The sequence below is a fragment of the Sporothrix schenckii genome (assembly GCF_000961545.1).
Source record: "Sporothrix schenckii 1099-18 chromosome Unknown Cont44, whole genome shotgun sequence".
Classification (NCBI taxonomy): Eukaryota; Fungi; Ascomycota; class Sordariomycetes; order Ophiostomatales; family Ophiostomataceae; genus Sporothrix; species Sporothrix schenckii.
Window position 1 is genome coordinate 1237442 of NW_015971145.1, and position 231001 is coordinate 1468442.

General features: G+C 53.7%; 63 protein-coding genes across 63 annotated transcripts; 35 read left to right on the plus strand and 28 right to left on the minus strand.

Annotated features, from left to right (window-relative positions):
• Window positions 1–526: 526 nt before the first annotated feature.
• On the plus strand, window positions 527–2218 carry SPSK_09010 (uncharacterized protein; the record flags this gene model as incomplete). Its single annotated transcript, XM_016735591.1, has 1 exon — window positions 527–2218. The coding sequence occupies one exon, from the start codon at window positions 527–529 to the stop codon at window positions 2216–2218; it is 1692 nt and encodes a 563-aa protein (XP_016587135.1).
• Window positions 2219–6649: 4431 nt separating this feature from the next.
• Window positions 6650–8154, plus strand: SPSK_09154 (uncharacterized protein; the record flags this gene model as incomplete). The annotated part of the gene is made up of 2 exons (XM_016735733.1): window positions 6650–6946; window positions 7009–8154. 2 exons carry the CDS (start codon window positions 6650–6652, stop codon window positions 8152–8154), a joined length of 1443 nt encoding a protein of 480 aa, XP_016587136.1.
• Window positions 8155–8888: 734 nt separating this feature from the next.
• Window positions 8889–10099, plus strand: SPSK_09394 (uncharacterized protein; the record flags this gene model as incomplete). The annotated part of the gene is made up of 2 exons (XM_016735967.1): window positions 8889–9409; window positions 9466–10099. 2 exons carry the CDS (start codon window positions 8889–8891, stop codon window positions 10097–10099), a joined length of 1155 nt encoding a protein of 384 aa, XP_016587137.1.
• Window positions 10100–10128: 29 nt separating this feature from the next.
• SPSK_09563 (uncharacterized protein) lies at window positions 10129–11121 on the plus strand (the record flags this gene model as incomplete). The annotated part of the gene is made up of 1 exon (XM_016736135.1): window positions 10129–11121. One exon carries the CDS (start codon window positions 10129–10131, stop codon window positions 11119–11121), a length of 993 nt encoding a protein of 330 aa, XP_016587138.1.
• Window positions 11122–11294: 173 nt separating this feature from the next.
• On the minus strand, window positions 11295–12824 carry SPSK_09135 (uncharacterized protein; the record flags this gene model as incomplete). Its single annotated transcript, XM_016735714.1, has 1 exon — window positions 11295–12824. One exon carries the CDS (start codon window positions 12822–12824, stop codon window positions 11295–11297), a length of 1530 nt encoding a protein of 509 aa, XP_016587139.1.
• Window positions 12825–13398: 574 nt separating this feature from the next.
• Window positions 13399–15303, minus strand: SPSK_08855 (arylsulfatase; the record flags this gene model as incomplete). The annotated part of the gene is made up of 1 exon (XM_016735441.1): window positions 13399–15303. One exon carries the CDS (start codon window positions 15301–15303, stop codon window positions 13399–13401), a length of 1905 nt encoding a protein of 634 aa, XP_016587140.1.
• A 1730-nt stretch (window positions 15304–17033) lies between these two features.
• SPSK_08650 (efflux pump antibiotic resistance protein) lies at window positions 17034–19368 on the plus strand (the record flags this gene model as incomplete). The annotated part of the gene is made up of 6 exons (XM_016735241.1): window positions 17034–17581; window positions 17742–17839; window positions 17934–18054; window positions 18136–18789; window positions 18861–19189; window positions 19247–19368. 6 exons carry the CDS (start codon window positions 17034–17036, stop codon window positions 19366–19368), a joined length of 1872 nt encoding a protein of 623 aa, XP_016587141.1.
• A 223-nt stretch (window positions 19369–19591) lies between these two features.
• SPSK_09384 (uncharacterized protein) lies at window positions 19592–20809 on the minus strand (the record flags this gene model as incomplete). The annotated part of the gene is made up of 3 exons (XM_016735957.1): window positions 19592–20006; window positions 20084–20266; window positions 20328–20809. 3 exons carry the CDS (start codon window positions 20807–20809, stop codon window positions 19592–19594), a joined length of 1080 nt encoding a protein of 359 aa, XP_016587142.1.
• Window positions 20810–22006: 1197 nt separating this feature from the next.
• On the plus strand, window positions 22007–23040 carry SPSK_09531 (uncharacterized protein; the record flags this gene model as incomplete). Its single annotated transcript, XM_016736103.1, has 2 exons — window positions 22007–22667; window positions 22730–23040. 2 exons carry the CDS (start codon window positions 22007–22009, stop codon window positions 23038–23040), a joined length of 972 nt encoding a protein of 323 aa, XP_016587143.1.
• Window positions 23041–25107: 2067 nt separating this feature from the next.
• On the plus strand, window positions 25108–26318 carry SPSK_09395 (uncharacterized protein; the record flags this gene model as incomplete). Its single annotated transcript, XM_016735968.1, has 2 exons — window positions 25108–25466; window positions 25559–26318. 2 exons carry the CDS (start codon window positions 25108–25110, stop codon window positions 26316–26318), a joined length of 1119 nt encoding a protein of 372 aa, XP_016587144.1.
• A 333-nt stretch (window positions 26319–26651) lies between these two features.
• SPSK_09366 (uncharacterized protein) lies at window positions 26652–27881 on the minus strand (the record flags this gene model as incomplete). Its single annotated transcript, XM_016735939.1, has 1 exon — window positions 26652–27881. One exon carries the CDS (start codon window positions 27879–27881, stop codon window positions 26652–26654), a length of 1230 nt encoding a protein of 409 aa, XP_016587145.1.
• Window positions 27882–29287: 1406 nt separating this feature from the next.
• On the plus strand, window positions 29288–29881 carry SPSK_09870 (uncharacterized protein; the record flags this gene model as incomplete). The annotated part of the gene is made up of 1 exon (XM_016736438.1): window positions 29288–29881. One exon carries the CDS (start codon window positions 29288–29290, stop codon window positions 29879–29881), a length of 594 nt encoding a protein of 197 aa, XP_016587146.1.
• Window positions 29882–37235: 7354 nt separating this feature from the next.
• Window positions 37236–39035, plus strand: SPSK_08932 (ammonium transporter MEP1; the record flags this gene model as incomplete). Its single annotated transcript, XM_016735517.1, has 3 exons — window positions 37236–37305; window positions 37379–38302; window positions 38365–39035. The coding sequence occupies 3 exons, from the start codon at window positions 37236–37238 to the stop codon at window positions 39033–39035; spliced, it is 1665 nt and encodes a 554-aa protein (XP_016587147.1).
• Window positions 39036–41189: 2154 nt separating this feature from the next.
• On the minus strand, window positions 41190–43526 carry SPSK_08648 (uncharacterized protein; the record flags this gene model as incomplete). The annotated part of the gene is made up of 1 exon (XM_016735239.1): window positions 41190–43526. One exon carries the CDS (start codon window positions 43524–43526, stop codon window positions 41190–41192), a length of 2337 nt encoding a protein of 778 aa, XP_016587148.1.
• Window positions 43527–44254: 728 nt separating this feature from the next.
• SPSK_10156 (uncharacterized protein) lies at window positions 44255–44521 on the minus strand (the record flags this gene model as incomplete). Its single annotated transcript, XM_016736707.1, has 2 exons — window positions 44255–44383; window positions 44435–44521. The coding sequence occupies 2 exons, from the start codon at window positions 44519–44521 to the stop codon at window positions 44255–44257; spliced, it is 216 nt and encodes a 71-aa protein (XP_016587149.1).
• Window positions 44522–55588: 11067 nt separating this feature from the next.
• SPSK_08533 (uncharacterized protein) lies at window positions 55589–58275 on the plus strand (the record flags this gene model as incomplete). Its single annotated transcript, XM_016735126.1, has 6 exons — window positions 55589–55814; window positions 55893–56803; window positions 56871–57749; window positions 57829–57871; window positions 57938–58093; window positions 58169–58275. 6 exons carry the CDS (start codon window positions 55589–55591, stop codon window positions 58273–58275), a joined length of 2322 nt encoding a protein of 773 aa, XP_016587150.1.
• Window positions 58276–65571: 7296 nt separating this feature from the next.
• On the plus strand, window positions 65572–67052 carry SPSK_09171 (uncharacterized protein; the record flags this gene model as incomplete). The annotated part of the gene is made up of 5 exons (XM_016735749.1): window positions 65572–65815; window positions 65898–66128; window positions 66185–66252; window positions 66340–66509; window positions 66626–67052. The coding sequence occupies 5 exons, from the start codon at window positions 65572–65574 to the stop codon at window positions 67050–67052; spliced, it is 1140 nt and encodes a 379-aa protein (XP_016587151.1).
• Window positions 67053–72006: 4954 nt separating this feature from the next.
• Window positions 72007–72330, minus strand: SPSK_10092 (uncharacterized protein; the record flags this gene model as incomplete). Its single annotated transcript, XM_016736648.1, has 1 exon — window positions 72007–72330. One exon carries the CDS (start codon window positions 72328–72330, stop codon window positions 72007–72009), a length of 324 nt encoding a protein of 107 aa, XP_016587152.1.
• An 11790-nt stretch (window positions 72331–84120) lies between these two features.
• Window positions 84121–86279, plus strand: SPSK_08725 (uncharacterized protein; the record flags this gene model as incomplete). Its single annotated transcript, XM_016735313.1, has 3 exons — window positions 84121–84175; window positions 84253–85262; window positions 85347–86279. The coding sequence occupies 3 exons, from the start codon at window positions 84121–84123 to the stop codon at window positions 86277–86279; spliced, it is 1998 nt and encodes a 665-aa protein (XP_016587153.1).
• A 2377-nt stretch (window positions 86280–88656) lies between these two features.
• SPSK_09312 (endoglucanase) lies at window positions 88657–89943 on the plus strand (the record flags this gene model as incomplete). Its single annotated transcript, XM_016735887.1, has 1 exon — window positions 88657–89943. The coding sequence occupies one exon, from the start codon at window positions 88657–88659 to the stop codon at window positions 89941–89943; it is 1287 nt and encodes a 428-aa protein (XP_016587154.1).
• A 1748-nt stretch (window positions 89944–91691) lies between these two features.
• On the plus strand, window positions 91692–94800 carry SPSK_08439 (uncharacterized protein; the record flags this gene model as incomplete). Its single annotated transcript, XM_016735036.1, has 4 exons — window positions 91692–91976; window positions 92041–92565; window positions 92664–93418; window positions 93474–94800. The coding sequence occupies 4 exons, from the start codon at window positions 91692–91694 to the stop codon at window positions 94798–94800; spliced, it is 2892 nt and encodes a 963-aa protein (XP_016587155.1).
• A 423-nt stretch (window positions 94801–95223) lies between these two features.
• SPSK_08754 (uncharacterized protein) lies at window positions 95224–97317 on the minus strand (the record flags this gene model as incomplete). Its single annotated transcript, XM_016735342.1, has 1 exon — window positions 95224–97317. The coding sequence occupies one exon, from the start codon at window positions 97315–97317 to the stop codon at window positions 95224–95226; it is 2094 nt and encodes a 697-aa protein (XP_016587156.1).
• Window positions 97318–97774: 457 nt separating this feature from the next.
• SPSK_10017 (uncharacterized protein) lies at window positions 97775–98173 on the plus strand (the record flags this gene model as incomplete). Its single annotated transcript, XM_016736580.1, has 1 exon — window positions 97775–98173. One exon carries the CDS (start codon window positions 97775–97777, stop codon window positions 98171–98173), a length of 399 nt encoding a protein of 132 aa, XP_016587157.1.
• A 2355-nt stretch (window positions 98174–100528) lies between these two features.
• SPSK_08683 (cell division cycle 14) lies at window positions 100529–102776 on the minus strand (the record flags this gene model as incomplete). Its single annotated transcript, XM_016735272.1, has 3 exons — window positions 100529–102231; window positions 102324–102638; window positions 102722–102776. The coding sequence occupies 3 exons, from the start codon at window positions 102774–102776 to the stop codon at window positions 100529–100531; spliced, it is 2073 nt and encodes a 690-aa protein (XP_016587158.1).
• A 1099-nt stretch (window positions 102777–103875) lies between these two features.
• Window positions 103876–104274, plus strand: SPSK_10018 (uncharacterized protein; the record flags this gene model as incomplete). The annotated part of the gene is made up of 2 exons (XM_016736581.1): window positions 103876–103907; window positions 103977–104274. The coding sequence occupies 2 exons, from the start codon at window positions 103876–103878 to the stop codon at window positions 104272–104274; spliced, it is 330 nt and encodes a 109-aa protein (XP_016587159.1).
• A 1068-nt stretch (window positions 104275–105342) lies between these two features.
• Window positions 105343–108048, minus strand: SPSK_08525 (solute carrier family 26 (sodium-independent sulfate anion transporter), member 11; the record flags this gene model as incomplete). The annotated part of the gene is made up of 3 exons (XM_016735118.1): window positions 105343–107436; window positions 107536–107681; window positions 107769–108048. 3 exons carry the CDS (start codon window positions 108046–108048, stop codon window positions 105343–105345), a joined length of 2520 nt encoding a protein of 839 aa, XP_016587160.1.
• A 6604-nt stretch (window positions 108049–114652) lies between these two features.
• Window positions 114653–115195, minus strand: SPSK_09902 (translation initiation factor 1; the record flags this gene model as incomplete). The annotated part of the gene is made up of 2 exons (XM_016736469.1): window positions 114653–114903; window positions 115048–115195. 2 exons carry the CDS (start codon window positions 115193–115195, stop codon window positions 114653–114655), a joined length of 399 nt encoding a protein of 132 aa, XP_016587161.1.
• A 1443-nt stretch (window positions 115196–116638) lies between these two features.
• SPSK_08981 (cell cycle arrest protein BUB2) lies at window positions 116639–118358 on the plus strand (the record flags this gene model as incomplete). Its single annotated transcript, XM_016735563.1, has 3 exons — window positions 116639–117247; window positions 117311–118179; window positions 118235–118358. 3 exons carry the CDS (start codon window positions 116639–116641, stop codon window positions 118356–118358), a joined length of 1602 nt encoding a protein of 533 aa, XP_016587162.1.
• A 1972-nt stretch (window positions 118359–120330) lies between these two features.
• On the plus strand, window positions 120331–120990 carry SPSK_09827 (uncharacterized protein; the record flags this gene model as incomplete). Its single annotated transcript, XM_016736396.1, has 3 exons — window positions 120331–120558; window positions 120624–120698; window positions 120766–120990. The coding sequence occupies 3 exons, from the start codon at window positions 120331–120333 to the stop codon at window positions 120988–120990; spliced, it is 528 nt and encodes a 175-aa protein (XP_016587163.1).
• Window positions 120991–121603: 613 nt separating this feature from the next.
• On the minus strand, window positions 121604–123148 carry SPSK_09123 (uncharacterized protein; the record flags this gene model as incomplete). The annotated part of the gene is made up of 1 exon (XM_016735702.1): window positions 121604–123148. The coding sequence occupies one exon, from the start codon at window positions 123146–123148 to the stop codon at window positions 121604–121606; it is 1545 nt and encodes a 514-aa protein (XP_016587164.1).
• Window positions 123149–124160: 1012 nt separating this feature from the next.
• SPSK_09737 (THO complex subunit 5) lies at window positions 124161–124943 on the plus strand (the record flags this gene model as incomplete). Its single annotated transcript, XM_016736307.1, has 3 exons — window positions 124161–124522; window positions 124593–124836; window positions 124902–124943. The coding sequence occupies 3 exons, from the start codon at window positions 124161–124163 to the stop codon at window positions 124941–124943; spliced, it is 648 nt and encodes a 215-aa protein (XP_016587165.1).
• Window positions 124944–133847: 8904 nt separating this feature from the next.
• On the plus strand, window positions 133848–135962 carry SPSK_08741 (uncharacterized protein; the record flags this gene model as incomplete). The annotated part of the gene is made up of 3 exons (XM_016735329.1): window positions 133848–134411; window positions 134495–134720; window positions 134800–135962. The coding sequence occupies 3 exons, from the start codon at window positions 133848–133850 to the stop codon at window positions 135960–135962; spliced, it is 1953 nt and encodes a 650-aa protein (XP_016587166.1).
• A 1472-nt stretch (window positions 135963–137434) lies between these two features.
• SPSK_09003 (FK506-binding protein nuclear protein) lies at window positions 137435–139132 on the plus strand (the record flags this gene model as incomplete). Its single annotated transcript, XM_016735584.1, has 2 exons — window positions 137435–137515; window positions 137678–139132. 2 exons carry the CDS (start codon window positions 137435–137437, stop codon window positions 139130–139132), a joined length of 1536 nt encoding a protein of 511 aa, XP_016587167.1.
• A 1014-nt stretch (window positions 139133–140146) lies between these two features.
• On the plus strand, window positions 140147–141986 carry SPSK_08900 (uncharacterized protein; the record flags this gene model as incomplete). Its single annotated transcript, XM_016735486.1, has 2 exons — window positions 140147–141345; window positions 141398–141986. 2 exons carry the CDS (start codon window positions 140147–140149, stop codon window positions 141984–141986), a joined length of 1788 nt encoding a protein of 595 aa, XP_016587168.1.
• A 1226-nt stretch (window positions 141987–143212) lies between these two features.
• SPSK_09094 (inositol phosphosphingolipid phospholipase) lies at window positions 143213–144796 on the minus strand (the record flags this gene model as incomplete). Its single annotated transcript, XM_016735673.1, has 1 exon — window positions 143213–144796. One exon carries the CDS (start codon window positions 144794–144796, stop codon window positions 143213–143215), a length of 1584 nt encoding a protein of 527 aa, XP_016587169.1.
• Window positions 144797–145963: 1167 nt separating this feature from the next.
• On the plus strand, window positions 145964–148429 carry SPSK_08609 (ATP-dependent RNA helicase DHR2; the record flags this gene model as incomplete). Its single annotated transcript, XM_016735201.1, has 1 exon — window positions 145964–148429. The coding sequence occupies one exon, from the start codon at window positions 145964–145966 to the stop codon at window positions 148427–148429; it is 2466 nt and encodes an 821-aa protein (XP_016587170.1).
• A 165-nt stretch (window positions 148430–148594) lies between these two features.
• On the minus strand, window positions 148595–149166 carry SPSK_09885 (acetate non-utilizing protein 9; the record flags this gene model as incomplete). The annotated part of the gene is made up of 2 exons (XM_016736452.1): window positions 148595–148864; window positions 148948–149166. 2 exons carry the CDS (start codon window positions 149164–149166, stop codon window positions 148595–148597), a joined length of 489 nt encoding a protein of 162 aa, XP_016587171.1.
• A 678-nt stretch (window positions 149167–149844) lies between these two features.
• Window positions 149845–152127, minus strand: SPSK_08668 (protein MPE1; the record flags this gene model as incomplete). Its single annotated transcript, XM_016735259.1, has 3 exons — window positions 149845–151528; window positions 151610–151895; window positions 151956–152127. 3 exons carry the CDS (start codon window positions 152125–152127, stop codon window positions 149845–149847), a joined length of 2142 nt encoding a protein of 713 aa, XP_016587172.1.
• Window positions 152128–154399: 2272 nt separating this feature from the next.
• SPSK_09707 (MSF1 domain protein) lies at window positions 154400–155218 on the plus strand (the record flags this gene model as incomplete). The annotated part of the gene is made up of 1 exon (XM_016736278.1): window positions 154400–155218. The coding sequence occupies one exon, from the start codon at window positions 154400–154402 to the stop codon at window positions 155216–155218; it is 819 nt and encodes a 272-aa protein (XP_016587173.1).
• A 772-nt stretch (window positions 155219–155990) lies between these two features.
• SPSK_08740 (carboxypeptidase D) lies at window positions 155991–158109 on the minus strand (the record flags this gene model as incomplete). Its single annotated transcript, XM_016735328.1, has 5 exons — window positions 155991–156718; window positions 156783–157207; window positions 157261–157535; window positions 157618–157793; window positions 157884–158109. The coding sequence occupies 5 exons, from the start codon at window positions 158107–158109 to the stop codon at window positions 155991–155993; spliced, it is 1830 nt and encodes a 609-aa protein (XP_016587174.1).
• Window positions 158110–160440: 2331 nt separating this feature from the next.
• On the minus strand, window positions 160441–161828 carry SPSK_09237 (peptide chain release factor 1; the record flags this gene model as incomplete). The annotated part of the gene is made up of 2 exons (XM_016735813.1): window positions 160441–161657; window positions 161735–161828. 2 exons carry the CDS (start codon window positions 161826–161828, stop codon window positions 160441–160443), a joined length of 1311 nt encoding a protein of 436 aa, XP_016587175.1.
• A 928-nt stretch (window positions 161829–162756) lies between these two features.
• On the plus strand, window positions 162757–164577 carry SPSK_08914 (gamma-glutamyltranspeptidase; the record flags this gene model as incomplete). Its single annotated transcript, XM_016735500.1, has 1 exon — window positions 162757–164577. One exon carries the CDS (start codon window positions 162757–162759, stop codon window positions 164575–164577), a length of 1821 nt encoding a protein of 606 aa, XP_016587176.1.
• Window positions 164578–164778: 201 nt separating this feature from the next.
• Window positions 164779–165421, minus strand: SPSK_09840 (monothiol glutaredoxin; the record flags this gene model as incomplete). The annotated part of the gene is made up of 2 exons (XM_016736408.1): window positions 164779–165336; window positions 165398–165421. 2 exons carry the CDS (start codon window positions 165419–165421, stop codon window positions 164779–164781), a joined length of 582 nt encoding a protein of 193 aa, XP_016587177.1.
• Window positions 165422–165869: 448 nt separating this feature from the next.
• SPSK_08258 (uncharacterized protein) lies at window positions 165870–174092 on the minus strand (the record flags this gene model as incomplete). Its single annotated transcript, XM_016734863.1, has 3 exons — window positions 165870–166427; window positions 166499–173859; window positions 173954–174092. 3 exons carry the CDS (start codon window positions 174090–174092, stop codon window positions 165870–165872), a joined length of 8058 nt encoding a protein of 2685 aa, XP_016587178.1.
• Window positions 174093–174941: 849 nt separating this feature from the next.
• On the plus strand, window positions 174942–179697 carry SPSK_08299 (ATP dependent RNA helicase; the record flags this gene model as incomplete). The annotated part of the gene is made up of 3 exons (XM_016734903.1): window positions 174942–175704; window positions 175776–179341; window positions 179404–179697. The coding sequence occupies 3 exons, from the start codon at window positions 174942–174944 to the stop codon at window positions 179695–179697; spliced, it is 4623 nt and encodes a 1540-aa protein (XP_016587179.1).
• Window positions 179698–180981: 1284 nt separating this feature from the next.
• Window positions 180982–181790, plus strand: SPSK_09715 (endoglucanase II; the record flags this gene model as incomplete). Its single annotated transcript, XM_016736286.1, has 2 exons — window positions 180982–181047; window positions 181110–181790. 2 exons carry the CDS (start codon window positions 180982–180984, stop codon window positions 181788–181790), a joined length of 747 nt encoding a protein of 248 aa, XP_016587180.1.
• Window positions 181791–184588: 2798 nt separating this feature from the next.
• SPSK_10137 (uncharacterized protein) lies at window positions 184589–184870 on the minus strand (the record flags this gene model as incomplete). Its single annotated transcript, XM_016736691.1, has 1 exon — window positions 184589–184870. The coding sequence occupies one exon, from the start codon at window positions 184868–184870 to the stop codon at window positions 184589–184591; it is 282 nt and encodes a 93-aa protein (XP_016587181.1).
• Window positions 184871–186071: 1201 nt separating this feature from the next.
• On the minus strand, window positions 186072–186823 carry SPSK_09756 (uncharacterized protein; the record flags this gene model as incomplete). Its single annotated transcript, XM_016736326.1, has 2 exons — window positions 186072–186399; window positions 186678–186823. 2 exons carry the CDS (start codon window positions 186821–186823, stop codon window positions 186072–186074), a joined length of 474 nt encoding a protein of 157 aa, XP_016587182.1.
• A 499-nt stretch (window positions 186824–187322) lies between these two features.
• SPSK_09373 (dCMP deaminase) lies at window positions 187323–188547 on the minus strand (the record flags this gene model as incomplete). The annotated part of the gene is made up of 3 exons (XM_016735946.1): window positions 187323–187367; window positions 187454–188468; window positions 188495–188547. The coding sequence occupies 3 exons, from the start codon at window positions 188545–188547 to the stop codon at window positions 187323–187325; spliced, it is 1113 nt and encodes a 370-aa protein (XP_016587183.1).
• A 1297-nt stretch (window positions 188548–189844) lies between these two features.
• Window positions 189845–190129, plus strand: SPSK_10129 (uncharacterized protein; the record flags this gene model as incomplete). Its single annotated transcript, XM_016736683.1, has 1 exon — window positions 189845–190129. The coding sequence occupies one exon, from the start codon at window positions 189845–189847 to the stop codon at window positions 190127–190129; it is 285 nt and encodes a 94-aa protein (XP_016587184.1).
• A 13-nt stretch (window positions 190130–190142) lies between these two features.
• SPSK_08747 (uncharacterized protein) lies at window positions 190143–192246 on the plus strand (the record flags this gene model as incomplete). Its single annotated transcript, XM_016735335.1, has 3 exons — window positions 190143–190238; window positions 190302–191699; window positions 191767–192246. The coding sequence occupies 3 exons, from the start codon at window positions 190143–190145 to the stop codon at window positions 192244–192246; spliced, it is 1974 nt and encodes a 657-aa protein (XP_016587185.1).
• A 984-nt stretch (window positions 192247–193230) lies between these two features.
• On the plus strand, window positions 193231–195514 carry SPSK_08667 (uncharacterized protein; the record flags this gene model as incomplete). Its single annotated transcript, XM_016735258.1, has 4 exons — window positions 193231–193681; window positions 193760–193859; window positions 193932–193944; window positions 194006–195514. The coding sequence occupies 4 exons, from the start codon at window positions 193231–193233 to the stop codon at window positions 195512–195514; spliced, it is 2073 nt and encodes a 690-aa protein (XP_016587186.1).
• A 2286-nt stretch (window positions 195515–197800) lies between these two features.
• SPSK_09650 (uncharacterized protein) lies at window positions 197801–198710 on the plus strand (the record flags this gene model as incomplete). The annotated part of the gene is made up of 3 exons (XM_016736222.1): window positions 197801–197910; window positions 197983–198563; window positions 198646–198710. 3 exons carry the CDS (start codon window positions 197801–197803, stop codon window positions 198708–198710), a joined length of 756 nt encoding a protein of 251 aa, XP_016587187.1.
• Window positions 198711–199431: 721 nt separating this feature from the next.
• SPSK_09529 (succinate dehydrogenase (ubiquinone) iron-sulfur subunit) lies at window positions 199432–200466 on the minus strand (the record flags this gene model as incomplete). The annotated part of the gene is made up of 3 exons (XM_016736101.1): window positions 199432–199752; window positions 199824–199972; window positions 200052–200466. The coding sequence occupies 3 exons, from the start codon at window positions 200464–200466 to the stop codon at window positions 199432–199434; spliced, it is 885 nt and encodes a 294-aa protein (XP_016587188.1).
• A 1495-nt stretch (window positions 200467–201961) lies between these two features.
• Window positions 201962–203191, plus strand: SPSK_09367 (5-azacytidine resistance protein azr1; the record flags this gene model as incomplete). The annotated part of the gene is made up of 1 exon (XM_016735940.1): window positions 201962–203191. The coding sequence occupies one exon, from the start codon at window positions 201962–201964 to the stop codon at window positions 203189–203191; it is 1230 nt and encodes a 409-aa protein (XP_016587189.1).
• A 1448-nt stretch (window positions 203192–204639) lies between these two features.
• SPSK_09721 (uncharacterized protein) lies at window positions 204640–205440 on the minus strand (the record flags this gene model as incomplete). The annotated part of the gene is made up of 3 exons (XM_016736292.1): window positions 204640–204770; window positions 204848–205174; window positions 205245–205440. 3 exons carry the CDS (start codon window positions 205438–205440, stop codon window positions 204640–204642), a joined length of 654 nt encoding a protein of 217 aa, XP_016587190.1.
• Window positions 205441–210952: 5512 nt separating this feature from the next.
• SPSK_09111 (nucleolar protein 12) lies at window positions 210953–212522 on the minus strand (the record flags this gene model as incomplete). The annotated part of the gene is made up of 3 exons (XM_016735690.1): window positions 210953–211618; window positions 211699–212374; window positions 212425–212522. The coding sequence occupies 3 exons, from the start codon at window positions 212520–212522 to the stop codon at window positions 210953–210955; spliced, it is 1440 nt and encodes a 479-aa protein (XP_016587191.1).
• Window positions 212523–214743: 2221 nt separating this feature from the next.
• On the plus strand, window positions 214744–216808 carry SPSK_08767 (dimethylaniline monooxygenase; the record flags this gene model as incomplete). Its single annotated transcript, XM_016735355.1, has 4 exons — window positions 214744–215291; window positions 215343–215724; window positions 215784–216186; window positions 216264–216808. 4 exons carry the CDS (start codon window positions 214744–214746, stop codon window positions 216806–216808), a joined length of 1878 nt encoding a protein of 625 aa, XP_016587192.1.
• Window positions 216809–217728: 920 nt separating this feature from the next.
• Window positions 217729–220130, plus strand: SPSK_08627 (uncharacterized protein; the record flags this gene model as incomplete). Its single annotated transcript, XM_016735218.1, has 2 exons — window positions 217729–217767; window positions 217851–220130. 2 exons carry the CDS (start codon window positions 217729–217731, stop codon window positions 220128–220130), a joined length of 2319 nt encoding a protein of 772 aa, XP_016587193.1.
• A 2439-nt stretch (window positions 220131–222569) lies between these two features.
• SPSK_09282 (uncharacterized protein) lies at window positions 222570–223907 on the plus strand (the record flags this gene model as incomplete). The annotated part of the gene is made up of 1 exon (XM_016735858.1): window positions 222570–223907. One exon carries the CDS (start codon window positions 222570–222572, stop codon window positions 223905–223907), a length of 1338 nt encoding a protein of 445 aa, XP_016587194.1.
• Window positions 223908–224319: 412 nt separating this feature from the next.
• SPSK_09070 (myo-inositol-1-phosphate synthase) lies at window positions 224320–225939 on the minus strand (the record flags this gene model as incomplete). The annotated part of the gene is made up of 1 exon (XM_016735650.1): window positions 224320–225939. One exon carries the CDS (start codon window positions 225937–225939, stop codon window positions 224320–224322), a length of 1620 nt encoding a protein of 539 aa, XP_016587195.1.
• Window positions 225940–227016: 1077 nt separating this feature from the next.
• Window positions 227017–227318, minus strand: SPSK_10113 (uncharacterized protein; the record flags this gene model as incomplete). The annotated part of the gene is made up of 2 exons (XM_016736669.1): window positions 227017–227209; window positions 227242–227318. 2 exons carry the CDS (start codon window positions 227316–227318, stop codon window positions 227017–227019), a joined length of 270 nt encoding a protein of 89 aa, XP_016587196.1.
• Window positions 227319–228337: 1019 nt separating this feature from the next.
• Window positions 228338–228592, minus strand: SPSK_10169 (uncharacterized protein; the record flags this gene model as incomplete). Its single annotated transcript, XM_016736719.1, has 1 exon — window positions 228338–228592. One exon carries the CDS (start codon window positions 228590–228592, stop codon window positions 228338–228340), a length of 255 nt encoding a protein of 84 aa, XP_016587197.1.
• Between the last annotated feature and the right edge of the window lie 2409 nt (window positions 228593–231001).

The window sequence follows — 231001 nt, forward strand, 5'->3', positions numbered from 1 at the left end:
GGCGAAATCTCATTTTGGGCTCCTTCACTTTTTTTTCCCATCTCAATATTTACCACGAACATACTGTTTCCGGAGCCTCAAAAATTCTGCTTTTCTTTGTCGCATTGTCTCACCTGTTCGACGTTTTCTTTTGGCGCTTAGACCCCTCCCCAACACTTTAGCTGAGTGATCACCACCCGTCCATTTGCTCGCGCTTTGGCCGCTTTGGGCGTGTGCGCGTCGCGACAATTCGAGCACACAACCCAAAAGGGACCAAAAAGGGACTACATCCCTAACTCTGGTTGCCTTTTCGTGCTCCAGATACTCTCTTCACGCATCTCAATCGAAACGTCCAGGTACGTGTTTGATTTTTATTTTACCGCCCATGTCGCGTGACCGGTGGTGCAGCGCAATGCCGTTTGCATTTTCCCTTGTTGAATTTCCTTTTCTGGTCCATGGCTAACAAATCCCTGCCACCGCTCTCACAGCCTCGAGACGATTCTGTACACTCGTCTTCTTTCCAGCGTCGTTCTAAGTATCTGTGACCATGCTGGACAGTCCCGTCGAGGTGGGCGCTGAAGCGGCCTTCGTCCCGCTGGCGTCGACACCTCCTTCCCAGCCCGATATGCAGCCTACGCCAAAATGGCGACGCCGCCAACGTCGTAATGTCCCGACATGCCCAGACCCGGGCTCGCTCTACGACATCCTACGCGAGAATTGCGGGACGTCGCTCTTCGTCCTCCCGATCCTCTGGACCGACCATCACCCGCGTTTGCTTCGCGCCGAGTTTATGGCAGAAGAGCCCACCCTCACGCCGACTCCGTCGTCGACTATGAGCGACCTCCCTGACTCACCGGCCAGCGGCAGTAGCAGCCAGCGTCAGCGCCCGTCTGAGATCGCCGAGGCTCTCAGCTACGACCTTACTTCGCTGCTGTCCCCCGAGGACACGCGGCCCTTCAGCAAGTCTCGCGCGATTAAGAGCGTGCTATCTACGCTGTTCCAGTCCGCCTTCTCCCGCCCCAACAGTGGGGCTGAGCTCGACATGCACTTTGGCGACCGCATGTTCCGCAGCGCCGTGCGCGTCCCGGTGCTGTGGAAGAGCGCCGACGCCGCCGACTCGTCCTTTGACTCTGCCGTCACGCGGCCGGTCTCTTCGTTTGGCCATGCACCCAATGGCGCACGCGAGTCAAATGACTTTAGCTGCATCGCAAGTACACAGAGCAGCCAGGGGGCCTCCCAAGGTCCCATCGTCGCTTATGTTAATCGGACACACTTGTCCATGATCCGCCGGAACCTGTTCCGCATTGTGGACGGCCCCGAAGACGGCGATCGCGCCAACATGCCCGTTACACGGCTGCAGGCGCTGCGGTCAAAGCAGCTGGTGCCGAGCGAGCCCGACCGGGACGCCTACCTCTTGGGCGTCTTCCTTGCCATGGCACAGGCGCACTTTTATGAACCCTCACCGTCCCGCATGGCGTCTCAGATGTTCTCGTGGAACGCCAAGAATCGCGCCGATCGTATCTCCAGGCCCAGCGAGTTTCACGACGTCAAGCTGCGCATCATCACGCATGACGACGAGACCAGCGACTTTATGGTGTACACCACCGTTGTGACGGCCGCATTCCTCAGACGGTTTGCCGAGCCAAAGAAGGCCCACCCTAACACGGAGGAGCAGGCCGGCATGCACATTGAATACACCCGGGTCCCCGTGTGGCCGATTCTCGGCCTGCGGGAGCGACTCGGTAAGGCTCTTGGCCGTGACCTGGTTGGTGACGTGCAACAGACCATGGACCTGTTTAGCCACGATGAGGCCGACGTGGAGGATGCCAAGGACGGCGATACCAACGGGCATACCGACACGAATGGCCATGCCACTGCCAATGGCAATGGCGATGCCGATACCACCACCGAAGCTGACAAAGCGACTGCACGGTACAAGGAAGCCCAGGCCGTGGCCGAACAGCAGCAAAAGCAGGAGAAATTGGGCAGCTTGAAGCGGAAGCGGACGGCAGATAAGGTCTCTCTGACGGACATGCTGACAGCCTCGCTCGACGACAATGGCAACCATGCTGCCAATGGAAGCGATGACGTCAACATCCACAACGGCAGCGGTGCCATTGTTGCTCCCTCCCCAGCAGCCGCAGCAGCCGTGGCCATCACGTCACCGACGCTGTCTCCGCGCGCAAAGCGGCGGCAGACACGGCGCTCGCTGTCGTCTTCGTCACTTGCCGTCTTTTGATCGGCCACCAGCAACCAGCAACATGGATTACGCATTGAGACTCTCAGTCTCTTTTCACGATAGGCGTTGCGGACCTTTTTTTTCGATGTTTTTTCAACAAACGATTCCCCCCTTTTCTTTTTTCACTCTTTCTGTTCACACCCGGCGTTTTCGAGAAACAGGCGGCTATTGTTTTGGGTGTCAGGGACACAAAAGAGATACTACATACATTCACACAGGAGGGCTCAAACACGGCATGGATCATCAGGGATGGCAAACGGAAGGGTATGTTGGTTTTCATCTTTGCAGTGGGACTATTTTTGTCCTTTTCTCTCTTTTACTAGCATCGCCAGAGGACACGCGAGAAACCCCCTGGACGACATGACCGCATGAGCCAGACGGACGGGTTCGGATTTGGTTTTGCTCAAAGTTTTGTCGTTTTCTTCTCCTTCTTTTCACTCGCTGCCTTCATTACCCCCTTAGTTTTTGACTGATACTTTACGCAATATTACAACGGACAAAGTGGACACTATGGTGTTACTGAGCCGTTTTCTTTGAGAACACGTTCTCCATGCAACCAGTGATATCATGGACCAAGGTTTGATACAACGACATCATTGTGCCCTTTCTCTCAGGGACAACAATGTAAATATTCATCACAAGGCTGGAACCGACAATCGGAGCCAGGCTCCGAGCCGATACTATCATCGTACCAAGTAGCAATTCATAGGCACTGCTCCGTCTCCTGAGCTGCCTACCGAGGCCGTGGAAGGGGACGCAAGCTTCATGCTCGAATCTAGTAGTTGAGGTGCATGGCTGGAACTGTGTCGAAATCCAAACCCTTCGAGGTGGCAAGGTGGTCAATTATTCCATGTCCAAGTAAACTCACGAGCTTTTGTTCATCTTTGTGTCTCAACAAGTGCCCCCGCTCAGGAGACACACAAACATGTCCAAGCTTGTTGCCGTTTAGTTTGCATATATATATATATATATAGATACATATATATATGCATGCAAAACTCCGCAATAAGGCCTCTTTCATGTTTTGTTAGTCTTGGACAACATAATCTTCAGCTGGAACAGTTCGTGTGAAGAAGACTATAATTGTTTAGCAGAGCTTCATCGGCATTGGAAAAGCAACAAGGAAAGAAGTCGGAGCTATCAAGATCAAAACTTACGTCGTAGATTTATCTCAACCGCCGCTTGGTACAGGTCTTACTTCTTGACCTTCCTGGTTAACACGGAAGGTACAAATAAAACGCCCGATCGGGTGGCGTCATCACTCACCTTAATTTAAGTAAGCGTGTTTCCATGTGCTTAAAATTACGCTGCACCAGAGCCTTCAGCAACACTCGAGTGTGGTGATTCGGTTGCCACAGGTTCTGCATATTTAGAGTTTCTCTCTGAACGGTGCCAAAAACGACAGCCGTTTCCTGTGTTTTGAGCTTGTTGTGACAGCGCATCGGGCAAAGGACCCTGTCACGAAGGATTTATGGCGTGTGTTTGTTACAGGGGTGCGCGGTTCGTCAATAGCCGCAAACGCGCTGATGCCTTTCTTTCTCGAAGTAGACTGAGGCGTGAGCATAGACACGCGACAGACGAAACGACAAAGTATCGAGCGAAACAAAAGAAAAGAAAAGGTCTTGGAAGTCAAATTTGTCTTTCTCTGTTACTTTCTATCTTGCCATCGTTCCAACGACGGCTACGTTTAAAATCGGAAAGTTGTTCAAGAAGCTCAGTAGAAGTTAAAAACAGAAACCCGCCAATGCAGCTGATAGGACCAATACGAAAAGTCTTGGGGCAGTGTTTTCGAAGGGGAAGCTGATCCTTTCGAGCATTGAGAAGAGATTGAGAAGAGATTGAGAAGAGAGAGACAAGGGGAGGGGACGGCAACGGTACGAAATACGACTAATTATTACGAAAAGGAGATGGTGAGGCTGAAAACAGGAAACTGCAGCGTTGGATTGGTAGAATACAGAAGGAGCTCCAGTTTGAAAGGCACGCGCAAGGGAAAGAACGGTGGTGTGGACAAAGACAATGAGCGTGAGAGCTAAAACGTGAAGTCAAAAGAAACAACAAAAAAATACTAGCTCGAAATAAAAAGCCTTGCCAAGCCTACCGGGAGGCCCACCCCGTTTACTTAATGAGTGAAAGCGCACTTGGCAGGACCCGCTTGACAGGCATCAAAGGGTCCACCTGCTGACCTTTGACTGGCGCGAGAGAGGAATTGGCTATTGGAAGCTAGCACACTGGCGCATCTAGTGGCCACAGGGGAAATCACAAGGGGGCGAGGTACACAAAAGAGGGCAAGCACGAACGACATTCATTTCCCGTTTTCTTCAAACTTTAGTGCAAGAGCATGGCACAGTCAGCGCCGTTCAGGCCGATAGAGGAAAGAATCACCTTGTCTTTGAGAAAGTGCGAGTGTGAAAAATGCAAGTACTAGCAAGGAACCGTGGTGCTGGGGAAAGAGGAACTGGGTAAGGGGTGCGATGCAGATTGTCAACAATGAGAAGTTGCAACCCGCGAGCTCCTGCCCATCCTACAGCAGACGAGGAAAGACAACGGGTAGCCTTGGAACCAAAACTGTGGGCCAAATAGGAAAGCTGCGCGAAACAAACTTTGCCCTTCGTACTTCGTTTGGGGTTCAAAATCAACCAACAAAGACATTTTAGTGTCTTACGATGTCTGCAAAACGGCTACGACGTACTTCGTACGCGCCCAGCCGAAAGGGATCCCGCATGCCAGTCGACCATGCCAACCACACATAACGCACGTTTTCTGCCATTCCTCGCGCGAGGTGAATCTGCCTCTTGGACAGAAAACAATGCAATGAAGGCAGCCTCAAGGTAACGGGTATGACGACGTTACAGCCTCTCCAGTGCTCTCCTTTGGGTTTTGCATGCCAAACTAATGCATGTCTTGAATAGTTTCCTAGCCGGACGGAGGCTCACGGAAGCCCTGTTGTTTCGATGTGTTCTGACTTTCTTCCAGGATCGACTACACTTCTCCACCAGGTGCTTACTCTCTCTGCACTGCTGGACCAGAAGCTGTGCCTTGTTCGCTGATGCACACTGCCTCCGGATCCCTACATATCTCAAGTTGACCGAGACAGTTGAGCCGTCAAGACAAGCGCCAACGTCGCCACAAACTAGTGCCTGCCTTATGGTGAAGTCGTTGGTCGGACTGGACTTCAAAGTTAGATCAAACAAGGTGCGGCAGGCTCTTGTATCTTCCGAGTACTAGCGGCCTGGAGGCAAAGACGAAAAGACGACAAAACAAAACAAAGTCACAAGAGGTAGGGCGAGATGCCAAAAAAGAAGAAGAAAAAAAAACGAAAGAAAGAAACAAAGACAGGCATCTGTACAAAATGATTACTATTGAAGGGTCTTCTGGGTCTTCTAGAGGCACTTCCTTGATGCTCACCCTCACCCTGGAAGGGCACAGGGCGTGTGCCATTCTTTCCGACCGGTCCTACGGCGCCATTCGCGGCAGGCTGATTTCCCACAGTATCTCTCCGTTTCTTGGCTCCATCGTCGTACGGCAGGCTTCTCATGGTCCTTGAGACCCCAGATCCCCAAGCAAGGATTACGGAGTACTGCAGCTCAGCTCGGCCAGCGGCCCAGCCCATTGGCTCATTCAGTGCGGTTCGCCCAAAGGGACCCCACCCTATATTCTGCGAAGGGACACTACCGAGGCGGACGAGGAGATGCTCATCAAAACAAGTCACAGTCCGTCGAAACGGTGACTAAAAAGGAGGAATCTCGCTACAAAGCGATTCTGGATCTCAAAAGTCAGTAACCTACGGTCCAGATTCTTCACCATGGCCTGTTCGAAGAAGTAGAAAGAGGGAAAAGGATTGGGAAAGAAAAGAGGCTGAAAAAGAGATCAAGAGGAACCCACACCAGATACCACGGAAGCTAAATGTTGCAGTCTGCTTTTGAGGCTTGGCTGGGCCCCCTCGTCTTAACTGGCCGTATCATTGCCCCGGTTTTGAGGCTGCACAATGACTGAAGACCCAGAAACCGTGGACGGTGACCCTCGGTCGCGCGTTGGAGCTGTGGTCTGGTACACACTAACCTGGGGCTGCGCTGCGAGCTACATGGACGGGCAGACTTCAAATCAAACCAAATCTCCTTTTTGTCTCCGACGACCCTGTCGACCTGGCAGTCTCTTTCTTTCCTTCATTTAGGTCGTAGATTTCTTCTTGGCCTGTGTCTCTCTTCCCTTTTGCATCACGAGTTGTCGTCTCTCGTTGTGTTGCTTTCTTGTCAAGTACCGTCGTTTGTTTTCTTCGAGCCAGTGGTTGACTTTCTTTTACGTTTCCCTCGCCCTTCACTCACCTTTTTTCTTTGTCTTTGCTCTTTTCCCCTTCCTTTCCTCTCCCTCTCACTCTATAAACCCCGACGAAACGAGCCTCAGCGTCACGTCAGCTTGTGTTCTTCACCAACCATGGTTTCGGCACTCCTCTCTGCCGCCGTTCTATTCGGCGTGGCGGTCGAGGCCATCCAGTTCAAGGCCGCCCCTGCCACATTCCTGCCAGACATCCCCGGCGATGCCATGTCCCCTAAGCCGACGTCGCCGCCCGAGCTGCGCCGCAACAACCTGTTCCGTCGCGCGTCCTCCGAGACAACGGTCTACTACGCCCCCGACAACACCTGTGGTTTCCTCTCCGGCAAGAAAGGTAATGTGCAACACCTACTCCGCATGCAACCTGTCACCTGCACGACTCAGTTCGGGTCCTTTCACGTACATGATGCTAACTGCCTTGGCCAGATGATGCCTACACTTGTAACGACGTGAGTGCCCAGTGTGCTATCATCACACTCAGCAAGAGCGGTTATATTGGCTGCTGTGACGATGGCGATTGCGGCGGTTTCCACCTGGGCTGTGTCGACAGCTCCGCGTTTTTCTCCTCGAGTGCCTGCGGCTCCAGCTGCCAGTCCGACACCTTCACACTCAAGTGTACCAGCTCCGATGCGCCGTTTTGTAACTCGGTCAGCATCAACGGCGGCGCCTCGCTCAAGGTCTACGGCTACTTCTGTAACGACGCGGCCGTCTCCACCATGCAGCCCATTCTCACTACTTTCGCGGGCGAGACCGACGGCCGCTCGTTCTCTGCTTCGCTGCTTGGTGCTAGCACCACCCTCGACAGCACAGGCGACACGGAGACGTTTGGCGCCCACCCCACCAGCAGCAGCAAGTCCTCCAACTCGGCTGCCCACCCAACAACCAGCGGCGGCTCTAACGGCGGCTCCTCGTCGCCGTCGCCCAGTCCCGCACCTAAGAAGAGCACCAACACCGGTGCCATTGCTGGTGGTGTTGTCGGTGGCGTTGCCGGTCTGGCCTTGATCGCGGCGGCTATCTTCTTCGTCCTCCGCTCCCAGCGCAAGAACAACGGCTTGCAGAATGGCCCCGCCGGTCCTGGTGCCGCCGCCGCGGGTGCTCCTGCCCCTGGTGTTGGTCCCGATGGTGCTCCTCTGGCGGGCGCTGCCGTCGCCGGCTCGCCTGGTATGTCTCAGGTCAACACACCGCCGCCTAACCAGTACTATGCCGCCGACCCAACCAAGGGCGCCGAGTACGCCTACGCCGGCCAAGGCAGCCCGCAACCGGGCCAGCCTCCCTACTTCCAGGGCCAGGGCCAGCCGTTCGTGCCACAGCAGCCATACTACGCTGCCGCTGTTGCGCCCTCTCCCGACCGGACCGACTCGACCTCCCCCCTGGCTGTTGGCTCCTCTGTGCAGGACTACCGCATGAGCAGCGTCAGCGCTGCCGGCAGCAGTCCATACACGGGCGCCATCAGCCCACAGACTACGGGCAACACGGCCGTTGGTGGCCTCGCTCCCGGTGGCCAAGCGCAGGTGCCGGCGACGATCCACGAGGCCGGCGGCAATGCTGTCGGTGGTGCGCAAGAACTTAACGCCAACCACCACGGCGAGATGCACGAGCTTGCATAGCCGTCGTAGATTGTGGGCTGTATGCGTGGACAACGGTCGAAAACGTCAAAAGAGGCGAGAAGCAGTGTCGGACAATAAATCACGAAAACAATAACAAAAAGGAGCCCGACGGCTGTGGGAGTAGCGTCTGTTTTGTTTATACACTGTGCGATTTATTGCATTTTTATACCTCGGGGAACTGTTTCTTTTATTTTCAACGATTTCATCAACGCCACTTTCATTTACCAGTTTTTTTTTTCCCTTCCTTTTTTCGTCTTTTTGGGTACATCAGTTAAACCTTACTTCTTATTATATAATGTTCCAGTTCTTCTTGCCTCTTACACACAAGCCGACCTTGGGTTCCGATCTTTGCTCCATGTTTGTTGGTTATGTATTTTTGATTTGATTGTTTCTTTCCATTTATCCTTGACTTTCGCCATGCAAAGTACACTATGCAATTTGGACATATTGCTTGCTGCACCAGCGGCGGCAGAGTTAAGCGTGCAAATGGACGATTTATTTAACCGCGAAGCAGATGTTGGTGCTCCTCTCTCCTCAATTCTTCTGTTCTCTTTCTTTCGCTTGCCCACTGTTGGCCATATGCCGGATATTCTGCGTCTACGATGAAAAATGATGACGAAAAAGGGGGGGAGTATTTGAGCCTGCTCGTCGACTGTATCCTCGTGAGGCATTGATGATTCTTACAGCAACGTTTCTGCAATACTGTCTCGCGCAACGCCGCTGAATTCGACACGATGCAGATCCTATCAGCCACATCTGTCGCTCTATGTTCCGTCTTGTTGTCTACATTAGCAGACGCAGCGGCAACACGAATGCGACCTCGTCACGACCTCGTTCGCCACGAGTGGCATGAGCCTCGGCACATCCAAGGATGGAAGCGCCGCAATCGCCTGGCCGTCGCCTCGACGGATCATCTCCTGCCCATGCGCATCGGCTTCGTACAGGCCGACGCCGCCGTCCAGAACGCACACAGCATGCTCATGGACCGCGCCGATCCGGCCTCGCCCCTCTACGGCCAGCACCTGACGGCGACCGCTGTGGCGGACCTGTTTGCCCCCGCCGACGAGGCCGTCGAAGCTGTCAAGAGATGGGTGGTGGAGTCGGGCGGAGTCGCTGCCGACCGCGTGTCTCTGTCCGCCAACCGGCAGTGGCTGCAGTTTGACGCGCACGTCGACGAGGCCGAGCTGCTGCTGCAGGCCAAGTTTTACAGCTACGAGCACATACAAAGTGGTGTCAACGTGACGGCATGTCCAGAGTAGGTCAATTCACTTGTCTCGTTGGAACAAGGAGTCCCCTTTTGCTGATCAACAGATATCATGTCCCGGCGGCGCTGCAGCAGCACATTGACTACATCACGCCCGGCACCAAACTGGCGTCGTACGGATTCAGCGACGGCGTCAAGGCCCTGGGTCTGCGTCGGCGAGAGAATGATACAGACGGAGCCCGGCTGCAGCGCAGGACCGAGCAGGCGGCAGCCACGGCAGCCACGAAAGCAACGACAGCGGGAGCGCCTTGGGTCACAGGCGGCTGTGACGAGTTTGCCACGTTTGAGTGCATCCGAGCGCAGTACGGCCTTCCGGTGCCCTCTTCGTTGTCGAAGGTGACGCCTGTGTCGGGCAACCAGCTCGGCATTTTTGAGACAGCCGGCCAGCACTACTCGCAAGACGACTTGGATATTTTCTTCTCGTACACGGCGCCCGAGATTCCCGACGGCACGAAGCCCGAACTGCGGGCCATTGATGGCGCGACAGGGCCGGCCGCGACGCAGGACACGGCCGGTGCCGAGGCGAACATGGACTTTGAGGTGGCCATGCCACTGGTGTGGCCGCAAAAGACGGTGCTCTTCCAGGTGGACGACGAATACTACGAGAATGCCATGACCAGCGGCTCGGGCAAGGTGACGGGCATATTCAACAGTGAGTTCGAAGCCCCTCGTCTGTTCTAGTTTTGTTCTAGCAGTGGTGTCATGCTGATATGGCCATGCATTCACGGCCGGTCACAGCCTTCTTTGATGCCATTGATGGCAGTTACTGCACACTCAATGCATATGGCCAGACAGGCAACTGCCAGGATGCGGCCTGCATCGACCCGGTCTACCCGAATCCCAACGGTGGCGGCCAATCCTACCAGGGCCAGCTCATGTGCGGCACGTTCAAGCCCACCAATGTGATTAGCATCTCGTACGAAAACGCCGAGAACAGCCTGCCAGCCAACTACCTGCGACGGCAGTGCCTCGAGCTGATGAAGCTGGGCCTGCAGGGCGTCACGGTGGTCGTGGCGGCGGGCGACAACGGCGTGGGCGGCCATGCGGCCAACGGCGGCGACGCGCACAAGGGCTGCCTGGGCTCCCAGCACGACATATTCGCGCCGGTCTCGCTGGCCAGCTGCCCGTATGCACTGTCTGTGGGCGCGACCAAGCTGCAGGCCGCCGCCGCCGCGTCGAAAGGCACCTTTGTCGAGGTTGGGCCGACGGACTTTTACACGGGCGGCGGGTTCTCCAACATCTACCCAACGCCGGACTGGCAGCAGTCGGCCGTGGCGACGTACCTGGGCCGGGCCAAGCTGGACTTTGGCGGCTACAGCGGCGACACCGTCCAGGAGAACAGCGGCACCAACTTCAACAAGAGCGGGCGGGCGTACCCGGACGTGTCGGCCCTGGGCAGCAACTTTTACATGGTCTACCGGGGCGGCCTGGCCAAGGGGGGCGGCACGTCGGTGGCGGCGCCGGTCTGGGCGGCGGTGCTGACGCAGGTCAACGAGGCGCGGCTGCGGGCCAACAAGACGGCCGTGGGCCACGTGCAGCCGGTGCTGTACAAGCACCCGGAGGTGTTTACGGACGTTGTGGAGGGCAGCAACCCGGGCTGCGGTACAACCGGGTTTGTCGCGACAGCCGGCTGGGACCCTGTCTCCGGTCTGGGGACGCCCATCTTCCCCAAGCTACGAGACCTGTTTTTGAGTCTTGCATGATGCAAGATGACTCTCGGAGTGGAAGCAACAGCAAGGCATTCACTTTCTTTTCTTTCTTTTATTTTCTTTTTTCTTTCTTCCAAGGATATCAGAGTTTTCTATGGCAACCCGAAAAATCCTCCTGCTGTCGCGCCATTTTCCGAATACAATTTTTGTGCTCCCTGTCCCCCCTACTACTTGCAGTTTCCCGTGACGCTGGGCACGGCATTGGGCCCTTTGCCGACCGGCACCAAGTCCGGCTCGCTGCCACAGCTGGCGCCCTGGGCGAGTGAGACTTCTTGGTTGTCCCAGTCGAAGACGGCGTAGGCGGCCTTGAAGAACTCGACGCCGAGGATCGGGAAGATGTCGCCGTCGTCGTCCGCGGGGCCGCCGGAGCTGAGGCCAAAGAAGCACATGCTCGTGTCGTTGGTGATGAGGTTGCGCTCCGGGTGGATGAGCACCGAGTAGGGCACGTCGATGGTCACCGGTGCGGCCGGGGTGGAGGAGTTGGTGACGTTGGCGGCGGCGGACTTGTTGGCGCTGGCCACTGGCGCAAAGGTAAACGACAACGATCCCGGCAGGTCGGCCATCTTGCAGTCGACGTCTGGGAAGCCTTCGAAGCGCAGCGGATTGCGCGTCAGGTTGGCGTCGAGCATGATGGCGTCGTAGGCGGAGCGCGGCACGTAGATGCCCGTCGTGCCGCTGTCAACCATGTACGAGGCATGGCCCGACGGTATGACGGTCGTGGTGGTGGTGGTTGTCGTCGCTGTCGTCGTGCGCTGTGCAGCCGGCGTGGTCCACTTGGCCGTCGCGTTGCGTCCACCCGGCTTGTTGTGCCGCACCTCCGTGACGGCCAGCCAGTACCGCCACCCGTCGACGCTGTCGTCCCGCGGCAGGATGGGCGTGCGGCCCAGGGGGCCCCGGAACTGGTTGCGGTCGACGCCGCCAAACACCAAGTGCCCGACGTGCTGCGCGACGGCCACGAGCCCGCGCCCAAAGGCCAGGCTGAAGACGCGCGACGCAATCACGCCCTGCTGCGCCAGCGTCGCCACGACGCTCAAGTTGCTGACGGCCGAGTTGAAGCCCGCGGACGCGTCGGGCGCCAGCGCCAGGATGCCCGTGGTCAGGCCGACCGTCTCGTTGGCGACGCCAAAGGGCTGCCGGACGTGCGTCGCATTGCCCCAGGTAAAGACGTCCGCGTAGCCCTCGAGCGCGGCGCCCATGCTCACGTCGCCGTAGTAGACAATCTGGTCGAGGTCGTGCACGGCGGTCGGCGGCGGGCTCGACAGAGACAGGTTGTAGGCCGGCAGGGCGCTGCACTCGGCCTCGCGGACGGCGCGCGCGCAGTCCGGATTGACCCACGTGACCCAGCCGCCGGTGTCGACGAGCAGAGAGACGGGCTGGGGCGGCGTGCCGATGGCCAGGTCGGCCAGGTAGTACTCGTTGCGGTCGATGAGGGCCTGGCGCGGCGGCGCGGGCGCGGCCTCGTGCTTCTGTGCAGCCTTTTCCGCCGCCGTCCAAGGCTGGGCCATCATGGCCGCACGGCGAGCGCCAACGACGGCGTCGGGTCGAGGGCCGACGACCCTGCGGAGGGGCATGCTGACGACCCCATTGGGCGTAGATGATGACGACGATGGCGATGACGATGGCGACGATGCAGGGACAGCCGTCGCCAAGGGCAGTGCCAGCAGAAGAGAGGCAAGCAACTGTACCAAGGGTGCCATATTTGTCGATGAAGTGAAGAAGTGGACGTAGAAAATAAAATAAACAAAAAAAGAAGACCAAACGATGTCTGTTTTGCTTTCATCCATCGTGACCACATCACAAAAGCACATTGACGTCCTTTTATTAAAGCAGAGAGGGGACTTGGCCGCTCTACTCTCACCTACACGTGCGCCCAATTAGCCGTCTCCTCTTTCCATCGTCTTCAACCTTTGCCCAGCACCTTGGCCAGCAGTACGGGGCTTTCTGGCTATTCTGTTTGGCAAGCTACGACGTGTCTTTGACAATAAGCAGTCTGTAGTTGAATTCTTTTGTACAGGTTAAACGTAAAAACATGTGGGCAGCAAGGGTGGACCGAGATCTAGGCCCTTTGCATCGCTTCAACGTCTCCGGCTCTTTTCTTCCTGTCCGCAATGTTTCTTTCTCCCTATTTTCTTCTTTCATTTCCCCTGCCGTCCGCCAAGCACGGCAGTCAAGGTGCAACGGTAATTTGCCCACCTCTGGAGAGGGAGGGGGGACTGTTCCATTCTCCCGACCGAGCTGCAGCTGCACCTACACCTACACCTACACCTACACCTACACCCACTCGTGCCACTTGGCGCCGTGGCGGTAGGCGATGCCGTCCGTCTCAAACTGCGGGCCCTCGGCATCGACAAAGTAGCCGGCCTCGCAGCGCGCGTACGACACGCGCTTCTGCTCGACTTCGTAAAAGGCGTCAAACTCGGGCGCCAGCGCCTCGCGCAGGTTGCGCACGTCGCCGTCCGGGTGCAGCTCGGCCCAGGGGCGCACGCAGGCGCGGCCCTTGCACGACTTGAGCACAAGCAGAAGGCTGTCGAGGCGGGCGACGACCTTGGCGAGGGGCACGTCGAGCAGGTGCGTGGGCGGCGCGTGGCCGCCGCTGTGGCCGCCGCTGTGGCCGAGCAGGTTGTGCAGCTGGTAGGGGTCGGTGTCGAGGTTGTAGAGCTCGTGCTCGTTGGAGCAGTAGACGGAGTAATACAAGTTGTAGGCGCGGCCGATGATGCGCACGGCCTTGTAGGTGTTGTTGGTGACGATGCGCGACCCGCCGTTGAAGCCATAGTCGCCCTCGGCCGCGGCGAACCCCCAGAACTCGACCGTCACGTGCTCGTGGCGGCCCGCGCCGTTGTCGACGGCGGCCACATCGAGCTCGTGCGCCGTCAGCGGGATGGGCTCGCCGTCAAAGTCGACGCGCGCGGGCGCGCGGGCCAGCTTGAGCAGCGTCGGCGCCAGGTCGACGTGTGTGGTCACGGCCTGCGACACGCGGCCGCCGGGGATGCCGGGCCCGCGCACAATCAGCGGGATGTTGATGTCCTCCTCGAAGCCGCACTCCTTGCCGGGCTGCAGCCGGTGCTGGCCAATGTGGAAGCCGTTGTCCGTGGTGTAGAACACGTACGTGTTGTCGGCCAGGCCCAGGCGGTCGAGGCGCGCAAACACGCCGTCCACGAGCTCGTCGACCGACTGCAGCGCGCGCAGGCGCTGCCGGTAGAAGTGGTCGTTGGCGTCGACGTTTTCCTGCGTCTGGCGGTCCAGGCGGCTCACCCAGCTGACGCCCGAAGGCGCCTCGGGGTTGAAGTGCGGCGTGCGCGGCACCGTGAGGTCCGCAAACAGGTGCTCGTGGCGCTTGGCCGACACGGGCGCCGAAAACTTGGCGTCGAGGATGTCGTCAATGTCGCCCAGGGCCGTGCCAATCTCGACGTTGCTGTGCGGCGCCACCGGCGCGATGCCTAGGAAGAACGGCGTGCCGTCCGCCTTGCGGTGCGCCGCGGCGGCCTCGAGGAAGCCGTAGGCCTTCTCGGCCAGCACGTCGACGGTGTACTGCCCCTCGTAGCTGCGCGGCGGCTCGTCGTTGCGCTGGTAGCTGGCGTTGAGGTACTGGTAGGTGAAGGGGTCGAGCAAAAAGTCGTTCTGCGTCCAGCCGTTGGCCTTGGGCGAGTTGTAGTTCTCGACGGTGTGCGCGTTGAACAGCTTGCCCGTGTAGTACGTGTCGTAGCCGGCGGCCTGCAGCCACACGGGCAGGTAGTTGTCGTTGAGGCCCTGGCTCAGGAACTTGGGGTAGCCGCCGTGCGGCGGGCTGACGTCCGTGACGTTGGTGTTGTGGGCCTGCTTGCCCGTCCAGAGCGACACGCGCGAGGGGCAGCACACGGCCGTCGTGCAGAAGTGGCGCCGGAAGGTCGTGCCCTGGTCGCGCAGGTGCTTCTTGACGTACGGGAGATAGTCGAGCGAGTTCATGTGCAGGTCCTGGTCGTCGGTGATGATGAACACAAAGTTGGGCCGCGTGCCGCTACCGTGCTTGTGGTGGTGCTCGGCCACCTCCTCGAGCAGGTCCGGGCCCAGGCGGCCGAGCCGGGCCTGGCTATGCGCGGCGTCGTCCTGAATGAGGCGGCCAGCACGGCCATCCCCAGCAGCGCCCGCGGCCGCCACCGATGTGGCCGCAGCCAGGAAGGCAGCGAGCGTGAGCTGCATGATGGAGTGTGGGTGAAGCGGCAAGGCTTGATGGTCAATGCAGAGGTAGCTTGTGAATGACCAAAATCAACAAAAGAGACAAGACAAGAAGCATAAAGAAAAGAACGAGATACAAAAGACGAGACAAAATAAATACAAAAAAGTGCGGCCTCGCAACTGGTGCGTTCCAGCGTCTTATACCGGCCTCCACAGTCGAGACACTGCCGTCATCGTAGCTGGCCGGCCTGCTGTCGTAACTCAATGGCAGCTTCGACCGCAGCACTGTGAATCGAAGCGCGGGCCAAGCCAAACCTCTGTCGTCTTGGAGCTTGTCCGGACCCTGCCAGTCTGCGGTGACTTTCAAAGCCCGGTCGCCGACATGCTATAGTTTTGGTTTTTGGTCATGTCAACGCGTCTCATCGCTGTCGCTGGTCATGGCCCTACATGACATATGCCACACCTCCACCGACGCTCTGCCATGCGTGCAGAGAATGGTAACGAGCGCTGGGTGTCCCGATGGCGTGCTGCGATCCGTCCATCACGGAAGCTTCACTAATGTGCGGCCAGCGGCGACCCACAGTTGAGTGGGGGCAGCCGCCCGGTGTTAGTCGTGTTCGTTCTCCAACTAAAGAGCAAGACGAGCGCCAGCCCGCTAAAAAGCTCTTTATTTGCAGCCCTGGTATTTGGGGTCAATGTCGCCATTCTGTGGGTTGTGAACGTTTTCGTCTTGTGCTGTGGAACCAACAATGCTGTTTGGCAAGCTGCTGTGTATAGCGTCCGTCGTACGTCGTACTGCGTCGAAGAAAAAGCCAAAAATTCCCATGAGAAATGTTAGGAAAGACGACGAACAAGAGAGGTTCGGCTTGACTTGAAAGGGAAGACGCCGCCCATCAAAAGAAACGAGCAATTCCAGGGACTTACATGGCTCGCCGGCAGCTTGGTCCCATCCGCCAGCTTCATGTCTCACCGTCATTGATCAACAACGACTCGGCATGAGATCGCTACAGTTTTCTTCTTCCGTGTATTTTTGCTCCCGGTTGTGTCGGCAGGTCCGCGTTGGTTGCCGTCTACGCTGCTGTGTTATTCCCGCTCGCTCTCGCGCCTTGTATGGCTTCGTAGTTTCATATCATCGGTCATGTCATGTTAGTCGAACTCCACTCGCCCGCTAAGCGCATGCGGCCGCGACCTGCAGCTTCATTGTTCCTGGAACATGGTGTGCTTGTGCGATTGTGTGCTCGCGTAAGAGTGCATCCTGGGTGTTGACTCGTACGAGGGGCGGGCGGGATGGATTCTCTCCCATTCTTCTCGCCTTGCCCTTCATTTGGGGCGCCTCCTATGGTCGATGTTCGATCATCACCAAAGCCTTTTTATTGCCGTTGTCGGAACTTTGATAAGCGCAGTCTCCGACGTTCCCATTCCGCCCAATCCCTGCTCGGTTCATTTTTCGTCGCACTGCGTTAACTGTTGGCATTTGTTTCTTGGATTTGCTTCTTGGTTCGGATTCGCTCTGTTCCCATATCTCGAACCCTCCGTCTTTATCTCGTGTTTGCTATATCTTTCTTCTGTTCGTCAGTTTCTGTTGTGGCTCTGTTGCAACTCGGCTCACCTTTACGTACCTGTTTCGACCGTGTTCATTCACCCCTTTGTCCATCATCCTTATACAGGCGTTGTTAGTAAACACCAACGAAAGACGGTATCGCTTGTTTTGAACCACACATTTGGCGACAACCATAGCAGCACTGCAACACACCATGCCGCGGCCCATCCAGACAGGGCTGGTCGAGCCCGATGAGCGGTCGCCGCTTCTCAATTTTCCACAGCTCGCCAGTTCATCCTTCGTCGCCAAAAAGGGTGGCGCCGTCGTGCGCGTCGTCGAGTCCGGCAGCGGCGGCGAGAGCGATGAGGGCCACAGTCCTACCCACGCCGGCAGCTACCGCGCGCCCAGCTTCACCGAGTCCGTGTCGACCGACTCGTCTCTGCTGCGGGACATTGAGGCCGAGGCCTCGTCCGTCCAGAACACGGGCCCGCCCAAAGGCGCCGCGTCCAACGCGGCCACAATTCTGCGCGTCGTGCTTGTCCTCATGATCGGCGTCGTCGTGTCCAACGCCGACGGCTCGCTGATGCTGGCCACGCACCCCGTCATTGCCTCCGAGTTCAACGACCTCGAGAGCTCCAGTTGGCTGTTTGGCGGATTTATCCTGGCATCGGCCGCGACACAGACCATGTACGGCAAGCTGAGCGACATTTATGGCCGCAAGAACCTGATTTTGGCCTCGTATATCATCTTCGGCCTTGGCTGGTAAGCGAAAGCAGCCCCTCTTCTGGATCAAAATGTCCATTGCTGTGAACATAGACAGAAGGCTAATGTGGTCGAATAGTGGCTTGGTGTAAGTTTTGGCCCGGAAAGAGTCGGGCTCGTGTATGATTTCGACCCGACGTGTCTCTAACTCTACAACCAGTGGCATCGGCCAGTCCATGTTCCAGGTCATCCTGGGCCGTGTCATCTCGGGTATCGGCGGTGCCGGCATGACGGCTCTCGTTTCTATTTTGATTTCTGGTACGTATTAGCGAAGAAGAAATAAAACGAAGCGTTCTCCCCTCTTCCCCTCCCATGATTCTCTCGGCCGTGTCAATAACTAACATGCAAACAGACCTTCTTCCCATCCGTGAAGTTGCCACTTGGAGAGCATACATCAACGTCGCTGCGACGACCGGCCGCAGTCTGGGTGGCCCCGTCGGTGGCTGGCTCGCGGATGTCATCGGCTGGAGATGGTGAGCTGAGCTTCTGTACTTTTTGGTGTCCTCGCCATCGTCGCATCGTGTGCAACCGTACTTACCTTTGTCTTTTTCCAGGTCCTTTATTGGCCAGGTTCCGTTCATGCTGGTCGCCACCGTCCTCTGCCAAATCTACCTGCCGTCAAACTCCCGCAACTTGAAGGGCGGCAAGCACGTCGCCACCGACAACAGTGTCTCCAACCGGGACAGGCTCAAGCGTGTCGACTTCTTGGGCTCCCTGCTGCTGGCCCTCACGCTTCTGGCCTTCCTCTTGCCCATGGAGATTGGCGGCTCCAAGGTCGCCTGGACCTCGCCCATCGTCCCCTCGCTGTTCGCCGCGTCCGTCGTCCTCTTCGTCCTCTTCATCCGCACCGAACAGCGCGCCGTCGACCCCGTTGTCCCGCTCGGCATCTTCCACATCCGCGACGCCAACCTGTCCATCTTCATCCAGATGGCCCAGCTCTCGGCCCAGCTCGGCCTCATGTTCACCGTGCCGCTGTACTTTAAGGCGTCGGCGCAAGTGTCCAACACCGAGGCCGGTGCCCATCTGTTCCCGGCCGTGGCCGGTAACGCCATTGGAGGCATCGTCTCGGGCCTGTATATCAAGAAGACCGGCCGGTATCGCAACATGATTCGGCTGGCGGCCCTGTCGGCCAGCCTGTCGTATACATCACTGCTGTTCCGCTGGAATGGTCACACAAACTGGCTCGAGTCGCTGTACATCATTCCAAGGTACGTTCGACCGGACGACAGAGTTGATTTTATTGTTCCAGGCAAGCAATAACAAACTGACACATCTGCAGCGGTTTTGGTGCTGGCATTGTCCAGAGCGCCGTCTTCATCTCCCTCCAGGCCGTCGTCGAGCCGGGCCACATGGCACCGGCCATTTCGATATTGTACCTGTCAAGCACCTGCGCCATGATCCTCGGCCTTGCATGTGCCAGCAGCATCATGGGTGTCACCCTGAAGCCGGCGCTGTCGAGAAAGCTCCTCGAGCTGAACCTGGATCCCGCGGTGCGGGAAGAGATCTACAAGAGCTCCATTTCGAACATCGAGTACATTGCAACTCTGACCGGCGCAGTGAAGGGGGCCGTCATTGACGCGTACGTCGATAGTCTGTGGTGGAGTCACAGTACGTGTTCCTCGAACAATTTTGTTCCAAACTTAAGCCAGACAATAAACTAACCAGCACCACCAGTTGTCTCCCTTGCTTTCTCGTCGCTTGCCTTCATTGCCTCGCTTGTCCTTGGCGAGAAGCCGCTGAAGAAGGAATCGGCTCCTGTGCAGTTACCAGACGAGGACGCAGCATAAGACGGTCGAGGCGTTGTACGCGTCTGAAAATAGACATTCTTCGAGTTTCCTTTGTCCAAAAGTGCACAGCGGTCCATATTAAAGACTGAAACAAGATACCAAAATAAAACGGAGAAAACAGAAAGCAGTATCAAAATGAAACCAATGACCAAACAATGACATCTCTCTATCTTTTGCCCTCACGCACGTAGCCACCGGGAACAACAAAGCAATCTCTGGATGTTTAGTTCCATGCCTTGAGAACCGTGTCGTGCTCGTCAATGCCAGTAAATTTGACACTGTCCCGCCACAGGGCGCCCGTTTTGGCCGGATCACGGGCCTCGGCGCCCTGCAGAATCGGTGCATTGCCGTTGAAGTACAGGCCCTTGGGGTGTTCGCTCATCGGAGGCGGGGACGACTCAAGGGCAGCCCGCAAGACATCCCGCGCAGACTTGGATACAGGGCGCATCACCGAGTTCGACTCTACCATGGACCAGGCGTAACCCAATGGGATCGTGATAAATTTGGCAGCGAGCGGCTTGGCGAACCAAAAGTTGCTACGACGGAGGAGATTCGTGGGTATCGCACCTGGGTCGACACCAAGTATGGACAGGTTGGACAGGGCCGGGTCCTTGTCGAATCGTTCCTGCATTTCACGACTGCGTTCTGTCAGTGTCTCTTTTTCTCATTTGTTACCAGGGTATCTGTGGCTGTCGTACTTGAGCATGTCACGTACATCATCATCACCTCGCACAATTTGGCGGCACCGTAGCGCCGTACACCAGCATCGCCAGTTGGGTCGCCGTCGGGCGGACTGAAAGTGCCATACGCAAGCGACTTTGTGTCCGTGAACAATGTCTTCCACTTTTCGTCGGAATAGAAGGTCTGGCCGCCGAACTCATTGTTTTTGTCGGCAGTACTAAAATGCAGCCAAGCCAGTCAGCAAGTCAGTACATGGAACCATAGCAGGACAAAGATACCAGGCGTAGAGTACGTCATACTCGTGAGACCAGCTGCCCACGACGACGACGCGGCCGTTCTCCTTGTCCATACTGCCGAGAAGCAGCACGGTCAACAGCCAGTGTGACAGATAGTTGGCTTGGAACGTAGTGTCATAGCCGTCCTCTGTGAACGTCTGGGTGGACTGCTCCTGGAAGCCCGCGTTCCAGATCAGCGCGCGGATGGGAGGCAGTTTGCCAGTGGCCACACGCATCTTGATGTCGTTGGCCACGTCGCGCACCGACTGCAGCCGGTCAAGGTCGAGAGCCAGGACGTCATGCTTGTGCACCTTGGGCGACTTGGCGAGCACAGACTTGAGGTTCGAGGCACCGTCGACGTTGCGTACAGTATAGAGGCCGTGATACTTGGCGGCGTTGGCGGTGTTGCTGACGATCGTAGCAACGATCTTGGCACCCAGGGTCCCATTGGTCCCCGTAACGAGAATCGAGCCTTCGGCAGTCATTGTGGAGAGGAAGCTGTCGTTACAGACCGAGATATCGAAAGACGACTGTCCAGAGGACGGTACGATTTGATTGTTGTTGGTGCGTCCTCTCTTTTATATCAGGAGAAAACCAGAGAGATAGCAATGATTGGGTCATGAGACGTTTCCCTTTGTTCTATGTCAACTTATAGGTGGTGTGATATTTAGGTGTTGTTGGCTCTTTCTGCCATTGACAACCACCGCTGACTGTCCTTTGCTATCACAGTTAATTGCGTCGTACTTGTGCTGGCGTCAGCGTCGAATTCACAATAGGAAAGTGCGATGAAACCTCACTTCGATTTGTCCGGCAATTGGGAAAGGGCCGCCGTGCACTCATTCAAGTGTTGTTGACGATCGGAGCCGGTGCAACGACGGGCCTTTTAGGTACGTTTTGTGTCCGATTGCCGATTGCGCTTTCCCATTGTATGAGGGCCTGGCGTGACAAATTGAAAGTTACGGCGCCGTACGAATTACTATTGTCATTAGCTCCCAACTAGCCTCCACGTGATAGAACGTGAATAGTGGGGAATGTTATCGCGGCAGTTTGCAGTGAGGCTGCTTGTCGCAGAACATTGATTCGCGGTCATATATGACTGCGCGTGTGAGCGCGAGGTATGTTCGTGATGGAAGCCGATGTTGGCAATAGCACCTGGTCGGACCTTCCTCATCACGGTGACACTGTTTTGTTTGCTAAAAAGGCTGGTTTGGCCCAATAAGCCAGGTGCTCTTCGGCAATTGCAGACCGGTAGGAGCAGGAGTACTTGCTTGTTCGAGTTGCAGCCCTTCGTGGGCGTTCTTGTGTAAGCTGCGCGAGTTGCTCTTTCCCGATTTGGCCTCCTCAGTTGGGGCTACACAGCGTACTAGAACAGTGACAGTTGGACCGTTGTGGCAACCGCGATGTCTTGGACAAGAGCGCGAGCAGCCTGTCTCGACCGCTCCTTCCTTACCTGTCAGTCCACGTCATCATGGGATACGAAGGCCTCATCGTGTGACGCGTGCCAGCCAAAATGAGTGTGTTGTGATGTCACGCAAAAGAGCTACCTGTTTGCGCGCCTTGACATCGACATACATATACCACGTTGTCGTTACTGTCGGCAGGAAACAAGCTTTACAAACCCGGCTCGTGCCTGGCATCCTTTGCAATTCTCGCGACAACGACCCTACACAAGTACCTTTACGATGTCTCTCTCGACGTTTCTACGAGCAGCTCCTCTCGGGCTCCTAACATTGTCAGCGTCTTTTGTCGGCTGGGCGCACGCGCAATCTGCGGTCGCGGGCGATCTGACGCTAGCCGCGCCGTATGGCATCCCTCCGGGCCTCTTCAACACCTCCATTATGCGCGCGGTTCGCCAGTCGGCCGTGTGGGTGCCCGGATACAACCTGTCGGCACCCGAGGGCTTTGGCCCGAGTGGTAACGGATCGGCCGTGGATGGCTGGCAGCTGGGCGTGGCTGTCGCGGACAATGTGCCTCTGAGAGACGCCGAAGATCCGGACGTCGACAGAGCACAGGTGATCGACGCGACGACGCTGTGGCTTCAGGCGCCAGGCGGTGTCGAGTACCTCAACGCGACGGCTTGGAAACTGTGCGCCACGGTCTTCCCGTACGTCAATATGTCTGCCGTCGTCGAGGGTGGCGACGGAGACGGCCAGAACAACGGGAATTGCGGCGCTTGGTTGACGGACGAATGTGCCGCGGCAGTGAACGAGGCCGCATTGGTGCACGGCATGAACGTGGCGGGCGACTGCTTCAACATGACCATTCCCGAGCGTTGTGCACCGTACTTTATGCGCAACGGTGGCAATATGGAACCGTCGTCGGTGAGCAGTGTTTCATTCGAACGTCGGCCATCGAGAGCGCTTTGCCTCGACTCGCAAACTCCTACTAACCAAATCGTGTCGCAGTCCTCGACGAAAAGACCCTGGCCGATGGCCGATTCTACGCCTGGGGTAGCCCGCCGACGTCGACTGGCGACACGGACGCGTTGGAATCGGCTCTGGGCCACGTCTGGCCTGTGCTCCTGACGTGGATCCAATTCTCACCTGGCGGTGGCGTTTTCTCAGCCAACACGCACGTTTCTTGCCTGGCAGCATCCTCCAACGGAACAGGCACTGCAAAAGAGCGAGGTACGATAGCATCAGCCAGTCGCCCTGGTATTTTCTTAAACTGGGTCCTGGTGGCACTCATCTCTGTCGCGCTTAGCTTGCTGATATGACTGGAGAGAGCCAGAGCGAGCGGCGGCTGCGAGACGAGCCGGACGAGGCTACTAGACACAAAGTAGCAAAAGGAAGCGAGCCATGACGCACAACGCTCGACTTCTGAGGAGACGAGAAAGACGGAGGAACAAAGGAAGAGACGCAAGGTCGAAATTGGAAGGAGAAGAAGGAGAAGGAGAAGAAAGGGTGTGGCCAGAATTGGGAGTTTTGAGAATGGCGGACCTGGGCCATTGGACACCGAGCGCTCTTTTCGACCTCCCAAGGATCAACTTGCAGGACCCGATCGGGCCAGACCATACCTGCGGCCAGACGTGCCTGGAGTGTTGGTTCGATGTGGCGATATGACGCACAAGCGAACCGCTTGCTCGGTGACAGGGACGGATTTTGGAAGGGGCCCAGAAGAGATGACAGACGGCAGGCGATAGACGACGGACGACAGGCGCGGCGCTACGTCGTCCTTTTCAGAAAACTGCCGCTCATAAGGTCAGCCGAAGCGGTTTGCCGCCGGAGAGCAAGACGACTCCTGACGTGGCAGGCCGCAGCCCAGGCTAGCCGGGAACAACAATTCAAATAATCCGGTCCCAAGCATGTGGTCTGTTCAGTTTGTGACCATAGGCGCACCCATGTTACTCGGCTATCGTCAAAGGAGGCTTATTTTCTTCTTTCATTAATGTTCAGGAGCATGCACCGACAATTGGCGGCAGGCAGCGGATACACGATGCAGATTAGTATGGATCCACAAGGCCGCCAGGATGGACCGATGCCCCATCTTATTGGCCCAGGGCACTTTAGCACAAGCCTCCTCGGCGGCTAAAGAAGACGCTTGTAACGGTTAGTCCCTTTGCAAACCGTGCACTAAGCCTCAAGGATGTTGGGATGTCAACAAAAGCTCACAAGAGATTGACAGCAGCGATTCATAAAGAAAACCACCCCTGCGCCTCCTTTTCCCAAGGGCTCCAGCGGCACACAGCCCCAGCTTCAACCAAAATTAGGAGTGTCCAGTCGTTCAAACCGGGGAAAAGGAAAGCTTTCAAAACCCCGTACTGAGCAGCAGCACAATGGCTAGCCTATTTCAGCTCAATTGCTGACCAACTGTATGTTGTATTTTCGAGAGTTCTGATGGCAATTTTTCCACTAGCATTTTCATCTCCTAATGGTGCACTGCGTGTGGCTCTTGCGTGTGTTTCGGCGTCGTTCTGCATCGCATCCTGTTTTTTCAAATTGTGGTTGCATTTGGTCTCCCGAGGGGAAGAAAGGGGCCAAGCTCCAGCAGGGCCGAGACCAATCATCTACGACTCTGTTGTACGCCACATCGGCAACAGTGCCACACCATGGCGACGCGATAGACGTGGTCTGTGGGTTGAAGGATTTCGAGGGTTACAAACACGAGACATGGGAGTCTCCGCGGACTGCGGAGTGCGACGTCCTCCGGTGGAAAGAAGTTCTTTGTTACCAAGCCCGCCTGTGCAAGCCCTTGCAAAAGAGTTTAAGCTGGTCATTCTGCTCTACCTTTCCTTTCCTCGTGGTCTCAGTGTTGTGCTTGTTGTGCTTGTTTTTTGGTTTCTGGTTTTTGGTTTTCTTGTTTCTCCTTTTTTATTTTCTTTTTCTCCGCATTGTTCCCGATTTTACAAGTACCCTCTGCAAAGTACGGAGTGTCGCACCACTGGTCGTTCTGTGGTGAGAAGTCCTTCGTACTCCTCGTGTCTGACCTTTTGTTCCGTGCCTCTTCTCTCCCTCCCGTCATCACTTCTCCTTTTCTGTTCCATTTTCTCTCTCCTCTTCATTAATACCCCGGGCCATATTTCGAGTCGACGCGTGGCATTGTGTTCTATTCTCTATCGACAATACAAGTCGTTTCGTTTTGCTGATCACTTCTTTGTCGACGTTTGTCGATTTTTTATTTGCCTCTCTGTGGAATTCTCGCCGTCTTCCATCGCTCCACCGAAGTCTCCCAAGGGTCCTGAGTCCTTCCAACGGGTTGTCACCTACAATCCCGTCTCGTCCATCATCTCGCCTCGCTTTCGACCGCCTCCGCCGACACGAAAACAAGCTGATCGTCTCTCGCGATGGCGACGGCACGAACGAACCTCGGTCCTCTGACCACGCCGTTTACCTACCCAGCCAGCTGCACAAACAACGTCATCCAGTGCTCGTACTGCCTCGTCGCCTGGCAGGCGCAAACATGCAGCAACAACCCCAATAATGCCGCCGGCGTCCAGGACAATGCAAACTGCTGGCCACCACGAACAAAAGCCGACACCATCACCACCGAGGCTGCCCTCTTGGGCTGGGGCATCTACTCCCCGGGCCTGAGCTGCCCCGTTGGCTACAACACGGCGTGCTCGGCCACGGGCACGACGATTGGCGGCTTCCAGTTTCAATTCCCCGTCTCGGCCGGCGAGACGGGTATTGGCTGTTGTCCTCCGTACGTAATCTCCCTTGCTCTTCCTCGTTTTGTGGCCAGCTGTCTCTCTCACCGTCTCCGACTACGACAAATAGCTAACACACGCTTTGCAGAGACTACGCTTGTAGCTACGGCGGCAACGGAGCTGCCCAGACCTGCTACAGCATCGCGACAACCGGCTCCTTTCCGGCTGTGCAATGCTCTGGCGGCTCCAGCATTGCATTGAGCTACTACACGTTGGGCAACGTCGCCACAGTGACCACGACACAAGTCAGCACCGTGTCCAGCTCCGGCTCTGCCAATGTGCCTGCCAGCACCGTGACCGCGACGGAGGTGGACCTCTTCAACTTCAACACCGTTACGCTGTACGCGCCCATGTTCCAGCTCGTCCACAAGGCCAGCGATCTGCCCAGCTCCAGCTCCAGCTCCAAGGGCACCTCGTCCCCGACCAACACCGCCGACAGCACCGGCTCGTCGGGCGCATCCAGCGCATCAGACAAGTCAAGCGCCAAGAGCTCCAATGGTCTGTCGTCTGGTGCGATCGCCGGTATTGCCGTTGGCGCCTCCGTGGTCGGCCTGGCGTTGCTGGGCGCGTTCATCTTCCTGCTCATGAAGCAGCGGAAGCAGAAGGCAGCCGTTGCGCAGTACGCACCGCCGCCCAACGTGTCTGGGAACACGGGCATGGCGCCAGGCATGGCGCCAGGCATGGCGCCAGGCATGGTGCCAGGCATGTCGCCGGGTATGTCGCCAGGCCCTATGCACGAAGGTTCGTACTATGCCTCGTCCACGCCGCTATCGATGAAGAGCGGGGTGATGCACCCGTCGCCGGTGTACGAGGTGCAAGGTGAGTATCCACGGCAGGAGCTGCCATGATGAACGAGTGCCGTTGGTGGGCGAGGACTCGGATGACCTACCGCACTGATTGCCCAATATCGGCTTTTCTTGATTTCTGTTCATTGATATGCACTTAGCTACAGCGTTCTTTCTTTTCTTTTTTTTTTTTTGGTTTTTTTGTTTCTGCGCTGGACATCTTTTCTATTACTTTCGGATCGCCCTGGTGTTATTGGCTCCAGGGAATTATTTTCGTCTTCTACGAGACGGTGTAGTGGTAGTTGCATTTGCCTTTAATTTAAATACCAAACCGAAATGCCACTTCTATATACATAAAAAAACCGTCAAGTTTATGCAATGACTAGTATGCAACGACTATTGCGCCAGGGTTGTATTCTCCGCAAAGACGGCCTTGAGCCTCTCACAACAATCCAGGTACAGCTCCTCGGACCCCTCTGCCGGCGTCAGGGGATTCGGGCTCTTGTCCCAGCCGTGCGGCACGGCTGGAATCATCTTGTAGTACACGTCCTTGCCGATCGGCTCGCGGCCGAGGCGCCTGGCCAGATGCTCGCCTTCGCGGAGGAGCATGTCCCACTCGCACGTGTAGAACAGGATGCAGGGCGGCAGGTCGCGCGCCAGGCGCTCGTCGGACGCTTGGGACGGCGAGAGGTGCGGGTCCGAGAGGTCGAGGTCTGGTGGGTAGAGGTAGGATGCGTCAAAGAGGTCCGTCAGATTCGACGGCAGCGCCTGGTCCGGCCGCGTGCAGGTGGCACGACGCTCGGCGCGGCTCAGCTTGTAGTCGACCGCCGGATACCACGTGGCCGTTGCCACGACATTGTGCGCCGGCAGCGGGGAGGAGGATGCTGCGTCGGCCACCTCCTCTTTGTACGCACCCAGGCGGAGCAGCGACGTCAAGCAAAGGTTGCCCCCGGCCGAGAAGCCCGACGTGGCCAGCCGCTCTGGGTCGATTCGCAGGGACGCCGCGTTCCGGATCAGGTACAACAACGCGTCCGCCCCATCCTCCACCGCCGTGGGGAACGCGTGCTCAGGCGCCAGGCGGTACTCTACCGACACGAAGATGGCACCGGCGGTCTGCATCACGTGGCGCGCAAAACGCGCGTCGTCGGTTCCGGCGCCCAGCACGAATCCGCCGCCGTGGAAGTTGACAACGGTCGGAAAAGGCCCTGCGCTCTGGCCATTTTCTGCACGTTGACCGTATGCTTTTGGGGTGTAAAATTGCAGAGTGAACGTGCCGCCTTTGTGCTGCTTGGACAGCGTCGACGTGACGGTCCGCGTGAAGTTGGGTGAAGGCGGCCGGGGGGGTGCCATACAGTGCAATGCCATGCCAACATACTGTAGCGAACGCCACCATATGGCCGACATGCGCAGCGAAAAGCGCGAGGGCGACGACGGCGGCGAGGTCGTCGTCTTGTCGGTCGCCTTGTCCTGAAGCGAGCTCTTGGCCGCTTGAGCCTCCGCCTCCGGGCCCGGATTGTCCCTTGAGTCGGCGGGTCCCATGGCAGGCCCTTCCACGTTCGTTTGTGTCGGCGCGTTCTTAGCAACAGGATGCCCCTCGCTCCCCTGCTTGTTCTTTCCCTTTGCCATGCTTCGTAATAGTTGCTGCGTCGTGCGATGCAACTCAGCCGGAACTAGGACGCAATCAAACTTATGTCCCTTCACGTCTTCGCATCTTTACTCGTGGTGTGGACGGTGGGTTGCCAAGCACTAGCCCTGGTTAGCGCCTGTCCTTAAGGATGCTTTACGTTGGTTGGCCCGGAACCTAATGGCTCCTCTGGACCGCTCTCTTCTTTTGAAGCAACTCGATGTCAGCGAGTCGTGGGCTATGAAATTTTTCACGTTACCTTACATTCGAGATGCGTCAACACCGTCACGGTTGCTACAATGCAGACCGAAGCTGTAATAGCAATGACGAGACACGTGTCAACGAGACAGACATGCTCTCATTGTACTTGCTAAATAGTACAGAAATATGTCAATTGTTTATCATTTTTTTGACCGGAAAAAATCAATATAAAATGGTTCTAAAATCGGAACCAAAGATGCCACAGGCAACAACACAGAGAAATAATCGTTGCCAACCTCCCCCGTCGGTAACGAGCCTCGTTGGTTCACTTGTTTGCTCGTTTGTTTGCTCATTTGTTTGCTCATATATTGTTCGTTTGGTGACTGATTAGCTTTGTGGGTCCTTTTTACGTGTAAGTGACTAGGGTCTTGGCACTGAAGCAGGTGTCGGATGTTCTTCCCGTGATCTTTGACCTTCTCAACAATTTACCTTCGTTGCACTTCCCTCTATTTGATTTCCTTTTGCGACGTATTTCGTACTCTCCCTCCATTTGTCGACATAAATTAATTACCAGACAAGACTTGCGTGGCTGTCCGGTTGTTGTTTCTGTCCTCCGCCTCCTGCCGCCTTCAGGTTTGCAGTAACGGTGCTGGTGGAACCTGTTTTTCGGCCAGAATTGGCCACCGGTGAGAACCACGACGTCACAGCCGTGCAGCGATCGGCGCTCTGAATGTGTGTGACAAACAAGAAAATCTCCACAAACGAAGATTCTGTTAGACAACATAATTGGGCTAGCCAGACACAAATCAAGGTTCTGCACAGCATGGTCGCTGCAGGGTAGAGCCTCGTAAGGTTGAGTATTGCTCGCATTCTGATGTCTTCTTGGCGATAGTGTTTTGGTCACAAGGGACGCATCCGAGAAGGCTTTGCAAATCGGAGGCGTCGGAGACGTGTCCGAGGTGTCCTAAACAGTTTCTAACTCGCTGTGAGGCTGTCTGGCTGCCAACCTGCCGAACTTTGGGAAGTGCTCGCCACCGACTTGAGCAAGAAGGCGGGATAAGAACCCTTAAACTCCCTCCTCCCCTTCCGACTCTATAAAATGAGCCGCGCGGTGGAAACCTAGAAAGAAGAACTGCATCTTACAAATTTCAAGAACAGAATACACTGAAAAGCGACCAAGCTGCATAAACCGTCATCCACCGAAAACATGTCACACTACTCTGCAGAGCGCCGTGGCCGCTTTGCACGTCGCTACGATGATCGTAATGACGATCGTTACGGCGGCCGCTGTGATGACCGTTATGATTACCATTATGACGACCGTTATGACGACCGTTATGACGACCGCTACCACCACGGCTACAACGCCTACGACTACGGCGGCGACTACGGCCACGGCCGTCGCGACTCCACTGCCGTTGATCGCCGTCGCTCCCAGCCGGTACGGCGGAGCAAGAGCTCCCATCGCTCCCATCGCTCATTTTCCGCTTCATCCCCCTCCTCTTCCTCCTCCTCCTCCTCCCGCCGTAGCCCTTCCGTCGGCCGCGAACTCAAACATGTCGTCACATCCGCCCTCACCGCCGGCGCCGTCGAGGCCTTCCGGCTGCGCAACACACCGGGCAAGTGGGCCTCGGGGGCCAAGGGCGGCCGCGTGGCCACGGCAGCCATTGGTGCGGCTGTTGCTGACACTGCCGTCGAGAGTAACAACCACAGCGGCAAGCATGGGCGGCGGCATGTGGTAGAGGCGGCGATGGCCGGTCTGTTGACGGACCGGCTCGTGAATGGGAAGCGGAGGAAGTGAGAAATGGAACGTGCTAGATGGCCGTTGTAAGGTTGTCAATAACCGTTAGCAATGCAGGCGACACGACGATAGGTTGTCGTGGGATGGAATCGGGGAAAGTTGTATGATATGAGTTTGCAGAGGAGCTTCGCCTCGGCCGTTGGCTACTATGATGACGACACTGCGTTTCTTTTTTATCGGGCTATTTCCCCCTTCTTCATTTCTTTCTCTATTGTTCTTTCTTTGTATATTTTTTTCTGTACTTAAAACCAACCTGTGTCATGAACTTATTTGTCTCGTTTATTGCTTACACAACGGCCAACAGCCATTCAGCTGATGGCTTCATCTCGTTTTGATTTATTTTAGCAATATTTCTTGTCGATTTCCATATTACTTACACTTCTATGATCGAATGAGATCATTCCGTGAGTCTAAGAGATAAGGCACTGGTAGAAGACACACCGCCGGCGCTTGACACGTCGTGACGGCTCTGTGTTGATGATCTGAAAAAAAATCAAAATCGTATTCCACTTAAATTCTCGCCTCACCCCTTAAAAGGCGGGTCGAAGTCTCAACGATGATAGCACCATTCTGATTACAATTTGACGCGGAGTTGGCGACGAAAATGTTTATTCCCAATAAGATAGCCCAAGGACGGCAGCGATCAGCATCAACCTCATTCAAAACACGGACGCTCCGGTGACCCGTCATGTCTTTCCGTAACCCTTTTTAAATATCTTGGCAAACCCATCCCTGCGAGGGCAGATGGATACAATAGATAAGACACGATGGTATTCAGGGATCGCATGAAAGTGGTGAAGATTTTTTGGAGAAAAAAAAAAGCAAAAACAATGAGACTCCTGTCGGTACAAGGTCACACTATCATGGATGTTCCACCATAGGCAGCAGTTCGAGTATCTCATGTCCACTGTGGAACGGACTTGACGAAAAGAAGGCCTAGTATATCAAAAAATAAAAGAAAAGAATCCCACAAGAGAGGGAAGGCCACTGTGTGATCGTTGCAAAAGTGGCCTACTTTCCTTGTGGCATGTAGTCAGGGGAGACCATCCAGGGCCTTACAAAGCTGTAAAGATAAATAGTCAAAACTGAAAGTGTACGCACGAGTTTCTCGTAAGATGACTGTTGTGACAGTGCTCCTGTATGTCGTGGAATCGAAATAGAGTGCTCAGTTAGGAACACCGGAAGTTCGGTTCACACAGATTCTTGATCGCGCCTTTTCCTTCCTTCACATCGTCCACAGAAACCCGTCGGGGTTACATTTTGATATTTTTGACCATGATTCGACGTCCTTCGTCTCCTATAAGATAGATGAACGGACTCCCACAGCATGACTCGGTAGAGCTTAACGCTCCAGCGCTCTCACAGTTGAGATAATATATTCCTGTTAGTCATTCGTCCGGCCATGCTTTGTGAGACGAGGCAATACTGTATTCTATTCACCTATATTGAGTCGGTATTCACACAGTCTTCACAGGAAACGCCGTTCCTTTGCCTCTGGACGTGGGAAGTTTCCTTGACTGTTCTTTAGCTGTGGCACGTTCTGAAGGAATCTGTTTCCAGATCGGACTATTTGGCTCCCGAGTGCTAAGTGGATAACGCCATTGCAAAGGTAAAATGAACACACGACGGAACTGAGGATAAATCTAAGTTCATAAAAATATGCCTTGAAATATCACCCGAGCACTTCACTCGTTGTTCTGATGCCAACAAAATCAAAGACATCAAGACGGAGACTCGCTTGTTTGTAGAAATCATACCCTATTTTAGAGATGCCTTTGTGCAATATTTCTTTTTTTCGTTATGGCATGTCCCCTCTTCTTCATGAAAATCGTGGAGACTCGTGCACAGGAAATAGTATAAAAAGAATAAGAAGAGAGACAGGGAGAAAACAAAAAGAAGAAGAGAAAGGCATTCTTACACAAGAGCCGCCACGGGGAACGGCACGTGACCCCACTTATTTCTATTAGTAGTGCAGTGCACTGCACGTCCTTTGCCTCGTTTAGTGAATTGAATCGTATCGAAAGAGGATCGCCAGATTGCACACTATCCCAAAGAAATAATGCGGTAACAGAAGATGGGAGAAGGCTGCTAATTCAACTTGAAAAAGAAATTCGAAGGAACAAAATTGAACGAAGAGCTCCAGTTGTTCCATCGCTGCAAGATGAGTCGAGGGCCTGAACGAGGACCCTGCATTTTGTCGGAATTATTTTCGTCTTCCTACTTTCTTTTATTTCTAATTTTAATTTAAATTTTTTGTCGCTCCGTGATCTCTTCTATTCGTCACCTTAATCCTGTGACAGTTCCATGTTGCTTCTTTCCTCGGTCAAAATGGACTCTTCCTTGAAATTTGCTACAGCGCAAATGTAAACTAAGACACTTTGCCCGGAGGTGCCCCTAAATCAACTACTGCCGAGATGGGATCGGTTGTAGGAATTATTAGGCGGCGACCCGGGAGCGAGAGGGCGCACAGAGACGAATGAGACGCTGCAGCTTTGACATCCACAGTGAAATCCACAAACTGAAATGTGTAAAGAGAGGGAAGCCAGAGGCCGTCGGGTGGTCGCCATTGGAGATGACAGGGCAGGCGGTAGAGGAAATGCGGTGACGTCTTTACCCTATCCCCTCTGTCATGACCCTGGGGGGATTGTTCCGGTACTTTTCGTGTCCCTCGGGTCTCGTAATCCAGAGGCGGCCAAGGCTGTGCTGGGAGCGAATTTTAATGGTGCCCATCAATCCCGTCAAACCGGGGGGCAACTGATAAGAGTATTCTGTATTGCGAATTGCCAACAGTAAAAGACAGGACACAGACCAGACGACAAAGCTACCAAGAAAAAACGGGCCTGAGAGATGTGCAATGACAATGTGTAAAGCAGCCTTACCATTGGCGCGATAAAGACCAGAGTCGCGACCAGATCTGTAGGTGGGCATTGGTTGGTTGATCTATCTAAGGGGGGTGTCGTTAGTGGGTTGAGAGACGTGAGAGGGAAGGCCAGGCTGGAACTAACGCGGACGCATCGAAGCTTGTTTTAGAAAAAAGAACGTGAAAGAGAAATCCCAAAGCAGACAAGGCCCAGAAGGCAAGGAGCCAGAGAGGGACAAGGTCTTCGAGGCTGGCGCTGGGCAGGTGCGAAAGGCTCTCAGCACAGTGGACGACCCTCTAAAGAGTGGGATTTCATTGGCCAATGGCTCTTCGTATCCAGGTCCCTGGCTCCCTCTTGTCTTTCCCCTAAAGGCTGGGCATTTTGGCGGTGGACAGTAAGAAATGGACAGTGATGGGCCCTGGGCTCGTTTTATCGCGTGGCCAGGACTGGTTGTGAGGCAGGTGCGTTGCTAACGGTTTGCTGCTGCTGTACATAACCATTAAGTAACAGAATCCCTAATTAGGCTTGGGGCCCTCGATGTCGGGTCCCACCTGGCCCGCTTTGACAGGGCAATTGGCGAGGCAGGCACGCTTTCAAGTGTTTGCACACGAAGAGCCCCAGAAAAAAGACGGGACAAGACCGCACCACGGCACTGGGCGACGAAACTGACGAAAAGGCACGCGAGGAAAGGAACCGCCGAAAGGCAATGACACGAAAGAAGAACAAACAGACAAGGCAAGAGCACAGGCGACATCGTGCAGGGGGAAGGGGAAAGTGGAGAGTTGGAGCCTACAAACAGTCACGTGCAATCTCCACACAATCACAAGCAATGGACATGGGATAACAAAAGAGGAAAGAAAGATGAGAGGATCTGTATCAAGAAGAGACGCACATACAGAAGTATTGCGCATCAATAATGGAAGCTGTGCGTGCGGTTTAGGTATTGCCCAGTATATTTGTTGTCAGACGAATTTTGTACAAGCTTTCTCTTAGCCGTACTCTCTTTACTGTGCAGCTTTGAAGGAAAAAAGGTCTTTTACTGGCACAAATGAGTTCCCTACCCGCTCTTTCCGCAATCGGCCGCCTGTGAGGTCTTTTCCCTGTTACTGAACATAAACGACATAGCCTTCCCAGTGACCTAACTGGCTCGCAAGACTGAGAAGGCAAGGGGGAGTCGCTAGGCACGATCGAACACCTGGGGCGTGGATGTGTGTATCGGAGTTGGCAAATGCTCTTGTGCTTCGCTTGTGGATTTATTACTCGGTAAATTTACAGAGTATGTGTGAGTTACGTCGTATTCTCTGTTCTTTTCAAAGTTTGTTGCATCCAGTACAACACAACAAAATAAAGACCGGCTTTTCAAACGGAGCACAGGGCGCGGAGAAAGCGGAGAAAGCTCAGGTATTGCATTGGAGCATGCCATACAGATTTTTTCACCTCAAGGGATGGCAGGCTTACAAGATGCAAGAACAATCATGTGTGCCACCCTTGACATGAGGAGACAGGTCATGCCTCACGCCAAAAACCTCAATATTTGACCCCGAATGTCAAAAAGAGGAGAATCATAGGGCTGGATGGGGCAGATGAGTCGACGAGGAGACGAGGGTAAAACTTTGGAGAATCACACTGCGGCATTTCCACGCCAATCCGTCATATCCACCGCACCAATATCGTTCTGTTGTAAGTAATGCTCACAGGTTTACTCCGAAAGTCGCCGGCCTGCCTCTTGTCGATCCTGGCATCCTGGGTAGGAAAGAGTTTGGTTGTCGCGTGGGGAAAAGGTTAAAAACACCATACGACTAAACGACAGCATGAAGAGTTACGAGCGGGCCTGACAAAAGCATCGCAAACAACGCTTCTGATTCGTACAAAACGAAGAGCATATACGGAGTTTTTGATATGGTCACTTGATGGGCACATGGAAACCACAAATTAGAATGTCTCCCGCTGCCGAACCGGGACCTGGAGAATTTGCTAGCCAAAGAAAGATGGGGGTGCCGAACAACAACACATCTGATGTGGAAAGCCATGCTGCAAACGACATGCATCCCGCATCTAAGAGATATGTAGGGGGTGCACAGGAATGGGGACAGGGCGACTGTCCAGGTCCCATCGCCATCCCGTCCTTGCAGATGGCCGTGGGTTGTAGGTTTGTGCCTCGCTGATTGTTCGCGCCAGTGGACGTTCACAATTGGCAATTGCTAATTGTCAACTGTCGAGATGTCCGATGTAAGCGGCTTCTCACGAAGAAAGCTTCTCACGTCGTTTCGTTTCAAGTTGACGCTCGTTGTGTTGAAATAACATTGTTACTTCTCGTTATTTATGCTATTTTCCTTACTCTTTTCTTGTTCGCCCTTAACCTTTTTTTGGCCGGTTTCCAGAGACAGGGATAATAGACTCTTTTCATCATTAAATTCGTAAGTATCAGAGAAAGGGCGTGGCAATAAAATTTATAGTGGAAACTAGGGGCGTGGATACAAAGATGTATCAGCAGAGGATGAAAGGAGAGTCGACGGAAGAAAACGAGCAGAGAAAAAAGATGACTCTGACGTGCACCTTTCAGGTCGTACCAGCTTGCGACGAGCATTGCACTGTCAAAATCACGTAGAAAACAAAGTCGCGTTCAAATGTGTATTATGGGAAGAGATGGACACATTTCAAGGTGGAGGCCGCATTCGGACGTGTTCTGCTTGTCACTACGTTTTTTCCGAATACGGCTTCATCCGTTTCGTACCTGCCCTCGCATCCCGATAGAAACCAAAAGACATGCCCTCGACTTCGTCGCAGCCGAGCTACGGAGCAGGCGCGGACAGTAGCTCTTTCTTTTCTTTTGGTCTGGCCTGTCGCGCCTTCCTCCCCGTCTTCTGTTCCACATTGCTGCCGTGACCTAGACACACCCCCTTCCTTGTATGCGTGTGTCCTGTCCAGCCGTCTGGCTTGCGTGATATACGGGTGGCTTGGGTCTTGTATGCACTCCCTCCCACGCTGCGCTTCTATTTCTCATATGATGCTCACATTTGAATTTCACATATCATGGCGTCGCATGGCCCACCCTTGTTTTCATACGTGCACTCGTAGTTTCATAGCAGGACATGTAAAAGGATCAGCTTAGAACTAAGAGGGAAAGAGCACGCCTCCATGTCACTTGTCCACTGTGCACAAAACCCGTCTTTTAGAGAAGGAGCGCCGGTCGTTGCGTACTCAGTAGGCTTGTTTGGGCGCGCTCGTGATTTCCACGCTAGGCCTTGCCGTCGGAGTGGAACGGGGGGCGAAAAGTCTTTCGCTTTGCTGCACTTTATCTCTCTTTTGAAAGTCTCTTTTATGCTGCCAGCTCCATATAAGGCACAGCCGAGCGAGGTAGGAGTAAGACCGGTACGGTTTATTGTATGGCATTTACGCGGCCGACAAAAGTACTTCTTTCATGCGTTTCTTTTTCGTGCCTCTGTCATTAGTTTAAACAACCACTGGATTTCGATTTTACCTTTTCGTTTTCAGACCCATTCCTGCCTCTGACGGCAAACAATTACACACACTATTTCGGGTTCGTCCTCAGATAGCCCCCGGACAGTCCACAGCCTGTCCTTCGTTGAATCCCTTCCCTTGTTCCCTCTTCGGGCGCACCGCGCTCCTTACGCCTACAAAACTCGTGTGGAGAATTCCGTAGGTTGTCGCAAGATGTCTGTCACCCACGCGCCTTCCCGTTGTCGGTCGCTTCGCTCTTGCTCTTTTTGTTTCCTAGTATTTTCTCAGCCGTTTTGGAGGAAAGAGCAATTCCGTAGTGTGCAAGGTTCAATTCCCCCCCCTTCCTCCCACCCCGGTCCAGGACTGGCAAGATCCAAGCTTGTGGCCGGTGGCTATTTGCTATTTTGTTTTCTAAGAAACATGTGTAATACGTCCTTCACCCCCCCCCTTCGTTCCTTCTCTTCCCTAGTCGCGCCTTCCCTCTTATCACCCATAGTCTTTGGCTGGCTTCCTTTCTAGAGACAATCCTCGAATGGGTCCAGCCCCATTCTGTATTGTTTCCCATATTTCGTACTTTGTACATATAGATGCTGTGTTCCGGAACCTTTTCTTGTTCTTTGTTTTTTGTTCTCCAGACTTCTCTTCTCGACCTCCACCTCCATCTCTATTCCCTCAACTTCTGATCTCCGCGTCTTCATCCGCCTGCTCGCGTCCATTTCATCTTTTGCATTCCTTACGACGTGCACACACTTCGACAACCTACGCTCCTTTCTCGTTTTTTTCCCCTTCTCGTCTCATTCTTCACTACTCGCCCAGTCATCATCGCCATCTAGACTGGTTCTTTCTTGTATCTCGACCGTTAATAGTTCCGCCAACCATAAACTGTCGTACCAACCAGCAGTGACGATTGTTACACACAGGCAACCAAAAAGGGCGTTTTTACGCCTCTTTTGCCCTCACATACGATACTCAACCGACACCAGAACCGCAGCCTCTCACACTCTCATCCTCCCCTACAAACCTCATCCACCATGTCATATTCCTGGACCGGCGCGCCGGCCGTCTTCAATGGCACAGATTCTGGCACCGGCGGTGATTCCGGTATGTGTAAACCGTCTGCATCGGGTGACGATAGCATTTTCTCTTGTCCTCGAGGTAACTAACAGCCTCAAAGTCAGCGAAAACCTCAACCAATGGTATCAATCTGGTGACCAGGCATTCATCATCGTCGCCTCTTGCATGGTCCTCATCATGGTACCCGGTATCGCCTTCCTCTACTCCGGCCTCGCAAGACGAAAGTCGGCTCTCTCACTGATCTGGGTCTGTATGATGTCGTTTAGTGTGATCGTCTTCCAGTGGTACTTCTGGGGCTATTCGCTCGCCTTCAGCAGTACAGCAACCAACGGTTTCATCGGCGACTTGCACCATTTCGGTCTTCTCAACACCCTCGCTGTCCCCTCGCCCGGCTCGCCTCTCATCCCCGAGCTGCTGTACTCCTTCTATCAGATGCAGTTTTGTGCAGTCACTGCGGCCCTCGTCGTTGGCGCCACGGCCGAGCGCGGCCGTGTCATCCCCGCCATGGTGTTCACGTTCTTCTGGGCCACCATCGTCTACTGCCCCATCGCCTGCTGGGTCTGGAATGTCAACGGCTGGGCTTTCAAGTATGGCGTCCTCGACTATGCTGGCGGCGGCCCCGTCGAGATCTGCTCTGGTGTGTCCGCTCTAGCCTATTCGTGGGTGCTCGGCCGCCGCAACGAGAAGATGATGCTCAACTTCCGCCCGCACAACATTTCTCTGATCACGCTCGGCACCATCCTGCTCTGGTTCGGCTGGCTGGGTTTCAACGGCGGCTCTGCCTTTGGCGCTAACCTGCGTGCCACCATGGCCTGTTGGAACTCGTGCCTCACGGCCATGTTTGCAGCCATGACCTGGTGTCTGCTTGATTTCCGCCTGGCCCGTAAATGGTCGCTGGTCGGCTGGTGTTCCGGCACCATTTCGGGCCTCGTTTCCGCCACGCCTGCCTCGGGTTTCATCACGCCCTGGGCCAGCATCATCCTGGGTATTGTCACGGGCATCGCTTGTAACTTTGCCACCAAGGGTATGTTCATATACATATTGCCTTTCCAATCTTTCATGACACTTTCCTCTAACACCCAACAGTGAAGTTTGTTCTCCGTATCGATGATTCCCTCGATGTGTTCGCGGAGCACGCTGTCGGCGGCATGGTCGGCCTTACGTTCAACGCGTTCTTCGCTGCCGACTACATCATCGGCCTCGATGGTGTCAACAACGGTGTGACCGGCGGCTTCATTAACCACAACTGGCGCCAGCTCTACGTCCAGATCGCCTATATCCTCGCTGCCACCTTGTACGCTTTCACCGTATCCGCCCTGCTCGCCAAGGCGATCGACCTCGTGCCTGGCTTGCACCTGCGCGCCAGCGAAGAGGCCGAGCTGCTCGGTATGGACGACGACCAGCACGGCGAGTTTGCGTACGACTACGTCGAAGTCCGTCGCGACTACCTTGCTTGGACCCCCGCTGAGAAGGATCCCAAGGAGGACGGCATCCGCATCATCCCGCAGCACGGCATCGAGGGCCATCAGATGCTCATGAACGGCACCCGCCCGCCATCGTTGGCTGGTGCCTCGACTGCCGATCAGGAGGAGCGTAACTACCTCAACAGCCAGAGCAGCAACGGCAAGGAGAAGAGCCTTAGCGGCAGCAACAGCCAAGGCATCCATCAACATCTGCATGCCATCGCCGACCAAGAGGATGCTGTGCAGTCCGAGAAGGTGGTTCTACCATCCTCGCCACCCGCGCCGACGCAGTAGATTGTCTTGCCTTCTTATTTTCCTATCTCACATTTTTCTATCAGTTCCACATCTGCCTTCTCTCTTATTCGCCACCCATCCTCATTTGGATTTCAGGTTAAATCCAATATGAACAGGATGGTACGGTTCCATCTTCAGATAAAAGTCGGTCCTGTCTATTGTCTATTTTGTTGCATACTGCAGCGTTTCTTCTTGTCTTGTCTTAGCAACCATCGCGCAGCCTTATCGTCTTTTTTTCATTGTCTTTTCTATCTTAAATCTTTATGGGGAACACATGTGCTTTTGGGACCTACGATTTTTTTTTTTGGATGGCATTTTGTCGAATGGTCAAATACCCACTCGCTAGCATATATACTTGGATTTTCCTTTCGTCCTTCAGAAAATACATTTCTTTACTAAGATGCCGCCTCGGATCGTCTTCTCCCTAGCACCTTATTATCTCTATCCGTATCTAGTTTCTCAGAGTCATAGCCAAGCCTGCTGCGTCAATCTTGACACCACCCCATTATCACGGGCCTTTCGGGACCGTTCTGCACATAACTTACGCAGACATATCATTTCCGTTCGAGCAACACCTCTGTCCCTGCCTACTCAGGATGGTCACAAGACTGTCCACTGTGCAGGTAGGAAGTTCTCATGACAGTGTGGACCACGGAGCCTGGCCATCAATCTGACGCAGCTCATCTAGTGCCGTCTTAGCCGTCCGTGACTGATGCGCTGTGTTTGATTCTTGTTGTGGTCCAGGTCCGCCCTCACGACCATCAGCCTTAGCAGCGCCACGGACAATCGAAAATACCACTGCAAAATGAGAAAGAAACGCTCCATTGCAGCACGCAGCATGCAGCATACAACAGGGCCACACAATGTGATACGACAGTGGCAATCACCAACGTATATACGAGATGCAACGCCCAAATCGTCCACTGATGCCAGCTCCTGTTACAATTTGTCCAGTCAACAAACACGCAAACACTTGCCTTATCTCGACAAATCAGAGGGCCCGAGCTTTACTTTCAGAATAGCTCCGAATTGGATACAACGTTCGGCCCGGTTCCCAAGCGCAGTTTTCTGATCAGTTCACCCACTACTGAAAGTCGTAGCCTCTTGTCTATGCATTTTACGCTACAGAGTGCCGAGTACGACATAGAGGGCATGGACATGTTGTCTCCTTTCGAATTTTGGCTTAGGCTACCTGCAGGAGGAACTGACAGCAAGGGCGGCATCTTATCTCTGCAGCAAATTGCTAGGATGCGGGCGGCCCACGTCGGGGCACCGGGCGAGCCAGTCGCTGGGCGCTCTCCCGGGTCCCACGGCCCACGGCCCACCGACCTTTCCCTTCTAGGCACTTGCAGGCCATCCAGCCTTATCTCTTCCTCTCAACAACACCTCATCCAAGGACGACTCGTAAAGATACGGACAATCAGCACTTTCACCCCTTCCTTTTTCTCTCTCTCCTCGATCGAATACTCCGTACTCCGCGTTTGCAGTCATTGATAGCTCCATCGTCCCCAGTCATCGTCTTGCGATCTCGCTCTAGGGTCCTTTCCATGCACACGCCCCCTCCTTTTCAAAGGTCCTTTGCGCCATTTCTGTTTTTTGTTCTTCTTTTTTTCCTTTCCCCATGGTTCCTTTAAACTAGCCTCCAGTTTTGCTTTCTCGGCTCCGCCGTGTATTTTCACAGTTCACTTCTGAAGTGTGAGGGGATCCTGCTGCCCTTACCACATCGACCACGTCGACCCCTGTCTTTTCTTTCATCTCGCCTACTCCGGTACTTATGTGACAGCCTTGTCTCCCGGGTCGGATGATCTACCCGCTTTTTTTTCTTTTTCACGATCCTGTGAGCCGTCTGAGTTTTCACGCTGGGAAAAGTAAAACGAAATGCAAACAACCTCCGATGTTCGCTCTTCAATATGAGGTCACATGCTTCATGACTTGACATTCTCCGGCCATATATCCGGCATGGTACCTTCAAAGTTTGAATATCATGTGCTCCGTAGAGGTTACAAATTTTTACACGGCCAACCATATTCCTATCATGGTCACATTCTTGTTAGTTTTCATCGACATCGTATCTAATGATCATCTCAGGCTAACGGTCCGTTGGCCTCTTCTTCTGCCAGGCGATCATAAATCATTTAGCACATTCACAGTCGTTTAGAGGCCATCCATCTCCCTCTGCAGCTTCTGCAGCCACTGCAGGACCTGCCGAAGGGTGGGCCGGCCATGAGCCGACTTTTCGACGGTTGATCCGTCTATGTTTCGCTCAGCATGTTCGTCCTCGCCGATGACATGCGCTCTGATGGTGTCGTCGTCGTCGTCGTCCTTGTTACCATCTTCCTTCACACCGGCAAGTCTTGCATTCCGTTCCTTGACCCACTCGTCGCCCTCGGCCAGCTTGATTCGCCAATAGTCACGCGCCTTCGACTTGAGGCCGTCGCCGACGAGCTCATAGGATGGCTCACCATTGCTTTCGGTGGCGGCGGTTGTTCCGCGAGTACGTTTTAAGTAAATCTTGCTATTCTGGCGCATAAATTTGCTCTGTTCCTTGGCACCAACGTCACCAAAGCACTTGAGGATCATCGACTTGACATCCGGCGGCGTTAACCGGAATGCTGGGAACTCGAGCTCCGGCTCCCGTGGGTACGACATCCACACGGCGCCACGGTGGGGCGCGCTCATGCCTTCAAAGATGCACCACAGCAGGCGGCCGAGCATGTAGACCATGGAGGCTTCTTGCTCAGACTTGGTCAGGCAGTTGTAGACTACGTTGTAACCATATTCTGGATTGCTGTATCTGGTGTCCTGCCCGAGGCGGATCAGCGGATGCCGGCCGATTTTGCTGAGCGGTGGTGGATGGACAGATGTCTTCCAACGCCCGGCCGCGTCCACGGCCTTCGCCGCCGCGGCCGCTTCGTAGCAGGAAATCAGCCTCTGCTGAAACTGGAAGCTAACCTCCTCTGGGATGCCGTAGACAGTATCGTCGTCGTTGTCAAAGGCGATTACTCGTATACTCTCAATGTAATCAACCTCGGGCGCCGAGAAGCTGCACCACACGCCGCGCTGTTCAAAGTCAACGAGGCCGGCGTTACCGGCGGGTGCTTGGGCCGTGAGGACGACATTATCAAGGCGCAGATCCGGGTAGTAGAAGCCGTGGCCCTGGTACCAGACGTGGCACATGGCCTCGGTAATCTGGCAGGCCCAGCGCAGTTGGTCGGCGTAGGTGAGCTGGCCGTGGATGCGCAGTAGAGGCAGGGCGTCGCGCAGCGAGCCAGCTTCGTAGTAGGGCATGGTGAAGCCAATAACGCCCAATTTTTTGCCAAAGAGGCATTCTTTGGAGATGACGTGCAGCGGGCGCGTGAGGACACCGTCGTGCGGCGGAATGTCCCTGAGCAGCGCACGCAGCTCCTGGTACAGGTATTTGACACCACTGGTGAGCGACTTGAGAATGACGAGCTCGGGCTCGAAAGACCTACCCTCGACCACACCTTCAAACGCGTCCTTGTCCCGGCTGGCTCGCTTGGCGTTGATGATCTTGTTGCCCTTCCTGCCCTTGCCGTGGTGCTTGTTTTTGCCCCCTCGCGTGACACGATCGCATTCGCCCTCGTCCTCGTCTGTGTTCTCCAACGCTACAGGCCAGGAGCAGACCTCGACGAGGCTGATGCTGTCGTGCATCTGACGCACCAGGCGCACATTGAGGATACTGATCTCCGGTGGCAGTGGCCGTTTTGTCTCTTTCTTAATTTCGGTCTCGGTCTCCCACGACTCCTCCTTGTCCTTGTTCTTTCCAGTACCAACGGCACCAGCACCATCGTCGCCGCCATCTGACAAGCCCCACATGTCTTTGAGCGCCCTGTAGGACATCAGGTCGCCTTCTAGGGCGTAGTTGAGCGACACGTTGACGCGGACCTTGTGGATGTGGCAGCACAGGTTCTCGATGAGAATCATTGAACCAAAGGGCCCGTTCTTGTACAGACTCTCCACCGTCTCGGGCTGCAGGGCGCCCTTTGGATGTACTGTGTGCCACTGAAGAATGCGCAAGATGTACCGGGCGATGCCGAGGCGGCGCACACGAGGCGCGTCCTTTGTGTGGTAGGACGGGCTCATGTCCAGCAGCTCGCGCAGCAGGGGCGGGTAAGCCGTCTGCTCCTTAATAAAAACATCGAGGTGCATGGGCGGCGGTCCGCCGGACTCGAGGAAGAGCGGGTAGGCGTAGAACTGCGTACCAAAACCGGCGCTGCCGTCGATGCGCCACAGGGGCCTGGCGAGCGGCGCTAGGCTGTCGATGCGGTTCCGGGGGTTGAGCTGTGAATAGCGCCAGTCGGCGGCGTCTATAACGAGCTCGTTGGCGTCTTCCTCGCCAGATGAGGGTGTTTCGTAGCCCTGGCCATAGTCGCCAAAGTGACTGCTGAGGTCGCTGTCGCTGGCAGTCTCTTCGCAGAAGGCGGCCGTCGCATGGACGACATCATGGATGGCACCGAAACTGAATTCCATGTTGGGTCAGGAAACAATAGCGCCTCGTGCAGCGCCTCTGAGGCCGATGCTTGGCCAAGAGAGATACCTTGGTGTTCTCCGGTGTTGGGTGCTTCGAGATTTCCATCAGTTTCAAGAATCGATCCAAATGCGCTTGACAGACGCCGTGGAAGGAGCGCTGTGGATACTGCGATGACCACCGTCAGCTGGCAGCCTGCCCTTCTACCTGCGCTTGTGACTCCTTCCCTCCTCGACGGCCCTGCCTGGCCAAGAGTGAAGGCAGAGTGGACTAGGCTCACCTGGAAAGAGCACTGGGGAAGTCGGAACTCAAATTCACCTTCGCAGCTTCCGTTGTGATTTCCCTCTGGGATTCGCTAACTGTTGCTCAATCTCGTTCAAGTGGGCCCATTGTTTCCCGGGACAGAGGGAAAGAGGACAAAGAACAGCCGAAGGAAGGAACAACCAGTGTGCGTTTCGGTCAATAGATACGAGCAAACGAGTTGTGTGCGGTTTCGCGATTGCCGCCGAAACAGGAAAGAGCGGGCACAAGACCGGGAGTCGGAAGGAAGGCAAAAGTCAGGGGCTGCCCGGATCGCATTTCATCTCTGACAACGGTAGTAAAGCCCACCGAACAAAAGGACGCCAATGTCGTCATCACATTGGGACCACCGCATCCGAGTCTTCGGTTGTTCGTGATTGTATGTTGCCTTGTTTTATGTCCGCAGCAGCTGGCCGGAGGGTGGCTCTTTTTACGGGCCACTGCCGACATCTGATTGGTCGACGACGATCGTGAGATCCTCCTCACTTTTTCCACGTACGCTTCCCGTCTCCGGCTTTATTCTTCCATCTGGGAAAACATCACGGCGGCCGGCAGCAAGCTACACCAAGCGGCTACCAATTGAAAAGTCGAAGAATAACTGGAAAAGTACCGTGCCGCAACTAGGATTGGGGGCACCGCTCTGGCTGGCGTCGGGATAACGTTTCGAGACGAGCTCCAGCAACACGTCACGGGACATCATTTTCTCCCCACGGCCTTGAGCAGACAATAAAAGTCTATATTGTTTTTCTGCACATGGAAGGCAGGTGGAATTTCCGTGTAACCATATTTTGGGACGATATGAAGCGTTCTGGTCCGAATGGGTCACAGCAGGACGTGTGGCCTGGACATCCGCACAGCTAACCGAGGTCTCATCACATGTGACAAGATACACCGAGTGTTTTCACGGAAGCTCGATGTTGACGTTGAATCGCCAGACACTGCCTTGACTCGGACGTATCTAACGACTGGGGGTACAATTTAATGAGGCGAGAAAACAAACTGAGATATGCAGAAATAGATAGGAATGCGGAACAGCAGACGTGTATATAAGTATGGCAGTGCATTGTTTCACGTTGACGCTTATTTAGGGATGTGGCAGGTCCGTCATGCCGGCATCGATGAAGAAGATAACGGGGTAGACAAGGCGAATGAATGGACAGAATACGAGGGCGGGTGAGAGCGGAAGGGTGGAGGCGCAACACTGCAAAGGGAGCAAGGATGCCAAAGAAGCAAAACAGGAAGCAAAAGCAAACACAAGAGAGAAAGAAACCTTTCCCTTTTGTACTTGGTACTTGTCAATTGACAACCACGCCGAGTGACACTAAAAAACGGGTCGGTGGACCATACGGGCTGCATCCTGGCCGCAGCCCTCCCATTTCGTCATCGTCCATTGCCGGCCCCGTCCTCGCTCCGTGTCTCGGCACATGCTATCGCTGGGTTTTGGATTTTCGGTGCCGAGAAACGAAGAGGCGTAGTGACAGTACGAGCATTACATATGCATCGCACACCAACACCGATGCAGGCATATGCAAATTGGCACAGCGGTATGGAGGTGATGCATACGGTGGGGGAGGAGCAGTGGGAACACGACATGGGGGGGGGGGCTTGCTGTTTTGTTTATCCAATATCCAGCACCCAAATATGCCCGGCATCGTTTGACGTCGGCTGCAATAAAGCAGAAACGGCCACCGGTATGCACGCCCATCCATGACAATGTGCAATTTGCTGCAGTGAGATGCACTGCTGCAAGTCATGGAGGAGAAATACACGTATTGTGAGCACGGAATCAAACACAGAAACAAAGAAAAGGGGGGAACCAAAAAGAATGCAAACGGAGACGCAAGAGACAAAACTGCACTTTGACGACCCGTAGTAGTGACCTCGCATCGTGAAAGATACTGTCATGGGCCCGTTCCTTCCAGGAACAGGAACGCCACTTTTTTCTTTCGAACCCTGGAATACAAGCAACTCGCCGCCCCCATAACAATAACAAGGGCCGTCCTCACGCCACTTGACCGGTGAGACTTGATGCTGGAAATTAGACAACGAGCAGCCACGAATCGTCAATGTTGATGGAATAAACATACACATCTGCAGGGGACGGCTGAGAGGGGAGCGAGACCGGCCATTCTTCCATGTCGAGAAGACAATGAGCCCTCAATCACGTCCAATACGTCGACGCGCATGCACTGTGCAGTGTCCATTGCTCCATTCTTTGAACACTCGCTGTCTTGTTCGTCGGCCTCCGGGCATATTCTGTAGATGCTGCCAACGGCAGGTAATCATTCAGGACCAGGAGCCGGTCAGCCTGGCTGAACGGGCCTGGTGGGAGACGTGGTGTCTGCTGTTTCGAGAGGAGCATGCACGAAGAACAAAATGTTCAGCTTGCGTGCCGCACGCATCATGTAACTGTGCCCTGTTTGTACAAAGTCAGAATATGCGTCGTGAAAATTGTGCATAGTGAGCGTAGATGCAGAGGGGGAGCCAACTTAGCTGTGAGGTCGGTCCAGACTCACCTTTGGTCTTTATCATTAGCTTGGAGCTTTCTCTCTTTTTCTTTCTTTTTTCTCTCCTATTTACTTCCCAGTCCACTCTCTTTCTCGGTACATGGATCCTATTAGGTGTGTGTGTATGGGTATATATGTGTGTGTGCCCGTTTCGTTCATCTTGACTGTCCTATTTTCAATTCCTTGACCGGTCGGATGCACGTTTTGTCGTCCCCGGACAGGAGGGTAGGGTTTTGGGAAGCCCAAGGGTGCAAAAGCGTAATGGTGGCCACCCTCCTTTTTGTGTCGTTTGGCTTCTTTTCCTTACATTCGGATCCTCCCCTTACCAACTCAGACCTACTTTCAATTAAAGAAATGGAATGGGAAGCCTTGGGAGCCAAACGAACAGAGGGACAGGGGAATAATTCACCAAAGGTTGCGGCCCAGGACAACGAGGTGTTGTCGTACAACAGAACGGCCCACACGACGAGCAAACACAACAAAAACGTCGGGCTTTCATCATTTTACAGTTTCTATGTTCTCCTCTTTGACTCTCACTCCCCGATTTTTATTATTTCTGACATGTGGCGACGCGTGGTGGGAGAGAAGACGGTTGCGGAGCCGGCCGAAATGCAAGTCATTGTAGATGTGATTGTCACACAATGCTTGGAAAAAGAAATCTTGTGGGAAGTTGGACGAGGGACGCAATATCGTCAAAACTGTGTGGGAGACAGGGAGAGAGAAAAGAGAAAAGAGCCCAACAAAATACAATCAAATCAAATATTAAGAGTATTAATACTAGGAGCAGCATCCATGGATCATTGCATCTGCAATATGCAGAAATCCACTGCACATGTGAGAGACCTCACCGAGTTGCTTGGCCCCCTCCCCCCCTTTCCCCTTTGCTTAGTACGAGATGCATTGTTATAATATTTCAAGTCAGGTCCTCCCACAAAGTTTTGTTCTTTTAACAACACTTTGGGGAAATAAATCCCCAATCTGTGCCAAAATAGGAAAGTAAAGAAACATACACTGCATGAACATCAATAAATCGGGGAAAATATATAAATCAACCAAAATCGCAAAAAGGAGAGCCCTCCTTTTTCTTTACATAAACTGTTGCAATATAAAACCTATGACATGGGGATAAGAGCCTCATACGTGTCGTAGTCAAACATGCCTTGAAACTCGTTAATGAAAGCAAAATCGCACGGATCATTGAAAATGGAAGATACTGTGAGCAACATATTCGAAAACCCAGAGAAAACAATATTTGGAGTTGTTAAGATTGAATTCGTATTAGCAATACGAGTTTGCAACCTTTGATGCTGGGTTTGGTTTTGTTATGACCCTGCCTTATTGTCAACCTCGCGTGGAAATAAAAAACAACGCAAAGTCAACCTGGCGTAAAACCAGAGACCCCCTCTCCTTGGGCAAAAGTCCGAGATCGTTGCTGAGGACGAAAGTTGACAAATGGGGGGTAATTACATAGTTGTTAAGAAAGTCTACGGAGCGGTTGACAGTCACATTGCATTCAGCCTCACCAAGCAGCGAAGGGGTTGTTCCTGGGACTCCTAACGCTTACCGACGTGGGCGGTCTCTACGACGTTCCTTTTAGGCCTTTATTTCGCACTCTGTATTCCATTTGTCCAGAAACTGGAAATGTCCTCCAAAAAAATGGACGACAGGACCAGACTGATTCATCCCATTGCAACTTTCCAAGCGCAATACATCAAGATTTTTGGGTTTTGGTAGATCCCTCTGCATCTCATATTACTTGCTGTGCCGATGACAGGGCCCGAGGTGGAGGTAGAAACGGTCAGGCCCCACAGTATCCAGCCAAATGATCATGACGGGCAGTGTGAGAGGTGTTTTGGTCCGTGGGTAAGCCGGACAAGTGTTTGGCCATCCTAGGCGCAGCACAGATACTCTCCTCCGCGTGGAAATGCGTCAGGTGGCACTGAGGGGTGGACGAGGACGAGTTCGGAGGGACAGCACAACCCCGGTTGTTCATTTTTCTCGTCGTGTATGGATTTGTCTCCCTCCTATTGTCCACTCTGCTGTTTCTCACACTGCTTTGGCGCCAGGAACAGGAGAAAACAAAGTCGGAGTGCCTTAGCTGCATTATCGCGGTGAGGAGTCGTACTACTCCATCGGGTGGTTTAAGCGTAGGCATAGGAGTCGAGAGGGGCCCAAAAACGGCATTGGATTGTGAATGGTGTGTTTTTATGCATATCCAGTGGTCTGATGAATGCCCGGGTAGTCGTGTGTGCTGCACATGTGTCTGACATACGTTGCGTATGCAGTGTAATTCATGAACCAGAAAATCAAACAACCGGGAAGACTGATCACTTAGGTACCAACAAAGGCTTGAGCCTGCTGGCACACAACTCGAAGCTGTTGCTGGTGCGTGCGAGTGAGCCGGATAACTTATGTTCTGGACCCAATATGTATCGTGTGGGGAGAGAAATGGGATGCTGTATGATGATGTGGGCAAAGGCGAGATGAAGAGGAGCTTGGTGGCCGCTTTCGATAACGGCCTTGTCATTGATGTTTACCTTACCTTTACTCAGCCTCCCACCACATATCGACTTTGGTTCCTTTCTTCTGTGTCTGGATGTGCTCGTGAGAGCCTTGATCTTGGCATTTTCGCTAACGAGCCGCAGGGTTGGCCCCATGCTCGAATACTGCTTGCATTAACTTACCGGTTTGTTTTGATCAAATATGAGCACGCCTCGTCCCGTTGGCCATCTTCGTAATGAGGGGCCGAGGACAGCTAAGACTTCATTTAGTGAAGGCTGATCTCGCGATCGGCCAAATTGGTCATATTTGTGCTTTCTTTTGTCATTCTTATCTTGCCGATCTTTTGTCGATTTTATCCGTGGCCTGAGAAGCCCACGTGCTAGGCTTTTGTCGATGGAGAATGTCACATTGGCCACTCATTCGATATTCGCCATCCGTTGCATGAATGGTCTCCACCGCTTTTGTGGTGAAAGCTTTGCATGCGAGCGCTTCAGTTCGCCATCAAAGTCTCACCAGTTAATCCGACCGTGACAAGGTACTTCTTGGTTCCCGCTATCTTGCTGGGAAATGCACCGTAGTCTTGCCGGCTTAAGCCTTCAGACCCTGGACCGGTCTTTAGCTAACCCGTCGAGAGTCCCTTGATGTACTCCCGACACACGTGTCCGGGCCAGAAAAAGTAGGACTTGAGGGTCGGCCGCATTTGTGCCGTGCTCCTGCCCCTTGATGTTGATATTTGCTGGGATATCGCTTCTTGGGGCGAGACCATAGTGCCGGATTTAGCTAACAGGTGCGGCCAGAAATGCTTACGAGGTACCAGAGGGCTCCTCCAGTGGCTCGTGTTTGTGCAGTGCGTTGTGATCACCGACTCTCTTCTCTTCTCCGCACCCCGAGATCAAGAGGTAGACCTATTCGTATTGTACAGGAGAGCCAATCGTACGATGCTTGGCGTTCAGAGTAATTTCTCACTGCAACTCGAATTTTGCTCACCTGCCAATGTAGGCCCTCAAAAGAGACCTGGTCACGCAACGTGAACCTTGGTTCGTGTTTGAATTGGTGTCCGAGCGCAAAGGATGTCTGGTGAAGCAATGTACATTTGTTGCATTTGGTCGCCCATAGCAAAGCAGATGTTGATCACCCACAACGGTCGCATTAGGCCGATTTTGGTTAGAGACACGGGACAACAAAGATCAAAAGGTCTCCAAAGGATCACTAGGCCGGCGAAGATCCTTGTAAATTGGGCCAAGCCTGTCAAACCAAGTCAAGGCGTCCAGAATGTTGGCGGTCCCTTCTGATGGTTCTGGGTTAATTCAAAGCAAACCTGCTCTTGCGACGCGCTGTACGTCGAGGTAGGAGGTAGAGTTAAAAGCTAAAGAGACGACTAATGTAAACGCCGCAGTCGGTACCTGACTTTGACAGTTGGGTCGAAGCCAATCACAATATCGAAGACATGTCGAATTGCTGAGCAGAGTCTTGCTAGCCTGCCTGCTTCTACCCCTGGGTTCTGGGCTGGACGGCCCGATGTGGGAGTGCGTATTGTCTCGTACGGTGTGGCGGGTTGAGCTGGAAAGTGTGTCCAAGTGTTGTGGGACAAAAAGAATCCAAATCATTACGCGTGGGGTGTTTGTGCTTTGATGTCCGCCTCCCCTGGCTGTCCCCACCACCCTTGCGGAGAGGATGGCGCTTTGATCGCTTTTGCTTTTTTTGACAGACTCCAAACGACTCAGGCAGGGAGACGCGGGCACACCACAATAGGTATGTGGCGAGCATTCGCGAAAGATGAGCAATGCATCGACGCCAGATGGAAGCTTTTTCGAAGCAAATGGCGCGGTCGGCACCTCGCCCTTGGAACCGAGCCCGCCCTTCCTATCATCACCAATCCATTTCTGTCTTCATCTCTTTAGGCAACTCGTTTGTCGGACCGCCGCATTTTTGGTTTCTGTGACCATCTCTTTTGGGCCCTTCCTGCTAACAAACCCGGGTTCCCTCGTGGAGTGCTCCACCCTTTAATCCCATTTCGTGCATCTCTCCGTTCCTATGTAGTCTGGTCTTCTCTGTATTGTCCACACGGAGATATCTCCACATTCCGCGCGGGATGGAAAAGAGGCGAGACCACTTCCAAATGGATCCCTCGCGACGCAGTGTTGGCTGCTTCGTTTTGCACATGGGCGTCGAGGTCGATCCGCACACCATCCTTTCGCAGCAGTCATTTCCTCCTTGGTATACACGATTCACATCATGGGTGGCCCTTTTCAGTTGCCAAGAAGTGCCGATGCAAGGCCCAGTTCGCAATATTGGACACGCAAGCTTTTTTTGGTTTGCCGAACTGGTGTCCTCACGCAAGCCCATTGACTTGACGACCGAGTTCCTGGTTTGTCCCAGCCGAACCCTGTCACAGCGCTGGGGCTGGTCGGCGGGTTTGTCGAGTGCCGTGGGAAGATCAGGACTTTCGAGGTTGATGCACAACATTTCTCATCGAGGCCGTCGCGAATACTGGAAAATATGTCCGACATTTTGCTCGCACGAACACAGGCACGAGCACAGCTCCTGTCTCAGTCCGGCGTGCGTGGTGTTAGCTAAAACCAATGAGCCTGTCCTAGCAGCCGTTAGCTAGTACATGGAACATCAACTAGCAACGAAACGAACGGGCTGTCTGGACTAGTGTCACATCGAGTACGGGGTAGTTTGTTGCTAGTGTGTGCCACGGAAACTTTGCCGAATTCCATGCAGCTTCTTTTTGATTCTCGTTTTGTGCCAGCTCGAAATGAGAAGTCTTTTGGCCGGGAACATCTGCAGTTTGTATTGCTCGCGATCTCTTGCAGGAGATATGGAAGCGGGAGAGGCCTGACTCTAGTTTGCCGGACCGCCGAATATACTCCGCTCGCTTCTTGGTGTGGGTAATATCTTGTCGGACACAAAGGTGGCAAGCGAGGACAAGGCCAAGCAACCGAGGGACCTCCGTTTCCTGCGGTCGGCACAGCCAGTTTGACCTGCCCTCGTCTTGTTAGCCTGCCATCTGTTGTCGTTCCTAACCAAGAACAAAAACCCGAGAACTGACAGCTCGTGGTCGCTTTGCTTGCACTTCCTACTCTGTCTCGTCTGTGTTCCCTGGTTTCCGACATCTGCAGTGCGTGCAACCTTGGCATTGGTCCTCCACTTCCCGGTCGATGCTGTTGTCCTTGATTGAGTCTTAGTTTTGGCGTGCTCCTTGTCCTCCCTTTCATGTGCCTCACCGCTGTGCTTCGTCGGCTCCCCTCGTCTCGGCTCCTCCCCATTCCCAGAGTCCCCTGCTCCGGTAGTGACATAATGCCCTTGTAAGATACAACATAAGATACGGAGTACTTCGTACTTACTGTTATTGCCTGGATAGAAGGGATTGTTCGACAGTCCCTATTTGCTCCTATTGGCGGCTCTACTGAGCATGCGCAATTTGTGGTGCATACAGCCCGCCCGTTGTTCTTCGCGACTTGGTACCCTATCGCGCGCTATCGCCAATTGGGCACATGGCGGGAAGCCCTGCGTTGCTTCGTGCCATTCTGCAACGCAGCTAACTTGTGTTTTCTGTTGATGCAAAGCCTGAGTTGTGTCAGGAGGAGTTTATCTGGCGCAACTGTTTCTTTGCTTGGCGTGTCGATGTCTTGCCGGACGCACCGCCAGTCGATGCATGTGCGGAAAACGTGACAGACGGCAGACTTGTCGCTGGTTGTTCTTCTCTTCTCTTTGCTTGTTGTGCGGTGAGCGCAGGGTTGCAGTCGTGCGCGATTGAACGAATCTTGCTTCTAGCCCTGACAGTCTGGGCTTCTCGACCTCTCTTGCCGGTTCTATCCCCCCCCCCCCCCCCTTATCGAGCAATCTTGCGAGTCGCAGTTTCCTATTTGCGCGGTCGTCATGGTAGTGTCTGTTCGCACTTTCTGTGGCCTTCTTGTCGACTCATTTTCATTCCTACAATTGCCCCTCGTTCCTTCCCTTCTCCGCTGATGTATTTCGCACTCGTGAACTCTTGGATGTTTTCTCTTCTCGCCAGTGCCTTCCCCTTCCATTTTCTTCTGTTTCAATTTTCGCCAATCTTTTCGCACTCGTCCCACCTGATCGAATAATCATACACCCCCTTCCCCCCGTCGCTCCTTCTTGCCCTGCCTCTTCGTACATTTGCTCCTGCATCCCCCATCTTAATAGTCACCATTGCGCCTTCCCTCAGCGAGCGGCCTTTCTCTCCTCCACCCCCGCCCGAACCGGTGAGCTTTGTTGACGGCAAAAGAGGGACCACAGCCACATCCAACGCGACGGATATCCTCGCACTCACTCTCTCACCTCCCCTTTTGTACCTACACGATCTTCGCCGTCTGCACTTTTCTTCACCGAGATCTGTACGCCGTGCAGCTATTGTTCGCATTCATTCTGCTCGCCTTGTTGCCGCTGCCGCTGCCACTCCTCCTACACCCCCGTCCACTGCTCCCGCACACCCCTTTTTTGCTGGGACTCTCTCATCGGTCAGAAGCAAAGAACATCCATCAACCTCTTGTCGCCGGACCGCTCAGCAAGCAGCCTCGATGATGTTTTGTCGTTTACTTTGGTCGCTTGATGTCGCACTCTGATTGCCGCTTTTCGCCTTTCGATCCCAGCTGCTCAACAAAATATACGCAGCGGTCCGCCTCTGGACCCGCCAGCGTGTATCGTCGACAGCGCAGTGCCTTCGCCGCTGCTCTTCGACCTCCGCCGATGACTGGGTGTCTCGCGACGAATTGTTGCGCGCATCTCGTGACCAGTACAGCGACGCGCCTACCGGTCTGGCCGTGCAGTCAAGGTCTCTCTCACCGGGAGCTGTGCAGTGGGTCGTGAAGCACAACGACGTTGCGTCGTGGAAGCAAGCCGGCCAACGACCCTGCTGCCGCTCCTTACCTTCCTTACTCGCGACTTCGGCGACTCGAGGCCGGAACGAATAACGCTCATTCAACAACCACAGAGATCTTGGCGCCAGAGACGCCATCCATCGCCTTGGAAGGCATTGATACCGCCTCATTTACGTTCAAGCGGCTGTAACAGACGTACGAATCTACTCGAGATAACGTATCGACTGGGTTCAACTTTTCTCATATTCAAGGCCGCATTGTGCCAATTATATTTTCCTTTTTTTCCCGGCCTCCCGGCCGCAGTCTCTGCACCAGGTTTCTTGACCGTCGTCCAAATTCCCCCAGTGACCCAGGCTCTAGTCCCCGGGACCTCAGACTTGTGGGATTGCCACCCTCTCCTGCCTCAGAACAAGCCCCCTTTTGATACTGCATACAGATTCCACCCATCCATTGTCCCCCACTTACTCCCCCATTTGACTTACACACACCTCTTCCTTCTCTGCACTCATCCAAGGGGCTGTCCTCATTTCCAGCAACGTCAAGTTGAGCATTCCGACCGGGGCGGAACGTGAGACGGCTCGAGCTCCAGTCTGCCCACGACAAGGGTATCACGAGGCCCAAAGTCGACGTTGCAGCCACGGCGGACAGGTCTGAGTTGATCACTTTGCGCCTTTGCTTTCTTTGTTTCTGTCCTCTTGTTTTCTTGACTTTGTCTCCCTCTTAGTTCATCTCACCTCTGTTTTGCAACATCTTCATTTGTCCCTTGTATTTCAACGTCTCTATCAATATTCCGTTCTCGTCGGCTTACAACCCTCCTCCCTTCCGTTACCATCTCCCCGTCGGTCTTGATGACCGTTGGGTCCAGCCTGAAGAACTCCGGGTCGGGTTTGCCAAAACCGCTCTGGTTTCCAGCTTATTCTCCACGTCATTGCGTTCATTGATACCCCCTCCCCTTGTATTGCCGTCCTGCTGTGCTACACGCCAGGCAACACTGGTTGTGCATTCTCCTACACCCTTTTATGTGCTCTCTGCCTCGTCTTGGCTCTTTTTATTTTCTCTGCTTCTCGTTGAGGTTGAACGTCTCAGCTCTCGTGCTGAGGTTCTCCACCGCTTGTCATTCCACGAAGTATATCAATCGACACCTAATTCCTGCACACCCTTCCGGAGTCCAATGCCACTATGGTAAGTGAATGATACTCACATTCTTTCTGCATCTGTCTCCTGTTCAAGTCCTTTATAAATACACCTCCCTAGAAGATATAAGTCATCACTGTTCCCATCACACTGGCACTCGACCGATCTTGCCTTTAGGACATCCTCATCAAAGCTCAACAACACCATATTCAGGTGTATCCTCTCATTCCCAACCTACTACGCACATCCTCCCAATATATTATACCTCCTTCGCCCCCTCCACTTCCAAACATATTTTGCATACTACCCACCCATCTTTCTCTAAGCACACACCGTCCTTTCATTTGCTCTTCCTTTCTGCAACCTTCACTCCATATACTTCCACTGCCCTCTCCTCAAGCTCACAGATCGATCGCAACGAAAGACAGTCATTATTGACAATCACAGGACGGCATATCGACCCTCAAGAGGCGACGGCCTCACTCTTTTAGCGACGATTCTTACAGCTCTCTAAGCCACTCGGAACTTACATATCCTGCGTCAGTCACACTGTTGACGGAACAACAACGGCTCATCATCAACCAGGCGGCCTCTATTATTGGGGTCCCACCGCAAGAGCTGCTATGCTTTAGCCCTATACAGTACAACTCATACATCCTCGAACGGGCAGGGCGCATTCTTGGCACATCCCCTCAAACACTAATAGAGACCACCTACACTTCACGATCTCATCAGAAACGGGCACGCCACAGCGCTGACATATCTTTTCTAAATATGTCTCCCAAATACCGATTTTCTCATCCTGGCCGTGGCCTGGAGAAAGCTCCTCTTTCTCAGAACCTGATAGCCCAGGGACAGGCTGAGTCAGAACGGCGGCCATTCTTTTCTCTCCCCTTAACAGATGGCGGTTCCTTTCTTGGATCAACTGCATCCGGCGTCGCAGATTGCCTAGTTAGTCTCTCGTCGTGCCAGCCATCAACAAGTCCGGAAACTCCTCTAGGTGCGTTTTTCAGTTTTCCATCATTGCAGCACTTGCTATCATTATATGCGTGCGTGTCTTTCTAAAGTAATTGCCTAGAATACGACGCGGTTATGACCACGGTCTCCGCTACACCATCAGTCCTCCCTGAATCCAGACAATACGTTGAGAACGGATCGTATGCAGGAGTCAGTAGGGCAACCGACCTGGGCCAAGCCAACTTGGCTTTCAACGATGGATTCCCTTCACAGCCTGCAAATTGGCTGTCGGACGACAACACGCAATCGTCACAATTCATGCAAAGCTACCCGGCCATGCAGCCAACACTCACGACCTCAGCAGGTCCTGTGGAAGACCCGCGGCTTGCGAAGACACAGCCAAATACTCATTTTGAGACCATGTATTACCCGAACGAACAAATACCGCCAAATAGCTATTCAAAACCGGAAGCCAGTGACGTGGCTCAATTGAGTTCCATCCCGCCGACTACACTCTCTGTTTCAATGGCCCCAGCTCCAGCGCCTCAGATTCAAAACTTTCTTGGGGAAGTGCCTGCTGGCAATCGTTTCTCTCCGAGACCACTCACAGTCACAGCGGAGACACAGTATACGATGCCATCGCCTATTTTGATACCTGCAGCAGTACCGTTTGATGTGTCCAACATCGCTCCTGCACAACAAGCACCTCTGGCAGTACCCCTGCCTTCGACCTCGACAACAATTGGTATGCCGCAATCAGTTGCAGTGGTGCCATATCCGAATAATGCGGCTCCGCACTACACAGCTCCCATGCTGAATACTGTCATTAAGCACCACAGTCACCGCCGTGACAGCAGCCATGTTGCAACGACACCCTGTGTGACTGAATCTACCTTTGATATGCCGATCCAACGACATCCAAGACCACCAGCTGCTAGACGTGGGCCATTCAAGGACCAGACTGAGCGCCAGAAAACTGCACAGACGAGGAAGGATGGCTGTTGCATAAGGTGCCGTATGCAGCGTATTAGGGTAAGTATTAGCCTTTTTTAATTTTTGTTTTCCCCATTAGAGTTTGCAAACTAACAATATCGTGAAGTGCAATGCTGAAGAGGGCAATCCAAAGGGAGTGTGTCTTGGCTGTAAGAACTCACTGGGCCGTACGTGGCGGTTGCCTTGTCTACGATTGAAGGTCACTGATGTGATCCTTTCCAAAACGACACAGGTAAAAGGCCACGAGTGGACACTTCGCTGGAAAGAGAATACGGTTCTTGATGATGTTGGTCACTGGGCCTCGTCCGAGGTGAGGATTCTTCGCATCTCAGAAGGCTACACGAATGAGTTTGTCGAACTTCGGGTTCGCAAATTTGTTCCGCAAGACGGCGACAGTCTCGAGCGTTCCTGGGTGACACCCAAAGGGGAGACGCGGTCGGTACAGATTCCACCATATGCTGTCATCGAACCCGAGGCTATTGCACCGCAGTACAGCGCCTACATCAAGAGAGGTTTGGTTGCATGTTGCAGCAAAGTCCTAGCGGACCATAAGGACTCGGTGCTTTGGCCGACCTACTGGATCGCGGTTAAGCTGACTCACGCAAAGAATCACTTGTCGGAAGACGAGAACAAGCTTCTCGCCAAGACGCTGGAGTTGTGGATGACAGTGCGCTTAACAACACGTTCCTTCGAGATTGTCGGCGAAGAAACTCTTGGTATGCCAATGAACATACTCGACGAGACGAGTCCGTCTCATGGAAAGATCCCGATTCCGCCCGTCATGGGAGCGCAGCTCGACTCCGTTCTTATCCACGAAATTCAAAACAGCTTGAGACACGACGTCCTCGGTGCTCTTCAAGATATGTTCCACAACAACAAGATCAATACTTGGTTTACAACATACCTGGTTACATTCATGCTGTTGCACAACGCTTCCCTTGTTATTAAGCACGATGCGAGCTATGCGAGGAAGCACGGGCTGAAGGTTTGTTCCCACCACGCAACTGATAGGAGCAGACAAGGGTCATAGTACAGGGAACTAATTACGGACCGAATCGAAACAGAGGCGCTTCGCACGCGAGGACAAGGTTAAGCAGTACTACACGGGTAAGGTCTATCGGCATCACCATCTCAATTAATTTCCCCATAACGAACGAGAACTAATCGATATAGGAGCCATCACGCTTCTTGCATACTTCCACTATTGCAACAAAGGTGCCTTTCCGTTCACCGAGACTGCTCGTGAACAAGACATACGCAACCTTGCCAACCTCGACCAAAGTGCCATGGGGATAGTACGGCATACCCGGATGTATGCCATCGATCAGAGTAGGTCATATTACTAATCTATGTTGCAACTTCATCACGGTACTTCCTGAGAAGCAATGCTAACACATATGACAGAAGCGAAGTGGCAGGCGGTCCTGGATACAAACGACTACGAAAACGAATTCTACTTTATCAGCCAACTCTACGAAGTCAACTGGCAGCCCAGGACAATGGTCATCTAGGGAGGGAAACGGCCGGGCCCGAAAACACGCTGAGCCCGCTTTTCCCACTTACTACACTTCGTTCGGTTCTCGTTGTCTTTCTCGGGGAATTCGTCAGCATCTTATCCCCTCTTCCCCACCAAATGACGAGGCACGCTCCATGCGAGGAAAGAAGAGTCACAGGTTCAAATGAGACTATCTAGCTCGTTGTAACAGACTGATACAACACATGCATGCATTCTTCCAGAAAGAGATGTATGGCGCATGCCCTGAGTGCAACGTCTATTTTGCCTCTCTCCCTACGGGCGTATTACAACATACAATGTTAAAGGTCAGGGCTGGCAGCAGGAGGGGCTAGTATCACTGCGTGGAGGAAGCCAGGCCAGGTGCCTAACAGCCAAATAACATTGCTGCCCTATGGGAAAGATTATTCAGGGAGTCTCTATTGTGTGGATCCTACTGAAGAGGGCCAGGCCACGTCAAACCGGCTCCGCGGGCTAGCAGCGTTACACTGACAAGTGGAACAAAGGACAGGCCCTTCAGGTCTCTCTGTAGCAAGCAAGTTGCTCTGCTCACTTGGCAACATGCACCTTACTGGTTGCAGCATGTTGAAGGGAAGACGATGAACATCTTCTTGTACGTATATCGAATTCGTTGATTTACACAAGTCCGGCTCCTTGAAGAAGAGACCTGGTGTATCCCCGTTTCTCTTCTCGCGTTGCCTCGTCACGCCCCCCCACAAGTGTATATTTTCAGATTCTTACTACAGCTCAGTTCGAGATTAATGACATTGTGGTGGACTACCATTAGTTTAGGGACCCGGGAGTTCATGAAATGAGTTAATGTTTACGAATACGAGACTGGAAAGCCCATATGTGTGCAATACAGCTTCGCAGTTTATTAAGTCGTACAACGTATGGGAGCAAGCTACGTCGACGATCACCATATTGACGCCTATTGTACGTCGCATGCACGAGGACACTGATATTGATGTCAGATATTTATGATTCTTGTCCAAGTCCTTGTCAATAATCAGAACGATGATTCAGACTAGGTCGTTCGTGGACAGTCTCCGGCGAGGGTGCATCTGTAGCATGGCGGTATAACCCCAAGGCATCGAATGTAAGATACGTCGCATTATCGCTGTTATTGAAAACACCGTTTGACCAGGGGTTTGTGACAAGGGTGTCGTTGTGTTTACCGAGTACGACGTACAGGAGGAAATATGGATGTACACAAATATTGCCTGCTACTGATGATAACCCAAGCTGTGTACAGATATGGAGTACGCGTACATCCCGAAAAGGGCGTCTTACGTTCGGCGCAAAAACAAGACCAGTGCTTCGCTTTGAGAACAAATAGCCAAGATACAAAACTGAGTATGGAGTAAGTGCACATTGCAAGGTACTTAAATACTTCGCCCCAGACCGTTGTACTTGCAGATGGGATGCCAGGCGTTTGAGTGGTGTGACACACACGGCATGCGACACGGCGGCTCTGTACACCGCGTTACAATTTCCTTTATGAGACTTCATGGACACTGTCGGTATGCTCAAAGGGACACGCTCACCGACATGGCCGCTCTTGGGCCCCCCCCCCCCCAAACTCAGCTGTCGCAGCGTGGGATAGCGCCGTCCCAGAGTCAAGGACATTGTTTGTGTGTGTTCCTTTTCGCAACCCTTGTTCATTCGCTCCTTCCTCTATTTTTCGCACACCGTTCTTTCTTTTCATGGAATCCTATTGTGCAAGCCTCTCGTCGTCGGCTCTTTCCAGACCTTGAATTAGGAACTTAAGTCCACATTCCCTGACTGTCCCTTCCACAGGTACATCGCTCCTTCTTTTCTTTTACCTTTGATTTCCTGCAATTGCTCTGTCCAAAACGAAACGCTCCAGGCAACATAGGAAACATGCGTAAGGAGTATTCCTTACCAGGTGTTACTACAATGCGGACTTTGTGTGGAGTCTCGCTGATTCCCATTTTAGAACGCGGAGTTTATTTGCAAGGAAAGAAGGTGCGACCCGCCTTTATGTCAGTCCTTGCAACACCACACCACCACTACCTCCCACCTCCCGTTCAGTGATTTTTGTTTCTCGGAACTCCAAAGTCCAGACAATAACATTCTGGTCGCACATCGATCATCGGCACGTTCGACTTGTCGTCTCTTTTTACATCATTCATTTCTTGTTGTCATGTTTCCACCTGAAATGTCCCCCGAGTCGCCCCTCACGCCCCATCCCTTTTTCGACATCGGCCGTCTCTCAGCACGGCCACTCCCACGCTTCGGTTTCGCTAGCCATGCCTTGCTTAACCTATTCAGGCTGGTCGACAAGCTTGTCAGCTAGGCTTTAGCCTGGCACGCGAGTTTTCTCGGTACGAAGCAGACACTAAGCCCACGCCAGCCACCGCTCCCTGTACATGGTCTCACACTCACATGGCCAGGCCGACGAGACAGAACAAGGAATGTCAGGGTACTTACGAGGTACGGCGAATAAGACGTCGTCCACGGTCATGGGCTTTCGCCTGCATATGCACGTACGATATGCACGCTGCTCAAAGAGAACACTCACCTCCACGGCGCGGCGCTGTGGATAGAAAACTGTTCACGCAGCAACACACACGACAATGCTCAATCCTCCGAAAACAATGCGAGGGCCTGGAAAAGAAAAAGTGGGGGAGACCTGCCCTGTCGATGCATGCATGAGCAGCACCAAACGCCCAGGATCGCTCAATTGTTTACGTTTTTCTTCCGCTGGAGAGTCACCCTTGTGTCTTGTTTGCTTCGTCACATCGGGCACGACAAGAGCTAGACAACCTGTGCCTAAAGAAAGAAAAGATTGTCGGCGCTGGTCGGCAATGGGGAAATATTCTGCCAGCCGTCGAGTACGTCGTACATCGTACGTCGTACTCTTGCTCCATACCAAAGGCGGGCATGCATGTGAGCTGCCCCCCCCCCTCCCCCCGCCCGCTCGGGGTCAACTTGCGCTTCAGCCCCGGCCAAATCCTCGTGGCGCACACAAGGTGGCTGCAAAGGTCGGATCCATCGCTGTGGGCTCTGTTCTCGACACACATGAAACAAAGACAAAGTCAGGACGATATACGACGTATTTGGAGTCGAACAATGTCTGGTGCTTGGGCTCTTGGCCACAGAATGGTCTGGCCCGGGATAGATGTTGGTCAAACCTGTACTCCACTACCGGCTTGCTCCGCGCCAATTCCCCTCACCCATCTCGAACCCCCTGTTCATCATCACCCGGCAATCCATCAGCTTTCTTTTAGACTTCATTGTACGCGACGCAAATCATCTCCATGCTGGCATGCCCAAGAAAGCCAAACCTGAGGTGGCACGGACGTGATGCGGCTCGGTCCACTACCATTTTTTGTGGGTGAGAGCAGGAGAGGAGGTGCTTGGCATTCGGAAAGAAAAACAACACGAGAGGGGAAACAAGAGAGGGGAAGACGATGCGCCGGCACTATTTCAGGTCCCGGGCTAACAATGCTTGAAAAGGACAGGACGACAGGACGACAGGACGAGATGTCGCCGTCTCAAGTGGCGCCTCGACGAGCCCGCTCTTCGGGTCGAGCAAGCCCTTGTTACCCGCGGTACTCGTCTCGTGCCCTTGGCATCGCTCTACGCTTCCAAAATGTCAAAGGATCCCAAGTGCGTTACACGGCTGGACAGGTCTTGCCCGCCGTTTCTAAGATTTGCTATTATTTCTTTTTTATATGCCCAAGCTTTCTTTTCTCACTGTCCCAGTCTTTGCACCTTGCCCTTTGACTTTGAATTTGAACTCTTATCCCCAACTGTTTTTCAGCTGCACATCTTTTTCCTCTTATAATTTTCTTTTCTTCTGCTCCAGACCTCAGCCTCCACTCAGCACAGAGCATGTTGCCTATTGTTTCTGGCGCGACCCTGCTTGACCATCCTTTTGTCGTACACCATCCTTGTCTATACCTGCCATGCCGCCAAGACGTCTTCCGGCACCATCTCCGTTTACTTGAGGTCCAGGTGTGAATTTCCTGACACATGGAGATTCCCCCCCCCCGCCTCTTTTCTAAACTATTAGTCCTCGAATGATACCCTCTTCCCTCAAAGCGGACTCGCCAAACTCCTATTGTCAGACAGGTTAGCATCCTGTCTGGGACTAGCTCGTCTGAACAAATATCACCACCAGTGAACATCACCAACCGTGTCTTTTTGACCAGAATATTAAGTATTGGGGCATTCCTGGTCTTGTTTTATTTTCAGCGGTTAATTTTCTATTCTGCAAAATCGGGCCTGCTTCTTCTTTTCTCATCTCCAGGTTTCGTCAGAGACAATGCAGAGTATCCAAGAACACTGCATGCAAGCAGAACCGACAGCTTCCACTACCTTCGGGAGAGAGATCGGTCATATTTGACAATCTTTCTGTCCCGTGTTTCCCCCTTTTTGGTACCACTTCCCACAAAGTCTTTCCGTTTTCCGCCCCGACGCGATAGGAGCGTCAGCGGCACCAAACACGGCACCAAGAACAAAGACGACGTCTCTTGCAGATATACACAAAGCGAAGCACAGCTCGCTTACCACACAACTCCAAACGTACATGCAGGGTGCTCAGCACAAAAGCGGGAAGTCTATATACTTCCACTCTACGGCGCCTCACCAACGCACAACAACGGCCTCTTGTGCCTGTGGTGACTGCAGTGCGTCAAGTTCCTGCAGCGCCTTGCAGCTTCTGCAGCCAAAACTCAATTTCCCTTCCCGTGTTTGACCGTCTGTCACTCTCTTACATTCGTTTTGTCCTTTTCAACTGCCCACTTCGCCCTTCCCCTCCACCGCGGATTTGCAGCTGCACACCCGCTCACCGATTACCCTCACTTGCTTGTGTTGTGGCGCCTACACGGTGAAGAAAAACGGCTACCGTCCAAAGACTGGCAAACAGCTGGGTGGCGTACCATGGTGACAGACGCTTTATTTTTATCTTTATTATTTTGTTGCCCATGCAGCCGCCACCGAAAGCTCCGCCTTCTTGTTTCCTACCCTGCACCATATGTCAATCAACACGTCCGTGTCCCAACACATAGAGCTGCAGTCTATCGCACAGACAAAGACGGATGACACCGAGCCTTCGTTTCCATCCTTTTCTTTCCTTTTCGTCCCCACCCTACGACTCTTTTCCTATAATTTTACCGGGCTCTTAGGTGCAGCCATCTGCTGCTATCCGATCCTACTCCTCCTTGTTCCTGCTATTTGCCACTCTTCATCACGATTCTGTTTTTTCTTCCTACGAAAAGTTGTTTAATGGTTGCGGGTCAGCAAGCCTATTGTTTTGAACAAGCGATATTTCGTTGCATCAAAGGTACACATTGTACATCATCGCGCAGCATCAACGTTCTTTGTCAAAGCCCAGCAACAAAGGAAGTGGCCTTTGTTGGAAGCCCGGTGATTTCCTTCGTCTTTACAACAACAAAAAACGGGTAATCATATCTCCTATCGGCATCGGCGGCCCCAGTCTTCGACATTGATCAAGCTCCTGTTTCAGGCCACCGTCCATTGCGTGCCCCAAAGGCCGTCGTCTTGGAGGCCCTTCCCATCTAGCGCAGAAACGCTGGCTATTGCCGCCAAGCCTCCCCTCGAGTTCTCATCTGCTGTGACAGCACTCGCCGCACCATTTCGACCCAGCTCTACTCGGACTCGCGGTTACACAAAGAAAAGAAAAACGAAGCGGAGAAGCAAAGGCTCGTCCGCTCTGACCGTGTTCAGCCACGACAGCACGCACTCGACCATCACGCTCCCGGTCACAGCACCAAGTTCCACAGACGAAGAAGCATGTCTGTTCTTGCCTGCACCTCCTTACAGACACCTCGTTCCGTGCACGAGTTCCAACACTATCAAGTCCACACCCACCCACACCCACGTATCGGTGCCCTTCACATCCGTTGTCTCTCGGCGAGCCACTAGCCGACTTTTTCGTTCCCAAAAATACGCTTCCAGGCACACGTACATATTCGCCCCACGGCCGTCTTATTGAGTGGCCTACAACTCTCTCGGGCAGGTCTCACGCCCTCAGAACTGCCTTCTCCAACGTAAGGCGTACGGCCGACGGCGTCCTACTGACGTCTCCCTTGTGCACACCAGTGCAGGAGTGTAATTTTGAAGCGCTCGTACCGGTACTTGACTGCAATTTCGTCTACTTGTACTTGCCATAGATGCATATTTTGTGTACACACAAACCGTAACGTGCGCGTGTGCTTGACAAATATGTACATATGCCGGTACTGATTCGTATGTATCTTTCTTTTCTTTTATAACACCTTGCTTCCATTGATGTCGCTTGTTTCGTCCGTTTGACTCTCATTTCTTTTATCTTCGTTTTTTATTCTTTTTTTTTATTCCCCTTTTTCTCATTTTCTTTTCTCCTTTCTCACTTGCTTCATTGCTGTCTTCTGCTGTCTCACATTTACACTGTCGCTGCTACCCGCCAGAAATGCAGTGTTTTATCCATTTGTTGTCCCGACTGCTGTGTCTCGTTTACACAACGCCCATCACTCATTCATCATCCGATCCGTACTTTGATTGTGGTGGTACCATTTTCAATCCTTGCGTTTTATGTGTTGGTTGCTCTTTCCCGGCGCCGTTCCCACCACTTTGGCGGCAAAGGAAAATTGTGTGGTTTGTATTTTGATATTTTGTCGCTTGCTCCTTCCCTGCTATCCGCGACTGCCTCTGTTACACGAGCTGCCTTCAAAATAGGGGGTGACGAGCGTTGGGAAACAGGGCAGGAGTGATAAATGGCAAGAATAAGGCACAAAACAATCGAGGAAAGATCCTCAGCTCGAAGGGAAAGAGCGAGAGAATTCAAAAGGAGTATATGAGGCCCGTTTCTCCCTTTTCTCCGATTTGTTTTCTTTTTCTCCCTCAGTTTTTTGTCAAAGTACAAACGATCAACTTGTCTTGCTTCCATTCACGCTCGCACCCCCTTCTCTTCATGATCCGTATTCACTTTGTCTCGAACCATACAGTCACATCCTCCAAGCGATCCCACCTCACGCCTTCTTCTGCACGTAAAACTTCCTTCTAATTCTCTTCTGGTCTTTCCTGCTTCCCACACACCAGCAAGTTATCCGTCGATACCAAGATAGCTTATCGTTGCCGTCTTTTGTACCTACTTTGTTTTTTTATGTCTTTCAAACCAACAAGTCGTCTTTTATTCAGTCCAGTTCGTCTCTCGAATCTCTTTTTTTTCCCCTAAATCCCACGGACTCTTCCTTTGTTCTTATCTGTGGCCACTTGGTATCCTAACCATACCCCGTCGACAGACTCGCATCCACACGCTACCATGTCTGCGCTGAGCACCGGTCCTGTCGTTGGAGCCACACATGTACTTGCCGTGCCTAATCTTGCGGGAGCTAGCCCTGCCACCCGGAAGACCGACAGCCCCTCTATGCCCAAAGGCTTCCCTGCGAAGCTCGATACCAAACTTGCCTGGGTCGGCAGCGATTTCAAGGTCCCGGAGACCTACATCTACCAGCTCAGCAAGGACGATCTGGCTGAGATATGCCAGGCCATCTCCTACTTTAAAGGTAAATCTTCAACTCATTCATACCCAGTCATTCGAAAGCGCTCTGCTGTATGATGCATCGCCTAACCCTTACTACGATATAGATCTCGGACTTGACGGCGAGAATGTTTCTCGCAACACTTTCCCGCTTCCTCAGCTGGGTGCCAAGCTGGACGAACTCAGCTTGGAGGTGTACGAAGGCCGCGGCTTCTGTCTTGTCCGTGGTGTCAACCCGGCCGACTTTTCGGTCGAGGATTTGACGCTTACCTACCTCGGTGTTCAATCCTACATCGCCGATCAGCGTGCCCATCAGGACAACAGAGGCAACATGTTAGGTAAGTATCTCTCTTCTCATGCACCAGTTCTTCTGCCCCTTGACTAACACCGTCAGTCCACATCATTGCGGACAAGTCATCGAAGACGAGCACGGAACACCATCGACATTCCAACAAGTCAATTGTAAGTATCTTGGCAAATCGTGGGCGTGCGAGAACACACTGATCATCTGTAAGTCAATGTGTTAACCTGTGATTTATTCTCCCATAGACCTTCCATACAGAAGAGACCGGCGACGTTGTTAGCTGGTTGACACGCAACACAGCCTCATCTGGCGGACGCTGTATCATTTCGTCGGCGCATACAGTCTACAATGCCCTCGCTGCTGGGCGTCCTGATTTGCTTCGCCTTCTCGCACGGGCCGACTGGCCTTTCGTATTGTGAGCACACCCCCTCCTTCTATATTATTCTTTTTCCCCTGTTATATATTCCCGTTTCTTTGCCTTTGGCGACTAACACATACATGCTGTGTTCTCAGCCCCCATTTCCAATGCAGGCCCATTATTTTCAAACAAGGCCCAAGGGTCATTATGAATTTCGGGCGGACGCCACTGCTTGGAAACAGCATCCATCCCCGCCCGTCACGCTTCCCAAGTGTCACGGCTCGGCAAATCGAGGCCCTTGAAGCTATTGAAGCCATCGCAAAGGCTGCTCAGCTGGAGATCCGCACCCAACCTGGTGACATGCACTTCGTCAACAACCTTGCAGTCTTGCACCGCCGCGAAAGCTTTACGAATGGAGCTGGGGTACTGGAGAAGCGACATCTCGTCCGCATGCGCCTCCGCAGCTCAAAGCATGGCTGGGCGCTCCCCACGGAGCTTCAGAGTGAATGGGATGCTAGCTTTGACGAGGACCATCCGCGGGTCTGGCACATTGAGCCAATGCCGGAGTCGTTCTTCCCGCTGCGCAAGTACCCCAACTAATTTTTCTCGTGTCACAATGAATAAAGGGCTACCAAAACGGGGCAAGCCAGTGGTCAGCTGATGGCCACACATGAACATGCTTACACGGGAGGACAACGAAACAAAAGGAGTGACCGCAATGACGAGGCCGTAAAATTTGATCCTGGCGGGTGTAATGACTATTCCTACCAAAAACTGACGAGATGGCGACATTGCCACACAGTATAGTACTCTTGCGCAGCATGATGCAGTCCCGACTGCGAATTTGCTTGAAATCACCTTTAATAAACACTATAAGAACATTATCCTTTTACTCTGATTCTATTTGCGCCTGTTCGTGTTCTTCTGAGTCTAGACTGTGCTTCGATTTGCAAGCTACTGGGATCGAAAAAAAGCGTAATAAAATGCTGCATTGTGCTTTGCTACTCGAGACTGGAGCTGGCAGCAGTTGATTGGACGGCACAAGTGGCATCGACAACCCGGCTTGGTCACATCCGTGGCGCTGGGCCGGCACACGGCGTCTGTTCCCCATTTGCGGAGGGGCATGTCCATTGTGGGCTTGGAGGATTGTGGCGGTATCGATGTTGCACCAGGACTTTGTGCGTTGTTCTCCTCTTGGCAGGCGAGGACGAAACAGAGGTATCAACATCACGGCCATTCATGGCACGTCTTACAGCACAACACTTAAACACTTATTTCAGTCAGCGAAAATAATTGGTTTACAAATATCTGTGACTGCTTCTTTTTTTTTTTTGTCTTCCTCCGTTTTTTTCGGAAATAAAAAATACGTACAAATGCTTTTTTGAATAAAAAGCCACGAAATACAACTGTACAACATACGTTTTTCTCTGTTTAAAAATGCAGTGCACGGACCGCTTCCCCGATGATTTGATGATGTGATTCAGTGCTACAAACCGTGCACATGCATGCATTGCACATCTTTTGCCTCTTACACTCGACTGTGTTCCTTTGGCAGAAACTCTCTCCATTTCCTTTCCTCATCTCTATCCCCATTGCCTCTGTATCCCCCACTCCTTGTATTCTAGACTGCCGGCATCGTCACAATGCCATTGTATGCAAACGAACGAGCCTACACCGCTACTCATGACGAGAGATAGAGAGCGAATCCGATGCGCAGAGCCGTAAGCGGCCCAATAGAACAGCGAAATACGGCGCCTGCTTCTTGGGAGTTGACAAAAGCACCGGGCAGCAACAACCCTGGAAACTCGGTGGCTTGCTAGAAATGCCATCCACCGACTCCTCGTTGGTCTCCTGTCTTCACGAACCTACTTTCCGCGACTGCTCAAAGCTGCTCGGGCACTGTCGGCAAGGTCCGTGGTTGGTTGGATGCACCGTGTCTCCTGCACTTCGTGCCCTCCTTGTTTGTCGACTCCCTGCCTCTGCATTGCATGGCTGCATGCATATGCATTTGCATTTGCATTATTTGTTTTCGTATGCCCGCATGCGAAAACATTCCTTGAGTCTCCTCTTCGCGGCGTTGTTATCGTTCCTTTCTCGTCACGTTCTCGTTTCGTATCTCGCTTGTCTTTCTCGTCACGCATGCGTTACCACTCTCGCCACCGGCATTCTCCTCTTTTACATGCTGGCTTTTCTTGGTAGTTCTGTCCTACCTCATCGTCTCGCCCGTTTCATGCTTGTTTCGCAGGATATACCTTGTATCGCAGAAGGAAAACAGAAGGTGGACTTTGCGGCAACGCAAATATAAACGACGGGCAATAATTTTTCATGATCCGGAAGTGAAAAGATACACAAATACAAGGGGACGGAAGAAGCAAGGAAAGACGAGCTCGATTTAGAAGAACGGGGTATATTGCGTGGGCCACACGAGACCCGGATTTTGAGACGATTCACTTGAGCGCTCAGAATTCCAATATCAACAAGCAGAACTGGTTCACAGGCTCGTGTAGATGTCCACGGTTTCTATATCTGCCGGGCCAGCGGCGTAAGCGACCGCGTGCCTCCCCGAGGTGTGGCGGGCTGCTACCGTGTTTCTGGCACTCGGCGCCCTCCTTGGACAACAGCCACCGATCGCTGTTCATTGCGTTGTTTTCCAACCGGCAGAGACTGCAACCGGAAGAACGACGACGGCATACCAAGGAGGCGACAGGACGTGCCTTCGAGCGGTGGTCGCCGCATCATCCCCCGCGGCGGAATCTTCATGTTCCTTTCCTCATGGGTTCAATCATTTATCGAGCAGCTGCTGACCACGCACTCAGACACAGTTGCCAGGCACTGGTATGATATAATACCGATGCCGACTTCCTCCTCCGTGGCAGTTCCCACGCGACTGTGGCCGACCACCAACAACATAAGGCGTCCGAGCCCGTCCCATGAATAGACAACTCGGGCCGTCCATAATGTTCCTCATGTGGACTTGGACGAAGTCTCGAGGCGCGCTTGCGATGGCAGCTCATTCCTTGTTCGTCTCGTCCGCTTGGACGGCCAGAGCAGCTTGCCAGCCCAACTCGAGTACATCGGTCGTCCCTTTTGCCAGACGACTGATGGGACCAAGAATGACGGCAACGAGACAGTACGATAGCCGTGATCTTGGGACAGTAGCATTTGCCAGGCACTGCTAAGTGCAATGTTGACTGGCTACCACCACTTGGCAACTGCCTTCTTTGCCAGTGTGGCCATGCCGCTCCTACCTTCACGGCTGCCTTTGTTTTCGATCGAACGATGTCTTTATCGCTGCCGAAACCGGTGGTCACCATTTGGCAATCGTTGTCTCCGTCTTCTGTCGTTCGTTCCTCCCTTCTTGTCTTGCCAGATTATCGATCGTACGATGCTCTGGTCGTTCCTTCCTCTGCAAACCCAACGGCCACCAAATGGCAGCAACAGCACCAAGACCCGACCACAGAAGGTAGGTGCGTCGTCTCCCTGTCTATCTCCCGCCTACAACCGTCCCCTACACCTGCTGGAGAAATATTCGCCAGCCGCTGTTCCTCTTGTCTTGTTCAGGGAACCGAAGGTCGGGCTCCACTCGATGCGCAGGGGCAAAGAGAAGCGGCGAACAGAAAGTGGACAGCAACGGAGTATGTAATACTGTGTAAAGAAGGCTGGCTGACAAGAAAGGCAAAGAGGCAGGAAAGAACTTTGTGGGCCAAGTTACTGTGTAGGGAAGCTACGACGTACGATGTAATAAAAACACGCTACGGAGTCTGTCGTTCAACGTCAAGAACCGAGAGCGGGGCCTGATGTCGATCTTCAAGGGGAAAGAGCCTCTCTGCCTGCTTTCCCCCTTTTCGGGACATTGCACATCACTTTCCCGTTTCCCTCCTCGCCTCTCTTGCTTCTTGCGGACGTTCTCCATGTCGCATGGCGTTGGCGCGGCGTGGCATTGCAGATACTCCCTGCTCCCCTTTTCTCTTTTGCCGTTGGCACTATCTGACTATATGGGCCTCTTTTTCGTCTTCTCACGGCCTTCTCTTTTCCTTCCCAGCCTCCGACCTCCCCTGATGCCTGTCTAGCTTTTTTAGCATGCATTTTGGAATCAATGTCGTCGCCCGCTGTCAATCAAACTGGGAATTGCGACGTGCGACAGAATGCGACAGTACGACGTGCTACTACGGACAAGATAGTTCGATGTATTCCACTTGCCGGCCGCAAGTTGCGGAGTATTTCACGGCAGACAGGTCCGCCAGTCTCTTTCGACATGTTGTCTTGTCGTCCCCCTGCCCAGGAAGCCCACCGTGCCTGCGTCAATTTCTACAAAACGGCGCGCCGTCTCCCCTCTCCCGCTCTTCACCGGGTTAGCCTTCGGCCGGCCCCCTAAATTGGGCCCGGCAGAACGTGTCTTTCCATGGAAACAATGACGGAAGAAACAAAAATACAAGCAAGGTCTCTCGACATGACGTGAAGGGACTCGGGCCAACCAACTGAGAATCTCAGCCAGATGGGCGGACGAGATGACACTGCTAAAGACAATTGTCGCAATGGGGCTCGCGAAAAAAAAAGCCTGTCTTGTCAAGCCTGCCTTCTGGCAATCACTCCCTCTTCTCGAGGGACTTTCCACATGTCAAAAACCAAGTGAACATTTGAGGCCGCGCATCACAATCCGCTTCCCCAGACGGAGGCGGTTGTCCCGTATGTCCTTTCGCCGCACTTTGTCACTGCGCTCCTATCCGTATTGGGCATTTTATGATGCCGGATTCGACGCTTTTCTCAAAGAGGGAAGCACGAGACTGTTCGCAGAAAAGCGGCTGCTGGATTTAACATGTGCCCTGAAGGTCCCCAGCGCCGTTTGCCATGAAAGCAAGGCCGCACGAGAGCCGGTGGTGGTAGTGTATGCAGTACAAATATGTTGTGCTTCCTGCTAGTGCAGGCGGAACGCTGGAGTGCAGGTGTCCGTTGATGGTTGATATGGGGTAAGGCAGTGGAAAAGGACGAAGGAAAGAAAAACAAGGGACACATGGCACAAACAGAAAAGAAGACAGAGTCAGACATGTGCAATCATGTGGACGTGTTTTTCTTCTTTTGTTCTGACCACAGAAGGGACTCAATCACAAAAATGCTCGGGTCTTGGATGCCGTTTATGCCAAGGCCACGATGCACGAGAATGTCACCGTTTTGTTGGCGCCTGGCTTGCACAAGGCATTTATTTTGTATGAACCTGTCCCCGGATTTACTTGTTCCTGTTTACGGAAGACAGACGATCGTCGTTTCGCTACGGAGACTCTTTTTGTCAGTGACAACAGATGGAGGAACCCCCGGAGTGCCCAGACGATCCAGAGGACCCAGAGGCCATTCTCGCCCTGGGTCCATGCTAAGGAGACACCAAGGAAAGAAGGCAGAAAACTGGATTAGCGAGATGATTCTGTGGGGATGTTGAGAGCGAAGAGCGATTGAAAGAGGAGATATTTGGGGCCGAAGAGACAAGCTACAAGTCGGCAATTCAATTCGCTGAATTCGTATAGAGGGTCATCAGTCAGTCAGTGAAAGTCTCGAGTGAGGTTCATGTTGAGTTTTTCCACACTCGTTGGTGACTGTCCTCGCCCGTCGCAAGGCCCCTATTCAGTATCCAGACATATTGTGCGCCGCGATGGATGCCGATCGTCACGGCTGGCGAGATATGCTTGAACTCCAAAATTTGTGCTAGGTCTATTCTTTGGACGCTGGCCGTTGGACGATGGACATTGACGTCGGATGCTGGACTCCGACTGGCGTCGGGTTTTGTCGACTTTGAACCGAAGTAAAGTTTGATAGCGGCACGACACGCAATGGCTGCCTCGTGGTAGCATTGGTCGTCCCGCTGTTCGGTTGCGAGGTATTGATACATCTTAACGGGACTACTATTGGTAGTAGAGTCGGGTGCACACGATACATCGTCTCGATTTCTTCTGCCACGCCGACACGTCGTACCGGGACGACGGGAGCATTTCTGCGTACCTATATGCACGAACGTGGCTGGGAAAGGTCCTTTGCCCAGGCTTTCATGCTGTTTGCTGCCGCGCCGCCAAGTTTGATCGACAGCGAACACCACGCACAGCAGCGGTGTGGTCTCCGGCGCGTTTCTCGGAGTCTTCCTGCCTTCCCATTGTCGTTTCGGTCTTTTTCTAGCTATTTTTTCTCTTTCCCACTTATGCCTTTGCTCTCCCGAATAATCGGTACCGAGTGAAATCCGCATTGGGTCGACATGATTTGTCTCCTTTTGATTCTCCTTTGTATCACCTTTACTGACTGACGACGTACTCTTGTGCTCCGCACGTATCCAATAAGATACGAATGTGTAGGGCAAACCCGGAAACACGCGATCCTGACACACGTTTGAAGCGAGCGACGGCGAAACAAAGAGACGCCGGCCGTTTCGTCCGACTATTCCACAAACCTGGGAACAGGTATGATACGTGCATCTCGTATGGCGATGCAATATCGTCGAAACTCGATGCCAGGAAGTCTGGTTTCGAGAAACATTGGCTTTTTCATACTCGATGTGTTTTGTGTAGATGGGTACAGTTGTACTTCCACCCACTTTGTGTGCGGCGGATGCTGCATATTGATAGCACACCGGACCAATGGTTATCGTACACTGTCGTACGCCTCCCTCTTTCTTGAACCTATTCCGTGCATCCCCGCTGCAGAAGCGTGGCACAGTCGACCGGGGACACGCCGAAGGCTCCAGTGGTGTGCATGGAATACAATGCCCGTTGAATGTACGATACACGATTTTTGATGCACGATGTGCGACATATGGTGCGGAGGTGGTAACCTCTGTGAAGCACGCGTGATGTGCACTATCTCGTCTGGCAAGATCTTGGACATCGTGGGTCCGCGAGGACAGTTGACAGCGAACAGGGCAATCAATAGTACGAACTATAAACTGCGAGATAACCTCCAGCTTGTCCATGGATTGTTTTGATGACGCAAGCAGCACGACACTGCGATATTGCATAAGATTGTCATTTCAAAGACATACAGAGAAGATCATGTCTTTCGTGTTGCGGTCCTGTTTGTGACGAGACAAGAAACCCAGCCCAGAAGGCACCGACCCGATACGCTACGACACTTACTTTGCGAGTAGATGACTCCCCCACCGCTCCATGTCCTGGACACGCCAGCCATCGGCCTCTATTGCGAGCGCACCACTGCTATGTTGTCAAGGTATCGCTTGCGGGTGAGATGGGGATCTCTCGCTGCACTTGCCGTATCAGGGGCCATTGGCATTACATGGTACCAAAGCCCAGCCCGCCAGCCCGCCAACCCGCGCCCCGCCGATGTTGCCTTCGCACCCCCTGCTCCCTGTTGCGTTTCCCGTTTTGCCCCTGCCTCTAGTACTCGACGGTCCGATTCCTCATATTCTAGGGTGGTTCGGGGGTGTCTTTCAAGGGGAGGGAGGGTAATTCCCCGGTCGCATGCAACTCCCAAAAACAAAAAAGGCTACGAGGAGAGGCTCCATCCTATTAGCGGTGGCGTAGGATGGTGTAGCATAGCTTGATTTGGGGAGACCACAGGGTCTGGACGGCGCTGATGGACAGTGAGCAGCAATCTTGAAGGCATAAATGGTAAATGGGACACCTTTTTAGAGTGCACACCATGGACTCGTTCCCACTGATAATTTATTCTTGCAGTCTGGAGGAAACAGACTGACAGAGTCTTGGAAGCAGGGGAGGCCAAGCGGAGCCAGGGTTTCTCCCAGCCGAGAGACTTTTTGCATACTGGGCCCGCTGGGGTTCACTTTATGGTTCGGAGATGGAAGCTCAACAGCGTTAGCTTGCTCTGCAAGACAATGGAGCCCTACGACATGCCCCCTGTAGATTTTGGAGTCTTGGAGTGTTGGGAATCTTGTCCCCTGTCTTGCAATCTTTTGCGATCTTGCGTTCTTGCATTGTCTTGGCCTTGTCATTTCGCCCGCTTCCCTGTCACGGTTCCGCTGTGGACTGGAGGCTGGACAGGAGATTTGTCCTCATTCTGAACAATCTGTGTACTCTGTATCGGCCAGAGCGAGACCGTCTTGGCAAGCCCAAAAATGGCAATGGGGGTTCATCCATTGTGCGCATGGCAGTGACAGGGTTTGTCCCCTCTCTCGGAAGAAATCGAGGACAGTTTGCAAAGCGACCGATACGACCGATGCAAGCTTCCAGCCTCATGTCGTCGTGTCCAGCCCCCATTGCAAATCTGGTTCTTTGCTCTTTGGCCCATCTTGGGTTCAACGCAACCTGTTCGGTTGGCCCTGCTGCGCACGTCTTCTGTTTGTCTCTTTTTCAAGCGCATTTCTGCAAGTGGCCGGTTTCGTCGTCGTTTTTGTACATCCTTTGTTTGCCTTTGTTCTTTTTAAACGTTGGCGCCCCGGATGAGTGATTCGCGGTGTTGGTCTGCTGCTACCGTTTTCGTTTTTTTTGTCGTCTTTTCGTCGTCTTTGTCCCGTTTTGTCCTCCAGCATCTATGTGCGTTTCAAAACATCTTGTGCACGGAGGGAGGCTCCAAAACCCCGGACACTCTCGAGGTTGTTTGTGGGAAGTATCATAGTTTCCGCAGTCTACAAGAATCCCTTCCCTTTGGATTTTCGATTCGTTGCTTTCCTGGTCGAACCCACGTTTTCTCATGACCGCCGAGCAAAACTCATTGTTAGCGAGGATTGGCAAAGAGGGTCGTGTTGTCGAAATAAGGAAAGCCCGCTGTTCACCGACAAACCTCGTGACAAGTGATTGCTCGTTTTGACACTGTCATCGAGAAAACGTGGAAAACGGTCCTTGCCCATGTTCGGCCAAGTTCATCGAGCGGGCCGGAGTCTGAAACACGCTATCAACGCACACTATGAATAAAATAGTAAAATACGTTGAGAGCGCCGTCATATTAGTGGGACCTGTGGGCTCACGCTGGTCTTTCTTTTTCTGCCTGGGCCTCTCGTTCTTGCCTGTCTCGCCTGTCTTCCCCGGCCAAACGTGGGACTTGCCTTTTGGGGTGTTATCTTTCTGACGGCCTTCCTGAAACTTCTGTGGCGCTCGCCATATCCTGTCCTCGCAATCGCACCTTCCTCACAGCCGTTCTGCACCGGTCGAGAGCATTTAGTGAACCATTTGGTGCGTTTCGATTAGTGTATCGCCCTATCTATTGTTTCACACTGCTGTTTCTGCTTCTCATGTTTGCTGCCCTCTTTTCCTGGTGTTTTCTTGCCATAAAGGGACATAATTATCTTTAGATTTCTTTCACGATACCGTTCAATTTCTCTGCGCGCACAGAGCCTGCCAATCGTCCGTGCCCTTTTTTGGGCAGATTGCAGATTGCAGATTGCAGAGTTTTTTCTGTATGATTTCAATTACCAATTCTCCGCGGAAGCGTAACCGGCCCAAAACCAGGGACACAGAGGTTGAGAGGCAAATAAACAATGTACACCGTCGTAGCGAGAGGCAAAAACGACGGCAGAGTGCAACGTCGATGAGAACCAGAAAGGAAACAGAGGCAGAGGGGTGGGGAGGAAGTATGGTGGTCATGACGATCGTTCCAGCACTGCCCAAACTGTCAGTGCGGCAATAAAATCCCTGTCTCAAGTGGTTTGGATGCTGGACGTGTCCTGGCCGGCTGGCATGTCACCCTTTTCTCTTTTTCTTTGTGAACGTTGTTTCGTAGACGGAGTAGTTGCTGGCGTATTCCGTACTGTATCCTACATACAGAAGTAGATGCAACTTACTTCCCGGGAAAAAGGGCGCGGCCCCTGAAAATAGATTGAAAATAACGAACAAAAAGAGCCTCGCGCCACCACCACAATATCGTGACAACTATAACGTATGTCGTAGACAGAACATTCGCCAAGGGCCCCGCCTGTCGACGCCTTCCATTAGTCTTTCTAGAACGGCCGCTTGCGTCGAGCCAAATCGCAAGCGAAATGAACAGCTGCACTATTGCTGGGCACGAGCAATGGAGAGATTGAGAGCAACTGCAGCTCCAATCTCCCATTTCCAACTGCCGCCCGCGTGGGCAGTCGATGCCATTTGTCCAGTGCCGGTGGTACCTTGTCAAGTAATACGAAGTACGGACTATGTTGTTTTGGCGAGGTCAACGTGGCTGTTGCATCGCTGCCATTCCCTCTGCCTGTTGCCCTCTTGCCTCCTTGACAGTGCATTGCCGATCACCATTGGTCCTTTGATCCTTTTCACCGCGGTTCCTTCATCTCGTTGTCTGCCGTCTGTTGCGTCTGCTTGCCGTCCGCTTCCATATCTTGGGCAGGAGTGGATGGGGGGCCCAGCAAGGTGAAACCAGCCCGTATTTGGTTGACGTCGTCGTCACAACGTGAAATGCTACTCATGTACGAGATATGTCGTACTAGACTCGGAGTATGAAATGCCTCACAACCTGACGTTGCATTGCTACCGAACAAATTGCGAACGTCCGTTTTTTTGTTGCCCTGGAACTAGACGTCGCCAGCATTTTGTAATTGACACCAAATTGACACGATTCGGGAAATGATTTCACTTTTGTTTGGGCAAGAACAATCTATGGGAATATGTCGTTCAGCCAGGTTGCCAAGTCATCTTTTCTCCCATGTCGCACTCGATCACCGGGCGATGCATGTCAGCCTGCGTAAAGCGATGTCTCCCCGCCCCCTTCTTTGTATATTCCGCGGAAGAGGCCGCCTCTCTTGCTGTGTTCGTCTCTTATCGCTCATCCCTGGCCTGCACTCTGCTGATGAAGCATTCGGAGGTTGGCTGACTGATAACTGGTCGCCGTCAATCTCCATAAAACCAGTGAGCAAATGCGGAGCGCCGCAACAAGATGTTGCGTGCACAAAACCAACCAAGACAGCGGTAAGAAACAGCAAAAACTCAGTATACGGGACACGCAAGAATCAAACGCCCTCGACACCGTACCTTGCGCTAAATTCTTACAGGTACACACCATCCGGCATCATTGGGAACAGGGGGTCAGCACGAAGAGGACACGAGCGGTCGAGTCGGGGTCCATTGCAGTGCTCTTGGACAGCGGCTGTGACCAGCCAATAATACGCTAGAATTGGTTCTCACCCACGCGCCGTTCATCAATAAAACGAAGACATCGCAGATTCTGTCGTATTAGGAGCCGTGACCATCAAGTCTTTTGGTTTCTTCTTTCCTTTTTTCTTTATCCCATCAGCCTCCCGTCATATCTTCACCAGACGATACCCTGGTAACGTCATCTCAGTGGCTGGCATGCGAGGGTGCTGCCGCCCTCCTTGTAACGGCTCGTCGTCCACAGCCCCGTCCACCCCCCGACGCCCAGGGAAGCGGCAGTCACGTTGTTGAATCAGGGGTCCGAAGAGCCAAAAGAGAACCCAATGGAAAATAGGCCTGGACGCCAGTGCTTTCCATCAGTCCATTGCACAGCAGAACGCAGGAAACGCAGCAAGCCCCTTTCTCTCCAGGGGGTGTTCGTAAGAGCCATTGTTAACAAAAAGTGTTTGCGTCACACTGTATCAGCTAATTTAAAAGGTAAGCCGCCAACTTGTACTTCGTACCATCGTTGGAGAAAGACGACGTTGCCAAGAAGGACCCAGGCCACTGCCATGAACCGGCAACCAGGGGTCAACCTTGTATGAAATAGAGCGACGCAGGACGCGAGGGGATGTTCAACCACGAGGGGGGAAATAGAAGAAAAAGGGACAAAGCGCGGTTCGTTTTTTGTCAACGGTCGTCAACGTTTGCCAGGGCGAGGGGTGCTGGCAATAATACACCGGGGCTGTCTATATGTACGACGTATCGCAAGATCGTCAGCCACTTGTATGCGATATCGAGCCAGGAGTACTCGTTCACTAGGTGCGTATCTTGTGGCATAGGATGTATATTCCGTGGGCGCGAATCGGCGCGCTTTTTTATCTCCCTATTACGTCTTGGGCTCCTCTTCACCGTTGCTCATTCACCATCAATCTTATTGCCCGTGCTTTTGCAGGGCAACGACCATTCTGCGAGCCTGGACTTCGGGAACTGTGGTGCAACACTATGCAGCCCTTTCACTCTGTCGCCATTTGTGGATACCCAAGGCTTGATGGTACAAAAGTACAGGTGGCATGCGGTTTTTATCCTGCATGAACGAAGAACTCCTACATTTTGAAGACCAGAAGTGAAAGATGTGAACTGATGAACAGGCAATGTATCGTCCAGGCTTGTCATATTGTTCTTCCCCAGTGTACAACATACACACCCCTTTAGCGATCAGTCTTAATTCTGGGGAAGACAAAACGATGGCAATCATGTTTAAAACACACACACACACACACCCACGCACACACACTTTCCTAGGAGAGATAAAAAACCAAGGACTTTGGCTTAGCCGCAGGAGCTGAATCTCAAAACCAAATTAATGAATCCAGCTTTCGTTGACAAGAGTATGAAAAGTCTGGGAAAAAGAGGAGACCTTGATGCGGAGAAGAGAGGACTCCAGCGAAATGAACTGTCACAAGCAAAACGTGGTGTAAACAGAGCAAAAGAATTGCCGACAAAGGTCAAAAAAGAGACTGGCGGCAGCGACCGAGACCGTAGGTTCGGGACAGATGGCTCGCAAGTTGCGGAGTACGTTTTATTGGAAAAGCACATGCAAGACTCCGTGAACCGACGACTCAAAATCAACATGTCAACCCCCCGCTCCTTGTCCAAAATCCCAACACTTTGGGCCCACGCCTTTGAAAGAAATCATGGGGAAGTGACGAAAAGAGGGTCATCCCGTTGCCGCCGTCTAGTTTTCGCCTTTGACCTTTGTTTGCATTGCATGGCAGGTGAAAGGCGGGGAAGAAGACAGTGTCGACGACAATGGCGAGTTCTAGTTTTGGAATGGTTATTTTCGAGACGAACCTCGGTCTCAGTAGGATGTACTCCATAGGCTCTTTTGACGGTCACAACGATTTCCGACTCTTTGATTTTGTGGTTGTCTTCGTCATGCTTGTGTAGTCAGCGATGCACACCAACTCGGAGGATTCTCGAGAAAAGGGGCACGGCCACAGGCACAGGTGCACGAGCATGAGTGAGCACGGACGTACGGAGCAATACGTATGTGCATTAACATATATGTAGTAAATCGCACATTGCATATTTTTGCGTGTGTGTGTGGTGGGTGGGTGGTGTGTCGCCTCCATCTGTCGTTTTGCTCGCACATTTTGTGTTAGAGAACTGGAAACATTTCGCAAGAGACACAAACAGACGACCCAGACGACAACCCCCATAAGTGTGAGGTCCGGGTAGGTGGACGGGAGGTGGACAATGCGCTGTAAACTGCCGGGTCGATCCCGCGTATTTGATGTGCCAATGAATGTCTCTCATATTTGAGTTTTTGCTCGCTCTTGTCTCTCCTCACCCTTTCGTTGTCTCTGTCTCAGCTAGCAACGTCCACATTCTGCCTGTCAATTGCCCGTTCTGGCTCTCCTTGTTTTCTCGTTTATCGACCATCGTTTATGGCGCATCGGATCGTGTCTCAGGGATCTTCTCCAGATTTTTGAGAGTGGCTTTTTTATGTTCGTATGTCAATTTTGTGTGCCGCCTCTTGCCGGAATGTTTGAGAATAAAAAGCAACTTAGTGTACTGAAATCCAAAGACTGGCCATTGGGACCGCTGGAACTACGGCGCAGGTGAGACAAGGTGGCAAGGAGACACTTGGTGCCACTTGCCGTGGCTGGGCCAATCCAGGGAGGGCTGGTATGACAGAGGAGAACGGTGAGGTTGCGAGCCTGAAAGTACACTCTCTTGGGAGGATCATAGCAAACGTTTAGGTGGACTTGGGTGATGTTCAGGGAGACGCAAAGAGGTCTCAGGAGACTTGAACTCTCGAGGCTGATCCAGGGAGACTAAGACCTTGACAACTTTATCATCGACCTTGTTTTGTGTGAGGCACCACAGAACGGCAGTGGTCTGTAGTGGACGGCAGCGGACGGGAAGGTCTTGGGGCAAGGCGACACAGAGTCCCAAAAAAGATGGGACAGGGATGACGCCCGTTCGAGTCTTCAAACTTCACCGGCACATCGTTTTTGATGTCTCCCCAGCGGTTGCCCCCTTGCGCCAGAACAGCGCCAGAGCAGCAAACTGTGCGCCAGAACGGGTAAAAACTTGCGCCAGAGAGCCCCGCCAACTGTCAAGAGACCCAGAAGTCTAACTCGCGACGGCGGCATTTGACAAACTCGCGACTACGACTGTGTCTCCGTCTGGATGTCGATCTCTGGGTCCCCAACCCAAGGGTTTCTGTAAACACAAACCGGGCCAATGTGTCCGTCCTTGTAATACAACGTTCCGAGTCTCGTTCTCAACGGCCGTTCTTCTGTTGTTGTCGTTGTCGGCTTTCTGCTCTGTCTCGTTAAAGTTACTAGGGACAGAAAACCAACCCGTCTCATGTGATGGTATTGTGCTCGATGCCTGTATCACAAGCAAATATGATAATGGCTCACCTGTCCTTTATTTGGCCCGGCTCGACGCCAACTTGATATCCGACGTAAAAGTCGAAAAACGCACCAATCGCGTACCATGACTATCGACAAAAGCGGTAAGGAACAGACATTCAAAATCGACGGGGCGATGGATGGAAAGGGCGGGTCCACAGACAGAATGACAAGAAAGTAACTGGTCGAAAGAGTTCCTGTGTGTCGAAAAGGGGTCTTGAAGCTGGAAGCTTGGAATCGACCAATGCCCCCAACCCCCCGTCTTTTGTTGTGTTACCATCTCTCTTGCACTTGCTCTTCGTATCTTTCGTGATGCCTTTCTCTGCGGCTCTTGCCATTTTGTCTGGCTCTCGGTATTTTGTCCCCTGTGGGTCGACCCACTTCCCACATCCAAACAGAGAAGGAGGCCCTGGCCCACACCCACCTCGCACGTGCACCCATGCTTCTTCGATCTTTCTCTGTTCCTTCTGCATTTTCTTCTCTTCCTCCCGCATCGCGCTGCATCGTTGCCTTGCCCTTCCTTCTGCGCCGCCACCCAATCTACTTCGTAACTGGCTGAGGCCCTAAAATCGGTATCCTGGCCGCGGCGAGGCTTACAGTTCTGCTGCCCCAATCAACGTGTTGAGTAACCTTCAACACGCTGTTCTCAGTAGGGGACGGCAGGCATTATAGGCTTGTCAAGCAAGAAGCAAGGAAGAATCCTGGCCCCCAATTCGATAAAATTCTTCCTTTCTTTGTGAGTGTGGGAGTTCTGGGCTGTTGAGCTGAGCAGCGTACCATCGTAAACTGGCAGGAGCGATATTTTGCCACCTGCCTCCTGCCTTCCTGCCTTTCGCTGTTTGCATCTGCTAGTTGCCTCTTTTCCAATTGTACTACTTACTCCCAGGCTCGCGGTCGCCTGCTCAGCTACCCCTTTTCGACTTTTTTTTTCTCCCACGGCGACTATTCTCTCATAAAGTGTCGCCTCCAAACTCTGTCACCAGGCTCAGATGCAGCCACTCACAGGTATGATCGGCATCCCCAGCACGATTCTCTTATTTGCGAGCATTCCTATGCGCGTATTCGACCTATGAACTTTTCCAGCCGCTGTGCTGTTTGTCAACACTTCAAGGGACAGCAAAAGTGGCGGGATCCCTTTCTCCTCTCCCCATCGCCTGGCTGGCTGCGGTGACAAGACGCAGCGTTAGGGACCAGGGATAATAAACTAACACCTGCTCCGGTGCTAAGCGATAGAGCACTAACAACAAGTTTACGGAGACCATTCGCGCCAACAAGACCAGATAGCCTCTTCTTTTCGCCATTTTAGAACGACAGGGGAAAAAGAAACCAAAAAGGGCAGTTGCCGCAAATGGTCGCCGTTGCGATTCGTCCAAACCCCTATCCCTAATGGACCAGGTTCCCACAACAAGTCTTGGTTGCTGTTCTCTTTGAATGTCGTCTCTCTCGCTGCGAAGAGGCAAGACCTGTCACTTTCTCGTTTTTTGTCGAGTCTACAGTACTCCGCAACTACCTGGTCCTTGTTTCAATACCAGCTATGGGGTACCTGAGCGTACGACATAGGTATATCGTGGTTATATGGTTTTACGAAGGACATATCGCGGCTGGGACTTTCAGAGATGTCGGTGTGGGCCTTTTGTAACTTCTCATCGTTGGCCATGTCGGCTCCGGAGCTATCTTTGTGTCTTCGACTGAGTACTTCTTGCGGGCGAGAGGCAAGGGAGTACCAAAGCACACGACACAAAATACAAAACACAGCCCAATGCCGTGCACTGGTGCCGGATTCGAGCTCACAAGGTCGCAAGCCCTTTGTCCCTTGGAAAGACGAGCCCATCCGTGTTGGTGGCCCTTCTTTGGCAAACACTCTCACACTCTCGACCACAGGGATATGCTGTCAACAAAGTATCTTACGATTCTTGCTGGGGGTGAAGGTATGGATCACTGCCGTCAGGACCAAAAGCAGCAAAAGTGAGGGAGGCGACACGACTGGGAAAAGTGATGGGCACTGAAGCTAGAGAACCCACACAGAGTGTGATCTGGGACGGGGCAAGTGAACCGACAGGGGTCAAAAGAAGACCCAGAAAGAGGGGAGGGGGGGTGAGAAGAAAGGATGAGGCGATCACTTATTTTCACTTTTTTCTTTTATTCGTTTTTATTTTTTTGGTGCTTCATCCTGGCAAGGAGTGTCCCCATTTAATACACAGGGCCTTTTCCATACAGAGACACTTTCCCATTGTTCCCCATTCGGTGCCTTCCATCCCCCTTCTCTTCCATGCACACACCTATCACACCCTATCCTACCCCAGTCCCTTTTCTCGTTCGCGAAGCATACAAATGATTCTGGTCCGCCACCACCACCTCCGCTTGGACTCCCGTTTTTATTCCTTTCCTTTTTTTCCTTCTTCGGTTTTTATTTTGGTTTATCATTCAAAAATTAAAAGACGTGTATCTTGACGCGCCTGGTTCTTTTTTTCTTTCTTGTTGTTATCTTTATTCCATCTTAATACTTTTCTTTTTGTCTACGACTATTCTTTCACGAGATTGCGCTGCACGACCTTAGCATTTCCTCTTTCGGCGTAAACGACAACCTTTCCAGCGTCTGAAGCAACGGGTAAACAAAAAACTGCAACCGACCAGCTACCACCACCTCCATCACATATCAGAACACAATGGCAAGGACGGCTTAACCGCAAACGAAATCGACGACTACCCGCCATTTCCTAGACGAAAATCAACTCGGACGACCTCGTGTAACGCTTTTTTTCCCTGGCCGCCACACCGTTCTTTTTTGGTCCCTCTCAGCATCCGAATTACAGCTTCGAGCAACAGTCAGTTGCGGACGCAAGCTTTTCCCATCGTATCACCGTGTACACCGTCTCGCCAATCCCTCTTTTACTGACGGGCTGCCACGTTAATTTCTGTTCGTCTTTTTCTCTCTCTGACGACATTTTCTCATATTTCCTTGGACGGACAACGCCGGTCAGCAAGAGGACAAGAATAATCCTTCGGAGGGAGCCTACACCCACGGAAAAAAATTACGACACTACTTGAGGTCGTGTCATACAAAGTCGCTCTTTTGCTGTCTCTTGGACCTGGGCAGCCTTAGGGATTCGTGCGACAAACTGGTGATATCCTCTTGAGACGTGATTAAAGGGAAGGCCTGCAACTCCCAGCCTCTTCTCGTCCCGGCGCAAACACCGAAACAATACACTTTCACCATCACCGCAAGGCCAATTGCCCACCATGTCTTGCATCGCGCCTTTTTTGCCGGCGCAGAACTATAACGACTCCACAGGATGTAAGTATGGGGTGGGGAGCATAGATGGTTCGAAGACTGGTATCGACTGAAGATCGAAAGACTAACGCCAACTCCAGTCATCGATGGCCGGCTATGTTCGAACCTGACCGGCACCACATGCTGTCTGCCGTGTCCGCTCACGGACTGGGTTTACCCAGACAGCTTCGTCACTCTCGGCATCGCCGCTGACTGGATCGCCGTCGTCAGTACTATCTGCTGCGTCGCTCTGCTATTGTCGTGGGCCCTTTTGCCCGTCGACAAGACGCACCGACACTATCTCAGTATCTGCTTGACCTTCAGCGTCGCCCTTCTCAGTCTCGGCTTCGTCGTCCCGCTCGCCGCCCACCCGCAACAATGCGCCGATGCCATAACTCCAAACGGTATGCACTCCAGCAGCGTCTGCGGCGCGTCTGGTGCGCTCCTTATTCTCGGCGGCTGGGCAGCCATTATGTGGATTTTCTTGCGCTCGCTGTCCCTGCACCTGCAGATCTGCTGGCAAGTTGTAGTCGGCCGTAGCTTCATGTGGGTGTCGCATGTCACCGGCTGGGGCATCCCCGTCCTCGGTACCACCCTGGCCCTCGTCTTCAGTGGCGTGTCCTTCCGCTTCGGTACTACCTGCCACATCAACCACGAGAACTCTTTGGCGGATTTGTGGATTCCGTTGCTCGTCTTTGCCGGCTTGTCCATTGTTGTGCAGCTGGTCACATTTGGCTACTGCATCAAGGTCTATCTGGCCTCGCTTAGCGACAACGCCGCATCGACCGAGAACTCGGGCCTGCCTTCGTACAGCAACAGCATCCGTACCATGACGCCCCGACAGGCCTACCGCCGTGTTCGCCGTGTCATCCAGCTCCAGTGGCGCGGTATAGCCATCGTGCTCATTATCGTCGTCGACGTCATCTTCTTCAGCGTTGTTTTTGTGTTCCAGGACAACACCGTGGCCGCCATCAGTGCCGACCCAGCAAAGGCTACTACGTGGCTGATTTGCCTCGCCACACACGAGGGCGACAAGAACAAGTGTCTCGACGACGCTGCCGCCTTTACCGTCAACGAAGCTACCGTCGGTGCCGTTCTCGTCCTACTTGCAGTGAGTCTTGGCCTCATGAATTATCAGACAGACACGGTTTATGTTTTAAAATGAGTAAATAAAATAGCCTACTAACAATCCTAGATGAACGGCATCTGGCTCGTGTTCCTTCTCGGCCGCCTCTCCATGGCCCACGGCTGGGTGGACCTGCTCACCCCCGCGTCGCGGCGCAACGCCAAGCGCGAGTTCGTTTCCGCCGATGCACGGCTCGACGACCTCAAAAAAGATACACGTTCGTACGAGATGCTCTCACGAGATGCCTCATCCTCAGCGGTGGAGGCGGGCGGCGGCGGCCATGGTGGTATGGATGCCGCCATGGCCATGTCTGCCAGCAACAAGGACAACGACATAGTAACCAGCTTTTCCTCACCAACAGGCCTCGCGTCACGATCAGCCATGTCCCCATCGATGGCGGGCAGCCGGGGCCCCGGGGCTGGTCACTCGTCGATGTCCCCCGGGTCGACTCATGAGTCGTCGCGCATCGCGTCGCCGCCGCCGGCTCTCATGGACTTGAACGCAGCAGCGGGTCTCGGCCTGAGCAACGGCGCCAGCAACAACCGCGGTAGCAACGGCGGCGACACCATCGGCATGGGCTACAACGGTAGCATCAACCAGCATGGCCGCTACGGCAGCCACAGCAGCTACGCAACCGCCACAGGAGCTGGCGGTGCCGCGAACGGCACACCCAGTGGGCGCCGCACGCCTGATTACTTCGGCCAGACTGCGCGCTACAACGCGCCCGCGCGTTCCTTCTCCAATCCGCGTCCACCCACCGCCAACTCCATAAACGGACCCAGTGGGCCAGGCTCCTTTGGCAGCCCAGCAACTAGCACCCGGACGTGGGACGCCAGCCAGACATATGCGCGGGCAACGTCACCACCGACGTCCCCGCTGGCAGCTGGCGGCCGCTCGGAACCGATCCGGAGCCACAGTCGCTTTAGCAGCCGCGGTGAGAGCCGGGGTGGCAACGACTTCGATACGGAGAACCGTCACCCGCTGGGCATGAACCGGATATGAGCAGCAAACGCTACTTCAAGCTCCTGTCTCAGAAGTTTAACATCGGCTACCACGTGCACTTCCGTTTCCACTATTGGTCTGGCACTCTGTAAAAGCCCCATTACTTCGACTGCCACGTCCCGTTACGTCGCCAGAGAACAAGGCCGATGTACGAACATATTTCGGAAGTGCGACTGTTTGGGACCGCATCATTCCTTTTATACCTGACTGTCATGTCACTCTCATCTTGACTTAAGGCCGCCATCATGCATTGGCAAGCCGTCACACAACCAGCACACGATGCATCATTGGAGTGAATGATTACAGGAAAGGGACTCGCCCTAACCCGTGATAAACAAGCAAATTATCTATTGCATTATCTACCTTTGTTTCATATGTTGTTATTTCTCTTTACTCATACCCCATTCTATTTTCTTACCTCTTTTTTGTGCTTTCAGCGAACTACTTTTCTTGTTTATGTTACCATCTTTTCCAAGTTTTTCGCCGTCCTTGGGACGTGTGTTGTACTTTGTCTCTATACTCTTGTATATATGGGAAACAAAAAGGACTTTTCTTGGAAAAGAGAGTTGTTGGGCCTAGGTGTAAAGGCGAGGAATATTTCTTCGGCCAGGCCATGCACAACACCAGCGACGCGACTATGCGAATATATTTCGGGGCGTCCTGTTTTCTTTAAAACTTTATTGGGTTCACGAGGGAAGGACATAATGGGATGGAGACGACGGAACGGAAGATAAACGGACTAGAGTCTTATGTAATAGAAACCATGGTCCTCTCTTCCTTCATATATATATACACACATATATTCACACATAAAAAGCTGTAAAAGCGAAATATCAGTCAAACACGATTAAACTTAGGTTCCCAGCCAGCAACAGTTGATTCGCTGGTGCAGATGGTCAGCAACACGGCATTTGGTCGCGTGCTACTCTCTCCACAACTTTGGGAGCGATGGTTTGACATAAAATGCGGGCGCCCTGGGACGGTACTTTGTGTAGTGGGTAATACTACGCAAAAGCCGTGAGGCCTAGGAGCCACATGCACCGCGAGAGCCTTCGGGTGTCGCGGGGTAGTCAGATTCGGACCAGTAATACTGGGTTTTCCTTGTCTGCCTGGGAAAGGAATTGTCCTTGTGAATGGTCGCATTTTTACCTGGTCTGAACAGACGCATCCCATTGAGGTCTTTCAATTCGCACATAGTATATACAAAGGCATAAAATATGGTGGACGGTGACAATCATGGCTAGATCCCAGTTCGTGACGGCTCTATTGGTCTGACAGGAAATGTTGTTCGGTCGCATTCTACGTCTTAAGAGAGGCTGTAGTGACTACAACATATAGGCGAGCGTTTAAAAGGGCAAGGCGGACATATTCTTGTGTAGAAACGGGCATAAAATGAACACAATAAATGGAAATGAAAATGGAAACGAAAATGGAAACGAAAAGGAAAGGAATAAGTGACAACATGGAGACACCAGTAGATGGCACAGCGCGGGATGTAGATCTACTACAGCCAGGGCAGGCCATGTGAAGGACCATAGGCTGGGAAGTCTCGCCCACGCAAGCGCCCACGCAAGCCGCCTCGAAACACGAGCAGCCACAGAGGCCACGGGTTGGTCCAGATCTACGAGGCGCAAAAGCACACGAAGAAAATCGCAAGCAAATTGACTGCAAACGTCAAAAGGCACAAAGGAGATCCGCAAGTCGCAGAGGGCAAAGGCAAGTCGACCCGTCAATTTGATCCGGCGGCGCATTCGGGTGCGGCAAGTGAGAATGCGAAAAGAAAGAAAAGAGCGTAGAAAAGCCTAGAACAGGCCAAAATCTTAGGCGCCACTGCGGTCAGATTTGGAGCTCCGACGCTTCCGCTCGCTGCAGCGATCACGTATCCCGACCAGGCCGAAACACCGCCTCGACGGCTCTTACACATGCGCACCCGCCCATTTTTGACCGCGATGTCTCTCCTCTGAAATTCTGAGACTGTTTTTCATCCACCTCGCACTTGTTTCATTCCACATTCCATTACTCAGTGGTCTAACTTACGACTTACCATGGCGTAGCGGAGCTGGCTGTGAAATAGAACACGTATTGAAACCTCGAAACGTCGAAACGTGGAACGCCCAAACGTCGCAAAAGTCAAAAGATCGAAACGCAATAACCTCGTCGTCGCGATCATCTCCAACCTCGCTTTCTGCCTCTCCCTCGTCGTCTCGTGTGTCACCTCGGTTTTTGCATCGACTGGTCTATACCGAACGACCTGTTCGCACCTTCCCCATCAGTCCAATTGCGCCAGCCTCGCCTGGAGCCTCGCCGCCGACTCAATCTCATCTTATTCACCCCCCACTTCATTTTGTAGACCCTCCACCTTCACATACCGCCCGCCATGTTGGTAAGGCTCCAGTCCAACACTGCCCGCATGTTCCTCATCCTGGCCATCCTTCTCGCCGGAGGCTTCCTCCACTATTTGTGGAAGAACGAGGCCGCTCTCTCCGCGGCCTGGATTCCTGATGCCGGCGCCCGCCTGTTCGCCCAGCGGCCCCTCGGCTCCCCTCACTCCGAATCCTACATCAACCACTACAAGCTGCCATTGCGCACCCGCGGCCGCAACATTGTCGATGCCGCCGGCCGCCGTTTCAAGCTGGCCTCCGTCAATTGGTACGGCGCCAGTGACGAGCATTACATCCCGGGTGGGCTGGACGTGCAGCACCGCGACACCATTGCCAAGACGATCCGGTCGCTCGGGTTCAACTCGGTGCGCCTGCCGTACGCCGACGAGGTAGTGATGCGCAATCACGAGATCCAGGTGCCGCCGCACCTGGTCGCCGCCAACCCAGATCTCGTGGGCCGACCGCCGCTGGACGTCTTTGAAGCCGTCGTGACCGCCTTGACCGACGCCGGGATTGCCGTCATTGTCAACAACCACATTACGAGCGCCACCTGGTGCTGCGGCGCCGACCCGTGCGACGCTGGCTGGGCCAACGACCACCTGCCGGCCGCGCTGTGCCGCGTGCGCCAGACCGAGAACGACTGGATCGCGCACTGGGAGACCCTGATGACGCGTTTTGTTGACAACCCCCATGTCGTGGGCGTCGACCTGCGCAACGAGGTCCGCGGCCTCTGGGGCACCATGAGCTGGGACCGCTGGGCCACGGCCGCCGAGCGCTGCGGCAACCGTTTGCTGCGGCTCAACCCGGACTGGCTCGTGGTCGTCGGCGGCACCGAGTCTGGCAACGACCTGTCGGGCGTCGCCCGTCGCCCTGTGCGGCTCGACCTGGACCACCGCGTCGTCTATTCCGCCCACGTCTACTCCTGGTCCGGCTGGGGCAGCCGTGCCGGCCGCTACGCCCAGCGCGGGTACGCCTCCTTTGTCGCGTCCATGCGCCGCAACTGGGCCTACCTGGTCGAGGGCAACCTCGATCCCGTCTGGGTCGGCGAGTTTGGCGCGCCCCATGAGCCGTCCGTCGGCGACGCCAACTACTGGCAGAACCTGCTGCGCTTCCTCAAGTCCGTCGATGCTGACTTTGGGTACTGGGCCATCAACCCGCGCAAGCCCGCCGCCAATGCCTCGGAGACGTACAGCTTGGTCGAAGACGACTGGCTCACCCCGGTGCTCGACTACCGCATGCGTGACATGGCCGAGCTGATGCAGCTGCAGACGGACGAGCTATAGGAGAGAGGGGGAAGGAGGTCGGACTGTTTTGGAGCCGTTTTGGATTGCTTTCGAAATTGTCTGTTTCGACGGGCGTCCTTTTCTTGTTTAAGTTTATCTTTTGGGTGTGCCATCTCCTTCCATGATACCAGGCACGGATCGCTAGTCATTTTTTTCATCTTTGCATTTTTTTTTTAGATTTATGTTACAATCTACCTTCGATTTACGTCATGCTCATATGCAAAACCAACTCCATTCCCCGACTTCTGCCGATGCCAGGTGTCTGCTTTCGCAGCCGCTTTCCGGCTCGAAGGCCTGGCAAGGCCGTAATTACCGCCCAAAGTATGGCTGAAAGACAAAATTGACTGGCTGGCCACCCGTCTAGTCAATGCAGGAAGGCACGTCCCGTGTCTACAGCGCATTGGTTCAGTAGAGGCGCGGGTGGCTAAACCAGCGCAAAGACAACAAAACAGTGAGAGTGCTAGGCAGGAGCACATAGCGGCGCCTGCGCTTTGCATGTGGGGGCTTAGAAGGGAAGGAGGGCGCATGCCGCCAGCATCTCGTCCCAAAGACAAAATGATACATTGTGCTGCATCAATTTTTGTAAGAATAGGCCGTCACACTAGGTCGTCACAACGGCTCTGGCCGCCTGCGGTGCTTATGACGAGCGTCTTACATTGTCACTTCTCATATTGCCCGACAACCCACTGGGCGTCAATTCAGGGCAAGCGCTGCACGCCGTAATTATTATGTAGGGATCTAGGACCGGAGCGCCAAAAGTACTCTGTATTCTCCACAATATCGGCCTGTCGCTCCTTCCTCGCTGAGTCAAACGTTGCAGAGGCTGTATCTGACTTGTCGCCTACCAAACAGGCCGAGTCAAACGGCAGGAACAATCGCATTCACCACCCCGTTCTTTCCTTCGCAGACAATGGCCAGGATATAATTACGTCGTACATATTTTGCCCGTGATTCGCTCTCGCCAACTTTTCTGTCCTCTTTTCTTTTCTCAACTTGCACAAGCCAACATGCCACTCGCAGCCTTGTGTACACATGTCGCCACCAACAGATAGGTAGCCAACCCTAGCTCTACCTTTATCATTCACTGTCGCCAATCCAGTTACGCCCCCGCGTTCTCCCGATTCGTCGCATCTGTCCTCCAACATCTACATCGAAACAACAACCTCGCCCTTTTTTTATTATCTCTTTCTTTCACGACTCCCTCACTACGTGCGCACGCAGCTTGCTATATTATCCATCCGGTTATGGGGTAAGGAGAACGAACGGACAGCAGCCACCTACAGCAGACACGACTGACTGGGTATATATGGGCCACTTGCTCCACAGCGAACAGAATCCCCTTGCTTTGATTCCGGCGGCCCAATCTAGTCATCCGGTCCGGTCCTCGCGCACGCCACTGAATCCACAAAATACTGGTGACTGTATCGATTTGCGCCCAGTCGCCTTCTCATGCGCAAGCACTCTCCCAATGCTCGACCTCTCTTGCCAACCTCGATGAGCATCCCAACAAACCCCTCTCTGCCACTGCTACCACCTCAGATGCACCAACATCGATAACCCGACCTCCTGTTTGTCGTTGTTCCCTGATCGGCTCGCTCGCACAAACAACCGTTTCCCGATTGCCCGATCCCGGGCTCTCTTATAAAGCAGCCCATTCCACCCACCCCACGATCGTCTCACCTCACACCTATCTCTTACTGCGAGCTACCAACTCTCGAGAGGGTGCGCGAGACGCCCTGGCCCTCTAAATGGCCGACCATCCGCCAGCTCTGCTTCCACTCGACAACAGTCCCCCACCGTTTCAGTTGGTCGTCTCCCCGGCGGATCTTGCTGCCGATATCGCCGTCCCCGGAGATCCTGTGGACGACCCGCCAAGCACCACAAATACGTCCAACAGCTTGACGTCCACACCTCCCACCGCCCCGTATGTCCTAGCCTTACAACCATGGAACTATCGGACCCGGTACTCTACCCAGGATGTGCGCAGCGTCTGGGTGAAGCCAGTGACAGGCTACCAGAGCATCGAGAGACGAGTGTGTACTTCCAGCCTCCACTCTCCAACCATGCGTCAAATCTCAGGCTAACATATGTGTGAAGTTTGGTCCCAAGGCACGAAAACGGATATATGCACGTTTGCATGGCCAAATTGCCGACGACGACGAAGCTACTAATTTCCAAGACCAATTGTATGACAGCGATGGCGACGGCCAGTACAGCACGGAGCATAATGGGAACAACAACAGCAGCGAGAACCCCAACGGGGGAGCCATTAGCACAGGCTACGATAGCGACGGTGAAACCCCTGGCCATCACACCAACGCCAACAGCAACGAAACTCTGGACGCAGAGGACGCAGAGGACACCGAAAGTCTACATATACACGACCCCGACACGGAGGACGATACGCCGTCTGAAGAGGGTCTTCCACCCACCGGCGACGCGGAAGCTTTGGAGAATGCTTTCACCTCTCTGAATGGCGGCCCTCTCAATGCGGCCGGCGAACCAGGACCACCAGTCCCTCCAGTACAACCCAGCATACCGAGTGCTCAGCCACGCTTCCCACCCGCTCCGAATGTTTCTCGCGCACGCATGAATCTAACGGCCCTATCGCAGCGGTACAATGTGAGCTAACCGCGAGCCAACTAAGGTGGCAGGCGTCAGCCTGGCCGTGGCAAGCTTTCCTTACATGCTAACGTCCTGCTTTTTTCTTTTTTTTCTAGCTCTACTTTGCCGTATACCAGGCCGAGATCCACATCTTTCGACCGCAGCCAGCTCCGGAGATCCTGCATGGTCCTCTGCTTGTTCTGAAGCCTCCGCCAACGGCAGCGGGTCGCCAACTGGGTGGGCACATGAGCCACGACTTCCCTCACCAGGCGAACCAAATCAAGATTGGCGATTTCGGTGGTATGGAGATTGTCGTGCTTGCGTACGACGATGGCGATGTCGTCGCATACTACACGCATCACATTGTGGCCTATGTCGAAAATATCCCAAAACGTCGACACCGGGGTCCGCAGCGTGCCAGGAGGCTACCAAAGCCGTTCTTCCGCGAGACCGTCGGAGCCACCGCCTGGGGCCTGGCCATTCACTCGCAGTCTCGCCTGATTGCCGTGAGCTCCAACCTGAGGGAGGTCAATGTGTTCGCGTTTGCCATCCAGCCTCCAAGGGCGGACGATCCTTTGCAGCACAAAACCCAGCCCCTCGTGGTGCCCAGTGATGACCTCTCGCCAACCACGTACGCGGGGGCCAGCGCACTGGAGCTCGAGTCCATGCTTCGCCAGCGCGACCGGTATTGGCGCATTTTGCTCCCCATTGGGACATCGGGCCATAATATTCCAAGTATTGATTTCATCAGCGACCCTGCTGGCATCGCTGAAAAGGTCGCCGCAGTGGATATCCTTGGCAGCATTTTCATCATGGACATCTGGAAAGTCGGTAGCCGGCCACTCAAGATTGGCTCGCCCTACAGGTCTGGGTAAGTGTTTCTTCTGTCGATCCGTGTCTCTTCTTATCGCCACACTTGCTTCTAGTTACAACACGCAATTACTGACAGGCGATGGCATCAACAGCATGAACATTGGATGGGGTGTCATGGTCATTCCCATGAACATGTTTCTTCCCACGAACAGAATGCCTGCGCCGTCAGACCGACGTGTGCTGAATCGATGCCTCTTCCCCAACATTGACGGCACCTTTTACTTCTCGTACCTGAACGATCCTGCCCGGAAGAAGCCGAAATACACGCCGACTGCCATTGATACGTCCGAGCTCGATACGGAATCCGATAGCGATAAAAGCATGAGAGACGATGTCGATGATACGCAAATGTACGGGAGCGGCTACGAAACCGAAGATTCCAGCGACGACGATGACGAAGAACACGGACGCGACCGTGAGAACCGTGAGCAGGACGGCGACGGTGGCATGGACTACAGCGAGGAAGACAGATACAGCGACGATTCTCATGTGGAAGACTCAACACCCTACACTCATGGGCGAACTGAAAGCACCGGTAGCAACCCGTTTGTCTTTGATCCCGCCACGATGTCAAGACACTGGGATGTTTTGTTGAAACGCAACCACTGGCCGGTCGTACCCAATATGCTGGATTTGAAGAAGGACGCCAGATCGCCTTTCCGTCTCGGCATGATTATATGCCCGAGCATTGGCGTGACTTGGAGTAGCAATAACCTGCAGTCCCTCATCGGCACACTCAAGAACGCGCGTTGGCGCTTGGCCCACACGCTTGAAGAGAACCTCCATGAGTTCCAGGTGCCTCAATCCAAAGAGGTCACGGACATGGCGCGGCGGTTCTTTCTCATCCGGACATACTCACAGACCGTCGAGCTGCTCCGGACCGACCGCACGGAGACGCCCTTTTACATACAAAATGTCATGAAACCGCCATCACGACTACCATTTATCCTGTGGGACATGGCACACGACTTTTTCCGCTGCAGCCTACTGCACTGCATCCCCGAGATCAATCTGGTACTGGTAGGCAACATGTTTGGTCGCGTGGTGCTCATCCGCCCGCTGAAAAACCAGCAGGCAGGTTCGCCATCGGCCCATATCAACGCGCCGGACTACGCCTTCCGAGTCGAATGGACGCTGCCGCTGGCCCGCGACGAACAACAAAAACTACGTCCGCCGTGCTGTCTGCTCGGCATGGCTGTATCTGCTGTCCCTGAGCCTGGCTCTGGTCGATTCGGCGTCACAAACACGCGCACACCAGACCGGACACAACGGTCAAGGCGCTGGCGGCTCATCCTGCACTACATGGACCACTCCATCTTCCAATACTACATTGAGGAGACCAAGCCGGGTGTCAAAAAGCTGAAAGTGCGTCCTTACTAACCCACGGCTGATGCAAAGAGGACAAACTATCGATCTATTTTTTTATTGTTCATGTTTTATTTCGTTTTCATTATTATTTTACCCCTGCTCTTTAATTCGTCTAGATGAAACATTTGCACAACCGGCGTTTACAGAGTTTTTGTTTAGGGGGGGTAGGGGGCTGTTTTTGTTTTGTTATTTGAGCTGCTTTTGCGTTTTGCGTATCGATACCTTGGGTCATCAAAATTGGGAGCATTACAGGCGGCGAAACAAATTTGGCTACTAGTATTTCTATTGCTATTTTTTCTGTTTAGGGACAATGTATTTCAAATCGGCAAAATCGTCTCCGTGTCGTCCACCGGTATACTATCCTCGACCAAGAGACAGGATACACGGCCAACTGGAGATCTAGCAAGATCTTGCGGAACCGATACCAACAAGGCCTCATCGCATCCTCTTTGGCCGGCGCTCCGTGGGCGTGTTCGTATTGGAGCCATGCCGCTTGTACCCGGCCATTGACAGCGGCGGGACTAGCGACGGCGCCTCCGACGCCTCCTCCTTCTCTGCCGCCGCGTTCATCATAGCCAAAATCTCGTCTAGCCTGCGCATGTACGGCTCCCGATAGCCGTTGACCTGGATGCGGCGTCGGATGCGCTTGAGCTGGCTGAGCAGGTGCGTCTGGTCGTGCAAAGGTGCTAAGACGTCCAGCAGGAAGAATTTTAAGCCCTTTTCGTCTGACGGTGACGCCGATGATGATGACAACGAAACAGAACCGTCCGAGTTCCCGACCAGCCGCTGGTACAGGTTACGGTCGTCCTGGGTGGCACCTACGTGGGCGTCGCGGTTGTGGAAGAAGACGAGGGCGTAGAGGATCCAGACGAGGGCACGCCCGGCACTGCGGCGGGCCCAAGGTTCGGGAGGGCGTGGCAGCTGGCGCTGCAGAAGGAGGTGGATTTGGTGGACGGCGTGCTCGACGTGCTGGGCGGCCCAGGCAACTGTGACGCTGCCGCTGCCTTTGTCACTGAAGGAAGGCGGGTGAGGTGGTGCTGGCGCTGATGCAGACGTTGCGTCGGTGACCGTGATGATGGGTGTGGCAGCTGGTGCTGCGGTCCGCCTCGTCCGCGGGTCCGGTGGTGGCATCAGCAGTCGAGACTGCTGTCGCTGTTGGTGCTGTGTCGATAAACGAACTTCGAGCAAGGCCTCAAGAACGGCCTCAACGCGCTGCTGGATCTTGCGGAACGGGTCGCGTGCCTTGTCGCTGGGCGCGAGAAGCTTGAGAAACATGGCAAAGAACTCGTCGTTGGAAACAAGAAGGCGCAAGACAGTCCGCTGCAAATCGCCCCGCTCAACAAGATCACGAACGACCCGCGCCTGCTCGTCTTTTGCTCCTCGATGGCGCTGCTGCCGCCTTTGTGATTCGTTTTGGCGCTGAATCCCTCCACCGCCTTCACGTTCGCCTGCATGGTCACTGCTACGCGGGCCCTTTTCGATGCTGCCCGCCTTGGCAGCCCCCTTTCCCTTGTCCTTTCCGGGTGGACCCTCCTCGTTGTCCTCCATACGATCGTCGTCGTTGTCGTCGTCGTCGTCGCTCGAGCCTCCGTCTTGCTCCTCGTCGTTGTCCTCTCGTCTCTCGGTACCCCACAGCAGACTCTCGAGCTCCGGCTGGCTCTGGTCAAAGATCTCGGGAGCATATGTATCCACACTCTCGTCGTCCTGTACACCGTCCAGTCCGGCCAATATCTCGCGCGCCTCCCGCACACGGTGCCGATTCAGACGCCCCATCGACCCTGTCACTGGCGGTCGGCCCGCACCACAGTGCAGCGTGTTGGCGAGAATGTCAATGTGGAAGCCCGCAATCTTGGCATACGCATCCTGTCCACCGGCACCCATCGCGTGCGGGAACGCGGTGGCGCCGTCCAGCACGAGCGGCTCGTCCGGGTGGTGGTCGTGCAGCGTCTGCTTGGCAATCTGGTCCATGAGCCACACGAGGTGGCGGCAGGGCGTGCTCGCGGTGCCTGTGCAGTTGCAGCTGGGGCGAGGAATGCGGCTGGTCGGTGAGCCGATGCGGATGGTGCGGGGCACGACCTCCTGGAGCTGGAAGGCATATACGTCTGGGTCGTTGCTGATGCCGCACCACTCAATGACCATGGGCGGTGTTTCTTCGGGTGCCGGGGCGCGAAACAGCTCGCGGACGAGCTCTTGGGTCTCGTCGTCGAGGCTGTCGATATTGTAGGAGAGGTCCGTCAATGGCGACCGGACAGGGCCATCGTCTTCTTCGTCTTCCTCGTCTTCGTCATCATCATCTTCTTCATCATCGACGTCGTCAACGTCGTCAACGTCGTCATCGTCGTCATCGTCGTCACTTTCACTATCATTCTCTCTACTTTCGCTGTCGAGTCGACCTTGTCCCTTTTCTTCGTCGGAGCGATGTCGAGAGTGCTCACGCGACGTGGATGGTGCGTCCCCCATGGGGCCCCCAGGTGTGCTTCCGGAAGCACTGCCTTCACCATGTCCGTGTGATCGAGTAACGGGAGTCATGCTGGGTCTACTCAGCGACAGTTTGCTGAATTTGCTAGTGGGAGGATGCATTGGGGTTCGGAGTGTGAGATGAAGTGAAGTAGGCACGAAGCCTCCCAAATACCGTTGATGGTCTTGGTCCGGTGACTATATGGTCGATACAAAAAGGACAATATATGCCTTTTATTTTGTTTTACCCCCTTTTGCTGTTTTTTGTCTTTCAGCCTCACCGATCGGCATCATTGACACATCTTAATGTCAAGGCGACCACACACGCCTGGACATGCACTCTTTATAAGCCCTCCATGCAAGCCTCTCATCTCCACATGAACATTGCCCTCTGTCAAATGAGCTTTTCCTGCCTCATCCAACGGGCTTGGCCGTGAGGAAGGCAGCTAGCTAGCTTGACGTTTTTAATTCGTCGTTGTCATAGTTATCATAATGCAACAGGACAGTACTTACCACTTGTGGCCCCAGGATGTTGTTGATGGGAGTGGACGAAAGGAAGGACTGTGGGTCAACATGGATTCAGGTCGAGGAGGTGCCGTGGGAGGGACCCGAGAAAGCGGCCACATCCTCTTCCTTCTGGAGGGTGTGTGTGTGTGGAGGGAAAGAGAGAGAGAGAGGAGAGAGCATTGCTCCGGGGGTGTCATACTGCACACCCCTCTGCTACCCAAATGTGCACGTTGACAAAGAGATGGGGGCAGCCCCCAAATGGCCAATCCCGATCAAAAACAGCCGCAAAACTAACCATGTAAAGGGGGTGTGGTCTAATCTTTACACCGCTACCCGATACGGCGCGTCTGCATACGAGAAGATGGAGAGGGAACGCAAGGCGGCTATGAACATGGGAAGGGGCCAACAGGACGAGAGCTAAAAGGGCGCAACGACGCAAGTGTGCATTCAACTGTCGTATGTCTTTTTGCATCGACCTGAGATGTACAGAGTACAACGTATCTGCTTGAGTCGTTTGCGTCCGGGGTCATCAGTGTGTTCCTTACGACGTACAATTCCTTGTACTTTTGTCTCGGTGTCCGGAAATACTCATTCATGTCTGCAGAGTGGTCCTCTGCAAACGATGATGACGATGCCGAGAAGGGCGTTGACCGACGGAATCCTTTGGAATGCAAAATGGCGTCTGGCATATGCTCTAGTAGGCGCAGATGCCACAGCTGTCCATCTCTGAGAATCTACAGAGTGCCTTGGAGGATGGACAATGAGGTGGTGGCCGCCCAAGAAGGGGACCAGAACAGCCACAAGCGAGAGGCGCGGTCGAGCTGCCAGTGCCGGTCGCATCGAGAGGCCGGAATGTGTGAGAGCAGTGAGGAAGAGAGTGGGGACCAAAGAAGAAAAGAAAAAGGACGACAATGCGGTGTTGGTCTGCCAGTTCCTCCGTCTTTCACGATGTGGTCGTGTGGTTGCGATGGGGTGGATAGTTTGGATGGTTTTGGATGGGTGTGGGTTAGAGTTGAGGTCGGCGGCTAACAGACGTCATGGGTGCTGCCCTTCATTGGTCAATGGCTGCCATTGGCCCGTTGTTTTGTTGCGGGAAGGAGTGGGGTCAACAAAGGCAAGGAGCGGTGCAGTATTACGACTTTACGAACGAATCCGCAAAATGCGCCTTCCGCTAGCAGTTCCTCCTTGGTCGTATCACATCTATTTCTCCGTGCTGGTCATCCCTGGACAGTAAACATGCAACCCGAGTATGAATTAACAATTGTCATAACACCTTTCGACAGCCGGGTTTGGTCGGTCGTGCCTCCCTTCCTCTCTCTCAGCCTGCTCTCTTTCTCCCTCGGGAACGCTTAAGCAGCGCCCGTCCAATGACGATCCTACGCCCACCTCCATCCCGCCGTCTATTGCGGCGGTTCGTCTCTGCGACCCGTTTTGGCGACCAAGCTTGGCTACCAGCAAACTTGTGACATTCTGCTGCGCTTCCTTACGCCTACGGTGTCCACCACGTCTCCGAGGAATCTGCCCATGAATCCACGTTATCTTTTGCTCGGCTAACTCGCTGTTGGGTACGAACTAACTTCCTGGGGCAAAGCATGCCGCAATACGCCGCACGCATACCCATTGTCCATTATCCGCGATCTTTTGGCGCCAGGCTCGGCATGATGGATTGCCCGGTGGGACAGGACCGCCAAGGGACACAAAAGAGTCGACGTAGTGAGTTGGCGTCCGGTTGCATCCGCAATCGGAAACGGATTTATCCTCGTCTCTCGTTCCTGGTTTTCCACAGGACGGACATGTCAAGTGATGAGCGTCCGACGAGGCCCAAGAAGAAGAGGCCATTTCGGGGTGCAGAGCAGAGTCGGACAGCGAGGCAGACAAAAGGCTGGTCGTCCATGTGGGCCGCTTTACGTGCTATTCTCCTTTACCCCTATCTCACACCGAACCACAATACGCCAACGACATATATATCCAATAGACAAAGTGCCTTGTTCAGTAGTTCGCTATGCTTCTTCTAGAATGCGACTGTGGCCACCACAACGGGCCGCTGTAAAACAAAGCCCGATGGATCAAGGGGTGAGCAGGAGGTGTCAGCGGTGCTGGCAAGGAGGGTTTTCAATCGAATAAAATATGAATTTGAACAAGAGGAAAACAATACTCCAACGAGACATAAAAGCACAGAAGAAAAAGAGGCCGGCTGCAGAAATACAAACGAAGCAAAATAAAAATACCCACAAAAATAATATGAGCCGCATATCGCCCGTGTTCTTCATGCTCATCCCCTTGCGCCCAACCTCTTCCATCTTTACTTTCTTTCCCCCGCCTCCCTAGTCTCTACTGCGGCCGATCTGCTTGATATCGACTCGTAGTATAATGCATGGCAAATGGATGCAAAACTCGTTTCCTATGTAGTCCTCCTTTACCCTCACATCGGCCAAATACCCAGCCATGGGCGGCAGGCAGTAATGGCCAGCTCGAACACCGATGCTTTGCGGAAGATGGTGAAGTCCAGCGGTGATACAAACGATGCAGACCAGAGAACCAATGGCAAAATCACAACAACGACACACCTTGACGCCAAAGCGCAACCAACCAGGCCAAAAGAAAGAGCCGAACAAAAACAAGACAGTAGAAAAAGAATAGGAAAAGATTGTCATAACTCGTCAATCAGATTGGGATGGGCGCCGTATCCAGAGCGGTCACCGCTTTTTTTCCGTGTATGTATGCAAGGGTCGGTTCGGTGTATATGCGTATTAGTCGTTTTGTTCGTTGCGTTCAATTACTGAACACTTGAAATCTTCCGTGCGGCCGAGGCCATGGCTGTTGCTGTCGCGGCATTTCCACCGCTAGCGACGCGGCTGCTAGTCTTACGAATGCCAGTCGGCTGAGCGCCAGGCATCCGCTTTGTGCTGGCATGGCTTCCGCTGCGGTCCGAGCTACGGACCTTGGCCAGGACGCCCGATGCGGAGGTCGAGCGATGCTCGCGGCCCTGGACTTCCTGAATGGACTTGACGCGGCTGATTGATGAGCCAATGTTCTCTGCGTCAAAGGACGCGTCGTTCTCGTGGATCGCAGTGGTTGTCGTCGTCGTCATGGTCGTAGACGTCGCAGTGACAGTGTTTCGACTGCTATAGCTCGTAGACCGTGACTTCGCGTGGCGACTGGCGTCGGGGGAAGACGACGCAGTAGCGTTCGCCTTGCGGTGCATGCGCATGCGCAGGTGGATCTCTTCCTCCGAGTCGGTGCCCCGGCTGCCCCGGCTGGACTGATCGTCTCCACCGTTCTCCTGCAGGATGGCAAACAGCTCAGCCTCGTCGCCCAGTGTGACAGCAGCGGCATCCTCTTCTTCAACGGTGCCGGTTGACGTGCTATAGCTGCCCGTCTTGCTGCGCGAGTACGGGTGGTGACGGTCGGCACGAGCGCTCTTGCGCGGCTGGCCAGGGGTTGGTGCCGGCAGGTAGTCCTCCTGCGCGACATTGTTGCGCTCCTGGTCCATCTCGCTGAGAGGTGTCCGGCCCGAGGCCGACCGGTTCGGGGGTGTGGACGTCGACTGGGAGCGGCCGAGTGTGGCTTTCTGCATGGCGCGAATGGGCGTACTAGGCAAATTGTTGGGGTTGGCCGAGGCAGCGGCCTGTGCCGCAGCAAATTCGCGGCGTAGTCTGCGCTCCAGGCGCTCTTCCACCCACCACTCACGGAACGCACCCTGGTTCAGGTGCAGCCAGTGCTGCTGAGGGCCGACGACCATGCCGGGCCGCATGAAGCGCATAAAAGAAATAATCTCGTTGGCTGTAAAGCCGTAGCGGTAGATCAGGTAAGCGCCAATGAGGCAGCCTGTCCGGCCAAGGCCAGCTTTGCAGTGCACGGCAATGTTCTTCTTGCGGACTGTGATCATCTCGTGCGCGAGGCGAATGAACTTGCGCACCGTCGACATAGGTGGGCACGTGCCGTCGTCGAAGATCATATCGAGGTGCTGAATTCCGAGAGCCTCAAAGTACGAGGGCGAGTAAAGCTGCGAGTTGAGGCGAACGACAAGGCCAATGTTGCGCTCGGAGAAGTGGCGCAGCACATTTTTGAACGGCTGTGGCAGTGTCGGGTGGGAGTCCACGGCGTCCAGTGTCCGTGGCAAGGAGGCATACAACTCCGAGTCCTCCGTAATACGGGCCACGGGGGTGTGCTGGGGAGAAGCAAAGGCCAGGAAGTGGGGAGTGACCCAGTTGAAATCGCCATGTTCGACACGCTCAAATTGCTCGTATTCGGCCAGATCAAAGTTGTCCAGCACACAACAGCCCTCCTCCTTAGCCTTCCACACACCATAGACAACATCCTGAACGGTAATGCCGTAGTCGGCCTGGCTGTAGCCCGCGTCGCGGAAAGGCATCAATGGGGGGTCGACCTGTGCAAGCGGCGCTAGCGCCAAATGTGGTGGCCACGACTGGATAAGCACCATGTAGCAAGCGAGCAAGCAAGCAGCGTTGGCGCGGCCTGGAAAGGAGGACAACAGTTAGTATTGGCTCAAGATCTAGACAGCGTGTGCCTCTACAAAAACACAAAAGGATTGCGGGTTGTTCGCGCACTTCTTGGGTCAGCTCGGCTCCAGAAAACGACTGGGCGTTGTTGGCTCTCAGTGGCAGCCAGGATCTCGTGAAAGTGCAGGGCAAAGCGGTACAGGTGACCGACGTGCAGCGGGCCAAAGTCGTGGTGGAAGGCGTTATACAGGAGCGAATCGTCGACAGTGAAGTAGTAGGGTTCGGGCTTGGGTGCGGCCGACGAGGCAGCGTCGGACGCGAGGGCCCGTGATCTCTTGCTGGGCGACTTGGAGGCGGAGGCACTGTAGGGGAAGAGCGTATCGGCGTCGGGCGGACTCAGGTACGAGCCAAGGTACAAACGATCTAAAAGTGATGCAGTTAGAAGCCGCGAGAACAACAAAAATACCAGACAAGCGTCTTCGCCGGCTCATGGCAAAGAGTCTTACCGGGAAGGTACTCGATCACCTGCCCCATGTTGGGGTTCTTCGCCGAGGGTGCCATCACAGAACGAAGAAAGAGTGGTGAAAAGCTGGTCGCGTGCGGCAGATTCGGTGATGACAAGGCGTGAGCGACAATCTATCGATGTTGAGAAGAAGAACCGGGCAGGACGGCGACGAGAGGATGCCAGCGACTATGAGATATCAATGCGATGCAGAAAATAATGCGTGTCAGACGACAGAAGGTGGAGAGGAACGGTGAAGGGACGGAGAGAAGGAGGAGGGGAGAAGAGGAAAAAGAATGAATAAAAGGAAAGGCCGTGAATAATAAACAGAGAAAGAGAGAAGAACGAAACAAATTGCGATTCTGGACGACCCTGGGGATTATGTTATTGTTTCGCTGCACCGAGGTGGGGAAGGAAAACGGGACAGGCAAAAGGGAGGGAGAGTCGTTGTCGTCAAGTCTGCATTCTTGGTGTGTGTTTGGTGGCCACAGACTGTCTTCTTGTTATTGCGGTTGCGGTTGCGTTGTGAACGACGAGGTGTTGTTGCTTGTTATTTGTTGTGGTGTTGCATAGCGGAGCATTTGTCTTGCCACTGGATACAAGTGGACTCACTAGAAACCGGCCAACGGTGCGTACCTACCTCCTGGAATCTAGCCTTTCTCCAGCTGTCAGGTGTCTCCTTTGCTCTTTCTACTGTCTTTCGGTCGTTGTGGAGCCTTGTTATTTTGTTGTAAGAGACGGCGTAGCAGTCTGGCTTGTGGCACCCCTGGCTGCTGTAGCAAAATAAACAACACAACAAGCATTGTCAGCCAATCAAATGCGCTGTTGGTTGTCAAGCCACAGCAGGCCGCCAGCCTGGGCCTCCACAGTTGCGTCGCCAGGACAACGCCCGCCCCATAGCCCACCGCCAGGCCCCTGTCGCATAATCGCGCTAATTACAATAGGCGAAACAAAAAGTGCAGGTAAAATTATGTAATGCAACGTGCTTTCTGGGCAGCAAAACTGCACCGCTGACACACTCGCCCCATCATGCAGCGCCATTATGTGACTAAGTTTTTGGAGGGGCAGCTCTGTAGAGCCTTGTCGCACCACTCAACCTTTGTGTGATCTAGACAGCCCTGGCTTGGAACTTCGACAAGACAACCGCAATCTACAATCATGGCCGCTGACCCAAACTTTCCGTGCTCATTGTACGTCTACGTTACCAGAACGCAAGGAAGAAGCAAATGGCGCTTTTACTAACGTAGTCGTCCCACCAGAGTCATCGACATCCCCTTTCCGACTGCCCGCCTTGCCACAGTCGCCCTGCAGGCTCTTTCCGTCGATAAGGAGCTCTCCCCATCCGTGCGCCGGTCATTTGCCGTGCAGAGCGCCTCCGACGACGGCAACGACAGCGACAACGCCAACGCCAAGACAATCCTCCGCACAACCTACGCAGCCTCGACGAACCGCATGCTGCGTGTGTCGGTCAATGCGTTTCTAGACAGTGTCGGCTTGGTTGTGGAGGTGATGGGCGCGTTGGATGAGGACGTTCTGGAGGCTAAGGCTGCGACATGAGAGACGACGCGGCGAGACGAAAGGGAAAACAGAAAGGACGGCCACTGCAAAGTGTCGTTTGAACAGCTCGCATGGTCTTATGTATAGCGGTGCCATCGTTCTGCCGTCTTCCGGTACAGGTCGTCTTCGAGCCGGGACACTTAATCATGTCGTCCCTAGCTTGTCAAGAAGAAAAGACGAAATAATGCTCGGCCTGCCAAGTCCGGCTGACGAAGGCAGCGCCGGCTTGTGGGCCAGAAAAAATGGCTTTGCACTGCCTACGCCTCTACGTCACGCCTTCCAAGCATAGGAGTTCATCCTTCCTGCACACAAAATCGCCCGTGCCGGTTGCAAAATAAAACATAGGAGGTCAACGAATAAGAAACGCGGCCGCCATACGATTTAGTCAAAGGTGCTGGCAGTGTTGTGGCCAAAAGGAATAAGAGAAGGCTGGGTCACCATTTAAGGGATCCTTCAAAGAAAAATTATATCAACGGAAACAAGTGTGAGGAAGAGCCTGTGTGAGAAATGCAAATACAGGCGTGGCTCTGGAGTCGGTCTACATATAATACTTTGCCACTATGAATTGCGGGCGATTAGCTAGTTCTGGTTGGTTGAGGGCCAAAATGGAACGCTGAGAGTGTACACTACCGCAGCCTTGCTTCTCTGTATCAGATAGAACCTATACCTCGTAAACATATTTGGTAGATTTTTTTTTGGTCGTCACGTATTTATTTCCTATAATTTATAAGAATAATTTAAATTGTCAAGATAAATTTTAACTCTTGGGGTATATATTTCCACAGTCATTATAAGAGTAAGTAAAACAAAAAACAAGTGCCTTATCAAGCTATACAAAACAGTAGTTCGAGCAGATGTTATGGCTGTGAAGCAAAATAAAAGAACGGGAAGGTTGAAGAGTAAAGTAAAACATTTGGGGGAATCATTTTTGGATCACAGAATAATAAGGTCCAAAGCAAACACACATCCGCTGAATGACTGTCCGTTCGCTATCCAAAAAGCACGGGCTAAAACCAGAGCTTTATGCAACAGATCAGATATTTGGAAAACAGATAATAGACAACAGACTTATTCCTTTGTAATGTCCTTGCTGACGGACTCCGGCCGCACCTCAGCATCCTGAGCAGTGCGGGCCTCGATGTTGGCAATGGCGCTCTGGAGGGCACTGGTAAGATCAACGTGGAACAGCGGACGGTTGAGACCATGCACGGTGACACCCTTGAACTTGGGCGACTTGGTCTTCGGGTCGTCATCAACTGAATCGCTGTTGTTGGCTTCCTCAATGTCCAGAGCCGGGCCTGGCTTGCCGCTGCTGCCAGGGGCAGTGCCAAGAATCGTCCCAGCTGCCTCGCGCTCAGCCTGGGCGGCGGCAGAGTCACGGCCTCCAATCTCGGCAACACTGAAAATAGCCTTCCAGCGCTTGTTCGGCGCGTCCTGGACTTCAGTTGGGTAGCCAAAGCCAGCCGACACGAGAGCACGCTTGGCCCACCGGTTGCTGATGGAAGCAATGTGCCAGTCAACAACGTTGGGCGACGCGTAGCGGTCGAGCTGGTTGCGGACATCAATCAGGGTCTGCACGGAGGTAATGTCAAGATAGTTCACAGAAGAGAAGTCCAAGATGACAGCCTTCAGCGTGGGCTTGCTCTCATCTTCGCCAGTAGCCTCGGCCAGGGTCAGAGTTCCCGCCTTAATGCGCTTGAGTTGACTGCGACTCGGACCAGGATCGTTCCAAGGACGATCACCTGGCCGCGGGTACGAACTCAGGTTGGTGCGACGAGTATTCTTAAAGATGTAATCCACAAGGTTCTCGAGTGTGTGCGCGGCGTTGGGGTACGTGAAGCCCTCCGCGAAGCGGTAGATAAATACACCAGGGTACGGGGTCTGCAGATCGACGTTGGGGTTGGAGCCATCACTGTGGTCCAGTGGCAAGAAGACGCTACGGGCAGAATGCTCGTTTTCGAGACCGCCGATGCTGCCGTAGGGGCCGACAACTTGGTCGTGGTGCTTGCCAATAACCTGGTCGCCGAGGACGGAGTGGACCTCGACACGGCCGAGGAGTTTGCCCTTCGACCTGAGGATGCGGAAAAGAAGCATCGCTGCGGAGATGGAGATGGTGCTGTAGATACCGTTCTCAATGCTGGAGAAGACTGTGACAAGCACACCGACAAAGAAAATGACAACCTCGAAGGGGCTGACACGCCAGAACTGGTAGACGGTGTTGGGCGGGGTGATCAGATCACCGACGGCGTGAATGATGACGGCCGACAGAGATGCGTTGGGGATGTAGTAGAAAACCGGGGGGAGCGCGTAGATGGCGAGGAGGACAACGAGGCCAGTGATGACACCAGCCAGGGGCGTGCGCACACCGGCCTTCGACTTGATAGCAGTCCGGCTGAAAGAGCCAGTTGCAGGGTATCCACCAAGGAAGGGGCCAAGAACATTAGTGATGCCAATGGCCACCATCTCTTGCGAAGGGTTGATGGTGTAGTTATTGACACGGCCGAACGATTTGGAGATGGCAATGTGCTCCATAAGAAGAACAATGACGGTGACCGGAAGGTAGCTGACGAAGCCCTTGATGATGGTTGTGTTCATCTCGGGGGCGGCGGCATTCTGGAAGCCACGCGGAACATTCTGCAGGATCTTGAAAAGAGGCTTCGTGCGTCGGTGACGGTTGACCAGCCAGCTGATCATGGTGTACAGGAGAATGACAAAAGCCGTGCGCAGGGTCGAAAGGAAGAAGAAGATCCGTTGTTTGCGAGGGTAGCGCTTGGCGCTGACGCTGCAAGCGATGCGAATGAGGTAGAGCAGGAGGAGGGCAGTCAGACCCATCGCAGCGTCAATCTTGCAACTCGGCAGATGCTTAAGAGTGTTGACAATGACCTGGTACGTTGGGGCACGGGTGTTGAAGCCACTCTCGCCCAGCATGGTCGGCACCTGGCCAGCAGCAATATTGAGGGCTGAGCCCGTCATGTAGGCAGACAGCGCCGTGAGGGAAATCAAATCCACGATCCAACCGAAGCGAATGAGACCGATGAACAAAACGATGGCACCTGCGATGACAGACAAAGCGGACGCAATAACGTGAGGGGGGACATCAGGAAGGTCCTTCCCGACCTCGAGAACGATATTACCAACAAGCTGAGACATCACGGCCACGGGCTGTATTTTTAGAGACGTTAGCAATCAGAATCAAGGGGGTGGTGTAAAACTCTGCCAATGTGCAAATGGGTTTATAAACGGATTTTTAGGGAACCTTACACCAATGGTAATGTCCTTTGACGTAGCGAAGAACCAGTAGACAATGACGCCCATGAACGACGAGTACAGACCAAATTGGGGTTCAAGGTTCGCCAGTGTAGCGTACGACATGCCCTGGGGAACGACAACGGCGCCGACAGTGATACCTGTACGAAATCAGTCAGAAATAAGCTCCAATATTCGAAAGTGACGTGCAATGCTACACGAAAAACAGAAAGCACTCAATAACGTACCGGCAACCAGATCACCGATCAGCCACTGTGAATTGTAGCGGGTAATCCATTGCAAAAAGGGGAAAAGCGAGATGAAGTAATCGATCGTTTCCTTGCGCGTGGGAGCCAGGCTTTTCAAGGCGTCGATAGTGTGCGGCGGCTCTTCGACCCAAGAATCGTCGGACGAGAAGACAGACTCGCCGCGAGTAACTTCGTCCTGGTAGGCAATGGGCCGCTCGACTCGGATACCAAAACCCTTGGCCAGAGCGTGGCCAAGCTTGGTGGCCTTTGGTCCAGGCATGTTGGCGGTGGTGGTGCTGGGTGGTGTTGGTGGAATGAAGAGAAAGGTTCTGTTATCTTGACTCTCGACTTTCAGATGAAAGACAGCAAAAAGCAGAGAACAGAAACCCCAAAGTGGCGGAGAGGATGAAGATAAAGGAGACTCGGAAGGAAAATCTTTTGATGGTTGCAGGGGAGGATGAAGATATATATACAAAAAAGCGGCGATGTGCTTTTTCTTGTGACTAGATCCAACAACCAGACACGAGAGCAAAACCAAAGGAGAGCTGGAGTCGAGGACCAAGGAATAATGTGATTAAGATCCAACTCCACGGTAGACCAGCAGTGTCGAGTGGGGGGTGAGTTGGAAAAAGGAACAAGGAGAAGGAAAAGAAGAGTATGTGGTACGGGTGTCGAATGAGAAAGAGGGGGTGTGTATTGCCTGTGAGCTTGTACTCCAGCTGGGCGCGGGATGCAGGCAGGGGAGGAGGGTGGGTAGTCAGCCAGAAGGCAACCAACCTGGTGCCCTGACAGGACAAGGTTCAACAGTTGCTCTGTAGAGTGAATTCTTTTTCTCGAAGTAGTCAAACTCCACAAGCTTGCGAGGCTTCCAAGCAACAGAGTCAAAAGTCGTGGGGAGAGGACGCAAGAGGCTGGCAAATTATATCCCCAGAACAACAAGACGCTGTCAGATGCGCAAATTGCAGAAAAGCCCTTTCCTCTCACGCGAGAGTCGTCGAGGGATACACGCCCTTAGCGAAGCTAAGAATCCGTCAAAGACGTATAAAAACTGCAAGAAAAAAAACACGAATAATTTTTCTTTCGGTGTCGAGAGAAGCAAGCGGTAAGCTCGTCACACGGTAATGCCGATGGCAAAAATGACGTTCGCTGGATGGCGATGAAAGGCAGGGATAGCAGGGTGACGGGAGAGATTCTTGATCGAGGAGTTTAGGTTCGTCGTCAGTTCAGGTGAATGTCACCAAAGGGGATGTCGTGCGTAGAAGGTCTGGAGAATAAGAGAGGGTGTCGATCGCTTTGGTAAGTGTTCATGTCACTGTGGCATAGCACAAGTGTAAACGAGAGACAGAAATACTGCTGTCCAACAACCACAGCAGTACGCTCGAGGTCGGCGAATGAACCAGGAAGGAAAACGAAACAAAAACTGGAATGGTGGGTGGGTGCGCAAGGGCAGAGGTTGTGGCTTGAAAAGGTCGATGATGAAAGACAGCAATAGAATGATGGAAGAGCGCCCAGACCCAAGATAGTTAATGTGGCCCTTCAAAAGGAAACAAAGTACCAGGGTAAGGCGCAAGGGTCGGAAAATGGAAATCAACGGAAAGAAACGAAACGTGAAGACGGGAGAACAGAAACACAGTTGAACAAAAGAAAGGAATAGGAACAATCCAGGGACATGTCAAAAAGAAAGAAAAAGGGATACAAGGCGAAAAGGATGGCAAATGTTCCAGAGGGCAAGTTCGACTGGCGACGCGCAGATAGAAAGGGTACGGGAAAGAGCATCTCTGAAGCTTCCCATGTTGTCAGCCGAAAGTGGAAACCTTTTCAGTTAGCTCGCATTGCGCCATCGTGTAAGTGCTGTTGACAAAGCAAATGTCACCTATTTGGGTGTGGAGGGGCAAGGGCTGGCTGACAAAATCCATGTACTGGTGGATATGGGGTACCTCGAAACCCGCAATTTTAGCGCCAATTATTGAGGGAGAAGATGTATCCTACGTCAAACGCTACTTGCTGTGAACGGCGCAGAAGGTTTTTTTTAATGTCATTTTTCTTTGGGGCAGTTCTTCTGCGCGGCTCTTTCCATTTCCTGGTATCGAATCTTATTTGCGGAGTGTAAATCGTAGTCAGTCTCTTTCTCAGCAAATACAGCCACTGTTGGACCCGAGATGTACATCGCATCTCTTCCATTTCCTTTCTTTGCAGCTTCCATTTGTTTTGCATATTCTAGCTCCTCTCGTTCCGCATTTTTACCTTTAGACTCCTTACGAGTACACAGTAATCCTGGCAACCACCATCAAAGGCGACCCTTCCTGCGGCAAGCTCCGACCACGCGATGCACCCGCGTGATAGCCACGCGCAGGTGCTTTCAATACACTCCCCAAATCGCCTCCAACTGCAGCTTGGCCCAGGGTCTGAGTTGGATGGCGGTCAGTGTGAGGAGATCTCGCTTGTCAGCAGCAGCAGCACGTAATCAGTCCAGCTGTCATCCACCAGATCAATACAACCAGTTGGTAAATAGCTTGTTTCGTCAACCAGCTGGTCTTGGCTTGAAGCACGCGTGCATAGCTCCGAAGTAATCGCTTGGCACGAATACGACTACGACAGTGTTCAAGCGCCGTTTACGCAACGCTCGATGCTGCACATGTACCAACAAGTCGTCCTTTATCACGAAGCCCTGAGCAAGTCCCCTGCCGTATTATGCGTCGCCTGTCTAGCCGGATTCAACAACCATGGAGGGCTAGACTCGGCTCCGCCAATCTAATCTTGGACGTTTCCTTTTCTGGCAGCGTCGAAGCTTTCCCTTGGAATGGTCTCGTAGTCGTTGTGCTCCTTGTTTTCGTTGCGTTCGTCTCAGTGGGACCTCAAATAAACATTGCTTGGCTAACCCAATCTCTGCCGAAACTTGGACCCCCATTCCTCCCCCAGACGGACCGACGCTGACTTTCGGCAGCAAGGGCACGGTCTCAGACCAGCACTACATGATACTTCTGAGTACTAAATTATCTAAAAGGGCACATAGTTCTAGGCAATGAGTTGTTCTATTCTTCCTTCACGCGTGTCTTACACGGACACGCAACCTGAGAGTGGTTGGACCTATGGGAACGACACAAACTCAGCTCCGGCCTCCTCGACGCATTCAAGGTGGGACCTGACGGGGGGACATTTGATGCCAGAAATGGCGATGCAACGACGGGTGTACCCCATATCGTCCTTCGCCACTATTATTTGGTCTTTGCCCTGCATCTCCGACCCTTGTTTCCTTTTGTAAAAGTAACTTGAAAACGTCCTGAATAAAATAAAATAAAAACAAACAAAATGAAAATACCAGGCGCGTTTCCCACACACGCTCCACGCATCCTGCATCACATCCTGCACGCCTCCCCCCAGGAGGGAGCATCGACATGAATGACTGGGGTCAAGGCGGCCAATCATAGAGCTCCATTGCGTCTTGCGCCATCGATGGATCCAGTGACACCATCGAACACATGTGGGTCGTCGTACATAAACAACCAAAGTTGCCCTGAGGGAAGTGCAAAGCTGGCCTGGGTGGCTGCTATATTTTAGAGAATCATTTATCGATCTCATTATTTTCAATTGTCAATTGTTTAAGCTTTCCCTTCGTTCTTGCCATTTCGGAGTACATTCCGTTTCCTCTGCAGCTTTTGCTTGTCGTCGCAGCCCTGCGATTTTATAGGCTGGTTGGAGGTCATATTATATGCACTTTCCTGATTGGGAAGCATCCCGACAGCCATCAAGTGGAAGGCGCAATGAAGACAGGAAGCTGCGAAGGGGTCGCACAACAAAATTGGGAAAGACGCAGCGATATCACGAGATACGACATATTTGATAATGTACAGCAACAACTGTCCCTTGTGATATGACCGTCTCGTGCCATCCCCACGACTTACAAAAGGCCAAGAACCGCATGCCTTCTTGTGGACATTTGCGCGCACAAGAAACGAATCTCCGCGCCCATACACTGACAAGGTCCACCTCGAATCGCAAGGTCTTGTCACATCAGAAAAGCACAAAAACGTAAAATTGGAGAAAGGATGTCAAGGCGTCTTGCAGAAAAGTGTCAGATGTACCTCGCGATGCTTATATGCGAACTATTACACGGCGTATTCCGTTTATGTTAACCTAAAGTTCTCTCTACGCAGCACCGCTGCTTGCCCGTCTTACATGCAGTAGATAGTACGACGTTGGAAAATGCGACTATCGACCTAGTGCCCGCGTTGTCGAAAAGACGTGCTTATCCAGGTCTCTGGTCCTGACTGTTCCTGGCCCTACTTCGTCGCCTCGCAGTCTAGATGACCGCAAGGCCTCTCTACGTCGGGGCGGACGATCACTTGTCGAGTCTTTACAGCGTCGATCGCGATCCTGGTCACCTCTTCTTTGTCTTCCGCGTGTCCGTTGTCTTTGTTACGGTTTTCGTCCATTTTTCTCATGTGAATTCTTTCCGCTTCATCTGCGCTTAATTTCTTTTTCTCTCCAGCTGAATCTGAATACCCACACGTCTAGATCGCCCCCTGACCTCTGTGGCCTGTCTCGAAGGATGTGACCCAAGGAAACTGGACACACGACAAGTCAAGGCGGGTAGAGACACGCAGCGGTATGATTTTTTGTAAAAGAAATCGTGCCAACCCCCAATAGTTGCCCTCGATAAAAACAAGGGGAGCCTCGAAGTAATAAAGAAACGCCACATTACGTTTCCGAAAAATGTGGTGTTCGAATGCTGACTTGTCCTACTTCCTCCCTTGCCAGTTCATGCCCATTCTCCCACTGTCTGAGCATCCCCAAAGCCATTCCGTTCACGGACGATTTACTAAAATAGACACTGCAAAAAAGAAAAGTAATAATCAGCACTTAATATTATTGCCGCCCGACCCACCTCCACTCAAGTATTTCTCTTGTGCTGTTACTGTTCTGTTTTACGCTTCTTTTACGCAACTCTTTACTTGGGTCGAGAGCATAGACCATATACACATAGGCACACCCCTCCCCTCCTTTGCGGAGCATGCATGTGTTTGTTGCCTTTCTTTTGCACACTCGCAGTCACTCGTCCACCACAATACATTTAGGTTCCCTCTTTCGGTAGATTGCACATCCGGGAAGCTGAAAAAAATAGCCAGCCTGGGTAACGGGAGGGTCAAGGCTGTGGGGGGCAGGATCCTGTAGACGGAGTACTCCGTTCAACCTTGTGTCCGAGGAGAATCGTGACACAAAAATGTCAGGGGTATGATGACCACGCTGATCGTCTCCTGTTTTCCTTCTTTTCTGCTTCTAGAATAAACATTTACGTTATTGGAAAGCCGCTCCCATCCACACGAATAGGAAGGGCGTGACCCCCTCGGGGGTTTTCCTCCACATCTCAAGTCCTATCATCATGCACGTCGACCCAAAGACATCTTCGTGGCGGGTTTCCGTGACACAAAGAAACCATGGGTAACATTGGGGAGACAAGCAACGATGCAGCGGGATGGGCAAGGAGGACCAAGAAATGAGGTACAATCCGCAAAAACGAATATTTAAAGGATGGAAAGGAAATCGTCCCAGGAGATAACAAACCATATGCCGTGGGGGTGGTAAAAGCATCAACATATTCCTTCTGTGAGGGAGGAAAATGCTTGGTCGCCACAGTTGGTGGGACGGGTGTCCAAATAGGCCCAGATCAACACCCGTGCAGCATGACCTGCACGATTGACGGTCCTGCGAGAGGTGGGACGAAAAGGAGAGAACGGCAGACGGCTTCGACCGGCCAGGCCGCTGCAGCACTACTGCAGGCTGTATCTCACCGTCCCATGACTGATCTCACGGACATCTCCTTGGTTTGTTTCTCTCAGCCCACTCTTCAAGTCAGAGGGGTGTGAATGCCATGTGCTACGCCATGTGTTATGCCATGTGTTATGCCATGTGTTATGCCATGTGTTATGCCATGTGTGTCCTGGCGTGCTGCCGGAATTCCCACACTGCGTCGTATATCTATCTGTCTGTCAAGCACGGCGTTACAATCTAGCCGCCGGAACGTAGCAAGATCTTGGGACATCGGGGATACTGGACCAAACCAACAAGACCAGACATGGCCTGGCTACATCCACGATGTACAGACCAAGCTCTTTAGCAGTGTTGTTCAGAGACGACCAGGTTCCCATCTTTGTCGTCGTTTGTCCAGATATACCCAGTATCGCGAGGAAGTAGGAGACGGCCTAGCGGGCTTGCAAGACCCATATACATCAGTATCGCTACCTGTACCTGCATATATGTTTGTTAGTAATAAGGCAGCACGTATTCATCACGTTCACTTTCTGTCATTATAACGCTTCCTGTGCTTGAACACTGTTTCGTTTTCCATTGTGACAACATCCGCTATGTGCTACTTGACAAAAAGGATATGCCGCCCATAGAAAGAAATGATTGAGCATCCAAAGCCATGGAATAAAAAGCGTGGTCCGAACCATCAACGAATGACACTGCAGCAGCGTCAAAGAGAGTATCTTAAACAAAACTTGAATCATGCTGCACCATCCCGAGAAGAACAACAGAAACAGAAAAAAGGAACAAAATGAAGACCCGTGGTACCATGGCCGGCACCAGGATTCATCTGCCGCTTCTCCTGGTTCCATCGCCGACCCCATTTCGACCACCACACGCCCGAGTCGATGTGTCTCGCCAGCCATCAAAGCAATACCCGATAGGGTGCCGCTCTGGAAGACATGGTATATCTATACGCCCCGCAGAGCTAAAGAATGCCGGTAAATCGGCGCTTGGGCTGTGGCAGTCGTCTGACATGGAGATACCCAAAGATGTCTCCAAGACAAACAAAATCCATACACACGTCCAAGACAGCCTACACGTATAAGCTCGAGACACGAACACGGCGCTTGGCTAGTCTAGAAACCGTGGACTTTGATGGTCTTCTCGTCAAGGCCAAGGCCGGTAGCTTTGTCAATCAGGAAGTCGCGAATCTTGCTGCGCTGATCGCCCTGGAGCTGGATCACCTCGCCCATGCCCTTGGACTCGGCCGCGGAAATGATGGTTCCATTGCAAGCGAACTCCTTCTTGATGACCTTGAGGATCTTCTTGTGGTCAAACTTGGGAGGAATACCCTGCACCGTGGTCAAGGTCTTGCGTCCATTGCGCTCTGTCATTCGGTCAGCATGTTAGTCATTGTGTTTCGAATCGAACACATCGGGAGGCACGTGTGCCATGTGACATGGCATAGGAGTATGCGTAGCATGCGCACATGCACAATGTGGGGATTGGTGTGCCAGGTTCAAAAACGTACGCTGGATTCGGATATGGAGGTATTCCTGTTGCTTTGCCTGCGATTGTCCGGTATCTTCGTCGGCGTCGGCGAAGGGGTCTGAAGGGAGCCGTATTGTTAGCGAACATTTCCTATGGCAACTTTTGCGTCGCTGTTTGTATGGGAACATCGAAGCCGCTTGGCGATGCCCACATTCCAGGGCCGAAAGAAATGCGCACCATTGATCTTGAGATTTTCGATTGACATCAACTCGACTTTTTCTGCGTAACTCGTGGGAACGGGGTTTTGTAAAGGTGCGCGGGTGCTGGTGTACGCAAGGCACGTTAGCAAAAAAGGAACAGCGTCGGCAGAAGTTGGCAAACTGAGAGTGCCTAGAGCCTTCTCGGAGGGGCTCAAAACAACTCGAGCGGCAGAGAAGCTATTGGATATGCCAAAGCTAGAGCATCGCGAAAGACCTACATAGATCAAACTAGTGACGTGATCGGATCTGGCCTGGCTGGTATCGGTGGTTCGGTGCTGGGATAGTTGATGTTTGGGGTGGTCGTTTGTTATGATAGAGTGAGAAAGCAGGATGAGAGAGAAAGAAAGAGAGGGAAAAAGGGAAGAGGCGAGTGAGGGAAAGAAGCGGGGAACGAAATGGGGAGGAAAGAACGAAAGAGTGGCGGGGCACGCGATAGCGATAAAATGGGCCAATCACTGGTGCCGACTGCGATCCACAATGGCAAAATGCAGCAAAGCCACAAGCAAAAAAGCGAATTGACAAAGAGAGGACTGCCACTAGCTGCATTTTACAGGGCATTTGTTCTGCACAAACGGTCGAAGTAGCACACACCGCGGCGTATGACTCAGCATTTTACGAGCAATTATTCGTCCAGTTTTTACCAGGGCCTTCAGAAGCCTGCAGGAGAGAGTCCTCTTCTTCGCAATTCTGTGCTATTCGCCTGCAGTCGGTTGTGCGACTTCAACGGGCTGTCCAATATGCGGACGATAATGAACAGGCCTTGGCAGCTGCATGAGAGGCGAAGGCTGACGGACAAGACAGAAGACAGAGCTGAACGACGAATATAAGTGTCGGTGTGCAGCAGGGTTGCCCGATGCGTAAGAGCATAAACACGGCTACCTGCATATTGGTAACTCATTCGTTCCTTCCCATCGTCTGTGCCGTTGCCCATTGGAGCATTCTTGCCGTAGTTCCTGTTTGTGCCAGCGGTCAGTGGGCAGGCGTAACTGACATAGTGGTTATGGCTGAGGAAGGGACGCGGGATAGACTACTACTGCCTGCCAACGCTACACTAGACTCAGGCCCAACGCTAAACATAGTGTCAGCGCGGCGACATCGCGAAAAAAACGCGACTCCGCGCTCGCCAATTCAGCCTACTTCGTAGGAACAGAATGCTGACATTCTGTTTCTACGACACACCCTGCACACACAAGCAACAAATCCACGTGCCATGCTGCTGAAGACAAAACGTCGTTTCTATTCTGCATCATTGTGTTGGTAGCGACTCCTTTTCTTGTGTTTGTCCTTCTTCAGCCTCGCCAAAAGTGTCTGTTTACTCAGCTTCATCAACGGGTTTTCAACGTCATCCTCGTCGTCCACTTGCCCGCTACAATGCCGAGCCCGGCCAAAGATGGCACTTCGGCGGTGCCTACACTGTTGCCGCCGTCGTCGCTGTACCCGCCACCGTCTTCGCCCAGCGGCCCTCGGACGCTTAGAAAGCTCCAGTCGGCGCATAACCTCGGGGCCAAGGCCAACAGCAACAACCTGCCGTCGATGATCTCGCAGCAGCGTTTGCTCCAGCAGCAGCAACTGCACAATCACCACCAGCAACAGGCACAGCAACAGTTGCAGTCGATCCAGGCGCTACAGCAGCGCTCAGCGTCGCCCGTCCGTCGCAATATTAGCAACATTAGCAACACGGCGACGCTCGGGACAGGTTCAGCCGGCAACGGCATCACCACCCTCAGCAGCAACAACAACAACCGGTCACCACAGCGCGGACGCGCCAACAGCGACGCGGCGAACATCCAGCAGATCAACGCGGCGGCCAGCGCCAACGCGAGCCGACGGCCACTGCTCGGCCGGTCACCAGCACTCGACGCACTTTCCATCGACCGTCTGGTCCGTGACGGGCCACCAGACGGTGACGTGGTTGGTGCGCTCAACAACCTGCGGTGGAAGATTCTGGAGACAGGCATCAAGAGTGACGGCGATGGCATGGTATGTGGCAAGGTCTCTGACTTGTTTTGTTTGTTTTTCTCCGTTCCAGAACTAACCAGACAGTCCTCCGCACGCATCTACGTCTGGCTGATCCTTCTCGACTGCCCGGTGCTGGAGACCGACGCCTACCTCTCCCTCGTCCACCGTGGCGCATCACCGGCCTACTCCAAGATCCGCAACGACACCTTCCGCACACTCACGACTGACCCGCTGTTCCGCCGCCGTGTCAGCGAGGCCAGTCTCATCCGGCTGCTCAACGCCATTGCCTGGAAGCTCCAAGATGTGCGCGAAGAAAAGATTCTTAAACATCCACCTATGCCACCACCGCCAGCAAGCCGCCAGTCACTTCCCAATCTACAGCAGCAGCAGCCGGCGCACGAAAGCAACTTGTCTGGCGGCAAGGGTGTCCTCAGTATGCTCAACAACGCCGCGGCCGACAGCTCGCCATCAGCCAACACATCGCCCGCCGCCAAGAATCGCGCACGCGCGCTCACACTCACCACCGAGGGCTCAGAGACTAGCGTCTCGGCCGACCCGGGGACCTACGTGCAGGGCATGAACGTGCTAGCAGCGCCGTTCCTGTATGCCGCGCGCAGCGAGGCCGAGGCGTTTGTCGCCTTCCACCACCTGCTGACAAGAGAGTGCCCCGGCTACATCCGCGGGGCCATGGATGGCGTGCACAAGGGTCTGGCCCTCGTCGACAAGGTGCTCGCCATAGTCGACTCCAAGCTCAGCCTGTACCTGTTGTCGAAAAACTTGTCGGCCGAGATATATGCGTTTCCCTCGGTGCTGACGCTCTGTGCCTGCACGCCGCCACTGCCCGAAGTACTGCGGCTGTGGGACTTTTTGTTTGCATACGGGCCACACCTCAACATCGTGTGCATCGTTGCGCAGCTTATGATGATTCGCAACCAGATCTTGACGAGTCCAAGGTGCGTCCCAGCCTCTCTCTGTTGATATCATACAGACAGTTCACTAACCATACAGCCCCAACAAACTTCTCCGATCGTTCCCGGCGCTGCAGGCCGACTCGATCAAGCGTGTTACTCTTACCATCATCCGGAAGCTCCCGGCAGACGTGTACGCCGAGATTGTCAACCACGCGTTATGAAATGTCACCAGGAACTGTGTACGATTTGAATAAGAGCACGAGTACGGCGCTGGGCGCCGTGCTGCACGTTGTACATGCTTATGCTTGAACGATACCTAACAACAAAGTATGCATTTATGACAGCAAGGTCGACCACAGCCTTGCTCGATGTGTTGATTGAGTCACATTGCATCACCATTGCTGCGTCGCGGCGTGGCTTGCCGGTCGAGACGCTATCTCAGCCTCTGATCTCCGCCATTTGTCAGGATGCTCTGCGAGACTATGGACCTTCAGGCCAAACCAGCAGGCCCTGTGTTCGGTTGCCATGGCTGCAACCATTAAGACATCAATCATCAGAAAACGGTCGGGGTAGAAGGTCGATCCCTGTCGGAGTTGCCTCAAGATCTAGCAAGGCAGCGGGAAGCTTCTCCCATTTAGCCGCGAACGTACATCTGCTGTAGGCCATAAGAAGGTCGCGGTTTGCTCAGTATTGGACCACAGCGGGTAGCGGGCGGGCAGCATCTTTATTTGCCGGTTAGGCAATCGGGACGTCGGCCAGAAATAATTGCCTGGTAAGATCAGCACGTTTGAGGTGGAGCGAAAGGAACGCGGCGAAGACGGAGTGAGACGATAGAAACGATACTTAACAGTTAGCGGATGAGATCATGACATTATGACCATGTATTTTTAACCGTCCCACCCTGTCCAGACCATGGCCATGTTTACTTGCCAAGCTTTTCTTATTGTCATTCGAGAAAGCTTGCTTTTCTTCTTACTTTTACGGGAGGCGGCCTTCGAGCAGTCACTTGATGCAGCGACATCTTCTGCTTTTCGAATCACGCAAACCTCAAGTAGGACTTCATGCTCGATTCGGCAACCTTTACCATCTCTTGGTCGCGGGCTTGTCGTACAGTACCTTGGCTAGTGTGGTACGCCGGACTGTTCATGTTCCTGCGGATATGAAGGCAACACCACAAAAGGGGGGGCAGCCATGGGGTTATCCACAGAAAAGAAACAGAATAACAGAATGCCATGATTATCAGCAATTATACGACATGTGGCTCTGCGTCATGAGGACGTCTGTCAAAATTTGAATTTCTTATGATCATCGAGCGACTAACTGTGTTGTTTTGAAAACAACAAATTAGCTATTCTTTATACAAATTTTTTTTAGAAAAAAAAAGCACGTTTGAAAAATAGAAAATGAAAAGGGCAAGATAAAAAGGAGGTTAGATCTATTAGACGATCCCCGATCTTTAGCATCCATGCCCAAGTACTGCTCGAAAGAGGCGCGGGGGTAGCATACTACCGAAACAAGAACGAGGGAAAATATAAACGTCACAGTCAATTTATTTTACCTCTCAAGTAGCCATGTGCTATCCAGACACCCACACAGCTCCCATTCTTATGATACTGCTTTCCGCTTCCATCCTTCTTTGCCTTTCCTAGAACTACTTCTTGTTTTATAGCTTGCCCTGAATTACCCAGTTTTGTCAGTGTTGTTAATATCCATTATCTTTCGTTCTTCTCGGCAGCCAGCACGTTATCTTCCCCGAATCTTCCCTGACCAGTTTGAACAACGGGTTGTCCCATGTTTCCCGTATGTCATGTTTCCATTTTACCGTTGCGTCTTTTTTGCCCAGGCCTTTATAATCATTTTCGTCCCCATTTACTATCGCCTTTTGATTTCAAGTTGTTTAGACCTTAAACTTCAGTCGCTCTACGTCACATTTGTTTTCTTTCGTCGAACATCGTCACTCGCTTTCCAACACTCGCTTATTCCTTTTGTTGAAAATACGTCGCTCGTTTTTGTTTTATCAATCATTGCAATTGCATTGGCACACACTAATAAATGCTGTTTTTTTTGATTGCCAAACTCGCATCCACACCAACATATAATATCCATCGCCGTCATCATCCGCCCGCCACATCGTAATCGATCCAACATACCAACGCATCCGTATCGTCATCAACAGGGCTATCCCAGACTGAAATGGACTCGCCCCTCGCGCTCATAATTGCGATTGTCGCATTGCTGAGCACTGTGTCCGTCGCAGAACAGCAACAGCTACCACATCGGCAACCTCAACAAAGCTCACCACGGTTGGCTCCATACCCACGAAAGTCGGCCCAGTCCATCTGCGAGCAGACATACGGCCCCGGGTCGGTCGCCTGTGGCGACGCTACAGCGGCCATGTGCTACAACCCGAGCATAGGACAGGTAGAGTTGAGGACTGATTGTCTGGCATGTTTTGACGATTGCTATGGTACTAATGATTCCGCTAGTCCTGTTGTGTTGACAACGGATTCTGTGACCGTGGCAAATACTGTGCGCCAGTTCCGGGGTACTGCTGTCTTGATGTAAGTCTTCGGTGGAACGACCACGGGTTTTCTTGCAGTTGCACCTCCGTGTACTGACGTCGTCTAGACCGAAGACCTCCGAGCATGTGCCAAAAACGCGGGATTCGAGTTACCAGTATCACTCCAGTTGCGCGCCTCCAACGCATCGCCAGCAACGACATCTGCCGATAACAGCAGCAGTGGGGGCACACCGTACATTCAAGTGTCAGCCGTGGCGCGCCAAGAGCAGTGGACACTGGTGTGGATGAGCCTGGGCATCTGTATTGTTGGCGTGATCATGACGACCTTTTGAGGAGAGGTGGTGTAGAGAGAGAGGGGAACGTGACAAAAGAGAATAGAAGGACGCAAGCTTTTTACACCTATTTACCTAATGTAATACACACATTTTTTCGACAACTCGAAATCATCATCTTCTTTATGCTTACATATAGCACCTCTTTATGCAGGTTCGTTGAGTTGAAACCCTTCTTTCGTAGTTCGGCGACCAAGGAAAGCCATTGAAATGTTGCTGAAAAAAAAATGAAAAAAAAAACTGGCAGACCATTGGTCGAGGACCTGTAGAATAATGTGTATATGTATGTGATTGCTCCTATATGTCAAGAAACGATGCAGTGGTTCCCAAATATGCAAAATACATAAAACGCCAAAATGTGTGACGAAAGAAACGACAAGAAAACAAAGCCGTAAATGCGTGACAAACCAAAATGTGAAGGAAAGAAAGAGAAATAAAAATAAATATGTTAAAGATGCCAACGTGCTTTTTGGTCGTCTTGGTGTGAACTTTTGTTTATCATGGCATGATTGGACAAGAAATGAAATATAAAAGAAAAAAAACGAGAAAAAAGAAGGAAGAAAACGCGCCAAGAAAGACTCGGACGTTCAAGATACCATTAACAACAGCCAGCTTAGTAGGCAGGGCAGCCGTCTTCGGCCTGGCGGAAGGCGTTGGAGAAGAACTCCTGCATCGCCGAGTAGTGGAACAGGATGCCGCCCAGCACGGCCAGGTGCCACAGGTTGTGGCTGCCGCCAATGTAGTCAAACATGCCCGGCCGCCACCGCTCCGGCACCTTGCTCGCATACACCATGGCGCCCGTCAGGTACACCAACAGCGACTTGGTAATGGGCAGGTAAAACTCCCACACAAACGACATGCCGCGCGTCGTCATGATCTGCACCATCGGCACAAAGCCCGTCATGGCCAGACCAACATAAAACGCGACGCGGGCCCAGGCCATGTCGGCGCGGTTGAAGAACGGGTGCCACGGCAGCATCACGCCGCCAATGCCCAGCACGGCTGTCATGGAAATGTACACCCACCGGCTAAACGGTTCGCAGTAAAAGGCCGTGTATTCGGTCGTCATGATGGATGCCGCCACCAGCAGCGAGATGCCCGTGTAATCGACACACGCCAGCGATGAGATCAGGTCGGCGTCCGCAATCGAGTTCATGGTGTGCCAGATGGTGCTGCAGACCAGGCATTGGCACGCCGCGAAGAAGAAGACGGCAGCAATGAACACGTCCGTTTTGGTGCTGAGGTGGAAGTTGACGCTGGTCGGGTAAAAGTACAGGGCAATCGACAGCACCACCACGATGCCCAAGCCGTGCGACCAGATGTTGACCAGTTCGTTGGACAGGCGGAACATGGACCGGAAGCATGCCGCCTTGGTCTCGCTGAAGCGGTAGCCGCGGATAATGTGCGGGTTGATGCGCCACGGCACCGGCAGCTCCTCGTAGCTCAGCAGGCCGTTTTTCCGTGAGTTGGCAATCGCACGCTGGATGTGCTCCTCGAGTGTCTCGGCCGCCTTCTTAGCACGCTCAAAGCTCTCGTCCACCACCTCACGTGCACGCCCTATGCCTTCGTCCATCACCCGGCGGCTCTCGCCCATAAACAGACCCGCTGCGTCTGTGGCGTGTGAGATGCTCCGCTCGCGGAACTTGTGGGCGTGGTTCTCAAAGTCCGACAGCATGTCGTCGAGTAGCTCAATGCTTACCCGCGCCTTTTCGTTGAGCGACTCGGCCGCCACAAGGGCCTCCTGGTACCGAGTCTCGATGGTCTCGACCATGATTTGCAGACGCCGTCGGCCGGCACCAATGACCTCTTCGGACGCTTGCGAGCACCGCGTACGCACAACCTGCAGTGTGGCATATGCCCGGGCAATGCTCGAGTCGATGGAGACCTCGCCATAGCTCTCGAGGCTTTCGAGCCGCCGCTCCAGTTCGGTCAAGAACAAGTCAAACTTGAGCAGCAGGCTCTCCTCGCTATCGATGATGTGGTTGGCCAGCGACTTTCGCCGGGGCCGGCTGAAAGAAGACCGCTGCCGCCGCCGCACGGGCGCCACATCGGCCGTGATCTGTTCGGTTCCGCTTGTCTTTGCTTCATTGGTTCCCTCGGCGGGACCACGGCCGCTTGCAGTGGCGTTGCACGACATCTTGGAGGCTGCAAAGTCCATCTTGTCGTAAGAAAGACACAAATATTCGCTCGCTCGGAAATATGCCTATTGAGTGTCGGGACTGAGTCGGGTGCTTAAGATGAGGAGCGAGGGGAAGGAAAGGAAGAAGAGGGGCGTCGTTTTGCCGACCCAATTCCAGGTTGGTACAAGCGGCGACAACACTCTCTGTCTCTCCGGTGATCCCTGAGGTCTATCTGGTGCGTCTCAGAGGGCTCCGGGTCTTTGCCGGTGTGTGTTCGTCGTTGTCGGATATACAGAGGAAACAATAAAGGTGCTGATTCTGTAGGAGCAGAGCAATTGGCTTGAAAGGGGGTTACGCCGCCTCGTCCTCAGGTCGTATCAATTGAGGGGGAACGAGGGTTCAAATGGTACGTCGCAGTCCCCTGGTTAAATGACTCGCTGGGTTGGTAGTCATGGGAGAGGAGAGAGGCTAGGAAGCATGCCGGTCCGCATACACTTGCAGGTTTGTTAGAGTTGGCAGAAAATGTTGGCAGCAGGAGAAAGGCGGAAATTTCGTGTTTGTGCCGGAAGTTTGGCGGGTTTGGCGGGATATGACGGGCGTTACCCAGGAGTTGGAAAGAGCCAAGGAGACGGGGCACTCACTTGTTCCAAAAGGGAAATTGCCAATGCAGCTTGGGCCAATTGTTGTTGGGGTCCCCAACCGCCTGAAGCGATGCGGCTTTGTAACAGGCCAGCGGTGGCCAAAAGGGTCCTTGTCTTAGTTCCTTCAGCGTTCCGTTGAGAGACATTCGCCCTGTTCCCATTGCATTTGGAGGTGTTAGTGACTTGGCTTGTGATTCTTACCAGCCACAGATTACATAACACTGCTTAGCCACAACTAGCAGCTTCCAACTCTGGTCCTACCAAAAACACATCCAATTTGTTTGGTGATTTCCACAGCTAAAGCTCCACTTCGGACAACCTCACTCGCGTCTTCGTTTCTTTTAACAAACCGGCCATCGCTTTTCTCCGCATTAAACATCCCAGTGGCACGCAACGACCTCCTCCAAGAATGCACACAGACGACATTGTCACAGACGAGGGCCTCGTCGCCCTACTCGAGGCTTCGGCACAGGCTCGCAAGCAGGCGCTCGAGCTCACCGACAAGGCCTCCAAGAGTGCTTCGGCCGACCCGAGCACGCTGGCACCGCTGCTGGAGCGTGCGGCTGAGATTTCACGCGGCCAAAAACTGCTTGTCGCTAATATTGCTCAACTGCGAAGCCTCCACCGGGCCGCCTATTTTTCTGCACGCGAGACCAAGTTGCAAACGGCCGAGGCGCGCCAGGAGGTCGACCGGCTGCACCTGCAGCTGCAGAATCTGTACTATGAGCAGCGTCATCTCCAGGGCGAGATAGCCGCATGCGAGAACTACGAGTGCGTCAGGCCCATTCGCCTCTCTCTCTTTCTCCCACTCTTTGGATGCCCCGAACTGACCACCGTCAAGCCACTCATACATGCACCTACCCATGATTCCCGTGGAGGAATTCCTCGAGCTACACTCCGAGCATGTCGATGCCGACGAGGAAACGTTGATGACGGCGCGGATCGGCTACGAGAAGCAGGAGCGCGAGGCCTTGGAGCGGCAGAAGAATGAGCTTCTTAAGAAGAAACTCAAGCTGATTGCTGAGAACAAGAAGCGCAAGGACGACTTGGCCAACCTGGATAAGGATTTGGAAAATTTCATTGATGTGAGTTATTTTGTCTGGGAATGTTCTTTTGATTGCTTCTCGCGTTCCTGACCGAGTTACTACAGGCTGCGAAACCAATCCAGAATCTCTTCGACAAGGTCGTTTGAACAAGAAGTACCGACCGCATCTTCAAGCAAAAGCGACAGGTCAAGCATTACGATTGCAAATTTTACGGCCCACGCTCGAACAACCGGTTGCCTCACCGCCTATCTCCCCAGAACGACATTATACTCTACTCCGGTAGCTGTCCACTGGATGACATAGGCCTTTCCGTATTTACATGCTTTCTTTTTCACATCTTGGATGCTGTCTCCAAAGGTCTATACTGCCCGATTGCGGTAAGCGGCCACGCGATCCGAAGCACACGATATACCTGAGTCCGCCAATCAACGACATGTACTTCGCGCCTCTTAACTGATCAGCCTTCCTGGGGCATGCCGAGGATTTAACAAACACATGATATCCATCGAAAACGAGGTGTTTGACATGCGACACAACTGGATGGCCTGTTAGAAAGCAACAGTAGCCGGCATGGGCCCCCGATCAATGATATTTCGAGGCGTCACTGAGCAGGAGCACCAACTCGACGGCCCGGCCTTGACAGCAACGAAGACAAGCCGCTACGGCAGCCGCACCCGCCACTGACTAGGCAGGGTGGTAAGGGGCGCCTCCTGCAGTATGGGCGATGCGCACGGAGTTTTCAAAACGGAGAGCCGGGAGAATTTGTGACCTGCACATGGAAGAATAATGAATCTCCGTCTTACGTGGAGAAACAGATACTTCGGCTAATGCCTCCGCGGAGAGTGGTCGACGAAGTGAAACGATAGGCGATGAATATTTACACATATCCCTACCTCAATAAGACACACTATCGACTGCCATATTTGCGATGTCTTGACATGAATCTGACCGCTGTGTGAAATTTGACCCCCCTCTTGTGTCATGAAAATGGGCAGGGTTGTGTTCTCCGGCAGATCATGGTTCTCATGTTGCCCGGACGTCTATTCCTTTTTAGAATTAGACCCCCTCCATGTCTTCGTTCGAGAACATTTAGGATCGTAACGTTATCGTGAGATGCATTTTAGTTTATTCAAGCATGGAAAAAGAATGCGGCTGCCTGGAACGGGGCCGCGTACGGCGGTCCGTCGAACGCAACACAAATGCGGAGGCGCACGACAAGAATACTGTGTTTTGCCCGAGAATCGCAAGTCCGAACAACGGACCCGGCCTTTTCCGCTATACTCCGGGACACATGGCGATGCCGGGCACAATGGATTTTTTCGTATTCGGTAGAACGATGTTGAGGCAATTCGGAGTGTCACAGATAAGAAGTATTCTTGTTGCCTAACTTGCAACAGTCGAAGGTTCTCACGATACCAGCCACACTCATTACGACGCAGCTCGTAAGAATGCAGTTGCAAACAAAAAAGAAGTAGAAAATCCCATCGCGAATAAAGACGATACTAGAAAGGAGTTGGTCGATTGAGATAGTGACGACTAAAAATTGACGGGGGTTGCAGGCAAAGGGAGATACGGTCTGGTGCCGTCTCCAAAACAGAAGCAAAGGCCAAGACTGTGAGGTATGTAACTTTGGGTTCGTGATAAAATAACAATATTAGCCACGAGTAAATCAATCGCTATTGTTACGTTTTTTACATAGGGAAACAATGATGAAAAATGATGTGCTTTCCTTATGTTAACGCGGAAAGACTCTTGCGCAATTTTTTTTTTAAAAAAAAACTTTAATTTCATGCCATGGAACTGTGAGAACCTTTTCATCTCGTACTACGATGCTCTGACGTCTATCTCCTGGATGTCAGCGGATCTACTCCCGGCGTATGGACTGAATCCAAGGCCAAGTATCAGGAGTGCCACGACACACATCTGCAGAAACTTATGTACGCAACCAGATTCTGGAACACGTCTACTTGTAATGCCTGTAAAACCAAGATGCAACACACGGAAAAGAGAATACTCGTTAACGTGAGTGCCCGTTGAAGCACAGACCGACAGGCAGCTCAACAAATCGAGAAAAGTAGCGGTTGTATACAGCCAAACTGAAAGGTGCATCGGCCCTTCTGTGACGTGATATTTGATGGAGTAATCTTGATACACTTCAATGGCACGACATCCAATGGCACAAATCATCGATCCGGCCATACCATTCTGCGGCCCTTTGTTAAAAGGTGTTCAAAATTGGTAAGGACAATGTGTGCGGAGTACTCCGTTCTCCGTACGTTCTCTGGACGATTCCAAGGAATTGAAGCGGTCTCGTTTTAGTGTCGGGCAACAAGGTACCTTCATTTCCCCTTATTATACGTACTGATTTCTTGTTGATGGTGATCGCTTCTAATTCTCGTACCATTTTTGGCTTTCTGGGCCGGGCACGTCAGGCTCGCCCTTTTTCTTCTTTGTCCCTTTTTCTGGCATTTGACATGGGGGGTAAAGGGGGGCAAATACGAAAACTTGGCGATTCATACCGACTTTACTCCGCAGGGCAACAAGCATCTTCCGTATCTTCAACTTGAGCCTCCGTTTCACCTGTCGCCCGACTGCAAAGAAACCATTCGAATATGTATCTCAGAGGATCGGTTAGTCGGCCCTCTTCCTCTCTGGATTATGATATTACCCGGCGCATCTGTAAGTAGATGCGTCTTGTGTACTCCGCATTTTGTAGCGAGAAGACCAGAGAACAAGAGACGGTGTTTCGTTCTAGTTGTTGAGCCAGACATTTTCTACATCACTAGGCCAAGTGAGGGCTGAACTTGTCAAACAAGATGAAAAGGGGAAACAGCGCCAAGAAGTCCTCTTGCAGGCCAACATGGAATGACAGCTTGATTTTTGTATTCGTTGCTGCTTGTGAGGGGGTGATCAGCGGTGATAAAAAACTCTGTTTTCGTACTTTGTGTTTCGTAGATCAGAAGATTGTGCACTGTCAAGGAGAAGCAAACGAACATAAAAGAAGAAGGCCGGAAGAGGGAATTCTCCTTGTGAAAAAGGGATTTTCCAAAGGAGACTTTGTGGAGACGTTCACTGTACGACATACGACATACAAAATTGGGATTAAGGAAGTAAATATTCGTGGTCTCGCTTAATGTGCTGGGATGGTGTCTCCAGCATGGCCTGTTTCTGTGGAATTTTCACTACCCCCTGGTAAAATAACTGGGAGCGCCTCTGGAAAAGAGTACTTTGTAGCTCCAGTACCGGCAGGGCAGTATGGAGCGGAAGACGGTGCTTTTCCGAACCAAGCTTTCTTAGCTCGCAAAGGCCCCTGTCGTTTTCATTACGACGTTCTGTGTACTCTGGCTGTCTGGTCAGTCAGCCAGAGAACTTCCTATTTCCATTTCTTTACTTTAGGATAGACAAGCTTCACCACGCAACACGGGAGGGCACTCGAATACGTCGATAAAAGAAACCAGGATACTGTGTAAAACAAAAAAAAAAAAGAAATTCACTTGGAGAAAAAAAGGAAAGGCGCAAGGTGATACATGGGCCTCCATCCGTAGTGTTGCTTTACGCTGACCGACAACTCCAGCCATACATTTGCACGAGAATGAAACCGGAGATGAAGAACTTACCCTTTTTACAGCCGCAGAGTACTTCGTATTAGTGCGCCATATTCCAGTCGACTATTTACACATGGCGAGGAAGACGAGTTGGACGTAACAAAACGATATAGCCGAACTGTCCAATTACAAGGCGGACTTGTGGACGGCAGTTATTCTTGGCGAACCCAAGACGAAACAGGAAGAGCGTGCTTTGCCTGTCACCCTAGCTCAAAAAGTGAAATTGACCAGAGTTGCACCAGCAGATTGATACAGTCAAATATGGCAGAATGGGCTGGGCCAAGACCAGTGTCTACTTGGTGTTTTGCCGAACTTGCGCAGTGCGGTGCAGCGAACGTGGAATTGACCAGGAACGAGGCAGAAGGCCAGAAAGTCGCATCTGGATCTCGTGATGTCCCAACAAGACTCGCATTCTATTTGTGCACAGTCATCTACTCCTTACAGAGTATCTACCAACACATAACTCAGCCGCATCGGCTGTAAACAGAAGAAGAAAGCACTACTCCGTAGGTGCCCATACACTGACGATCCCTGAAGTGAAACGACCAATAAAAGAGTACGACTCCCAAGGGCCCCAAGGCCGGCGTGCTGCTCTCTGCTCCTGGGACCAAGTGTGATAAAAATGACCGTCTTGCACCGCCGTTTTGACACAACGCAGCCCGCCAACTACTCCGTAGATGCAATTCACACTTGCCATCTCGTTGGTGTACCACCAAATGGACCCTTAACTGGCAGCACAATGGATCAAAACGGGGATGGAAAGAAGGGAAAAAGAGATGCCATCTAGGAACACATATCCTTGCATTTGCGCCCGACGTAACACGCGGTGTCACCCTGTACTCGAACAGAGAGGCCACCTGGTTCCGCGGAGCATCATGGCGTCACAGGACCGAAGCAAAAAAAGAAAAAAAAAAAGGGCATGCCGAATATCATCTCGACACTGGCCACATGGGATGGGCTGTACGATGCAACCGAGAAGAGTGGGTGCTGTCTGTGTGGGATTTTTGCCAAAGCTTGAATCGCATTTTTTTTTTTAAATTAAATTTGGCCGTGACCACTTATCGCCTTGCAGATTGGGCGCATGGACAAACGTATGGGTGAGCTGCCTCTGAATTTTCCCACAACCCTGTCCGCTGCACAAAGTGATGAACAGGATCATCGTGGCACGTCCATCGGCACCCAGCCACAGCTCGAAATCAATATGGGATCATAAAGATACATCACTGTGCGAATGACGCTTATCTTCCCTTCCCGCCTCTTTGTCCCTTGTTTTGGGTTGTTTGCTCAGCCCGTCGTGTCTTGGGAGCGCGCATCCCCCCCCCTTGTCTCACCCGTGGAGCTTCTAAGCACGTTTATTTGCGGACGCCGTTTAGCACGAGGCACATCTTGGCAGTCGGCGGGAGGGGGTTAAATCCGACTAACACTGGATTTGGGTTGGCTCCAGCATTTTCAAATGGGAAAGGTGGTGGACGATGGAACCATTTCTACGCGCTGGCCCTCGCTCGAACCCACGCCACACCCTGAAAGGGGCAACGCCCTGAACGTAGGGTTGAGGGAGAAGAGCTTCAACACTGGTCTAGACCATCCAGTTAAGGTACGTGTTTTTTGTGAAGGAGTCTTGGCAAGGCCGGCATGCATGCTGGCGGTCAAAGGAAAGAGTTTGTAATTTAGGGCAAGAAGAATGCGTTGTTCGTGATGGTGACGGGACTTGTCGTTCACAACCGGCAATCACAAGCATAAAAGCAAGTACGGCGAGCTTCACAATACTTGAAGCTTTGTCCGCAAATTGAGAAGAGAAGAAAAAAACAAGGAGATGTAGATTGCTTTGGTGCGGCACAACAAGGCTAACAAAACGGAGTTTGCTACATGCCAAGACAAGGCTACTGCTGCACGCAGCCTGCCAATAAATAAGAATGAGAATAACTCATCTGCGTACTAATTCTGTTTTTCGGGTCGAACGCGGTAAGCGATGACACAAAGAGGGTCTGCACGAACCGTCTCTTTTTTGGCAGGGAAGGGGAAGGTAATAAGAAAGGGGGGAAAAAAGTGCATATCATCTGCTGGTGGCCATCAAGAAGCCCTGTTCACATGCTGGCAAACCGTTTTAGTGCCATAGTCGAAACGCACATCTCCGTTGGCCCTGAAAAGCAACGGAGACACGTTCATTACGAAGTAAAGGGTCCTCGACTGGGCATCTTGAGAACGTCGCTGAGAGACACGGTTACGGCGACCATACTTTTCGACGACTGCCCGTCGACTCGCTCAGCCAGCGTGCTGCCGTCCCTCGTCCGTTTCTTCCCCGGGCCAGCAACCTCCATGGCGGGACCCGGATAAGTCGCACCATCCATTTTGGCAGCCTGAAGTTCGTATGGGACCGTTTCTTCGTTGTCAAGCCAGTCGCCGTTTTATTTCTTGGAGCGTCACGATCGTTGTACGTGTAAAGTGGCAGGCGTTGCACTGTGCGATAGGCAGGTGTCACTGCAGAAGTTGGACAATCATAGCCAAGGCCAAATCGTAAAGAAGGGCGTACATCGTACTCGACGATGTGGCATGACGGTATGGTATGCTTTGAGACGTCCCTGTCAAGTTTTCATTAAACAGAGGCAACGCGAAGGAGCGAGGCGGTCACTGCATCATACGCATAGCCGGTGCACATGGCCTGCATGTTTGCTGGTATGTGGTATGCGAATCTGTACTCGCAGAGGTACCGTGGTTCGTGAAAGGTGGTTTCGATCGACTGCATTCTTGATTGATAGGCTCTGGGATACCGACGACGAAAGTGTAAACCATCACGGGATTCTCTTTCTACGCGGGCTCAATCTCGCCGGCAATAAATCGGAACTGGACAACGGAGTAGAATCAGGAGGGAAAGAACGAGTGGCTACGCCGAAGTGACATTGAAAAGTAGGCAAGCACCGTCGCGTTTGTGTGGGGCGAGCTACAAGGAACCAATGTACAACGAGGTACTCCTGCAGCGGCACCACGGTACGAAGTAAAAGAAAGGGAATGATTGAAGAGGAAAAACAAGAGAAATGGTTAGAGACGGATTGGCTTGCAGATTGCGACCGGCGTGGCTTCAAACCCATTTCTCGAGGCGACCCAGCAGCCCCAGCCAAGGACTGGGTGGACATGTACAGGTTTTGTCACAGAGGACGGCAGCTGTCCACTAGCAAGCCGCGAATGTGCGTCGTGGGTCTGTTTAGGCCATTGTATCGTTTGTATCGGTTGTATCATTTTGTCTCGTTCGCCCACCATGCGCACTACCACCCCCGTTGTTACACTTTGTCCAGACAAAAAGAAGCCGCCCTGTTTCGTTCAGACCAAGGCCTCCTTCTCAAGGGCCTCCGTCTCAAAACGGTCATAGTCTCGTCGTGAATGTATCCAAATTGGAAAGGCCACTATGAACCTTTGGTATGCTGCAGTGTGGCGTTGATGGGAGCAAGCTTTGTGCAGATTGATTTGCGTGTGGCTCTTCGCTGCTGGTTCCTTTTCCCATCGCCTCGGAGTCACCATTGCTTTGACATCCTGTCTTGGACCCTACTTCGATCGTTGGCGAGCATTCGACCGGTGAGGAAGTTGCTGCCACTGCCCTTCCTTCAACTGATATCAGAGTTTTACGACACATTCCGTACACATTAGCAAGTAGCATTCAACGCCGCTTGCTTTCCACAACAATATGTCCCAAACTTGGGCTAAGATACGATACTTCACTTGTTCTCTGGCCTAGGATGGCCCTCCGTCCAGCCACCTCTCCTTAAAGACATTAACTAGGCTAGGCCCAGCCCACCAGCCAAACGCCTCCATTCTAATGAGTACAAGACATACGGTGGAAAGGAGCCACATGAATGGTACATCGGCGTACCTGACTAGCGGGGTACTTCTGTCTTTGATTTCCTGTGATGTTGTCTCTGTGGCGCTCCAATGTGTTTACTACCTACCTGCTCAAATGGCAGGGCAAGAAAAGTCGAATCTGACGATTTAATGAGATGAAAGCACATGTCTTTCTGCGCCTTGCATTCTGTTAGATGTTCTACCTGGCTGCTTGCTACCAAAGAGGGAGTACGGGGTGATATGTCGCACAAGCAAAGGCACTGAGAGCAAATTAACAACCAGCGCAGGTAGAAGAAAACGAGAACGTAAGGCAAGAGTGGCAAGCGAAACTGAAAACAACGGCGCTAGCGCCATCGATCTTAGCCCAAAAAGTACGCCATGGAGTGCACTTTGGTCTGGCTTCCGTCGTCATATTCCCTGTCCTCGTATGAAACTGGGCTGCCGGCCCGTGTTAGTCGTTCTGGTGCCGTTCAAACAATATTCCCAGAAACATGTTCCGTCTCCTGCTCCTCGTTTGCTCTCAACGTGGCTGTCAATGTCCGTTTTGCTAATTTATGATTTTTGCATGTCGTACTCCGTGACCCTGTCCCTTGTGTATCGGTCGCTCCTTCCCTCCATGCTTTTCTTCTTTTGCATCCAAACGCTTGGCCCTTGCCCTTCGAATCTACGCTCCACTCGTCTCTCGTGGCCCAGTTTGCCATTTGTTGTAAGGGCTCCTCCGTTTCTTTTTGTAGCATCTCTCGGGCGTCCTCTACGGCGTACGGAGCGTTGCACTATTCTCCTGTGCCATCCCCTTGCGATGCTGCCTGGTCCGTATTGGGGCTGGAGGGCATATTTCGTCTTCATAAATTAAGACTCTTCAGCTGTTCAACATCGTGTCTCTTGTCCTCCTCAGACCAGCTGAGCAGTCTTCTGTTAAACACACCCTTTAGCTTTCATTCGCCTCCCCTGAAAGTCTTGCTCCTTCCCTATTTTCATGTTTCAATGCCCCTCTCCCCGTTCCTTCCTCTTTACTTCCTTCCCTCTTGGCCATATTATCTCTCCCCTAATTTATTGTTTTTCCTTTCACCTTCTTATTTTTATTATTCTGCCTTGGTCTTTATTTTAGCCTCCGTGCATTTCTCTTTGTTGACCCCCTTGCCTCCTTTTGTTGTTGTTGCTGCAGCTCCCCTCTCTCAACCTACTATTCTCTCCACTTGGAACTCGGGCTCCTTCCTTGTTTGTATGTCGACTCGGTCGCAGCTTCCTCTGCAACCAGAAAACGCAACTTCCCAAGCGGCCGTCGTTACTCCTCGTGCGTAATTCTCTTTTGCTTCTCTCAGAAGCACCAAGACGCCGGAGGACCATAATAACGCCTCTTTGATAGCACCGCACAACCTTCAGCCGATCTCGTCTGCTCGCCTTTCTCCCTCCTACAGAACACCTAATTTACGCCGCCGACTTCTTCATACCGGGACCTACAGTCTGTTCTCCTGACGAGACACGCCCTCATCGAGCGTGTTTGCGTGCGGCCGCGGCCTCCTATTTATTTCTTGATTTCGTCCCTAGGAACCACCTATTACGACTTTATCCCTACTTGTTCCTACTCTCGCAGCACCTCCGGACTTCCTAGTCATGTCTCTTTTCACCTGGTGCGCCAGACGGTCGGGCGGCCTCGCCATGATCTGGCTTGGCATCCTCAGCTATTTGGTTATATCACGAGAGTCGGCGGCTTCACGATATGGCTACCAGGCCCAGCCAGACGACAGCTTAAGTGCTCCACGCTACTCGCCCAACGGCGCCGGCGTCTGGACCGTCATCTTCTCATGGTACTGCCTTTTAATTCACGTCATGGTCTTCACATTCCCCCTACGCGCCTGCTGGGCCATCTGGGACCTCACTACTTCGCTCCGCAAGTCTGCTCGCAACAGGCCCCTCAAGGACTACAAGGTTGGCCACCGCCGCCGGAGTTCATCCACGTCTCTGTCCAGTTCCGTGACGCTCACCTCGTCCCGCGCTTCGTCGAGCGCCAACAGCGATGCTGGCGATGCTGACACCGAATTCACTACCGACTCCGAAGCGGACCAAGGCCGTGTTATCCACGCGATTATCATTCCCAACTACAAGGAAGAAATGGACACGCTTCGCGAAACTCTCGATGTTCTAGCATCACACCCGATGGCCCGCAGCAGCTACGATGTATGTTATATTGATTCCGCCATGCTCCATTTCTCACTGGCATGTATTGAAAGACAACGGACTGCTAACGACCGCCCCACCAGGTGTATCTTGCCATGGAGCAGCGTGAGAGCAATGCTGACGTCAAGGCCATGACCCTCATCGCCGAGTTTGTTAAGAAGTTTCGCAGCATTGACTTCACACTGCACCCTGCTGATCTACCCAACGACTGTCCTGGCAAGGGAAGCAATGTCGACTGGGCAGCGCGCAAGCTGAGCGAGAAATATCTGGTCGCTTGCCGCAAGGACGTCATAGTCACCGGCATTGATGGTAAGTCATGGTCTGTCCCTCCATGGAGCATCGGAACTGTTCGCTAACCACTGGCTCTTTTTTTTCGTCCTCCCTACAGCTGACAGTCACTTGTCGTCCAATTTCTTTGCTCTGGTCACAAAGATGCATCTGACTTTTCCGGAAACGGCTACCACGACCCTCTATGCTGCTCCTATTATCTTCGACCGCAATGCTCACAGCGTCCCTGCCATTGTCCGTGTCGCCGACATTCTGTGGTGTGCCGCTGGTCTTTCGGGCCTGTACCGCGGATCGACCATTTCCCCTCCCACATCCGTCTACTCGCTCCCTCTTCAGCTTGTTGACCGTGTTGGTGGCTGGGACTGTGACTCCGAAGCGATTGGCGAAGACCTGCACATGTACCTCAAGTGTTTCTTTGCATTGAACGGCAATCTGACCGTGCGGACTGTTCTTAGCCCTATCAGCCAGACGAACGTCACGGCCGGTGGCTACGGAAAGGGTGTGGGCGGTCTTGTCTCGGACATGCGTGCTCGCTATAAGCAAGCTTTGCGCCACATGTGGGGTGCGCTCGATACCGGCTTCGCCCTCCGCAAGATGGCCGAGCTCTGGCGGAATCGCAAGCAGACGTCGCGCACTTTCCGCCCCCTACATGCCTCTTTGAACGCCTTGACCGACAACTACGTTCCTGATGTGCAACTTGATACCTTTACCGACAGCGTCAGCTCAGACCAGGCTGTTGACAACGGATTCTTCTCTGATATTACATGCGAAACCATCAAGGGACCCAACTATTTCCGCCTGATAGTTCTGTTCCACCGACTCTTTGAAGCCCACTTTCTTCCTGTTCAGATGACCATTCTTGTTATTGCATCGACTCTGTACATGTGGGTGACCGACGGTGCCGACGACATCCACCGCGTCAGCTGGATCTTTGAGATTTGCACGTACCTTCGTACACTCGGCTTCATGGAGATTGCATTCTACCTCTTCATGTACGAAAACTTCCATAAGATTGCTGTCGCCACTCGCGAAAAGGAGATGATTGATGCCGGTCTCGCTAAGGGCATGAACTTTTCGTATCGCACCCTGAGAAAGAACTTTATCGACTACGTTATGGTCCCGTTTGTCGCTCCCATTTACGGCGCGATTCCTTGTGCCCAGGCGCAAATATGCCATTTCTGGACTGTGGATTTGGTATACACCGTCAGCAAAAAGGTCACCCGTCAACGGGCAAAGTCGGCATCCGCCGAAGCCATGGCGTAAGACTTGACAGGAGACGTGCCCAGAGCAGACCTTTCCATTTCCAAACCTTTTGTTTCATTGTCGTCCTTTTTGCCCTACCACCTTTTAATCACAATTTATCGTTTTCGCCATCTATATACCATTCGCTTTCTACCTTGAATCTCGGGAGATGAAGCCCGGGCCCTGCCGTTTTTGACCTACGGACAGCAGCTACACACGTTTACCGTCAAAGCTCAAACAGAGTCCCACTACCATATCCGCCTCGATATTTGTTTCGGGCAGTTGAGTTTTGGCCTCCTTTTCGCTTCTCACCCATACCACATTGTGTACATAGACGGTATAACGTGGGATTATGATGCATGTTATAGCTTGTGCAAGCGATATATAGAATTATGGGCTTGTACATTTTCCCAGTCTCAACTTGCCCCTTTTTTGCTTTCCTCTTCTTCACCCTATTTTCTTGTTTTCACCCCTTTCTGGTTTGATCAGGGCCCATGGAGTTCTTGGAGCAGATCACAGGCCGGACACGGTCCAGCATACACTCGCTACCTTTGAGATATTATTCTCATTTTCGACTGGTTGGAAAGACACATCACGGACAGACACCAAACGCAGCGGTGTCGATTGGGTGGCGCACGCAGGAAAGAAAACCTCAGCGGTGCCATTTTCTTCCCGATAATACCTAATAAGACGCATGTAAATAAAGAACCAACTTCTTATGATATCCATAGCGATCAGCATTTATTTCTAAAAGAATGCTCTGCGATAACTATGAGACGACATAACATTTGTGCAAAGTGAAGACGGATGGCCCATCATAGCAAATAATCACGTGTAAGTGGTGTGGCACCTTTTGCACCGTCGTCTCCTGGTCACTTATCGATAAAGACGTTTTTATTCTGTTTGGTCACCGCCTTTTTTGGCTGTGCAACTGAGTTTCCAGGGGCAAGAAGCTGCTAGCAGCGAAAACTCAAAAGGTAAAAGTGGACACCACTCTTTACGGCTCTGGCTCCTTCATATTCTTGAGGCTGTCCAATCACGACGGGCGAACTAACCCCACCACATGCTCCTCCAATACGCGGTGAGCTTGAAGCCTTGCCGAAACAGCGGTTTCTGCCATACGACCGTCTGTAAACCTGCAAGGCGGCGGGCGTCGCTAATTTTTTTTTTAGTTCGTTTTTTCTGCCAGAAGAAAGACTTTCCTGGCCAACCAGAAGGCGCCAGGACCCACTTAATTTTTTTTCCTGGCCTGCCGTCGCCTCGTTACAAGAAGAAAAAGATTTACAGTTTTTCCTGTCGCTCAAGCTCTTGTTCGTTTTGACCTCTTTTTTTTCTTCGTCTCTTTCCTTCCTTTGCTTTGCATCTTGATTTTCTTTTCATATTTCGCATTTGCAATCATTCTCTACCCTTGCATAGCTGCCTAGATCTGTACATCTGTTCTTTGCAGTCACTATCTTTCATTTTCACCCTTCACAACCACACAACACATCACAATGTCTCAGCAGGGCGTTTTCGGCCTTGAGGTGCCGCCTGGCGGCGTTCTGATCCCGGTCGGCCTGGACCTTCCGGCTACGGTACGTTTGTCTTTGGCGTTTTCTTGCTGCAATGGCGGGCAATTGTAGCTTGCGGCCACTGCGGTCGTTGTTGTCGTGCAAGCTGCGATTGCGTTTTCGTTTACCAAGGCTCGCCGTTTGCCATCTTGTAATCCCACATACTAACATTGCACCCCGCCGCAGATTCACATCTCCATGGCTGCTCTGGATCCCACGGCCGAGGCCGAGGCCGACGACAAGGGCAACATTCCGTCTACGGGTCGCTCGACCCTGCGCATTGTGCGCCGCCCCATTGACTTGTTCAGCGAGGACAGCGATGAGGACTCCGACGATGAGTACCTCCGCAGCATTCTTGCTGGCAGCGATGACGACGAGAGCGATGATGAGCCCAACGGTGGCCCCAGCGACCCGTCCAAGGCCCGCCGCAAGCAGGAGCTCCGTGCTCTCCTGGCTGCTGCCGAGGCCGAAGACGACGAGGATGAGGATGAGGACGAGGATGATGAGGACGAGGACGCTGAGATGGCGGATGCTGCTGCTATTGCCAACGGCGCTTCCAAGAAGAAGAGCAAGGCCACCAAGGCTGCCGCTTCTGGCAAGGGCAAGGAGCCTGCCACTGAGGAGGATGACGAGGACGATGAGGACGAGGACGATGATGAGGATGAGGATGACGAGGACGAGGACGATATTCCGGTCCTTGAGGACTTTGTTGTCTGCACCCTGGACACCGAGAAGACGTACCAGCAGCCGCTTGAGCTGACCATTGATCCCGGCGAGACTGTCTTCTTCTCTGTATTTGGCAGCCACACCGTCCACCTGACGGGCAACTACTTTGTCGATGGCGAGTTCGACGACAGCGATGAGGAGGATTCGGACGACGACGACGACTACGACCTGCCTCCCGATATTGACCTGGAGGAGCTGGACAGCGACGAGAATGACGAGCTCGATGAGCTCGACGAGATCGCCGGCCGCATCGAGGAGGTCGACTCGGACGAGGAGGTTCCCCAGCTGACCGACGCCAAGAAGGGCAAGGGCAAGAAGCGCCCCGCTGAGGATGCCGAGCCCAGCCTCGACGACCTGATTGCCAAGTCGGGCGCCGACGAGACCAAGCCGAGCAAGAAGCAGGCCAAGAAGCTCAAGAACAACGACGGCGACGCCGTCGCCGCCCAGGAGGAGAAGGACAAGAAGCGTGTCCAGTTCGCCAAGACCCTTGAGCAGGGCCCCTCCGGCTCGACCGTGAAGGAGGCCGCTGCCAAGAAGGACGCTGGCAAGGACGCTGGCAAGGACGGCAACAAGGGCAAGCTTGGTGTCAAGGTTGTCCAGGGCGTCACCATTGACGACCGCAAAATCGGCTCGGGCCGCGTCGTCAAGAACGGCGACCGTGTTGGCATGCGCTACATTGGCAAGCTCGAGAACGGCAAGGTCTTCGACTCCAACAAGAAGGGTGCGCCGTTCTCCTTCCGCGTTGGCAAGGGTGAGGTCATCCGCGGCTGGGACATTGGTATTGCCGGCATGTCGATTGGCGGCGAGCGTCGTCTGACCATCCCCGCCTCGCTCGCCTACGGCTCCAAGAAGCTCGACGGCATCCCGGCGAACAGCACTCTCATCTTTGATGTGAAGCTGCTCGAGATCAAGTAAACCCGCCAAACACGCAACTCAAAAATACTTTTTCTGAAACATAACAAAAAAAAATGGAGCGAGAAGAGGAGACACGACGAGGAGATGATGCCAGACGCAAAAGACAGAAAGGTGAGGTAAGGGAACAGCACAAAGACGGACTTCCAGGCGTCCCTGTACTATAATTGCATCTGCCTGCTTTGCCCGTTCGGTGCCTTATCTGGGTTCTATCCTTTGCTTCATTACTTGCTTGTGTCTTCCTCGCCGTTTGTGTAGTTATTTGTTTACTAGGCTGCATTGGTCATGTTTTCCCTATGGTTTTCAAAATTGGGTTGTTTATCGTCAGTCTTTTGCTGTTACACTTTTATGCGTCTGGCCAAATGTGCCGTTTTCATAGACGTTGTTTGTTGCGGTACAAACCTTTCCTATATATTCATATGTCATTATTTGTTGTCATTTCTATAATATTGCTTCATTAACGTTTTGTGTCTCGCGGCATGTGTTTACTAGCGCATGTATAATCTAAACGAACAGCATTACTGTGCTGACTTCGATGTCTGCTAACGTCTTCATAAAACGATACCTGCAATCCCGATGACAACAGTGTGAGATGGTGGCTCGCTCTTTCCATGGCTGGTGATGCTAAGCCGTGGAAGATACATATCGGTAAAGCAGGAAGGTGCAACACTCCGCACTGCGTCCATGTCTTTATGTGTTCGTCGTAGTTCCCCTGCCATTATTTGCTTGTTTTGATTTCGCTGATACTCCTTTTCGGCCACTTACTGTGCTTGTCTCCTGATCCTGACCTTGTTCATTTACACTTTCCACATTGTCGAAGCATCGAGCCGCGACACCGGCTTCGTGGCCACTCTTGCGATTGTCTACTGTATTTTTCTCCGTTATCGTTGTTGCCTATATATTTCATTATTCCAAGTCGAATCGCTTCTTATCGTGCTCGACGAAAGATCTCTTATGCAAAATCGTTATCACACCCACGACAAACCCCAGAATCGCCTCCCCCTATCATCGCCCATAATGGACTCTACGAAAGACGAGCCCTCTCGCCAGAATCGCACTTTCTCCGGAAACACAACCAGCGTGAAGAAATTTGGACACTTGCTCGCATTCGCTCGTGCCCCAGTGGCAATATTCCGAGACCCTACCTGCAAGAAGCGCTCTGTATCAAGCCCCGTCGCTGTCTTGCCTGGGCCCGCAGCCCGGGGTAGCTATTACATGAAATACTACCAGTGCAACAACTCGTTTGTGATTACCAAACCAACAGCGTTCGACCTGCAAATGCCCAGCGCTCCGCAGTCGTCCGAGTCAACCGCGACGCCGACTAGCGGCAGCCAAACGCCGCCTTCAAACAACGGTGCGTCTGACACGCAACCATCGACAAACGGATCGCCACAGCTGCAATCGGTCAACATCAAGAAAGGCGAGCCCATGGTAGACATTGATATCGACAGCAAGAGCATCTTTCCGACGCCGACTCTTTCGACTGCCAATGTCGACCTTGATGTCAAATTGGCGCCTCCCGTCAAAGATCCCGTCAAGGCGGTCACGGTAGAAAAAGAGGCTTATGTGCCGGTGTTGTCTCCGCCTCGAGAGACAGCCCTTTCAGGAGTTCGCCCTGGGGACTGTCGTCTGAACAATGGGCCAAATGATTCAACCGCACTTATCACCATACCTGATAAACCGGTCGTTCTGGAGAGGCCCTCGGTAGTAACTGTGGAGCTGGCTGCTGCAGCCAAAATATTTCTCGAGATACACTACAATGAGCTCCTCCGTGGGCCGACACCCCGGGCTCTAAGGGCTTACCATGTCGAGACTCAGCTTGTCAACGCAAGGAATCTGACCTCTGGGGGGCGGCAAGCCTATCTCGAAGCATTTTATCGAGCAGAATCCTTCCACTTGAGGGAAAACCGCATTCTCAAGGCAAGGAGCACCCGGTCTCTCCTCTTAGATGAGGGCAATGGACCCTCTCTTTTGCATGCGTCAATATGCGCAGCCGACTTTGAGATGCTCAAGATCCTCGGCAAAGGAAGCTTCGGCACCGTCCGGCTCGTCCGTGAAAAGCCGACCGCGTTCGACAGTCCCGCGGTCGTCAAGGAAAAGCGCAAGCAGGTGTACGCAATGAAAGTCATCCGCAAGTCAGAGATGATTCGTTCGGGGCAGGAAGGCCATGTACGGGCCGAACGTGACTTTTTGGTCTCATCCGAAGGATCAAACTGGTGAGTATTTTGCGCTGGTGGTCCAGGTACGAGCGCTTCTAACAATTTTAAGGGCTGTGCCACTGATTGCAAGTTTCCAGGATGTCGCCAACTTGTATCTTGTCATGGAGTACATGCCTGGCGGTGATTTCCTCGGTCTGCTTATCCGAGAAAACATTCTCGACGAAGCAGTTACCCGATTTTACATTGCAGAGATGATTCTTTGCGTTGAAGAAGCACACGCTCTGCAGTTCATTCACCGAGACATCAAGCCCGACAATTTCCTGATCAGCGCATCAGGCCACTTAAAAATCTCAGATTTTGGCCTGGCATTTGACGGCCACTGGAGTCATGACTCTAAGTACTACAGCAGCACACGATACTCGCTGCTTCAGAATCTTGGCATTTATGTACCGGGCGATGAGTTGGACCGACAGAAAGATGAGAGTGTCGGAAGGCCCGGGACGATGGTATGCAGCAGCAGCATGATGTCAAGCTTGGAGAAACACCAGCGACCGCCAGATGCCGACAACAAAGAGCCGATTCTCCAGTGGCGGAACAGATGCGGCAACCATTATTCGGCGACAAGCATCGTCGGCACAAGTCAGTACATGGCGCCAGAAGTCGTCAGGGGAGAAACCTACGACGGCCGCTGTGATTAGTGGAGCATCGGTGTGATCTTCTACGAGTGTCTTTACGGCCGCACGCCGTTTCTCTCCGACGAGGGCAGAAAAGAGACCAAGAAAAACATTACTGTGAGCTTCTTTCTTGGTCACAGGAAGGAGCACCAGATTGTTACAATTTTTCTGACAATCTATTTAGAACCACGAAACTTCATTTACCATCCCGTCTTGGCCGCCAGTATCACGACGATGCCGACAACTTCTAACTGCCTTGGTGACCGACAAGTCTCAACGCCTTTGTTCGAAACGGTACCGGCTCAAGGATACAGCCATCTCCGAGCTGGAGCGGCTCGATTCCCGAGACGGCTCCACCGTCATGACGGACAATGGCAGCACAACCAGCCGAGATGGCTTCGGACTCGCGGCCGGACGCAGCATAGCTCGGCAATATGTGTTTCCCTACGATGCCGAAGATATCAAAGCACACAAGTTCTTCAAGGGACTGCCATGGGAAAGGCTGTACATGATGCCACCGCCATTCGTACCGAAATTACGGACGGAAGACGACACACAATACTTTGATGATAGTTTCAAATCCGACACCGATGGCAGCTCCGAGTCTGCGTCAGAGGCAGATAAGAACGAAGCCGCACGCGCTCCCTCCCCTCCCCCAAAAGACGACGACTTCATGGAAAAGGATTATGCAGCAAAAAATAAGAAGGAAATGGCAGACAGAATCGACGAGGCGCTGCAAGGCTTCGACGTGAATATTCAAATGAGGGCCCTTACCTGGGTTGCTACTCCATTCGACTCGTCCCGGCTCAAGGCCATTGAAGCAGAGATCGGACAGCTGGTTGCTTTGGGCCTCCCTATGGCCGATGGCGAGGCGCTTATTCGCTTTGTCGCAAAGTTCGGAAAGAAGGAGCGAAAGCGCCCACGCGACCGGCTTCTGCGAAATGCCAAAACAAAGAAGATCTCGATGGAGCTACGCAAGCGAAACGCGTTTCTGGGATACACTTGGCGGAGAATGAACCCGCACACAACATTGGCTAACTATGACCGAAATGAGGAGGGCAGCCTCGCCGTGATGCGGTCGACACACCGTGGATGCTTCTGAGTAGATTGGGACGTGTAGCTGGAATAGAGCATACAAAGTTATCATTATTAGTTTTGCGGTATCGATTAAAAGGACTAATTAAAAAGAAAGTTGATAAAGACGTGCGTACGCTTGGAAATCCTAGAAATCAAATGTGCCTGCCAAAGTTTTATTTGTCTTGTGAATGCGAGGATGAGGCGCGGACAGCCGAAGCAGCGGCCTTGGCATTGCAAATCTCCCAGTGAAAGTCCTTGATGTAGCGGATCTCTGAGCCGAAAAAAAGCAGGGCAATCAGTCCGTCGACGACGCCTGTGGCAAGGCCCAGGCTGGCCAGCAGGGTGAGCAAGAAGGCGACAAAATTGCGAGGGCTAAACCAGACGGCGACGTAGCAGCCAATGGTGACGGTGACGGACACGAAAAAGTGCACACTGCGCCAGTACCGCTGCTTGAGCTCCCGCCGCATGTAGCGGTCGGACTCGGCCAGGACGCTGTCGTAGGCGGAGTGGGGCACGGTCGGGATGCCGGAAGTGTCTGCTTCGGCCGTCGCAGCGGCCGGCTCGCGCACAATGGTCACAGCGACGGCATAGTGGTCGCTGACGGAGCAGCCGAGGGTGGGGTGGGGCTCGACCATGGCGACACGGGCCGTCTTTGTGCGCCAAACGGGCCGTTCGGGGGTGGTAGAAAAAGACGCACCCGGAGGACACGGCGCGGCGTAGAAGACGTAGTCGAGGCGCTTCGCAGCCGGGTCGGGCGTATCTAGAGCGACGACAAACTCGCTGTCGATGTCCTCGTCAGCCGCTGGTTTCCCCTGTTGCTGTTGGCGTTGGTGGCGTCGCTGGTAGCTCTTGTGCAGGCGTTTCTGCTTGTCCTTGGGCCAGCGCCAGGTGTTGAGGACATTGTCGGAGGCGGTGCCGTTCTCGGCGAGGTTGAAGGAGGCCGTGGGGATGGTCTGTTGGCCGTGGGGGGAGAGTTGGCGCTGCCGGGCCTGCTCGAGTGGGTTGTACGAGTTGCCGAGCGCGGCGTTTGGGTGCAGGTCGCGCCATGTGTCGTGGAGGACAAAGTTGTTTGAGGTCGAGGACGAGAGCACTGGCGAGGCCGCGTTCGCGCCCAGATACAGCGACTGGTACTGCAGCGAGTCGGGCGTCATGTTGAAGTCGCCCATGGCCAGCACCAGCCGTCCCCGCTCCGCCGCCGCCCGGATGCGCTTGCCGGCCTCCCACGTCTGCGCGACCTGGTGCAGCAGGTATGAGTCGTCGGGCCGTCCGCCCTCGTAGGGCGCGTGCGTATGCGTGACGAGCACTTCGACGGCCGTGGTGTCGTCCACGCGGATGGTCGCGCTCGCCAGGCCCTTGCCGACAAACCAGTCGCCACGCCAAAAGGCCGTGGGGCGACCATTCAGAGAGTACGGTGTCATGCTGGTCTGGGTAATGGGCCAGCGCGAGAGCACGGCGAGGCCGGCGCCCCAGATGCCGCCGTAGAAGAACTTGGCAAAGGGCAGGGCATGGCGAGTGAGGTTGTGGATGGCCTCAAAGTCTTCGTGGCACCAGCACTCTTGAAGGGCAACAATGGAGAGGGGTGTGGTCGGAGGCGATGACGGCGACGATGATGATGATAGTGGTGGTGTCGACGATGGCTCGGCCAGGGCGGCAATACGACGGCCAATCTCGGCGAGACGCTCGGTGCGAAGTGCCGAGATGTACTTGAGGCCCCAGCAGTTGAGCGTGAGGGCGCTGATTTCCAGGGGCTCAGCCATGGTGGGCATGGAGCGGCCGCAAAGGTACCTCGAATTCAGGTAGAGTGGGGAGAATGGCGAGTCGGTGTATTATGAGATCGACAGTAATTGGAGAATTGGAGACTTGACGTCGCGATGAATGGTTTAGAGTCGCGAGGTTTCCGGCGTGTCCGGTAGAAGAGAGGCGGTGCTGCACTGACAGTTGACAGTGAGAAACGACGTCGCGACAAGGCTGACCAGATCCATAATGACACAGAATAGCGCTAGTGAACCGCCTAAAGCTTGAATCCGTCCACTTTTAGGGGATGGTTAATTATGACCAGGTGCCTAGATGCACTGTAGCATTAGCGGCCTACAGGGGACAATGGGACAAGCCAACTCAAACAGTTGAAAATCGACGACGAAAACGTCCCTGGTGGTATCTTGTTCGGTAAATACACACATATGTTTCCAAACGCCTAGCACGTGAATGCCGACGATGGTCATCCTTATACTGATCATCTCAGTGCAAAAATAACCATGAACGATATGTGACGTTTGAGAAGCCGTATACCTTGCCATGGACGACGGGAGGAGGGACTTTCATGTTCATCATGGTGCCTGATGAGATGAAGAAGGGGAAAAGAAACGGAAGTGGAAGAGAGAGAAAAGAAATAGCAAGAAAAATAGCAGGTAGCGAAAACAGAAGGAAGAAGAACGTAGGAATATACGAAGGGAAGAATAAAGGGACAGAAGAAAAACAATGAGGAGATGACGGAGGCCGAGGAGCAAAAGATGAGCTCACATCTGAACCATGCGCCTATCCCGATACCAGCCCCGGAATCTATCCCATCGCAAGTGTACACGCACTCGCAGAAATACAACAGCCATATATTAAACTCGGTGTTGATGCTGTGAACATCAACGAACCAAGACCACCGCAAGAGGTCGAGATGAAGTCGCAAGGTAACCTTGTGCGAAGTATATCGCAGAACGATAGGCCCACTCTTCTCCCACCACGTGATTGTCCTAGCTAATTGCCGTTTACGGCAATCCCGTCTAAAAAATTCAGCCTTGCTCTTACCTCCGCTGCTGATGGTACCAAACTGCATTGAAAATCCATAAAATTCTCATTCTCAGTGGCCACCGTCAACATCGAACGTTGAAGAAACGTCACATCAGCGGCAAACAACCGCAAAACCGCACAGCATGTCCACGGCACCCAAGTCCAAGCGGCGAAAATCCGAGCAAAGGTCCAAGCATGTCTACAAGGTCGGCAACGGCTTTATTGACCTGGACTTTTTCCTTAACGGCCCTTCGAAAAAGGATGCCGACGACGAGGTCATAAAAGAGGCAGAGTCAACGACAGAACCAGGGGCAGAGGCGTCTCCTATACAAGAGAAGCCGACAACCGATGATGCCACGGCCCAGGAGGAACAGCCAGGATCCGATGCGGATGCCGCCGCTCTGACCTCTGGAAACCGCAAGAGACGGCGAGGCAAGCAGCGAGGCGGCGACGGCGGCCGTTGGCGCGACGACCACATCACGGGTGACCCATCTCTGTTTGCCACGCGGAAAGCTCTGCCCATCTGGGACAGCCGCAACGCAATCCGGCAGTCCCTGAGCACGAGCGACGTGCTCGTCCTTGTCGGCGAGACTGGTTCCGGCAAAAGTACGCAGGTGCCTCAGTACCTATGCACAGAACCCTGGTGCACGGGTCTTGTGGCCATTACACAGCCGCGTCGAGTGGCCGCGACCACGCTGGCGAACCGCGTGTCGCGTGAGATGGGCACGCCACTCACAGGAATCGATGCAAACGACCCCAATGCACGTGGCCGCGTGGGTTACTCGGTGCGGTTCGACCACAAGGTACCAAAGGGCACCAAGGTCAAGTTCCTGACGGAGGGAATGCTGTTGCAAGAAATGGTGCGAGACCCGGCGTTGCGGCAGTATAGTGCGGTCGTCGTGGACGAGGTGCACGAGCGGAGCGTGGACGCAGACCTATTGTTGGGCTTTCTGAGGCAGATACTGCAGTCGTCTGCCAAGGACCGAGCGGCCGCCAACGATGACGACAGTTCGGCGCGTGCTCTTGGAAAACGGCAACAACGTGACAGCAGACACCCTCTCAAAGTGGTGGTCATGAGTGCCACGGCTGACGTGAACAAGATCCACTCCTTCTTCACGACCGATGCAAATACGGTTGTTGCACCATCAGCGGTGGCCCGTCCACAACACGCCAAAGTCGACGTCTTGCACATCCCTGGACGACAATTTCCCGTTGAGATCATCCACACGCCCGAACCCGTCGAGGACATCTTGGAGGCCCTGGTCAAGACTGTGTTCCAGATCCACGTCCAAGAGCCGCTGCCTGGCGACATCCTCGTGTTCCTGTCCGGCCAGGAAGAAATCGATGCCGCCAAGCGCCTCATCGATGAACGAGCGGCCAACCTTGCGTCCAATGTGCCCCATGTCGAGGCCTGCCCTCTCTATGGCCAGCTGTCCATCGAAGCCCAGAACAAAGCTTTCCAACCAGCCAGCCGCCCCTTTACGCGCAAGGTCGTGCTCGCCACCAACATTGCCGAGACGTCCGTTACTGTGCCCGGCGTACGATATGTCGTCGACAACGGCAAGGCCAAGGTCAAAATGTTCCGCGCGCGTCTGGGCCTCGAGTCGCTGCTGGCCAAACCCATTGCCAAGTCGTCGGCCATCCAGCGCGCCGGCCGTGCCGGTCGCGAGGGTCCGGGCAAGTGTTACCGACTGTACACGGAGCAATCGTACAACCAGGAGCTGGCACCCGTCGAGCTGCCCGAGATCTTGCGCATTGACCTTCTGGGCGCCGTACTGACCATGAAGGCGCGCGGCATCGACAACACGTTTACGTTCCCGCTCATGGACGAGCCGGACCACGACCTGATGGAGCGGTCGCTGATTCAGCTGCGCCGACTGGGCGCGCTGGCCGATGACGTCACCATCACCGAGGACGGCCGGACCATGTCGCTGCTCCCCGTGTCGGCGGCGTTTGGCCGCGTGCTCCTAGACGCCGCCGCGGCGGGCTGCCTGCTCGAGGCCATTGACATTGTGGCGTGCCTGACGGCGGGCGACGACATCTTCTTGCGGCTGCAGTCGGAGCAGGACCGCGACGACGTCGACGAGTTCCGCAAGGAGCTGTTCCGGCGCGAGGGCGATTTGCTGACGTACCTGACGACCATGCAGCGGCTCGTCACTGTGCGCAGCAACCTGTGGAAGCCGTGGTGCCAGAAGCGCCGCATCAACCTGCGCAACATGCGCCAGGCGCTCAACATTCGCCGCCAGCTGCGCGGCATCTGCGTGCGGCAAAAGATGCTCGCCGCCGAAGACGTGGCCGAGGCCAACGAGGCGCTCTCATCGTCCGAAGCCAACTTTGTCCCCCTCTCGCCCGACCGCACAGACGCCCTGCTGCGCTGCTTCCTGAACGGATTCGTCCTCAAGACGGCCATGCTGGCGCCCGATGGCAGCTATGTGACGACGGAGGGCAAGCACGTGGTCGCCATCCACCCGTCGAGTGTGCTGCACGGCCGCAAGACGGAGGCCATCATGTACCTGGAGCAGGTCTTTACAACCAAGAACTATGCGCGCAAGGTAAGCGCCGTGCAGAGCGACTGGATTGTCGAAGCACTGCGGTCGCAGCAGATTTGAAGCCGTGCCTTCTCACGCAGCTGTACACTGGTCTCAAAGCAATTGTCATGCATTTTTGTGCATCATTTTCATCTTATTTTTATTTTTATAGCGTGATCTAGACAATGTATACCCTATCTTACAGTGTGCGCCCTTTACTCTTTACTTTTTTGACGTACTTTTCTCCTATGCCGTCTCCTGTCCGCTTGGGTCCTCGCCGTCGTCCGCGCGGTGCTTTCGTATTGCCACCATCAGCTCGTACAGCTGGCCGACTTGTTGATCTACCATGTTCTCGTTAATTTCACGAAGCAGACTGAGCATTGCCAGGAGAGAATTGCCAGAGAGAGCAAACTTACCATTCATCTTGGCCACCTTGACCGGGTCCAGCTTCTCGCCCACCCACGAATCGCCCTCGATTTTTTGCGCATACAGCTGCCACTCGGTCAAGAAGCCAATCTATCGAACTGTCAGTATTGAGCACGAACAAAAAAAAAAAAGAAGAGAATTTTCCTCCTCATACCGCCGCCAGCTGGACCTACCAAATGCTGCGGGTTGTCCACTTTGCGGTGTGCGCGAAACTCGGCCTTGATGTACTCGTCGCCCAGCGTGCGCATCTCGTGCGGAAGATGCTTGCGGTGCGCCCGCAGCAGCCGCCGGTACAGGGGAATTGGCGGCAGAAGCGCCATGGGCGCCGGCCGCAGACTGCCCGACTTGGGGCTCGCCGCAGCGGAGGCCAGGAAGCGGAGTGAAGGGCGCATGTCGAGGGCGACGAAAGGAACAGAGAAGGAGAAGAGGAGAAACGGGCCAGGAAAATTGAGGAAGTAGGTACCTGTGGAGTGCGCGCGTCTGCCGGCCGAGGTTTAGGTGCCGGGAATTGTGTGAAAAACCGGTACTCGAAGTGCCGTGGGCTTCTACAGTATAAACACTGTGCTACACAGTATGGCATTAGGGGCCTGTTCCGGGAGGTTTGACTTCCGAACAGAGTCTACATCACAACATGTCCTTTGCATTCAAACAGGTCACTGAAATGGTCTGCCATAAGTAAAGTGATTATTTGTCATTTGTTATTTTGATTTTCTATTTATTTTAATTCTTGTACCAAGTCCAGTCTTCCTCGAAACCCAACGCCATAGAAAAACCACGTAACTATCTGAATTTCTCTTCATCAAAAATAGTCATAGCAAAACGAGGGACGGAAATAAAAAGCAAAGCGGAGCACAAGAAACCGGTGAATCAAGTGACGGGCAGTCAAACTTTTGAGCAAAAAGAATACCCGTCTTTGAGGCGGGTTATTGTCAACGCTTATGCGACTGTATACAAAACTAAGAACAGAGATACGTACATGCTGGCGTTTGGTGGCTTGCCGGCAGAGAAAAAGGGGTATCAAACCGGAAAATGGTCGGGCGTGTGGTCAACGTAGACGGGCCCATCCTCCTTCACAGCTCACGGTAGTCGCTCGGGCGCACGCGCTTCGGCTTGTTGAAGTGACGTGTCGGGTTGACGGGCTTTCTGAAGTAGGCATCGTCCTCGGTGCCGCCATTCTTGTTGCCGGCCATATTCCCATCGCCATTGCCCAACTGCATGTTGGCCTGGTTGTTTCCATTGCTATTCATGCCTATGCCTATGCCGTTGCCGTTGCCGTTGCCGTTGCCGTTGCCGTTGATATTGTTGTTGTAGTTGTTGTAGCCCTGGCCTTGGCCCTGATTCTGGTTCTGGTAGTTGTTGTATCGGGTATTGTAACCACCATTGTTATAACCACCTCGGTTGCCGTTGTTCCAGCCCTGGTTATGTTGATAGTTGTTGCCCCGATTGTAACCGCCGCCGCCGTTGTTGTTATAGCCACCGCCATACCCGTTCATCACGTTCATCCCACTCATCCCGTTCATGCCCATCATTGGGTTCATCATGTTCATGTTGCCCATGTTTCCCATATTTCCCATGTTGCCGCCCATGCCATAGTTCATCATCGGCATCCCGCCAAACGGCATCATGCCCATGTTGCCCATGTTCATGTTGTTCATGTTGTTCATGTTGTTCATGTTGTTCATGTTCATGCCCGGCATACCGTTCATCCCAGGCATTCCCATGCCCATCGCGTTCATGTCGCCCATGCCACCCATGAAGTTACCCATCGTTTGGGTGTTGTGCTGCTGCTGCTGCTGCTCTTGTTGCTGCTGTTGTTGCTGCTGTTGTTGCATGGCCTTGGGCGCTTTGGGAACCTTGGGGTTCACGGCTTCCTCTTCGGCTGGTCGCTTCTTATTGTTGACGTCGCCAGCCGTTGCCTCGGTTGATTCGCCATCCTTTTGGGTAACGTCTGTGGTTTGTAGTGTGGACGCTGATGCGGCTGCCGCGATTGGCGATTTGCTGCCTGCTTTCTCCGCCGTCGCGGTCGCCGCGCCTTCAGGATTTAGTAATGGTGTTGTTTTGGTGGTTGCTGTTGATGTCGACTCTGTTGCTGCGGCCGGATCCTTTTTGGGGTCCTCCCCGGCCGTCGCCTGCTTCTGGCTGGCGTCCTTGTCCTTCTGGTAGGCTTGGATCCTCTGCTCGGCCTCCTCGTCCGCCTTGAGGTCGTCGATTAGAATACCCTCCGACTGGCACCCGGGGCAGACGAAGTCGCTCTCAATCAGCGCATTGGTAATGCAGTCGTTGCAGTACGTCTTCTCACAGCAAGGGGTCTTCATTGGGTCTATGAACATCTTCTTGTCGATCGGGCACTCCAGCCCCCGATCCTGCAACTCCTTGTCGCCGAGCGCCGCCACCTCCTGTGCCGCTGCACCCGACTTAGTCTTGGCCTGGAACTTTTCCCACGACGCCTTGTCGGGCTCGGCAATCACAAAGTCACCGTCCGCATTGACCATGATGCCGGATGGCGCCTTGGTGTCGTCGTCCGCGGCCTGGGCCAGCACGGCCGCCTTGTCCACCGTCTTGAGGAACGACCGTGGGATGCCTGTCGTCCGCTTGACACGTGGCCGGTTGTCGAACTCGGGGTTGTCATTGGTTGGACATAGCTGGATCCAGTGGCCCTTTTCGCCGCACCGGTAGCAGATGTAGCCATTGGGTGGTTCGTGGTCGGGCACATTGGCCGGCCGCCGGCTGCCTGGCTTGAATATGGGTGTTTGACTATAACGTGTTAGCAGATCATTCTCAAGGTGTGTTATATTCAAGTCCAAAGACAAGGGCATAAAAAGGATTGGAACATACTGTGACATCTCCTCTTGCTGTGCGTTCCATTGCTCCGACTGCGCCGCAAACATGGCCGCCAGCTTCTCGTCTTCTGTCATGGCGTTGTTCATCTGCTCAAGCGCATTCGACGTGCTCTTGGCCGCGGCCTTGGCCGTCTGCTCGCGCCGGGACGCATTCTTCGCGTTCACTGGCATCTTGCCCGACACATAGCGAGCTGCCCGGCCGGCGCCTGGTTTCATTGGCGGTAACCGCCGTGCCACAACGGTCGTCGACCGCGGGATGATGGTTGTGTCATCGTCGTATTCTGTCACTGTTAGCCTGCTGTCGTCTGTCTACAAATAATTGTACGAACAAGTCTACTTACCTTCTTTTCCATCTTCGGTATATATCGCCAGGTCAAAGTCGGTGCCATCGCCGAGGCCGCTCTTGATGATAATGTCACGCTTCAGCTCGAACACCGAGATGCCCGTGCCGTCGAACTCCACTCGTGTTGGCTCTTTCTGAGACTTGAACTTGAAGTACACGGAAGACGACATCGTGATGGTTGATGTAGGGTCGAACTTGTCGATAATGGGTGGCTGTTGAAGTGTGTTGTGTCAGGTCTGCCGTATGCGGTCTACGCAGGCAGTCCTGCTTTGTCAGGTAGATGAAGAAGACAGAGAACAAGAAAGCTGTGTAGTGAAAGGAAAGATGTAAACCTGATTGTGATGATAATTATTGTGTCCTCCTGTTTTAACTTTTTTTTGTTCTTCCAGCTTTTCAGTCGTGACTCTGTTCTTTCTTTTCTCTTTCCTATCTCGTCCGTCCAGATAATTCGCAAGCCTTTTCCTTTTCTTTGCTTTAGCAGGCAAAAAGGTTCATGGAATGGTTAAATCAATTTTTTGGTGATACTCATGCGTGAGAAAAAAAAGAGAAACGGAGAGAAAGTAAATGAGCGAAAAAGCAAAAACACAAAAACGACAAGAAGAATAGTACAAAGGCTCCTGGCTTCTAGAAAACGCAGCCAAAAGAGACAAGTCTTTCTGCAGACAAGAGAAACAACAAGCAGGGGAGAATAAAAGGGGACCAACAGAAAATAAGCACAAAGGAAGAGAGCGACAGCACAGCAGTCGAAACACAACTGTCTTTCCCTCCACCAAAGCCGGCTTATATGGTTCTTTTGTTCTTCCTCTGCTTTTGTCTTCTTTCGTACAACCACGCCTTGTCTTGTCTCCCACGCAAAGCACAACCTCTTTCTGAACTTGTTCGTTAGCAACCGGCCTCCTCGTTCTTGCGATGGCGGCACGAGGGCACGCGCGAGTCTTGCTCGCTCGGTGTCTCGATAGAGTCTCTCAGGGAAGATGGCGAAGGCCGCGTTCGGTCGTCTCGACGATGCAGCTGGTGCCAATGCAATGCTGTGCGCTTCGCGTGTCCCGATGGTCGTCGAGTCGTTGAAGAGGTCGAAGAAAGTCGAAAACAAAAAGGGCCCAAAGTGATGTGAATAGGGGAAAAGTACAGAACAAAGGAACGTGATGGGAAACGAGAACACCGGCGAAGATAAACGGGAATGGTCGCGATGGACGCGGTGTTGTGAAGATGGATTACGAAGGGAAAGGGAAGAGAAATGAGAGTCCACGGAAGGCCGAAGAAGTGAAATGAAGGGAGCAAGTAATGGAAAGGGATTTCGGAGGGCAGGGTGGCAAGGTCTTATTGGAGAGGAGGAGTGATAGGCACTTCAAAAGCCGAGTGGGCAGGTACTATGAAGCGAAAAGCACTAGTCCAAGTTTGGACAAATCACGTGAGCTTATTCAGCTCTCGAGAGACCTGTGACACGACATTCTCTGTCCCATTTTCTTTTGCTTCCCCGCATCACGTGCACACCGAAGTCGTGGATGCGCACTGACGACAAAGACGAACCACCCAGTGCCTGCCTACCTATCTGGGCCTAGCGGCATGTTTCCAGAGTTTGGTGATTGGCTTGTTAAGACACGGACTTTGGACAAGTCACACCACCAATTCAACGGCTGGCTCGGGACAGAACAAAACGGATGTTCAACCGCTGTCTTTTAGCAAGAAGTTAGGGGCGTTGGGTTACGCTGACACTGCGATCGAAAGTGGTCGTGTGGTCTGTACCTTCCCTCGCTCACACGCCGCTCGCCTGTATGCGCATTGTTCCTGCCGTCATCACTTGCCAGACGTAGCCATTTCCCCTCTTTTTGCCTCTTGCCTTCCCCTTTTTCTCTACTGTTCTTCTTTTACATCGCATCGCCAGATTCTCTGTGCGCCTGATTAAAAGTCGCTGCCAATACATCTGATTCTACATTTTGAACAACCAGTGTTCAACGACGAGTCGCCCTCTAAAGGTCGGCAATTTGAACGGGCCTGCCGATTCTCCACCAATTGCCAATTCCACTTTTTTCCTCCGTGCCGTTTTCTCACCCAATTATTTTTTCCTACTAATCGCTACCCTCTTTCCCTCGAACTCTTTTTCAATTGCCTTAACACACCCTCTTATGGCATTCGACTGAACGGTATCCAAAGTCGCACGCAAGGCTCACGGCCGGTTGCAGTTATTTTCCCCTCTTCTTCTGCGTCTTTTCTTGAACATCCCAGCCTGACAACTCAAACTGGCTGTCCACCAAAGTTTGGATCGCTGAGCCTCTGTTTCTTCAAGCTCCTAAGGTCCAAATCCACGCGTGCACACGGCATACAACTGACCATTCGCCGTCTCTATTCCATCTCAATTTGTCTAATCATCGGTCCTCTGTTTACCGCTCCTCTCTACCTCGACATCTCGCCCTCGTTCTCCGACCCCTCGACGCCGCCAAAATGGTTCTTACGCACACGACCAACCACACCTACTCCCACCCCTTCCCGACAGTGACACTGGCCTTCTTTCTCCGATACTGCTCTCCGCAGCTCAACCCGTTTGCCCAGCATGTCCTCAGTACCGACACCATCTCTAGCCAGGTCGACCCGGAGACCGGCCGGCTTCACACCACCCGCATCCACTTGAAAAAGTCGCGCCTGCCCAAGGCCGTCCTCAGGCTGCTCCCTACAAGCATCACTGGTGGCATGGCTGACAAGGCATCGTACATCCTGGAGACGAGTGTGGTGGACATGCGGCAGGGCTGGATGCGTACCGAAAGTCGCAACCTCAACTTTACCGGTGTTCTGTCTGTGGTGGAGAAGCAGCTGTATGTCAGTGCGCCACCTGAGCAAATGTCGCTGTCACCTGCTGCTCCTCCCCTGTCGCAGGACCAGCAGCTCCTCGCCGCCAACTCAACCACTGGCGTCGAGACCACTGTCGTCTTCAAGTCGCGGCTCGGCGAGCGCATCCGCGAGCGGATCGAGCAGGGCCAACAACGGTACCAGCAGCAGATTGAAGGCTTCAAGCAGAAGCGCCAGCAGAGCGAGGCGGAGCAGACGGGTTGGTTCAGTTCCGGGTGGATCAGCGGCCTCGGCACCAAGGGCATACAGCGCAGCATCGAGACGATTGCCTCGACGAAGACGCAGGACCAGCTGGGCAAGAGCCGTGAGGGCATGAGCATTATCCTGGAGCGCCTGCGGCAGACTGGCATCATTGGTGTGCTTGAGCTGCGGCGCCGGGCCATGGAGGGCAAGCTAGATGCCATTGAGGTTGCTTGAACACCACCCTCCTCTTGCTCTACCCACAAGCACACAAGCATACAGCAAACAGTATAATCTGTTACGCTTGACGATTATGATATACGACCTCGGTTGCTCCACGTTGTTGTGCGGCGAAGAATCAAAAAAGAAAACGACTCACTTGGCGGAACACTTTCATTGCAAAGGACGCACCCCGGACACGGCAACCTGTACTATGACCATCTCCATTTTGTTCCATTTTGTTCCATTTTGTTATGTTTTGCATTACTCTTCTTATTTCTGGCGCATCCGCTCATTTTTCCTATGTACGATATGTTGTACTGGTGTTTTGCTTTTTTAATGTCATGTTGCCTCGTTGATGCCTTTCAAAAAAACGGTTGCAGAGCTTAAATAGGCCACAAGTCTTGGTGGACCTCGAAATTGCAAAATGGGATGGGAAGGTGTTGTAAAAATGTGGGCAAGCATGGCGTTTACATATTTCACTTGTATTAGGAGTCATTTGTATGGAGTAGTTCGCAATCGGACGACAATATTCTGACCGAACAAACCTGAAGCTGCCCGTGGAAACATCTCATCTCATTGTCATTTCTTTCACTTTCACTCGTGCAGAATGCCCTGTTGTTTAGTTAAACATTCGACAAATTTGAAGTAATTATTATCATTTGTTGGATTCTGTGACGCTACCTACAAAATATGAAATATCTACAACGCAGTCGACTCTGCATCCCTCGGCTTTAGCTTTATATGTAGACGCCCACTCTAGAGGTCTTGTTTTCAGCCATAAAGTAAACTACACCAAGAAAGCTGCGATGCCGGCTGGCAGTACAAGGAGGCTGGCCCAAGTAGTGAGCGACATCCCAGAACCAGAGCCAGAGTTTGTCCTCGCCCCTCCCGTGTCGTTTTTGGACGTCGTGCCGTTCTTCACTGTAGCATATCCCTGGGGTGCGTTGCCGTTGCCAACGGCGCCGGTGGGCTGCGTCACATTCTTGTCCGTGGTAAAGCTGACTGTTGACGACAGGCTCGGAATGCGGCCCAGCAAAAACTCCAGATGGCGGTAGGCGACACTGGGTGCATATTGAGGCACCATGTGGCCAGACAGCGAGACTGCGGCGTAGGTGAGGCCACGCTCCGAGTGGATGGTGCCCATGACGCCGCTACCCGCAATGGAGCTCAAAGATGGGTCGTCATGGAATGGCACGTAAAGGGGCTCCGTGGGCGGCGACTGGAACCCAAGCTGGCCGCCCCAAGTCATGTTCTGAATTGTCAAGAGTGTGCCATTGGCGATGAGGACGAAATCCAGGGCACCATGGCCAATGATGACGTTCTTGGTGGCATCAATGACGTTAGGCAGAGCGTGAATACTGGATGGCACGGAGTTGTCATTGCCACCAACAAACACGTCTTTTTCTGAGCACTCGCTCCAGTTCACGTTTTTAGGAGCGTGGATGGCTTTCTTGACATCGTCTCGATCAAAGTAAAGACTGGCTCCTGAAGGGAGGTACTCCACGGTTCCAGGGACTGCACTGTTAGTATGGTCGTTGACAATCACCCTACGAGAACAAAAAGGCCCGGCATAACTCACAACCAAGTACATCCCACGGCAGTGGACAGGTCGTTGCTACTTGATAGATGTCCCAACAAGGGTTGACAGTTAACGCGGCATAGACAATGTCGTCATAAATCCGCGCACAGTCGCGCTTCGTGGTGCCATTAGCCTCTTGGCCCGCGATGACAGTTGGCTGTTGGCCGACCGGCGGGTAAACCAGGTACTTGTTGAGATAGTCGGTGTAGCCGCAGGCGGCATCACGGGAGTGAACTTCAGCGACGAAACTATCGTTAAAGGGGAACAGACCCGTCCAGTAATCCACGAAGGAGACCGCGGGTAGGGGTTCCTGGATATCATTTTGGCCGATGACAGGATCGTAGATGAGGACGCCTGAGATGTTGTAGTATGTGGTGTCCTTTGCATCGACCATAGCACTGGCAATGTATGGGCAGTACATTCCACTGAGCAGTGTTAGCAAGATGCTCCATTATGAGATGGGGGCTTTTGTACGTACGCGTAGGACTCTCCTGTGACGTAGACCTTGTAACCCTGAAGAGAAAAAGTGGTTACGAAATTCTTCCAGAACCCGAGGAACTGAGCGGCCACATCTTCCTCACTAGTTGCTGTGACATTACCAACAGAGAAACCGGTGCCGACAGGCTGCTCAATGTAAACTACGTGGGACAATTTGTTCCAAGCCCAGTTGTTCTTGACTGGTAGATATGTTCCACTTTGCCAGGTAAACGGACCATTTTCCTGGAGCAATCCTTCGAGAGAGGAGCATCCGGGCTTTGGTAAACCATCGTGTCAGTTTTTTCTGGAAACGTAGACATTGTTGTAAGAGGACCATTGCAGACGAAGGGAGACTCACTCCTCCATTCAACCAGATCACAATTTCCTTCGACGCGTCCGGGTTTGTTGAAGGGAAGAACCAAAAAAAGAGTTGGTTCGTGTCGTTAGGGTCGCTGGACAGGGGAAGAGACCCGGCGTAGGATTCACCAATGTCAAAATGCACGTCCGGGATACCGGTTCCGTTGACAGAGAAGCCTATGAAGTAAGTTAGAAAATTGTGCTTCAAAAGAAACACTACTATACTACTACTACTAATAATGGACATCGACAATTAGGGGCGCATACTTGAAGTGTTGGAGTTCAAAAATTGGGCTTTCGCTACCCGTTTCTCGATAGCATCTTCAGCTTCGCCGTCCAGGAAGGCGTTGTGCAGAGGTGACCGCTCGTAAAAAGCGCTCAGAAGGTCATCCGACTTGCCGGCGTGGCGGAGACTACGACCTGCTGAGGCCACAGAGGCAAAAGCAGCCGTCAGCAGCAGCGGCTGCCAGGCTTGGTTGCTAATCCAACGCATGACGTTGGTCTTGACAATTCCTTCTGACCGAGATGATGTTGGTGGCAGGCGATATTCGTTGTGCCACAAAAGCACGAATGGAAAAGAAGGGAAGGATTCAGGATGTAAGGCGGGATATGGCAGCGTTTATAGACAAGGCGGGTGGAATCTGGGGAAGATGGATCGGGAGAACAAGAGGTAGACAGCGACCCGAGTCCGACTGTCGTCGTTGCACAACTTTTGGGTTATACGAGCGTGTAAGTGCTGTATATTTCGTCTCGTCCGTCTTGACGCTCTCCGATTTTTCTGGCTTGCGTAAACAGCCTTGCGTTCCTATTGTCGTGTTTCACGGTGAGAGCAGCCGATAGGGCGTAGATGAATGAAAATGCAGTATATGTGGAGCTGGGTCTCAAACTGTCCAGCAGTCTTGTCTCTGCTTCAATGCGGCACAGAACGATGGGCGAGATTGGGAGATTGCCGCAGGATGGGCACGAGGGTTGATGAAGATAGCGGGAGGGATGGGGAGGAAGAAAGGCGAGCCGAGAAAAGCAAGGAAAGATATATAGTAGTTGGCAAGGGCAAAGCAAAGGCAATAGTAGACGAAGAGGAAAGAGCAATGACACAATCGCACATGTGGAAAGAGCCAATTTAGATAGCAGCAAAGACAGAGGAATCACCGAGGTGGTATGCACGATCATGGCTTCCAGCCTGGTGGAATTCGTAGTTATCGTATTTTGGCAGGTCCCTCTTCATAGGACCTGCCAAATTCGGTGTGCGATCGTTAAGGACCAGAGGAAGCAACGACCAACGGGTGATCTGTGACGGAGCGTCGGCCTAGTCAAGAAAGGCATATTGCACTGCCGAAAACCACTAATCCCTGGTCGTTGGTCGAGGAAATCCCGACAAGGAGAGACTTTGCCCCGTCTTCTGCAGTGATCGTCTTTTCTCAGCCTAGGTCAAAGCCTGGCCAGGCTGGGGGACGACGCCCGACGATCTGGAGCTGCCGTTTAAGGAAAGCGGAGGGTCTTCTTGCATGACCGGCAGCGAGTTTAGAGAATCGCCACATACAAGATGAGGTAGGAGCGAATGGGAACGAGTAGTGTACCAAATAGTGGAGAGCGCAAATAGAAGAACCCCATACTGCACTCGCCCAAGGTCGCTTTAAAGTTTGCCTCGGAAGCTACGATCAAGATAGAATCGAGCGCTAAATGCCCCCCCAAACGGTCGAAAGGGGAGTCGCTTGGACAGGATCATCGCGCCTTCCTCTTTGTCCGAGCCAGACAAGAATACGACCCCAACCTAACAAGGGTGCGCAAGACGGCGGGTGGCACCAACCCATCTTGGAAGCTGCGTGTGGCAGAGGAACACTGTTGAACCGATGTAAACGTGACAAAGCGGTCGGTGCATTGACATCACCTCTCCAATGGTAGGTAACTAGGCAAGAAGATGGAAGAGAGAACAGAGATACCATTAATGTACCTCAGTCCGCAGACATAGTGCTTAAGCGACGTGCGACTGCTTCTCTGTTAAGAAGGTGCATTGCTTTGAGGAGTTGCAATTAACGAACAGTTGTTTCGCCGAAAGATACATTACGTCAAGGAGACGGCAGCGCATTGCGGCCGATTCTTTGGCGCTTTTCAATTTGTCCATTTCGGAATCCGTAAAGGAATGACGAAAACAGGTCAAACAAGGTGCAAAGAAATAACGCAGGGACGAGACGAAGACGCAGCGGTGAGCACAGGACTCGACGCGAGCCGAAAGAGAGCAGACGTAGGCTCAAACACCCGTAAACAGAACACGGAACCTGTTTGCCGTGGAACAGAGCACACCCATGGCCGAGAGATTTCGAGTACCAGACGCACAAAGACACTCTTGGTGACCGTGCTCCATAATCTTCCCGTCGTCCACGCCAATCCACCCTGACGGCCGAGAGCACAATGTGATCTGGCGATATTTTACGGTTCCTTCGTGGTGTTCTTGTCGTCTTTCCAAGTTTCACGAGTTGTTGCGACGTAACACCGCATCTTGCCGCAGACGCACCGCCAGCCGGTCGTCGTGCATTGTGAACGGTGTGACACCGGATCTGTGGTTTTTCATCGTCGGTTCACCGAGTACTTTAGGAAGGTACGTTGACAATTATTGTCTGGAAAGCATTTTCCTTGTCCAGGATGCTTTGAAAACCTGTGGAGATGGATGCGGTTTTGTCTATCCTGTCGTATTCTGTAGTCCAATATGCTGTTCCTTTTGTCCAAGTAAATTCAATAGACCCGACATGCTTTTTAATGCCGTTTGTCTGTTCGTTTCGCGCCGGGTCATCGTAAAAGTACAGAGTGCTTTCTTGCGCTGCCGCCATTACTTCTTGCCCTTTGTTTTCTGAGACGTCTCTTTGTCCGCCGCCTGGGCCTCCTCTTCCGCTAGAATGGCCTCAATGTCCCGCTCGCGCTGCCAGACACGAACCGCCTCCAGGACGCGCGTCAATGTTTCGCCGCCGTCCATGACGTCCGGCAGGTTATGCACGTCCAGGCCGCACCGATGGTCCGTCACACGGTCCTGGCTGTAGTTGTAGGTGCGTATTTTGTCGGACCGTGTCACCTGGGACTTGGCCAGGACGGCGTCCCGCATGCGTCGCGCCTCGGCCTCGCGCTCTTCGCGCCGCTTCTCAGCAATGCGCGCTCGCAAGATCTTCCAGGCGGCGTCGCGGTTCGCGTGCTGCGACCGCGAGTCCTGCATCGACACGACAGTCCCCGTGGGCACATGCGTCAGACGAATGGCCGACTCCGTCTTGTTGACGTGCTGCCCGCCAGCGCCGCGCGCGCGCATCGTCTCGGTGCGCACATCGGCCGGTGAAATGTAAAACAGGCTTTCCGGATCGTCGTAGTTGTTTTGGCCATCGGCGTCGGGTGAGTCAGGAAATGACGGGAGGACCCAGACAGCAGCGGCGCTGGTGTGTGTGCGGCCTTTGCTCTCGGTGGCCGGAACCCGCTGCACGCGGTGGATGCCCGCCTCACCGCGGAACATGTCGTAGGCGCCCGTATCCTGGATTTCAAGAATGGCTTCCTGAAGAGCGGCCTCGCCGTCCGTGCCCGTGTCGCCAATCGCGTCCTGCGTCTCGTACTTGACGACGCGCGCCCGGAGGCCGTTGCGCGAGCAGTAGTTTTGGTACATGCGGAACAACGAGTCCGTAAAGAACCGGCCCTCCAGACCGCCCGGTCCCGGCCGCATCTCGAGCAGGCAGGGCATGTCGCCAAAGGGGTGTTTGGGCGTCAGGGAGGCGGACAGAGCCTGGGCCAACTCATCGAGCCGGGCCTCGGTGGCCTCGAGCTCGTCGCGCGCCAGCTGCCGCAGCTCCGCGTCCTCGTCGCGGGCACCCACCATGCCACGCAGCTCGTCCGCCGCACGCTGGGCCTCCTCCCATTCGGCCAAGGCATTGGCAACGCTTTGGGTCTCGCCGACGCGCCTGGCAGTCTTGGTGTCAAACCCCGTCTCGAGGGAGAGCTTTAGTTGGGAGTGTTCGGTGGTGATGCGCTTGGCGCGCTCAAGAAGAACCGGGGGGACCGCGCCGGCGGTGGCTGCAAAGGATACATGTCAGTCGAGCCATAAGACTAGAGAGCGAAGAGCCAATGGCTTCTGGGAGCTGCAAACGCACCGTTGCTGGCAAAGCGGCGGCCGAATTGATTTACGGTCCGGCGCGTGAGCAATGACCGGGCACAACTCCTGCAGACCCACGGGGAGGCGAACATGGCGGCCGCATGAGAATGAGACGTCGAGCTGGCGCATTCAAATCGAAGTGTGGTGGTGGGAGGGAGTGCTGTCGGCTGTCAGCCTCGTCTGTCGTCTGTTGTGGAGGTGGTCGAAGCTGACTCTTGCTTGGAGCTTTTTTTTTTTTTTAATTGTTTTTACTCTTTGGCTGGGTTCGGATTTTGGCTTGGCAGTGCTTTCCCAAAATGGCAATCCTTCCCCATGGGTTGGGATCGCCGTTTTACAGTTGTTAGTACCCGCAGTTCGTTCCATGTGCCACACGTGACGACCCGTGCATCCTGCCGCACTCCATCGCCTTTCGCAAGACCCAAGGTCGCGCGTAAGCTTCTGAATTTATTAAATAAACAGAGGTCGGGCTGTATGAATCAAATTTTAGGATTACATTAGTTTGTCACATTGTTTGGCGATTGCGCTGTCAAAGGGTGCGTGCCTGTATTGGGATCTTGGCATTAATCACACGAATGGCCGCCAGTTCGCGCTTTCCTCCACTTCGCTACAAACCTGTTAGCGAGGGGCAACCGCGACCCATTCGTGCCTTCCTAACGTAGCTCTTGCACCACTTTGGCGCCTCCGCTCTCGGGAGGAAGGCACAATGGAACGGTAGATGGGACGAACAAAACGTGCGTGGGGCAATAACAAGGTAATAGGAGAGATAACAGCGCCTTGACGTCTGGACGACCAAATGATAAAAATGTGAATATCTCGCTGTTCGGAGGTCGCCGCGGAGAGATTGTCGAGTTCCAAGTGAATCACGTTTCTCTATCGAACGAGCTCGCCATCGCACTACCAGCATCTTCTCACGCTCTACCTGCCCGATCGTCAACTTGACGTCTCCTTTTGTTTTGGTTTCCAATCACCACATCCGCAACCACTCCCCAAAATCCCCACAATCACCAACTCATCATCATCATGCCGCGCGAGACCGCGTCCGTCTTCCCGCCTCCGTCGGATGTCTTCCAGCGGTTCTCCAGCCGCCGCAGCGTTGTGCACAGCACCAAGGGCATGGTCGCTTGCACGCAACCGTTGGCCGCCAAGTGCGGCATTAATGTCCTGGAAGCTGGCGGCAATGCAGCTGACGCGGCCGTCGCCGTGGCCGCGGGCCTCAATCTGACGGAGCCGTGCTCGACGGGCATCGGCGGCGACATGTTTTGTCTGTACTACGACGCCAAGACGGGCAAAGTGTCGGCTCTGAACGGATCCGGGCGGGCAGGCAACCAGTTTACGCTCGAGCGCATCCGGTCAAGTCTGGGCCTGCCGGCCGAGGCGGCCATGGGCGACAAAATTCCGCTGACGAGCGTGCACGCCGTGACGGTGCCCGGTGCGGCGGCCGGCTGGGTCGACACGGTCAAGCTGTTTGGCAGTGGAAAGCTGAGCATGGAGCAGGTGTTGGCACCGGCTATCAAGCTCGGCGATGAGGGCTACCCCGTCTCCGAACTGACGGCGACGTTTTGGCAAAAGTCCGAGGCCGGCCTGCGCGAAGCATCGCCCAACTTTGCCGAGTGGCTGAAGAAGGACCCGGCGGCCAAGCCCGACGGCTACCGCGCACCGCGCGCTGGCGAGATCATGCGCAACCCGACGCTCGCCCAAACGTTCCGTACGCTCGCGACCGAGGGAAAGGAAGGATTCTACACGGGACGCATCGCCGAGGCCATTGTCGAAGTCGTGCAAGCACGCGGCGGCCACCTGGACGTGTCCGATCTGAAGCACCATCTGGAGACCGGATCGGAGCGCGTCGAGCCTATTTCGCTCAAGTATGGCGACAAGGAGACGGGTGTTGAGGTCTGGGAGCACCCGCCCAACGGCCAGGGTATCATTGCGCTGATGGCACTCGGCATCCTCCAGGAGCTGCAGTCGACAGGTGTCGTTCCCAAGTTCGGCCCTGCAGATTACAATACAGCGCCGTACCTGCACGCAATTATTGAGTCGCTGCGCATCGCATTCGCCGACGCCAACTGGTTCGTCACGGACCCTAATGAGGTGGACGTGCCTGTGTCTGGCCTGCTGGCGCCCGAGTATCTGGCCGAGCGCGCCAAGCTCTTCCTGCCGACAGAGGCGGCCCCATCGCACAAGCTGGAGCACGGCACGCCCGGTGGTGCCCCGTTCCGCTCGCCGGCCTGGACGAGCAGTGACACGGTGTACTTTGCGGTGGCCGACGCCGAGGGCAACGCCATCTCCTTTATTAACTCCAACTTTGGTGGCTTCGGCACGAGCATCGTACCCAAGGGCTGCGGCTTCTCGCTGCAGAACCGCGGCGCCAACTTCAGTCTGGATCCACGCCACCCCAATGTGATCGCCCCGCGCAAGCGCCCGTACCACACGATCATCCCGGGCCTGGTAACGAACCAGTCCGACAACTCGCTGTTCTCTGTGTTTGGCGTCATGGGCGGCTTCATGCAGCCGCAGGGCCATGTGCAGACGCTGCTCGGCCAGCTGGCGGGCGGCGCGAACCCGCAGCAGGCGCTGGATGCACCGCGCATCTGCATTGGATCAGGCATGCCGGACGAAGGCGACGTGTTCGCGGCCATCGTGTCGGTTGAGGAGACCATGCCGGAGGAGACCATTGCAGGGCTGCGGGCGCTGGGCCACGACGTGCGTGTCGTCAAAGATAAGGCTCGTGCGCTCTTTGGTCGTGGCCAGATCATCCGCTACACCAAGGACCCGGTCGAGGACATTGCCGTCTGGTCGGCTGGTAGTGATCCGCGTGGCGACGGCGGAGCATATCCGTTGTAGATGAATCCGACCAGATAGGTTCCGTATATCAAACAAAGTTTACATAGAGCATTGTTACACACATACACATATATATACATATATCTAAGAGATGGGTATTTGTATATTTTACTTTGTTTCTCGAAGAATGCTCCGTAGTTACAGGTGGTCTGTCTTCGCAGTGCACAGTTCCTAACACTGCCCCGCTTGTGTAACCATTTCCTACTCCTTGGGAGCCGCAGCGTCACCCTCGCTCGCCGCCACGAGCACCTTCTTTTCTTCAAATATCTTGGCCAGCTCGCCGCTCTGGTGCATCGACACCAGAATGTCGCATCCACCCACAAACTCCTTGTCCACGTACAGCTGCGGGATCGTCGGCCAGTCCGAGTACTCCTTGATGCCTGCCCGCAGCTCTGCGTCCTCCAGCACGTTGAATGCCGCAAACTTGTCCGGGTCGACGCCCTGCAAGCCCAGAATCTGGATCGCCGCGCGCGAGAACCCGCACTGTGGCAGCTCAGGCGTGCCCTTCATGAAGAGGACGACAGGCGCCGATGTGACGGCATGGTCAATGGCCTCGCGGGTGGTGTCCGACAGGAACCGGCGCTGGAACGCGGCACGGAGGGGGGCTGACGTAGAGGGAGCAACTGTGGGAGTCTGTGGTCTCCGGACTGCCGTCGAGAATTTGGAGGCGAACGATGTCGCAGACACGGAAGGCGCAGCGAAGTAGCCGGAAGCGGCCGGGCCAAGGGCCGCGGGCCGAGCAGCCCGGTGTGCGAGTTGCTGCAACATGTTAGACTTGGGCGGCGGAGTATTGAATCACGCAGAGACAGGATGGGCTTACCCGCGTTACAGAGCGTGAGAGCATTGTGTATCGTGTGGGTGTACTCGAAAAGCGAAGTTGCAAAGCTGGAAGCGTAAACATGATAAGATCGATTTGTAACAGGACATTTGGTTGATTTTTTTCGTTGCTCGCGACGCTGATGGCTGATTGCTAAACAAAAGCCAGCAGACGATTGGCCGACGGGAGTTGAGTTGAAGGCACTAGATGATGTAATAGGGCGAAAACGCGATTTCCGGGTGGCGCCACGTTTTGCCTTGGAGCGCCGCTTGCCCCTGGAACCATTGCCCAACAGCGCGCAGGTCGTTAACTTTCAGCGTTTCAAAAGGCGAGGCGGCGCAAAAGGCACAATGACACATCCAACATGTTCAAAACAGATACTTTTTTATTCCAACAGTTCCTCGCTTTGTACTTTTGTCTTTGTACGTTTTAAAGGCAGATGCTATACTATCACACTCCCTCACACACGTCTTTCCTATTCCTTGCCAAAGACGTCCGCTCCAACGTCCACTTTGCCAACGCTCCAGATCTCGCGCTCGTCCTCGACCTCGTCGTCAAACAGGCCCAGACCGCCAGCGCCCCCCTCAGCTTCACGACGCTCACGGGCCTGGGCTGCCAGACGCATCGTCACGCGCTTGAAGTAGTCGCCCATCACACGCCTCGTCTGGGCGGGCATGTCGGCCGCCGCAGGGCTGGCAAGATACTTGTCAAACACCTTGCTCTCCTCGTCGATCACGTCAAAGAGCGCCATAAATGCTGCCTCGGCCGATAGCTTGACGGGGATCACGAGATCGCGCACCGACGCAAACACGGGCGGTGCGAGCAGCGGCAAGTGCGGGCGCACCATATCCGGGTGCACGCGGGCCAGTGTCCGCACAAGCACCAGCGTCAGACGACGAGTGTCCGCCGGGCCGCCGGGCGGGATGTTCTTGGCCAGCGTCTCAAAGATCTCCTTGGTGTCCTCGAACGACTTGGCCTGCGGGCTAAGCAGGTACTTGCCCGTCGCGAGGATAAAGTTGTCGGCAATGAAGAGCTGTAGTCAAGTTAGCATGTGATCATTTTGTAAGTGATTTGTGAAGAAAGGGGAGTAAGGGGGAAGCGTACATCTTTGTTGGTCATGTCCTGAGCAAGCTGGGCCGGGAGATCCTCTGCCAGGGGGCTCTCAAGCAGCACAGCTGGTGACTCGAGCAGGACCGCGTTGAGCGCAAGTGCCGAAGCGTGCGTGGCGTGGGTTGGCACCACACGGTTCTTGAGGAGGCCGATGGCCACCTCTTGAGGCACGTTCTTGACCAGTGCGCCCAGAAGCTTTGCGTTCGTAATAATCATTGTGTCGTCGTGCACGTCCGCGTCCATATCGATCAGACCCAGCACGGCTGCCCGCGACGGCTCGCCCATGTTGCCGCCCGCCTTGCTGATCACCTCAAACAGCGCCTTGAGCATCGCGTTCTTGACGCCAAGGTCTGTCGTCTTGGAGCCTGTCACCAGCTCCGCAATCAGCGGGTCGACGCGCGGCGTATACTTTATCAGCGTGCCCAGAGCCTTGGCCGCCCGCGACCGCAGCAGCTCGCTCGAAGGATCCGCCAGCGCCTTGGTGAACGTGCGCTGCAGCTGCGGCAGGAACGGCTTGAGTGCTGTCGGCATCTTCTCCAACAGGTTGTTGAGTGTCAGCAAAATCGCGCACTTGACGTCCGTCGAGCGCTCCGTAACGACGCGAATTAAAGGACCCGTGATTTGCGTCACAAACGGCTTCAGCGACGCCTCGCTCGTCCGGTCCACAATGTCCGAGATGGCCAGCGCCGCCGTCGTCCGCTGTTCCGCCGTGCCGTTCATCAGGCCCTGCAGGAAGATGGGCAGAATTGCGTTGATACCCTTGGGCAGCTCAAAGCCCGGCAGGTTGGAGCCGGCCACACCCACTTGCAGCAGCGTCTGGCGGGTCGAGGCCACCAGCCCCTCCATGTCCTCCTTGCGCAGCTTCTTGGTGAACTCGGACAGCGCGCTCCACGCCGACTTGACAACGTCCTTGTCCCGGTCGTCAAACGAGATGAGCAGTGCGCGCAACAGGTCGGCGTTGTAGCGAGAGTAGTCGACATCGGCCTGTGCGAAGAACACGGCCATGTGGCGCGCCGTTGCTGCCCGCTTGCGATGGTCTTCGTGGCGCAGCAGTTGCAGCAGCACGTTCATCACCGTGTTGAGACCGTCGTGCTCGTCGATCGACAAGATGACCGTGTCGAAAGACGTGTCCAGGTCCTCGCGCAGTTCCTCCTCATCGCAGTTGATAATGTTGTCCATCAGCGAGTTGATAATGTGCGGCATGCGGCGGTTCATCGCGCCGCTCGCTACCCGCGACAGCGACGCGAGCGCCTTGGCGTTGAACGCAGAGATGGGCGGCGCAATCAGCGTCGGGATCAGGCTCGGCAGGATAATGTTGGACCGCGTCGTCTCCGTCAGCAGCGTCAGGAGCGCGGCCAGCGCATTGTCGGCCTCCTCATCGTTCTGGAGCAGATGTAGCAGACTGGGCAGCACCTGGTCCACAGCGCGCTTCCCGATGACCTGTTGCAGCGAGTCAAACGCCTCGGCAGCGGCCTCGCGTACCTCTTCATCTGAGTCAGAAAGCGCAGACTGCACGATGGAGATGAGTGCTGCCTCGTGGTCCTCGAGCGAGTCGGGCGATGCCGACGTAATGAGCTCCTTCAGGGCCAGGCAGATACCCTGCTTGGCGTCCGAGTCGGTCGAGGTCTTGAGGCCCTCGCCCAGCGTTGGCAGCAGCGTCTGGAGAATGTTGTCGCCGGCCTTGCGGATCAGCTCGCCCAGAGCATTGCTGGCAATGACCTTGTGCTCCATGTTGGCGCTGCCCAGACGGCGGATAATAAGCTGCGTAAGCGTCGGAACCAGCTCCTTGAGTGTTCTCGGGCTGGACACGAGTGCTTTCCAGACACTGATCGCCGCCGAGCGCACCGCACCCGAGGTATCGCAGCGGCAGATGTACAGCGACGACAAGATCTTGTCGCGCTTCTCTTCACCGAGTACCTCGCGCAACGTTGCGCCCGCCTCACGGACGGCGTCCTCCTCCATCTCCTCCTCTTCCACCTCTTGCTTAGAGCTGATGCCAGAAAGGTTGAAGAGAAGATCGCCAACAAGCTCCACGGAGCTGAGACGAATGCGCCAGCTGTTGTCCGCCAGGCCCCGCTCGAGCTCGGGCAGCAGAAGGTCGACAGCGCGTGTGGCAAAGTTCTTGACGAGCAGGCGACCGGCGCGTAGGGCCGTCTCGCGAATCGAGTCAACATCGTCGGCCAGACCCGCCAGGATCGGCGGAATGATTTTGCCCAGATAGGCCGAGAAGCTGTTGCCGAAGCAGACGGGCAAGAAGATGAAGAGCGACATAAAGCCCTCGCGGACGGACGCCTTGGACGACTCGACGTTCTGGAGAATGGTGGGGAGCGTCTCCTCCAGACGAGTTGTGCCGAGGCCCGCAAGAACCTCGGAGAGAGCCTGGGCAGAGCCGAGACGGTCGCCGGCACCCGTATCGGACTTGAGGGTCTGCATAAGACCAGGTATCAGCTCGGGCAGTGCATCCTCGCCGAGCTTCTCTACCAACGAACCAAGAGCGCGAGAGGCCGTGGCACGCGTGGTCGGCACAGGGTCGACCACGGCCACCTTCAGGCCAGCGACGAGCACGGGCAGATGGGCAACCAGATCCTTCTTGTCCGTAAGGTGGGCCAAACTGCCAATGACCTGCGAGGCCTTCCGCTTCGTGTTGGACCGGTCGCCGAGACCGCGCTGCAGGATGCGGCTGATGAGCGCCAGGGACGGCGCGTCCAGGTAATGCACGAACTTGATCTTGATGAGCGCGTCAAGGGCGTCATCGGTGTACTTGGTCGGGTCACTGAGGGCCTTAAGGAGGACATCCACTAGGCTGCGCACCTCAGGGTTGTTTATTACCTCGCCGAAGCGCTTCAAACTCTTGTTAGCGGCGGCGCGCACCTCTTTATGGCTGTCGTTGAGCACAGCCGTCAGAGGCGGGATGATGTCAGGCAGGCTCTGGGCGAGCTGCTGCGGGTCCAGGTAAGCCATGGCACCGAGCAGGTCGCAAGCGCCCTTCTTACTTCGCCATTGCGAGTCGTCGAGACCGTCGAGCAGTGTTGGCAGGATCTTCTTGACACCAAAGGAACTGAGTTTGGCGAAGCACGCCTTAGCGGCAGACAGAGACGCATCACGGACATTGACGTTGCTGTCACCGAAACCGGCAAGCAGCTGGGGCACGATCTGGATGACGTAGGGCTCAAAGAGCCGGCCGAGGATGGTTGACAGAAGCTCGTAAGCGAGTAGGGCCGATTCTCTCTGGTTCGCCTCCTTCTTGTTCTCACTGGCACCCTTCAGCGTGATCAGAATGCGGTAGTCTTTCAGGGATCCGATACCACGGCCGAGGACCAAACCGGCGAGACCGTAGGCAGCACCACGCTGAGAAGCATAGCTCTTGGAGGACATCAACGTGTCCATCACGTCGTTAAAGTACTTGGACGACTTGTCTCCGCTAGTCTGGACCAGTGGTGGTAAGCACTCTGCAATGGCATACTGGACAGTCTCGGATGGTGTGCTAAGCGTCGCCAACAGGCGTTCGATAACGACGGGGATTTTGGCGTCGCCGGGCTTGAGATGGCGAGCGAGGGCGCCGTACATGATGATGACGGCCTCGTTGACGCGGTCGGCGGCGTCCGAGTTCTTGTCAGGAGCGGCCAGAGTCTTCTCAAATGTCTGCATAAGCTTGGCGACAATGGGCTTGCCGTGAACCTCAATGGCGCGGATGGCTGCATCCAGCATCTCTTGCCGGACGGTGCCGTTCTGGTCACCAAGTGGACCCTGTTCAATCAAGAAGTGCAGGAACGGCTCAACCTCACCTTTGTCCAGGTTCGGTGACAGCTCCTTAAACGCAGCTGCAATGCCGTGCCGTGCCTCCCAGGGATCAGACAGGTCCATTTTCCTCGGCATGCCAAACTCATCCAGCTGGGCCACTCGAGGCTTGGCCAACTCGGTGTACGACGACCGCAGCTGCGATGTGATGTTGTCGAAGATCGTGGGCGACTTGAGAATGACAATGGATTCGGCAAGCGCGCGGGCAGCGGCGCGGCGAAGCTGTGCATCCTTGCTCTGCAAGTAAGGCAGCGTTCTCTCTGGCAGGTCTTCCGACACCTTGAACTCGCTCTCCTCCCAGATCTCGCGGCCAAGGTCGACGTTCTCCTCAACATCGTCGTGGCACACTAACCAAATCTCTTCAGACGTCGAGAGCTCGCTCATGTCAACCTCAGCACTAATGGACTGCAGGACCGTCGACCGAACACTTGCTTGCGTGACAATGACACCCTGGGATAAGATGTTGATCTCCTCCTTAGAGATATTCGGAGCCACGCAACGGACCATGTCGGCAAAGCAGTCCTTGATAATCTTGTGGTTTTGGCTGTAGTTTTGCATCGAGAAGATGAGAACAGAGAGCAGGTCAGAGCGCGGGATTGCCTCGTCAGCGCACACATCGGTGTGGAAAGAGAGCACCTCAATAGCCAGAACCAGTTGAGCATCACGGTCCTCAGCCTCGGGGGCAAAGCCGCCCTTGTTGAGGATCAGCAGAATGAGAGGCAGGAAGTAGATGAGAGACACGGTATCGAACGGACGCTGCTCGCCAGTGGAGCGCAGGCGGTACAGGATGCGGGTAATCAGGTCGGACAGCGGCTCCTCAAGGAGGTTTTCCGGGAGCGACGACACGTCGTGTGCCCGAAGTGTAGCAACACCGATGAATGGACGCATGGCACCGAGACGGTTGGAAACACGCTCAGACAGGGTAATGAAGGCCATGGGTGCCACGTCCCCAGTGATCAAGCAAGCACCAGCCTCGATAGCGTCTAAGAGAGCCTTGACTGCGGGGCCCATCCACTGCGAAGCATTGGTCGGTGGGCCGGTGGCGAGACTGCGAATGACACCAATGCCACGGAGGAGACGCGCCTCGAGCAGGCCAACCTTCTCGCGGATCTCGGCTTCTTTCTTGAGTTGGGCGTTGACCTTGGCCGTCTCTTCGGCAGTGAGCTTCTTTTGCTGACCCTTCTTGGAGGCCAGCTGTGCACGAAGCTCCTCTTCCCACTTGAGCACATCATAGTCCTTGCTGTTCTTGCTGGGCAAGTTGCTCGTCGTCTTGGCCAGGACATCAACAAAGGTGGTGCCCGGTGGAGTCCGGAAAATAGCTGCGTCAACAGGACCAATGGCCCGCAGCTCGTCAACAGCCAGGTCGTGCTGGATCAGCTCGACAATGCGAGGCGCCATCTGCTCGGGGGCCACAAAGACGAGCTCGGCTGCAGCTTCGTATGCAGCGGTCTTGATCCCGTCCGACGTCTGTGTCAGCTGTGTGCGCTCGGCAATCTCTTCTAGGAGTAGCTTCTCATGGTGTTGAGCAAGACTACCAGGGTCCACCTCAGCGCGCAGGCAAAGCTCGATCCAGCTGCTCCCAGGGATAAGCACGGGGCGGGCTAGAACAGCCAGGCCGCACATCTGTTGCTCGATTGTGTCTTTCTCTGGCCCGGCTCCGGTCGCTCTGACAAAATCAGAGGCTCTGCGGCAAATAGCGGTGAGGATAGAAAGAAGTAGCGCATTTTGCGACTTGGAGAGTATTGAAGCACTCTCCTTGTCGCCGTTGGCGAGAGTCTCCAGCCAGTGCCACAGGCCTGCAATCACGGACTTCGAGACCCGGCTGGGATCATGCAAGTACAGGTAAGAGAGGGCGCTGTTAGCTTCTTTGCGCAGGAACGGACCACCATTAGTAGATGTTGCCGCATAAATATAGGCCTCCGCCCATGCGATGCTGATGTCGGACTCTTCATCGCCGTCTAGCGCCGGGAAAGAAGCTACAAGAGCACGGTACAGCCATCGGATGTCGTCGTCGGTCGCGAGTTTCGTGTATATTCTGGGGCTAAGGAGGAAAGATGGCTTCGGCTGGAGCACGAGGCACTGCTTGTCAAGTGAGAACTTCTTGGATAAGGTGGAGAGAGGTGTCGACGAGGTGTCTTTGAATAAGAAGGGCGCAATGGCACAAACCACAAGGCCGCCTGCAACAAGGCCATTTTGCGAAGCGGCAGAAGGGTTCGCCACGACTTCCGAGTACGCATCAAGCAGTGGAGGGAATATAAACTCTGCAAACCTCACAACATGGGCGGGCAGCCCCTCGGACGCCTTGTGGAAGCCATATAGAGTCTCACCCGCGGCAATGATCCAAAGGCGGCGCGCAGGCGCCTTCTTGTCAGCGAGACCCTTGACGTAAGCATCCACAACCAGTTTAGGCACACCGGTCGAGCCTTCCAGGAGGATCTTTGTGTTCTGTGTGAGAGAAGTCGTCTCGGCCGTCAGAGCAGTCTCATTGCCCTCTTTTGATGCCGCGGCGGCAATGCCCGTGGCGACCTTGCCAGCCGTGGCCTCAGATTTCGGGAGCGCTTCCAGGATTTGCGAGTGGATGGTGCGGTGCTCGGGAGAAGTGAGCTTGCCGGATTGCAGCGGCGTGAGGGTCTCATCCACCACGCGGGCGACAACATCAAGATCTGTGCATCGGGTGGCAAGAGCGCGGAAAGCTGTCAGGGTGCCATTGCGCACCGCCTCCTTGCTCGACTTGACATTAGACAGCAGTGGCTTCGCCAAGTGCTCCTCCAATATATTCGACAGGTCGTAGGTCTTGGGTAAAGAATCCACAAGAGGCGTGACGAGGTCGTCAAGGACAATTTCTGGCGCACGCAGCAGGCCCTTCTTGATCGCAGGCACAATTTGGGTCTCCAGATCCTGTACAGTCACGAAGCTCTGGAAAAAGTCTTGCAGGCCAGCAGCCACGTTGCTCGATAGCTGTGTCTTGGAGCTCGTAATCTCACGTGTGAAAAATTCAAAGTACTGTGGCTTTGTCGTCTCAAAGATGGCCTTGGCTTTGGCGTTCCGGGCCGACACGCCAGCGATAACGCCAAGGAATACTGAGTTGCGCGCAGTCGGCTGGGTTCCCTTGGCAGCCAGAACCTTGACGGACTCGAGAATGGCTTTCTCACGTGTGCTGTCGAGAGACACAAGCTTACGGAAGCCTCGCCGGGCCACCACGAGGGCGGAATGCGCGACGCTTTGCCGCGTGGGTGGTCGCGTGCACTTTTCAACGGCACTCGCCTGAGCAACAAGGATGTCGTTTCCGACCTTGTCCCAAAGCTCCGTTCCGGCCAGCTGCTGCATAATAATGCTGCACCATTCTATGAGCGTGAAGGTGCTTCCTGTGGACGTGTTCAGCTTCGATGCCTCCGCACGAATGGCGGCCACTAGGGGCGCTAGAAGCTGGCCGTTTTTCTTGTCGCAGATCGAGATCAGGCATTTTTGCACGGCACGTCTCGACGGCCGGTCTTCGTACGAGGCATGGGTCCAGAAGAGAACGGGAAGGAACTTGGCAATGGCTGCTGGCTCGAGATCTGAATATGGGAAATGGTCCTGGTCAGCATACTCGCTATACTCGTACAGGTCACGCACCAGCATCTCAACAACAGCACCCCAGACAACACTCACCGCCATTGGTGATCTTGTCGTCAATGGTCCGCAACTGCGCAATACGGATCGATGTGGACGAGGTTGCCAAAGCCACTCTCGTCGAGACTGGGTCGAGGGCCGCGGTGCTGGACCCATTGGTCAAGGTCGGTTCAGTCATGTTGCGGTGTGTGCCAGAGACGCTGCTGGCATTGTTCCGAGGCAGCGTTAGGTGTAGCAGAAGCAGGAGAAACGGATTTGGCTTGGTTTGCCCCTGTTCGTGGCGGCAGACCCTCGTTTCTCGCGATTGTGCAGAGTGGTCGACTTTGTGTGTCGTTTGAGGAGAGCATCTGTTTGGCTTTTTAGCTCGTCGTGAAGCTCACCCGAGGAAAGACCACTGGCGCAGTTTCCATTTTGCTCTACTGCACTTGGCTAATTACATAAATTATCCTACAATGGCAGGTGCTATGGCAAGGCCCTGGATTTTTTGCTGTTGTCCATGGCGGGGCACGCAAGCACTAAAAAGCGGCAGGCACGACCGGCGAAGGTGAGTCAACAGGGGAATCTTTTTTCACTGACGGCAGGCAACACACATGGAAGTCGCGAGGTGGGGTGTGCGCTGAACATGGAAGGCGGTCAGCATGTTCTGCCGATTTTGCACCGCAAAGAAGCGCGGGGCGATGCCAATTGCAGGTTGTGTTCGGCCAGAAATGGTGGGTAACAAACAATATGTCAGTAGCACTTGCCAATTCTCTTTTTAGGGACGTTTGCACTTGCCTTTCAAACAAACACAACGTTTGGCCTCGTTTTCATCCTGCACTAGAACTTCTCTTCATAGAATCTTGCTTCGACTTCGGTCCCATCAGTCTTCGTGGCCGTTGTCGTTTTAGGCCACCACAGCGTCTTTCTTTGATTTCTGACCCCGGTCGATCCCATTACACCTCTGTACCCTCACTGTTTCCGCCGTCGCTCGTTTTCCACAGTCCCCTCCCGCCGCGTCCCATTTTGAGAGCTCGCTGAGAGCTACAAAATGGCCGGCAACAAAAAGAAAAGGAAGCCAGCGGCCAGCGCTGCTAGAGGCTTTGCTACAACTTCGATTGCCTCAAAACCGAGAGCAGATCCGGTCGAGGGCGCTGATGCTACGTCCACTCCGCAAAATGCTGCGAAAGGCAAAGTCGGCGCACAGGCACCCGCAACATCTCAGAACTCAAAATTGACGACTGCGGATAGTGCATCATCTGGGCACAGCAAGGCTACGGCGGCACACACTTTGAGCCCCGAGGAGTTTGAGAAGCAGTTAGAAGAGTCGGAGCTCCAACTCCTTGTCGAAAAATATGCGCAAAAGGTTCGCCGTGATGCTGCACGCCAGTTTGCACGATTAGAGACCGACCGCCGAATACTACGAGGCCAGGCTGAATCTGTCAACTCCAAAAAATGGATTCCTCAGGAGCTGATGGACCAAATTCTTGATTTGATTCAGTCGGAAAGTCGATTTGCAGCTTCGAATGTCGGCTCAGAAACCTTGCCGAGCGGAAAGCTGCTTTCTGAGGAGGATCTGACGATCAAGTTGTGGACGCTCGAACAAGCCCTTGAGCTAGCTGGCTTTCCGGATGACAAAGTGCAGGCAGTCCTCAAATACGTCCTGGACATCTCCACACAAGTTGGACCTGGCCCCAAAGATTCAATTTGGGGTCTGGAAGAGGCCTTAGAGTGGCTGGCCCGGGAAAGCTCTGCAGACGAGCTTCCTGACTATTCTAAGCAGGGAGCATTGAGCAAGAAGGGACAAACTGGAGGTAAGTTTTTTTTTTTTTTTGGAAGGTATTCTTGCTTCCCTTTTAGTATATGTTTTGACGATGTTTTTAAGATACGTCAGACACCCCTCTTGCCTCAGGAGCAACAACGCCAAGTCTTCTAGAAGCCGATATTGGTCAAAATAAGAAAGGTAAACCCAGTTCTGCCAGTCGGTCGCCAAAAGGAAGTTCTTCAAAACAGTCTGTAATCACCTTCGATGGCGACATTGAACCTGAAGAGCTTGGCCCGGTGTATCTCGACACCAAGGCACGGCTCTTTACCCTGCAACGACCATTGCAGGTAACCACGCAAAAGGGCCGGCTCAACAACCAACCGGCGCCCGTAGTGGTTCTATCCGAAGCAGACAAGCTGGAAACTGCGAAGCTGCTCGGAAAGCTCGAACGGATCGAGAACGACATTCTCTTTGACAGGAAACTCGCAGAAATGCAGTGGCGGTCCAAGAAGATTATTCTCGAACGCGAGTTCTCAGAAGCCACAAAGAAGGCAGCGGAGGAGAAGCGTGCCAAAGCCAAGGCTAAGGAGGAGGCGGCGGCGGCCCTTCAGGACGATTTGTCAGATACTTCAGATTCATCTGATGATGAATCTGAAGACGAAGTTAGCAAGGAGGCAAAGCGAGTCGCAGCCGAGATTCTTGCGGAGGACGACAGTGACGACGATGCAATCGCAGATCTATTCGCAAGCTTGCCAGTGAGCGAGGTCGACCCCAATACGGGCAAGACTAACACCGTGGTGAACAGTTCCGACGGTTCAAAGGTCATCATCCGCGACTTCGGAACGTGGATAGGCGTGAGCCCGGTGCGTGCCTTAGAAGAGGCCTGCCGTGCGAGAGACTCGTCCGTTCGTATTTCTTATCAACTTGTTTCTGATATTTCATTTGCCAACCGGCACATGGTGTCGATCGCCTGGACGAAGCCGCAAGAAATTCCACAGCTTGCTCCGTTGTCAGACCTCGAAGTCGCCATGGTGAATACACGATTCGTATTCAAAATGGTCAAGGTGGCCACTCCTGACGCCAAGCAGTCCGAAGCTTTCATTGCGACTGCAGCCTTGTTCTTCGTTTTCGGAGCGTCGGCGAAGGAGGAAAAGGTGGCTATGCGACTGCCTCCTGCATGGCGAGATCTTTGGTCCGAGTTCGCTAAGGTCAAGAAAAGCCAGGCTGACTCACTTGACCGCGAAGCCATAAAGAAGCTCCGTGACCTAGTAAGTCTGAGGCGAGACCAGGAACTAGAGGACGGAGTTGTCCTGCAAGGTGCCTTCCGTGGTCGTGCTGCAGGTCGAAGTGCGGCAGATTCTGGAGAGGACTCAGGCATTGAACGGGGCGGCCAGAGTGTGTATGGCCCAGAGTATTATCAGCGGATCTGGCAGGAGAAATCCAGTACACCAAAGTACCAGGCCATGCTACAGTCTCGGATGCAGTTACCCATGTGGGCGTTCCGCGATCGTGTGCTTGAGGCTGTTGAAAGGGAGCAGGTGGTGATTGTTTGCGGTGAAACGGGTTGTGGCAAAAGTACACAGGTCCCGTCGTTTCTCCTTGAGCACCAGCTGGCGCAGGGGAAGCAATGCAAAATCTACTGCACCGAGCCTCGTCGCATATCTGCCATCTCATTAGCACGGCGTGTGAGTGAGGAACTGGGCGAAGGTCGAAACGACTTGGGCACACCGCGGTCTCTGGTTGGCTTCTCAATCAGACTTGAGGCAAACACGTCGAAAGAGACGCGACTAGTCTTTGCCACGACTGGTATTGTCATGCGAATGCTGGAGGGCTCAAACGACTTGCGCGAGATCACGCATCTGGTCCTGGATGAGGTACACGAGCGGTCCATTGACAGCGACTTCCTGCTGATTGTGCTGAAGAAGCTCCTGACGCGGCGGAAAGATCTCAAGGTGGTACTCATGTCGGCCACTGTGGATGCTGAGCGCTTCTCCAAATACCTCGGCGGAGCGCCGGTCCTGAACGTCCCCGGACGCACGTTCCCTGTACAGGTCCAATACCTGGAAGACGCCGTCGAAGCCACTGGGTACTCGCATGACCAACGCGTACAGGAGAAAAACATAGATCTCGATGACGATCTCGTCGACGAAATCGTCGAGACGTCCTCCAAGCCAGAACTTCTCAAGTCGCTCAAGGATTACTCGAACCGCACTCGCAACACGCTTGCTCAGATGGACGAGTACCAGATTCAATTCGATCTCATCGTACAGCTCATTTCCCAAATCGCAACCAGTCAGCAATACATCAAATATAGCCAAGCGATTCTTGTCTTCTTACCCGGTATAGCTGAAATTAGAACACTGAATGACCTGCTTCTGGGTGACAAGACATTTGCGGAAAACTGGCTCATATACCCGCTCCACTCGACAATTGCAACCGAAGAGCAAGAAGCTGCATTCCTGGTGCCCCCTCCTGGGTATCGGAAGATTGTCCTGGCTACTAACATTGCCGAGACGGGCATCACAATTCCTGATGTGACTTGTGTGATCGATACAGGAAAGCACCGCGAGATGCGTTTTGACGAACGGCGGCAGCTGTCGCGGCTAATCGACACCTTCATCTCGCGAGCCAACGCAAAACAGCGTCGTGGTCGAGCTGGTCGTGTGCAAGAAGGTCTTTGCTTCCACCTCTTCACCAAATATCGACATGACCAGATTCTCAGCGACCAACAGACACCTGAGATGCTGCGCCTTTCCTTACAGGATCTTGCAATCCGTGTCAAGATGTGTAAGATCGGTGCCATCCAGGAAACTCTCGGACAGGCACTCGATCCGCCCTCGGAAAAGAACATCCGCCGCGCCATCGACGCCTTGGTTGATGTGCGTGCCCTGACAGCATCCGAGGAACTTACGCCGCTTGGTATCCAGCTGGCTCGTCTTCCGCTCGATGTGTTCTTGGGCAAGCTGGTCTTGATGGGCACGGTGTTCAAGTGTTTGGATATGGCAATTACCGTGGCAGCGATTCTGTCGTCCAAGTCACCCTTCACGGCACCATTTGGCCAGCGCGCACAGGCTGATACCGTCCGTCTGGGCTTCCGCCGTGGCGACTCGGATCTGCTGACTGTCTACAATGCATACTTGGCGTGGAAGAGAGTGTGTCAGTCGGCCGTCAGCGCTGCAGGCGGCGGCGAGTTCCAGTTCTGCAAGAAGAACTTCCTCAGTATCCAGACGCTCACAAATATCGAGGATCTCAAGGGCCAGCTCCTAGTGTCACTTGTCGACTCCGGGTTCTTGCCCCTCACATACGAAGAGCGGCGCAACCTGAACAAGCTTCGTTACTCATCGAGCGGACGCGGCGGGCGGCGGCGACAGCAAGCTTTCTTTGAGCTCCCGCAGCGCGTCAATATCAACAGCGACGTGGACATTATCTCGCAGTCTGTGATTTCATGGAGCTTCTATCCACGTCTGCTGGTGCGTGATGCGCCGGGAGGCGGCAACGGACTGCGCAACATTGGCAACAACCAGGCAATCCGGCTACACCCTTCGAGCGTCAATCGGGGCCACAATGAGCTGCGGTGGTTGTCGTACTACAATATTATGCAAAGCAAGTCTCTGTACAATGCTCACGAGACGACGGCCGTCGAGGCGTTTCCGATCGCGCTGCTCTGCGGAGATATGCGATGTGATGTGAGTCGGCCTACCCCTCTTTTTCGATTATGCTTTTTACATCAGCGTTGCTAATAGAATAGATGTTCTCCGGTGTGCTCATTCTCGATGGCAACCGAGCACGCTTTGCAGTCCCAGATTGGAAGACACTGCTGGTGATCAAAGTGCTGCGGTCGCGCCTGCGCGATATGCTGTCGCGGTCGTTTAAGGCGCCGGGCAAGCAACCGACGGCGCAGCACCAAAAGTGGTTCGACGTGTGGCAGCGCATTTTCGCGCAAGATTTTGGGTCGGACAACAGCACCGCATTGGCTTCAGCCTCGGCCTCTGTAGTCGTCAACAACAACGGTGTCGGCAACAGCCACAGCTTATCAGTGTAGGACACCCGGTGGGCCAACACCGGAGCCTCGTGTTCTAGGTCTCTGCCCAGGCCTGTGCGCCATGTCACTGACCTAGGCCCCAGAATTGACCATCTCCATTCATTTACGGTACGAAGTTAATGATTACTAGGAAAGGGGAAAGGGGATGGATAGATTGGGACAAGGGAGCATTTGAATGGATATTCAACAGATTCAAGCATTTGGAAGCGGAGGCAGGGGTCCGAATGACATACGACATAGTATCAAGAAACCTCACTCGCATCTTCAAATAGAAGCTTTTTACATAAAAAAAATAAAATAAAAAAAAATAAAAATAAAAAAAAAAAGACTTGCTTCGATTGTTCTTGAATTAAGCCTCTCTTGGGCTTTTTTATTAATAGCACGGCTTGTTCGCTGCGATGAGCCCAAATAATGCAGCGTAAATGAAAAGGTGCGCTTCCCCAGACTCTAAACAGAAATGGCGGCATTGAATGCAGCCACACTGGCTCTGGCTATATTACGGCTTCGATATTACCACCGTGCTTTGCTTCTCTGCCGAATTTTCGGCGCTTCTAAGCATAATCCTGTCTCTCCCAATCTATGCCGAGATTGTAGATTGCAAGTCTTAATGAATATGAAGACTTGGACAATGTGTATCCGCGTCGCTCCCGTGCCCCAAAGAAATCAAAATACAACAGATCTGCCGAGTTCATCCTGTGCCTTCCATGTCATAAGATCGCAAGTAGATCTCGAACAAGTCTGCCGAGGATTTGCAGCCAACATCGCAAATAAGCAGCCCTCGCTTGGCACGTCTTTGCTGTGGTCTCTGCCGGGGTCTGGGCACTATCCGCCTTTTCCAGTGATAGATTGCTGCGGGCCACCGCCGCGCAAAGGTCTTCTTGCCCTTCCTCCCCAGGTCACTCTGCGAATGTGGGGGAGCCCACCATGACGGCGATAGACGGACCGTTCGGTTCCAGTGTCGGGCCTGTTGCCGACGAGGATGGACCAGTGTCCAAGATATTGCTCTCTATCTCATGCACGCCCGTCTTGGACAAAAAGCCGGGTTTGAGCAATGCGTGGAGGGGTGTCGAGATGCGAGGGCGGGCGCTTGCCGGCCGGTGATATATAAAAAGACAGTTGTCTCGCCTGCCTCATTACAGAGTGCAAGATGTAAGTACACTGTGTGGGACACAACCTAGTTTGCGACCAAGCACAGCATCACAAGACTCTGCACAATCATTTTCCGAATTATTTTATTTATTCTTTTTGCTTGGCTGTCCGTTCTTGTCATTGGCATACTTCATCATGAAGTTCTCGACGGTCACGGCCCTTGCGTTTGGCGTCGGTGTCCAAGCGCACTGCATCTTCCAGGTAAACACATACCGTCGCCTCAAGCGCCATATGTGCTCCTTGCTAACACCTCTCCCGTATAGCAAGTGTCGGTCAACAGCAAGTCGTCCGGCCAGCTCGTGGCGCTGCGCGCACCCAACAACAACAATCCCGTGCAGGATGTCAACAGCAACAGCATGATCTGCGGCCAGCCCGGGTCGACCTCGCAGACGGTCGTGGACGTTGCGCCCGGTGACAAGGTCGGTGCGTATTGGCAGCACATCATTGGCGGCGCACAGTCTCCCAACGACAAGGACAACCCGATTGCGCACTCGCACAAGGGCCCCATCATGGCCTACCTGGCCAAGGTCGACAACGCGGCGTCAGCCTCGCAGTCCGGCCTCAAGTGGTTCAAGATCGCCGAAGACAGCTTCGACACCAGCAGCAAGCAGTGGGGCGTCGACCACATGCTGTCCAACAACGGCTGGTCGTACTTTACGATGCCGTCGTGCATCGCCCCGGGCGAGTACCTGCTGCGCGTGGAGATTCTGGCGCTGCACTCGGCAAAGACGACAGGGGCCGCGCAGTTCTACCAGTCGTGTGCGCAGATTCGCGTGTCCGGTTCGGGCACGTTTACGCCGGCGGCCTCCGACCTGGTGTCGTTCCCCGGCGCGTACAAGGCGGAGGACCCGGGCATCCACATCAACATCTATGGCCCGATGGGCCAGCCGGACATGGGCGGAAAGCCGTACACGGCACCGGGGCCGAAGGTGATCCAGTGCTAGAGGGGCGCTTGCGTATGTGTACGAAACCGAAACTGGACTGGATATCGAGGTCGAGTCGATAAGGTGTGGACACATGACGCTTGGCAGAACGCAACAGAGCAAAAGCCTTGCCGGCGCACGTTCCAGCACGGAGTACATGGGGCCTGGCCCATTCTGTTTTTGTTAGCATTTTGCCAAGCATGTTTTAGCATCCCCGAGCTTCGTTCTACCGCGTTCTGCGCATGTTCTTCCTCATGCTTCTCCCGAAACTTGCCAGTCCCCTCTTTACCGCCATCTCATTTGCCTTCCAGGTCATCTGGACTTTCTGTGTGCTAAACCCCATTCATGCTGTACCAACTTTGCCCGCCCCGGGCCTCTCCACGGCTATTTCTTTTCTTTTGTTTTCCTAGCAGAGAAAAGAAGTGTAGGCTCCGCAACTCCATACTGTGCACAATGGACCTGATCCCTTGTCGGGCTTGGCCGGTTCTCGCAGCGGACCGTCCGTGGCGGTGGTGTGATAGGTCAATCAGATAGATGGGTGTGGTACTTTGTGTGTCGGAGTGGCTCGTGTGTTTTTGCCCAAGAGGCCTGTCAAGTCTTGGGGCTTGCTTGGCCCGGCCTGGACTCGCGCTTCGCGCCTTCTCGCTGTCGCGTTTGGACGTAGTGGGACCTTCTCCGCCGTCCGAGGAAATATGGAGTCCACCAAAATTGTTCCTTCTTGTTTCTTTATTTTCTTTTTTTTAAACTGGTGTTTCCGTTCGTGCTTTCCTCGTTAGTCCCGTTCTCATTTTGTCTTTCTTTACTAGGACCAATTTGTTTTCCTTGCCTCAGTGATGGTCGCCGGATGGAGAATAGGTCATGGCTCTTCGATCGTCTCCGGGCTACAGTACGAAATGCCGGCGCTTCGTATGGCGGCGCTTTTCGTCTCGTACTACTTGTTCTAAGTAGAATCTGTTTCCTCAGCCTGATGGCAACTTCATAAAAAGTGGAGCGATCGGAGGAGCCGGCAATGGCGACTCACACCGTTGACAAAAAGGGAAGGGCCATACGGCAACGGTCGACGAGACGACGAAAGAAATGGCAGGTGCAATGGTGCAGAGTCAAGAGTACGTCCAGCGCAAGTCCAGAATGCGTGTACGAAGCATTGTTTTTGGACGGTGAGCAGGTAGAGAAGGATGGCCAGAAGGCCAGGATAGGTCAGGATAGGTCAGGATAGGCCAGGTCCGGTCTACAATACATCGTACGCACGCAAATGCAAATGCCATGCACATCTAAAAGCCGCACCATGTCTTAAAAGGCCAGGGCCAAGTCGGTGTCAGGCCAAGTCGGCATCGGCACTCACCGGCTCGCTTGGGGCAAACAACAGGAACTGCAATGCCATATTACTCTGTGCAGCATCATTGCGGTGAGACAAGCGTACCTGAGCGTTGGTGGTCGCCGTCGAGATTGAGAACGGCCCGGTTGATACGAGCGAAGCTGCTTGGTAAAAAGCGTGGTGTGTTCTCGGTCCAGTTCTGTCTTTTAGTGTGCTGTTCTTTCTCAGAAACCGGCGACGATCGATTGGGTGGCTACCGGCTTGGGTAGGTGCGGTTCTTTACCAATTGCGGTGCTTGCCATTGGGGGTTTATTCCACGCTATCGGCCTATGTGCGCTGTGCTTGATTTGTTTCCAATGCTTCCTCATTCCGTCTTGCCACTTACAGCTGGCTCCTTTCCTACGGAAAAGCTCGGGGTTCGGGTGCCACCCACGGTGAGACTGAGCAGTCTGGTGGGTGGAGCTCGGCGCCCCGTAAATCTCTGCAGCAAAAGCCCGCCAGGAGCCCCAGGAAAGCTGCCGGACGATCCACAATGTATCTTTGCAGCGCCAATCATACGTGGAGGTACGTCGTATTTCTGATACTTCTGTCCCAGTAGCTAACGCACGACGCTGCGGCTCGCCCAGTCCGTTCACCATTGCTGCACACTGAGTAAGGTACAAGCGGCATTTCACCTACACCGCATGACGCCAGCCAAGAAGCTCCCGTTTGCAAGTATCGCACACTAGATCGCCAGACCGCAGTCGTCGTTCATCGACATCGCAGATGTTCTCTCAGGTGTTTCGTAGAGATTCTCAGTTCCTTCCTTTCCGTCGCCCATCTTCTCGTACCAATTGATAGACCATGAGCTTCCTCGTACTTTCAACGGGCAGTGTCACCGTCGCCAGTGAGGAAAGGCGCCGCACAATACATCGTTTCGCAGGCGTGGCCGAATGCTGTCATTGAGCCAATCTCATCATTGTCCATCTCTGTGCTCTCTTCTACAGCCTCCCAGCTGCGTCGTATCGCGCCGCAGTTCGAAGCTGGTGTCTGCTGGCCGATGAGCGTAATCAAGCTTTTGATCCATGGGCATACTCCTCCGTCCGCGGTATATCCACTGTGGGACAACTTAATCAGCGCTGCGAGACATTTCGAGGCCGCTCCGCACAGGGGACACGACCGATATGAGATGAGAGACCCCATCGCCTTACGTATTCGTAGAAGAGGATGCCGCCCGGAGTAGCAATGTGCTCCGTATTACTGCGGGACAGGCGAATCTCTATTTGTTACGATATATCTTACGACGCCGCCGCGCTGTCCCAGATATGGAGGTATCTTGCTTAATTTCCAGAATGGAACAGAGACTTGCGCCAGCTCCGTATACAGTAGCGCACTGAGTATTTCGTACGGGAGTACCATGTATGGGAAAGAGGATCCTTGCCAGGGCAGGCCAGCCAATGGAGCAGGGGCTGGGAAAGGCGAGCCATGGCGAGAGAAATTCGCGCAGCCAGCCTGCCCAACTTCCTTAGCCCTGCCGTCTTCCGTCCGCGACTATTACCGTGACAGGGCCTTGAAGGCTAACAGCTTCTTGTCCTGGCCTGGCCTGGTGCCATTGTGAGCCCTCGGTGGCTGGCACTGTGTCCACCGCGAAACGAAATGCCGCGTCCGTGCCGCGTTCTGGGTTGTGCTGTTGTGCTGTCCTATTTTGATGAGAGCGCACAGGCAAGTCAGAGGTGCGACCGCCAACCACGCGCCGCACCACTATCAACACACGGACAAAAAGCAGACTGTCATCGAGAGCTGCCATCTTGGTCCCGATCAGGGAGCACGAAATGAAACAACAGAGGACGGCGCAAGCGGACAAATCCTGCCATCAATCCCCCCTCGCTAGAATAGCACACGAGAAGAAGAAACCCGTTTCCATGGTATCGCAGAAGCGGCCAGTGAGCTGCTGAGCGACATCCAAACAACCCGAACCAGAAAGCACTAATTCCACGCACACACCACCGCGACCGCTTTTGTACACTAAGAGCCACCCTCCTCTCCAGACATGCCTATGACAAGTGCGGCTCGCTGTGACTCGCGCGCTTTCGCCTGTTGCTTTCTTGGTTCCAGGGGCCCGTGCTGTCGTTCGTTCGTCGTTACCTCTACTTTGTTTTTTCCCTTGTTTCCTCTTCTTTCCAGCCTTCCTACTCCGTACGGAGTCTGTTTGTAATTAATTGCCTTCTTTGCTTTGTTCACGAAATCTACGAAATACCTCTCATCTCTTTCCCCGTCCCCATCTCCACTTCCTCCGGCTTCTTGCTGTCCTCTGTTGTTCTCGTGTCGACATAAACAATTGTCGCTCGCCAATCTCCTCTGCTTCCCGCGCCGGATCCGCTCTGTTTGTTCTCATCACAATAAAAGTTAAGGTACGAAAGAAACCATCAATTCATCTGCTGCGTCGAATCGAATAAATCAATTCGAGGTACAATTGCTTCCTTCATCGCACCGTCTTCCCCATTCTTCATACTTGCGCTTTCGTCGTCCTTGTATTTTGCTGTCAAGCGACGGCAAGCAAGAGAAAAATACAGGCCCAAAGAGAGAAAATATACAACACAATTAAACCGGGTCGCCAGAAGCTAAAGCTAAGCTTTTCGCCGCCTCCGGAACTCGCGGCGATAACAAGAAAAATTGCGAAAATAAAATAAAATAACAAAGCACCCACCCAAAAACAAAGAAAAAAGACTCGCTACGATTTTTTTTGCTTACCTGCCGACCTACCCTGGACGGAAAAAAGGCGCATCAAAATAACGTCACGCTACCCCCAAAGCATCCCAAAACCACCCTACTGGCCGCTCTTTCCTCCCCAGTCGCGCCGTCGAATTTCCTCCTTCTTTTCTTCCCTTCTCTTTTCTTTCCTTCTTCGTCCTTTTGCTTCTTTTTATTCTCTTCCTCATCCTTTCATCTTCTCTTCCGCCCACCACTAACTCTCCGCCTCTCCCCCCCTTTCTTCTCCAGACTTTTTGTCACCACACAACACAATCGCAATGGCCGCCATCCGTTCCATCACACTCGCTGCGCGCGAGGAGGCTGTCGCCCACATTGCCAAGCGTTCCAACTGGGCCGGCCGCGAGGCTGGTGTCATTGTTGTGTTCGCCATCGTCTTCGTCGTCGGTGTCGGTCTGATCGGTCTGTGGATCCACAAGCTGCTGGCCGCCCGCAAGGCCGCCCGGGCTTCCCAGAAGTAAGCTGTCCCGCGAGGGCGGCGAGACGGGGAAGGAGACGGAGGACAACCGATGGGAGGAGCGAATGCGGGAGAGACAATGAGCTGTCTGTCGTTGTCCCGGCGGCAGGCTACAGGAGGGGAGGGTGTCGTCACTGGAGGACGAGGGTGAAACGGACGTGTGTTGCGTGGCCTCCTAATATTGGATGAGGCGTTGAACGGCTGTCTGTGCCTCGTTTTCGATCACAGAAAGCCGTGCGCTCTCTCTACGCTCTGTTTGTTTAGAAGGGAGCTTCCGGCCACAAAACGACGCGCTTTCTTTTCTTTTATTCATCATCACGCCTTTCATTCGGCCATGTTGCGACAATCTCGAGAACCAATCAACAAAACGAAACAAAAAAAAAAAAACTCGACTCGTGCCGCAAACCAGTCAACGTTCAATCCCGGTCGTCGGAATATGCGCTGGATTGTCGCAATGTACAGCAACACGCTCGGCATTGGCCCGTGTCGGCGATCATCCGGCAAAGCAAACCCATCTTGCACTGCTCCGGCCATTCTTGGCAAGGGAACGAATCACTCGAAATCGCAGAAAGGAGATGACAAAAGGAACACCAGGCCGTCGTCTTTCTATGCGCACCTCTGCGCAATTCCACGTTTCTCAACTGCATTGCACAGGGGCGTGTCAACAAAAATACCTCTACTTTAAGCACGTTGGCTTCGGCTCTTTTTTTCGCTATACAACACACGACGATCGATATCGGGCAAGGACCGACCGCTTGTTGGATAGAGTCGGATAAAGACAGCTGGTTATTTTTGATGTATACCTTGTCATATTTGTGTATTCCTTTTTTTTTTGTTTCTGCTGATATCACTGTAGAACGCATTTGACATTTTTTGACTACTTTTTCGCTTCTTTCCGCATGAATATTCGTGACTTCATATGTGCGTAACATGGTTTTCCATTCGCAGAACATACCGCATCAACCCATCAACCGCTGCTGCATCACCGGCCAAGCCCTCCACTTTCGAGATGAACAAATCACCAGAGACAATCTCATGAAACGGTCATTCTATCGAGGTGGATAAGGCCTTGCTTGGGCTTTTGAAGTGCGAGTCGTTAGTCGGTCAGTCAAGATCGTCAGAGTGAGAGTGAAAAGGAAATCGAGAGACATCGCAAAAACGCACCGGAATATACTGCCGCAGGCGCACACCGGCCTCTTCGAAGACGGCGGCCGTCTCAGCGTCCATGCTATAGCCCTGGCTGTAAACCACCTCGCCGATGCCGACCTGCACGATCTTGATGCTACAAGTCAGACACGGGCAGGTATCGCAGTACAGGATCGTGTTGGCAAGCGACGCCGTCGGGATGCGCTCGCGCCCAGCCTCCAGCAGCGCATTCTCTTCGGCGTGCAGACACAGACACGTCGCCAGCGCGACACCCGCTCCCAAGCCGCCGTTGCACCGCCCGCAACCGCCCTCGCCGCAGTTGCGCAAGCCGCGCGGCGTGCCATTGTAGCCGGTGCTCACGACGCGCTTCTCGCGCACCAGCACACAACCCACGCGCCGCTTCATGCAGTTGCTGCGCTGCGCGGCGAGCGAGGCCAGCGACATAAAGTAGCGGTCCCACGACGGCCGCAGCAGTTGCTCGACGCCTTCCACATCCAGCCCGGCCTTGTCGAGGGCCGCAAACAGCGGCTCCGTCGACAGCGTCTTCTCCTCGAGCCCACCGTTGGCAAAGCGCATCGCCGCCCGGGCCATGATGGGCAGCAGGGGCGCGTATGCCTTGGGCCCGCCGCCGTACAGCTGGAAGTCGGACTCGGTGACAAACGTCTCGAGGTCCATCGGCTCCTGGCTCTTTGTGCGCCGCTGGGCCCGCCGCCAACGCACCGCGACAGGGGCGTCCACGCTGATGAGCAGGAAGAAGGGCCGCCGACCAAAGATGTCCAGGACGGGCTCGCTCGCAACGTCGGTGGTCACCCAGCGCTCCCGCCAACGCAGCGTAACAAAGTCGAGCAGCTCCTCGGCCGTGGCAAAGGTGGTCTGCGCGCCAGGTGACGAAGACGATGCCACGTCAGGGCCCGTGTCACCGCCGGCATTCGCCCGGATGCTCAGCCGTGTAAAGCCATGGCGCTCGACCAGGTACTGTGCAACCGTCGACTTGCCCGCACAGATGCCTAAGCGGTGGTACAGTACGGTCAGCCTAGAAATCAACATAAAAACACATACGCAGCCCACAGAGTAGAGTCGCCATGCATACTTCCACAGATTCCAATCAACATTGTCGTATGATGGTTAGCAACCAGTCCTGAATTTGCCTGTTGAATAGCTGCAGAGCGTCTCGTTCCCGTCAAACCCAGATTGCAATAAAACCGCAGTGAAACACAAAGTCTTGCAGTTATCGACCAGAAGACCCCCGTGTTCAATTGCTCCACCAGACAAATACCTCTTGTCAACCAAAAACGAAAAACGCGAACGCGGTGGGTGTCCCTTCTAAATTACGCCTCTCCACGCGTTCCCGCAAACGACGCGACGGGGTTTGGCCCCAGTAGCGCCCAGCTCTTACGGCATCTTACCCTGCAGTGGTCGTGGAAGACTGAGCAGAATGTTACAAATTGTAAAAACAGACTGAAAATGTGTGAAAGCCTTGCTTGGCGTCAGGCAAAGCTCACATTAAGTTGCACACAAGCAGAGACGAGTCCTCTTCCTCGTCCTGTTTATAGAGAACATGACTAAGACTTCATATGAACGAATGGAAACAGCAGCCCACACGGGACTGACACTCCGTCTTGGCCAGGTGACTTACTTTATGATTCCATCTTCTCTCACGCTAGAACGCACCTGCCTCCATCTTCACATAGCGCTGTAATCGTTTCTTGCCCTGCTGTTGCCTGACTTCTGCCTTCGCTCATGGGTCACAGGCCTAGTGTGAGGCCTGGCCAGGTCCCAAGCTCTTGCCGCGTGACGCAATGCTAGCTGATTAGCGAGCAACCAGGCATACAAGAAAGCCTATGCAACTAGCTGTCTCAGACAGGTCTAGGCGGCTTCTTCTGCAGGGCGAGCTGTGCCGTTATTATTACCCCGCTCATCCACCATTTCACTATGGCTTTTTGTACGTCGCAATTACGTCGTATGTCATCCGGCCAAGACTCACACCAAACCGACGGTTTGCAGGCCTAGTTCCGTAGGTCTAGGCGGCTTCTGCATTGCTTTGATATGCGCCTTCCTTAATACCAACGACTGTCGTTTTGCCTCCTGCCGTGTCTTCCTTTATGCCTCGTAGCTTGTCCTTTACTACAACGTACCACCGTGAGCGCAAACGAAGCATATTGTTAGACACGAACGACGAGCTTCCCTACCGCAGCACTTGCGACCCTTTATTCCTCCGCGAGCAGAGCTGTTACGCAACGACTGTCGACCGCCACCGATACATCCGCAGCGTAGCCAAGAAAAGCTGGCATCACGCAACTCGTTGCGAAGAGCAACAGATAGAACAAGCCCTTAAAGGGGAGGAGGAGATACAACACGCACACGCACATAGACAAGGAGACGGAGACGGGCACGCCTGCAACCGCAACCATGGCCGGCCTCCAGTTTGCGACATTCAACTCGCTCGTCGAGATGCCGTTCTACTCGGCCCTATTTGCCTCCAAGCTCGACCATGACAAGCTTGACGACTCTGCGCGCGCCGTTTTGGGCCTGTACGAGCCGCGCGGCGAGAAAGACCCGAGCATCAGCTCTCAGATGCAGATTCAAGGCGGGGCCTTGACAAATAACCAGTACGTACGGCCGCGTGGCCACGGTCGACAAGTCGTCAAGATACAGCGCTACGGGTTTGAAGGCAAGCGGCTAACCAGGATGTAGAGCACCATCGGGCATGATCCGCGCAGAGGGCATTATCAAGAACTTCAACACGATAGAGGACTTCAAGCAGGCAGACAAGGCTGCTATGATGCATACGGCGGCCCGCCAGGTAGGCTGGGCTGGACGCCTCAACGTTCACAGGCATCACAAAGACTAACCGCGTGTTGTACAGATCTGGGATGCGATCAAAGACGGAAGCATCTATGAAGTTCCCTCCCTTCTCTCCTCCTTCAACATCATTTCGTTTGCCGATCTCAAAAAGTACCGCTTTACCTACTGGTTCGCATTCCCAGCCCTCCACTCCGACCCGCAGTGGAAGCGAACCGGCGCGGTCAGCCAGCTCGGGAAGAAGGAGACTCTCCAGCTCGTGGACAAGGTCGGCACATGGCGCTATGCGACGGACGGTCGGCAGCACGGTTTCTTCCTCGCCAAGCGGGTGCCGATTGGCAACTCCGGTAGCGGTGGCGGTGATGCTGGTGATCGTGAGAGCGAGCGCAGAGGCGAGAGCGGAGACGGCGAAGATGGCGGTGGCAGCGTCCGCTCGCGCGATTCTGCGACATTCTTGGGCCCAGACGAGATCGAGCTTGGGTTTCGGTGGGAGATTGGGTCCCTGCGGGACGGTGAAACGGGCTTCTTTAGCGACGTTCCTGAAAACGACCAGTACATCGCGTTTGTCGACCCATCAACGTACCCCGAAAACCCGTCTTGGCCGCTGCGCAACCTGCTCGTCCTGGTTCGACAGCGGTACCATCTGCGTAAGGCGCAGATCCTTTGCTACCGCGACACACAGGCGCGGCGCGACGAACCGCGCAGCATCGTCCTGCCGGTGGAGCTCGATGGCAATATTGAGCAGATGCAGACGTCGGAGATGCCCAAGGTGACTGGCTGGGAGCGAAATGCGAACGGCAAGCTGCAGGCCCGCTTGGCGAACCTGGCCGACTATATGGATCCCGCGCGGCTCGCTGACCAGGCCGTCGATCTGAACCTCAAGCTGATGAAGTGGCGCATCTCACCCAATCTGGACCTCGACAGCATGAAGAATATGTCGTGCCTGCTTCTCGGTGCAGGCACACTAGGTAGCTATGTATCGCGCAACCTGATGGGCTGGGGCGTGCGGCGCATCACATTTGTCGACTACGGCTCCGTCTCGTTTTCGAATCCCGTGCGCCAGCCCCTCTTTGAATTCAAGGACTGTCTTCAGGGTGGCGCACCCAAAGCAACCCGCGCGGCCGCTGCACTCGAGTCGATCTATCCCGGTGTCGAGGCCGAGGGCCATGTTCTCTCGGTCCCAATGCTTGGCCACCCTGTCGTGGACGAAGCAAAGACACGTGCCGATTATGAGAAACTCGAGGCGCTCGTTGACAGCCATGATGTCGTCTTTCTTCTCATGGACACGCGCGAGTCCCGGTGGCTGCCCACGATCATGGGCAAGGCCAAGGGCAAGATTGTGCTGAACGCGGCGCTCGGCTTCGACACATATGTGGTTATGCGCCACGGCGCGACACCCCACGACGGCTCGGAAGATACGCTGGGCTGCTACTTTTGCAACGACGTCGTCGCTCCCACCAATGTAAGCCCATTTCGTTTTACCTTTGTCTCCCAACCTTCTTCTCAAATGCTAACCCCCTTCGTCTTAGTCCGTCAAAGATCAGACGCTGGATCAGCAGTGCACCGTGACACGGCCAGGTGTGGCAGCCATCGCTTCGGCGCTGCTTGTCGAGCTATTCGCAAGCATCATGCAGCATCCGTCACGACACCACGCTGGCGCGCCGAAGACCTCAAAGCGCTCCAGCGAGGCGCCAAGCTACGAGCGCGACCCCGAAGATCACCCGCTCGGCATCGTTCCTCACCAGATCCGCGGCTTCCTTGCCAACTTCCAGAATGTGCTCATCCACGGCAAGTCGTATGCGCAGTGCAGTGCCTGCAGCCGGCCGATCCTCGATGCCTACCGCAAGGAGGGCTGGGACTTTGTCAAGAAGGCGCTCGGCGACCGTGAATATGTGACGGAACTGTCGGGCCTGGCCGAGATCCAACGCCAGGCTGAGGCTATGGCCGAGGCACTCGACCTGAGCGATGATGATTTGGAGGAAGACGATGGAGAGGCTGTTATGCTGTAAATGTTTCCAAGGCCTTGGCCTACGTCTTTTGTCGGAAGCGGCGTTTTCTGTAATGATATTGGGCGCGTTTTATTTTATTCTATTTTATTGGGAGAGGCGTTTCCATTCAAATTTGAATTCCGTCACACATTTGAATTAATTTTTGTTGGTTCGATATTATTGTACAAAAAGTGTCTTATCATTTTTTTTATTTACTAAATTGGGCTCTGTCACCTCCCACTGCAAAAACCTGGGTCTCATGGCTCACTTTTTTGAGATGCTGTCATTAATGACAGCTCTTCGCCGTATATCCACATCGTTCAATCAACTGCTCCGAAATCATAGACAGTCATGAGGGCAGTCGCGATGCCCCCGTGCTTCTCACAGTACTGCGCGTGGGGCAGAGCTTTGTTTCTGGCATGGAAGTTGCACGCGCATTACATCCCCACTTTTTGACACATTCCGTCGTGTTGGCACCTTCCCCGTGTTATTAATGCGCCCCAGAAAACCGACCTTTGTATCTCTGCACGTCGTACGAATTACGGACTACAACATACTCCGTAATTACAGGGCATCTGTTACCTAAAGTTCCTTTCCCCACAAAACATCCAACTTCGTTTGATCTGTTCTCCAAGCTCGCTTCACGCCTTCTCTTCCAGTTCGAAAGCAATCCGTTCGTTATCTGTCGGCTTGCGCCAAGATTCGCCGGACATCTCCTTTTATTGCGCCCTTGGCACGCTCCTTACATTTCGAGGTTCCGAATTTCGATCTTTACCAGCTTTTGTCGTGCCTGAAACGGTACAAGCGACTCTTTTGTCCGACGTCGTGAACCAGTCCCTTTCCCTCCTTATCGCTCGGCATACGACAGCAGACACGGCGGATCACGCGCCTACGGTATAATCGAGCCTAGGGACTGAAAAATAACAAAAGAAGCCAGGCTTGCATCGTCTAGGAAGCACTGGATCAATCAGGAGCTACGGGTGTACTGTACATCGGCACCGCACAATGGCGCTCCGCTCGCGCTGGTCGGCGATGGCTGGCCGGCTGTTCGATTTTGGATCCTACCGTACGGTCTCCGTACACGACTATGCAAACGTCCTCGTGCCCCTGGAAGAAGCCCACGACTATAGCCATGCCGCCCGTACGGGGCGCCGGTCTGAGTACGAAGCGCCACCAGGCGAGGACGATAGCCATGGCGTTGATGACGAGGACGAGGACGTCGAGAGCGGCAGCCGAACCGACCTTGACAACGGCGAGCGGCGAAAGCACACGGGCAAGTCTCGGCGTGTGGGCCCGGCCGACGACGAGGAAGATGAGGACGACAATGAAGCATCCGCGGCATCTGGTATGCTGCCGATGCGGGCCTGCGAATACAGCATTGAAGGCCTGCGGCGGGAGGTACGGAAAAGCCCTGACGGCAGCAAAGAGGGGCCACGGCGATGGACAGACTATGAATGTGCGTTCCCCCCTACATTTTCGTGGCAAATGTCCCCGATGCTCCATCTCCTGCCCCCCTCTGCTGACAAATATGCAGTAAAATCGAAGCTCATCAATAAAGCGATCCAAGATATCGGCATGGGCCGATACAACTGGCAGCTCTTCTTCTTGTGTGGATTCGGCTGGTTCGCAGACAAGTAAGCCACAACCAGGTTCTTTCGATTCTGAAATGTGCACCTACTGACATGTTGGTTTACTCTTCCTTGCAGCTTATGGATGCAAGTAAGTATATTGTAGCCCGACAATTTAGGTCTGGTACACTTGCTTTCTAATCAAACCCTAGGGTATCTCCTTGATTCTCCCGTCATTATCAGCCGAGTTTGGAATCGCAGAGAAGACCGTTCGTTACACTACGAGCGCGCTCTTCCTCGGACTTTGCTTCGGTAGCTTTTTCTGGGGCATCGGCTCCGACGTAATGGGTCGCCGGCTCGCTTTCAACTGCACCCTTCTGATTACCAGCATCTTTGGCACGCTGGCCGGCTATGCCTCTTCATGGGGCATGGTGTGCTTCCTCGCTGCTGCCCTTGGTTTCGGCGTCGGCGGTAACTTGCCCGTTGATGGTGCTCTCTTTCTAGAGTTCCTGCCAGACGCTTCCAGCTCACTTCTTACACTTCTCTCTGTTTGGTGGCCCGTGGGCCAGCTGTGCTCCTCGCTCCTGGCGTGGATGCTGATTGCAGACAGCAATGCAGAGGGCTCTCCCGACGTCACGAGGTGGCGGGGGTTTATTAAGGCAATTGGCATCATAACATTCATTATGTTTGTCGTCCGCTTTTTCGTTTTCCGCCTATTTGAGTCTCCAAAGTATCTACTTTCACGGGGCCGTCAGAGCGAAGCAATCGCCGTGATCCACGGCGTAGCGCACCGCAACGGCACCAAGACATGGCTCACGGAGGAAATCCTGGAAGCTGTGGCCGAGGACAGCGAGGGCGGCCCTTTTACCGCAGCTGCGAATGGGAGAAACAGCTTTGTTGGCTACGATGCTACCAACAACGATGACGACGACGATGAGGCGGGTCTATTCGACCATGGTCGTCAGAGCAGCGCGACTGCTGCGCCGCACGGCCGCAAGCCTCAGACGGGCTCCGTTATTCGTGACCGCCTGAAAGCCTTCTCAGGCGACCGATTGCGGCCTCTCTTCCACACGCGCCAGCTTGGCATGGCCACGGCGATTATCTGGTTCGTGTGGGCTACGATCGGCATGGGCTATCCGCTGTTCAACGCTTTTCTGCCGCAGTATCTCTCCCATGGCGGGACCGCATCGCCCTCTGCGCCTGCGCTATTGGCATTCAGAGACGAAGGTGCTGGTGCAGCTGCCGACACGCCCATAAGCGTGACCTACCGCAACTACGCCATCACTAGCATCGTCGGTGTTCCCGGCAGCCTTCTTGCTGCCTACACGGTCGACAATCCTTCGCCGTTCCTCGGCCGTCGTGGTACGCTGGCTGGATCGACGTTGATCTCCGCCATTTTCTTGTTCTTCTTTGTCACATTCGGCCATTCGCCCGGCTCGCAGCTGTTCTTCTCGAGCGTTGGGGCGTTCTCTCAAAACATTATGTACGGCGTCCTCTACGCCTTCACACCCGAGATCTTCCCGGCCCCCGTCCGTGGTGCCGGCACGGGCGTGGCCTCTTTCCTCAACCGTATTACGGGCCTAATCGCTCCCGTGATCGCAGCGACGTTGCCGGGCGATGGCGCGACGGGGCCCATCTACCTGTCGGCCGTGCTCATTTTGTCAGCGTTTTTCGGTATGATTATGATACCCATCGAGACACGTGGCCGCCAGCGGCTATAGAGCGTTTATTTTGGGCGTGTCTGCTTGAAAGGCTTTGATTTTTATTGTTTATTGTTTACGTTGCATAATAGAAGAGACACGACATGTAGGATACTTTTTGATACGACACAAGCATTTGGAGAGGTCTTTAGAAATTTTATTCTTTGGCATTTTTTTTGTTTTATTTTTATTCACTATTTCCCACTGATACACTTTTCTTGTGCCTCCTTCACCCGGCTGTGCCTCCTCCAGAGCACATGGCTACGCACAACGACGGAAGAACGGAAAAAGCCACGAGTCGAAACGGACGAGGTACAAATTGACATATATATTGCTTTTTGAGGCTGCGCCACGCTTTAAATAACCCAACAGGAAAACTAACCCCCCAAAAAGGAAAAAAAAGGCCCCAGTAACATCGAGACGCTTCCCCGGTCCGGTATACAACCTTGGCAAAAACTACAGTCACATTGAAACTACGAGGATGGTCGATTCGGGTTATAGGCCATCGATCCGGTCAAAATCTACTAGTACATACTTTTGAGACAAAAAGGGGCACGTACAGCAGGTTTTCCAACGACCATTACCTTCTTGGCAGACTCTATATGAGCCACGACGTGGCTAAGAACAGATTCATTGCCACCAGCCAGACAACACGGAAGTGTCCTGGTACGACGGGATGTGAAGCGAAAGCCAGGGAAGAAAGCCATCGCGGAACGGAAGGGGAATCTATGGAAGACGCCGGGCCGCTGCTCAACAAGGAAGCTGGATTTTTATGTATCCCGGATTGCGGGTTCCGTATCGATATACTTGCTATATGCTCTTCAAGTGTTGCTATATTTGGCACCGTGTATGTTTCCTAATGCTACGTGATGAGGTGGAAGAAGTGGAAGCGTCGACGATGAAAAAGATGAGCTCACATACAAGGGTGCTTGCACATGAGGCGGAGATCGTATTGAGCCGTTGAAATGAGCCGGCTGGAGTCGCCAGCGGATACTGGCAATGTCATCCTGTCAGGTGCACACACGTATTAGGTGGAAAATAAAAAGAAACAAGGCCAGAGAGACAAAACGAAGATGACATGGAATCGAAACCATTGTGAGTCGAACTGATATGCAGGGTAAACGATCGTTTGAATCGAGGACGGTTATTGACGGTTCTCCAATTCCTGGTATTTTGTTCTTCTATCTATCTCATTAATGAAGTCTGTTGGCATACTGTGCCTCTTATAGGCCAATTTGACGACTTAATATGTAAACATGATAGACGCGCCTTGAGTTGTGTCTATTTTTGCATTTATTTTCGCTGCCATCGAGCGCCAAGGATGAAATGGGAATTAATATCAGGAGGATCTCGATTTTGCCGTGAATCCCTCTCCTATTGCCCCCTCTCCCCATTCTGACTTGTGTTTCTTTCTATTTTCCTAATTTTTACACTCACTGACGTGATATTCTTGACATAGTCGACCACGTTTCTTTTGCTCTCGGGCCTGACAGTTTCCAAACGTCACAACACCATAGTAGCTAACGGTTTAAATGCCCGGCCAGGCGACTGTACCCCAGTGCCGCAGGCCTGCATGAAATAACAGAGCCAGGTTAAACAGCAAAACGCCGAAGAAAGGTAACGCACGACATCTATAACCCTATTTTGGGACGGAAACATGGAATCTTAGCAGGGGAGTCAGGGCAGAATCAACCGAAGTCCGTCACCTTCCTTATTGAGAACTCATTGAAACGGCCGCGATTAATTGAAGTTGAAAGGGAAACAAAAGAAAAGAAAACGAAATCACCAAAGATAAAGAAGAGGAGAAAGTAAGCAACCAGTCGCAAAAGGCATAAAATTAGTGCCGTTGTATGTACACTTGCTTGCGATCGTCAACAAAACGACGATCACATCCCATACTAAGCGACGACAGCTCGATAAAGCATCACCAGCATTCCAGTTGTCCCGGATTCAAATTCGTGTTTTCTTTTTTTGTTCTTTGCGACGAATACGACATCTGGTGAGTTAATTTAAAAAGAAAGTACAAAAGAAGGCAAAAGAAGGCAAGCACATAAGAGACACGCCGAGGAAAGAGCGACCCGATGAAAGTAGATATCGCGACTGCGTTTCTATAACTGTGTCTCACCTTCCCTTTCACTTGACATTGATGTTTTCTGTGGCAACTGCCATACACGAGCAAACTTGCTTAGTAACGCCACAGCCCTCTTTGAGGAGACAGTTAAGAGTTGCAAATCGCCGTTTCGCAAAGTATCACCATCTCATCGCCTACACCCGCCCGTTTCCTAAGAGCCATCGCAATCGGAAAGCATGAAGTGGTCCAGCTCGCTGTCGGCCCTTCTGGCCAGCACGGCCGCTTTTGTCTCGGCAAGCCCTGTTGCTTCTCGTGAATTGAAGCTCTACAACCTCAAGATTGTCGCGTACGTTTTCACATCGTCTCCGCCCGCTTTATTGTGCGTTAGTTCTATAGCTCCAAGTCGCTAACAACACAGGCCCCTCGCATCCAACCTCAACGGCCGCTACCTATCTATCAACCCTGACGGCAGTGTGGGCATATACTCCAACCACCCTGTCGACACGGGCGGAGTCCCGCCGAGCGCGCCTGTGCCGCCGTCGGCATCGTCTTCCCCTGCGAGCGGCCAAGCCCAGCCACCGCCGGCGGCCAAGTTCTACGTCACCCAGTCCGGCCCCACGGGATCCCCGGCGGCCAGCTACTACGAGCTGCACACCTACCCCATTGGCATCGTTGACCATGCGCTGGGCCTTAACGGCTCTGCGACTGCCGGTCTCCGCCACCTCGTCGACGTGGTCAACCCTGGTGCGGCCGGTGCCGGTACTGGCGGGGACAATGCGCCCGACTGGAAGTCGTTTACGCTGGACAACTTTGATACTCTCGCGGGCGGCGATGACAAGGGCGACGACAACGGTGCCGAAGGCCGTGCTGAGATTGACATCGCCAAGCGGATCCCACCGCCTCTGCCACTCAACGGTTTCTCGTACGGCGGCTCCGACCACGGAAAGTGGCTGGTGTTCCCGCGAGGCAGCAATACCTTTGTCGTGGCGTGGTATGATGGTAAGTTTTTTTTTATCCCTCCTTGTTCTCTTCCATTTTTGTTTTTGTTTTTGCTTGATACGTGACCTAACAACTTCCCCAGGCACATCGATCATTACTCAAAACTACCGTTCTGTTGATATCATCTACGAGCCGACCACAGCGTAAAACCCTGGCGAACAGTCAGTTCAGAAGGACATTACGACGATAGATGGGTGAGAGAGTTGAAAAGGAGACGACAGAAATTGCAAGACGTTGGCAGGCTATCATGTCTTCATGTTCGAGCTGCCTAGTTTTAGTCCGTGATGTGATGTGATGAAAGGATAATATCTTATACGTGACGTTATGATGCTCAATTCAATTCCTTTCTTTATCACGCCCATACTGTGCACTAGCTTTGCATGAACACAAAGCAATTGCCCCTTTTCCAGTGCATCCTGCCATCCTGCTATCACACACAGGTCGTGAGGCTGGGAAGCGATATAATGTGAAAGCTGATTTTTATACATTTTTTTGTATCTGTCTCTTGTCAGGGTGTTTTTATGTTTTTCGTAAAATAGACGAGCATATGTATATGCTCGTTATCCCCCTCTTTCTATGACCTTATTCCATCGACGACCGGCCATTTGTCTTTTTCTTTTTCCTATTTCAGCTTCCGAAGATCGGGCAGAATACCAAGTCTCTCTCACCCACTGCGTCTTTCCCCCAAACGCACACTCTCCAATCATGAAAATAGACAAAAGAGGAAATTTGAACTAAGATACCAAATTTCGATACAAGACAGATGAAAGGAACAAGAATAAAAACGACATGACAACTATGCACCATGCACTATGCAAGACGGGGGGTGCCAAAAAAGTAGAAATGCGGAATCCAAGACACAGCGGCCTTAGAACGACATCTCCTTCTTGATCTCGGCAATGGCACGGCCAGGGTTCAGGCCCTTGGGGCATGTCCGCGTGCAGTTGAGGATGGTGTGGCAACGGTACAGGCTCATGGAGTTTTCAAAGGCCTGCTTGCGTTCGGCCTTCTTCTCGTCACGGGAGTCGGCAAGCCAGCGGTAGGACTGCAGCAGGACAGCGGGGCCGAGGTACTCCTCCGAGTTCCACCAGTAGGACGGGCAGGACGTAGAGCAGCAGAAGCACAGAATGCACTCGTAAAGGCCGTCGAGCTTCTTGCGGTCCTCCTTGCTCTGGCGGTATTCGCGGCCCTACGAAAAACGGTTTAGTCTTGGGTTTCTCAGCACCATCTCGCCCTCGTTCCAGCCCTCTTCAAACTCACATCAGGCGCGGGAGTGTCTCTCTGCAGATACGGCTTGATCGACTTGTACTGCTTGTACAACAGAGTCAGGTCAGGAACAAGGTCCTTGACGACGTAGGTGTGCGGCAGCGGGTAAATCTTGGCTTCGGACGTGTCGGTGGGAATGCGGCCTGGATTGTCAGCAAGACGGAGCATGTCAACAGGAAAAGACGAAAAGAAAGAGTCCTGCAGGGGCGAAGGGCGACTTACAAAGACAGGCCAGGGTGTTGACGCCATTGATGTTCATGGCGCAGCTACCGCAAATGCCCTCACGGCACGAGCGACGGAAGGTGAGCGTCGGGTCCTGCTCGTTCTTGATGCGGATCAGCGCGTCCAGCATCATGGGGCCCGTCTTGTTCAGGTCCAGCGTGAAGGTGTCCATGCGCGGCTTCTCCGACGGCGTGTCGGGGCTCCAACGGTAGATCTGGAAGCTCTTGAGCCGTGGTGCGGCCTCGGCGGGCGCGTCCGACGTGGTGGCCATGGAGCGGCGCACAGATTGTGAGGGAGAGGAGGGCGAAGCGGAAGTCGACTTGGCGAAAGCAGCAGCCATTGGCCGGGCGGCCATCGACGGACGCGATGAGGCCGACGCCAGCAGGCGCATTGTGGAGGAGCGGAGAGCGGCCATTGCGGCGGTTAGGAGGCGAGGTCGGATGGAGACAAATGGGAGAGAGAGAAAGAATGCCGCGTCAACAGTCTCGACGATTGGTACTTTCCGGAGGTCGACCGGATGAAAACCAGTTGCTCAATCGAAACAAGAACAAGAAAACAAAAAAGAAAAAGAGCAATTGACGGACGTAGGTCGCCGGAGAGGATGCAAGTGCGCGATCACGAGGGTGCGTGATGGACAATGCGTTGTCTGACGATGCTGAGATCAAGATCGGAACACCAGAAAGAAAAGCAGTGAGAGTTGCAGTCGTGTGTGGTGGTGGTGGTAGCAGTTCACTGGAGGTTTGTGTGTGTCCGGGATTTTTGCCTGTAGTGTCCCTCGTTCCCCCCGTTCATGACGATGGAAATTCGGGACACCTCGGCTAGTGAAGCCAGCGCACTGTGGTGGTGCTGCAAATAGGCGCTGTGGCCAATGAGAGCAGTCATATTGTCAATGGCCCCGTTACCCCAAGGGACGATTCGGAGGCATGCTGACTGGGCAGGAGACATTGGTCTTCACGTGCTAGCCGTAGAGGCGAGCCGTGGGCAGGAGCCGTGGGGAGTTCGGGGGAGGATGAGGGTGAAAGGAACAAGGCACATGCTTACTGTGTGGAGAAGGTGCGAGGGGGAATTGTGACTGTGTACCTGTGCTACTGCGGTGATTTCTCGTGCGCAAAAGGTACCGATAAAGACGCTAGCAGGGTACATACATCTGCACCCATAATACACAGACAGAAATGTACTCCGTAGCGTCGAAATCTTGTGGGTAGCTGCAAGCGTCGGTCTAATGACATAGCGTCGGCCGCTCTAATCTGGTAGCGAGCAGCGAGCCAGGAACGACACTGCAAAATAGTATCGCCAAGGTATTTTTTTTGCTGCAATCTGCCGCGTTGCTTTCGTGCCGCGCAACAGCTCACGACAACGATTTGCAAGGGCCCTGTGTCGCATCCCACCCAAGCCAGCGTTCCTAGTGCCATTCGAAGCGCGTCCTGGCCAGCGAGCAACACGGCCGACACACCTCTCGAGTCCATCTTTTCGCTTCCGACTCCTCCGCGCCGGCGGCCCTTTGAGAGTCAAAGGGCTGCCATCATCGCCACGGCAATTGGCCCGACGCCAGCCGTGCACAAGCAGCCTCTTCAGCCTACCTGTCCTTGGCTCTCACCACACACACAGGACGCCCGAGCATGGCCATCCGATCTGCGCAAGCGGTCCTGTCTGCTTCCTGGCCCTGCGTACGACAATGTAAGAATATATAATATCTGCTGGCCGTTGAGCTACGAAAACGCCTTGTGCCAATTTAAATTATGTGCTCGTCATGACTGACACGCGGCGCAACAGCAGCATCCTCAGTAGCTTTCACAGTTGCACGACGACAAGAAGCACCCCTTCTCGCGGCGCGTACCTTCTCCCTCGCCTCGTCTGGTCGGCATTACTCGGCATACGCCTCCTCCTCTGCGTCCTCCTCCTCTCCGACCATGGCGCCAGCTGCTCCGAAGCGGCCGTCTCCGGCAAACGCTGGCCGTGGTCGGGTACAAGCACAAGCCGCGTCGGCGCGCAGGAGCACCTTCTCCTACAGTGTCGCTGCATCGTACATCGCCAAAGACCGCCCCTTTGACCCCAACACCCACGTCTTCCACTTCAACCCCTACAACCGCCTCCAGCAGAACACCTCCACACAAAAGAAGAAGCCATCGCAGCGGCCCGAGAGTGGCCAGGATGCCTTTTTCGTGAGTCGCGTCGGCGACACTGGCACAGTAGCACTGGCAGTAGCCGACGGCGTCGGCGGCTGGATGGACTCGGGCGTCGACCCGGCCGACTTTTCCCATGGCCTCACCGAGTACATGGCCGCGGCCGCCTACGAGCACGGCAAGCCTTTGGGCCAGGGCCAGAAACAGCAGACCAAGTCCGCCGGCCAAGGGGCATCCACACCCACACTCTCGGCCCGCCGTCTCATGGAAATCGGCTATCAGGCGGTGCGCCATGACCGTTCCATCGAAGCCGGCGGCTCCACCGCCGTCGTTGGCTTGCTCTCGCCGGACGGCGAGCTGGAGGTCGCCAACCTCGGAGACAGCGGCTACATCCACCTGCGCCTCAACGCCGTACACGCCTGCTCCGAGCCGCAGACGCACGCTTTCAACACGCCCTACCAACTCAGCATGATCCCGCCCAACATCCTGGCGCGCATGGCCGCCTTCGGCGGTGCGCAGCTCAGCGACGAGCCGCGCGACGCCGAAGTCACGCGCCACGACCTCCGCCACGGCGATGTGCTCGTCTTTGCGTCCGACGGCGTCTGGGACAACCTCTTCAACCAGGACATTCTGCTGCTCGTGAGCCGCGCTATGACGATGACGGGCGCGTGGCAGACCACCACCAAAGACGCAGGCGCCGCCGTGGCTGTGGCGCCGCCGGCCGTGCTCAAGCGGTTGACCGACCCGGACACCGCCGAGGAGGGCAGCGGCAGTCACGTCATCACCCTCCAGAGCCTGATTGCCACACAGGTCACGGGCGCGGCCAAGGCGGCGAGCGTCAACACCAAGCTTGATGGGCCCTTTGCCAAGGAGGTCAAGCGCTACTACCCGCAGGAGACGTGGCACGGCGGCAAGGTCGATGACATTTGCGTCGTTGTGGCCATCGTCTCGGAAGAGCCTGCTGCTGCTGGCAGTGGCAGCAACGACGGCGACGCACCGATCAAGAGCAAACTCTAGAGCCAGACAGCGTCCCACGACCCATTCTTGCTTGCTTCCACATCGCTTGTAGACGTGAGCTTTGTCTTGTCATTTCTTTTTACTATTTTTCAGCGCCCATTTGGAGATTTGGGTACTATGGCTTCTTTCTCTTGCATCGTTTTGGCATATTCACGGCGTTCGTGGCATGACTCCATCTTACGTTTTTGTCCTCATTTGTGTTCTTTGGTTTCTTTCGTTCTCTTTCCTTTTGCATATAGACCAATTAGTACGAAAATCAACTTTTCCCGGAAACGGACTTGGACGGCGGAGAAGCATCTTTGTATATTTAATAAACTTATACAGGAGAGAATACGGGCAAAAATAGATGACACGTCAACAGCGTCAATTTCATGGCTTTCTTGGGATATCTTGTCTTTCATTTGCAGCTACTCTGGTTTCTTTCATGTTCCCGCGACATGAATGCACAAGACAACGCAACACATACATGCGAACATGCCATCATGCACGTCGATTGTGGTTCGCGGTACCGACGCCGTTGGACGATTGACAGTCTGCGGGACAGAGCGTGATGGTCGACGGATGCATATGCACGTCCTGCCTATGGCGTCTAGGGTATCTTGTACAAAACCATGCGTGGTCCCGTAAGTATGATCCTGTAGTAGTAATCTTGTGTATCTTTGTACTCCTTGCCAATCTAAAAAGGCCTCGGTGGTCGCCCTGTCAATTTTGCTTTAGATAGAGTACCTAACAGTACCACGTAACACAGCGGTAGATTTTACTCCAGGACGCCGGTTTTCTTGATTTTTGGGTCCCTGAGAATGACAGATATGTTTTTTGCATCTGCGACGTATAGCTAGGACATTTAATGTAGACTTTACAACTGGCCTCATGGCCAAACTGACGAACTATACAACATATTCAAGACCAGCACAGAATGACAAGACAAACCAAATTCCATTGCGAATCGCAGAACAAATCTCAATGATGTCGAAATTAAGCGGGAACCGAGACAGGGATATCTACAGTTCAAACGGGCCCAAGACACTTGCTGAACACGGGACATCAGAGAAAGGCACACGCGCTATGAGAAACTAATGTCTCATACGAGCCGAGAAGGAAGCGTTAAGAAAATGTGTGAGAGAGAAAGACACAGACCATTGGGGCCAAAAAAGATCAAAAAGTTTGAAGTAACGATGCGTGCCAGCCCCAGTGTCTGATTCACACAAAATTCAATCAATGTACTCTAGTCTCAGCTGTATGTTGTGTATATTTGCAAGGAAAAATCATATTAGGCGGGGGTAGGAAGGTTCATGTGAAACCCCAAAATAATAAATAATAAATAATCCGGTCATTCATCTTTTCCAAGCCGTCTTTGAAAAGAGTAAATCAACGACATAAATGAGAATCCCTTGGTAAAATAAAAGGTCAATAAAACAAAGCAACCAGTCCTAGTCAGTCTTAGCTGCTTAGTTGAAGTACAACAGAGCAGCAATGGTGACCAGGACGAACGCCAGAGGCGACTTGGCCTGGGGGCTGTTGTTGGTGTTGGCAGGGACGGTGGTGGGCGAGGTGGTAGCCTTGGTGCCAGTCGTCGAGGCTGCAATTGGTTAGCACTAGATTCAGACCACTGCATTATCACAATGACGGTGATGGACACGCGATGATGGAACTCACTCTTGGTGGCAGTCGTGGTCGAGTTGGAGGCGGCAGTCGTGGTCAGGTGGGTGGTCTTGGACGAAGAGGAAGACGACGTCGAAGACGACGAAGACGACGAGGTGGAGCTGGAAGACGAGGCGTCGGACGAGGACGAGGCAGCAGACGAGCTGGAGGTCGCAGCAGTGGACGAAGCAGTCGAGGCGCTGGCCGACGCAGATCCGGTGCCCGTCAGCTGGAACTGCTTGCTGTAGTTGGGGCCAGTCGAATCGGCGATCTCAAAGGCGTAAGTGCCCGAAACAAGTGTAGTCGGGACAGTCCAGGTGAAGCTGTCGCTCGAGTCGCCGGCTGCGACATGGTCAGCATGCGATGTTGCTCCTACAAGAAGGAAACAAAACAGAGTTCCGGGCAAACATACAGTCAATGACCTGGACCTTCTTCAGGTCGGCGGAACTGCCGGTAACCAGAGTAATGGTGACAGGGCCTGTAGCGTTGTGCCAAGTCAGGGTGAAGGTTGAGCCAGGGGTGACATCGAAGGCGGAGTTCGTGAAGGCCGGGATGGCGCTGACGGTGGTGGCCAGAACGGCGAAAATGGAGGCAACAGAGAACTTCATTTTGACTTTGTGTGTTGAGTAACAGCGAATGTGGTAGAGAAGTGTAAGACGTGAAAAATATTAAGCGGCGAGTCTGGTGTGTCGTCGAAATAAAGAGGCGTAAAGATTGTAATGGTCGTTGAACGAGAGACTAGAAAGTTTTGAATTCTGTTGGCCACGAGGAACCGAAGTTAGAAAAATGTGTCAAGAACCAAAAAGTAAAGCTAACTGAAGTGGATGAGCGCGTGTGAATAATTGTCAAGGCAAAGGAAAGAGAGGTGAAAAGTAAAATCAAAGAATATGGGATGTGCTGAGAGAATACGATTCCAGAAGTGCGAGCAAAGGCTAGCATGCAGGAATGAAACGGGGAATGGACGCGCAACGGGCGTAACCTGGCAAACTAGGCTGGGCTGAGCAGGAAGCACTGTTTTGTGTGTTTTGTTTTCTCTGTTGCTTTTCTTTCCAATCCGAGACAGGGCATACGCTCTGGATGCAACAGGCAAAAAGACAAAGACAGGAGATTTTGGGATTCCCGCAGGGGCTCGAGGCCGAATGTCAGAGAGCTTGGAGGCTGAACGGAGATGATGCGTACGAGACAAAAGAAAAACACAGGAGAGGTTTTGATCGGAGGCGGCCAGAGCAACGGGGAAGGGCGAGGTGCGAGCGTTGTGGAGCAAAACACAAACAACACTTACAATTATGAAGACGTGAAGTCGCTGAACGATTGTGAACTTGACGATGCAGAAGAGGAAGGGAAGGAAAAGAAGAGAGAGAGAAAGGAGAGAGAAAAGCTGGGTATTAAATCAAACTAGAGCAATGCAGTATTCCAGAAAGAGCGAAGGAGCTTTATACTGATGCGACTAGAAGAGACAGAGGCAGGGTCGAGCCGGAAAGACGCAAAAGTACGGAGAAGGAAAGAAGAATTTTCTTGGCAATGAAAGGGTGGGCTCATAGGGGGGAAGGGGAAGGCGCGAATATTGCAGGCGTGAGGGCGTGAGGGTGTGTTGTGACGCAGCGATGGTGTCGTGGAGCCGCGGAGATGGGGCAGGGACAGCCCATGTCCGTTCTTTCCCTTTTCGTGGGTGGGCCTTGGCTGGCCGCTTGTGATGGGGCCGAATAAAATGAGAAATAAAATAGAATAAATAAATACCATAAGGGCAACAGGGGCACAGGTTGGGGGCGTGATCGCTGGCGTTGGCGACAAAGTAACAGCTGGCCCCGAGCCACCACGGCCAAAAACACGCCGTACCTGTGATGTACGGGGTACACGGAGCATGGCTTCTATTGGACGCGCAATGCCTTTCCAGATGCGATGCACTGCATCATATTACGTCGGAGCATGTCAATGTATCCCTGCGCGGGCTTGTAGGTTGGTCGCGGCTTCCTGATTTTGTGCCATTGGCACCTCGCACGTCGTAGGCAGGTTTTCTATCAGTTGCGGGTTGCACCTGCTGGATGCTGTTGCAATTCTACGACGTCAGTATGGGCGGGCGGATTTGGAAACTAAAAAACAAGGCAAGAGCACAAAGCTTGGCCAGGAAAGGCCATTACGACCGAGAATGTCTGTAAAAAATGACAGTACGCCCGAACATAGTCTCGTAGTGCCAGCCGCAGTTGGCAAGAGCGTTCGGTGACGGAGTGCCTTCTGAGCGACACATTGATCATGGCTCTTTACCCGCGCGAAATTGTACCCGATACAACCAAGCAACTTGCATCCACACCAACTTGGCCATGAGTCCTGGATCAGTGCCTGGACTGACCCAGCAAACAAAGTTTTAGCACGCTGAAGAGCAGCAGGGACCAGCACGCGGTAACGACATGTGGGTGCTGCCTCGCAAATCTGCACACATCAGTGGCTCGATCAGCGACTGCGTTCCTGAATGCGCCCGCCTAGCGCCGAGCAGCGAAGAGGATCGGCGCGCTGGCCTGACAGGCGGAGGGTTTGCAAAGAAAGGGGTTCAGAGACAGAAAGCACGCGGAGTAGGGCCTAGAAGCGAAAAGCAATGTACCCTAAAACCGTCAAGTCTCAACTCTTAGACAAAGACGACAAAAGGGATGTTGTCGAATGGTCCAGATTCCAGCCCGCTGCGTTGCCCCGAATTGGTCCACTTCGTCTCCAGCACTCAGTGCAGCATCTCGACGGGGAAAGACATTTGCTGATCATCGATCTCACCCACATCGCGCGTTCAGCATCCCCCCATCTCTCTCGGTGGAGCTCTGCATCCTTCCCATATTGCCGGCTCACGAGTGTGCAGTGTCTAACGGAGCACAAAAAGCAGGGGCATCCTCCGTGGGAAGAGCGCACGGGGACGGAAATATCTCACTGTCAGGTGTTCCCCAGGACCGCCAAGTCTGTTAGGCCAGGCCTGGGCGGTGCCCGCGATGGTCGCGATCGAAGCAGACGCAACCAACGACCAGGGTTGGTTGTGGGCTACCAAAGAACCTGGCTTCAATTCCTACCGATCTGGCCAAGAGCTCCGGCAAGTAGTTCACTTGCATACGGTGTTATTCGCTTTCTTTCTCGAGGGTGTGCCCAAAATGACAGCAGCAAACGACCGATTTCTGTCACAAAGTCCCTCGCCCTCTCCGGAATCAGCAAGCCTCTCCTGTAGCAAGCAACTGATGGGCGTGTTTGGCTTCTCCTTTTTCCTCTTTCTCTTGATTAAAATACGCACCCCCGGTCCATCTCCACCGGTTAGGCCTCAATCCAGCTTAGCCCAAGTCTGAGTGTGTGTGGAAAACTGTTTGGCAGTGCAGCCTCGCAGTATTTCCCCCTTGCATATTGCCTGCCAAGCCACTTCTTGTGGCAACTCCCGCCGGCCCTGTCAATAGCCAGATCAACCATCAGAGGCAACGTTTTCGAGGATGCCTCACGGTGACAATTTCTACTTGGAATTGTCATTTGCTTCTATTCATAGCGGAAAAGAGTGTAACAAAAAAAAAGCAACATCCGGCAATGGCGGAAGGCGACAAAGACGAATGTTATGAAGTACGCCGAGGCGACAAAAAAACACGTTAATCTCGTTCGGCACCTTTGTGAAGACCAACGACGTCCTGCCTATGTGAAAGCCCTCGTTGCATCACCCAACTGTTAGAGCATGTTTCCTTCTCCCGTCTTTCCCACGCTGCATATTGCTTAGGCAATATTTTCTCCGTGAACCAAGCGGCACATAAACAAGAAGAGTACACCAGAAAAGACGAGAGACAGAAATTCAAGAGACGCAGACACACAAGGTTCAACCTGCGGCAAGCGGGATGCCCAGCCGTGCCGCACACTGTTCATCTATCCCATATTGTTTGGGCAGGTTTCCTTGCCCACTGAAACGCATAGCGGCCGCTTTTATTCCTCCTTCCCTCTTTCGAGACCCTCTTTCCAAGGCAGGCCTTGTCATGGGGGAAGATGAAAGCCGTCCGAGCTATCGCTCGCTATGACGCTACGAAATGACGTTGCCAAAACGTGCGCCAAGACAATCCCCGAATAGTCGGTGCAACAGTAAACAAGGCTGGAGTTGTCAGGCCTTGTACTCGGGTTCTTTGGCGAAGTCATCAAAACCCTGCCGTAGGAGCAAGATTTGCCAAATTGGACGTCACATTTTGGGACTCATCTTTCAACAGCTAGGAGCGTCACTCGACATTCCAAAATGTGCATGGGAGTGTTCAGTGTTTAATGAGAGGACGTAGAGTCCGGACGGGAAGAGAGAGGTGGCGCCACAAATCAAACGACAAGCAGCTCTGCCTTGTATTTGCACTCGCACTCTTCCGTCCAATTTTTTGCGCCCTCATTTCAAAGGTGCCATACGCCACACATTCCAGACCGTTTTTGGGCGATGATGTAAAAAGGGTTAAAAATAGCCATCCCAAATACGGTCGCGAAACATGGAATCACAATCCCAACACAGCAGAGCATTTCCGTGGCTAGTCTTGGCAGTCGCCAGCCATGGAAAACCTTTTGTGGAAGAAGTCATGTTGGTGGTGTGACTTCAGTCTACAGATGCTGTAGTGTAAGATACGCACTACGCCCAACGCCTTCGCTTTTCACTCGCGTCCACCTTGGCACTGGTCATTGGCGTCGATCACAACGTATCGCCAATGAGCCAAGCCAGGAACATCAGGCAACCGGCTTTAAATATGCGGTCGTTTAGTCGGGCATAGCATTTCTCGATAGAGCCATGCGCTCGTGTACGTCTACGTCTTAAATTGCAAAATATTGTATATCGTTGAAATACGTCCCCATCCCGTGCCTTGTTTCCCTAGTTGGGTGGTTGTGCTTCTGTGATGTAACCTTCTTTTGGATCCAACCCCATAGGCCTTTTTGTATGGTTCTCACGGACGTCACTTGGTGTACCGATTTAGCTGCGTGGGCCTGGAACCAATGTCTCGTACAAGTTATAGGTCCTTGACGATGTCATGAATTTCGATATTCAATGGGTTCGATCTCGCCTTTCCTGCCGTTTACTTTGAAATTTTATTCTCATTCCCATTTTACTCCCATTTCATCCCCTTTTAAAAGTCTCCAATTTTGCTTCGGTGGGCTCCAATAGTAAAGTCCGCAGTGGCCTTAGATGTGTTAAGGTATGTAGACAAAGGTATGACGAAAGTACCAGTGACTTAAATTCGCATTCCCTTGCACCATACATAACTGCTGCTTCGCATTACCCACCAGCCAAACATGCATTGTATCAAGAGTCAGTAGGAATGATGGGCAACGTTCGACAATGCAAGTAAAAAGGAGAAAATGCCCCAAAGGAGAATAAACGCCGTCGGACAGCCGCCGGGGATCGGCGCAATGCCGTGTCTGAAAAAGAAGTACTCCGTCGCCATCATGTTTCAAAAAGTTAAAAATGCGGTCCAGGCTCTATGCAAAAATTTTAGAGTTCTTATCCCCTTGTTCGGAATAAACTCATCCGTAGGTGACGAAAGTTATCATGTTTTCGAAAAGTTGTTGCTCATGGTCACTATCCGTCTTTCTTTGTATTGTTGCGTACATATTGCCACATCCAAGCATCAAAACCACCGAACCAATGGTTTTGTTTATATACATATATATGCATATCTAGTTGCCATCTATCAAGACAACTATACGCAAGCGCATTTTTGTCGGTGCTAGATGTCTAGCTGTGAAAGGATACATAACAAGACAATGAACCCGAAACGAAACTGCTCAACAGCACAACCAAGCGGAAGAGCAAATTGATGCTATATGCCGCCCACAGGGTGCACATTACCGCGCACGGCGTTTTCGAAGTGGGATTCACGGAGACAGGCCTGGCCTAATTTGGAGATGGCGGACCTCATCTGCCAGGGAAAGTGCCGAACTGCATTTCCAGGGAAATATGAAACCAGCACGTTCTGTCGCATCACTACCGCGGCAATCGTCGATGACATTATGGGCCGAGCAACGCCGCCATTTCGCCAGTGTGCAGCACGAGAGGGGGCGGCGCAGGAGCTTCCGGAAGACCGGATGTGTCGAAACCGAAGAGAGTGCAAGCTCTCCTACCTTGGGTAGATTTGGGTTGGGAAGAGGAATGCTCATTCACAGCACACACTGCACTACGCCCCGCCGCACACCGTCTGCCTCCTCTCGCAGCTCGTTGACCGTGGCACCGGCCTCGCGCATGCGCTTGACAAAGTCGTCCAGCGAGCCGCCGACGCCGAAGTAGAGCTTCTTGGCACCGATAATGGCTTTGGCGGTGGCCGGAGCGGACGCCGGGCCGCCGTCCCGGCGCAGGATCGACAAGAGCGTCACGGCAAACGTCTCGAGGGCAAACGGCGAGTAAATGGTCTCGGCACCGAGGACCAGCGTATGGGGAGCCGGCTTTTCAGCAGCTGTGGTGTCATACAGCAGGTCGACAAACTCGGCTGACCAGCCGCCCGACAGAAATGAGAGCGTAATGCCGGCCGAGGCCACATAGGTACAAAACGCGTCCTTGACCTCGTCGGTCAGTTCTAGCTCGCCGTTGTCGTCGTCGCCGTCCTCGTCGATTATCAAAGCCTGCTGAAGGAGGGGACTGGCGTGCCGCTGCTGGAGAGCCCATGCCAGGACGAAGTTGGGTAGTGTGACCAGGTACAGGACACTGGGGTTGTAATCGGCAACGGTGATAGACAGCGGGTGATTCCGCTGTGCCTTGCTGTCAGAGCCATATGTTGCACATGCCCAGTGGAAGAGGGCTAAGGATGGCAGTGCTGTGCCGCAGCCGAGCTTATCGCTACGTTAGCAGAGATATTGTGGGAGCAAGCGGCAAAATCAGAGAACAAAAAGGACATGGTGTTCGGACATACCTCGATAATATGGGCGGGTCCGTCCTTTAACAAAACGGCACTTGCAACATCCGATGGCGTCGGCGCGGATGACGAGTCGGCTGTCGTTGGTGGCTGTTGGAGCAGCACCTTGACCAGGTCGACGCTGCTCTCCCAGCTCTTGAAACCGCCCTCGTAGATGCCAGTCTTGACATCGTGGGTTCCAAGACCGGGCGCAAGCTCGCCACTGCCGTTAGTGTTGCTGCCACCGTCCTCCTCGTCTTCCTCCGCCATCAACTGAACCTTGACGTCCCACAGCTCGCGTCGCGGCAGACGTATCCGGAACGGCGCCTCTCGCGGGACTGTGCTGCTGCTACCTTTGGTGCCATCAGCATCCACATGGCTGTCTAATGCCACGTCCAGAAGACTGTAGGCAATCTTGGACGGCAGCTTGGAGAGCATCTCCTTCAGGTCGTGGCGTTGTGGCAGTAGCTGCGGCTTGCCTTGGACAGGGAAGGCGCTGGCTGCTGGTGTCAGTGTGACCGTTGCATCCTGGGCTTGTACACCTGGGCCCGGAACGGTACTCGTGGTGCCGTCGTCCTCGATGTCGTCCCCAGAAAAGGAAAATGAAAAGGAAGCCATGGAAGCGTGGCAATGGCGGTTTGATTTGTCAGGCCGTCTGGATGCGTCGTTTTCCAGGGTGTTCTGTCTTCGGAGGCTATCCCGTCTAAGAATAATAGGTTCTATGTCTGTCACACCACAACGGACGCCAGTGGCTGCATGAGTTGTGTAAGACCTTTATCAAGATGCGGCCCCTCTTCTTCGGTCGGGTTGTACATGCAGCAGTCCACGAGTGCTGTTTCCATTCGTGTCTTGCAGATGACCAGTTTCCGAAATTGGATAAACAGCGTAGTATGCCAAACCGCTTTCCAGTCGTTGTTTCCCCAATTGGAAAATTGTTGTCTCTCTTTCCCTTTCTGCTTTTCCGGGTGTACTTTCCTTTCGTTGCTATTCCTCGCACGTACATGTCGTCGTTCCTTCTTCGTTGTCCGGCGCAAACAACTTTTTTTGTGGGTACCACGCAGCAACAACTCCCACTTTCCCTCAACAGGCCGTCACCGCCTTCCCTTTTCAGCGTAAATGTTTAAACCGGCACGACTCTCCGCAGCTAGCCACACAATCCCTGCACATGCAGCACCTTCCTTTGAGCCCCCCAGTAGAGCTTCAGTTGCTTTTGTGCTCCCTTTTACCATTGGCCACTTAACTTCCCACTTGTGATCACCTCTCAACTATTTTCAAAATGCAGCCTTCTCGACTTGTGGTTGGACAATTTACGACCTCACGCCAGCCTTATTTATTGGCAACGTTTCCCTCTTCGGGCTATCGTTTGCATTGTGTCTCTCCTTTGGCTTTTCTTTTCCACCGAATGCTTCCTTTCATCCTCCACGTGGAGTGGAGGTGTCTTGTCCCTCTTGTTCGGCTTTCTTGTTTCGTTTCGTTACATTGTTTTCCATGATTCAATGGTCTTTGCTAAGTTTTCGTCATGCTGGCGTCCGGATGAGACAGGGCACACAAGCGATGCCCGCCACCACTTGTCCACCGGGGCCGCCAACAGGTCGGCTGCAATCTCGTTGTGTGCTGTCAACTCGTGTTTCTCTCATGCGTTTATGCTTCTTCTCGTGTTCAATTCCCTTCGTTGCTATCTTCCACGCGGCCATTGTTGATGCGCTCCCCTTCCCTGCAGCTGGGCCTACGGCTCACTTCTGCTTCGTTACACGAATCTTACTGCCAGAGGTCCTCCTCTTTTGTCAATCGAGAAAGCCCTTTCTCTCCAACTGGACACTCGCCGTTTCCCGTTTAGCTGGCCATTCCTATGGTCCACTTCCATGCGGCCCAGATTGTCCATCTCACTATCCCTGTCACACAGCATCGTCGTCTAATACGGTCCTCTCGTCTCGACCGACTAACTCACTATCATCGGGCCTAGCTCCAAGTATGCTTACCTATTTGCATGCACATGTTCCCCGCACCAAGACTATCCTTGCTTGCACCTCTCTTACCTTCCTTTCCCAGTCTTTTGTTCTTCTCTCATCTTTTCCTTTTATCCAGTGGTTAGCACACGGCGTGCACCAAGTGACCGTTGAACTGATACTCGTCGCCATTCGCCGCCCCCCCCCCCCCCCAGCTTCTGCTCCAGTCCCTTGCACGCGACCTGCCAACACGGTTAGCCCTTGTTTTATGGCAAGCGCACCCGTAAATTGACCAACGAGGTCGTGAGACTTATGCTCCTCCTTCATACTCTACGGTCCGCCACCGCTTCTATCCTCTTTCTGTTGTGGGGCACGTCCATTTCCGGCGTCGTGTGGGTTGGCTGGAAAGCGGACGGAAGACCGCATGTCTTACGCCATAACGATATTATTTTATATTATTACATTTTCTTTCTTTTTTTGTTTGCTCCGCAAAGGCCGGGAAGATGTTTTCAGCGCGAGATGTGGGCGTAGTCCACCTTCCCCAAGCCAGTCGACAAGATGTTGACCGAGGCATCCCGTTTTGATCATTGATTGATTTTGTGTCATCATCTGTCGGACGCTAGAGCCCATACCTGACCACTCAAATAACTGACGACGGAGACATACTAAAAGAGATAGAGACACGGCGGGACCTGTGTCTGTTGGCACCCGTTTGTTTGCTGTTTATTTTGATCGACACATATGCGCCGACCCTCCGCCGGAAGGATCCTTTTCGGCCATATAAGTTCTCTGATTACCTTGTCTTCCTGTGTTCTTATGCGGCGCTCTGTTTTTTTATTCTGAAGTATCTTTTTATCTATCTTCTTGTCTGTATCGTTTTCGAACAAGTTCTCCTTTGTCAATATATCATCGCAACACAGCGAGTTACTTTCCTCATGTTCTCTGTTTTTCGTTTCCTTGTCGTGGCCTAAATTGCAGTTCACTTAACATCCTCTTTGCTTCATCTCACCTTTAACAGAGACAAAGGAGCGTTTGATAAACACTCTTTGTTTATTGTACCTACCTGCCCTCTGGAAAGGCTGGGGTTTACTGACTTCAATACATCCGTACCCACAAGATGGCCGACATTGGTGGTGGTCATGCAACTCGCCTACCCCTTGACTCCAGCCGTACCAACAACGCCATGTTTACGCCCGCATATACTGTCAAAGAAGAGCCTCTCGGGACGGCGCGGCATCTTCGAATTGTCGGTATCGGCGCCGGTGCCAGTGGGATCAACATGGTCCGCACTTTACGTCTGAACCCGGGAAAGAACTACGAGCACGTCGTCTACGAAAAGAACACGGACGTTGGCGGCACTTGGCTCGAAAATCGCTATCCAGGGTGCCGTTGCGACATCCCCAGCCACAACTACCAATTCTCGTGGCGACCAAACCGGGAGTGGTCCAACTTTTTCTCGGCGGCCGAAGAGATCAACGCGTACCTGTGCCGCATCTGCGAGGACGAGGGCATGCGTGGCAGTGTGATTAAGACGCAGCATGAAGTGCTGGGTGCGCGCTGGGACGAAACTCAGGGTCGGTGGCTGCTAACCATTGCCAATCTGCTTACGGGCGAGCACTTTAGCGACTACGCCAATTTCTTGATTGACGCATCCGGGATCTTGAAGTGAGTACCAACCCGCGATCATTCTGTCTCGGGGCAATAGTAACAGTCTAGCAACTGGAAATGGCCTGATATTGAAGGGCTGCACGATTTCGAGGGCGATCTTGTCCACAGTGCCCGTTGGCCAGCCGAGTTTGACTACAAGGATAAGACGGTGGCCGTAATTGGCAACGGCTCGTCTGGCGTCCAGATCGTGCCGGCCATCCATGCCGATGTCAAGAAACTCGTGCACATTGTTCGGACACCAACGTGGATTATCCCGCCGCGAGTCCAAATATTCAAGATGGGGCCGGCCGCCGAGGTCATGGGCACGATCGAGCTTGACGTCGAAGAAAACTTTACGCCCGAACAAATTTCGCGCTTCCAATCCGACCCGGCCTTGTACCGCACATTTGTCAAGACCATTGAGAAGGAAACCAACAACTCGTTTCCTATAGTGAGTAGCCGTCCTGGCAGAGCTTGGTTTTTGGTTGGTTCTTCTTGCTGACGGAAAAGCTCCTCAAAGACAGCCCGATGCAGTCATTTGCTGCCGGACACGTGCGCCAGTATATGACTGCCATGTTGGGTGAAGACGAGCGGCTTTGCAAGGCTCTGATCCCCGATTATGCGCTCGGCTGCCGACGCATGACACCGGCACCGCACTATCTGCAGACGCTGACCCAACCGAACGTCCAGGTGGTCACAGATGGTATCCGCCGGGTCCTTCCACGCGGCCTGGAGCTGGATAACGGTGACGTTGTCGACGTCGATGCTATTGTCTGTGCCACGGGATTCGACGTGTCGTTTTGCCCCAGGTTCCCACTCGTCGGCCGCAACGGCAATCTGCAAGATCTTTGGCGGGAAAACACACCCCAGGCCTACATGTCCTGTGCCGTGCCGGGGCTGCCCAACTATTTCAGTAAGTTTCATTTCACGTTACGTCCAGATGTGTCAGGGAATTATGTGCGAGAATCTCCCACTGATTCTCCAAACCAGCGTTCCTGGGCCCCAATGCCCCAATCGGTCATGGTAGTGTCTTCACGCTGGCCGAGCACATTGCCACGTACATTGCTGGTGCTATTCACAAGTGCCAGACCGAGGGCATCAAAGCCATTACTCCCTCCCAAGCCGCCGTCGACGACTACAGCGAACACATCCGCGCCTTTATGCCGCGCACGGCCTGGTCCTCCTCCTGTCGCTCGTGGTTCAAGGGCACCAGTGATGGCCAGCAGCGTCAGGGCGAAGACGAGAACGGCCCGGTCACAGCACTGCACCCGGGCAGCCGTATCCATTTTTTCCATATGCTCGAGACTTTCCGCGGCGAGGACTACGAATACGTGTATGAAGCCGACGATAGTCGTGACGGAGCTGCCGTTTCGAGTCGCAACCGCTTCCGGTACCTCGGCAATGGTTTCTCGACCAAAGAACTTGACGACGAAGCGGATCCGACTTGGTATCTGGATGACATCGCACTGACAGCGACGACGCCGGACAGCAGCGCTGGTCCCCAGATGGGAGACAAAATCAAAGCGCTGCTATAAGCGTATGCATAGCAGAGCACGAAGTAGACGTGGTGGAAAACTGATAGGCATTATGAAAAACGAACTCGTTACGATGGTTTACGATAAACGACGAACAAGCAATGCACTGATACAAGAGTTGACTATAAAAATCAAAACCATGGCGTGCCTTTTACTTTAAAAAAGATACCCGGCGGTCCGGCCTAATACTGAAGCCGTCTTTTCATAAACAAGACCCCATTCTGTGACCGTATCCGCACACTCATTCTTCTTCCTTGTACGTCGAACTGGCAGCGAAATATGGTTGTAAGCACCGTCCTGAGTCGCCGCGTCCTGTTGGCAGCACAGCGAGACCGTCTTACACAGATCAGATAACGCGACATAAGAAAGAACAGGCCAAGGTCTGTCAGATCATCCCGCTTGACCACATGGCTGTCTTGACCACATTCTAGGGCCGTATGCAGAACCGAAAGTCAACAAAGCGCCCTAACGGCGACGACCGAAATAAGTCAATAGAGTCACGTGCCAATTCTGCGCCACATATTACCAGCCACATCTGTGAGAAAGTAGTGAATGGGGCAGCTGTACGGAGTATTAGGTGCAGCCTGCAGCCGCCAACGCGCGCCAAAGGCCAAAAAAGTCTAAGGAGGTGCGTCGCGATTCAATCCTAGGAACTTCTCCAGCTGCAGCCAGCGACGACGACACGAGCCCCACGACGCGCGGGCATTCATCCACCCATTGACAACGGCGAGTATTCCCACGACGACTGGCGGCTCCTTGTCGCTCCATCGGTTGCGCGTACCCATTCACCCGTGTTGTGGCCTTTTCATTGCATCCGCGACGCAAAGTGTCTTCGACCAGACGAAATCGAATCGACAGGTCTTTTGCATCGACTCTTCGGCGTGCTACTCGTATACCTCCAGGCGCGCGAATCTAGCACAATGGCTGCGGACCCCAGCCATAACGTGCACCCGGACTTGGTATGATGTGACAGCGATGGCAAAACGTTGGCCCTTTAAGTCAGACGCAAAGCAACTAACCTTTTCTTTCCTGTCACCCACAGCTCCCGCACATCCACCTCATCAGCGCGTACCGCTACCCCCTCGTACCGCGCTTTGGCATCCCCGAAGTGACCGAGTGGCTGCTCAACTCGCCACGCATCGCCCGCGACGGTGCACCCTTTTTCTGGACGTTTCTCGACACGCCTCAGGATGGCTCCATCATCTTGACCTGGCAGCCGCTGCAGCGCATGGGCACCGAATTTGCGTCTGACGGGTACATCTGGCCGCGCGGCGAGACGTTTTACCAGCATGAGATCCGCGACGGCCTGATTCTGGAGGTGTTCCACCAGCCCATGGGCTACCGCCCGGGCGAGGAGTACGCCACCCACTCGCGGCGGCGCTTCCGTCTCATGCCACCCAAGGTACCGAACCCCAACGCGCCCCAGGTCGACCCCAGCCTGTGGCTCGTCCACTACGGCCCCGTCGACGAGCGCGAGCCGACGCCCGTCAAGAAGATCCGACTCGACGCGCGTCTGCGCGCCATGATGGACCACCGCCAGAACCTGCAGCGCGCCGGCCAGATCACGCGCAAGGAGTTTATGCTGTCGGACCGCGTCAACTGGCCGCAGATTCCGCTGCCGCGCGATGCCCGCGTGCCGCCCGGCTACGCGACCGCCGGCGTGCCCCAGCAGATGGCGTACCCGCCGAACGCAGGTGCCGCCGGAGGCGGCAGCCTCGCGCCGCCGCCTCCAGCCAAGCGCGCGCGGCACTCGGCAGCCAACGCGGCCGCCAACGCTGCCGCTGCAGCCGCCGCAGCCGCCGGCGGTGGGCCGGGCGGCCACGGCCCCTCGCCCATGGACGCAGCAATTTATGACGACGAGGAGGAGTACACGCGCGGCGACATGTTTGATGTCATCACCCCGCGCGACGTCAGCCTCGACCGCTACAAGCAGAACCACGAGTGGATGGAGGAGGTCATCTCGTCGCCGTACCGCATCAACCAAATTGGGTACGCAGACCTGGGCCTCGGGCTCAAGGGCGAGCTGGCGCCGATCACGGAAGGCATCTTTGAGGGCCAGGCCTTTGACGCATCGCAACGCGTACCCAAGAACCCGTATGTGGGCCGCCTGGATGCTGGCCTCGCCGCCGACTTCCGCAAGCGGGTGGAGGACAAGATCTCGGCAACGAACGACGATATTGCCGAGATGAAGGCGCAGCACGAGAAGCTGGTGGCCAGCCTGCGCACCAACTCAGCCATGAAGAAGGCCGAGCACGATTTGCGGTTTACGGCCGAGGAGACGGGGCCCGAGATCTGGCGCGTGGAGGGTCGTCTTCACGGCGACGACGACGCAGCGGCGAACAATGGGGCGGCCCGTGGCGACGCGTCTGGCGACGGCCACTGGAGCCACCAGAAGCACCAGAAGACGGTCGATGAGGTCGTGTCGCATGTGGAGAGCACATTGGGCCGCAAGGTAGTCGCGTCGGGTGCGGTGGTGCGCGTGCAGGACGGTGGCTATCGGGAACCGTCGCCGGAGCCCGAACCGGAGCCCGAGCCGGAGCTGGCGCCTGAGGTGCCTCTGATCAGCGCCCCTGACGGCACAGGATTGACGGCACCAGGCAGCGTGTCTCTTTCACAACACCCGTCGCCCGCCGGCTCGCAGCTGAGTGGGATCTTGATTGGCGACGCTGACATGGATATGGGTGACACGGCGGCCGGTATGCTGGACCAGATGGAGTCGGTGTTCTCCCCGGCATCGACGCCTATTAACTTCCCGACACCGGGGGCACAAGCGCCGGCTGCACCGCCTCCTGCTTCAGGCCTGTCCAACGTGGCTACAGCGACGGGCGCTGCCGGTCCGACTGCCCCGACAGCTATCGGTGCTGCTGGTTCCGGCACAGGCGCACCTAGGCAAGCAGCTGGCGATGTGGCCATGGCTGATGCCGCTGGTCAGTCCCAGCCTGGTGCGGGCCCCACTGCTGGCGGTGCCGACGACTGGGTCGTGGTGCCCCCTGGTGGCGATGGGCCCCCCGCAGGCGCTTCTGGTGCGGCACCCAACGCGACGACAGCTGCTGCCGGCACAGCACCAGTACCGCCGTCAACGTCAGCGGTACCTACACAGCCTGTCAAGTCGCCCCTGGCGGCTTTAGGTGGCGGCAGCAAGCCCGAGTCGGCTGTGCCTACGCCGGGTGCCGGTGCTGTCGTCGATAGCGACTTTGGCTCACTTGCCGATATGTCGACAGGCGGCGACCCGCTGGCAAGCATCGACGACGGCCTCGACCTGAACATGGACATGGACGACTCGGCCTTTGGTGACGCCTTCCACGGCAGCGGGGACAACTAGATCTAGTCCGCGCAGTTTTGCGGCAGGAGAGAAGGACTACGGCGATACTAGGGAAGAGGATTGTTTACTTTCTTTTGTCCTGCTTGACTTTGGCGTCCGAGAGATTCAGACTTTTATTTCCTTTTTGTTAGTTTATTAGTCGGTTGAAATTTTGCCGTTACGCGTTTTTGTAGGAGAAAATATCAGTGCTCATGGGGAGCACCATTTTTGTCGACCTTTTTATATTTATATCAATGTACTCATATTGTCTAATACCGTCTTGTATTTTACGTCTCTTGTACGCCTATCCAAACATTGGCCCTGGGCGATTCGTCTTGTCTTTACGACGAGATGAGATGGATGTAATGCAACTCTATTGACGCCGAAAGGGTGCGGACGGCTTCCGCTCTAATGAAAGTGCATAAAAGCAAAGGACAACTGCCAATGCATATTTCATGGGAATCACAGCGAAGCTCACGACAAGTCACAGAAACATGGCTGAATAAATGTAATACGCAATGTCGAGCCAGGCAGTCACAATTCGCCGGTTTCTGTGAGGAGACGCAGTGTGATGCGCGTTTCAGCCAAGATAGCGCTGCGTGTCAGAGCCGCAACATGGACCCTTTTTTAGGGAGGAAGGGCAAAACGACGAGGCAGGAGGCGGCCGTACCCGCTTTTAGTGGCTTTTAACGAAAGGCGTACCTTCCCCATACGACCCTATGACGGACTACACCCTACTTTGGGCCCCGAAAGAATGGCTTCCTCTCTATTTCTACCAGTCTGCCAATTCGCTGAGAATTACGGAGTACGTGCAGGGTTAAGAGAGAGAATAAAGCTTCGATTAGCGTCGCCTGGAGCCCTGAGTTTAAACGGGCCCCTTGTTGCTTCTCGAGCGGTCGAGACTTTGACCAAGGCAAGGGGATGCTTTTTTTTTCTTTTCTTTTTCCTTCACCTTCTCGTTCGTCCACGATGCCCTGTCTGTCCTCATCCTTTCTCGCTTGTTTTCTCTTCCGAACAAGACCCTTGCCAGACTTGACGTCGGCTCGCCGTCGTCCCAGGAGCTCGGGGGGCAGCTGTGTCCAATGTCACTCTGGCAATGGCGAGAGGTTGTCTTTTTCTTCCTGTAGATTCAGCCTTCCACATGTCCTTTCCGTGATCATGACCTCTCATGTTATAACCATTATTCATTTGGTGACCTAGGACGCGTCATGCAGATGTCCGTCCGCAGCCACCATTACCAGCCCAATGTGCCGTGATGTGCACTCCAGACGGCTAAGAATAGGACATCAAGCAATCCATATCCAGTACGATGTGCTCCGTAAAGAGAACGTGCTTCATGCGCTGAGAGGTGAGTGAGAAACAGATGCGTCAGTTGCACTCCGTAGTTCGATGCGTGCTGGGTCGTTTCAGGCTCGGGTCACAGAATGCCAAGACATGTTTTGTTATGCCCTGCATGTTGAGCTTCTTTTTTTATGTCGCCTTGTCTTTCCTGCCGTTTTTTTCGTCTCTTTTGCACCCCACTCCAAACCACCATCATGAGACGCACCCGCTTCTCACGGTGCACGCCTGCAGTGGCCATGCCTAGGAGTGACCTCGAGAAGCCCCGTGTTTCCGCTGCTCCACGTGTACCCTTTTGTTGTCCGTCGTATTTGGCCTCTCGTTCCACGTCGCTCACCTTTCCTTTTTGTTTCCTTGGACACATTTTGCCCTCAGACTCCAAGTGTCGCAAATCATTGACGCTCTCGACTTCATCCGTTCACTGAATTTCACGCCCCTTGGCCATAGACTCCCCTGGCGAACCTGTCGTCTCGGCATTCGTAGTTGATTCCTCGGCCCATTGCTGACTGCCGCTTGCTGCCGACCAGCCCTTCTCGATGCCCTGTAGTCTACGCATTCTGGATTAAACGTCATTCTCACTTTCGAACCCTGTTCGTTCCATGCGGCTGTCTGTCAACCCGGAACCCCATGGCCGGCTCCATGGGAAACTCCACGTTTCTGTCTTATGCCTGTCTTCTCGTGACTTTACCTGCCATACGTTCTGCCTTTTGTCTCTACCTTTCCTCTTCCTCCTGATTTTCTTTTCTCGTTCTCGTTTCTTCCTCTTTTCCTTTCTTTCCCTTCATCCAGCACTGGTCTGTAGTTTCGTGGCTGTTCTTTTGTTTGTCGGCGACAACATTTCCCTTCATTTCGCTTTCTCTTCTTCGTCTTCATTTCTCTTCTTCTCCTTTCTTTATCACCAACCACTGCAGTGCAGGCTTTTTTCCTGGGTTGATCCTATTTATTTTATACAATACTGTTTTAACTCAAATCACTCAATCACTTGATCACCTTTTTCTGGTCTGTCAGTTTCTTCTTTTCGTACTTTTTTTTATCGAGTCGACCCCGGCGGTTGTGTACATTTTATATACATCATTTTCTTATTCGGTATCCAACTGGATTTTCTATACAAAAACAGCCACGATGCATTTCTCCGCAACGGCTTTGACGACGGTGCTCCTGGCCGCCTCGGTCATGGCCAATGGCAACAACCAGCAGCAGCAGAACAACAACCAACAGAACAACAACAATAACAACAAGGCCATCGCCAATGCCGCCACCGCCAACATCAACACCTTGAAGGCTAATCTCGCCAAGGGTGCCAAGGGCGCCAAGGGCACCAACAGCTTCAACAATACCGGCGGCGGCGCCACCGCGGTCACCGCCAACGCTGCCACGGCGGGTGGCCTCACCAACAACGCTGCCGCCGCGTCGGCCGCCTTGGCTGGAAACGGCGGCGGCCTCAAGCCTCTGCCGGGTCTGCAGACGGCACTTCCGGCGGGAAGCTCGCTGAAGCCGCTACCTAACCTGGCGGGTGCAACGGGAGCGACGGCGACAGCTGCAGCGGCTGCAGCAGCCGCAACAGCCGCAACCGGTGTGGCCAACGCCAACACGGCGGCCCTCAAGCCTCTTGGTGGCACGGCGGCGGTCGCTTCGGGTCCGCTGAAGCCGCTGGGCAGCGCGTCCGTCTCGGCGGCTCTCCAGTCGGTGCAGACGGCCGCGGCGGCGACTGCTGCTGCTGGTTCGACTGGTGCTGGCGTCAAAATCATTAGCGGTGCCAGCGCCAACGCCAACGCCAACGCGGCCACGGCTGCCGCCGTCGCCGGAACCGGTGTGGCCCCTCCTGCTATCGGCACTGCTGCCGGTGGTGCGCTGACGCCTCTCGGATCGACTGCCGCTGTTGCTGCCTCTGCGACCCCGGCTGCGGTTGTGGGCTCGTCTACTGGCTCGTCTGCCGGCTCGGCAGCTGGTGCTGCTGCTGCCGGAGCTGCTGCCGGAGCCGCTGTCGGTGCTGCTGGTGCCGCTGGTGCCGGAGCCGTGGCGGCCGCTGACACCGAAACGCTCAAGCCCCTGCCCGGTACGATTGTCACCAGCGATGCGACGCTCGACCCTCTGCCGACCGAGACGACGACGGAGAACAACGCGGGCGGTGCGACTCAGCAGATGACGGGTGCGGCCGAGACGACGACATCCTCCTCGACTGGCGTCGCTGGCGAGACCGGCGCGGCCGGCAGCGGTGTGTCGACCATGGTGATGACGACCAACGGACAGACCATCACGATGACAATGACGGGCTCGATGACCATGGCGACGGCCAAGACAACGGCAACGGCGACGGGCCAGGGCAGCAGCACCAGCAGCGGCACCGTGTCTACGAGTGGTGCGGCACCGGCCGCGGCGCTGATGATGGCTGGCTCGGCCGGGTCGGTGGTTGTGGCACTGGGTGCGGCCGTTGTAGGCCTGGCGGTGATGCTGATGTAAGGAGTTGGACTGCGAGCTGTCGTCGGTTTTTGTTAGTGGCCTCCATGGTCCTGGGTGGTTAAAATCTTAGATAGAACTTGAGTCTATCTCTATCTCGGGTCTTTTTTCTTTTCATCGCTTAGTTGACTCTCACGCTCGTCATTCTCTTCACTTCATTTTCATAGGTAGACATATACGATTTCCAATATAAGGGTTTATTTTTAAAATGGGTTTATTGTTCTCAAGAAAAGAAGATCAACGTATGGGCCAACGAGACTCTGACGAGCTCGCGGCAATAGAAAGTAAAGATTTGCGTCCGGGTAGTTGCAAAAATGCATAGGCAATATATTCCAAGTGCCGTAGCTTGCACTTGCAAACTCCCGCTTTCCGGGGCCGTTACAACCGGCCTAGGCGGCTTCAAGCAGTCAACAGCTTAGAAAAGCTTGTGCTCAAGGGTCATGTCCGACTCGGGCTCGAGACCGATGCAGGCGCGGAAGATGTTGGTCAGGGCGGCGCGCTGCTTGGCCAGGGCGTTGACGACGGGGGTACCAGGCGGGGTCAAGGGCGCCTTCAGCATGTAGCTGAGCACGCTGAGCACGGAGTGGAAGCTCTTGTACTCGGCGGCGCCGTTGGCGCGCCACTGGATGCGGGTCATCATCTCGCCAATGAGCACCAGATCAATGATGAGGGGCGAGGCCAGCAGCGAGTCCTCGCAGACGTTGAACAGGCTGATGGTCTGGTGGCCGCCCAAGAAGATCTCGGCGTAGTACTCGTCGAGGGCGCGCTTGTTGTCGCCGACAGCGGGCATGTACTTGATGACAACCGTGTGGTCGGGCTTCTCGCCAGGCTTGTACAGCACGGTGTTGGCCTCCACCATGTCGTCGACCACATTGGACTTGGAGATTTCCTTGGACCGGAACTGGCGCTGCGAGCTCAGGTTCTTGCCGTCGTTGTTGCCCAGGTGGTTGTAGCTGGCAATCGACGTCAGCCGGATACCGGCGTTGATCAGGAAGTCAACGAGGGCCGACTTCATCTTCGTCTGGCCGGACTTGAAGTCGTCGCCACCAATGAACGCGTTGTGGCGCTCGGCCAGGTCAATGGCGCCCGGAACAAACGTGTTCTGGGGCGAGCCGTTGATGAAAGGCGCGTTCTCGAGGATCGAGGCGACTGCGAAAACCGTCGAGGGAGCCACCTCCTCGTGGCCGGCCTTGATGGCAGCCAACAGGTTGTCAGCAGTGTCGTTGACGCCCGCAATGATGTCGGCGAAGCGCTCGGTGTTGGCGGTCCACAGCACAATGACCTTGTCCAGGTTGTTAGCGGCCTTGAACTCGCGGATGTCGGCACGCAGCTTCTCGACGTGAGCCCACTCGGCCTTGGAGCCGGGGAGGACGTTGTCGGCGCGGTCCTCCTGGTTGGCGGCAATGAAATCCGGGTAGTAGATGCTGGGCAGAGGAACCATGGCAGCCATCTCCTTTTGGACCATCTGCTTGAGCGTGGGCTCGAGGACGGCGGCACGGTCCATGGACTGGGCCAAGTTCAGGCTGCTAATGTCCCAGCCACCAATGACAAGGTCATTGGGGTGGACCATGGGCAGAACATCGTGGAAGGGGATGTTGACGTCACGGTTGGTGGCGGCGTCCGTGCCCAGCTTGAGGGTCGAGCCCATGACAATGGAGCCGTAGTAGTTGGCGGCACGGGGGCCCTCACGGGTATCCCAGGTCAGGCCACGGCGGTTGGCAATGATGCCGGCGGTGACGGTCGAGCCGTTGTTGCCGCCCCAGCCGACCAGCATGACACCGGTCTTGGGGACGGCGCGCTCGGTCTTGAAGTCGTAGAGCGTCTCCTTGGGCGTGGCCGTGAAGCGGCCGTCAGCACCCGTGGTGACGGAGGTCGTGCGGTACGTGTACTTGGACTCAATGGTGCTGTCCGTGTACGTCACGTTGGGCGAGCTGACAGTGAAAAGGTTGCCGGCGGCGGCGGCAGTCTGGCCGTTGCGGCCGTTGATCGGTCCATCTCCGTTGCTGGAGGAGTCGATTTCAGCGTGGGGAGCCATTTTTGAAATGAGACTTGACGGGATTGGAGATGTTGGTTGGCGGTTGCTTGCTTGACGATGTGAATGGATATGAGGTTTGCGGAAAGGAGCAGACCAGGAGATGTGAAAAAGAGGTGTTGACGGTTCAGACAAGTGCCTCTTTATTGAGTCTGGATTGAGTCCGCTGAACTACCCGGGGACGCAGTGCAACGGCCTCCAGCAAACGGGTGATGGACCCTGTTGAGGAAGGCGTCAGTAAATGGTCAGGACGTCTTGAGAGAGAGATGGGAAGGAACGACTATGATCGCCTGTGGCCGGCATGCTCAGACAGAAGGAGCAGCCCGTCACCGCAGTCATGGGGACAGTCTAAGAGCAGAGCAAGAGGGAAAGAGCGACCGGCGTCACTAAAGTCGCCAAAAGCAAAAGATAGAGAGAAACACGTACGAGTTGAGGAGATTAGAAAACGTTTTGGCGGTATTTGGCGATCGCAACCCTGGAGAGCGCGATCATCCAACTTAAAAACGGTTTTGTTTATAGTTAGCGGGGGGGCCGTGGCCGTGTCGTTAAGACAAAAGTGATGGTGAGAGTGAAGATGTTGGAATGCAAAAGCAGAAAGCGGAGGGATCAAAGTAGTTTGGGAACGGAGAGTTCGTTGAAGAAAGGAAGGAACGATCGTGAGAGGCATCCGATAGGGGGTGAACAATATATAGGTGCGAGCCAGTCGGGTCCTCTTTTTGGCAATCTCTAGTTCGTCTCTAAGTCGTTCTTACTGTACGAAATAATTTGCTGAACTACGGAGTACGCAGCCCATGGGGACAGCCTGACACTACGGGCGAAAGGGGGAAGGCACGGAAAAAATGGTATGTGGTGGAGACCGAGGGGCACGGCGGTGAATAGTATCTGACTGGGACGATAACGGCGGGTGGAGGGGCAAGTGGGCACAAAGTGGGCGGTCGCGCCTGCTTATCGTGGTGGCCGGAAGGCCTCGGAGGGGGCAATGTGTGTGGATTGACTGCGGACTCTGCAAGCGAGCCAAACATCAACAACGGCGCGCGGTCTCGTTAGCGAGAAACAAACTGACATGCACGCTACTGCAGCTTAAAAGTAAGGCGGGCTTGCAGCACTGGCCAGTCGCAGTCCGCTGTTGGACTTGCTTTGTTCCGCACTTCGCCCAGAAGCGTAGAATCGCGGCACACCACTTAGGTCCCGTGGGAGTGCGGACAGTTGCACCTTCCTTCCTTTCGTCTTCAAGACGTTCTTATCAGGACATATCATGGGCGATAGCTCCTTCCTGCATACAAGACGTCAAGTATTGGTTCTTACCTCCATTTGTAGTTGTGTCTTTGCGTATTCGTAGGAGTGATAGGGGAGCCACCTGCCCTCCCCGATGATATGACCATCTTTTGTGTATGTTGTGGCTTTTTTTGTCAAGATTTTCATCTAATTTCCATAGCCTAGTTGCATTCATAAATGCAGACTTGCTTTCGCATGCTCTTGGCCTTTTGATTCCACAAAAAAATACGTTGCAGATGCGAGGATTGACACTGTCTGCTAAATTGGCGCTCCAGGTTGCCCATCTTTCTCACTCGTACAGGCGAGGGACAAGTGCTCGTCGTTTGTGCTCCTTCCTTTGGTGGTTCTGTCACTCTTGGTTCTTTCCCTTTTCGTCCTGTTCTGCATGTATTCTCGCAGCTGCTGAGTATTGCCCGATTGCCCTTCCTGCAGATTGTCTGCATCCTCCCTGTTTAGGAAACCCGGCGGCGCAGGTCGTTCGAGGAAAGAGCGGCGGTTTCTCCGAGCACATCAGGCCATACCAAGGCCGGACCGATCGGCTGCAGTTTTAATTCTGCTGCCTGTCTCGCCTGCTCCTGCCTCCTGCCGACCGAGACCACCTTTGCTGGACAAGTGGCATGAAACCCCCCCCCCCCCCCCCCCATATCATCATTTTGACATTATCCCCATTTTCCCCCTTTGCCTTTTTTTGACTCCCACACAAAACTTTGCCAACGGTCCCACTCTCCCACGATATTCCCACCGGCCCCGCTGTAAAGACCCCCACTGTATGTCGAACATCGTACTTGCACAGGGCAAGACAGGCTGGGAACCCCGCCGCCCGCCATCCGATGCAGCAGTTGCTCGACGACCCACAGCCATTGTGCTCGCTTCTGATCTATGGAGTGTCGGACGGAGTCCGGAGTACTCCCACTTAGCTGTCCTCAACATATCTTATTTGTCCCCGCCGTGGCCTTGTGCAATTTCAGCAGGCGGGTCCGGTTGCAGCTGGCGGCCGGTGGTTGGCAGGTCTGCTCCATGCGAATAGTCGACTGGTGACCAGTGGTGGATGTGGTTGGCTGTTTGGGGTTTTGTTGTTTATTTTTATTTTGGTTTTCATGTATTCCCAGACAAATCTTTACGTTTTTTATGGGAACGTAACTGGGACGTGGCTGGGAACAGGCCGGTCAACAGACGACCCTCGGCTCGGGTGTTTGACATTCTCCGGCAAACGGCGTTCTTCAAATGCACCCGATTTGCGTGGAGCAGAAAGATCAGAGCTCTGCGTGCTGTGTCCTCGGACTTGGCCATCTCCCGGAGAGGCAGTGTCCAATATAGCAGACTCCAGCACTGGCTCGATGTAGCTCCAAAGTACATTCACCGTTGTGGAAGGTGTATGCATGTCGAGTTGGATCATGTTCTCTCTAAAGGCTGTCGTGTACTGGCACTTTACCTTTGAGAACCTTCTTGAGCAAACCCCAACTGCTCCTTTCTAACTCGACATGTATATGTCGAGTATCTCGCCAGACCTTGCCGCTCGGGCGCCCACCAAACCGGCATACATCCCAGATCTGCGCCTCGAGCAGACAGTTGCTGCTATCTGTCGTAAAGAGGTGGCGTGTACTTAATCTCTCAGCTCCATACTCGATGGGGATGCTGGCTATTCCACACGGCGAACACCAAACTGTATCGACTTTGCTCGAGTTTGCAGGACCAAGCAATTGATGTGCGATGTGGCAGTAGCCCATGGTACCGTCAACGGTGTTGCAATATTGTAGGCAACAGCATTTTCGCTGGGAATGAACTCCCATTGCCAATGGCTTGGATCGATGGATGGGGTGGATGGCCGGAGCTTGACGTGTTACCAGTCCTCGCTTTGCCGGCGATGTCCACGTAAGTTTCGTGATCGCTGCGGTGACTACCTAGGTGGAAGTTGGTATTCGTCAACGTCTGCTGGCGGCTTCTACCGTCTGTCCGAGCTCTCACGTCTCTCTCTGATGCCGTCAATTGTTGACCGGTAGTGGCATTCGTGACCGTCGCCGGTTTCTTTCTTCAAATGGAATTAACCTGGGGCGTTGGGCAGGTGTGCACGGAGTCTTCGCCGAGAGGCTGTCCAATAATTATGTGCCGGTGCAACGTATGTGCCATGACAACGACAAGCCAAGCTTTTTTTTTGGCCGGGTTCGTAGCATCTTCATCCTCTCTGCGCAATACCGCAGGCGTGGTGTAGTCCTCGGAGCTCTCCGATGGCCTCAAGTTAGGACAGGCCCGGCGACATAGCAGGCCTTCGTCGGCCGTCCACCCGTGACTGGTGTGGGACTCTCATGTTGCCAGTCGCGCTTTTGCTTACCTACCATCCAATGTATAGCACCTCCGCACTACCTTATTGTAGATATGCTTCAACATGGTTGATAGAATGGAGATTTGGCCACAGCCCGCCACAGCCTGCCACAGTCCCTCGGTCGCCCTTCCAATAACTGCACCGTCTGTCACCTTGAGCATCTTCGTTATCGTTTCCAGAGACACTCGTCACTATTTATGGCCGGCAAACAACGACTCTTCCCTACTTAGAGAAGAAGTCAGTCCCACGTACGATTCATCTGGACGATCCCCGTTCAATGGCACTACCAATTGCATCATACGCTGGCCGCACTCGACGGATTGGAACAAATATTTCAGCGGCCTTGACAAAACGCCTTGTCTCGTATTCGCGAGAAGAGCTGTCTTCAAAACGATCAAGCCACTGTACGACGTCGTTGTGGTTCGACATAATAAACTCTACGTCGTACGACGATCACGCTCTTGTCGTCTCATTGGAACAACGTGATGAGATGGTAGAGGAGACCCTGGCGCATCGTCTGGCGTCTGGAGTCGATGGGCTAAGGCGACGGCCAAGATCGTCACGGAGGCTTTCCGCTCGGAGCCCGAGAACTCACCAGCGAGGTCCTCCGGCGCTTACCGGGCCGTAGCCCGCCATGGCCGGCCGGCCACGGTAGGTGGCTCAGATGTCGCGTCTCGCATGGGACCTGTTTCGCAGTGCATGCGCTTGCTGTGCGTTGGGAAGGTGTATATCGGCGGCCTTACATTTCTCTAAAGCAAACTCTGCTTATGATTTCATAGTTAGTTTTCAATACATCACCTTACCGGCTCTGTTCCCGCTTGTTAATATAGCCTACCGAATTTGAGATACGTGGGGAACAGGGTCGCAGGGCAGGAGTCGAATGGAAACGTGAGAAAACGTCGACGGGAGAGGTTGAGAAAAAGCGGAAAACGGAGTTCATGCATGTCCATGCAGGTCATTGTGTCAAAAATAAAGGTAAAAGACAAGAAACCCGTGGGCCGCGAGGCTATGGGCGAGCGGGAGACGGAAGGATCATCAAGATTTCGACAGAAGTGTTTGATCACCACATCACGACAGGCTGCAAACGTCGCAATGCTACCCTCCTGCCCTGTTCTCTTCTGAGACGCAGTGTCTTCCTCGTCTTTTGTCCATTCCCTTGTTCTACATAGTTTCTTTCGTATCCTCTTCATTATCTCATTTTCGTTTTCAATTTTTTTTTTTAATTTATTTATTTATTTTTTGTCTTTTTTTCCCCGTTAATTCCGTCAAGTTCTGTGTTTGTAGCCATTTTGTTTCATTCCGGTAAAATAAAATATCATTTGATCATTTACATTCGACTTATTCACAAACCGTGCGTACTCACCAACAGATTGCCTTTTCTTCGCCACGCCGTTTTACACAATGACCAACGTCGTCATGAGAGGTTTCCCCTTCATACGTCTCTTATTGAATCCGAGATTTACCGGCATA